Raw genomic sequence first — 288,358 nt, forward strand, 5'->3', positions numbered from 1 at the left:
GCGACCGCGATCAATCAGCAGAGCGGTGTTTAAATTTGGCAACAATAATGCTGATTAGTCGCGGCCGGCATCCGCGACCAATTAGCAGAGCGGGGTTTAAATTTGGCGCCAATCTCGCTGATTGGTCGCGGCTGGAGTCCGCGACCAATCAGCAGAGCGTTGTTTAAATTTGGCGCCAATCTCACTGATTGGTCGCGGCCGCTATTTAAATGTGGCGCCCAAATCGGTGATTGGTCGCGGGCAGTTTCCGCGACCAATCAGCAGAGCGGTGTTTAACTTTAGCGCCAAGATCACTGATTGGTCGCGTGCGGAGAGCGCGACCAATCAGCGAATCGTATTGGTGAGGACCGGGGAGCGCCGCTGCCTGGTCGGATACTTCCGCTGCGAGAAGCCAGGAGATGAGCGACTGCTCGCAGCAGATGTATCCCGACCTGCAGCGCCGCTCCCCGGTCCTCCCTTCACACCCTAGCCGCTGATCTCCCCACAGTATCCGCATGGTGTTACAAAGATCCGGACATTTGTATTAAAAATCGCTGATTGGTCGCTGGCGCTGCCCGCGACCAATCACCGATTTGGGCGCCAAATTTAAATATCGGCCGCAACCAATCACCGATCTTGGCTCCACATTTAAACACCGCTGTGCTGATTGGTCGCCGACGCTGGGCGCGACCAATCACCGATTTTGGCGCCACATTTAAATAGCGTCCGCGACCAATCAGTACAGCGGTGTTTAAATGTGGAGCCAAGATGGGTGATTGGTCGCGGCCGATATTTAAATTTGGCGCCCAAATCGGTGATTGGTCGCGGGCAGCGCCAGCGACCAATCAGCGATTTTTAACACAAATGTCCGGACCTTTGTAACACCATGCGGATACTGTGGGGACATCAGCGGCTAGGGTGTGAAGGGAGGACCGGGGAGCGGCGCTGCGGGTCGGGATACTTCTGCTCCGAGCGCCCGCTCACGTCCCGGGTTCTCGCAGCGGAAGTATCCGCACAGGCAGCGCCGCTGACATCCATGCGGCTAGGGCGTGAAGGGAGGACCGGGGAGAGGCGCTGACATCCAATTGGTCGCGGCCGCTATTTAAATGTGCCGCACAAATCGGTGATTGGTCGCCGTCTTGACCGCGACCAATCACTGATCTTGCCGCCAAAGTTAAACACTACTGTGCTGATTGGTCGCGGACGCTGCCCGCGACCAATCACCGATTTGTGCGCCAAATTTAAATATCAGCCTCATGCACGTCACTGACAGCGTGGGAAAATTCTCCTGCACTCAGCGCTTCAGCGTGAGAATTCTCCCACGCTGTCAGTGACGTGCATGAGGTGAGCTGAGTTCATTGTCGGCTCATCTGGATGCCGTCACAGAGAGACACTGAGGAGCACAAGCATGCCTGCGCTTCTCAGTGTCCGCGGGATGAAAGGCTGGATGGCAGCGTTCTGCTGCGGTCCAGCCTGTCATCTCGATGTAGCAGAGCTGAAGCTGTTCTGGGAACCATGGAAAGGTAAGGATGAGGTTGGTTTATTATTTTTCTTTTATTGCAGGAGATCGTTGGCTTCAGCTGGAATGGGCGTGATGGTAAGTATGGTTTAATTTAGAACAATAAAGAATTGTGTCTTTATTTCAATTAAAGGAGTTTATTCTGGGTGTTTGTGTTTTTTTTTAACTTTGACTATGGGGTTAGTAATGGGGGTGTCTTATAGACGCCTCTCCGTTACTAACCTGGGCTTGATGTCAGCTGGCATTATAAGCTGACATCAACCCCAGCCCTATTACCCCACTGCCACCGCTACAGGGCAGTGGGAAGAGCGAGGCTAAGTGCCAGAATTGGCGCATCCTGTGGATGCGCCATTTCTGGGGAGGCTGAGGGCTGGTGTTTCTAGCCTGGGAGGGGGCCAATATTCATGGCACCCTTCCTGGGCTATTAATATCAGCCCCCAGCTGTCTGCCTAGCCTTTGCTAGCTATTTAAATAGGGGGGACCCCACGTCATTTTTTTGGGGGTGGTCCCCCATTTTAATAGCTAGTAAAGGCTAGGTATTCCGCTGGGGGCTGATATTAGTAGCCTGGGAAGCTCCGTGGGTATTACCCCCTTCCCAGGCTTCAAACATCTGCTCCTGCCGTCTGCTTAACCTCCGCTAGAGACTAAAATTACGGGGAACCCCACGCCAATTTTTTTTTTTAATAAATCCTTTATTTTAACACTAAATGACAAGTACAGTAACCAACACTATCACTGTACTTCTTATATATGTGACTGACATGTTTCTATCTATCTAATCTATGTGTGATGCTCTATTCTTTCTGTTGTAAATTGTCGGGTACAGATGCTGAATTGCCGGCCGGCTTTTTTAAAGAGACAGTGCATGAAAACACTATCATTTTTTTAAATAAATCCTTTACACTAAATGACAAGTACAGTAAGCAACACTGTCACTGTACTTCATATATATGTTACTGACATGTTTATATCTATCTATGTGTGATGCTCTATTCTTTCTGTTATAAATTGTCGGGTACCGCTGCTGAATTGCTGGCCGGCTTTTTTAAAGAGACGGTGCACGAAAACACTATTATTTTTTTTAATAAATCCTTTACACTAAATGACAAGTACAGTAAGCAACACTGTCACTGTGCTTCTTATATGTGTGACTGACATGTTTCTATCTATCTAATCTATGTGTGATGCTCTATTCCTTCTTATCTAAATTGTCGGGTACCGGTGTATGCCGCTGCTGAATTGCCGGCCGGCTTTTTTAAAGAGAGCGTCTTCTGAGCAGTTTGTCAGCTTTTGGACACCTTTGAAGGTGTTTTCTATGTGTTTCTATGTGTTTTTGTTTGCCTGCCATTGGTTTTAACGGTGTTCGACGGTGTTCTAAGGTGTTCGACGAACAGTTCGACGAACAGTTCCTCGAACATCCCGGTGTTCGACGAACCGAACCGAACCCGAACACTACGGGAGTGGCTCAACACTAAACAAGAGCTGCTTCCTCAAGGGCCAATGAACTTTCTGAGGAGAGGGAAGCGAGGCTTGCAGACATGAAAACAAGAGCTGCTTCCTCAAGAGCCAATTAACTTTCTGAGGAGAGGGAAGCGAGGCTTGCAGACAAGAGAACAAGAGCTGCTTCCTCAAGAGCCAATGAACTTTCTGAGCAGAGGGAAGCGAGGCTTGCAGACAAGAGAACAAGAGCTGCTTCCTCAAGGGCCAATGAAATTTCTGAGGAGAGGGAAGCGAGGCTTGCAGACATGAAAACAAGAGCTGCTTCTTCAAGAGCCAATGAACTTTCTGAGCAGAGGGAAGCGAGGCTTGCAGACAAGAGAACAAGAGCTGCTTCCTCAGGGGCCAATGAACTTTCTGAGCAGAGGGAATTGAGGCTTGCAGACATGAAAACAAGAGCTGCTTCCTCAAGAGCCAATGAACTTTCTGAGGAGAGGGAAGCGAGGCTTGCAGACAAGAGAACAAGAGCTGCTTCCTCAAGAGCCAATGAACTTTCTGAGCAGAGGGAAGCGAGGCTTGCAGACAAGAGAACAAGAGCTGCTTCCTCAAGGGCCAATGAACTTTCTGAGCAGAGGGAAGCGAGGCTTGCAGACATGAAAACAAGAGCTGCTTCTTCAAGAGCCAATGAACTTTCTGAGCAGAGGGAAGCGAGGCTTGCAGACATGAAAACAAGAGCTGCTTCCTCAAGAGCCAATGAACTTTCTGAGGAGAGGGAAGCGAGGCTTGCAGACAAGAGAACAAGAACTGCTTCCTCAAGAGCCAATGAACTTTCTATCTATTTGTTTTGTGGTTTTTGTGTGGAGAATACATTTTTGTTAACACATTCTATTTTGCTAACAGCAGTTATGAACCCGGGCGAAGCCAGGTAGTACAGCTAGTTACTTCATAAACCATAAAACAAAATAGTAACACATAACGGCCCACTTTGGCATAAATGAAAATCCACTGCACTCCCAAAGTACTTTCCCCTGCGACTCAGGCCTTGTGGAAAATAACACACTTCAGCTCATACTTGAGCACCTGACTAGAGACTTCCTTGTCTCCAAACACACAGCAGAAAAAAAAACTCAGCAGCTGGACATTTAATTTCCCCAACCACACCTTTGAGGTGGAGATATGGTGAGTGGCCATGCCACCCATCTCTTACAGCCACTCACAAAAAAACCAACCTGGTCATGGCTGATTAACCTCCTCAGCACATAACATGCTGGAGAGAAACTTCTGGGTTTCACATCACGGAAGATAGCAATCTTCATGATACATATCTCCCCTCACATACATTTCCAGTTACCCTGTCACAATATACAGTACAGACCAAAAGTTTGGACACACCTTCTCATTTAAAGATTTTTCTGTATTTTCATGACTTTGAAAATTGTACATTCACACTGAAGGCATCAAAACTATGAATTACCACATGTGGAATTATATACTTAACAAAAAAGTGTGAAACAACTGAAAATATGTCTTATATTCTAGGTTCTTCAAAGTAGCCACCTTTTGCTTTGATGACTGCTTTGCACACTCTTGGCATTCTCTTGATGAGCTTCAAGAGGTAGTCACTGGAAATGGTCTTCCAACAATCTTGAAGGAGTTCCAGAGATGCTTAGCACTTGTTGGCCCTTTTGCCTTCACTCTGCAGTCCAGCTCACCCCAAACCATCTTGATTGGGTTCAGGTCTGGTGACTGTGGAGGCCAGGTCATCTGGCGTAGCCCCCCATCACTCTCCTTCTTGGTCAAATAGCCCTTACACAGCCTGGAGGTGGGTTTGGGGTCATCGTCCTGTTGAAAAATAAATGATGGTCCAACTAAACGCAAACCGGATGGAATAGCATGCCGCTGCAAGATGCTGTGGTAGCCATGCTGGTTCAGTATGCCTTCAATTTTGAATAAATCCCCAACAGTGTCACCAGCAAAGCCCCCCACACCATCACACCTCCTCCTCCATGCTTCACGGTGGGAACCAGGCATGTAGAGTCCATCCGCTCACCGTTTCTGCATCGCACAAAGACACGGTGGTTGCAACCAAAGATCTCAAATTTGGACTCATCAGACCAAAGCACAGATTTCCACTGGTCTAATGTCCATTCCTTGTGTTCTTCAGCCCAAACAAGTCTCTTCTGCTTGTTGCCTGTCCTTAGCAGTGGTTTCCTAGCAGCTATTTTACCATGAAGGCCTGCTGCACAAAGTCTCCTCTTAACAGTTGTTGAAGAGATGTGTCTGCTGCTAGAACTCTGTGTTGCATTGACCTGGTCTCTAATCTGAGCTGCTGTTAACCTGCGATTACTGAGGCTGGTGACTCGGATAAACTTATCCTCAGAAGCAGAGGTGACTCTTGGTCTTCCTTTCCTGGTGCGGTCCTCATGTGAGCCAGTTTCTTTGTAGCGCTTGATGGTTTTTGCAACTGCACTTGGGGACACTTTCAAAGTTTGCCCAATTTTTCGGACTGACTGACCTTCATTTCTTAAAGTAATGATGGCCACTCGTGTTTCTTCACTTAGATGCTTTTTTCTTGCCATAATGCAAATTCTAACAGTCTATTCAGTAGGACTATCAGCTGTGTATCTACCAGACTTCTGAACAACACAACTGATGGTCCCAACCCCATTTATAAGGCAAGAAATCCCACTTATTAAACCTGACAGGGCACACCTGTGAAGTGAAGACCATTTCCGGTGACTACCTCTTGAAGCTCATCAAGAGAATGCCAAGAGTGTGCAAAGCAGTCATCAAAGCAAAAGGTGGCTACTTTGAAGAACCTAGAATATAAGACATATTTTCAGTAGTTTCACACTTTTTTGTTAAGTATATAATTCCACATGTGTTAATTCATAGTTTTGATGTCTTCAGTGTGAATGTACAATTTTCATAGTCATGAAAATACAGAAAAATCTTTAAATGAGAAGGTGTGTCCAAACTTTTGGTCTGTACGGTACATATAAATGCATATATATATTCACACACACAGTAGGTACGGAAAGTTTTCAGACCCCTTTAAATGTTTCACTCTTTGTTTCATTGCAGCCATTTGGTAAATTCTAAAAAGTTCATTTTTTCTCATTAAAGTCCACTCTGCACCCCATCTGGACTGAAAAAAAACAGAAATGTAGAAGTTTTTGCAAATTTATTAAAAAAGAAAAACTGAAATATCACCTGGTCATAAGTATTCAGACCCTTTGCTCAGTATTGAGTAGAAGCCCCCTTTTGAGCTAGTACAGCCATGAGTCTTCTTGGGAATGATGCAACAAGTTTTTCACACCTGGATTTGGGGATCTTCGGCCATTCTTCCTTAACTGTCCATCCCAGATCTTGAAGAAATCTTGCTGTCAGTCTTCATCATTAAACATGCAAACCTCAATACCAACATACAGTTTCTAATCTAGATAAAAAAATGAAACAATTAATACATTAAAGACAAAAACACCCACCTATATAGATGGAACTTTTTGAAATGTTTAGGAATGTTGTTTAAGGCAGCAATGTCATTGATCTGTTAAGCCTTTTCTATATCTCTTACATATTTTCTTACTCCCGAGTGGTCAATCCATTGTAAATTTTTCTACAACGACATTCAACACAATATAAAGTGGCTTGCAAAAGTATTTACCCCCCGCCCCCACCACCACACCCTTGGCTTTTTACCTATTTTGTTACATTTTGTATTTAAATATTTTTGTAATCTGATTTGTGTGCGATGCTTCAGCAATAAATAGTCTAAGTTAGTGAAGTGAAGTGAGAAAAATATAGGCATAAATTAAATTTATGGGATCAAATAAGTAAAAATTGGCATGTGCATATGTAGTCACCCATTTTGCTACGAAGCTCCTAAAATAATATGCGTTATGAAAGCTTGTTCATCCTCTCAAAAATAGATTTGCAAAAAAAGGGAGTAAAAGTGGCCCCCATGGCGGTACCTTGAGGTTGGAGAAGATAGTAGCGTTCCTTAAAAACACAAGTAATTATGTTTGAGAATTAACTCTAATGATATGATAGTTTCATATTTTTTTAAGGTTGAAGGTAGACATAAGTCCATCAAGTTCAATCTATAGACTACATTATTCTTAATCCAAGCTGATTCTTCACAAAACAAGACACAGCTTCATTACCATCTTCATGTTTGATTGAGGTGCAAAATGATTCAACATCTGCTGTACCTAAAATGGCTTCATCCAAAACCAGATTGAAATTGTGTATTTAACAGGAGAGGGCAGCTCTGACACAATAGATTTAAAATAATAATCCATGAATTGGCACACCACTGCTATGACCCGGCAAAATCAGCCTGCCTGGAGGATGCTCAATATTTTTTGTGAATTTTCTGAAATAAATTAAAAGTAGACCTACACGGATTTGTCACTTGAAGGACATCAAATATTTTCTTTAGTGTGATTCCCCTACCGTTTACTTCACTCAGGATCTATTCCAGCTCTCTTTGTAAGGAAACAATGTGGTTAGATGGAAGAGTTGTTTTTTTTTTTAGCATTTCTGGCCTCTTAATAGCTTAAAAATCTGTTCCTCAAATTTCTTAATCGGACAGATTGCCGTGTAACTTATCAGCCGGTGTGAACACTACATCATTCCAAGTTAACAACATTCCGGGCTGGTAAAGTTGTAGCTATTATCATTTGCTTCCAGTTCCCCCGCTGGACACAACTTTAAAGGGGGGAATGATTTTCTTTTCTAATAAAGATGGGTGAGGAATGATCTTATTTCCCCTGCTGCATCATCCTCATTTAATAGTTATTCCAGAGCTCGGACAGTTTGTTTTTTTGATTAGTGTAATAAAAAAATAAACCATAAAAAAAATGTAAAAAATGTATAACTTTTTATTTTTTAAATTTTATGTACATTTTCAATAAAAAGCTGAAAATGTAGTGGTTCAAAGGGTAAACTAATTACATCAGCATCGTACTTGTGCTTGAAGTTCTATACTGGACTGGTGGAAGAGATTCAGGGGGGTGCGAATGGTCCACAGGTTGGGGGTGCAGAGTATTTCACTGGTCCTTATGCTGGCAACCCATACTACTCCACTGCTCAGGTGCGTCCCTATAATTGAATCCACAATAATTAGATAAGTGATCCTATGTATGGACCACGATACCCTGGCAATGGAGACTCCATAGACTTCGACAGTCTCAATGATAGACGACAATTCGCCTCCAGGATAGATGAAGAAATGATCACAGCACATTTGTAGACAGCACAAAATCCTCATCACCACCCATAATTACAAAATGGGACGAGCGTCTCAGAAGATGGAGGCGATATCTAGGGTTCAGGGATGGACAATTCTGTGGGGAGAAGCCTCTGACCCATTTTGGAAGCATTAAAGATTATTGAATCAGCAGCGCTTCCATAAATCCCAATATCAATAATTATAAAGGCGGGTGGGTGTCTGACAAAGACCACCAAAAAATGCTGCTTATAATTGTAATATTGGGACACACAAGGTGCAGTTTTGATGACGCAGAAGTTCTTGTCGTCCAGTACCCTAATTCAGTTTGGAAACTGAGAAGTAGCATAAAAACTTTTGGCAATTTCTAGACCCCGAGGCTTTGGCATTGACGGCTGCGGCAGTCGGTTCCAGATGAGGTCACATGTGGACGGAGGAACATTACATAACTTTACATTACATAAACTCAAAAGACAATGAATGGAAGGAATTTCCTATGTCCGGGAATCTGAAAAACAAAAATAAAGTAAAGACTACAACCTGCAATCCCAGCCCCCACATCTAGGCATTAATGACTGTCTGCACTGGGGTCATAAAGTATGGAATCCAATGGGTTAGGGCCCCAAAAATGTCATAATTTTGGCTCTCTGGAAGTAAAGTCCCATCATTCTTGGAAGGTGTAACATCTTTATTATATCACACTGATCCAATAGAACGTTCCAGCCCGTCCCGAGCTTTCCACAGCAGTAATAAACACATAACGTTACACCTTCTGTGAATGCTGGGACTTCTCTCATGTTGCACTATTTACCCTCCTCGTGCACCACTACTACAGCAGAGAGCCCATCTTTTTGGAATTCTATATTAGTTCAGTACCATGGCCATGGCCTTTGCTGGTCCTTTAATAAACAATGAGATGAACCCATAACCCCATTTTCTTGTAGGATGAACCAGCAAGTGTCTGTCAAGGGCAAATTGATCATTTTTTACTCTTTCCAAATGCAAAATGTCCATAAACTGATAAAGTAGACTCATCTATGTCATTGTCATGCATCTGGGTTCAAACCCTTCAGCCTGTGCTTTCTGGCCGACTTCTCTATGTGCTGAGCCACAGCAGTTACACCTTTTCTCTGGGTGTTTATTGTCTGGTATCTTTGCTTTAGTCTTTTTAGGGTAACAGGTGTTTTCATTTGCTCATTTGTCTGCCCTATCACCTTTCGGGTGCAGCTTTATATTCTTTCCCACTGCTGGTATTTTCTGCTGTTGATAGTGTTATTTGGATGTCTAGCTATTCTGCTGTAGTTTAAGCCAGTCAGTGAAAGACCAGCTAGGGTTTATCTCTCTGCTGATTATGCTTTTCACTCTGCACCTATCTTCTGTTTCTTTTTAGGAAGTAGATGGCATATTCTCGAACAGTACATACTTAATCCTTTTTTTGTATTTCGTGGTCTGTTTTACTCACTCTGGGATCTTTCTATTTCAGCACACTTTCCTCTCTATAGCTAATTTGCACTCTGCTCTGCCTTCCAGTTCTTTAGGAGGAGCATGAAGTGCACAACAGCCTTTCAGGCAGGATAGGTCCGAGTTGCCATTGTCTAGTCTGTGGTTAGGGCTATCTCAGCTCATGCAGGAACCACTAGGGACTGCGGGGTCAGGATCTCTAGTCTGTACAGGAGTCCGCAGGGTCAGTTGCAGTTTTCAGTGTTTTACCTATTTTCCCGAGTGAGTTGCTACACTATCTCAACAATTATATTGCTACAGAAAATGGTCTATGTGCCATCATGAAACCTTCCCGGGGTGTTCTCAGCGGGTTGGGGGCTTCATTTAGCTTTAAAATATATGGAAAAAAATGAAGACCCAGATGACATATGGACATGAAAAACACTATGCGGATGAAAAAGCTTCATTTTCACAGCAAACAAAGGATATTTGCTCTCGCGTCGAATGCACAAAACTATTGCGATCATCTATCTATCTATATAATTGTCTTATCCCATCTATCTATCTGTCTGTCTTTCTGTCTGTCTTTCTGTCTGTCAGTCTGTCCATGAAATCCAGCGTCGCTGATTGGTCCGGCCGCGGCCAATTAGCGACGCAGCATTTCACAAAAAGATGGCGGCCGTTAGCGGCTGATCTGCCGCACGGAGGTCAGCGGCGATGCAGCGGGGAGATGAGCGGCGCTAGCAGCAGAACTACCCTGACCGGAGCGGTGCCGCCAGTCGGGATGCTTCTGCTGCGAGCAGCCGCTCATCTCCCAGCTGCTCGCAGCGGAAGTAGCCGCACAAGCAGCGCCGCTCCCCGGTCCTCACTAATACAACGCTGATTGGTCGCGGTCGACACCCGCGACCAATCAGCGATATGGGCGGAAAATGTAAACGCCGCTCTGCTGATTGGTCGCCGGCCGCGACCAATCAGCATTATTGGCGCCAAATTTAAACCCCGCTCCGCTGATTGGTCGCAGTGGCCGTCCGCGACCAATCAGCGATATGGGCGGCAAATGTAAATGCCGCTCTGCTGATTGGCTGCGGTTGCCGGCCGCGACCAATCAGCATTATTGGCGCAAAATTTAAACACTGCTCTGCTGATTGGTCGTGGCTGCCAGCCACGACCAATTAGCGAGATTACCGCCAGATTTAAACAACGCTCTGCTAATTGGTCGCGGCCGCCGGCCGGCCGTGACCAATCAGCGAGATTGGCGCCAAATTTAAACAACGCTCTGCTGATTGGTGCCGACCGCGACCAATCAGCGATTTTGGCGCCAATTTAAACACCGCTCTGCTGATTGGTCGCGGCCGCCGGCAGCGACAAATCAGCGACATTGGCGCCAAAATTAAACACCGCTCTGCTGATTGCCGGCCGCGACCAATCAGTGATTTTGGCGCCAAATTTAAACACCGCTCTGCTGATTGGTCGCGTTTGCAGGCCGCGACCAATCAGCATTATTGGCGCCAAATTTAAACCCCGCTCTGCTGATTGGTCGCGACCGCTGTCCGCGACCAATCAGCGATTTTGGCGCCAAATTTAAACACCGCTCTGATGAGTGGTTGCGGCCGCCGGCCGACCGCGACCAATCAGCGAGATTGGCGCCAAATTTAAACACCCCTCTGCTGATTGGTCGCGTTTGCAGGCCGCGACCAATCAGCATTATTGGCGCCAAATTTAAACACCGCTTTGCTGATTGGTCGCGGTCGCGACTAATCAGCGATTTTGGCGCCAAATTTAAACACGCTCTCCAGTCCTCACTAACATGGCTCGCTGATTGGTCGCGGCCGCCGCCAAATTTAAACACTGCTCTGCTGATTGCTCCCGGTCGGCCGCATACATATTCTAGAATACCCGATGATTTAGAATCGGGCCACCATCTAGTATCAAAATAATACTTGAAAAGATTCCAGATTCTGAAGAGGGCACCCCAGGAGCAAAGAGTGTCCCCAAATGGAGCGTAGACGCACAATCACTCTTCTCTGACAGCGCCGTATCGCTCAGACCCGTTGTCACAATGTAACAATCTTTCTTATTGTTGCACTTTCAGTCCCGGAGATACAACGTCCTGCAGGGGTACAATGCGGATGTCATCACATCACCCTGCACCTGCGTGGGTGAATCTGTACACCTGAAGACCCAGCTCCTCCATGTTCAGTCCTTGGTTCTCCCAGTATAATAATCTCCATATAATACAATCTTATGTTATTTGTTTCTTCGTCTAGCACCTTGAACTTACAAGAAACAAAGAAAAGAAAAGAAAGCAGCGGTGCGGATCCTCGAAGGTTCATCCTGTCTCTGAAGGAAGCTGCTTCACGTCTTTCTTACTGTGAATACATTTATTTATTATGCTTTACCTGTATAGCGCCATCATATACCAGAGCGCTGTACAGACATAATCATCAGTGTGCCCATTGGGGCTCACAATCCACATTCCCTATCAGTCTTTGGCGTGTGGAAGAACCCAGAGGAAACCCACGACAGACGGAGAGAACATACAAACTCCTGTAGATGTTCTCCTTGGTGGGATTTCAACTTAGGACCCCAGCACTGCAAAGCCACCGTGCTAACCACTGAGCCACCGTGCTGCCCTATATATAGTACAGGGCTAACCACTAAGCCGTCGTATATAGTGCTAACCACTGGGCCACCGTGCTGCCCTATATATAGTACAGAGCTAACCACTGAGCCATTGTATATAGTGCTAACCACTGAGCCACCATGCTGCCCTATATATAGTACAGAGCTAACCACTGAGCCACCAAATACAGTGCTAACCACTGAGCCACCATGCTGCCCTATATATAGTACAGAACTAACCACTGAGCCACCGTATATATAGTGCTAACTACTGAACCACCGTGCTGCCCTATATATAGTACAGAGCTAACCACTGAGCCATCAAATATAGTGCTAACCACTGAGCCACCATGCTGCCCTATATATAGTACAGAGCTAACCACTGAGCCACCGTATATAGTGATAAAAACTAAGCCACCATGCTGCCCTATATATAGATCAGTGCAAATCACTGAGCCACCGTGCTGCCCTATACATAGCACAGTGCTGACCACTGAGCCACCGTGCTGCCTTATATATATAGTACAATGCTAATCACTGAGCCACCATGCTGCCCTATATATAGTACAGTGCTAACCACTGAGCCACCGTGCTGCCATATATAGTACAATGCTAATCACTGAGCCACCGTGCTGCCCTATATATAGTACAATGCTAATCACTGAGCCACCGTGCTGCCCTATATATAGTACAGTGCTAACCACTGAGCCACCGTGCTGCCATATATACTACAATGCTAATCACTGAGCCACCGTGCTTCCCTATATATAGTACAGTACTAATCACTGAGCCATCATGCTGCCTAATATATTGTACAGTGCTAACCACTGAGCCACCGTGCTGCCCTATATATAGTACAGTGCTAACCACTGAGCCACCATGCTGCCGTATCTATAGTACAGTGCTAACCACTGAGCCACCGCGCTGCCCTATATATAGTACAGTGCTGACCACTGACCCACCATACATAGTGTTAACCACTGAGCCACCATGCTGCACCAAATACATGAATATGACGCGCCCCCTGGGCCTGTGCTGTGCAGGGGGGATACCCGGAGCCGGATCGCTGGGGGTTGTAGTTCTCCGTGGCGGTGACCCGGTCCGTGCCCAGGGCGGTCAAACCAGTGGCAGTCTTAAGTAATAACAATGTCCGACTACGCCACCTGTGGATTGCGGTCAGTGGGGACCGCCGATGCGCTGCCGACCGCTGAGGCTGATGTTGTTTGCGCAGCCGAGTATGGGATAACTCCCCACAGGAGAAGTATTGCCTCAGGGCAGCTAGTATGGATGATGGGAGTGATGGTGTGAGCGTCCCAGGACTGATGGTGCTGGTGCGGCGCTGAAACACAGAGACGTGTGGTGCAGTTCAGGGTCTTTACTGATGGTATAACGCAGACCCTCCTGGGAGTACTGGTTAGCAGTAGGGGCCTGGTCAGTCTGTAAGCAAGCAGGATCTCCCCTGGCCAGGTGGAGTTGTAGGCCTCCCCGACAATCTGTACTCTTTCCTGGCTACCTTGCTCTATGCGGGTAGAAGTAGCCCACGTCCCTGAGTCTACCGTGCGGTGCTCACCCGTATGGCCGGTGACTTGGGGCCTTCCGTTAGCCTCCGCTTCACGATGGCGGTGCTGGTCCCTCGCTTGTGACCGTGCCTCCGGGCTTCTATGGCCAGAGGACATGGAATCCCCTGCCGGTTGGATTCTGCTGCTGGACCTGGATGTCCCCACAGCCTCGGACTCCGTGTCCGGGTTTAGTGTCTTCAGCCAAGGCGAGCTCTCTAGCTTCCAGCCTCTGGCACTCGCTCCTGCTCCTACAGAGCTCCTGTTGTAACTCTCCCTGTGTCTGCTGTCCTCCAGACCTGACTGCGTCTCTGTCTGGGACTCCACTCACTAATCCCGCCCCAGACCCAGTTTATAAGGGCAGATTCCTCCCCTCCCAGGTCTGGGTGGGCCATGTTGCATGCTTAGGGCACCTGACCAGAGAAACCTCCCACTTGCTCTCAGACATAATATTTCTATTACTGTGGCAACCAGACCCCTGGGGTGTCACATTCCCCCCTAGTAAATTTTAGTACTCCGGGACTAAACACATGTTTAAAGAAACATAAACACAGGGTAAAACAATAACACAATAACATATTTACAAGAAGCTTTAGTTCTTTAAAGGTCATGGCGTGTCCGCAACCGGGTGTCCATATCACCCAAGGTGAAGTTTTAAGCGAAGTAGGGGACCTGTCCAAAGCAAACCCCTTGCGTTGGCCCTGGGCGTGGCTGCAAGGCTTGAGCTAGCTACTTTGGGCCGCAAGTAGGCCACGCCAGACAGGTTTTCTTTTCCGCGGCCGTCTTCGCAAGAGGCACAATGTGCAACTATCTACAAAACTGTTCCGGTTATCCAGTGTCCATAACCTGTTAGTCCAAATAAATCTGCAGGGTAACTGAGAAACATAATTAATAACAGGCAACAAACATAAACCATCAACATTTCTCAATAAACAGGTAAATTTACAGTGCATTAGTTTAGATTTTCCAGCGAGCGGACATCTGACCTCTAGTGACTCTAGTGGACCTATGGAGCTCACTAACTGGTCCTGCACTACAGGGTGTAGGAGGTGTTATGGGTAAGCTGGGCAGCTGTCTGCGCACTCTTTGGCTCACTAGGGGCACGGCAGGCTCACTACTAGCAGAAGGTTGATCCTCCTGTGCTGCTGGTGTGGATTCTTCTGCCTCCTGGGCCGGCTGCTCTTCCAGCTCTACCTGGTCTTCTGTAGGCACTTGAGGGGCTGGCTGGAGAAAAGTGAGGACGGGCACCACGATAGTGTTGTTTACTTGTGTCCAGGACCAGGGAAAGTCTCTGAGTACGGTGCTGATCATTTCCTCCTTTTCCTCTACGGGTTGAGGGTCTTCCTGATCTTCATCCGTGCTTTGCAACTTCTCGGGGCACTTTTTCAGGTGGTCTCTGGAGACACCTTTGGATTATTGTGGCTTGAGGGCAGTACGGTGTACGGGTCCTTCTCCCACTGGTCGTCCAACTTATGGAGCCGCCTTTTTCTTTTCAAGACCTGCTCTCCAGGTACCAGGGGAACAGCGGGAGCATGTTGGTTATAAGTCCTCTCCTGCCTTTCTCTTGATTGACAGAGACTTCGCTCGACGCTCTCCTGTACTTTCCGGTACTGCTGCTGCCGTTCTGTATCCCAGTCTGTCTCTGGCGAGGTGTCCTCGGGAATCAGGATTCCCATATCCAGGTCAACAGGCAGCTTACCAGATCTTGCTCGCATTAGGTAAGCCGGGGTACAGTTGGTGGAACCTACCGGGATGTGGTTGTACAGGTCCACCAGATCGGGCAGTTTCTCAGGCCACAGACTGCGTTCTTCCAGGGGCAATGTTTTTAGCAGATCTATCACCACCTGGTTCATCTTCTCGCAGAGTCCATTGGTTTGGGGGTGATAGGGCGTTGTTCTTATCTTCTTGCAGCCATACAGGTTGCAGAACTCCTGGAAGACCTCCACTTCGAAGGCTGGTCCTTGGTTGCACGGGCCACAGTCTCTACACCACCTCTCAGTGGCTCCTCTCATGCCTATCCAGTAGAACCATTCACGCAGCAGGAACTCCAGCTTCTTCCATCCGAAGTGCCCTGCCCCATTGGTTTGGGGGTGATAGGGCGTTGTTCTTATCTTCTTGCAGCCATACAGGTTGCAGAACTCCTGGAAGACCTCCGCTTCGAAGGCTGGTCCTTGGTCCGTCAGTACTTGGTCCGGGTACCAGTGTGGGCGGCAGAAGTGCAGCTGGAAGGCTCTGGCTGCTGTCTGAGCCGTCAGGTCTTTGACAGGGACCACCACTAGGAACCGGGAGTAGTGATCCACGATGGTTAGGGCGTAGACATACCCGCTTCTGCTTGGAGCCAGTTTAACATGGTCCAGAGCGACCAGTTCCAGCGGCTGCCTGGTGATAATGGGCTGCAGGGGAGTCCTCTGGCTGGCACGGTCCCTTCTTAGATTGCACGGGCCACAGTCTCTACACCACCTCTCAATGGCTCCTCTCATGCCTATCCAGTAGAACCGTTCACGTAGCAGGAACTCCAGCTTCTTCCATCCGAAGTGCCCTGCCCCATTGTGGTAGGCCTCCAGCACCATAGCTGCGTCCCGTCTCAGTAGCACCACCTGCCAGATCAGTTCATGTGTCCGGGAATTGACCATTCTGCGGCATAACTTCTTGTAGAGAAACAGTCTGCTCTTCTCCGTCCACAGTTGCTTGGTCTCTTCCGGAGCATCTGGGTCCAGGCGGGCGTCAGCCTGGGTCAGCATCTCCTTCACCAGACGGACTGCGGGGTCACTATCTTGCGTCTCCGCCCAGTTGTAGCGGATCGCTGGCCCCTCACACGGTGGGAATACTGGGTAATCCCATGACGGTGAAACGCAGGGAGTTCAATCTCTTCCAATTCTTCAGGATCCTCCCCTTCGTCCGGTAGGTTTGGCATCCTGGACAGGGCGTCTGCGTTGGTATTGGAGCGTCCTGCCCGGTATTTGATCGTGAACTCAAAATTGAACAGGCGGGCCATCCATCTCTGCTCCAGGGCACCCAGTCTCGCAGTGTCCAGGTGTGTCAACGGGTTGTTGTCCGTGTACACGGTGAACCTGGAAGAGGCAAGGTAATGCTTAAAACGTTCAGTTACTGCCCACACCACTGCCAGGAACTCTAGCTTGAACGAGCTGTAATTCTCAGGGTTTCTTTCCGTGGGTCGCAGTTTTCGGCTGGCGTAAGCAATTACCCGTTCTCTCCCCTGCTGGATCTAGGACAGTACGGCTCCTAGCCCGATGTTGCTTGCGTCCGTGTAGAGGATAAAGGGCTGGCTGTAATCAGGGTACGCCAGGATTTCATCCCCCGTGAGGGCCATCTTCAGCTGGCGGAAGGACTCCTCTTCCAGCTTTTCCCATTTGAAGGGTGGCTTCTGGTTTTTGGCCTTCCTGGACTGGCCTATCTGGAGGTCCTGCATAGGAGTTGCCTTCTTGGTAAAAACGGGAATGAATCTTCGGTAGTAGCCTACCAACCCGAGGAACTGCCGCACTTCCTTTATGCTGGATAGTCTTGGCCAGTCCTTAATCACGGTGATCTTGTCAGGGTCGGGAGCCACTCCGTCAGCACTCACCACATGTCCCAGGTACTGTACCTTTGGCTTCAGTAGATGACACTTCGAGGGTTTTACCTTTAGGCCATAGTTTGCCAGGGCTTCAAACACTTCTGCCAGGTGTTCTAGATGGTCCTCATAGGTCTTGGAATAGACGATGACGTCGTCCAGGTATAGTAGGACCGTCTCAAAGTTCCGGTGTCCCAGACAGCATTCCATCAACCGTTGGAAGGTTCCTGGTGCGTTGCAGAGCCAGAACGGCATACAGTTAAATTCGCTGAGTCCCATCGGGGTGGTGAATGCAGTCTTTTCCCGGTCCGCCTCTGCTACAGGAACCTGCCAGTACCCGCTAGTGAGATCCAAAGTAGAGAAGAAGTTAGCTGATTTTAATGCAGCTAAGGACTCTTCTATCCTTGGTAACGGGTACGCATCTTTGTGTGTGATACGGTTGACCTTCCTGTAGTCTACACACATTCTCATGGTGTTGTCTTTCTTTTTCACTAAGACTAGTGGAGCTGCCCAGGGGCTACAGCTATCCCTGATCACCCCAGCCTCCTTCATGTCTTTTAGCATCCCCTTGGCGTGTTGATAGTGTGCAGGGGGTACGGGTCGGCATCTCTCCTTTATGGGAGGATGGTCTCCCGTGGGGATGTGATGTTCTACCCCCTTTACTCGCCCAAAGTCTAGCGGGTGTTTGCTAAACACTCTCTCGTACTCTTGAACCACCCGATAGACTCCCTGTTTTTGGTGTGAGGGAGTGGAGTCAGTACCCAGATGTAGTTGCTGACACCAGTCCTCCATTAGTTTCTTAGAGCCGTTACCTTCCTCTGGTTGAGATGGAGGCAAGGGTTCCACGGCCTGTACAGAGTTCTGGCTGATGGTGAACAATTTGGCTAGCGTGGCATACCGGGGCAGGTATACTTCTCTCTCCCCGATATTTATGATGCGGACGGGCACCCTCCCATGGCGTACATCGACCACCCCCCGTGCTGTCAAATTGGTGGGCCTACTGTCTGAGTAGACGGGTTCTACCATTGCTTGGCAGTCTCTACCTCTTAGACCAATAGCTGCCCGGCACCAGATCATCATCTCACTTTTCGGGGGCATGGCAACAGGGAATGGGTCACACATTCTCACGCTACCTATCTCACCACCAGATAGTTCCACTTGTTGCCGCTTCATCAGTGCCCGGATCTCTTTTTGGAGCACACGCTGCTGGCTGGAACTGGCGTTCTTGGCAACCTGCTGCAAAATAAGAATCACCTCTGCAAGACAGTTTTCGATTACATTAGTACCTAGGGTTATTTTTGGGTGACTCTCGCGACGGTCAATATCCACAATGATAAGTCCTTGTGCCGGCAGTTCAACTTTACCGACCTTGATGGTCACTTCCTTAAATCCTATCTGTGGCACGGGCTGACCATTGCTGGCGATAATGCTCAGGTCGTCATCTGGGTAGCGGGTTATGTCCGAGTCATTCCAGTACCGCTTGAAGAGCACGTACGGGATGGTGGTGACCTGTGACCCGGTGTCTAGTAGGGCACTCATAGGAATGCCATCCAGTACCACAGGCAAGACCGGACGTCCCCCTACGTATTTGTCACGCCAGTTCGATGGGCCTGATGATCTTAGGCCTGGGGGTTGGCCCTCTACTCCAGGTTGTGCCTGTTTAAATGACAGTACCTTGCCATATGTCCGGGTTGATTGCAGCGGCGGCAGATGGGTCGTCCGTCCTCGTTGTATCTGTCGCTGGGTCTTCCTCTGGCCGGTGGGGTCCTCCTCAGTCGGCGCCACGGGACGTCCTCCGGTCCGGATGCCAGCTGGATCTTTCCTGGAGAAGAGACCTGTAAAGACTGCACAGTTCTGGTTAGCGCGGCAACGCTCTTAGTCAGCTCTTGGACCTGATGGTGCAGGTCTGTTGCCCGGGTCATTGTTCAAAGCCTGCGCATCAGCTCCCACAGGCCCTGCAGACAAGGGCACCGCGACCTGATGATAAGTGATAGCAGGGCGCTTGTGGGTCACAGCGCCACCTGGTGCCGGTTCTCGGAGCACCCGGATGGCTCTGTCCTTGAACTGTGCAAAGTCCAGGTCAGGGTCCTGTAAGGCCATTGCCTGCAACTGGGTTCGGTGGGCATTGCACAGTAGACCCTCAATAAATTGTTCAGTCAACAGCTTGTCTTCATTTCCCACGCTGTCAGGGTCTGCCTGCTTAATGGCTCTCAGGGCCTCTTGTAGGTTTAGGGCATAGTCTCTTATACTTTCATGTGCCCGTTGTTTGCACCCGTAAAATCTGAGCTTTATTTCGGCTGAGGTTCGGGTATCAAATGTGTCTTTCAGCCGGGTTAGTATCTCTGCGACAGTCCTCCTCCCAGGTGGCCAGGACTTCACCTCCCTTTGGGCGGCCCCGATTAACTGGGCCACCAAAATGCTCACTTTTTGCTCTTCCGTGAGGGGGTACACCTGGAAGAGGCTATCCAGTCTTTCCCTAAAGTCAGTCAGGGTATGTGACTCCCCTGAGTACTGGGGTAGCCAGGTTGCCCCCGGGATATAGGGCATGGTGAAGGGCATGACCGCAGCAGCGGTTGCGCTGGCGGCCGGTGTGGCGGTGGAGCTCCCCTCGGTGTTCGATATCCTCCTTCCCCCCTAGTGGACCGTGGCCTACCTTGCGATGCTCTTCTTCCGTAGGCCGCGGCTCCGCAGTCGATCGTCGGGGTAGAGGACCTGGCGTCGCGCTCCGATGACGTCAGCGTCGCTCTTCCTCCCTTCCAGGACCTTGCGCAGCGCCAGTGCGTGGGGCGGAGCTTCAGATCTTGCGCGCTTTCGGCGTCCACGCCCCTCTTCTTCCCGTGCGGCGTCCCGAAGATGGCGTCCGATGGCGGGAAGCGGCTGCGGATAGCGGGAAGACGGCAGAAGATGGCGGGAAACGACCCAAGATGGCGTCCGATGGCGGGAAACGGCTCCGGACGGCGGGAAACTTCACCACAGGTAAGTGTAAAAGTCTTTTTCAGGCACGCAGTACCTGGTGGTTGCGGGCACGAAATCCTGCCGACTACGCCAAAGTTGACGCGCCCCCTGGGCCTGTGCTGTGCAGGGGGGATACCCGGAGCCGGATCGTTGGGGGTTGTAGTTCTAAGTGGCGGTGACCCGGTCCGTGCCCAGGGCGGTCAAACCAGTGGCAGTCTTAAGTAATAACAATGTCCGACTACGCCACCCGTGGATTGCGGTCAGTGGGGACCGCTGCTGCGCTGCCGACCGCTGAGGCTGATGTTGTTTGCGCAGCCGAGTATGGGATAACTCCCCACAGGAGAAGTATTGCCTCAGGGCAGCTAGTATGGATGATGGGAGTGATGGTGTGAGCGTCCCAGGACTGATGGTGCTGGTGCGGCGATGAGACACAGAGACGCGTGGTGCAGTTCAGGGTCTTTACTGATGGTATAAAGCAGACCCTCCCGGGAGTACTGGTTAGCAGTAGGGGCCTGGTCAGTCTGTAAGCAAGTAGGATCTCCCCTGGCCAGGTGGAGTTGTAGGCCTCCCCGACTATCTGTACTCTTTCCTGGCTACCTTCCTCTATGCGGGTAGAAGTAGCCCTTGTCCCTGAGTATACCTTGTGGTGCTTACCCGTATGGCCGGTGACTTGGGGCCTTCCGTTAGCCTCCGCTTCACGATGGCGGTGCTGGTCCCTCGCTTGTGACCGTGCCTCCGGGCTTCTATGGCCAGAGGACATGGAATCCCCTGCCGGTTGGATTCTGCTGCTGGACCTGGATGTCCCCACAGCCTCGGACTCCGTGTCTGGGTTAGTGTCTTCAGCCAAGGCGAGCTATCTAGCTTCCAGCCTCTGGCACTCGCTCCTGCTCCTACAGAGCTCCTGTTGTAACTCTCCCTGTGTCTGCTGTCCTCCAGACCTGACTGCGTCTCTGTCTGGAACTTCACTCACTAATCCCGCCCCAGACCCAGTTTATAACGGCAGATTCCTCCCCTCCCAGGTCTGGGTGGGCCGTGTTGCATGCGTAGGGCTCCTGACCAGAGAAACCTCCCACTTGCTCTCAGACATAATATTTCTATTACTGTGGTAACCAGACCCCTGGGGTGCCACAAATACATTAAGGACATTTCTCCAGCTCCAGTGTCACCCATTAACGGCAGCGTCGTATCTGCTCGTAGAGAGTCTATATCGGCCCAGTGAGCAGCACTAGAGCGTCCTCTAAGCTCTACGTCCCACTGCACCCAGTATTATGCACCATCCCCAGTATACTATCCCACAGGAAGCAACTTAAAGAATGCAAAAATGTCCATATGTGTAATATCGAGTCCATATATCCCAGAGAGGTAGCAGGTTTATAGACCATGAGGCCTTGGACAAGCCCTGGTAGGTGCCATTATTTTTGCTATAAGGTGGTGACACCTGCAGAGCAATATTGTATCTACAGAATTCATTGGGTTTGGGGGCATTGTCTGACCGTCTGTCCAAGGTTCAGGAATCCGCATACCCTAATGAAAATCCTATGGACATCAAATCACCAAACTACAGGAGATGGCACAGTCTGAGCCATCATAAGACTACATATTATATATAGAACTAGAATAGGTAGAAATGTAATGATTACTGGTAACTTTATACAAACTTTATTTATTATTATACAAACTTTATACAAACTTTGTGCAAATCAAAAGTAAAAGGGAATATAAGAAACTTTGCAACCTATCTTATCGGACAATTTTCCTTCTTTCTCCTCTTATGAGCCGCTTCTCCTCCCTCTGTCTCCTGTACTCTACATTCCTTCTGAAATACTGCAGAAATCCATCCTGTCTATCCTGCCCAAGACAAGACAGGCTGCCTGCTCACTGAGAGATCAGGTTACATCTCCTCCGTGCTGCTGCTGCTTCTTTCTAGGAGTTTTTTTTTATCTCGCCGCAGTTCTGGATTCTCAGATAATAATAATAGTGTCCAATAATATAAAGGAGGGAATAAAAAAAAGTGTCCTTCCTTTATACCATAATGAGTTATCAAAGAAAAACCAATATAACCCTTTAGAGTTTGGAAGGAGGACGAGGCCTGCGAGGGTCATGACTTCAACCTTTACTCGCGGCACCTGAGACCCTTCTCCGGGGATGGAGGGAGTCCTGGTTACTTATTGTAAGGGATCTGATATAAATGGTTCACTATGGGGGTCTTAATCCCAATACCTGATGTTTCCCCTATTGAATGGCTAATAAAGTATACATTCTATATAATTTGTTACATTATCAAATATTATCTGATTGAATACTTCTTATATAAACCCTTTGGGGACTTTATTGTTAGTTCCCTCTTCCAATTTGGAGCCTCCCGGCATTCGGCATGGGTGCACATTGCCCTGTACGTATCGGACGACTTCCTTCATTAAAGATCGCGCCCGCAGCCGTCCACAGCGCGCATGTACCGACCGTCTACGATGTAGCTACATGTCTCCTCCAATAATGTGCACCCCAGTGAAATCCCCAGATTAGTGTCCACTTCAAAATGCCTAAAACGAGGGTTTTTTTGGGTGAGTCATCTCTTCAATCCTGATAACACATGGCTCTAATCCTACATTATTAAGGCCCTTTGCACTTTTTACTCTGTATATGTTATATGAATCAGATATTTATATTCATATAACCATCAGCTTCTTCCTCCTCAGCTGGGATCTTGGACTCTTCTTACAAACGTCTCCAGGTCTCTCATATTGGAAGGCGCCTTCTCCCAACAGCAATTGTAAGATCTCTCCACAGGTGATCAATGGGATTTACATCCGGACTTATTGCTGCCACTTCAGAACTCTTCAGCGCTTTGTTTCCATCCATTTCTGGAGGCTTCTTGAAGTATGTTTGGGGTCATTGTCCTGCTGGAAGACTCATGACCTAACACACAAACCCAGCTTTCTGACACTGCTACCCAAAATCCATTGGTAATCTTCAGATTTCATGATGTCTTGCACACAGTCAAGGCACCCAGTGCCAGAGGCAGCAAAACAACCAAAAACATCTTTGAGCCTCCACCATATCTGACTGTAGGTACTGTGTTCTTTTCTTTGCAGGCCTCACTCAGTTTTCGGTAAACAGTAGAATGATGTGTTTTACCAAAAAGCTCTATCTAGATCTCATCTGTCCACAAGATGCTTTCCCAGAAGGATTTTGGCTTACTCACGTACATTTTGGCAAACAGCAATCCAGCTATTTTATGTCTCTGTGTCAGCAGTGGAGTCCAGCTGGGTCTCCAGCCATAGCGTTCGATTTCATTCAAATGTCGATAGATAGTTGTCGCTGACACTGATGCACCCTGAACCTTCAGGACAGCTGGAATTTCTTTGGAACTTGATTGGGACTGCTTATCCACCATCCGGACTATCCTGCGTTGTAACCTTTCATCAATTTTTCTCTGCCGTCCAGGGAGATTAGCTACAGCGCCATGGGTTGTAAACTTCTTGATTATGTTGCGCACCATGGACAAAGCAACATAAAGATCTCTGGAGATGGACTTGTGACCTTAAGATTGTTGACATTTTTCAACAATTTTGGTTCTCAAGTCCTCAGACAGTTCTCTTCTCCTCTTTCTGTTCTCCATGCTTAGTGTGGAACACACAGACACACAATGCAAAGATTGAGTCAACTTTTTATCTGGTTTCAGGTGTGATTTTCATATTGTCCACACCTGTTACTTGCCATAGGTGAGTGTGAACGAGCATCACATACTTGAAACAAAGTTATTTACCCACAATTTTGGAAAGGTGACAACAGTTTTTTCCGGCCCATTTTTAGGTTTTGTGTGAAATTCTGTCCAATTTACATTTTTTTCTCTGTTTTTTATTGTTCCAATACACACAAAGGAAATAAACATTTGAATAACAAAACATGTGTGATGGCAATAACGTTCTGGGAGAAATACTTCATTTTCTGGAACAATTTCAAGGGTGCCAACACTTTTAGCCATGACTGTATATAATATGACTGCAGATTATTAATAATGTTTGTGATTATTTCTGTAACAACAATAATGAAATAGTGATGATTATATGATGAATTGTTATATGATGGGCTTTCTCCTTTGCACACTGTATCGGAGTGCATCCTCTCTTTTATTGTTTATATTTACCCGGAAGCAAAACTGTCTGGTGCGGTTCCATTATATCCTTCTCTCTATTTCTACATGAATGTTATCAGCAGCTCACGATCACTAAGCGTATAACAATTACTGCTCCCCATGGTACATATTATATTATATATATATATATATATATATATATATATATATATATATATATACAGTACAGACCAAAAGTTTGGACACACCTTCTCATTTAAAGATTTTTCTGTATTTTCATGACTATGAAAATTGTACATTCACACTGAAGGCATCAAAACTATGAATTACCACATGTGGAATTATATACTTAACAAAAAAAGTGTGAAACAACTGAAAATATGTCTTATATTCTAGGTTCTTCACAGTACCCACCTTTTGCTTTGATGGCTGCTTTGCACACTCTTGGCATTCTCTTGATGAGCTTCAAGAGGTAGTCACCGGAAATGGTTTTCACTTCACAGGTGTGCTCTGTCAGGTTTAATAAGTGGGATTTCTTATAAATGGGGTTGGGACCATCAGTTATGTTGTGCAGAAGTCAGGTGGATACACAGCTGATAGTCCTACTGAATAGACTGTTAGAATTTGTATTATGGCAAGAAAAAAGCAGCTAAGTAAAGAAAAACGAGTGGCCATCATTACTTGAAAAAAATGAAGGCCAGTCAGTGCGAAAAATTGGGAAAACTTTGAAAGTGTCTCCAAGTGCAGTTGCAAAAACCATCAAGCGCTACAAAGAAACTGGCTCACATGAGGACCGCCCCAGGAAAGGAAGACCAAGAGTCACCTCTGCTTCTGAGGATAAGTTTATCCGAGTTACCAGCCTTAGAAATCGCAGGTTAACAGCAGCTCAGATTAGAGACCAGGTCAATGCCACACAGAGTTCTAGCAGCAGACATATCTCTTCAACAACTGTTAAGAGGAGACTTTGTGCAGCAGGCCTTCATGGTAAAATAGCTGCTAGGAAACCACTGCTAAGGACAGGCAACAAGCAGAAGAGACTTGTTTGGGCTAAAGAACACAAGGAATGGACATTAGACCAGTGGAAATCTGTGCTTTGGTCTGATGAGTCCAAATTTGAGATCTTTGGTTCCAACCACCATGTCTTTGTGCGACGCAGAAAAGGTGAACGGATGGACTCTACATGCCTGGTTCCCACCGTGAAGCATGGAGGAGGTGTGATGGTGTGGGGGGGCTTTGCTGGTGACACTGTTGGGGATTTATTCAAAACTGAAGGCATACTGAACCAGCATGGCTACCACAGCATCTTGCAGCGGCATGCTATTCCATCCGGTTTGCGTTTAGTTGGACCATCATTTATTTTTCAACAGGACAATGACCCCAAACACACCTCCAGGCTGTGTAAGGGCTATTTGACCAAGAAGGAGAGTGATGGGGGGCTACGCCAGATGACCTGGCCTCCACAGTCACCAGACCTGAACCCAATCGAGATGGTTTGGGGTGAGCTGGACCGCAGAGTGAAGGCAAAAGGGCCAACAAGTGCTAAGCATCTCTGGGAACTCCTTCAAGATTGTTGGAAGACCATTTCCGGTGACTACCTCTTGAAGCTCATCAAGAGAATGCCAAGAGTGTGCAAAGCAGTCATCAAAGCAAAAGGTGGCTACTTTGAAGAACCTAGAATAAAAGACATATTTTCAGTTCTTTCACACTTTTTTGTTAAGTATATAATTCCACATGTGTTAATTCATAGTTTTGATGCCTTCAGTGTGAATGTACAATTTTCATAGTCATGAAAATACAGAAAAATCTTTAAATGAGAAGGTGTGTCCAAACTTTTGGTCTGTACTGTATATATATATATATATATATATATATATATATATATATATATATACACTACACTGCTCAAAAAAATAAAGGGAACACTTAAACAACACAATGTAACTCCAAGTCAATAACACTTCTGTGAAATCTACCTGTCCAGTTATGAAGCGACGCTGATTGTGAATCAGTTTTTCCTGCTGTTGTGCAAATGGAACAAACAACTGGTAGAAATGATCGGCAATTAGCAAGATACCCCCTATAAAGGAGCGGTTCTGCAGGTGGTGACCACAGACCATCTCTCTGTTCTTATCCTTTTTGGCTGTTGTTTTGGTCACTTTTTCATTTTGCCATTGCTCTCACCCCTAGAGGTACAGCAGCATGAGGCGGTGTCTACAGTACAACCCACAGAAGTTGCTCAGGTAGTGCAGTTCATCCAGGATGGCACATCAGTACGAGATGTGGCAAGCAGGGTAGCTGTGTCTGTCAGCGTAGTGTCCAGAGCATGGAGCAGATACTAGGAAATGTGGAGGGAGCCATAGGAGGGCAACAACCCAGCAGCAGTACCGCTATCTCCGCCTTTGTGCAAGGAGGAAGAGGAGGAGCACTGTCAGAACCCTGCAAAATGACCTCCAGAAGACCACAAATGTGCATGCATCTGCACAAACGGTTAGAAACCGACTCCATGAGGGTGGTATGAGGGCCCGACGTCCACAGATGGGGGTTGTGCTCACAGCCCAACACCGTGCAGGATGCTTGGCATTTGCCACAGAACACCAGGATTGGCAAAGTCGCCACTGGCGCCCTGTGCTCTTCACAGATGAAAGCAGGTTCACACTGAGCACATGTGACAGACGTGACAGAGTCTGGAGACGCCGTGGAGAGCGATCTGCTGCCTGCAACATCCTTCAGCATGACCGGTTTGGCAGTGGGTCAGTAATGGTGTGAGGTGGCATTTCTTTGGAGGGCCGTACAGCCCTCCATGTGGTCGCCAGAGGTAGCCTGACTGACATTAGGTACCGAGATGAGCTCCTCAGACCCCTTGTGAGACCATATGCTGGTGCGGTTGGCCCTGGGTTCCTCCTAATGCAGGACAATGCCAGACCTCATGTGGCTGGAGTGTGTCAGCAGTTCCTGCAAGATGAAGGCATTGAAGCTATGGACTGGCCGCCCGTTCCCCAGACCTGAATCCGATTGAGCACATCTGGGACATCATGTCTCGCTCCATCCACCAATGTCACGTTGCACCACAGACTGTCCAGGAGTTGGCAGATGCTTTAGTCCAGGTCTGGGAGGAGATCCCACAGGAGACCATCCGCAACCTCATCAGGAGCATGCCCAGGCGTTGTAGGGAGGTCATACAGGCACGTGGAGGCCACACACAATGCTCAGCCTCATAAGGAGAATGCCCAGGCGTTGTAGGGAGGTCATACAGGCACGTGGAGGCCACATACAATACTGAGCCTCATCAGGAGCATGCCCAGGCGTTGTAGGGAGGTCATACAGGCACGTGGAGGCCACACACAATACTGAGCCTCATCAGGAGCATGCCCAGGCGTTGTAGGGAGGTCATACAGGCACGTGGAGGCCACACACAATACTCAGCCTCATTTTGACTTGTTTTAAGGACATTACATCAAAGTTGGATCAGCCTGTAGTGGGTTTTTCCACTTTAATTTTGGGGGTGACTCCAAATCCAGGCCTCCATTGGTTAATAAATGTGATTTCCATTGATGATTTTTGTGTGATTTTGTTGTCAGCACATTCAGCTTTCTACAGAACAAAGTATTCAATGAGAAGATTCATTCATTCAGATCCAGGATGTGTTATTTCAGTGTTCCCTTTATCTTTTTGAGCAGTGTATATACAGTACAGACCAAAAGTTTGGACACACCTTCTCATTTAGAGATTTTTCTGTATTTTCATGACTATGAAAATTGTACATTCACACTGAAGGCATCAAAACTATGAATTACCACATGTGGAATTATATACTTAACAAAAAAGTGTGAAACAACTGAAAATATGTCTTATATTCTAGGTTCTTCACAGTAGCCACCTTTTGCTTTGATGACTGCTTTGCATACTCTTGTCATTCTCTTGTATCGCCTGTATATAGGTGTAGATACATTGTATCACCAGTCTGGGAGGACTGAATCTGCAATAGGCAAGCAGCTTGGTGTGAAGAAATCAACTGTGGGAGCAATAATTAGAAAATGGACGACATACAAGACCACTGATAATCTCCCTCGATCTGGGGCTCCACACAAGATCTCACCCCTGGGGTCAAAATGATCTCAAGAACGTTGAGCAAAAATCCCAGAACCACATGGGGGGGCCTAGTGAGTGACCAGCAGAGAGCTGGGACCAACATTACACAGAATACCATCAGTAACACACTACGTCGCCAGGGATTCAGATCCTGCAGTGCCAGACGTGTCCCCCTGCTTAAGCCATTACATGTCCGGGCCCATCTGAAGTTTGCTAGAGAGCATTTGGATGATCCACAAGAGTATTGGGAGAATGTCATATGGTCAGATGAAACCAAAGTAGAACTGTTTGGTAGAAACACAACTCGTCGTGTTTGGAGGAGAAAGAATGCTGAGTTGCATCCAAAGAATACCATACCTACTGTGAAGCATGGGGGTAGCAACATCATGCTTTGGGGCTGTTTCTCTGCCAAGGGACCAGGACGACTGATCCGTGTATATGAAAGAATGAATGGGGTCATGAATCATGAGATTTTGAGTGCAAACCTCCTTCCATGAGCAAGGGCATTGAAGATGAAACGTTGCCGGGTCTTTCAGCATGACAATGATCCCAAGCACACCACCAGGGCAACGAAGGAGTGGCTTCGTAAAAAGCATTTCAAGGTCCTGGAGTGGCCTAGCCAGTCTCCAGATCTAAACCCTATAGAAAACCTTTGGAGGGAGCTGAAAGTCCGTGTTGCCCAGCGACAGCCCCAAAACATCACCGCTCTAGAGGAGATCTGCATGGAGGAATGGGCCGACATACCAGCAACAGTGTGTGCCAACCTTGTGAAGACTTACAGAAAACGTTTCACCTCTGTCATTGCCAACAAAGGATATATAACAAAGTATTGAGATGAACTTTTGTAATTGACCAAATACTTATTTTCCACCAAAGTTTGAAAAAAAAATTCTTTCCAAATCAGAGAATGTGATTTTCAGGATTTGTTTTCTCATTTTGTCTCTCATAGTCGAGGTCGACCTATGATGTCAATTACAGGCCGACCTCATCTTTATAAGTGGGAGAACTTGCACAATTGGTGACTGACGAAATACTTTTTTTCCCCACTGTACATTGTATCACCAGTATATGGGGATGGATACATTGTATCACCAGTATATGGGGGATAGATACATTGTATCACCAGTATATAGGGATAGATACATTGTATCACCAGTATATAGGGATGGATATATTGTATCACCAGTATATGGGGATAGATACATTGTATCACCAGTATATGGGGATAGATACATTGTATCACCAGTATATAGGGATAGATACATTGTATCACCAGTATATGGGGATAGATGCATTGTATCACCAGTATATAGGGATAAATACATTGTATCACCAGTATATAGGGGTAGATACATTGTATCACCAGTATATAGGGATAGATGCATTGTATCACCAGTATATAGGGATAAATACATTGTATCACCAGTATATAGGGATAGATACATTGTATCACCAGTATATATATGAATAGATACATTGTATCACCTGTATATAGGGATAAATACATTGTATCACCAGTATATAGGGGTAGATACATTGTATCACCAGTATATATGAATAGATACATTGTATCACCAGTATATAGGGATAGATACATTGTATCACCAGTATATATATATATATATATGAATAGATACATTGTATCACCTGTATATAGGGATAAATACATTGTATCACCAGTATATAGGGGTAGATACAATGTATCACCAGTATATATGAATAGATACATTGTATCACCAGTATAAAGGGATAGATACATTGTATCACCAGTATATATGAATAGATACATTGTATCACCAGTATATAGTGATAGATACATTGTATCACCAGCGTATAGGGATAGATACATTGTATCACCAGTATACAGGGATGGATACATTGCATCACCAGTATATATGAATAGATACATTGTATCACCAGTATATAGGGATGGATACATTGTATCACCAGTATATAGGGATAGATACATTGTATCACCAGTATGCAGGGATGTATAGTTGTATCACCAGTATATAGGGATGGATACATTGTATCACCAGTATACAGGGATGGATACATTGTATCACCAGTATACAGGGATGGATACATTGTATCACCAGTATATAGGGATGGATGCATTGTATCACCAGTATATAGGGATGGATACATTGTATCACCAGTATACAGGGATGGATACGTTGTATCACCAGTATATAGGGATGGATACGTTGTATCACCAGTATATAGGGATGGATACATTGTATCACAAGTATACAGGGATGGATACGTTGTATCACCAGTATATAGGGATGGATACGTTGTATCACCAGTATATAGGGATGGATACATTGTATCACAAGTATACAGGGGTGGATACATTGTATCACCAGTATATAGGGATGGATACATTGTATCACCAGTATACAGGGATGGATACATTGTATCAGCAGCATGCAGGGATGGATACATTGTATCAGCAGTATACAGGGATGGATACATTGTATCAGCAGTATACAGGGATGGATACATTGTATCACCAGTATACAGGGATGGATACATTGTATCAGCAGTATACAGGGATGGATACATTGTATCACCAGTATATAGGGATGGATACATTGTATCACCAGTATACAGGGATGGATACATTGTATCACCAGTATATGGGGATAGATACATTGTATCACCAGTATATAGGGATAGATACATTGTATCACCAGTATATAGGGATGGATACATTGTATCACCAGTATATAGGGATAGATACATTGTATCACCAGTATATAGGGATAGATACATTGTATCACCAGTATAAAGGGATGGATACATTGTATCACCAGTATAAAGGGATGGATACATTGTATCACCATTATATGGGGATAGATACATTGTATCACCAGTATATAGGGATAGATACATTGTATCACCAGTATATAGGGATAGATACATTGTATCACCAGTATATAGGGATGGATACATTGTATCGTGTTGTTCTCTCTATTTCCTCTTCTGTTTTGGCTTTGGTCCAACTTAAACCAAACAGCAACCTCTCCCGCCTGTACCACCGGCTGCTGGGGGGTTTCCTCTGTACAGGCAGCACATCAGGGACTATATTTCTTGATAACTAATCCTACTGATATAATTCCTCATTGGTCCCCACTAATCTCTCGTTTTTCTGTTTGGATTATATAATTATTGGACACAGGTCGGGGCTGAATACCTCATACTACAATGTTCCTCCCCCCCGGTAGTGGAATGGTTTCGTCCTTTTCCAGCTGATTTCAGGTCTGTGCCTCTTCGCCTGAACCGAGACTCCAGAGAGGACTGTACCATTCAGTAAAGAGGGGTGTTGTGCGTTATCGCGAATATTTTAGTAGCACTGTCACCGTGGAGGCGCCGGTATTACCGAGGTGCTTGATAGTACTGGTCGTTTATACACCGGTGACATTGACACCTGTGATGTGTGGTGGACACCACTCTCCTGTGCCGCGCTCCAGGGTGGCTGCTCCCCCATTTTGCTCTTGGTACGCCCCGCCTCCAGCTGACCGGCCTGGAATCACGGTTTGGAGCCTCGGACTGGTCGCCCCGGAGTCGCCGTGTTCTGCCGGCCCCTTCCCCGGCCATTATCCTGTGAGGGTCCCGGACAGCTCAGGGGCAGCAGGGAGTGCGAGCGGCGCGGAGGCCCTGGCCTTGGTGTAGAGAGAGCGGCCCAGGCCTGTCAGACATGGGAGACACCGGCAGCGAGCGCAGCAACCCGCCCAGCCTCCCCCCGCGCTGCCCCTGCGGATTCTGGGGGTAAGAGACCGGGCACCGAGCCCTGAGAGCGGGCACCGAGGGTAGGGGGGCGCAGCCTCAGCTCAGAGACCCCTGTGCTCCCCTGAGCCGTATAACCCCACACTGACCCTGTATACCGCCCCCTGACCCCGTACACCGCCCCCTGACCCCGTACACCGCCGCACTGTGCCCCCTGACCCCGTACACCGCCGCACTGTGCCCCCTGACCCCGCACACCGCCGCACTGTGCCCCCCTGACCCCGCACACCGCCGCACTGTGCCCCCCTGACCCCGTACACCGCCGCACTGTGCCCCCCTGACCCCGTACACCGCCGCACTGTGCCCCCCTGACCCCGTACACCGCCGCACTGTGCCCCCCTGACCCCGTACACCGCCGCACTGTGCCCCCCTGACCCCGTACACCGCCGCACTGTGCCCCCCTGACCCCGTACACCGCCTCCCTGACCCCGTACACCGCCGCACTGTGCCCCCTGACCCCGTACACCGCCACACTGTGCCCCCCTGACCCTGTATACCGCCTCCCTGACCCCGTATACCGCCACATTGTGCCCCCTGACCCCATATACCGCCACACTGTGACCCCCTTATCCTGTACATCGCCCCACTGACCCCGTACACCGTCGCACTGTGCCCCCTGACCCTGTATACCACCCCCTGACCCCGTATACCGCCGTACTGTGCCCCCCTGACCCCGCCCACCGCCGTACTGTGCCCCCCTGACCCCGTACACCGCCACACTGTGCCCACTTGACCCTGTATACCGCCTCCCTGACCCCGTATACCGCCACATTGTGCCCCCTGACCCCATATACCGCCACACTGTGACCCCCTTATCCTGTACATCGCCCCACTGACCCCGTACACCGTCGCACTGTGCCCCCTGACCCTGTATACCACCCCCTGACCCCTTATACAGCTGCTCTGTGCCCCCCCTGACCCCGCCGTACTGTGCCCCCTCTGACCCCGCCCACCGCCGTACTGTGCCCCCTGACCCCGTACACTGCCGCACTGACCCCGTACACCGCCGCACTGTTCCTCCCTGACTGTGTATACCAACCCCTGACCCCGTATACCGCTGCACTGTGCCCCCCCTGACCCTGTACACCGCCGCATTGCGCCCCCCCTGTCCATATGCTGCACCAGATGTTTGTAATCCCAATTTTTGTGGTCAAAACATTTTACAATTTTTTTTGCTTAATGTAATTCTCGCTCTTCCCCTGGAGTACCGTCATTTTTTTTTATAAGCTAGAAATTTCGGTTAGAAATGTTACGTTGTGTGCGATATCTTAACGTATTGTGTGACTTTTTGTCATAAAAAAAGACCCCCAAAAAAGTTGAAGTGTCACCGTCGTTTTAATTTTTGTTTCCTTTATCAATAGTACATGTAAAAATAAGAAACTTTGTAATCAGTCATCAGAGAAATCTGCTTTCTGCGCCCACAGAATTCTCAATACTCGGGTAACATCTGTATTCAGTGAGGACAGAACTCTACTGAGAGGAGATGACAGCTGGTGCTCATAAAGTTCTATGTTGATGGTGGTGAGGAGGAGGAGGAGGAGGAGCTCTGCCTCTAGCTCCTCCCCTTCCTCTTCATAGAATCTTATCAGCACCAGCTGTCATCTCCTCTTCACTGAGTTTTGAGAGTAAATGATCTCTCCAGAAGGAGAAAGAGAAGATTTCTCAGATAAAATGAAACTTTGTAATGTTTCTTATCTGTATTATTGATATATGAAATAAAAATTAAACCGATGGACACATTGTAAACACAAAAATACAGAGAGCTTTTGACTCTGCACTAAATTCATTGACCCGGTAAACATCAGGGACAGTTTTGTGTTAGAGACTTTCTTTCTGTCCCCGCCCCCTTGTCTTAAGTTGCCACTTTTTTGGTGTAATGGTTTCATGTCCTCCAGGGAAGGTCCCTGCCCCCTCCGGCATCTCCTGGCATATAAGTCTGGGTGCTGGGAGGGAATGTTACCAATCAGATGGCAGGAAGATCTCAGTGATCGCCAACCTGTCCGGCTCCTGATCATGTGACACCTACACTTTTGCCTTTATAGTGGAGGCAAGTAATAACCGCTCATCCATCGGGCACAGCCCGGGCAGCTGTGACATGCCCCCAGACGATGATAGCCGGTGCCCACTACAACCCCCCAGCCCATCCCCCTGATCCTTTCTCCTATGGCGTCTGTTTTCCAGTGAGTACATCCTTATCCTCTCTATTGCTTGGGTGACATTGAGTCTGGTGATCCTTTATCTGTGATGTATTATATGCGGTGCTTTTTTTAGTGAGACCCTGGGACGCGGGGTGCCACCGTGCACGGTCCATGTAACTGGGACGCGGGGTGCCACCGTGCACGGTCCATGTAACTGGGACGCGGGGTGCCACCGTGCACGGTCCATGTAACTGGGACGCGGAGTGCCGCAGCGCTCCGTCCATGTAACTGGGACGCGGAGTGCCGCAGCGCTCCGTCCATGTAACTGGGACGCGGGGTGCCACCGTGCACGGTCCATGTAACTGGGACGCGGGGTGCCACCGTGCACGGTCCATGTAACTGGGACGCAGGGTGCCACCGTGCACGGTCCATGTAACTGGGACGCAGGGTGCCACCGTGCACGGTCCATGTAACTGGGACGCGGGGTGCCACCGTGCACGGTCCATGTAACTGGGACGCGGGGTGCCACCGTGCACGGTCCATGTAACTGGGACGCGGGGTGCCGCAGCGCTCCGTCCATGTAACTGGGACGCGGGGTGCCGCAGCGCTCCGTCCATGTAACTGGGACGCGGGGTGCCGCAGCGCTCCGTCCATGTAACTGGGACGCGGGGTGCCGCAGCGCTCCGTCCATGTAACTGGGACGCGGGGTGCCGCAGCGCTCCGTCCATGTAACTGGGACGCGGGGTGCCACCGTGCACGGTCCATGTAACTGGGACGCGGGGTGCCACCGTGCACGGTCCATGTAACTGGGACCCGGGGTGTCGCAGCACTCCGTCCATGTAACTGGGACGCGCGGTGCCGCAGCGCTCCGTCCATGTAACTGCACCATAAGGTCTACACTACACGGGGATCAGCGCCATATGATTCCCACCATAATGCCGGCACCCCCATGGATTTCATTGTATTAGAAGGCATTGCAAAACCTCCTGTGCGGCCCAGACTAATGCGCTGCTTTCATGATGTTGTGAGATGTCTCCTAGATGATTAGAGTTGGAGCTTGAGTGATTGTGACATGGACACTTATGCCGTCTGCTGGCGCCCGATAGACTTGTGGGCAGTTTCCATAAGGCCATCACAGGTAGTTGCAATAGACTGAGACACTGGAACATACGCTCCTGTGCCCAACTGCACTGCAAATATTGTGGGTCAGTATCACCACCGCTAGAGAATTACATTAGCTCTCACACACTGGTTAGGGCAGATACATTTACACTCCATCCACTGCACTGGGTCCGAGAGTTGTATCCTCATCTGCATGTGTGTAATGATCTGTTCTTGTCTCTGTACGTAGGATGTCTATATTATATTATTACATTACTGATCCTGAGTTACATCCTGTATTATACTCCGGAGCTGCACTCACTATTCTGCTGGTGCAGTCACTGTGTACATACATTACATTACCGATCCTGAGTTACCTCCTGTATTATACCCCAGAGCTGCACTCACTATTCTGCTGGTGCAGTCACTGTGTACATACATTAAATTACTGATCCTGAGTTACATCCTGTATTATACTCCACAGCTGCACTCACTATTCTGCTGGTGCAGTCACTGTGTACATACATTACATTACTGATCCTGAGTTACATCCTGTATTATACTCCAGAGCTGCACTCACTATTCTGCTGGTGCAGTCACTGTGTACATACATTACATTAGTGATCCTGAGTTACATCCTGTATTATACTCCAGAGCTGCACTCACTATTCTGCTGGTGCAGTCACTGTGCACATACATTACATTACTGATCCTGAGTTACATCCTGTATTATACTCCAGAGCTGCACTCACTATTCTGCTGGTGCAGTCACTGTGTACATACATTACATTACTGATCCTGAGTTACCTCCTGTATTATACCCCAGAGCTGCACTCACTATTCTGCTGGTGCAGTCACTGTGTACATACAGTACATTACTGATCCTGTACTGGTCCTGAGTTACATCCTGCATTATACTACAGAGCTGCACTCACTATTCTGCTGGTGCAGTCACTGTGTACATACATTACATTACTGATCCTGAGTTACATCCTGTATTATACTCCAGAGCTGCACTCACTATTCTGCTGGTGCAGTCACTGTGTACATACATTACATTACTGATCCTGAGTTACATCCTGTATTATACTCCAGAGCTGCACTCACTATTCTGCTGGTGCAGTCACTGTGTACACACATTACATTACTGATCCTGAGTTACATCCTGTATTATCCTCCAGAGCTGCACTCACTATTCTGCTGGTGCAGTCACTGTGTATATATATTACATTACTGATCCTGAGTTACATCCTGTATTATACTCCAGAGCTGCTCTCACTATTCTGCTGGTGGAGTCACTGTGTACATACATTACATTACTGATCCTGAGTTACATCCTGTATTATACTCCAGAGCTGCACTCACTATTCTGCTGGTGCAGTCACTGTGCACATACATTACATTACTGATCCTGAGTTACATCCTGTATTATACTCCAGAGCTGCACTCACTATTCTGCTGGTGCAGTCACTGTGTACATACATTACATTACTGATCCTGAGTTACCTCCTGTATTATACCCCAGAGCTGCACTCACTATTCTGCTGGTGCAGTCACTGTGTACATACAGTACATTACTGATCCTGTACTGGTCCTGAGTTACATCCTGCATTATACTACAGAGCTGCACTCACTATTCTGCTGGTGCAGTCACTGTGTACATACATTACATTACTGATCCTGAGTTACATCCTGTATTATACTCCAGAGCTGCACTCACTATTCTGCTGGTGCAGTCACTGTGTACACACATTACATTACTGATCCTGAGTTACATCCTGTATTATACTCCAGAGCTGCACTCACTATTCTGCTGGTGCAGTCACTGTGTACATACTGCTCAGGAACCAGTACCAGGCTCTCACGCAGGAGAACCATGAAGAAATACAGCAAAATAAGACTTTGCCAGCAATGAATAACCTTGTAAGCCCTCAGAATCCTCCTGGATGGAGAAAGAAGAATGTTGTGAAGAAAAAACGGAGAGTGGTGGTCATGGGGGATTCCCTGTTAAGAGGAACAGAGGCCGCTATCTGCAGACCAGACATAACCTCAAGAGAAATGTGCTGTCTTCCAGGAGCAAAAATTAAAGATGTGTCTGACAGGATATCAAGACTCTTCAGACCTACAGATCACTACCCATTCCTGCTAATACATGTGGGGACAAATGACACCGCAAGAAAGGACCTGGAAACCATCTGCAGTGACTTTGAAGACTTAGGCAAGAAAGTGAAAGAATTGGGAGCGCAAGTGGTCTTCTCATCCATCCTCCCAGTGGATGGCCATGGAACAATGAGGTGGAATAAGATTCTACAGGTGAACAACTGGCTACGTCGATGGTGCCGTCAACAAGGATTTGGATTTCTGGATCACGGAATGAATTACCTATACGATGGACTACTTGCTAGAGATGGGGTGCACCTTACGAAGACTGGAAAACATGTATTTGGAAGTCGCCTTGCTACACTCATCAGAAGAGCTTTACACCAGAACAATGTGGGAAGGGAAGCAAAAGGCCAGAAAAAGCCATACAGCTGACAAATACTATTGAGATCTCTGCTACTGGAAGTGGAAAAGAAGAACAAAGACAAAAAAATTTAAATAATAAAAATATGGGAGGAAGAGAAACCAATCACAAACTAAAATGTTTTTATACAAATGCACAAAGCATGGGCAACAAACAAGGAGAATTGGAACTACTAATGCAGGAAAAGGAATATGATGTCATTGGAATCACTGAAACTTGGTGGGACGATACACATGATTGGAATAAAAGGCTAAAAGGATACAACTTATTTGCAAGAAACAGACTTGATAAACGAGGAGGAGGTGTTGCATTGTATGTTAGAAAAGCGTATATCTGCACAGAGATTGAAGCTTCAGAGACTGGGAGTTCTGTGGAAACTGTTTGGGTAAGAATACAAGGAGAGAACAACGGAAAGGACACCATTGTAGGCATTTACTACAGGCCACCTGGGCAAGCTGAAGATATGGATGAACTCTTTATGTATCAAATGACCAAGTTCTCCAAAAAATATGACGTAGTGGTCATGGGAGATTTCAACTATCCAGACATTTGTTGGGAATCTCTCTCAAGTAAAACTAACAGGTCAAGCAAATTCTTATCCACTCTTGCTGACAACTTTATCTTCCAAAAGGTAGGGGAGAAAACAAGGGGATCTGCTACTTTGGATCTAATCCTTATAAACAGGGAGGAAATGGTTGAGGAGGTAAAGGTGGCTGGGACCCTAGGAGGCAGTGATCATGCTATTATAGAATTTTGGATAACTAGAGGAGGAAGACATGTGAAGACTCAAATTTCAAGGTTAGATTTTAGAAAGGCAGATTTTAAGAGACTCAGAAAGAGAATAGGAGGGATCCAATGGCTGGATGTCCTTAAGGACAAAAATGTCCACGAAGGATGGGAAATTTTTAAAAATGAGATTCTCAAAGCACAATCGTTAACAATCCCGAAAAGTAGGAAGAATGGGAAGCATTTAAGGAAACCAGGATGGATGAACACAGAACTTAAACACATGCTAAAAAGAAAGAAAGAAATGTTTATTAAATGGAAAGAGGGAGGCATATCTAAAGAAGATTATAATGCAGTCTGCAGATCCTGCAGGGCACGTATCAGGTTAGCTAAAGCTGACAATGAATTAAGGCTTGCAAGAGATGTCAAAAGCAATAAAAAAGGATTTTGGGGGTATGTCAAAAGTAAAAGAAAAGTCAAAGATGCTATAGGATTTTTACAGGATGAAAATGGAGAAATGGTAAGAGAGGATGTTGAGAAGGCCGAACTTTTTAATTCCTATTTTGCATCTGTTTTCTCTCAGAAAGAAAATGGAACATCAACTGATCTTCACTGTCCTTTTTAAAGGAATAGAGGAATCCAAGTTATCTGTAAACAGAAAGATTGTGAGGGAATATTTAGCTAACATAAATGAGTTCAAGTCTCCAGGTCCAGATGAATTACACCCCAGAGTACTGAAGGAGAACATAGAAGAAATTTTAGAACCACTCTCCATAATCTTTGAAAATTCTTGGAGAACAGGAGAAGTCCCAGAAGACTGGAGAAGAGCAAATGTTGTTCCTATCTTCAAAAAGGGGAAGAAGGTGGACCCAGGGAACTATAGGCCGGTGAGTCTGACTTCTATACCAGGAAAGATCTTTGAACAAATTATTAAACAACATGTATGTAAGTACATGGATAAGAATGAAGTGATTAACCAGAGTCAGCATGGGTTTGTAACTAACAAGTCATGTCAGACTAACTTAATTTCCTTCTATGACAGAATCACTGACTGGGTGGATCAGGGAAATGCTGTAGATATAGTATATCTTGACTTCAGCAAAGCATTTGACAAAGTATCTCACACCATCCTTATTGAAAAAATGACCAAGTATGCAATGGACCAGGCAACTGTTAGGTGGATTCATAACTGGCTTAGTGATCGGACTCAAAGGGTGGTTGTAAATGGCTTCACATCCAGCTGGATGAATGTCTCAAGTGGGGTACCACAGGGCTCCGTCCTGGGACCTGTATTGTTCAACATCTTTATCAATGATTTAGATGAAGGAATTGAGGGTAAACTGATTAAATTTGCTGATGACACAAAGCTAGGAGGGATAGCTAATACTAGAGAAGAGAGAGAGAGGATTCAAAAAGACCTAAATAAACTGGAGCAGTGGGCAGCAACCAACAGAATGGTTTATAACAGGGAAAAATGCAAAGTACTACATCTGGGCAATAAAAATGAAAAAAGCATATACAGAATGGGAGGAATAGAGCTAAGCAACAGTACATGTGAAAAAGACTTAGGTATACTAATAGATCATAGACTGAACATGAGTCAACAGTGTGATGCAGCAGCAAAAAAGGCAAATACAATTCTGGGATGTATTAACAGAAGCATACAGTCTAGATCACGTGAAGTCATTATCGGTCTTTACTCCTCTTTGGTCAGACCTCATCTGGAATACTGTGTACAGTTTTGGGCACCACATTTTAAAAAAAGACATAGACAAACTGGAGCAAGTTCAGAGAAGAGCGACCAGAATGGTGACTGGTCTGCAAACCATGTCCTATGAGGAACGGTTGCAGGATTTGGGAATGTTTAGCTTGCAAAAAAGAAGACTGAGAGGAGACTTAATAGCTGTCTACAAATATGTCAAGGGCTGTCACATTGTAGAAGGATCATCTTTATTCTCATTTGCAGAAGGAAAGACTAGAAGCAATGGGATGAAACTAAATGGGAGGAGACACAGATTAGATATTAGAAAAAACTTTTTGACAGTTAGGGTGATTAATGAGTGGAACAGGCTGCCACGAGAGGTGGTGAGTTCCCCTTCAATGGACGTCTTCAAACAGAGGCTGGACAGACATCTGTCTGAGATGATCTAGTGAATCCTGCTTTGAGCAGGGGGTTGGACTAGATGACCCAGGAGGTCCCTTCCAACTCTACCATTCTGTTATGCACACGCCCGGGCTAAGCGGCGTGTGCGTGTGATTGGTAGTGATTCCACTGGACCGTGCCGGAGAGTGAATGCCTGGAGGGGCGTGACTAAGTATTCACCCGATCCGACCAGGGTCGCACGACGGCATACGACGCCAGTGCACCAAGGAGGAACCGAGCAGAGGGACCAGGTGCTACTCCAGGACAGACCCCGGACACGGCTGTTGACCCACACAGGGGAATACAGGAACAGGCTGGTAGGCTGGCACACAGACTGGTGGGTATAGGCAGGCACGACTGGTATGCAGGCAGGCGGGTATGCAGGCAGGGGGGTAAAGGCAAGCACAGCTAGAGTGCAGACAAGGCTGAGCAGGGAGGACAGGGCTCTGTTCACACGGAACAGACAGGAAGGGAAAGACAGAGCCAGATACTCACACAGTACTTGCAGAGACAACAAGCAGGAGTTAGGTACGAGTTCAGACTCTGCAGAAAAAGGAAGGGAACGGACATAGAGGCAAAACAGGTAAAGGACAGGAGAGAGTTCAGACTGGAACTGAGTGTACGGAGGAGACCGACACTGCAGAGGGATACAGGAGCGGGTCTGGGAATACGGCCCCCAGAGAGGCGGAACGAACAGGCAAGGAGCGTGTTCAGACAGGACAGACCAGACGCAGGAGCGGGTCTAGGAAATCGGCCACTAGAAGGCGGAACGAACAGGCAAGGAGCGTGTTCAGACAGGACAGACCAGACACAGGAGCGGGTCTAGGAAATCGGCCACTAGAAGGCGAGAGGAACAGGCTAGGAGCGTGTTCAGACAGGTCAGACAAGATACAGGAACGGGTCTAGGTAATCGGCCCCTAGAAGGCAGGAGGAACAGGCTAGGAGCGTGTTCAGACAGGACAGACAAGAGAACACAGAAAGGACTCAGTTCAGACACGGGAACTAATACCGAAAAGCAGGAGACATACAGGACTCAGTTCAGACACGGGAGCTGATACCGCAAAGCAGAAGACATACAGGACTCAGTTCAGACACGGGAGCTGATACCGCAAAGCAGGAGACATACAGGACACAGTTCAGACACGGGAGCTGATACCGCAAAACAGGAGACATACAGGACTCAGTTCAGACACGGGAACTGATAACGCAAAGCAGGAGACATACAGGACTCAGTTCAGACACGGGAACTGATACAAAAAGCAGGAGACAAGAGACGGGACCTGGCACCTTCAGAGTGCAAGCACACACTGAAGGAAACACTATGCTCAGGCAGGGATAGAAGGAAGCTGCTGAGCTATATACCAAGTGACAGACAGCAATAGGCTGAGGACGCACAAGGGGTGTGACCCACAGCAGGTACAAAAGGCAGGAAGTGATCGGGCGCCGCCCTTAAGCAGCAGAAACAGACACAAACAGACAGCATGGAGGGAAGCCAGAGAGACATTCTGGACAGGAGATCAAGTGCGCCCTCTTGCACAGTGGGAGATGGACCACCATGCAAGGACGCCGCCAGGTATGTTACACATTCTATGATTCTATGATTATACATACACTATATTACTGATCCTGAGTTACATCCTGTATTATACTCCAGAGCTGCACTCACTATTCTGCTGGTGCAGTCACTGTGTACATACATTACTGATCCTGAGTTACATCCTGTATTATACTCCAGAGCTGCACTCGCTATTCTGCTGGTGTAGTCACTGTGTACATACATTACATTACTGATCCTGAGTTACATCCTGTATTATACTCCAGAGCTGCACTCACTATTCTGCTGGTGCAGTCACTGTGTACATACATTACATTACTGATCCTAAGTTACATCCTGTATTATACTCCAGAGCTGCACTCACTATTCTGCTGGTGCAGTCACTGTGTATATACATTACTGATCCTGAGTTACATCCTGTAGTATACTCCACAGCTGCACTCACTATTCTGCTGATGCAGTCACTGTGTACATACATTACATTACTGATCCTGAGTTACATCCTGTATTATACCCCAGAGCTGCACTCACTATTCTGCTGGTGCAGTCACTGTGTACATACATTACATTACTGATCCTCAGTTACATCCTGTATTATACTCCAGAGCTGCACTCACTATTCTGCTGGTGCAGTCACTGTGTACATACATTACTGATCCTGAGTTACCTCCTGTATTATACTCCAGAGCTGCACTCACTATTCTACTGGTGCAGTCACTGTGTACATACATTACATTACTGATCCTGAGTTACATCCTGTATTATACTCCAGAGCTGCACGCACTATTCTGCTGGTGCAGTCACTGTGTACACACATTACATTACTGATCCTGAGTTACATCCTGTATTATACTCCAGAGCTGTGCTCACTATTCTGCTGGTGCAGTCACTGTGTACATACATTACATTACTGATCCTGAGTTACCTCCTGTATTATACTCCAGAGCTGCACTCACTATTCTGCTGATGCAGTCACTGTGTACATACATTACTGATCCTGAGTTACCTCCTGTATTATACTCCAGAGCTGCACTCACTATTCTGCTGATGCAGTCACTGTGTACATACATTACATTACTGATCCTGAGTTACATCCTGTATTATACTCCAGAGCTGCACTCACTATTCTGCTGGTGCAGTCACTGTGTACACACATTACATTACTGATCCTGAGTTACATCCTGTATTATACTCCAGAGCTGCACTCACTATTCTGCTGGTGCAGTCACTGTGTACATACATTACATTACTGATCCTGAGTTACCTCCTGTATTATACTCCAGAGCTGCACTCACTATTCTGCTGGTGCAGTCACTGTGTACATACATTACATTACTGATCCTGAGTTACATCCTGTATTATACTCCAGAGCTGCACTCACTATTCTGCTGGTGCACTCACTGTGTACATGCATTACATTACTGATCCTGAGTTATTCCTGTATTATACTCCAGAGCTGCACTCACTACTCTGCTGGTGGAGTCGCTGTGTACATACATTACATTACTGATCCTGAGTTACATCCTGTATTATACTCCAGAGCTGCACTCACTATTCTGCTGGTGCAGTCACTGTGTACATACATTACTGATCCTGAGTTACATCCTGTATTATCCTCCAGAGCTGCACTCACTATTCTGCTGGTGTAGTCACTGTGTACATACATTACATTACTGATCCTGAGTTACATCCTGTATTATACTCCAGAGCTGCACTCACTATTCTGCTGGTGCAGTCACTGTGTACATACATTACTGATCCTGAGTTACATCCTGTATTATACTCCAGAGCTGCACTCACTATTCTGCTGGTGTAGTCACTGTGTACATACATTACATTACTGATCCTGAGTTACATCCTGTATTATACTCCAGAGCTGCACTCACTATTCTGCTGGTGCAGTCACTGTGTACATACATTACATTACTGATCCTAAGTTACATCCTGTATTATACTCCAGAGCTGCACTCACTATTCTGCTGGTGCAGTCACTGTGTATATACATTACTGATCCTGAGTTACATCCTGTAGTATACTCCACAGCTGCACTCACTATTCTGCTGGTGCAGTCACTGTGTACATACATTACTGATCCTGAGTTACATCCTGTATTATACTCCAGAGCTGCACTCACTATTCTGCTGGTGTAGTCACTGTGTACATACATTACATTACTGATCCTGAGTTACATCCTGTATTATACTCCAGAGCTGCACTCACTATTCTGCTGGTGCAGTCACTGTGTACATACATTACATTACTGATCCTAAGTTACATCCTGTATTATACTCCAGAGCTACACTCACTATTCTGCTGGTGCAGTCACTGTGTATATACATTACTGATCCTGAGTTACATCCTGTAGTATACTCCACAGCTGCACTCACTATTCTGCTGATGCAGTCACTGTGTACATACATTACATTACTGATCCTGAGTTACATCCTGTATTATACCCCAGAGCTGCACTCACTATTCTGCTGGTGCAGTCACTGTGTACATACATTACATTACTGATCCTCAGTTACATCCTGTATTATACTCCAGAGCTGCACTCACTATTCTGCTGGTGCAGTCACTGTGTACATACATTACTGATCCTGAGTTACCTCCTGTATTATACTCCAGAGCTGCACTCACTATTCTACTGGTGCAGTCACTGTGTACATACATTACATTACTGATCCTGAGTTACATCCTGTATTATACTCCAGAGCTGCACGCACTATTCTGCTGGTGCAGTCACTGTGTACACACATTACATTACTGAACCTGAGTTACATCCTGTATTATACTCCAGAGCTGTGCTCACTATTCTGCTGGTGCAGTCACTGTGTACATACATTACATTACTGATCCTGAGTTACCTCCTGTATTATACTCCAGAGCTGCACTCACTATTCTGCTGATGCAGTCACTGTGTACATACATTACTGATCCTGAGTTACCTCCTGTATTATACTCCAGAGCTGCACTCACTATTCTGCTGATGCAGTCACTGTGTACATACATTACATTACTGATCCTGAGTTACATCCTGTATTATACTCCAGAGCTGCACTCACTATTCTGCTGGTGCAGTCACTGTGTACACACATTACATTACTGATCCTGAGTTACATCCTGTATTATACTCCAGAGCTGCACTCACTATTCTGCTGGTGCAGTCACTGTGTACATACATTACATTACTGATCCTGAGTTACCTCCTGTATTATACTCCAGAGCTGCACTCACTATTCTGCTGGTGCAGTCACTGTGTACATACATTACATTACTGATCCTGAGTTACATCCTGTATTATACTCCAGAGCTGCACTCACTATTCTGCTGGTGCACTCACTGTGTACATGCATTACATTACTGATCCTGAGTTATTCCTGTATTATACTCCAGAGCTGCACTCACTACTCTGCTGGTGGAGTCGCTGTGTACATACATTACATTACTGATCCTGAGTTACATCCTGTATTATACTCCAGAGCTGCACTCACTATTCTGCTGGTGCAGTCACTGTGTACATACATTACTGATCCTGAGTTACATCCTGTATTATCCTCCAGAGCTGCACTCACTATTCTGCTGGAGCAATCACTGTGTACATACATTACATTACTGATCCTGAGTTACCTCCTGTATTATGCTCCAGAGCTGCGCTCACTATTCTGCTGGTGCAGTCACTGTGTACATACATTACTGATCCTGAGTTACATCCTGTATTATCCTCCAGAGCTGCACTCACTATTCTGCTGGTGCAGTCACTGTGTACATACATTACATTACTGATCCTGAGTTACCTCCTGTATTATACTCCAGAGCTGCGCTCACTCTTCTGCTGGTGCAGTCACTGTGTACATACATTACATTACTGATCCTGAGTTACATCCTGTATTATCCTCCAGAGCTGCACTCACTATTCTGCTGGTGCAGTCACTGTGTACATACATTACATTACATTACTGATCCTGAGTTACCTCCTGTATTATACTCCAGAGCTGCGCTCACTATTCTGCTGGTGCAGTCACTGTGTACATACATTACATTACTGATCCTGAGTTACATCCTGTATTATCCTCCAGAGCTGCACTCACTATTCTGCTGGTGCAGTCACTGTGTACATACATTACATTACTGATCCTGAGTTACATCCTGTATTATACCCCAGAGCTGCACTCACTATTCTGCTGGTGCAGTCACTGTGTACATACATTACATTACTGATCCTGAGTTACATCCTGTATTATACTCCAGAGCTGCGCTCACTATTCTGCTGGTGCAGTCACTGTGTACATACATTACATTACTGATCCTGAGTTACATCCTGTATTATACTCCAGAGCTGCACTCACTATTCTGCTGGTGCAGTCACTGTGTGATGTTCCTGATAGTTCTGCGTCTTCTTGCACATTATTGGGAGGAGGCGCGCTCGTCCTGTCCTCCGTGTTGGTCACCGCTGTCGATGATCAGTATTACATACATTACGAGCAGTTTGTATTGGGAGGCTTTGGAGCATCGGAGTTGTCTTGTGACCCCATTTTGGGGTCTTTTTCCCAGATTTACCACTTGGAATGTGTGAAGACCCCCGCGGTCAGTGTCTGTGGCATATTTTGGTCTCTAGATGAGAGGTGCGTTGGGCAGAGGTTTTTGGCATAGAGATGGTTGTTTTCAGCTACGTCTGCTAATTTTAATATAATACCCCTGACTTTCAATAATCTGATGGAGTGAATCATTCAGAGAAACCTTAATGTTTACCGCCCCAACATGGTAGCAAAGACGCACACAGCCGAAACTATGCTCGTCATAATGCCGAACTAACCCAGAAGGTTAGCCAATGGTCTGTAATAAAGTGCAGCACCGGAAGACCTCTTATTAGGCTGTGTTCCCACCTAGCGTAAATGTGCATTTTTTTTTTTTCTGTGCAAAAAAATCAGCCGTGGTTCATCCATCAAGCAAAGTGGATGTGGTTTCATGAAAGCGCCTGCACACGGTGTCTAAAGACGCTGCTGTGTTTTTTCTTTTTTTGTTTGGTCTTGTTTTTTTCGTGTTGGGGGGGGTGTTGGTTTTTTTTTTTTTTTCCTTTATAGTCTTCTATGGGTAGTCTGAAACAATGCTCGTAAAAACACAGTTGCGTTAATAAATGCAGAATCTCAGCGTTTCGGTGCTAAAAAATGAAATTAAATTTGTGCATTAAATCTGTTACAAAATTGAATTTAAAAAAAGTGAAAACCGCATAAATAATGCAACAAAAACCACAACATTCAGAGCAGGTTGCTATTGCGTATTTTGGTACAGACACCTGCAGGTAAAATGTTCCAGTAAAAAGCAGCAGATTTACACATGGGAACATGGCCTTAAAGTCTGCTCCACCTGCGCTCCCACATCCCGCTTTCTCCAAGCTGGAGAATTCCACAAGGTGAGACAGGATGAATGGGCAGCTTGTATAAAGAAGCTAAAAATACATAATGGCTCCGGGACCTTAATCACCAGTCCTGTCAGCCTTCTGAAAATAAACTACGGAGGTCGGGCTCTTAAAGGGAATGTGACATCAGAGAACGACCCTCGCCTTTACAAGTTTAATATCATTCAAATTTTCTAAGTCAGTTTTTAGTGAGTTTTTTTTCTTCAACTCCTCAACAATCTTTATAGTCTGACCAAGAAGCCGCATATTAGTCTGACACATCCTGTTCTGTAGCGATCATTTCTCTGAAGTCATCACAAGAAAGATTGCAATGAAGGGTAAAACCTATGGATACGTAAGAAGGGTCCACCATTCACAGCTCATCTCCTTAACCCCCACTCAGCACAATGACCTCTGCACCGATTACAGAGCATGCCCACAGCACTCCCCATAGAGGATATGTGATGTAGCAGCTCAGCACTTCCTGCACAATGACCTCTGCACCGATTACAGAGCATGCCCACAGCACTCCCCATAGAGGATATGTGATGTAGCAGCTCAGCACTTCCTGCACAATGACCTCTGCACAGATTACAGAGCATGCCCACAGCACTCCCCATAGAGGATATGTGATGTAGCAGCTCAGCACTTCCTGCACAATGACCTCTGCACAGGTTACAGAGCATGCCCACAGCACTCCCCATAGAGGATATGTGATGTAGCAGCTCAGCACTTCCTGCACAATGACCCCTGCACAGATTACAGAGCATGCCCACAGCACTCCCTCATAGAGGATATGTGATGTAGCAGCTCAGCACTTCCTGCACAATGACCTCTGCACAGATTACAGAGCATGCCCACAGCACTCCCTCATAGAGGATATGTGATGTAGCAGCTCAGCACTTCCTGCACAATGACCTCTGCACAGGTTACAGAGCATGCCCACAGCACTCCCTCATAGAGGATATGTGATGTAGCAGCTCAGCACTTCCTGCACAATGACCTCTGCACAGATTACAGAGCATGCCCACAGCACTCCCTCATAGAGGATATGTGATGTAGCAGCTCAGCACTTTCTGCACAGATCACAGAGCATGCCCACAGCACTCCCCATAGAGGATATGTGATGTAGCAGCTCAGCATTTCCTGCACAAAGACCTCTGCTAATATCACAGAGCATGCCCACAGCACTCCCCATAGAGGATATGTGATGTAGCAGCTCAGCATTTCCTGCACAAAGACCTCTGCTAATATCACAGAGCATGCCCACAGCACTCCCCATCGAGGATATGTGATGTAGCTGCTCAGCACTTCCTGCACAAAGACCTCTTCACAGAGCATGCCCACAGCACTCCCCATAGAGGATATGTGATGTAGCTGCTCAGCACTTCCTGCACAAAGACCTCTTCACAGAGCATGCCCACAGCACTCCCCATAGAGGATATGTGATGTAGCAGCCCAGCACTTCCTGCACAATGACCTCTTCTCAGATCACAGATCATGCCCACAGCACTCCCCATAGAGGATATGTGAGGTAGGAGCTCAGCACTTCCTGCACAAAGACCTCTGCACAGATCACAGAGCATGCCCACAGCACTCCCCAAAGAGGATATGTGATGTAGCTGCTCAGCTCTTCCTGCACAAAGACCTCTGCACAGATTACAGAGCATGCCCACAGCACTCCCCCATACAGTGTATTCAGACCTCTTAAAATTTTTCACTCTTTGTTTCATTGCAGCCATTTGGTAAATGCTAAAAAGTCCATTTTTTTCTCATTAAAGTACACTCTGCACCCCATCTTGACTGAAAAAAACCAGAAATGTAGAAATTTTTGCAAATTTATTACAAAAGTAAAACTGAAATATCACATGGTCATAAGTATTCAGACCCTTTGCTCAGTATTGAGTAGAAGCACCCTTTTGAGCTAGTACAGCCATGCGTCTTCTTGGGAATGAAGCAACAAGTTTTTCACACCTGGATTTGGGGATCCTCTGCCATTCTTCCTGGCAGATCCTCTACAGCACCGTCAGGTTGGATGGTGAACGTTGGTGGACAGCCATTTTCAGGTCTCTCCAGAGATGCTCAATTGGGTTGAGGTCAGGGCTCTGGCTGGGCCAGTCAAGAATAGTCACAGAGTTGTTCTGAAGCCACTCCTTTGTTATTTTAGCTGTGTGCTTAGGTTCATTGTCTTGTTGGAAGGTGAACCTTCGGCCAAGTCTGAGGTCCAGAGCACTCTGGAAGAGGTTTTCATCCAGGATATCTCTGTACTTGGCCACATTCATGTTTCCTTCAATTGCAACCAGTCGTCCTCTCCCTGCAGCTGAAAAACACCCCCATGGCATGATGCAGCCACCACCATGTTTCACTGTTGGGATTGTATTGGGCAGGTGATGAGCAGTGCCTGGTTTTCTCCACACATACCGCTTAGAATTATCACCAAAAAGTTCTATCGTCGTCTCATCAGACCAGAGAATCTTATTTCTCATAGTCTGGGAGTCCTTCATGTGTTTTTGAGCAAACTCTATGCGGGCTTTCATATGTCTTGCACTGAGGAGAGGCTTCCGTCGGGCCCCTCTGCCATAAAGGCCTGACTGGTGGAGGGCTGCAAGATAGTTGACTTTGTGGAACTTTCTCCCATCTCCCTACTGCATCTCTGGAGCTCAGCCACAGTGATCTTGGCGTTCTTCTTTACCTCTCTCAAGGCTCTTCTCCCACGATTACTCAATTTGGCTGGGCGGCCAGGTCTAGGAAGACTTCTGGTTGTCAGAAACTTCTTCCATTTAAGGATTATGGAGGCCACTGTGCTCTTAGGATCCTTGAGTAATGCAGAAATTCTTTTGTAACCTTGGTCAGATCTGTGCCTTGCCACAATTCTGTCTCTGAGCTCCTTGGGCAGTTCCTTTGAGCTCATGATTCTCATTTGGTCTGACATGCACTGTGAGCTGTGAGGTCTTATATAGACAGGTGTGTGCCTTTCCAAATCAAGTCCTATCAGGCTATGTGCCCACGATGCAGATTGCAAGCAGAAATTTTCATAGCGTTTTTTCCTCTCCTTGGCAGAAAAAAGCATGCAGATTTTACGTGCGTTTTTTTTCTGCCAGAGAGAAGTGTTTTCTAAGCGTTTTTACATGCGTTTTTTCAAGCGCTTTTCCAAGCGATTTTGAGCATCACTTGGAAAGTGCTTGACAAGTTGGTCACACAATATAAATCCATGCAAGCGGCGGGAGGGAGGAGAGGTTAGAGCTGTACTGCTGATCTGCTATGGAGAATGAGCAGCAAACAGCACACAAGTGACTACTGACAGTCCGGCAGGTGTGCTGCTGCGTGCTGTGCAGGAGCTCCTGTGTCTGAGAAGCCCCCACAGCTAGCTGGTAAGGACCTGCTCCTTTTCCTCTAATCTGTCTTGCTTCTCTGTAAGGCTATGTTCACACATTGCGCTTTATCAGCGTTTTTTTAATGCAAATTTTTACCTGCGTTTTACAGTACCAGCAAAGTCTGTGAGATTTCAGAAATCTCATGCACACATATTGGTTTTTGATTGATCAGTATTTTGTGCTTTGCATGTTTTTTTTGCAGAATAGAGCATGTCGCTTCTTTCGGGGGTTTTTCTGCGTTTTTCACCAATTGGAAGTAATGGGCGGTGAAAAAATGCCTAGTGTGAACATAGCTATCAGGTTTTGCTGTGTTTTTAGTGAAAAAAAGGCAAGCACAGCAATATGTGAAACTCATTTATTTTTGTGATTTTTTTTTTTTTTTTTTACCATCTCTTGTTTGTCACCTGAAACTGCAGTTTGGATTAGGACAGTTTATTTAAATATTGTGTAAACATTGACTGAGCTAGGTGTGAGATTAAACAATCCCTGAGCAATTCAATGGCAGACCAAAGTGTGAAAGTAAATAGTATCTTACAAACTTAATGCACTGCCAGTGTCTTATGTAAACTATTCCTGAACAATTTACCTCCCCTCACTGTTACATTTGCAATTCTGGTTACTATGGTTTCACATATGTCTTGAATTGGTGACCTGTGTTCATGCTTCTGTGGTAGAAACAAAGCTGAACTTTGGGATCCTGAAAAACACAGCAAAAAACAAGGAGAAAACCAAGCACAATCCTGAACAAACTTCCTGGCAAGAGATCAGATTTTGCTGCAGAAAAAAACGCTAAAAAAATGTAATGTGTGAACATAGCCTTACTATCCTCCCTGAATCATTAACATGTAGCAGTTGCACTGTCCTCCCTGAGTCACTGACGTGTAGCAGTTGCACTGTCCTCCCTGAGTCACTGACGTGTAGCGGTTGCACGGTCCTCCCTGAGTCACTGGCTGTCACGGGTGTGTCAGAAGTGACAAACAGTCGCCCTGCAGTTGGTTGCGGGAGATCTCTGTTTGGCATTACAAACATCTTCTTAGAGGCTGTCTCTAGGACCCAGTGGCTACCTCCCTCTGGCTAATTAACACCCTGGCCTGGGAGTATAAATACCTGCTGTATTTCAGAGGGAAGTGCCAATATTAATTACTACTGGTGAAGGCTTTAGCAAGAGCAGTACTTCGTCCCCTCTGGAGCTTGAGGACGTGTTCCCATTTGTCTGGAGTCGTTTAAAGCTTAGCTAAGCAATTTCTACCTGTTTGTTCACCCTTGTTGTCTATAGTGTTTAGTGGAGATTGACTAGTGCTCATCTCCTCCCTTCCCTAGCCTTAGCCATACGCCAGGGAAAGACAGCGCGAGGCACGCGTGCGGCGATTGGTGAAGAGCCAATACATGGATGTTAGGGGAGACAGGGTGATGCTAGATCAACCTAGGAGGTCTCCACTTCCCCCTTTTCCCTAAAGTCTGGGCTCCCTTTCCCTCTTCCCTTTGTGTTGCAATAAGTCTTTCCCACACCTTGCATGACATTATCGCTGGCCGAGCACATTTTGAAAAGGAAAAAGAAAACTGACACTTTGGGATTTTTTTTCTGTGTGTTTTTGAGCGTGGACCTTTTTTTTTCCTTTCTCCCTTGGTATGGGTTCAGTTGCAGAGCTCGCAGAGCAACGTGGGGGTCTCTGTAGGTAGGCCTGTCCAGCCTGGACCCAAGGAGGCCTGCAAACTGTATTTTAAACTTTGTCCTTACTCCTCCGGAAATGAGGAGCAACAGGTTGGTATTGTGATCTCTCTATTGCAGGGAGATCCTCAGTCCTGGGCGTTTTCCTAGCCGCAGGACTCGGTTTGTCTCCAGTCCGTGGAGGGGTTTTTCGGGGCTCTGGCCCTCATCTATGATGACCCTGACCGAGTCGCCTTGGCTGAGTCTAGGCTACGTCGCCTTCAGCAGGGGATTTGGTCAGTGGAGACGTACAGTTCGGAATTCCGTAGACGGGCAATGGATTCCAAATGGAATGATTCAGGCCTTAGAAGTCAATTGTGTGAGGGGCTTACTGAAAGGTTGAAAGATGCCTTGGCAGTATATGAAACCCCTCAGTTGTGTACCTCTGCCGGGTGAGCGGTCTGGGGTTGAGCCAGTACTTGGGGAAGTGGAGGAACCCATGCAGTTAGGGGGTGTCTCTACATTTTGTTGGGACTTGTCCTGCAATTCCTCAACAAAAGTAGTCTCTATTAACTCTTGGTAGTCTGGAGTTGGATAAAAAAGGGGTGCATTTGTTACCAACCTGCAGCTCCCACTTTGTCCTGTCTGCAGAGGTGGTGCTAGAAAGCAAAACCAAGAAAATTTCTGTGTTTGATAGTGGAGTTGGAGTCAGCATGGTTGATGCTGAGTTTGTGAAAACTCATGGTCTTGCTTGCTGTGCTTTAGCTGAACCTATTTCCATCTTTGCCATTGACTCGGCGCCAGTTGCCCAGAAAGCATTTACTCAGATTGTACATAATGTAAAACTGAGGGTGGGGTCAGTTCATTGTGAAATAATCCCTTGCTATGTCCTGGACAATCTTCCCACACCGATTGTTTTGGGTATTCCTTGGCTTGTTAAACATAATCCGTTGGTGGATTGGCAAACCGGGGAGACTATTGAATGGGGAGATTACTGCCATGAGAACTGTTTAGATAGTTCCCTTGCTACTGTCTCTACGGAAATATTACATGCTTTTCTGTCTGGTTATGAGGACTTTTTTTCTGAGAGGGGGTGTCAGGATTTGCCTCCTCATCGTGCTTATGACTGTCCTATTAACTTGACCCCCGGAGCTAAACTACCCAAGTCCAGACTGTATAATCTTTCTGGCCCTGAGAGACAAGCCGTGAAGGATTTCATTGCGGAAAGTCTGGAGACGGGACATATCAGACCCTCATCTTCACCTGTGGCGGCAGGGATCTTCTTTGTGAAGAAAAAAGATGGCGGCCTACGTCCCTGTTTAGATTTCCGGGAATTAAATCAAATTACCATCAGTGATCCATACCCTCTTCCTCTGATTCCTGATTTGTTCAGCCAGGTTGTGGGAGCTAAGGTGTTCTCCAAGGTGGATTTAAGGGGAGCCCACAATCTGGTTGGAATCAGAGAAGGGGATGAATGGAAAACAGCATTCAATACCCCGGAAGGACATTTCGAGAGTCTGGTTATGCCTTTTGGTTTGACCAATGCACCTGTGGTGTTCCAGCATTACATAAATTATATTTTCCATCATTTGGTGGGGAGGTTTGTGGTGGTCTGTCTGGACCATATTTTGGTTTACTCACATGATTTTGAGACTCATCAGGGGCATGTTAAGCAGGTGCTTCAGATATTAAGGGATAACAAACTTCAAACTGGAAAAAAATGTGTTTTTGCTGTTCAGGAGGTGCAGTTTTTGGGGTACTTGTTGTCATCTTTGGGTTTTCGGATGGATCCAGAGAAGATCCGTGCTGTACTTGATTGGGAACATCCTGAGAACCCGAAGGCTCTACAACGTTTTCTGGGCTTTACTAATTCTTTACTGGAAATTCATCCAAAATTACTCAATAATTGTCAAACCCCTTACTGACATGACTAAAAAGGGGTCTGATTTTTCCAAATGGTCGGATGCTTCCCTCCAGGCTTTTTCTTCCTTAAAGAATCATTTTACCACTGCACCTATACTCAGTCAACCCAATGTTTCCCAATCCTTTATTGTGGAGGTTGATGCGTCCGGGTTGGGGCTGTGTTGTCTCAGGGTTCGTCCCCTGGTAAATGGTGTCCATGCGCCTTCTTTTCTAAAAAAAAAATTGTCTTCGGATGAGAGAAATTATGACGTGGGCAATAGGGAACTTTTGGCGTTCGAGGAATAGCGACATTGGTTGGAGGGGGCTGTCCATCCTATTATTACTGACCATAAGAACCTGTCATATGTCCAGTCAGCTAAACGTCTCAACCCTAGACAAGCCAGATGGTCCCTGTTTTTTTACTAGGTTCCATTTTGTTGTTACTTTTCGTCCAGGAGTCAAAAATGTCAAGGCTGATGCTTTGTCCCGGAGCTTCCCCGGTGGTGGTGACCATGAGAACCCTGCCCCGATATTACAGAAAGGGGTAGTCATTTCGGCATTGTACCCTGAACTGGAGGGTGAGGTGTTGGAGGCTCAGGGGGACGCCCCTGTCTCCTGCCCTCCAGGAAGGTTATTTGTACCATCCAATCTGTGTCGTAAGGTTGTTAAAGAACATCATAACTTTGTGCTTGCTGGTCATCCAGATGGTAAGGCAACCGCGGACCCTCTCTCTCGTCGTTTTTGGTGGCCGGGTTGCATCGGGATATAATTGAACAGGTAACTGCTTGTAGTGTTTGCGCTCAGTCTAAGGTTTCGCACACCCATCCGTCTGGTACTCTTCTTCCGCTATGTATCCCTAGTAGGCCATGGACACACTTGTCCATGGATTTTATTACTGACCTACCGGTTTCTGCAGGCAAACTGTGGTTTTGGTGGTAGCAGATAGGTTCAGTAGAATGGTTCACTTTGTCGCATTGCCTTCATTTCCAAATGCCAAGACACTTGCTCAGCTATTCATAAATGAGATTGTGAAGCTTCACGGGGTTCCCGCCGATGTGGTGTCAGTTTGTTTCCAAGTTCTGGAAGGTATTCTGCTCTCGACTGGGGGTGCAGTTGTCCTTTTCCTCTGCCTTCCACCCTCAGTCGAGTAGACAGACCGAGCGTGTGAATCAGAATTTGGAGACCTACCTCAGGTGTTTAGTCTCCGAAAATCAGGAGGATTGGGCATCCTACTTACCGCTGGCAGAATTTGCCATTATTAATCATCGACAAGAATCCACTGGCAGGTCACCGTTCTTCGGTGCATATGGTTACCCCCCACAATTTGGTACCTTTAGTGGGGGAGAAGCTTCGGGAGTTCCTGAGGAGGAACAGTTTGCTTCGTCGCTCTCCTTGGTATGGCGGGGTGTTCTGTGTAATTTAAAGATCATGGGAGACAGGTATAAACGTATGGCTGACAGAAAACGCTTGCCAGGTCCGGACCTGAATGTGAATGACTTTGTGTGGGTGTCTACCAGGAATATAAGATTGAAAGTTCCTTCTTGGAAGCTGGGACCTAGGTTTATTGGTCCCTATAAAATAACCGCCATCAGTAACCCAGAAGCATTTCATCTTTAACTTCCTCAGGCCCTTCCTCAGCGTTAGGACCTTACTCAAAAAGTATGTGGAACCTCTTGAGCCCTCACCTCTACCACCGCCCCCAGTAATGGTTGATGGTAATCTGGAGTTCCAGATTTCGAGGATTGTAGATTCTCGTCTCCAACGTCGTTCTCTACAATACTTGGTGTACTGGAAGGGTTATGGTCCAGAGGAGAGGATGTGGGTTTCAGCGTCCGAGGTGAACGCTCCTAGGTTGGTTCGCTCATTCCACACCTCCTATCCTGAGAAACCCAGTCCTGAGTGTCCGGAGGACACTTGTAGAGGGAGGGGGGTACTGTCACAGGTGTGTCAGAAGTGACAGACAGTCGCCCTGCAGTTGGTTGCAGGAGATTTCTACATTTGGCATTACAGACCTCTTCTTAGAGGCTGTCTCTAGGACCTTTCCCTCTTCCCTTTGTGTTGCTTTCCCACCCCCTTCGTGACACTGACATGTAGCGGTTGCGCTGTCCTCCCTGAGTCCCTGACATGTAGCGGTTGCGCTGTCCTCCCTGAGTCCCTGACATGTAGCGGTTGCGCTGTCCTCCCTGAGTCCCTGACATGTAGCGGTTGCGCTGTCCTCCCTGAGTCCCTGACATGTAGCGGTTGCGCTGTCCTCCCTGAGTCCCTGACATGTAGCGGTTGCGCTGTCCTCCCTGAGTCCCTGACATGTAGCGGTTGCGCTGTCCTCCCTGAGTGCCTGACATGTAGCGGTTGCGCTGTCCTCCCTGAGTCAGGTGGCAGCAGTCTTCTCTCCAGCTGCACCATTAGTATAAGCCCCATACAATCCGTCTTGGGAACAATGTAGCCATCTGATACAAGCCGTGGTGTTGGATTAATACTGTCCGATCCTCGGAGCGCCGGTTGCTGCCTCCTCCGTGTTTCCAGCCTCTCGAGCGCGGCGTAATGCAGAAAGTTTTAAATCCACTGCAAACAAGCGCAGACAATTAGAATAAAACCCGGCGGCACGAGAAGCGATTTTACAAACTTGAGGGATTGAAGCCTCCTGAAATTACCGACCTCCAGACTCTTTCAAGTGCTCAGCGGCAGCGAGTTTAAGCTCCAATTATTTTTCCGAGGAGATGTGAAATGCAGAAGGCTTGATATCCTGCGAGATACCTGCTCTAATCATCGCGGCCGGTAAATTACATCCACTCTAAATGGCGGCTTTATTATTCACATAACTGCGGGGGCGACCGCCGGGGACCTCTCCCCTCCGCATTATCAAGCCGGACTGTCTGAGACGTGACTCCGTGGTCACCGGCCGCCATCTTTCACATTGTCCGATTGGAAGTGAAAGAGTGGGAGACGAATAGATGAAGCTTCGTCCCCGATTGTTCCACCTTGTGTCCGGCATTGAGCAGAACCGTGTTAATTAGGGCGGTCGTCCCCTTTTTAGGGCTCAGTCTGTCTGACAGCGCGGATTCTTTATTGAAGGCCCATTGATTTCAGCAGCGGCCATATAATGCTCCATTACCTCCACAGCAGCGCTCTGCGTGGCGTAACCGCTGATCACAATACGCCGCTTCTCTTACATGTGCAAAAGTGGCTTTGCGAGGCCAAACCGTGCCGTGTCCGAGCGCCCGCTGCTCCTTGCTCCTAGCCCATTCCAATAGGACTGAATGGTGAATCGTAAGACTCCGCGGCCATCCTCCATTACGCATCGCCATTTCTCCAGCTCCACCCAGCAATAAACATTAATTCTCTCAGCGAGCGCTGCGCCTGTCGTGCAGGACCTTTAATGGCGACAGTCCGGATAGAATCGCTCCCATTCCTCCAGTGTGGGGTGGGGGGGATTTATGCTGGAGCCGGAGCGTTACAGACTAATCTTATTTTACAGGGAGTATAGTGCCCGGAGGCGACGTTCTACACCACAACGCGTTTTATCACCGCACCATTTCCTAGTGATGAGTAATTATGTAAAATGACTCCTGATGGCAAATATTACCGTCTCCTTTACGAGGGCCGCAAAGTGCGTCGGGTCCTGGAATTAAGCGCATGTCATGTAGATTGGATGGCGGTTTAATGCCGCGGTGGAGATGGTGATTATGTGAGATGATTCCGGGGTCTATCAGCATTTGGAGGCTGTCACATGTTACCAAAATCCGGCACAGAACAACTTCCCAGACCACCCGGGCACACCGCATCACCTGGCCGGTCCGCGCTCCACCGCAATAATGTGTCCTACTACCTGCGCGTCCCATAGTGTGGTCTATAGGTGACTTGTGGCTTTATGGTGCAGGTCGGAGGCGTCCAGCAGAGCTTATTCTCACGTGTCACATAGACGTCCTAAACTCAATGTGTGAATATATATTTGTCAAAAATCATGGAATCCTGATAGGAGCCTATAGAGATGGAGGTAGATGAGGGGTATGTGCACACAACGCCTGAAAAAGTGCTTAAAAAATGGCCAAAAGAAGGGACCCCATGTCTGACCAGTCTCCAGCGCGGCTCAGTCCCCGGCAGCTTGTAAAGTACGTTCTCCACTGAAATGCAGCGGCGTCTAGAAGTTAAACTGAAATGATTCAGCCAGTGACTGACACTGTCCGTATACTGGGCAGCATGTATCCGCTGTCATGTTCGCTTTAACCACTTTAAGAACGCCATAAAGCGTCTAAAAGAAATGATCGGTCCATCCTTCTGGCAGCTTCTGCTGTAAAGCCGCCGCTACCTTACATATGAAATCTGTGTTCTGCGCCGTCGCTCTGCAGTCTTGCGCGCTGCGCCGTCGCGCTGCAGTCTTGCGCGCTGCGCCGTCGCGCTGCAGTCTTGCGCGCTGCGCCGTCGCGCTGCAGTCTTGCGCTCTGGCCCGTCGCGCTGCAGTCTTGCGCGCTGGCCCGTCGCGCTGCAATCTTGTGCGCTGCAGCAGAGCCGCGTCTAGTATTTTGGACCATTTATTCTGCCAAAGATCAAGACTGATTTACAAAAACGAAACCGATTTGCACCGATTATTGCCAAAAATAAATAAAAATTCAAAAATTCAGAACAAAAACCCCTCAGTGTCGGTCACCTTTAGGGCGCGTTGATATTCTCGGGGGCGTCTGATGCTTGTGCCGTACATGTGCAGATGATTGCCTCCGGTAAGCCGTTTTTCGCCACATGGACGGTGACTTTAGGCCATTAGGAAACATAGGTGTGTTTTTCCATTGCTGGATGGTTTAGGTTTGTGACCCCTGAGCTGATGCGCCATTCCTGTTACATGCGCCACGTTGCAGTCAGCAGACCCTCGTACCGGCCTGCTGTGACCTACAAGATACACATTTATTCATTTCCCCTTCCACTTTGGGACGTCATTTTGTGCAATATCACAGACCAGCGGGGGACAGATTCGGAGGTCATCTCCCATAATATTTGGGGTTTCTTGATTTCTGTCTGCAAACATTTCTGGCATGGCTGCAATGATGCGAGTGTGAACGGAGCCTAAGGGACATTGCAGCGGTGCATCCGCTATTTTTCTCGTGCATTAGGCTTTGTGGTTGGCAGGGGTCACCCTGACGTTTAGGACTTGTTTTGCCCCATGGAGAGTTTCTGAACTCCTGTATTCTTGAGATCCCCATCTTGGAAGCGATCGGCGGTGTGTAATACGTTAATGCCGCCGCCGATGAAGCTTTTAAATCCATTCTTGGTTGTGCAGGAGAGAAATCCATTAGTATAAACAGTCCGGCATGTCCCGTCTCGTACTCGTGTTGGAGATGCATAAATATGTCTCTACGGTATTTAGTTATTCATACAATTGACCACCATAAAACTTTCCTGCAAATTAGCTGCTGCCTTTAACTCGTCTGTGCCTGCGAGAAAATTGCTGCGTAAATCAAAGCAAGCTGGAATTAATTGTAGTGGAAATAGGACTGTACGAGAGACGGATGGTAATGTGGAGCCGGCATATGCTAATTATAACCGCGCTCATAAAACGGATTAATGAGGAGAAGGAAGCGCAGAGTGCAGATGGGACGGGTGTCCAACCGGCACCCCAGTGGTGGAGCTTTGTCCATCAGGACCCTCCATCGGGGCAGGAGACCTGGAAGTTTGTGCACCGTACTGTTCACACCTAGGATGGCGGCGCTGGACACAATGTGTTAGTGGCTTGTGTTAGTATTCATCCTGGTGCACTTTATTGCATTTTGTTTTTGCACTTGGGTAAGTCTCCGGCCCCCTGTCTCCGACCTTCCAAAATTGAATGGGAGAGAGCGTCATTGTGCCATTCCTGGTCCGTAGAAATCTGTCACCTCTGTAGGAAACGCGTTGCAGCCCACAACCCCAGGACGTCACTCACTGTTCGGATGGAGGGGATCGCACCCTTGTCCCCCCGTAGATCTCCAGGCCTCGGTGGAGCAGTGATTGGAGCAGCATATTTCAGTGTTCTCTTGTATGGAGGTCTGGTGACCAGCAGCGAGGAGGTTAAAGCAATAAGCGCGCCGTGTGCCGCGACGACCGTTAGCATCTTGTAGCTAACGAGCTGTTTTATTGGGGATTAGAGCAATTGGTGTGTAAAGCCGCTGCCGTCCTGTAATGATGGGGATTTAATAGCGCTTAGCCGAGCGCTCCGGATGCAGATGGAGACGTTATCGTTTATGGATTCAGCCGCGGCCGTTGTGTACGGAGACGGAGCGGCCGCCATGTTGGGTCATAACGGCTCCCCGAAAGATGACATCAGAGAGATCGACTGTGCGGATGAGTCACGTGATCGGCAGCAGCGGTCGGCTCTGCACATCCGCCATGCATTGGGCGATCACATTATTTCGGGGTCACTATTTAGACTCCTCCAGGAACTTTGTGTTTCGATCTCTCATCTCTGATGGGAAACGTTCACTCTTTACACCATAGGCCTGAGTCTGTCCTGCTCACACAGCTGAATGGTTGTTACAATTGTATCTGGAGTCTGAGCCCACAGTTTGTTACAATGTATCAGTGTCGGGGTTTATGTAATGGAGGATGATCTAGACCAGCTCTCTCCAACCTTTCTTATCTTGAGAGCCAAATTAAGATCTGAGAGATGGTCGCGAGCCACATCCAGCGCCCCCCTGTACCCCAACAGCCCATCATTACCAGTGTGATGATGGCCAAAGCCCCCCCCCCAGAGAAAGCCCAGAGACCTGCCCCCTCCCATACTGAGCCCTATTCGATATTTCCGTACTGGGCTGACTCGCCACATTATTGCTTCCTAAACGTTGCATCATATTTCCACTCTACAATATTCCTTCTCCCCTCCGTCCCTTCCCCCGCCAGTATATGCTTATCCAGATCTGCTCTTCTGTGCCCAGCTACTTAGTGGCCATGTGGAGACCTCTCTTCATAGCCGGTGCTACTAGACCTGGTGCTACCCCACGCTGCGAGCCACAGGCTGGAGACTGCTGGGCTGGACAGTGTAACACTATAACAAACCCCCTCTTTGTACAGTTTCCGTTTATTGCATGCAATGGTGCAGATGCTGAGTATGGAGAGGAATAGAAAATGCAGAATCTCCTCCTGCGTTTTAGGCTATGTGCACACGGCGCATTTTTGATGCGGCAATTCCGCGCGGAATTGGCCTCAAAAACGCATTGCAAACTTTATCCCATGATTTCCTATGACATTTTGCAAGATGATCAGGATTTTTCCCGACTGAATTTCATGTGCGGAAAAAGAAGCAGCATGTCCATTCTTTGTGCATTTTGGCCTGTGTTTTTCCTGTACAATGCATTGGAAAAAACGCATCAGAAGCGCTGCGGATTTTCCATAGGTGCAGAAACGCTGCAAGCAAATCCTGATCGTGCGCACATAGCCTTACTGAGCACACAGGCAGCCGGAGGCTAAAACAACTAATACTCCATCCCCGCCGGTATACAATTTATATCAGACATCACGGATGTCTGCAGCCAATCTCTGCTTTATACCGCTGCAGTTAGTGATTGGCTGCAGACGGCATGTGGGGTAAACAGATGGCAATGGTGCAGATGCATGAAAAGAAGACACTCGGCCAAACTGCGGGAATGTGAATCTGTATCATAGGAGCAGGGTTGGAGATATGGAGGGGTCTGACCCCATAGCTGCTGCCATAGAGGACGCAGCATAATAAATGGCTCGTAGTGGCTGAGGCTGTTGTGGATTTTGCCCTGGGGGCTCAGGAGCCTCGTGTTATACCCCAGCCACATAGACCACCTCTGTGAGCAGCAGCAGCTCTTTTTCTGTGTGTTCGGCGGCCACTACAGACCCCGTGGACGTACCGGATGTCGGACTCCCACCGGTTGCATATTGATGACCGATCTGCCTGGACAGCCCCCGTTGGTGATCTCTCTGCACTATGGTACTATTGCCAGCCCCAGTATTTAGAGCTGTATATCATCGTCAGGATCGTGCACCATGGGTGGCATCTGGGCACTGTGCAGCCGGCACCTCGCTGCCCCGGCTCCTGGACTCCTGAATGGTTAATGGCTGTGTCCTCGGCTCCTGAGCCCCAGTGCAGACTGCCCACTCCCTATTTATAATACTACTGTCCTCTCCTGGCCCCTATAGCAGCAGATTTGGGGCTCCGCGTCTCGGTTATGGCTCCAGTTCTGCTCTTATGATGCAGCTTGTCTATCAGTCGCCTCTGCGCCGTCAGTATAAATTGGATGCCCCTCTCACTCAGTCTCTCAGCAGCTTTGGCTCGTTTAGAGCTCGTCCTGACATCCCTCGTTTCCGCGCTTCCCCATCGCATATTTATAAAGCTTTTGACTTTTACATATTGCCTAATTAAGGCTCCCGAAATGCGTGGCCCATTTTCCAGGCCGGGGACTCCGCAGAACGTAACATCCCTCCTCCGGCAGAGTGGCGGCCGCCGTCTGTTGTGTACGTCTTCGTAAAATGTTCCCGATTTGTTTCTTTCCAGATTCGGCTGCGGAAACATTTCATTAATTTGAGGAGTGTGTCAGCGGACAGAATCAGGCCAGGTAAATGCTGTAGGTGGCGCCTCTGCGCTCATTTACATGGCCCGCGGGCGTCTGGAGACCCGACGCGGAGCACTAATGACCGCCGTGTCTGCACGCTCCTGTATGTTCATCCTCTCTGTAAGAGGCGGCGGAGATACAAAGAATACATTACAGTATGTATTTCCTGAAGTGCTCTGTGCTGCTGGGAGCCGGCTCCTTCCACTCTGTAACTTATTCTGTAATCCCTTCACACGCAGGGGCACTTCTTGTCTGAAATACTTTGCTCTGCTTGCTCTATGTAACTGTACTTAACTCTTACAAGTCCAGGACAGCCCTCTCCTGAAATACTCTGTGCAGCTGAGAAACACTACTCATTGCACTACATAACCCCTTACTAGTTGATCAGTCCCCTTGTCTGAAATACTTTGTGCTGCTGGAAGAGGATCTCGCTGCTTCTTCTCAGTTCAGAACCCTTCATGAGATCGACAAACTCTTCCAAAAAAATAACTCTGTGCTGCTAGATGATCATTTCCTTCTATTATGTGACTCCATGACTTGCCACACGATTGCCCTGAAATCCTCTGTGCTGCTGGGTGACCAGTTCCTACCATTATGCATCTCTCTGACTTCCCACATGAGGAGCACAGTCCTCTCCTGAAATCCTCTGTGCTGCTGGGTGACCAGTTCTTTCAATCATTCATCTCTATGACATCTCACATGATGAGCAGAGTCCTCTCCTGAAATCCTCTGTGCTGCTGGATGACCAGTTCCTGCCATTATGCATCTCTCTGACTTCCCACATGAGGAGCACAGTCCTCTCCTGAAATCCTCTGTGCTGCTAGACGACCAGTTCTTTCAATCATGCATCTCTATGACATCTCACATGATGAGCAGAGTCCTCTCCTGAAATCCTCTGTGCTGCTCTATGACCAGTTCCTGCCATTATGCATCTCTATGACATCTCACATGATGAGCACAGTCCTCTCCTGAAATCCTCTGTGCTGCCGGATGGCCAGTTCCTGCCATTGTGCATCTCTCTGACTTCCCAGGAGAGGAGCACAGTCCTCTCCTGAAATCCTCTGTGCTGCGACTCTGCTACTGTCTGTAGTTTGTTGGCATGTAGGCCCTGCTCCTCGCCCGTCGGTCGTGTCATTCCCCCCTGTGGTCAGTGCCTCAGGGCAGCGCTTGTCACCCGGCGTGCAGGCCTCTCCCTTACTTACCGGGGTGGCGGAGGGGCGGCGGGGTGTTGCTGACTTTTAGCAGCTGGTTACCTTCGTTCTTGTGTGATGATTTTCAGCTTCACACTCCATTTATTGTCAAAAGCAACCAGGAGTCACAAATACACTCCCAAAATATCCCTCCATCTGTCACCCTGCAATGCATTATTAATGGCGCCTGCTACAAGTGTCAGCCATGTGCGCTCGCTTAGCGCACGGTTTATCTGGATGTTTCCGCTGCTGTTGTAGGGGTCTGTGCCCGGTTGCCCACCCTGCCGGCCCGGTAAATCTTGCCCCATCCAGTGCCTGTGATTATGGCATCTGACGCTGCAGTGACTCCTCTCGCCAGATGCTTCCAGTCCTTGCTTTTCCAGCATTTGGGGACGTCTTAGTCGGCTGCGATAATCTGCGGCCATCACATCATAATGCAGAATAGTAGCCAGTAATTCGCCACATATGTAACACTGGGCTGTCAGTGATGCGCAAGATTGTTACATTGTATCACGCGATAGCAGTGGTGTAACTTGACACTTGTGGGCCCCAGTGCAAAAGCTCCAACGGGGCCCCCAGTTATTTCACGTCTCTAATAGTAATGGCCTTTTAGGACCCTTATTCTCCAGACCCCGGGTGCTGTTGCGGCCCCTGCTTCCCAGCTTCCCCTCTTTTTCTTTCACTTCGCCGTGTGATTGTCGTCCCGCTTTCTTAGACTCCTGAATTTCATAGCAATCCATGATAAATGGGGCGAGCTCCTCGCTGACCCGGCGCCCGGGCCGATTGGCACTCCGCTTTCCCAGGATCTGGCACAGTAGATGGAGAGGACGGTAATGGTCTAGGCAGCTGTTCAGCGCGGCTGTATTGCCGGATAGAAGTGTCGTCGTCAGCAGCGCGGCAGTAACGGCGTGTTTATCCACTGCCGCAGTGTAGGCTCAGCTTTATGTCACTCTTATTATTAGCCGGCACATTTTATCATCTCTCATTTAACTGAGTTGTAAAATGCCGGCTGCTCCACTCGAGATGTGACCGCGCGCTCAGCGCTGCTTATTCCTTTTACTGCCCCAATACAAAATAATTAAGTCTCACTGAGCGGAGGATCGTCGGTGCTACGCCGGAGGCAGCGGCACGTGAGGAATAGTGCTACCATTTACTGGTGATCATAATAATAATAATAATAATGTTATTTCTATAGCGCCAACATAATCTGCAGCACTTTACAATTAGTGGGAAATGTACAGACAATGAAGACATTAAAGAGTAACAAATAGCTCACCAGATACAGGAGGAGCGAGGGTCCGGCTGCAATCTACGAGGAAATAAGGGGGACACAATAGGTAGAACGTACTGTCCGGCCATCAGTATAATGGGGGTTATGATGTAAAGCTGCGTGATCCGGTCACCAGCCAGTATATGTATGTGTACATGTATGATATGTCATCAGCCGGTATCTGTATATGTACAGGTGCATCTCACTAAATTAGAATATCATCAAAAAGTTAATTTATTTCAGTTCTTCAATACAAAAAAGTGAAACTCCTATATTATATAGAATCATTACACACAGAGGGATCTATTATATAGAGTCATTACACGCAGAGGGATCTATTATATAGTCATTACACGCAGAGAGATCTATTATATAGAGTCATTACACGCAGAGGGATCTATTATATAGAGTCATTACACACAGAGGGATCTATTATATAGAATCATTACACACAGAGGGATCTATTATATAGAATCATTACACACAGAGGGATCTATTATATAGAATCATTACACACAGAGGGATCTATTATATAGAGACATTACACACAGAGGGATCTATTATATAGAATCATTACACACAGAGGGATCTATTATATAGAGTCATTACACGCAGAGGGATCTATTATATAGAATCATTACACACAGAGGGATCTATTATATAGTCATTACACACAGAGGGATCTATTATATAGAGTCATTACACGCAGAGAGATCTATTATATAGAGTCATTACACGCAGAGGGATCTATTATATAGAATCATTACACACAGAGGGATCTATTATATAGAATCATTACACACAGAGGGATCTATTATATAGAATCATTACACACAGAGGGATCTATTATATAGAGACATTACACACAGAGGGATCTATTATATAGAGACATTACACACAGAGGGATCTATTATATAGAGTCATTACACACAGAGGGATCTATTATATAGAGTCATTACACACAGAGGGATCTATTATATAGAGTCATTACACACAGAGAGATCTATTATATAGAGTCATTACACACAGAGGGATCTATTATATAGAGTCATTACACACAGAGGGATCTATTATACAGAGTCATTACACACAGAGGGATCTATTATATAGAATCATTACACACAGAGGGATCTATTATATAGAATCATTACACACAGAGGGATCTATTATATAGAATCATTACACACAGAGGGATCTATTATATAGAGACATTACACACAGAGGGATCTATTATATAGAATCATTACACACAGAGGGATCTATTATATAGAGACATTACACACAGAGGGATCTATTATATAGAGACATTACACACAGAGGGATCTATTATATAGAGTCATTACATGCAGAGGGATCTATTATATAGAGTCATTACACGCAGAGGGATCTATTATATAGTCGTTACACGCAGAGGGATCTATTATATAGAGTCGTTACACGCAGAGGGATCTATTATATAGAGTCGTTACACGCAGAGGGATCTATTATATAGAGTCGTTACACGCAGAGGGATCTATTATATAGAGTCGTTACACGCAGAGGGATCTATTATATAGAGTCGTTACACGCAGAGGGATCTATTATATAGAGTCGTTACACGCAGAGGGATCTATTCTATAGAGTCATTACACGCAGAGGGATCTATTTCACGTGTTTATTTCTGTTAATGTTGATGATTATGGCTTACAGCCAATGGAAACACAAAAGTCATTATCTCAGTAAATTAGAATACTTTATAACAACAGCTTGAAAAATGTTTTTATAATCCAATATGTTGTCCTCCTGAAATGTATGGTCAGTAAATGCTTCAATACTTGGTCGGGCTCCTTGTGCATCAATTACTGCATCAATGCGGCAATGTGGCATGGAGGCGATCAGCCTGTGGCACGGAGGCGATCAGCCTGTGGCACGGAGGCGATCAGCCTGTGGCACGGAGGCGATCAGCCTGTGGCACGGAGGCGATCAGCCTGTGGCACGGAGGCGATCAGCCTGTGGCACGGAGGCGATCAGCCTGTGGCACGGAGGCGATCAGCCTGTGGCACGGAGGCGATCAGCCTGTGGCACGGAGGCGATCAGCCTGTGGCACGGAGGCGATCAGCCTGTGGCACGGAGGCGATCAGCCTGTGGCACGGAGGCGATCAGCCTGTGGCACGGAGGCGATCAGCCTGTGGCACGGAGGCGATCAGCCTGTGGCACGGAGGCGATCAGCCTGTGGCACGGAGCGATCAGCCTGTGGCATGGAGCGATCAGCCTGTGGCATGGAGGGATCAGCCTGTGGCATGGAGGCGATCAGCCTGTGGCCCTGCTGAGGGGTTATGGAAGCCCAGGTGGCTTTGATAGCAGCCTTCAGCTCGTCTGCATTGTTGGGTCTGGTGTCTCTCATCTTCCTCTTGACAATACCCCATAGATTCTCTATAATAGATTCTCTATGGGGTTAAGGTCAGGCGAGTTTGCTGCCAATCAAGCATAGTGATACTGTTGTGTGTAAACCAGGTATTGGTACTTATGACCATGTGGACAGGGGCCAAGTCCTGCTGGAGAATGACATTTCCATCTCCATAAAGCTTGTCGGCAGAGGGAAGCATGAAGTGCTGTAAAATGTCCTGGTAGACGGCTGCGCTGACTTTGGTCTTGATAAAGCACAGTGGACCTCCACCAGCAGATGACATGGCCCCCAAACCATCACTGATTGTGGAAACTTCACACTAGACCTCCAGCAGCTTGGATTGTGGCCTCTCCACTCTAGTGTTTTGTGTAGTGGTAGTACTTGTATTATTAGTAGTAGTGTTTTGTGTAGTGGTAGTACTTGTATTATTAGTAGTAGTGTTTTGTGCAGTGGTAGTACTTGTATTATTATTATTAGTTGTAGTCTTTTGTGTAGTGGTAGTACTTTTATTAGTAGTAGTGTTTTGTGTAGTGGTAGTACTTGTATTATTATTAGTAGTAGGGTTTTGTGTAGTTGTAGTACTTGTATTTAGTATTATTATTACTAGTAATAGTAGTCTTTTGTGTAGTGGTAGTACTTTTATTAGTAGTAGTGTTTTGTGTAGTGGTAGTACTTGTATTATTAGTAGTAGTAGTGTTTTGTGTAGTGGTAGTACTTGTATTATTATTAATAGTAGTGTTTTGTGTAGTGGTAGTACTTGTATTATTATTATTATTAGTACTAGTAGTGTTTTTTGTAGTGGTAGTACTTTTATTATTATTAGTAGTAGTGTTTTGTGTAGTGGTAGTACTTGTATTATTATTATTATTAGTAGTAGTAGTAGTGTTTTGTGTAGTGGTAGTACTTGTATTATTATTAGTAGTAGTGTTTTGTGTAGTGGTAGTACTTGTATTATTATTATTATTAGTAGTAGTAGTGTTTTGTGTAGTGGTAGTACTTGTATTAGTATTATTATTAGTAGTAGTGTTTTGTGTAGTGGTAGTACTTGTATTAGTAGTAGCAGTGTTTTGTGTAGTGGTAGTACTTGTAGTATTAGTAGTAGTGTTTTGTGTAGTGGTAGTACTTGTATTATTAGTATTAGTAGTAGTGTTTTGTGTAGTGGTAGTACTTGTATTATTAGTATTAGTAGTAGTGTTTTGTGTAGTGATAGTACTTGTATTAGTAGTATTAGTAGTAGTGTTTTGTGTAGTGGTAGTACTTGTATTAGTAGCAGTGTTTTGTGTAGTGGTAGTACTTGTATTAGTAGTAGCAGTGTTTTGTGTAGTGGTAGTACTTGTAGTATTAGTAGTAGTGTTTTGTGTAGTGATAGTACTTGTATTAGTAGTATTAGTAGTAGTGTTTTGTGTAGTGGTAGTACTTGTATTAGTAGTAGCAGTGTTTTGTGTAGTGGTAGTACTTGTAGTATTAGTAGTAGTGTTTTGTGTAGTGATAGTACTTGTATTAGTAGTATTAGTAGTAGTGTTTTGTGTAGTGGTAGTACTTGTATTATTATTATTAGTAGTAGTAGTGTTTTGTGTAGTGGTAGTACTTGTATTATTAGTAGTAGTGTTCTGTGTAGTGGTAGTACTTGTATTAGTAGCAGTGTTTTGTGTAGTGGTAGTACTTGTAGTATTAGTAGTGTTTTGTGTAGTGGTAGTACTTGTATTATTAGTATTAGTAGTGTTTTGTGTAGTGATAGTACTTGTATTAGTAGTAGTGTTTTGTGTAGTGGTAGTACTTGTATTAGTAGCAGTGTTTTGTGTAGTGGTAGTACTTGTAGTATTAGTAGTGTTTTGTGTAGTGGTAGTACTTGTATTAGTAGTAGTGTTTTGTGTAGTGATAGTACTTGTATTAGTGGTAGTACTTTTATTATTAGTAGTAGTAGTGTTTTGTGTTGTGGTAGTTCTTGTATTATTATTAATAGTAGTGTTTTGTGTAGTGGTAGTACTTGTATTATTATTATTATTAGTAGTAGTGTTTTGTGTAGTGGTAGTACTTGTATTATTAGTAGTAGTGTTTTGTGTAGTGGTAGTACTTGTATTAGTAGTAGTGTTCTGTGTAGTGGTAGTACTTGTATTAGTAGCAGTGTTTTGTGTAGTGGTAGTACTTGTAGTATTAGTATTAGTAGTAGTGTTTTGTGTAGTGGTAGTACTTGTATTATTAGTATTAGTAGTGTTTTGTGTAGTGATAGTACTTGTATTAGTAGTAGTGTTTTGTGTAGTGGTAGTACTTGTATTAGTAGCAGTGTTTTGTGTAGTGGTAGTACTTGTTGTATTAGTAGTGTTTTGTGTAGTGGTAGTAATTGTATTGTTATTAGTAGTAGTGTTTTGTGTAATTCTAGTACTTGTGTTATTAATAGTAGTGTTTTGTGTTGTGGTAGTTACTTGTATTATTAGTATTAGTAGTGTTTTGTGTAGTGGTAGTACTTGTATTAGTAGCAGTGTTTTGTGTAGTGGTAGTACTTGTAGTATTAGTAGTGTTTTGTGTAGTGGTAGTACTTGTATTATTAGTAGTGTTTTGTGTAGTGGTAGTACTTGTATTAGTAGCAGTGTTTTGTGTAGTGGTAGTACTTGTAGTATTAGTATTAGTAGTAGTGTTTTGTGTAGTGGTAGTACTTGTATTATTAGTAGTGTTTTGTGTAGTGATAGTACTTGTATTAGTAGTAGTGTTTTGTGTAGTGGTAGTACTTGTATTAGTAGCAGTGTAGTGGTAGTACTTGTAGTATTAGTAGTGTTTTGTGTAGTGGTAGTAATTGTATTGTTATTAGTAGTAGTGTTTTGTGTAATTCTAGTACTTGTGTTATTAATAGTAGTGTTTTGTGTTGTGGTAGTTACTTGTATTATTAGTATTAGTAGTGTTTTGTGTAGTGGTAGTACTTGTATTAGTAGCAGTGTTTTGTGTAGTGGTAGTACTTGTAGTATTAGTAGTGTTTTGTGTAGTGGTAGTACTTGTATTATTATTAGTAGTAGTGTTTTGTGTAGTGGTAGTACTTGTATTAGTAGTAGTGTTTTGTGTAGTGGTAGTACTTGTAGTATTAGTAGTGTTTTGTGTAGTGGTAGTACTTGTATTAGTAGTAGTGTTTTGTGTAGTGGTAGTACTTGTATTATTATTATTATTATTAGTGTTTTGTGTTGTGGTAGTACTTGTAGTATTATTATTATTATTAGTGTTTTGTGTTGTGGTAGTACTTGTATTATTATTATTATTAGTGTTTTGTGTTGTGGTAGTACTTGTATTATTATTACTGGTAGTGTTTTGTGTACAGGTAGTACTTGTATTAGTAGTAGAGGTAGTACTTGTATTAGTAGTAGAGGTAGTACTTGTATTAGTAGCAGTGTTTTGTGTAGTGGTAGTACTTGTAGTATTAGTATTAGTAGTAGTGTTTTGTGTAGTGGTAGTACTTGTATTATTAGTAGTGTTTTGTGTAGTGATAGTACTTGTATTAGTAGTAGTGTTTTGTGTAGTGGTAGTACTTGTAGTATTAGTAGTGTTTTGTGTAGTGGTAGTAATTGTATTGTTATTAGTAGTAGTGTTTTGTGTAATTCTAGTACTTGTGTTATTAATAGTAGTGTTTTGTGTTGTGGTAGTTACTTGTATTATTAGTATTAGTAGTGTTTTGTGTAGTGGTAGTACTTGTAGTATTAGTAGTGTTTTGTGTAGTGGTAGTACTTGTAGTATTAGTAGTGTTTTGTGTAGTGGTAGTACTTGTAGTATTAGTAGTGTTTTGTGTAGTGGTAGTACTTGTAGTATTAGTAGTGTTTTGTGTAGTGGTAGTACTTGTATTAGTAGTAGTGTTTTGTGTAGTGGTAGTACTTGTAGTATTAGTAGTGTTTTGTGTAGTGGTAGTACTTGTATTAGTAGTAGTGTTTTGTGTAGTGGTAGTACTTGTATTATTATTATTATTATTAGTGTTTTGTGTTGTGGTAGTACTTGTAGTATTATTATTATTATTAGTGTTTTGTGTTGTGGTAGTACTTGTAGTATTATTATTATTATTAGTGTTTTGTGTTGTGGTAGTACTTGTATTATTATTACTGGTAGTGTTTTGTGTACAGGTAGTACTTGTATTAGTAGTAGAGGTAGTACTTGTATTAGTAGTAGAGGTAGTACTTGTATTAGTAGTAGTGTTTTGTGTAGTGGTAGTACTTGTATTAGTAGTAGCAGTGTTTTGTGTAGTGGTAGTACTTGTAGTATTAGTAGTAGTGTTTTGTGTAGTGGTAGTACTTGTATTATTAGTAGTGTTTTGTGTAGTGATAGTACTTGTATTAGTAGTAGTGTTTTGTGTAGTGGTAGTACTTGTAGTATTAGTAGTGTTTTGTGTAGTGGTAGTAATTGTATTGTTATTAGTAGTAGTGTTTTGTGTAATTCTAGTACTTGTGTTATTAATAGTAGTGTTTTGTGTTGTGGTAGTTACTTGTATTATTAGTATTAGTAGTGTTTTGTGTAGTGGTAGTACTTGTAGTATTAGTAGTGTTTTGTGTAGTGGTAGTACTTGTATTATTATTAGTAGTAGTGTTTTGTGTAGTGGTAGTACTTGTAGTATTAGTAGTGTTTTGTGTAGTGGTAGTACTTGTAGTATTAGTAGTGTTTTGTGTAGTGGTAGTACTTGTAGTATTAGTAGTGTTTTGTGTAGTGGTAGTACTTGTATTAGTAGTAGTGTTTTGTGTAGTGGTAGTACTTGTAGTATTAGTAGTGTTTTGTGTAGTGGTAGTACTTGTATTAGTAGTAGTGTTTTGTGTAGTGGTAGTACTTGTATTATTATTATTATTATTAGTGTTTTGTGTTGTGGTAGTACTTGTAGTATTATTATTATTATTAGTGTTTTGTGTTGTGGTAGTACTTGTATTATTATTACTGGTAGTGTTTTGTGTACAGGTAGTACTTGTATTAGTAGTAGAGGTAGTACTTGTATTAGTAGTAGAGGTAGTACTTGTATTAGTAGCAGTGTTTTGTGTAGTGGTAGTACTTGTAGTATTAGTATTAGTAGTAGTGTTTTGTGTAGTGGTAGTACTTGTATTATTAGTAGTGTTTTGTGTAGTGATAGTACTTGTATTAGTAGTAGTGTTTTGTGTAGTGGTAGTACTTGTAGTATTAGTAGTGTTTTGTGTAGTGGTAGTAATTGTATTGTTATTAGTAGTAGTGTTTTGTGTAATTCTAGTACTTGTGTTATTAATAGTAGTGTTTTGTGTTGTGGTAGTTACTTGTATTATTAGTATTAGTAGTGTTTTGTGTAGTGGTAGTACTTGTAGTATTAGTAGTGTTTTGTGTAGTGGTAGTACTTGTATTAGTAGTAGTGTTTTGTGTAGTGGTAGTACTTGTATTATTAGTAGTAGTAGTAGTGTTTTGTGTAGTGATAGTACTTGTATTAGTAGTAGTGTTTTGTGTAGTGGTAGTACTTGTATTATTAGTAGTAGTAGTAGTGTTTTGTGTAGTGGTAGTACTTGTATTATTAGTAGTAGTAGTAGTGTTTTGTGTAGTGGTAGTACTTGTATTATTATTAGTAGTAGTGTTTTGTGTAGTGGTAGTACTTGTAGTATTAGTAGTGTTTTGTGTAGTGGTAGTACTTGTAGTATTAGTAGTGTTTTGTGTAGTGGTAGTACTTGTAGTATTAGTAGTGTTTTGTGTAGTGGTAGTACTTGTATTAGTAGTAGTGTTTTGTGTAGTGGTAGTACTTGTATTATTAGTAGTAGTAGTAGTGTTTTGTGTAGTGGTAGTACTTGTATTAGTAGTAGTGTTTTGTGTAGTGGTAGTACTTGTAGTATTAGTAGTGTTTTGTGTAGTGGTAGTAATTGTATTGTTATTAGTAGTAGTGTTTTGTGTAATTCTAGTACTTGTGTTATTAATAGTAGTGTTTTGTGTTGTGGTAGTTACTTGTATTATTAGTATTAGTAGTGTTTTGTGTAGTGGTAGTACTTGTATTATTAGTAGTAGTAGTAGTGTTTTGTGTAGTGGTAGTACTTGTATTATTAGTAGTAGTAGTAGTAGTGTTTTGTGTAGTGGTAGTACTTGTAGTATTAGTAGTGTTTTGTGTAGTGGTAGTACTTGTATTAGTAGTAGTGTTTTGTGTTGTGGTAGTACTTGTATTATTATTATTATTATTAGTGTTTTGTGTTGTGGTAGTACTTGTATTATTATTATTATTAGTGTTTTGTGTTGTGGTAGTACTTGTATTATTATTACTGGTAGTGTTTTGTGTACAGGTAGTACTTGTATTAGTAGTAGAGGTAGTACTTGTATTAGTGGTAGTACTTGTATTAGTAGTAGTGTTTTGTGTAGTGATAGTACTTGTATTAGTGGTAGTACTTTTATTATTATTAGTAGTAGTGTTTTGTGTTGTGGTAGTTCTTGTATTATTATTAATAGTAGTGTTTTGTGTTGTGGTAGTACTTGTATAATTAGTAGTATTGTTTTGTGTAATGGGGGTACTTGTAGTTTTACCATCTGTAGTAATAGTATCTTTAGCAGTACTAATACTTGTAGTATTAGAAATACTTGTAAGAACCAATTCATCAAGTTGTTTTCTCCAGAATTCAAAATTGCAGAAAAATGTAGATACTTCTGGCATTTCTATGGCCGTCCAGTCAGCTCCACCAACCTCATAATTGACGCCACGTCGTGTATTTCCGGGAGTGGAAAGATGTAAAGATGCGCTAAATCCATTAGAGGCGCACACCCGTTAGTGTAATCGGAGCGTTTTACTCCAGTGCTGCCGTCATTAAGGCTGGCCTTCAAAACGCCAGCAATAGCAGTGGTATTTATTGTACATGTAGTAGTATTTTTAGCAGCGGTATTACAAATTGTATTTACAATGTTTTGTAGTGGTTGTGTTTTCAGCAATATTTTTTTTGTAGTAGTGTTTTTAGCATTTAATATTACTTGCAGTATTAAAAATAGTACTTGCAGTGTTTGTGGTGTTTTTTTGTTTTTTAGCAGTGGTATTTTGTGTATTTTTGTAGTGCTGTTACTTGTATTTGTTGTAGCATTTCTAGTATTAGTATTTTCAGTCATTATAGTGGTAATAATATTAGTAATGTAGTATTTTTCAATGACACCAGGGACAATGTCAATAACCATTGTATTACTCATGGATCCTACAGACACCAGGGATTGACACCTGCTAGGTACAAGACTTATCCAGAGTTACACATTATTCCTCTGCCGACTAGCTGTTCTCCATTCATAGATTATTACTACACTGTGTTCCAAATTATTATGCAAATAATATTTTCTCAGATTTTCCCAAATTACCTATATGAATTGCAGTCATTGTAATTTTCCAGTCAAATAACTATTCGAGTACAATTGAAAGGTTTTTGTACAAACTGCCTATGATAACAGGATATTTTTAAAAAAATCAAAAACTCAAACTGCACTCAAAATGCATGTTCCAAATTATTATGCACAGCAGAGTTTTCAACCTTTTCATTTTAATAAAGAACAAAAAAATGGTCATTTGTGAAATTATAAGCATTAGCCGGTTATTACACACTGACATCAAACAGTTTTCAACTCAAAACTTTATTCGAGGTGATGTTACATTTGCACATAGGACCCCTTGTTGGAAAGGAGCTTCTGAACTCTCTCGTCCAATGAATTTGTCAGGTTTTGGATGGTTTCTGCTTCAATTGTTTTGCATGAGGACAGAATACCCTCCCAGAGCTGTTGCTTAGATGTGAACTGCCTCCCGCCATCATAGACACTGCTTTTGATGATGCTCCAGAGGTTCTCAATGGGGTTGAGGTCAGGGGAGCATGGGGGTCACACCATAAGTTTGTCCCCTTTTATGCCCATAGCAGCCAGAGATGCAGATGTGTTATGTGCAGCATGAGACGGGGCATTATCATGCATGAAATGATCTCGATGGTCCAGACGGATGGAGTGGAGGATGGCTGGTTGATGGACACCCCATGCAAACACGGCTACGGCGCTAACAAGGAGGAGGTGGAGTAATGTTTTGGGCTGGAATCATGGGGAGAGAGATTGTCGGCCCTTTTAGGATCCCTGAAGGGGTAAAGATGAACTCCATAATGTATGTTGAGTTTCTCAAACAGCACTTCCTTTCATGGTTCAAGAAGAAGAACCGTGTATTCCGCAGCAAGATCATTTTCATGCATGATAATGCCCCGTCTCATGCTGCACATAAAACATCTGCATCTCTGGCTGCTATGGGCATAAAAGGGGACAAACTCATGGTGTGGCACCCATGCTCCCCTGACCTCAACCCCATTGAGAACCTCTGGAGCATCATCAAAAGGAGTGTCTATGATGGCTGGAGGCAGTTCACATCTAAGCAACAGCTCTGGGAGGGTATTCTGTCCTCATGCAAAACAATTGAAGCAGAAACCATCCAAAACCTGACAAATTCAATGGACGAGAGAGTTCAGAAGCTCCTTTCCAACAAGGGGTCCTATGTGCAAATGTAACATCACCTCGAATAAAGTTTTGAGTTGAAAACTGTTTGATTTCAGTGTGTAATAACCTGCTAATGCTTATAATTTCACAAATGACCATTTTTTTGTCCTTTATTAAAATGAAAAGGTTGAAAACTCTGCTGTGCATAATAATTTGGAACATGCATTTTGAGTGCAGTTTGAGTTTTTGATTTTTTTAAAAATATCCTGTTATCGGCAGTTTGTACAAAAACCTTTCAATTGTACTCGAATAGTTATCTGACTGGAAAATTACAATGACTGCAATTCATATAGGTAATTTGGGAAAATCTGAGAAAATATTATTTGCATAATAATTTGGAACACAGTGTATATGCATCCAGCTATTACACGTTCAGCTGGACAAAACCCAAGACAGAAACAAAATGAACATATCCCCTGCTGTAAGTAAATAAGTAAAAGCAATAGTGCATATAAATAACATTGGAGACTTAGTAAATACCGTTTTTGATCACAAAAAGTGTGAAAGACATCCCAGCAACATCAAGGTGTACCCAAATTCGGGATGGTCCTAACCTCTAATATTAACCCCTTTCCGACGTGGTATGTAATGGTACGCACCACGTCGGCACCCCCTGCTCAACGCGGACTCCGGCGCTGAACCCGCTGTCAGGAAAAACACACTTGGTCAGACCTTGCAGCCCTCTGGCGCCCCCTTATCCTGCTGGTCAAACACTGTATTGACCGAGGATAAGCAACAGGGCGCAGCTGCTCTAATTTATGTCGACTATTGTGGCACGTGATGTGACAGGACGTATATATACCACCAGTTCCTTCCAGGAACGTATATATACCTCCGTCCAGCCACCCTCAAACCACAATATCACATAAATACTGGTATACTGCCACCACCGATCGCTTAACAGGTGGATCGGGTACCCGTTAGCTAACGTGAATTAGCGGGTGAGGAACGTATTTGCTCGACATAGGACAAGAAGAACGAAGCTGGTAAATAATAATGATTTACTCCCAAAAGTGGGCAGTGTTTACAAAAGATATACAAGATATTATAAAAGAGACAATTTACATATATGCATAAAACAGTTATTAAAATAAAAGGGATAAGTGATAGCAAAACCTGCGCCACGAGGTGATGGTCTCAGATTCTGTGGGGGGACGGCTCACCGGAAATTAGGTGTGATTCTTCCACGCAGCGAGGAGTGCATGCGTCTGACGTCCCGGGTAAGAATGAAGTAAAATGGCCGTTCTGGTTTTTAGTGAGGGGCCAAAACTCTAGGAGACTGTTTACCTCACATGGGGGCTCTGTTTTGTGAACCCACCCAGCTGCATAAGACATAAAAATCCTTCAGATTTCATATCTTGGTATGGGGGTGTCTCACATCCAAGATGGAGACATCATGTTTGCCGTCACCAATATTCATGAGGATGGATATCAAATATAATATCTCTATGACGCTCAGAAGCTCAGAACCCATTTCCCAGGTTCCTGGTGGTCTCCCAGCCACGAAAACCACACCATCACAATTGGAAAAAGGTGAACATCTCAAAAATGTGGTCCCTGTGTTTGTGACAGTCATGTGCATTATTAAAATCGACATTAAAAGTTTGTACAGTTAAACAATAGGATTGGAGGGAAAATCCAGGGTATACCAGTATGCTTGCTGACGTTTTATGGCGGTAATAAAAATTGCGGTATGGTGGAGCGAGGGCCCTGCCCGCGAGGGCTCACAATCTACAAGGGATGGGTGAGGATACAGTAGGTGAGGGCAGAGCTGGTCGTGCAGTGGTATGGTGGAGCGAGGACCCTGCCCGCGAGGGCTCACAGTCTACAAGGGATGGGTGAGGATACAGTAGGTGAGGGTAGAGCTGGTCGTGCATCGGTATGGTGGAGCGAGGACCCTGCCCGCGAGGGCTCACAATCTACAAGGGATGGGTGAGGATACAGTAGGTGAGGGTAGAGCTGGTCGTGCAGCGGTATGGTGGGGCGAGGACCCTGCCCGCGAAGGCTCACAGTCTACAAGGGATAGGTGAGGGTAGAGCTGGTCGTGCAGCGGTATGGTGGAGCGGTGGTTACTGCTGGTTGTAGGCTTGTCGGAAGAGGTGGGTCTTCAGGTTCCTTTTGAAGGTTTCCACGGTCGGCGAGAGTCTGATGTGTTGGGGTAGAGAGTTCCAGAGTAGGGGGGGAAGCACGGGAGAAATCTTGTATGTGATTGTGGGAGGAGGAGATAAGAGGGGAGTAGAGAAGGAGATCTTGTGAGGATCGGAGGCTGCGTGCAGGTATGTACTGGGAGAGCTGATGTTTGGCGCATGCACCACTTTATTGTGCACCTGGACTCTACATCAAACAGAAGCAACTTTACGCTCCCACTCCCCCCACCATCCTCGTGGTGTGGATTTTGGGGGGGGGGCTAGCCGTGTTCTGATCTGTTGTCGGTCCCCCTCTGAATCTCTTCCATTACCCAAAGTGTGCGGCGCTTTCCATTTGGGTTTCTGTCTTTTTAATTGTTTCCCCTCGGTGGGAAGGGGGAGGCTGTTGATTTCCTGATTTTCCAGGCAGTAAAAGCTTTGATTTCTGCTTGTTTTTCATTATGCTTCTTTTTTTTTTTCGAGGAGTGTTTTTATGGATTTTTTTTTTCCTGACGACCTCGGGCCGGTTCAATGGTCTCCGTGGAGCTGCTGAATTAATGCTTTTTACTTTTTAAGATATTACCTGTAGCACCGCAGCCCCTATTGTTCTATTCTGCTCCATCAGCGGAGGTTAGAAAAAGTGCAGAACCGGCCCGGTCAGAACCGCTCTATCTGCCGCTGTTATTGCAGATTAATGAAGCGAAACGCGTGCGCAGCATTGAACCGCTCGCTCATGGGGCTAAACGAACGGCTGTTTTTAGACTCTCTCGCCGCGTGGCCTCAGTTACTTTCCAGACCTGTGTAATATCGAGCTGAATAATATCTTAGCTGTGTTCACCCTTCACCGTATCGATGTGTGATCCGACCCTCCGTCACGTGCCAGGCGCAGGGACGGCTCCGGCTTACAAGCGGTAAATTATCAGCAGAGGACGGAGCCGGAGAAGCTGGCGGATCGCGGGGGCCGTGTCCTGATAGCGTTATAATTACACAACGCCCGAAATACCTCCATCTTACCGACGGACCGACATCACCGGATAGGGCGAATGTCTAACCTTCCACATCGCTTTCTACTTTATTTTAATTAGCTCCTAAATTTCTTCTAGAATTATTTTTTTAATATCTATGAATAGTGACTGCAGATATGTTTTCCATCATGTGATTGCGAGCTCTAGCTGAAAAATCGACCATTGATTGCTGCAAATAAACAGACTATTAATTTCAATTGCTAAAAATTTTTTACAAACGAAACGCAATGAAAATTAGAGGATGGAGATGAACTTCAATTATGTTCTGAATATAACCACTAATTACTATAATACTGCCCCCTATGTACAAGAATATAACTACTATAATACTGCTCCTATATACAAGAATATAACTACTATAATACTGCCCCCTATGTACAAGAATATAACTACTATAATACTGCCCCCTATGTACAAGAATATAACTACTATAATACTGCCCCTATGTATAAGACTATAACTACTATAATACTGCTCCTATGTACAAGACTATAACTACTATAATACTGCTCCTATGTACAAGAATATAACTACTATAATACTGCCCCTATGTACAAGAATATAACTACTATAATACTGCCCCTATGTACAAGAATATAACTACTGTAATACTGCCCCCTATGTACAAGAATATAACTACTATAATACTGCTCCCTATGTACAAGAATATAACTACTATAATACTGCTCCTATGTACAAGAATGTAACTACTATAATACTACTCCTATGTACAAGAATATAACTACTATAATACTGCTCCTATGTACAAGAATATAACTACTATAATACTGCTCCTATGTACAAGAATATAACTACTATAATACTGCTCCTATGTACAAGAATATAACTACTATAATACTGCTCCTATGTACAAGAATATAACTACTATAATACTGCCCCTATGTACAAGAATATAACTACTATAATACTGCCCCCTATGTAAAAGAATATAACTACTATAATACTGCTCCTATGTACAAGAATATAACTACTATAATACTGCCCCTATGTACAAGAATATAACTACTATAATACTGCCCCCTATGTACAAGAATATAACTACTATAATACTGCCCCCTATGTACAAGAATATAACTACTATAATACTGCTCCTATGTACAAGAATATAACTACTATAATACTGCCCCTATGTACAAGAATATAACTACTATAATACTGCCCCTATGTACAAGAATATAACTACTATAATACTGCCCCCTATGTACAAGAATATAACTACTATAATACTGCTCCTATGTACAAGAATATAACTACTATAATACTGCCCCCTATGTACAAGAATATAACTACTATAATACTGCCCCTATGTACAAGAATATAACTACTATAATACTGCCCCTATGTACAAGAATATAACTACTATAATACTGCCCCCTATGTACAAGAATATAACTACTATAATACTGCTCCTATGTACAAGAATATAACTACTATAATACTGCTCCTATGTACAAGAATATAACTACTATAATACTGCCCCTATGTACAAGAATATAACTACTATAATACTGCCCCCTATGTACAAGAATATAACTACTATAATACTGCTCCTATGTACAAGAATATAACTACTATAATACTGCCCCTATGTACAAGAATATAACTACTATAATACTGCTCCTATGTACAAGAATATAACTACTATAATACTGCTCCTATGTACAAGAATATAACTACTATAATACTGCCCCCTATGTAAAAGAATATAACTACTATAATACTGCTCCTATGTACAAGAATATAACTACTATAATACTGCCCCCTATGTAAAAGAATATAACTACTATAATACTGCTCCTATGTACAAGAATATAACTACTATAATACTGCTCTCTATGTACAAGAATAAAACTACTATAATATAGTATCAAACAGCTGATCTGTTCTGTGTGGTTCTGACATGCTGGATACTGGTGTATTTTGTGCTTATGCTAATGCCCGGACTTGTTTTCAGGGCACCTTAGTAATCAGAGGTTGCTGCTCTTAGTCTAGCGATGCTGTGAAGGTTGGCAGATCAGGTCCAGATGGGGTCATAAAACACAGAAACAGAACTACTTAGCACAGAACAAAGTGTAAGGATCAGGAGAGGAACCTTTATCATCCCAACGTATAAAAATTATTTGATGAGAGCAGAGAAACAGAAAGGTCACTTGATAAATCGTCAGCGGTAATGTCTCTAAAAATAAAAGAGTCTGAATTATTCTCGGGGACTTTATCACTCCGCGTATTGAAAATCAGCTGCAGAAAATGGAAAGTACATAAATTAGATTCTCTGCATGGCTGAACGGTGCAATAAAGTGCGGGACCGTCCAGGAGACCCACAAAGTCAAATGTAAAACACGTCAGCGTTAAAAGGACACAAACTGTTTTCAATGCATAGAAAGAAGAACGGAGATATATGCAAACTTCTCCCGAGAGGGCAGTGTCATAGTACTTACAGTTGATAAAAAGTCTACACACCGGGTTAAAATGCCAGGGGTTTTTCCAAGTAAAACAATCTTACCCAAAAGAATAATTATAGAAATTTTTCCACCTTTTAAGGTCTCCCATAATCTGTAAAATTTAGTTGAAAAAAAAAAAAAAAACAACCCCAAAAAACAAAACTTTTTGAGTAGAAAAAGAAAAATAAAGAACAAAAATAATTTTGTTTGTACCTTCTCCTGACTGACAACTTTCCACAATGCGATCCTTTGCTGTGTTGTCAGCTGTTTACAGATAAGAAAATGTGAGGAAAATCCTCCTGCAACAGCAACACTTTCTCTGGGATTAATCAGAATCGCTGTAAATGACGGCGGCCGAGCACTGACTACTATGTAACATGGGGGAAATGTGATAGCATTTTAACAGGGGGTGTGTAAGCTTTTATAGCCACTGTATATTTTTGTATATAGGAGACAGTATTATAGTAGTTATATTCTTGTACATAGGGGCAGTATTATAGTAGTTATATTCTTATACACAGGAGCAGTATTATAGTGGTTATATTCTTGTATATAGGGGGCAGTATTATAGTAGTTATATTCTTGCACATAGGGGACAGTATTATAGTAGTTATATTCTTGCACATAGGAGCAGTATTATAGTAGTTATATTCTTGTACATAGGAGCAGTATTATAGTAGTTATATTCTTGTACATAGGGGCAGTATTATAGTAGTTATATTCTTGTACATAGGGAGCAGTATTATAGTAGTTATATTCTTGTACAGGGGCAGTATTATAGTAGTTATATTCTTGTACATAGGGGCAGTATTGTAGTTATATTCTTGTACATAGGGAGCAGTATTATAGTAGTTATATTCTTCTACATAGGAGCAGTATTATAGTAGTTATATTCTTGTACATAGGGAGCAGTATTATAGTAGTTATATTCTTGTACATAGGGGGTAGTATTATAGTAGTTATATTCTTGTACATAGGGGGCAGTATTATAGTAGTTATATTCTTGTACATAGGGGGGAGTATTATAGTAGTTATATTCTTGTACATAGGAGCAGTATTATAGTAGTTATATTCTTGTACATAGAGGGGAGTATTATAGTAGTTATATTCTTGTACATAGGAGCAGTATTATAGTAGTTATATTCTTGTACATAGGGGGCTGTATTATAGTAGTTATATTCTTGTACATAGGGGGCTGTATTATAGTAGTTATATTCTTGTACATAGGGGAAGTATTATAGTAGTTATATTCTTGTACATAGGGAGCAGTATTATAGTAGTTATATTCTTGTACACGGGCAGTATTATAGTAGTTATATTCTTGTACATAGGGAGCAGTGTTATAGTAGTTATATTCTTGTACATAGGGAGCAGTATTATAGTAGTTATATTCTTGTACATAGGGGCAGTATTATAGTAGTTATATACTTGTATATGGGGGCAGTATTATAGTAGTTATATTCTTGTACATAGGAGCAGTATTATAGTAGTTATATTCTTGTACATAGCAGCAGTATTATAGTAGTTATATTCTTGTCCATAGGGGGCAGTATTATAGTAGTTATATTCTTGTACATAGGGGGCAGTATTATAGTAGTTATATTCTTGTACATAGGGGGCAGTATTATAGTAGTTATATTCTTGTACATAGGGGCAGTATTATAGTAGTTATATTCTTGTACATAGGAGCAGTATTATAGTAGTTATATTCTTGTACATAGGGGGCAGTATTATAGTAGTTATATTCTTGTACATAGGAGCAGTATTATAGTAGATATATTCTTGTACATAGAGGGCAGTATTATAGTAGATATATTCTTGTACATAGGGGGCAGTATTATAGTAGTTATATTCTTGTACATAGGGGCAGTATTATAGTAGTTATATTCTTGTATATAGGGGGCGGTATTACTATTCTCCATTGCGGCAGTTCTTTATGTTAATGTAATCACAGTTTATAAGCTTTCCTTATTGGTCGGTGTAGTATTTGGGAATGCTTTGTGCTGTGTATACAGGTACATGTATATTTTGGTCATTTTCCCCTGTCCATTGAGAACCTATTAGGAATGGCTTTTGCCGTCTGGGTATTTCCTTCTATTGAGTGCAGCAGTCTTTGGCCTCATTCAGCGAGCGCGGTCCGCAGCCATTCCGCACAAACATATCGACAGGATCTTTTGTGCGTGTGTGAATGGGCGCAGACCCCGGCCCGCGGTCCAGCAGAGCCGCTCGTCCTGCTGGTGCTGCCCGCCTTTGTTCAGTAAAGGTTAGATCTTCTCTGTATTCTGCCCGATCTCGGAGTAAATGGGGAGAAGCCTCTCGGGCTCGTCTGGGAACAATATGGTGGCATTTACACACTGGCCTTCTATACATAGAATATCTGACATTGATCTGCTCATGAGACAGACGCATTTCTGTGTAAAGTGAGAGATAAAAGCCCAAGAGTCTAAATATGTCCTGGACACATCACCGGCTCTTAAAGGGACAAACACTCCACTTTTATACTTTTTTTTTCTTCACATATAAAGTGGTGAATTCACTCTACTTCTATCCCAGTATAGCAGGTTCGGGCTCCTGTGCTGCTCTTTGTGTTTTTACAGTGGTTAATGGCTGTTATTGGGATGATTTTACCGTGTACATTTGTGCCAGTGGACGACGTCCACATAAAATGCTGCTATTTCCAGAGGCTTTGTGAGGCTAATGAAGGGGGCATTAATAAATTGTCATCCCCTTTTTTTGCACTAAATGCTGTAATAGGATTTATGTTTTTGATTTTTTTATAAGGAGTGATGTGGTGTCGCTCACTTTTGTATGAGAAGGTGATCAGGTCGGTGGCCGCCCGTCTGCAGCTATCCGCCCGTCTGCAGCTATCCGCCCGTCTGCAGCTATCCGCCCGTCTGCAGCTATCCGCCCGTCTGCAGCTATCCGCCCGTCTGCAGCTATCCGCCCGTCTGCAGCTATCCGCCCGTCTGCAGCTATCCGCCCGTCTGCAGCTATCCGCCCGCACGTGCGCAATACCTGACTATTGCTTGTTGGGCTTTCCTGTGTATTACTCCTACTCTAGTGTCAGCAGAGCGGATTGTTCTGTCTACAGACACTGAGCCAGCAGGGGGCGCCAGGTATTTCTTCATCATTATGGAATGCAAATCGTCACAAGGTTTCAGGACAAGTATTTGGGGAGGTCATGGAAGAGGATGGAATAGGGGAGTAATGACTTGGACCACTGAACATTTGACCCCCCGTCGGGGCTGCGATGCTCTCTGGCTATTGTTTAAGCCTTTATACTGAAGCATTAAATGTTCCCCGGTCTGGGACTCGCGTCTCGCCGTGCTTTGTTTACCTGTCGGCTGGTTTGTGGCCGGTAACGCATCGCCCTACAGGGGCCTATCCAGCATCCGGAGACTTCATCTGCTTTGTAATTAGGTTCTTTTATAGAGTCGTATAAATCAGGAGCTTGTAATCAGCGAGAAGCAATGACAGGACGTGAAGTAAATATGATCCAGAACCGCTGCGCTGTTAAAGGGGAAATTCTCCTTCCCTGCCGCATCTGCGCTGACAAGGTCATTCCCCTAATCCTGTGTATGGCGTTACAGCCCGGAGTCAGATATGGAACGATGCCGGATGGTGGGGAGACCCTTCAGGCTACATTGCTACCTCCGTCTGACACGTCCTAGTGCCGCACATTTTTTTTCTCGGCAGCACATCGATACATGCACACATCTGCAATAAAAGCAGGTCCATGCTGTTTACATGGAGCCTGAAGAATTGTGAATGCAGGATTCAGTGTGACTGAAGGATTTGCATTTTCAGCTTTTGATGGTGAAGGTCCAACTGTGAGATTGTACAGTGGAGAAAGGATCTAAGTCCTCAGGGAGGGTTGACAGAATGGATGTTTCAGAGAGTGTATGGAAGGGGAAGCACAGATGGCTTTCTATCATGGGCGTGAATTGTACAGGAGCTTTATATTAATGGAGTGGAGTCATTGCATACTCTGCAGGAGGGAGTCACAATGGCTGTGTATCCATGTACATAGTGGAGAGCAGCCATGGCAGACTCTGTGGGGGGAAGAAGGAGGTCAGACTGCCCTCAGCATCTGCATCAGAGGAGGGCCACTATGGATAGTACAGGAGGACATCCGTCCAGGAATGAAGCATAGCTGGTACATGAGATCTAGTGAAGACTGCAGAAGCCGGGACACCCAGACCTCGCCCCCTGCAGGTGTGATTGAGATCACATCCAACATGTATTACTCAGAGGACACATGAGAAAAATCTGACACTATGAGCTGGCTGTCGTGTGTAGATCAGGGGTCTGAGAATTAACTGTAACATGTGAAAATCATAAATTCACTCTCAGGCTTCCGTAGGTTACCAGAAAATGTCATAAAACATCAGTCATACACTGATAACCTGGACAAGACGGGATGAAAGAAATGAGCCAACAAATCCCCGTCCCATCACCACCTCCACCAAAAAAATCTCTCTCCTCGTTGTCCTTCCTATTAAGCCCGGACGTCTCTTTCCCATCGAGGAAATATAAAATTCTCCAGCAAATTATTATAACGCAGCTGGATGTTTTGTAATCAACGCGCAGGATATGCAAATGTGGCGGAGCGCGGCCGCCGAGTGCCGGCTGGAATATTAAGCTGCTGATGGTGATGTGAAGGTCCCTCTTGGCTCCATCGCTCCGTCCTGGTATTACAGGCCGCCGGTGAGGGCGTCCTTGTCAGACGGGAGAACGTCTGGGGTCAATTTCTCAGACGTCGTCAAGGGTATTTATCATTTTATACAACTTTAGAGACGTGTAATCATGAGAGATGCAAGGTTTCGTAAAGGGGGTTCACTTCTTACACCATTGACCCTGGAGAATATCAGCAGCCTACAGGGTCAGTTTATGGTGGTCTGTATACCATTTAGCCTGAAGACTGTCAGCAGCCTTATATGACCAGTTTATGGTGGTCTGTATAGCACTGACCCTGCCGACTGTCAGCAGCCTATAGGTGCTGTTTATTGTGGTCTGTACTGACCCTACAGACTGTCAGCAGGCTATAGGTGCTGTTTATGGTGGTCTGTACTGACCCTGCAGACTGTCAGCAGCCTATAGGTGCTGTTTATGGTGGTCTGTATAGCACTGACCCTGCAGACTGTCAGCAGCTTATAGGTGCTGTTTATGGTGGTCTGTATAGCACTGACCCTACAGACTGACAGCAGCCTATAGGTGCTGTTTATGGTGGTCTGTATAGCACTGACCCTGCAGACTGTCAGCAGCGAATAGGTGCTGTTTATGGTGGTCTGTATAGCACTGACCCTGCAGACTGTCAGCATCCTATAGGTGCTGTTTATGGTGGTCTTATTGTCTTTGCTTCAACTACAACTCCCAGCATTCTTGGTTTTGCAGACTTAGTGTCGACCTGAGATCAGATCCTTTTATAATCCTGGATACAATTACTCTCCGTGGAGTTGCGCCATTAATTACCTCGCATGCCGCTATCATTTGCCTTCGCGGTTTCCGTCTTGTATCTTTACTCTGGTGGATTCTCACAATTTTCTGGCTGTAGGCGCCGGCTGTTAATGTAGAAGATAGAAACCTCGTTAATAACAAATACTTTCCTCCAAACAATTCCATCCTAACTTTTCGGCTTCACGGCGTGTTTGTCGTGGCCCATGGAGGGGCCGAGGGACCCGGATAATCTTTCCGCTTTTATTGTTTTCTGTTTGTTTTCCTCCTCATCTTATTGTTCTGCGCATCTTTGATTGCCCACAAGAAAGGCTTTTTGTTCTGTTTTATTACTTGTATCCAGGAGGAGGTTTAATCCCTTCCACCGGCGCCGCACTGCATCGCAGAACATCTGACGCCAAAAGATGGGAGTAACGGTCTGCGGGGCCGGTCGCGTTCTGTATATGACGCCTCGTTCTTCTAGGAGAAGCACTTCAACTAACAAAGATTTGTTCTATTTCTCATCCTTTGCGAAATCTCTACTTACCGACGGTGAATAGGAAAATGCTTCTTCACGTGCGTAAACTGGAAAACCTGAGTGTGCTGCGATTTGTATCCGGTCTAAGCAACTTTCTGTGACTCCAAACTGATACATTTTACCTGCCCTGATACATTGTAACAAACTATCAATGGGAGGAGAGCAATGTGTCATTTATTGGTTGTGTATATACACCTGGTACCAGTTTTAGATCTACAGCCTCCTGGCAGGAGCATTCGGATTGGGCTCAGCCGCTCCTCCTCCTCCTCCTCCTCCTCCTCCTCCTCCTCCTCCTCCTCCTCCTCCTCCTCCTCCTCCTCCTCCTCCTCCTCCTCCTCCTCCTCCTCCTCCTCCTCCTCATCATGTTTGGGCAGGACATGTTCACCTTGAAATGGAGGAGGCTGGGTTTGGCCGATGCCGGGAGACATGAGAGCGTGTATTGTGCTGGCTGTACTCCGACCCTGCTGCCAATTAGCATTGGCCAACAGGTTTTACTCCATTGATATCTGTAACCTGTCCACCCATCCCATCAGTGGGAGCGACATAACTCACTAGGACGGAGGTCCCACACCGCTGTTTCCATCAGTCTTGGTTGCAGCAGTGCAAAACTCGACCACCCCTACATCTAACTCTTATTCACCAGTAGATCGGGAGACTCGGGGACCCCCTGTTCCAGTGATTGTTTCCCCCAAAAAGAAAACTCTTTTAAACTTTGGTTCCGTTTTAAATTTTTGATTTTTCATGAATTTTTTTGTTTGCGTATGTGTTATTAGAGCCCGTAGCGGTCACTCGGCAGCCGCGGCGCAGGCAGAAGCTGTGCCGGTGTGGTTACAGCGGAAATGAAGGAATTTTTTGACTAGGATTATACAGGTCATCATATTGTAGGAGATGGTGATCAATTTTTCTTTTCTTTTTAAGCATTTATGACATATAACCATGTAGCTATCAATTCTACATCACGTAAAGGTGCTTCATTTGTATTTTACTTTTTTCCATGTCACATAGTAGATACAGTCATATGAAAAAGTTTGGGCACCCCTATTAATCTTAAGCTTAATGTTTTATAAAAATTGGTGTTTTTGTAACAGCTATTCCAGTTTGATATATGTAATAACTGTTGGACACAGTAATGTTTCTGCCTTCAAATGAGGTTTATTGTACTAAAAGAAAATGTGCAATCTGCATTCAAACAAAATTTGACAGGTGCATAAGTATGGGCACCCTTATCATTTTCTTGTTTTAAATACTCCTGCCTACTTTTTACTGACTTACTAGAGCACTTTTTTTGGTTTTGTAACCTCATTGAGCTTTGAACTTCATAGCCAGGTGTATGCAATCATGAGAAAAGCTACTTAAAGTGGCCACTTGCAAGTTGTTCTCCTGTTTGAATCTCCTCTGAAGAGTGGCATCAAGGGCTCCTCAAAACAACGGTCAAATGATCTGAAAACAAAGATTATTCAACATAGTTGTTCAGGGGAAGGATACAAAAAGCTGTCTCAGAGATTTAACCTGTCAGTTTCCACTGTGAGGAACACAGTAAGGAAATGGAAGAACACAGGGACAGTTCTTGTTAAGGCCAGAAGTGGCAGGCCAAGAAAAACATCAGAAAGGCAGAGAAGAAGAATGGTGAAATCAGTCAAGGACAATCCTCAGACCACCTCCAGAGAGCTGCAGCATCAACTTGCTGCAGATGGTGTCACTGTGCATCGGTCAACTATACAATGCACTTTGCACAAGGAGAAGCTGTATGGGAGAGTGATGCGAAAGAAGCCGTTTCTGCAAGCACGCCACAAACAGAGTCGGCTGAGGTATGCAAAAGCACATTTGGAGAAGCCAATTTCTTTTTGGAAGAAGGTCCTGTGGACTGATGAAACCAAGATTGAGTGGTTTGGTCATACAAAAAGGCGTTATGCATGGCGGCAAAAAAACACAGCAATCCAAGAAAAACACTTGCTACCCACAGTAAAATTTGGTGGAGGTTCCATCATGCTTTGGGGCTGTGTGGCCAATGCCGGCACTGGGAATCTTGTTAAAGTTGAGGGACGCATGGATTCCACTCAGTATCAGCAGTTTCTTGACAATAATATTAAAGAATCAGTGATAAAGTTGAAGTTACGCAGGGGATGGATCTTTCAGCAAGACAATGATCCAAAACACCGCTCCAAATCTACTCAGGCATTCATGCAGAGGAACAACTACAATGTTCTGGAATGGCCATCCCAGTCCCCAGACCTGAATATCATTGAACATCTGTGGGATCATTTGAAGAGGGCTGTCCATGCTCGGCGACCATCAAACTTAACTGAACTGGAATTGTTTTGTAAAGAGGAATGGTCAAAAATACCTTCATCCAGGATCCAGGAACTCATTAAAAGCTACAGGAAGCGACTAGAGGCAAAAGGAGGATCTACGAAATATTAATGTCACTTTTCTGGTGAGGTGCCCATACTTATGCACCTGTCAAATTTTGTTTGAATGCAGATTGCACATTTTCTGTTAGTACAATAAACCTCATTTCAAGGCAGAAACATTACTGTGTCCAACAGTTATTACATAGATCAAACTGAAAGAGCTGCTGCAAAAACACCAATTTTTATAAAACATTAAGCTTAAGATTAATAGGGGTGCCCAAACTTTTTCATATAACTGTATTGTTTCTACATCACATAGTCGCTGCTGCTTTGTGTCTTTTTCCCGTTTGTGTCATGTCACATAGTAGATATTGTTTCTACATCACATAGTCGCTGCTGCTTTGTGTCTTTTTCCCGTTTGTGTCCTGTCACATAGTAGATATTGTATCTACATCACATAGTCGCTGCTGCTTTGTGTCTTTTCCCCGTTTGTGTCCTGTCACATAGTAGATATTGTTTCTACATCACATAGTCGCTGCTGCTTTGTGTCTTTTTCTCGTTTGTGTCATGTCACATAGTAGATATTGTTTCTACATCACATAGTCGCTGCTGCTTTGTGTCTTTTTCCCGTTTGTGTCATGTCACATAGTAGATATTGTTTCTACATCACATAGTCGCTGCTGCTTTGTGTCTTTTTCCCGTTTGTGTCCTGTCACATAGTAGATATTGTATCTACATCACATAGTCGCTGCTGCTTTGTGTCTTTTTCTCGTTTGTGTCATGTCACATAGTAGATATTGTTTCTACATCACATAGTCGCTTCTGCTTTGTGTCTTTTTCCCGTTTGTGTCCTGTCACATAGTAGATATTGTATCTACATCACATAGTCGCTGCTGCTTTGTGTCTTTTCCCCGTTTGTGTCATGTCACATAGTAGATATTGTATCTACATCACATAGTCGCTGCTGCTTTGTGTCTTTTCCCCGTTTGTGTCCTGTCACATAGTAGATATTGTTTCTACATCACATAGTCGCTGCTGCTTTGTGTCTTTTTCCCGTTTGTGTCATGTCACATAGTAGATGTTGTATCTACATCACATAGTCGCTGCTGCTTTGTGTCTTTTTCCCGTTTGTGTCCTGTCACATAGTAGATATTGTATCTACATCACATAGTCGCTGCTGCTTTGTGTCTTTTCCCCGTTTGTGTCCTGTCACATAGTAGATATTGTTTCTACATCACATAGTCGCTGCTGCTTTGTGTCTTTTTCTCGTTTGTGTCATGTCACATAGTAGATATTGTTTCTACATCACATAGTCGCTGCTGCTTTGTGTCTTTTTCCCGTTTGTGTCCTGTCACATAGTAGATATTGTTTCTACATCACATAGTCGCTGCTGCTTTGTGTCTTTTTCTCGTTTGTGTCATGTCACATAGTAGATGTTGTATCTACATCACATAGTCGCTGCTGCTTTGTGTCTTTTTCCCGTTTGTGTCCTGTCACATAGTAGATATTGTATCTACATCACATAGTCGCTGCTGCTTTGTGTCTTTTCCCCGTTTGTGTCCTGTCACATAGTAGATATTGTTTCTACATCACATAGTCGCTGCTGCTTTGTGTCTTTTTCCCGTTTGTGTCATGTCACATAGTAGATATTGTTTCTACATCACATAGTCGCTGCTGCTTTGTGTCTTTTTCCCGTTTGTGTCATGTCACATAGTAGATGTTGTATCTACATCACATAGTCGCTGCTGCTTTGTGTCTTTTTCCCGTTTGTGTCCTGTCACATAGTAGATATTGTATCTACATCACATAGTCGCTGCTGCTTTGTGTCTTTTCCCCGTTTGTGTCCTGTCACATAGTAGATATTGTTTCTACATCACATAGTCGCTGCTGCTTTGTGTCTTTTCCCCGTTTGTGTCCTGTCACATAGTAGATATTGTTTCTACATCACATAGTCGCTGCTGCTTTGTGTCTTTTTCCCGTTTGTGTCATGTCACATAGTAGATGTTGTATCTACATCACATAGTCGCTGCTGCTTTGTGTCTTTTTCCCGTTTGTGTCATGTCACATAGTAGATGTTGTATCTACATCACATAGTCGCTGCTGCTTTGTGTCTTTTCCCCGTTTGTGTCCTGTCACATAGTAGATATTGTTTCTACATCACATAGTCGCTGCTGCTTTGTGTCTTTTTCCCGTTTGTGTCATGTCACATAGTAGATATTGTTTCTACATCACATAGTCGCTGCTGCTTTGTGTCTTTTTCCCGTTTGTGTCCTGTCACATAGTAGATATTGTATCTACATCACATAGTCGCTGCTGCTTTGTGTCTTTTCCCCGTTTGTGTCATGTCACATAGTAGATATTGTTTCTACATCACATAGTCGCTGCTGCTTTGTGTCTTTTTCCCGTTTGTGTCCTGTCACATAGTAGATATTGTATCTACATCACATAGTCGCTGCTGCTTTGTGTCTTTTCCCCGTTTGTGTCATGTCACATAGTAGATATTGTATCTACATCACATAGTCGCTGCTGCTTTGTGTCTTTTCCCCGTTTGTGTCCTGTCACATAGTAGATGTTGTTTCTACATCACATAGTCGCTGCTGCTTTGTGTCTTTTCCCCGTTTGTGTCCTGTCACATAGTAGATATTGTATCTACATCACATAGTCGCTGCTGCTTTGTGTCTTTTCCCCGTTTGTGTCATGTCACATAGTAGATATTGTATCTACATCACATAGTCGCTGCTGCTTTGTGTCTTTTTCCCGTTTGTGTCCTGTCACATAGTAGATATTGTTTCTACATCACATAGTCGCTGCTGCTTTGTGTCTTTTTCCCGTTTGTGTCCTGTCACATAGTAGATATTGTTTCTACATCACATAGTCGCTGCTGCTTTGTGTCTTTTCCCCGTTTGTGTCATGTCACATAGTAGATGTTGTATCTACATCACATAGTCGCTGCTGCTTTGTGTCTTTTTCCCGTTTGTGTCCTGTCACATAGTAGATATTGTTTCTACATCACATAGTCGCTGCTGCTTTGTGTCTTTTCCCCGTTTGTGTCATGTCACATAGTAGATGTTGTATCTACATCACATAGTCGCTGCTGCTTTGTGTCTCTTCCCCGTTTGTGTCATGTCACATAGTAGATATTGTTTCTATATCACATAGTCGCTGCTGCTTTGTGTCTTTTTCCCGTTTGTGTCATGTCACATAGTAGATATTGTATCTACATCACATAGTCGCTGCTGCTTTGTGTCTTTTCCCCGTTTGTGTCCTGTCACATAGTAGATATTGTTTCTATATCACATAGTCGCTGCTGCTTTGTGTCTTTTTCCCGTTTGTGTCATGTCACATAGTAGATATTGTATCTACATCACATAGTCGCTGCTGCTTTGTGTCTTTTTCTCGTTTGTGTCATGTCACATAGTAGATATTGTATCTACATCACATAGTCGCTGCTGCTTTGTGTCTTTTCCCCGTTTGTGTCCTGTCACATAGTAGATATTGTTTCTATATCACATAGTCGCTGCTGCTTTGTGTCTTTTTCCCGTTTGTGTCATGTCACATAGTAGATGTTGTTTCTACATCACATAGTCGCTGCTGCTTTGTGTCTTTTTCCCGTTTGTGTCATGTCACATAGTAGATATTGTATCTACATCACATAGTCGCTGCTGCTTTGTGTCTTTTTCCCGTTTGTGTCATGTCACATAGTAGATGTTGTTTCTACATCACATAGTCGCTGCTGCTTTGTGTCTTTTTCTCGTTTGTGTCATGTCACATAGTAGATATTGTATCTACATCACATAGTCGCTGCTGCTTTGTGTCTTTTTCTCGTTTGTGTCATGTCACATAGTAGATATTGTATCTACATCACATAGTCGCTGCTGCTTTGTGTCTTTTCCCCGTTTGTGTCATGTCACATAGTAGATATTGTATCTACATCACATAGTCGCTGCTGCTTTGTGTCTTTTCCCCGTTTGTGTCATGTCACATAGTAGATGTTGTATCTACATCACTTAGTCGCTGCTGCTTTGTGTCTTTTCCCCGTTTGTGTCCTGTCACATAGTAGATATTGTATCTACATCACATAGTCGCTGCTGCTTTGTGTCTTTTTCCCGTTTGTGTCATGTCACATAGTAGATATTGTTTCTACATCACATAGTCGCTGCTGCTTTGTGTCTTTTCCCCGTTTGTGTCATGTCACATAGTAGATGTTGTATCTACATCACATAGTCGCTGCTGCTTTGTGTCTTTTCCCCGTTTGTGTCATGTCACATAGTAGATATTGTTTCTACATCACAGTCGCTGCTGCTTTGTGTCTTTTCCCCGTTTGTGTCATGTCACATAGTAGATGTTGTTTCTACATCACATAGTCGCTGCTGCTTTGTGTCTTTTCCCCGTTTGTGTCATGTCACATAGTAGATATTGTTTCTACATCACATAGTCGCTGCTGCTTTGTGTCTTTTCCCCGTTTGTGTCATGTCACATAGTAGATGTTGTTTCTACATCACATAGTCGCTGCTGCTTTGTGTCTTTTCCCCGTTTGTGTCATGTCACATAGTAGATGTTGTTTCTACATCACATAGTCGCTGCTGCTTTGTGTCTTTTCCCCGTTTGTGTCATGTCACATAGTAGATATTGTATCTACATCACATAGTCGCTGCTGCTTTGTGTCTTTTTCTCGTTTGTGTCATGTCACATAGTAGATGTTGTATCTACATCACATAGTCGCTGCTGCTTTGTGTCTTTTTCTCGTTTGTGTCATGTCACATAGTAGATGTTGTTTCTACATCACATAGTCGCTGCTGCTTTGTGTCTTTTCCCGTTTGTGTCATGTCACATAGTAGATGTTGTATCTACATCACATAGTCGCTGCTGCTTTGTGTCTTTTCCCCGTTTGTGTCATGTCACATAGTAGATGTTGTATCTACATCACATAGTCGCTGCTGCTTTGTGTCTTTTCCCGTTTGTGTCATGTCACATAGTAGATGTTGTATCTACATCACATAGTCGCTGCTGCTTTGTGTCTTTTCCCCGTTTGTGTCATGTCACATAGTAGATGTTGTATCTACATCACATAGTCGCTGCTGCTTTGTGTCTTTTCCCGTTTGTGTCATGTCACATAGTAGATGTTGTATCTACATCACATAGTCGCTGCTGCTTTGTGTCTTTTCCCCGTTTGTGTCATGTCACATAGTAGATGTTGTATCTACATCACATAGTCGCTGCTGCTTTGTGTCTTTTCCCGTTTGTGTCATGTCACATAGTAGATGTTGTATCTACATCACATAGTCGCTGCTGCTTTGTGTCTTTTCCCGTTTGTGTCATGTCACATAGTAGATGTTGTATCTACATCACATAGTCGCTGCTGCTTTGTGTCTTTTCCCGTTTGTGTCATGTCACATAGTAGATCTTGTTTCTACATCACATAGTCGCTGCTGCTTTGTGTTTTTTTCCCGTTTGTGTCATGTCACATAGTAGATATTGTATCTACATCACATAGTCGCTGCTGCTTTGTGTCTTTTTCTCGTTTGTGTCATGTCACATAGTAGATATTGTATCTACATCACATAGTCGCTGCTGCTTTGTGTCTTTTCCCCGTTTGTGTCATGTCACACAGTAGATGTTGTATCTACATCACATAGTCGCTGCTGCTTTGTGTCTTTTTCCCGTTTGTGTCATGTCACATAGTAGATGTTGTATCTACATCACATAGTCGCTGCTGCTTTGTGTCTTTTCCCCGTTTGTGTCATGTCACATAGTAGATATTGTATCTACATCACATAGTCGCTGCTGCTTTGTGTCTTTTTCCCGTTTGTGTCATGTCACATAGTAGATGTTGTTTCTACATCACATAGTCGCTGCTGCTTTGTGTCTTTTCCCCGTTTGTGTCATGTCACATAGTAGATGTTGTTTCTACATCACATAGTCGCTGCTGCTTTGTGTTTTTTTCCCGTTTGTGTCATGTCACACAGTAGATGTTGTATCTACATCACATAGTCGCTGCTGCTTTGTGTCTTTTCCCCGTTTGTGTCATGTCACATAGTAGATATTGTTTCTACATCACATAGTCGCTGCTGCTTTGTGTCTTTTTCCCGTTTGTGTCATGTCACATAGTAGATGTTGTTTCTACATCACATAGTCGCTGCTGCTTTGTGTCTTTTCCCCGTTTGTGTCATGTCACATAGTAGATGTTGTATCTACATCACATAGTCGCTGCTGCTTTGTGTCTTTTCCCCGTTTGTGTCATGTCACATAGTAGATATTGTTTCTACATCACATAGTCGCTGCTGCTTTGTGTCTTTTCCCCGTTTGTGTCATGTCACATAGTAGATGTTGTTTCTACATCACATAATCGCTGCTGCTTTGTGTTTTTTTCCCGTTTGTGTCATGTCACATAGTAGATGTTGTTTCTACATCACATAGTCGCTGCTGCTTTGTGTCTTTTTCTCGTTTGTGTCATGTCACATAGTAGATATTGTATCTACATCACATAGTCGCTGCTGCTTTGTGTCTTTTCCCCGTTTGTGTCATGTCACATAGTAGATATTGTATCTACATCACATAGTCGCTGCTGCTTTGTGTCTTTTTCCCGTTTGTGTCATGTCACATAGTAGATCTTGTTTCTACATCACATAGTCGCTGCTGCTTTGTGTCTTTTCCCCGTTTGTGTCATGTCACATAGTAGATATTGTATCTACATCACATAGTCGCTGCTGCTTTGTGTCTTTTTCCCGTTTGTGTCATGTCACATAGTAGATGTTGTTTCTACATCACATAATCGCTGCTGCTTTGTGTTTTTTTCCCGTTTGTGTCATGTCACATAGTAGATATTGTTTCTACATCACATAGTCGCTGCTGCTTTGTGTCTTTTCCCCGTTTGTGTCATGTCACATAGTAGATGTTGTATCTACATCACATAGTCGCTGCTGCTTTGTGTCTTTTCCCCGTTTGTGTCATGTCACATAGTAGATGTTGTATCTACATCACATAGTCGCTGCTGCTTTGTGTCTTTTCCCCGTTTGTGTCATGTCACATAGTAGATGTTGTATCTACATCACATAGTCGCTGCTGCTTTGTGTTTTTTCCCGTTTGTGTCATGTCACATAGTAGATGTTGTATCTACATCACATAATCGCTGCTGCTTTGTGTTTTTTTCCCGTTTGTGTCATGTCACATAGTAGATGTTGTTTCTACATCACATAGTCGCTGCTGCTTTGTGTCTTTTTCTCGTTTGTGTCATGTCACATAGTAGATATTGTATCTACATCACATAGTCGCTGCTGCTTTGTGTCTTTTCCCCGTTTGTGTCATGTCACATAGTAGATATTGTATCTACATCACATAGTCGCTGCTGCTTTGTGTCTTTTTCCCGTTTGTGTCATGTCACATAGTAGATCTTGTTTCTACATCACATAGTCGCTGCTGCTTTGTGTCTTTTCCCCGTTTGTGTCATGTCACATAGTAGATGTTGTATCTACATCACATAGTCGCTGCTGCTTTGTGTCTTTTTCCCGTTTGTGTCATGTCACATAGTAGATGTTGTTTCTACATCACATAATCGCTGCTGCTTTGTGTTTTTTTCCCGTTTGTGTCATGTCACATAGTAGATATTGTTTCTACATCACATAGTCGCTGCTGCTTTGTGTCTTTTCCCCGTTTGTGTCATGTCACATAGTAGATGTTGTATCTACATCACATAGTCGCTGCTGCTTTGTGTCTTTTCCCCGTTTGTGTCATGTCACATAGTAGATGTTGTATCTACATCACATAGTCGCTGCTGCTTTGTGTCTTTTCCCCGTTTGTGTCATGTCACATAGTAGATGTTGTATCTACATCACATAGTCGCTGCTGCTTTGTGTCTTTTCCCCTTTTGTGTCATGTCACATAGTAGATATTGTTTCTACATCACATAGTCGCTGCTGCTTTGTGTTTTTTTCCCGTTTGTGTCATGTCACATAGTAGATATTGTTTCTACATCACATAGTCGCTGCTGCTTTGTGTTTTTTTCCCGTTTGTGTCATGTCACATAGTAGATGTTGTTTCTACATCACATAGTCGCTGCTGCTTTGTGTTTTTTTCCCGTTTGTGTCATGTCACACAGTAGATGTTGTATCTACATCACATAGTCGCTGCTGCTTTGTGTCTTTTTCCCGTTTGTGTCCTGTCACATAGTAGATGTTGTATCTACATCACATAGTCGCTGCTGCTTTGTGTTTTTTTCCCGTTTGTGTCATGTCACATAGTAGATGTTGTATCTACATCACATAGTCGCTGCTGCTTTGTGTTTTTTTCCCGTTTGTGTCATGTCACATAGTAGATATTGTATCTACATCACATAGTCGCTGCTGCTTTGTGTTTTTTTCCCGTTTGTGTCATGTCACATAGTAGATGTTGTATCTACATCACATAGTCGCTGCTGCTTTGTGTCTTTTTCCCGTTTGTGTCATGTCACATAGTAGATGTTGTATCTACATCACATAGTCGCTGCTGCTTTGTGTCTTTTTCCCGTTTGTGTCATGTCACATAGTAGATATTGTATCTACATCACATAGTCGCTGCTGCTTTGTGTCTTTTTCCCGTTTGTGTCATGTCACATAGTAGATGTTGTATCTACATCACATAGTCGCTGCTGCTTTGTGTCTTTTCCCCGTTTGTGTCATGTCACATAGTAGATGTTGTATCTACATCACATAGTCGCTGCTGCTTTGTGTCTTTTTCCCGTTTGTGTCATGTCACATAGTAGATGTTGTATCTACATCACATAGTCGCTGCTGCTTTGTGTTTTTTTCCCGTTTGTGTCATGTCACATAGTAGATGTTGTTTCTACATCACATAGTCGCTGCTGCTTTGTGTTTTTTTCCCGTTTGTGTCATGTCACACAGTAGATGTTGTATCTACATCACATAGTCGCTGCTGCTTTGTGTTTTTTTCCCGTTTGTGTCATGTCACACAGTAGATGTTGTATCTACATCACATAGTCGCTGCTGCTTTGTGTCTTTTTCCCGTTTGTGTCATGTCACATAGTAGATGTTGTTTCTACATCACATAGTCGCTGCTGCTTTGTGTCTTTTCCCCGTTTGTGTCATGTCACATAGTAGATGTTGTATCTACATCACATAGTCGCTGCTGCTTTGTGTCTTTTCCCCGTTTGTGTCATGTCACATAGTAGATATTGTTTCTACATCACATAGTCGCTGCTGCTTTGTGTCTTTTCCCCGTTTGTGTCATGTCACATAGTAGATGTTGTTTCTACATCACATAATCGCTGCTGCTTTGTGTTTTTTTCCCGTTTGTGTCATGTCACATAGTAGATGTTGTATCTACATCACATAGTCGCTGCTGCTTTGTGTCTTTTTCTCGTTTGTGTCATGTCACATAGTAGATATTGTATCTACATCACATAGTCGCTGCTGCTTTGTGTCTTTTCCCCGTTTGTGTCATGTCACATAGTAGATATTGTATCTACATCACATAGTCGCTGCTGCTTTGTGTCTTTTTCCCGTTTGTGTCATGTCACATAGTAGATATTGTATCTACATCACATAGTCGCTGCTGCTTTGTGTCTTTTTCTCGTTTGTGTCATGTCACATAGTAGATGTTGTTTCTACATCACATAATCGCTGCTGCTTTGTGTTTTTTTCCCGTTTGTGTCATGTCACATAGTAGATATTGTTTCTACATCACATAGTCGCTGCTGCTTTGTGTCTTTTCCCCGTTTGTGTCATGTCACATAGTAGATGTTGTTTCTACATCACATAATCGCTGCTGCTTTGTGTTTTTTTCCCGTTTGTGTCATGTCACACAGTAGATGTTGTTTCTACATCACATAGTCGCTGCTGCTTTGTGTCTTTTTCCCGTTTGTGTCATGTCACATAGTAGATGTTGTTTCTACATCACATAGTCGCTGCTGCTTTGTGTCTTTTTCCCGTTTGTGTCATGTCACATAGTAGATGTTGTATCTACATCACATAGTCGCTGCTGCTTTGTGTCTTTTTCCCGTTTGTGTCATGTCACATAGTAGATGTTGTTTCTACATCACATAGTCGCTGCTGCTTTGTGTCTTTTTCCCGTTTGTGTCATGTCACATAGTAGATGTTGTATCTACATCACATAGTCGCTGCTGCTTTGTGTCTTTTTCCCGTTTGTGTCATGTCACATAGTAGATGTTGTATCTACATCACATAGTCGCTGCTGCTTTGTGTCTTTTCCCCGTTTGTGTCATGTCACATAGTAGATATTGTATCTACATCACATAGTCGCTGCTGCTTTGTGTTTTTTTCCCGTTTGTGTCATGTCACATAGTAGATGTTGTATCTACATCACATAGTCGCTGCTGCTTTGTGTCTTTTCCCTGTTTGTGTCATGTCACATAGTAGATGTTGTATCTACATCACATAGTCGCTGCTGCTTTGTGTCTTTTTCCCCGTTTGTGTCATGTCACATAGTAGATGTTGTATCTACATCACATAGTCGCTGCTGCTTTGTGTCTTTTTCCCCGTTTGTGTCATGTCACATAGTAGATATTGTATCTACATCACATAGTCGCTGCTGCTTTGTGTCTTTTTCCCCGTTTGTGTCATGTCACATAGTAGATATTGTATCTACATCACATAGTCGCTGCTGCTTTGTGTCTTTTTCTCGTTTGTGTCATGTCACATAGTAGATATTGTATCTACATCACATAGTCGCTGCTGCTTTGTGTCTTTTTCTCGTTTGTGTCATGTCACATAGTAGATATTGTATCTACATCACATAGTCGCTGCTGCTTTGTGTCTTTTTCCCCGTTTGTGTCATGTCACATAGTAGATATTGTATCTACATCACATAGTCGCTGCTGCTTTGTGTCTTTTTCCCGTTTGTGTCATGTCACATAGTAGATATTGTATCTACATCACATAGTCGCTGCTGCTTTGTGTCTTTTTCCCCGTTTGTGTCATGTCACATAGTAGATGTTGTATCTACATCACATAGTCGCTGCTGCTTTGTGTCTTTTCCCGTTTGTGTCATGTCACATAGTAGATGTTGTTTCTACATCACATAGTCGCTGCTGCTTTGTGTCTCTTCCCCGTTTGTGTCATGTCACATAGTAGATATTGTATCTACATCACATAGTCGCTGCTGCTTTGTTTCTTTTTCTCGTTTGTGTCATGTCACATAGTAGATGTTGTATCTACATCACATAGTCGCTGCTGCTTTGTGTCTTTTTCCCGTTTGTGTCATGTCACATAGTAGATGTTGTATCTACATCACATAGTCGCTGCTGCTTTGTGTCTCTTCCCCGTTTGTGTCATGTCACATAGTAGATATTGTATCTACATCACATAGTCGCTGCTGCTTTGTGTCTTTTCCCCGTTTGTGTCATGTCACATAGTAGATGTTGTTTCTACATCACATAGTCGCTGCTGCTTTGTGTCTTTTCCCCGTTTGTCATGTCACATAGTAGATATTGTATCTACATCACATAGTCGCTGCTGCTTTGTGTCTTTTCCCCGTTTGTCATGTCACATAGTAGATATTGTATCTACATCACATAGTCGCTGCTGCTTTGTGTCTTTTCCCCGTTTGTCATGTCACATAGTAGATATTGTATCTACATCACATAGTCGCTGCTGCTTTGTGTCTTTTTCCCGTTTGTGTCATGTCACATAGTAGATATTGTATCTACATCACATAGTCGCTGCTGCTTTGTGTCTTTTTTCGTTTGTGTCCTGTCACATAGTAGATGTTGTATCTACATCACATAGTCGCTGCTGCTTTGTGTCTTTTCCCCGTTTGTGTCATGTCACATAGTAGATGTTGTATCTACATCACATAGTCGCTGCTGCTTTGTGTCTTTTTCCCGTTTGTGTCATGTCACATAGTAGATATTGTATCTACATCACATAGTCGCTGCTGCTTTGTGTCTTTTCCCCGTTTGTGTCATGTCACATAGTAGATGTTGTTTCTACATCACATAGTCGCTGCTGCTTTGTGTCTTTTCCCCGTTTGTGTCATGTCACATAGTAGATGTTGTATCTACATCACATAGTCGCTGCTGCTTTGTGTCTTTTCCCCGTTTGTGTCATGTCACATAGTAGATATTGTATCTACATCACATAGTCGCTGCTGCTTTGTGTCTTTTTCCCCGTTTGTGTCATGTCACATAGTAGATGTTGTATCTACATCACATAGTCGCTGCTGCTTTGTGTCTTTTCCCCGTTTGTGTCATGTCACATAGTAGATGTTGTATCTACATCACATAGTCGCTGCTGCTTTGTGTCTTTTTCCCCGTTTGTGTCATGTCACATAGTAGATGTTGTTTCTACATCACATAGTCGCTGCTGCTTTGTGTCTTTTCCCCGTTTGTGTCATGTCACATAGTAGATGTTGTTTCTACATCACATAGTCGCTGCTGCTTTGTGTCTTTTTCTCGTTTGTGTCATGTCACATAGTAGATATTGTATCTACATCACATAGTCGCTGCTGCTTTGTGTCTTTTCCCCGTTTGTGTCATGTCACATAGTAGATGTTGTATCTACATCACATAGTCGCTGCTGCTTTGTGTCTTTTCCCCGTTTGTGTCATGTCACATAGTAGATATTGTATCTACATCACATAGTCGCTGCTGCTTTGTGTCTTTTTCCCCGTTTGTGTCATGTCACATAGTAGATGTTGTATCTACATCACATAGTCGCTGCTGCTTTGTGTCTTTTCCCCGTTTGTGTCATGTCACATAGTAGATGTTGTATCTACATCACATAGTCGCTGCTGCTTTGTGTCTTTTTCCCCGTTTGTGTCATGTCACATAGTAGATGTTGTTTCTACATCACATAGTCGCTGCTGCTTTGTGTCTTTTTCTCGTTTGTGTCATGTCACATAGTAGATATTGTTTCTACATCACATAGTCGCTGCTGCTTTGTGTCTTTTCCCCGTTTGTGTCATGTCACATAGTAGATGTTGTATCTACATCACATAGTCGCTGCTGCTTTGTGTCTTTTCCCCGTTTGTGTCATGTCACATAGTAGATATTGTATCTACATCACATAGTCGCTGCTGCTTTGTGTCTTTTTCCCCGTTTGTGTCATGTCACATAGTAGATGTTGTATCTACATCACATAGTCGCTGCTGCTTTGTGTCTTTTCCCCGTTTGTGTCATGTCACATAGTAGATGTTGTATCTACATCACATAGTCGCTGCTGCTTTGTGTCTTTTTCTCGTTTGTGTCATGTCACATAGTAGATGTTGTTTCTACATCACATAGTCGCTGCTGCTTTGTGTCTTTTCCCCGTTTGTGTCATGTCACATAGTAGATGTTGTATCTACATCACATAGTCGCTGCTGCTTTGTGTCTTTTTCCCCGTTTGTGTCATGTCACATAGTAGATGTTGTTTCTACATCACATAGTCGCTGCTGCTTTGTGTCTTTTCCCCGTTTGTGTCATGTCACATAGTAGATGTTGTTTCTACATCACATAGTCGCTGCTGCTTTGTGTCTTTTTCTCGTTTGTGTCATGTCACATAGTAGATGTTGTATCTACATCACATAGTCGCTGCTGCTTTGTGTCTTTTTCCCCGTTTGTGTCATGTCACATAGTAGATGTTGTATCTACATCACATAGTCGCTGCTGCTTTGTGTCTTTTTCTCGTTTGTGTCATGTCACATAGTAGATATTGTATCTACATCACATAGTCGCTGCTGCTTTGTGTCTTTTTCCCCGTTTGTGTCATGTCACATAGTAGATGTTGTATCTACATCACATAGTCGCTGCTGCTTTGTGTCTTTTCCCCGTTTGTGTCATGTCACATAGTAGATGTTGTTTCTACATCACATAGTCGCTGCTGCTTTGTGTCTTTTTCTCGTTTGTGTCATGTCACACAGTAGATGTTGTATCTACATCACATAGTCGCTGCTGCTTTGTGTCTTTTTCCCGTTTGTGTCATGTCACATAGTAGATGTTGTATCTACATCACATAGTCGCTGCTGCTTTGTGTCTTTTTCTCGTTTGTGTCATGTCACATAGTAGATATTGTATCTACATCACATAGTCGCTGCTGCTTTGTGTCTTTTTCCCCGTTTGTGTCATGTCACATAGTAGATGTTGTATCTACATCACAGTCGCTGCTGCTTTGTGTCTTTTCCCCGTTTGTGTCATGTCACATAGTAGATGTTGTATCTACATCACATAGTCGCTGCTGCTTTGTGTCTTTTTCTCGTTTGTGTCATGTCACACAGTAGATGTTGTTTCTACATCACATAGTCGCTGCTGCTTTGTGTCTTTTTCTCGTTTGTGTCATGTCACATAGTAGATGTTGTATCTACATCACATAGTCGCTGCTGCTTTGTGTCTTTTCCCGTTTGTGTCATGTCACATAGTAGATGTTGTATCTACATCACATAGTCGCTGCTGCTTTGTGTCTTTTTCTCGTTTGTGTCATGTCACATAGTAGATATTGTTTCTACATCACATAGTCGCTGCTGCTTTGTGTCTTTTTCTCGTTTGTGTCATGTCACATAGTAGATGTTGTATCTACATCACATAGTCGCTGCTGCTTTGTGTCTTTTTCTCGTTTGTGTCATGTCACATAGTAGATGTTGTATCTACATCACATAGTCGCTGCTGCTTTGTGTCTTTTTCTCGTTTGTGTCATGTCACATAGTAGATGTTGTATCTACATCACATAGTCGCTGCTGCTTTGTGTCTTTTCCCCGTTTGTGTCATGTCACATAGTAGATATTGTATCTACATCACATAGTCGCTGCTGCTTTGTGTCTTTTTCCCGTTTGTGTCATGTCACATAGTAGATGTTGTATCTACATCACATAGTCGCTGCTGCTTTGTGTCTTTTCCCCGTTTGTGTCATGTCACATAGTAGATATTGTATCTACATCACATAGTCGCTGCTGCTTTGTGTCTTTTCCCCGTTTGTGTCATGTCACATAGTAGATGTTGTATCTACATCACATAGTCGCTGCTGCTTTGTGTCTTTTTCTCATTTGTGTCATGTCACATAGTAGATATTGTATCTACATCACATAGTCGCTGCTGCTTTGTGTCTTTTCCCCGTTTGTGTCATGTCACATAGTAGATGTTGTATCTACATCACATAGTCGCTGCTGCTTTGTGTCTTTTCCCCGTTTGTGTCATGTCACATAGTAGATGTTGTATCTACATCACATAGTCGCTGCTGCTTTGTGTCTTTTTCTCATTTGTGTCATGTCACATAGTAGATATTGTATCTACATCACATAGTCGCTGCTGCTTTGTGTCTTTTCCCCGTTTGTGTCATGTCACATAGTAGATGTTGTATCTACATCACATAGTCGCTGCTGCTTTGTGTCTTTTCCCCGTTTGTGTCATGTCACATAGTAGATGTTGTATCTACATCACTTAGTCGCTGCTGCTTTGTGTCTTTTCCCCGTTTGTGTCATGTCACATAGTAGATGTTGTATCTACATCACTTAGTCGCTGCTGCTTTGTGTCTTTTCCCGTTTGTGTCATGTCACATAGTAGATATTGTATCTACATCACATAGTCGCTGCTGCTTTGTGTCTTTTTCCCGTTTGTGTCATGTCACATAGTAGATGTTGTATCTACATCACATAGTCGCTGCTGCTTTGTGTCTTTTCCCCGTTTGTGTCATGTCACATAGTAGATGTTGTATCTACATCACTTAGTCGCTGCTGCTTTGTGTCTTTTCCCCGTTTGTGTCATGTCACATAGTAGATGTTGTATCTACATCACATAGTCGCTGCTGCTTTGTGTCTCTTCCCCGTTTGTGTCATGTCACATAGTAGATGTTGTATCTACATCACATAGTCGCTGCTGCTTTGTGTCTTTTTCTCGTTTGTGTCATGTCACATAGTAGATGTTGTATCTACATCACTTAGTCGCTGCTGCTTTGTGTCTTTTCCCCGTTTGTGTCATGTCACATAGTAGATATTGTATCTACATCACATAGTCGCTGCTGCTTTGTGTCTTTTCCCCGTTTGTGTCATGTCACATAGTAGATATTGTATCTACATCACATAGTCGCTGCTGCTTTGTGTCTTTTTCCCGTTTGTGTCATGTCACATAGTAGATGTTGTATCTACATCACATAGTCGCTGCTGCTTTGTGTCTTTTTCCCGTTTGTGTCATGTCACATAGTAGATGTTGTATCTACATCACATAGTCGCTGCTGCTTTGTGTCTTTTTCTCGTTTGTGTCATGTCACATAGTAGATGTTGTTTCTACATCACATAGTCGCTGCTGCTTTGTGTCTTTTTCTCGTTTGTGTCATGTCACATAGTAGATGTTGTTTCTACATCACATAGTCGCTGCTGCTTTGTGTCTTTTTCCCCGTTTGTGTCATGTCACATAGTAGATATGGTTTCTACATCACATAGTCGCTGCTGCTTTGTGTCTTTTTCTCGTTTGTGTCATGTCACATAGTAGATATTGTATCTACATCACATAGTCGCTGCTGCTTTGTGTCTTTTTCCCGTTTGTGTCATGTCACATAGTAGATATTGTATCTACATCACATAGTCGCTGCTGCTTTGTGTCTTTTTCTCGTTTGTGTCATGTCACATAGTAGATATTGTATCTACATCACATAGTCGCTGCTGCTTTGTGTCTTTTTCCCGTTTGTGTCATGTCACATAGTAGATATTGTATCTACATCACATAGTCGCTGCTGCTTTGTGTCTTTTCCCCGTTTGTGTCATGTCACATAGTAGATGTTGTATCTACATCACATAGTCGCTGCTGCTTTGTGTCTTTTCCCCGTTTGTGTCATGTCACATAGTAGATGTTGTATCTACATCACATAGTCGCTGCTGCTTTGTGTCTTTTCCCCGTTTGTGTCATGTCACATAGTAGATGTTGTTTCTACATCACATAGTCGCTGCTGCTTTGTGTCTTTTTCCCGTTTGTGTCATGTCACATAGTAGATATTGTATCTACATCACATAGTCGCTGCTGCTTTGTGTCTTTTTCTCGTTTGTGTCATGTCACATAGTAGATGTTGTATCTACATCACATAGTCGCTGCTGCTTTGTGTCTTTTTCCCGTTTGTGTCATGTCACATAGTAGATGTTGTTTCTACATCACATAGTCGCTGCTGCTTTGTGTCTTTTTCCCGTTTGTGTCATGTCACATAGTAGATATTGTATCTACATCACATAGTCGCTGCTGCTTTGTGTCTTTTTCTCGTTTGTGTCATGTCACATAGTAGATGTTGTTTCTACATCACATAGTCGCTGCTGCTTTGTGTCTTTTTCCCGTTTGTGTCATGTCACATAGTAGATGTTGTATCTACATCACATAGTCGCTGCTGCTTTGTGTCTTTTTCCCGTTTGTGTCATGTCACATAGTAGATATTTTTTCTACATCACATAGTTGCTGCTGCTTTGTGTCTTTTTCTCGTTTGTGTCATGTCACATAGTAGATATTGTTTCTACATCACATAGTCGCTGCTGCTTTGTGTCTTTTTCCCGTTTGTGTCATGTCACATAGTAGATGTTGTTTCTACATCACATAGTTGCTGCTGCTTTGTGTCTTTTTCTCGTTTGTGTCATGTCACATAGTAGATATTGTTTCTACATCACATAGTCGCTGCTGCTTTGTGTCTTTTTCCCGTTTGTGTCATGTCACATAGTAGATGTTGTTTCTACATCACATAGTTGCTGCTGCTTTGTGTCTTTTTCCCGTTTGTGTCATGTCACATAGTAGATATTGTATCTACATCACATAGTCGCCGCTGCTTTGTGTCTTTTTCTCGTTTGTGTCATGTCACATAGTAGATATTGTATCTACATCACATAGTCGCCGCTGCTTTGTGTCTTTTTCTCGTTTGTGTCATGTCACATAGTCGCTGCTGATTTGTGTCTTTTTCTCGTTTGTGTCATGTCACATAGTAGATGTTGTTTCTACATCACATAGTCGCTGCTGCTTTGTGTCTTTTTCTCGTTTGTGTCATGTCACATAGTAGATGTTGTATCTACATCACATAGTCGCTGCTGCTTTGTGTCTTTTTCTCGTTTGTGTCATGTCACATAGTAGATATTGTATCTACATCACATAGTCGCTGCTGCTTTGTGTCTTTTTCCCGTTTGTGTCATGTCACATAGTAGATATTGTATCTACATCACATAGTCGCTGCTGCTTTGTGTCTTTTCCCCGTTTGTGTCATGTCACATAGTAGATATTGTATCTACATCACATAGTCGCTGCTGCTTTGTGTCTTTTTCCCGTTTGTGTCATGTCACATAGTAGATGTTGTATCTACATCACATAGTCGCCGCTGCTTTGTGTCTTTTTCTCGTTTGTGTCATGTCACATAGTAGATGTTGTTTCTACATCACATAGTCGCTGCTGCTTTGTGTCTTTTCCCCGTTTGTGTCATGTCACATAGTAGATGTTGTATCTACATCACATAGTCGCTGCTGCTTTGTGTCTTTTTCTCGTTTGTGTCATGTCACATAGTAGATGTTGTTTCTACATCACATAGTCGCTGCTGCTTTGTGTCTTTTCCCCGTTTGTGTCATGTCACATAGTAGATGTTGTATCTACATCACATAGTCGCTGCTGCTTTGTGTCTTTTCCCCGTTTGTGTCATGTCACATAGTAGATATTGTATCTACATCACATAGTCGCTGCTGCTTTGTGTCTTTTTCTCGTTTGTGTCATGTCACATAGTAGATGTTGTTTCTACATCACATAGTCGCTGCTGCTTTGTGTCTTTTCCCCGTTTGTGTCATGTCACATAGTAGATGTTGTATCTACATCACATAGTCGCTGCTGCTTTGTGTCTTTTCCCCGTTTGTGTCATGTCACATAGTAGATGTTGTATCTACATCACATAGTCGCTGCTGCTTTGTGTCTTTTCCCCGTTTGTGTCATGTCACATAGTAGATGTTGTATCTACATCACATAGTCGCTGCTGCTTTGTGTCTTTTTCTCGTTTGTGTCATGTCACACAGTAGATGTTGTTTCTACATCACATAGTCGCTGCTGCTTTGTGTCTTTTCCCCGTTTGTGTCATGTCACATAGTAGATGTTGTATCTACATCACATAGTCGCTGCTGCTTTGTGTCTTTTTCCCGTTTGTGTCATGTCACATAGTAGATATTGTATCTACATCACATAGTCGCTGCTGCTTTGTGTCTTTTTCTCGTTTGTCATGTCACATAGTAGATGTTGTTTCTACATCACATAGTCGCTGCTGCTTTGTGTCTTTTCCCCGTTTGTGTCATGTCACATAGTAGATGTTGTTTCTACATCACATAGTCGCTGCTGCTTTGTGTCTTTTTCCCGTTTGTGTCATGTCACATAGTAGATGTTGTATCTACATCACATAGTCGCTGCTGCTTTGTGTCTTTTTCTCGTTTGTGTCATGTCACATAGTAGATGTTGTATCTACATCACATAGTCGCTGCTGCTTTGTGTCTTTTCCCCGTTTGTGTCATGTCACATAGTAGATATTGTTTCTACATCACATAGTCGCTGCTGCTTTGTGTCTTTTTCTCGTTTGTGTCATGTCACATAGTAGATGTTGTATCTACATCACATAGTCGCTGCTGCTTTGCACCATTTTTGGGACCATCCTCAGAGGTTCACGTTCGTATTTTTAATAATTTTATGTAATATTTCTCCTGGCGATGCCGCTTTGTGCCGGGTGATGTATTGGCGCTGGCACGATGATGAATCCGGCTGCTCATCCCTCTGCCCGGGTGAACACTCTAAATATTTATAGCAATGTTTTCTACGCTCCGGCACGATGCCAGGACTGGAGCGTCGGCAGAAAGCGGCGATTTGGCTCAGTGTGAGACTTGTTCTGAGAGATTTGACAAATGAAGCTTTTTTTTTTTTTTTATCATTATTTTTTTTATTTTGCTGTTTATTTAAAGTGCCGTCACTATAGCCTCCTATAGCGGCGTCTGCAGCGGCTTCGGCCCCGGAGTAATAATCAGGAGCGATGGGGAGTGGATCTGGCTCATCGGTTATTAGCCATCTCTCCGCGCCCGCTGTGTAATTGAAGCGCGGGGAGGCTTATAGAAAAGCAGCGGTTCTCCCCGAAATGTATTTTCCTTAATTTCATGTTTTGAAGGTGTTGAGATTTGGACGCTGAGTGCAATCATTTCTTACAAATCGGGAGCGTCGTCTTGGGTTTCCACAAGTCGGGCTTCAGTCTCTTATAAAGCAGGTGCCGTCTTCATAGGACCAGGCAGTGTGTGTGTGTGTGTGTGTGTGTGTGTGTGTGAGTTGTTTGGGGGGGCTGTCCCACAAGTCCCAGGTGAGCCCCCGCTGAGGAAAAGGAAAGGGAGGTGAACTGGTCCGCTCAGCCACCTATTCGAGTCCCACAAACACGTCCCATACATAACTGGTCTTCAGTAAAGTTGCATCATCAGATGTCCTGCCCCCCCCCCACGCGCGTTGCTCCTTGTGCAGTCCTAACGTCAACCCTGCATTCGTCTAATCCACTAGTCACATCCAGAGCTGCGTTATCAATTCTCTCTGCTTTCCGGCCTCTTCCTCGCCTGCCCTGCTGGTTCCATAACTCTACAAAGCATTTCTTCCTAGGACATATTCAGTGTGACACAATGCATATGACTACATCTGCTACAATGCAGCAGACCTATAACAATGCATGGAAGGGACCTGACTTTGTTGTTTTCTTCTCTTCCAGGTCCAGTAAGACGATGAATCTGTGTTCAAAATGTTTTGCAGGTGAGTACCTGCGTACCGCCGCTGCACCCGATACTACACCGCACTACACCCTACACATCCTGAATTATATTGATGAGCGAGGGGTATACAGCACTAATGTACGACGGTGTATTTATAGGGGGCAGTATCTGAGCTCCTGTAGATAAGTGATTACCTGTGACCGGGATAACAGCAGGGGGAATCGCACAGATCCCACCAACTTGTCAGGGGAATAATCAACAAGCAGGTCACCACACAATAAAAAAGGGATCACCGCTGAACATACCAAAAGAAGTACAAGATGTAGAGAGAGAGGGATGTGCAGCCCCTGAAGAAGCCACAGTGTAAGTGGCGATACGCGTGGGGTCATCTGTTCACTTCATCTCTTTATAGGGTGCCACAATATTCTCCCCTTGGACTGTGCTGGTCTTCTATCTTCTGTCCGGTGTTTGCAAATTCATATATATTTGGACTATGTTCCATTATTATGTCGTCTGGTTATGTTATGTATTTCCAGCATTTATCATACTGCCAAATATATTCATATTACTGGCTGCTCATTCTTCATCATTGCTTGTAGTTGTTTCCTATTCAAAACAGTGACAGATGGGGGAGACTAAAGTCTTATTTTAGGCTTTTTTGTCTAGTTATTTCAATTACGTTTCCAAATGTATGTTTCTGGCTTATGTGTCAATAAATATGAATACGAGTAAGAGGTCTTTTGGTTGTACATACCTGTTTTTCTCTACATATTATGATTTGTCAGGGGACGCAACTCCAGTGTCTCCAATCGTCAGGAAAATTACACAATTGACTGACGAGTGATGGACGAGGCCACGGCTGCTTCCACTACTAGGCCGGTTATTGGGTAACTCACAGTGAGTGTATGGTGTATATACACCTCCGATTCCAATGCGTGGAATATGTATATACCCCCGCAAGGTCACTGCTGACTCCATAATACCATAAGGAGCTACTATCTGTTACCACCAATCGTTTATACAGGCGGATTGGACGCCAGTTACAGGTAGCGTATGGCTTCAGGGGTGCACTTTACAGAGCAAGAGGAACAGAACTATGAAATTTGATCTATTTAAACTGGAAGGTAGACAGCGTTTATAAAAATATACAAAGATGATACAAAATGGGAACAAAACAATACAGTATGTACAATCACATTGGATAAAAGGAATAACAAAAGAAAAAGTACTAAACCTGTGTCACTGAAAGCTCAGAGCTTAGCAGAGGGAAGCACTCCTTACAGCAATGGACAGGACCGCAGAGTTCTGTGTCTTTCAGAACTGAGAAATGACAAAAACCCAAACTGCTTTTTATTAGATCAAGGTTACGCCCACACACCTGCCCCTTCAATGGAGGATGAAGTGTCAGCTTTTATTCACTTCCACGGTTATAATTAATCCCATATATATCTTCAATGTGGGGGTGATATGTCCCCTCTCCGAAGATGTCTTTATGGATTTTACAATTTTTCTATTAGTCTGGAGTACTATTTTACTATGCACTGTTGTGTTTAGGCCCCCTCTCGCCGCGCCCATTCCCGACCCCCTCTCGCCGCGCCCATTCCCGACCCTCTCGCCGCGCCCATTCCCGGCCCCCTCTCGCAGCCCTCGATGTACAATACGTCTGCGAACGTAAGATGATGCACAGATGCCGCCATCATATCCGCTTTCTGAAATCTGCATTTATTCAGGCGCACGTTCGCCGCTTGTGTCTGGTAGAGGATTTCTCCAGGGTAATGGTGATGTCTCCATCTCTGGGATGCTCCGCTGTACGTGATACTTATAAAGCGCAGAATCCCCCTCCCCAAACACAACAGAACAAGGCAGCGGCCGGTGTACGTGTCCCTGTGCCGGATTGTTCTTCTCACTCACAAGATGACTGTTAAGCTGTGATTGTTATTGTTGTCACAATGTGTCAGCGCAGATAGACATGAGGGATGTCAGCCCCTCGCTGAGAGGACCCCACTGTACAGACAGCTCAGTAGAGAGAAAGCCCCCATTCAGGATCAGTAATGTATGTACACAGTGACTGCACCAGCAGAATAGTGAGTGCAGCTCTGGAGTATAATACAGGATGTAACTCAGGAGCAGTAATGTAATGTATGTACACAGTGACTGCACCAGCAGAATAGTGAGTGCAGCTCTGGAGTATAATACAGGAGGTAACTCAGGATCAGTAATGTAATGTATGTACACAGTGACTGCACCAGCAGAATAGTGAGTGCAGCTCTGGGGTATAATACAGGAGGTAACTCAGGATCAGTAATGTATGTACACAGTGACTGCACCAGCAGAATAGTGAGTGCAGCTCTGGAGTATAATACAGGATGTAACTCAGGATCAGTAATGTATGAACACAGTGACTGCACCAGCAGAATAGAGAGTGCAGCTCTGGAGTATAATACAGGATGTAACTCAGGATCAGTAATGTAATGTATGTACACAGTGACTGCACCAGCAGAATAGTGAGTGCAGCTCTGGAGTATAATACAGGATGTAACTCAGGATGAGTAATGTAATGTATGTACACAGTGACTGCACCAGCAGAATAGTGAGTGCAGCTCTGGAGTATAATACAGGATGTAACTCAGGATGAGTAATGTAATGTATGTACACAGTGACTGCACCAGCAGAATAGTGAGTGCAGCTCTGGAGTATAATATAGGATGTAACTCAGGATCAGTAATGTAATGTATGTACACAGTGACTGCACCAGCAGAATAGTGAGTGCAGCTCTGGAGTATAATACAGGATGTAACTCAGGATCAGTAATGTATGTACACAGTGACTGCACCAGCAGAATAGTGAGTGCAGCTCTGGAGTATAATACAGGATGTAACTCAGGATCAGTAATGTAATGTATGTACACAGTGACTGCACCAGCAGAATAGTGAGTGCAGCTCTGGGGTATAATACAGGAGGTAACTCAGGATCAGTAATGTAATGTATGTACACAGTGACTGCACCAGCAGAATAGTGAGTGCAGCTCTGGAGTATAATACAGGAGGTAACTCAGGATCAGTTATGTAATGTATGTACACAGTGACTGCACCAGCAGAATAGTGAGTGCAGCTCTGGAGTATAATACAGGAGGTAACTCAGGATCAGTTATGTAATGTATGTACACAGTAACTGCACCAGCAGAATAGTGAGTGCAGCTCTGGAGTATAATACAGGATGTAACTCAGGATGAGTAATGTAATGTATGTACACAGTGACTGCACCAGCAGAATAGTGAGTGCAGCTCTGGAGTATAATATAGGATGTAACTCAGGATCAGTAATGTAATGTATGTACACAGTGACTGCACCAGCAGAATAGTGAGTGCAGCTCTGGAGTATAATACAGGATGTAACTCCGGATCAGTAATGTATGTACACAGTGACTGCACCAGCAGAATAGTGAGTGCAGCTCTGGATCCGTGCTGGGTAAATAATGTGATGTAGTTACAATCCTCCTCCGTTATCGCCGCTCGTAGGTGCACTCAGTGTTACTCTGCTGGTTTATTTCCTCAGCCGTCGCTGACTGATAATTACTGACACTTGTGAAGCTTGCTTGTAGGTTTCTGTCTAGGAGCCCCACTTCTCCGGCACCTTGGGTGTAGGTAGCCCCCTGTGTTTGTCTCTTTCAGCGTATAACACTGTATTTTGTACATGCTTTTCTTACCCAGGATTACATGTTGACTCTAGTCACATCCAGAGCTGCGGTGGTAATTCTGCAGTGACGTCCTCTACTCTGTTGGTTTGTGCTGCAGATCTGCATCTATCAGATCTAATATAGCAACTCTAATCTGAATTGCAGACATGTAAGTTCAGCTTTTGTTGTGAGTGGAGCTCTAAATATAATCAGAGTATAGGAATTGCAGCTTTACATGTGATTAGAGTATTAGATCTGTACCTATATCTCTGCATGAATTGTGAGATGAAACGCAGCTCTAGTGGTGACTGGGGTATAAAACATTTGCTCGCACATGATGGACAGCTGCAGATTCTGTTGTGTAAATTGTCAGGTGGCAGAAAATGCCCTTATATACAACCTGTGGTAAAGTAACTTAAGAACTGTGAAGGCAGCTCTAGAGGTGATTGGAGGAACTGAATTGTGAATGCAGCTCTAGAGGTGATTGGAGTAACTGAATTGTGAATGCAGCTCTAGAGGCTATTGGAGTAACTCAATTGTGAGTGCAGTTCAAGAGGTGATTGAAGTAAATTAATTGTGAATGCAGCTCTATCGGTGATTGGAGTAATGGAATTGTGAATGCAGCTCTACAGGTGCTTGGAGTAACTGAATTGTGAATGCAGCTCTACAGGTGCTTGGAGTAATGGAATTGTGAATGCAGCTCTACAGGTGCTTGGAGTAACTGAATTGTGAATGCAGCTCTACAGGTGCTTGGAGTAATTGAATTGTGAATGCAGCTCTACAGGTGCTTGAAGTAACTGAATTGTGAATGCAGCTCTACAGGTGCTTGGAGTAATTGAATTGTGAATGCAGCTCTACAGGTGCTTGAAGTAACTGAATTGTGAATGCAGCTCTACAGGTGCTTGGAGTAACTGAATTGTGATTGCAGCTCTACAGGTGCTTGAAGTAACTGAATTGTGAATGCAGCTCTACAGGTGCTTGGAGTAATTGAATTGTGAATGCAGCTCTACAGGTGCTTGGAGTAACTGAATTGTGAATGCAGCTCTACAGGTGTTTGGAGTAATTGAATTGTGAATGCAGCTCTACAGGTGCTTGGAGTAACTGAATTGTGAATACAGCTCTACAGGTGCTTGGAGTAACTGAGTTGTGAATGCAGCTCTAGCAATGATTGGAGTAAATTGTGAATGTAGCTCTAGAGGTGATTTAGTAATTTAATTGTGAATGCAGCTCTAGAGGTGATTGCAGTAATTGAATTGGGAATGCAGCTCTGCAAGTGAATGGAGTAACTGAATTGTGAATGCAGCTCTAGAGGTCATTGAAGTAACTGAATTGTTAACGCAGCTCTAGAGGTGCTTGGAGTAACTGAATTGTGAATGCAGCTCTAAAGGTGCTTGGAGTAACTGAATTGTGAATGCAGTTCTAGAGGTGCTTGGAGTAACTGAATTGTGAATGCAGCTCTACAAGTGATTGGAGTAACTGAATTGGGAATGCAGCTCTAGAGGTGATTGGAGTAACTGAATTGGGAATGCAGCTCTAGAGGTGATTGGAGTAACTGAATTGGGAATGCAGCTCTAGAGGTGATTGGAGTAACTGAATTGTGAATACGGCTCTAGAGGTGATTGGAGTATCTGAATTGTGAATGCGGCTCTAGAGGTGATTGGAGTAACTGAATTGTGAATGCAGCTCTAGAGGTGATTGGAGTAACTGAATTGTGAATGCAGCTCTAGAGGTGATTTGGAGTAACTGAATTGGGAATGCAGCTCTAGAGGTGATTGGAGTAACTGAATTGGGAATGCAGCTCTGGAGGTGATTGGAGTAACTGAATTGTGAATGCAGCTCTAGAGGTGATTGGAGTAACTGAATTGGGAATGCAGCTCTAGAGGTGATTGGAGTAACTGAATTGGGAATGCAGCTCTAGAGGTGATTGGAGTAACTGAATTGGGAATGCAGCTCTAGAGGTCATTGGAGTAACTGAATTGGGAATGCAGCTCTAGAGGTCATTGGAGTAACTGAATTGTGAATGCAGCTCTAGAGGTGATTGGAGTAACTGAATTGTGAATGCAGCTCTAGAGGTCATTGGAGTAATTGAATTGGGAATGCAGCTCTACAAGTGAATGGAGTAACTGAATTGTGAATGCCGCTCTGGAGGTGCTTGGAGTAACTGAATTGTGAATGCAGCTCTAGAGGTGCTTGGAGTAACTGAATTGTGAATGCAGCTCTAGAGGTGATTGGAGTAACTGAATTGGGAATGCAGCTCTAGAGGTGATTGGAGAAACTGAATTGGGAATGCAGCTCTAGAGGTCATTGGAGTAATTGAATTGGGAATGCAGCTCTACAAGTGAATGGAGTAACTGAATTGTGAATGCAGCTCTGGAGGTGCTTTGTCGTATTACTGACCACTTCGGCATAATTCCAGCACTGTCTTTACCCTGCCGACCTCTTACTTGGCGCTGTGGGGACTCTGGCGCTGTGGGGACTCTGGCGCTGTGGGGACTCTGGCGCTGTGGGGACTCTGGCGCTGTGGGGACTCTGGCGCTGTGGGGACTCTGCCGCTGTGGGGACTCTGGCGCTGTGGGGACTCTGCCGCTGTGGGGACTCTGCCGCTGTGGGGACTCTGCCGCTGTGGGGACTCTGCCGCTGTGGGGACTCCGCTCCGCTGCTCTTCTTCCTGTGACACTTGTGTATATGAATCTGTGCAGTTGCTTTCCTGGCGGAGGAGCCTTCTCTCCCCGCTTTGCCGCTCCGCTCGTCCTGACCTCTATTTTTGGATTGCGCTTGTTTCCTGGAGCCGCACGTCGCTCAGGTAGCTCCAGGTTTTCATTCCCTGCGGACCGTACTCCATATTACAATCTAATTCCATGTCCGTGTCGCGCACGCCTGAGCTCTTAATTTGTAGATTTCAATGCAGTTTGTTTCGCGGTGTTTTTTCCGCCGTAATCCACGTTGAATGTAATGAGCTGTGCGCTTCGGGGACATGGCTTTGCTTCGCCAATTAGAACAAGTGGTTACTGAGAGAGTGTGTTTTAAATAAAACATGGCATCTGTGAGTGCCACCGCCGGCCCCCCGGAGAACCCGGGCAACCGCTGCTATAACCCTTCATGTCCCGTGACATTCAGCTAAACAAGGTGACACACTTCACTAACTATGGAAAGCATGCGAAGCAGATATATGGCGGTGTACCGCAACCACCACCAAATCTGAGCCTCCTAGTATAAAAAAAGGATTGGCTCTATAAACCCCATAAAAATTGTAGCTAGAAGGCAGTATTATAGTAGTTATATTCTTGTACATAGGGGCCGTATTATAGTCGTTATATTCTTGTACATAGGAGCAGTATTATAGTAGTTATATTCTTGTACATAGGAGGCAGTATTATAGTAGTTATATTCTTGTACATAGAGGGCAGTATTATAGTAGTGATATTCTTGTACATAGGGGCAGTATTATAGTAGTGATATTCTTGTACATAGGGGGCAGTATTATAGTAGTTGTATTCTTGTACATAGAAGCAGTATTATAGTAGTTATATTCTTGTACATAGGGGGCAGTATTATAGTAGTTATATTCTTGTACATAGGGGCAGTATTATAGTAGTTATATTCTTGTACATAGGGGGCAGTATTATAGTAGTTATATTCTTGTACATAGGGGGCAGTATTAAAGTAGTTATATTCTTGTACATAGGAGCAGTATTATAGTAGTTATATTCTTGTACATAGGAGCAGTATTATAGTAGTTATACTCTTGTACATAGGAGCAGTATTATAGTAGTTATACTCTTGTACATAGGGGCAGTATTATAGTAGTTATATTCTTGTACATAGGAGCAGTATTATAGTAGTTATACTCTTGTACATAGGGGCAGTATTATAGTAGTTATACTCTTGTACATAGGAGCAGTATTATAGTAGTTATATTCTTGTACATAGGAGCAGTATTATAGTAGTTATATTCTTGTACATAGGAGCAGTATTATAGTAGTTATACTCTTGTACATAGGAGCAGTATTATAGTAGTTATATTCTTGTATTTAGGAGCAGTGTTATAGTAGTTATACTCTTGTACATAGGGGCAGTATTATAGTAGTTATATTCTTGTACATAGGGGCAGTATTATAGTAGTTATATTCTTGTACATAGGGCCAGTATTATAGGAGTTATATTCTTGTACATAGGGCCAGTATTATAGGAGTTATATTCTTGTACATAGGGGCAGTATTATAGTAGTTATATTCTTGTACATAGGAGCAGTATTATAGTAGATATATTCTTGTACATAGGAGCAGTATTATAGTAGTTATATTCTTGTACATAGGAGCAGTATTATAGTAGTTGTATTCTTGTACATAAGAGCAGTATTATAGTAGTTATATTCTTGTACATAGGGGCAGTATTATAGTAGTTATATTCTTGTACATAGGGGCAGTATTATAGTAGTTATATTCTTGTACATAGGAGCAGTATTATAGTAGTTATATTCTTGTACATAGGAGCAGTATTATAGTAGTTATACTCTTGTACATAGGAGCAGTATTATAGTAGTTATACTCTTGTACATAGGAGCAGTATTATAGTAGTTATACTCTTGTACATAGGAGCAGTATTATAGTAGTTATACTCTTGTACATAGGGGCAGTATTATAGTAGTTATATTCTTGTACATAGGGGCAGTATTATAGTAGTTATATTCTTGTACGCAGGGCCAGTATTATAGGAGTTATATTCTTGTACGTAGGGCCGGTATTATAGTAGTTATATTCTTGTACATAGGAGCAGTATTATAGTAGTTATACTCTTGTACATAGGAGCAGTATTATAGTAGTTATACTCTTGTACATAGGGGCAGTATTATAGTAGTTATATTCTTGTACATAGGAGCAGTATTATAGTAGTTATACTCTTGTACATAGGGGCAGTATTATAGTAGTTATACTCTTGTACATAGGAGCAGTATTATAGTAGTTATATTCTTGTACATAGGAGCAGTATTATAGTAGTTATATTCTTGTACATAGGAGCAGTATTATAGTAGTTATACTCTTGTACATAGGAGCAGTATTATAGTAGTTATACTCTTGTACATAGGAGCAGTATTATAGTAGTTATATTCTTGTATTTAGGAGCAGTATTATAGTAGTTATACTCTTGTACATAGGGGCAGTATTATAGTAGTTATATTCTTGTACATAGGGGCAGTATTATAGTAGTTATATTCTTGTACGTAGGGCCAGTATTATAGGAGTTATATTCTTGTACATAGGGGGCAGTATTATAGGAGTTATATTCTTGTACATAGGGGGCAGCATTGTAGTAGTTATATTCTTGTACATAGGGGGCAGTATTATAGTAGTTATATTCTTGTACATAGGGGGCAGTATTATAGTAGTTATATTCTTGTACATAGGGGGCAGTATTATAGTAGTTATATCCCTGTACATAGGAGCAGTATTATAGTAGTTATATTCTTGTACATAGGGGCAGTATTATAGTAGTTATATTCTTGTACGTAGGAGCAGTTCTATAGTAGTTATATTCTTATATATAGGGGCAGTATTATAGTAGTTATATTCTTGTACATAGGAGCAGTATTATAGTAGTTATATCCCTGTACATAGGAGCAGTATTATAGTCGTTATATTCTTGTACATAGGAGCAGTATTATAGTAGTTATATTCTTGTACATAGGGGGCAGTATTATAGTAGTTATATTCTTGTACATAGGGGGCAGTATTATAGTAGTTATATCCCTGTACATAGGAGCAGTATTATAGTAGTTATATTCTTGTACATAGGGGCAGTATTATAGTAGTTATATTCTTGTACATAGAGGGCAGTATTATAGTAGTTATATTGTTGTACATAGGGGGCAGTATTATAGTAGTTATATTCTTGTACATAGGGGTCAGTATTATAGTAGTTATATCCCTGTACATAGGAGCAGTATTATAGTAGTTATATTCTTGTACATAGGGGGCAGTATTATAGTAGTTATATTCTTGTACATAGGGGCAGTATTATAGTAGTTATATTCTTGTACATAGGGGGCAGTATTATAGTAGTTATATTCTTGTACATAGGGACATTATTATAGTAGTTGTATTCTTGTACATAGGAGCAGTATTATAGTAGTTATATTCTTGTACATAGGGTCAGTATTATAGTAGTTATATTCTTGTACATAGGGGCAGTATTATAGTAGTTATATTCTTGTACATAGGGGGCAGTATTATAGTAGTTATATTCTTGTACATAGGGGGCAGTATTATAGTAGTTATATTCTTGTACATAGGGGCAGTATTATAGTAGTTATATTCTTGTACATAGGGGGCAGTATTATAGTAGTTATATCCCTGTACATAGGAGCAGTATTATAGTAGTTATATCCCTGTACATAGGAGAAGTATTATAGTAGTTATATTCTTGTACATAGGGGGCAGTATTATAGTAGTTATATTCTTGTACATAGGGGGCAGTATTATAGTAGTTATCTTCTTGTACATAGGGGGCAGTATTATAGTAGTTATATCCCTGTACATAGGAGCAGTATTATAGTAGTTATATTCTTGTACATAGGGGCAGTATTATAGTAGTTATATTCTTGTACATAGGGGGCAGTATTATAGTAGTTATATTCTTGTACATAGGGGGCAGTATTATAGTAGTTATATTCTTGTACATAGGGGGCAGTATTATAGTAGTTATATCCCTGTACATAGGAGCAGTATTATAGTAGTTATATTCTTGTACATAGGGGGCAGTATTATAGTAGTTATATTCTTGTACATAGGGGCAGTATTATAGTAGTTATATTCTTGTACATAGGGGGCAGTATTATAGTAGTTATATTCTTGTACATAGGGACATTATTATAGTAGTTGTATTCTTGTACATAGGAGCAGTATTATAGTAGTTGTATTCTTGTACATAGGAGCAGTATTATAGTAGTTATATTCTTGCACATAGGAGCAGTATTATAGTAGTTATATTCTTGTACATAGGGGCAGTATTATAGTAGTTATATTCTTGTACATAGGGGCAGTATTATAGTAGTTATATTCTTGTACATAGGGGCAGTATTATAGTAGTTATATTCTTGTACATAGGGGCAGTATTATAGTAGTTATATTCTTGTACATAGGGGCAGTATTATAGTAGTTATATTCTTGTACATAGGGGCAGTATTATAGTAGTTATATTCTTGTACATAGGGGCAGTATTATAGTAGTTAGGGGGCAGTATTATAGTAGTTATATTCTTGTACATAGGGGGCAGTATTATAGTAGTTATATCCCTGTACATAGGAGCAGTATTATAGTAGTTATATTCTTGTACATAAGGGGCAGTATTATAGTCGTTATATTCTTGTACATAGGGGCAGTATTATAGTAGTTATATTCTTGTACATAGGGGGCAGTATTATAGTAGTTATATTCTTGTACATAGGGACAGTATTATAGTAGTTGTATTCTTGTACATAGGAGCAGTATTATAGTAGTTATATTCTTGCACATAGGAGCAGTATTATAGTAGTTATATTCTTGTACATAGGGGCAGTATTATAGTAGTTATATTCTTGTACATAGGAGACAGTATTATAGTAGTTATATTCTTGTACATAGGAGCAGTATTATAGTAGTTAGGGGGCAGTATTATAGTAGTTATATTCTTGTACATAGGGGGCAGTATTATAGTAGTTATATCCCTGTACATAGGAGCAGTATTATAGTAGTTATATTCTTGTACATAAGGGGCAGTATTATAGTCGTTATATTCTTGTACATAGGGGCAGTATTATAGTAGTTATATTCTTGTACATAGGGGGCAGTATTATAGTAGTTATATTCTTGTACATAGGGACAGTATTATAGTAGTTGTATTCTTGTACATAGGAGCAGTATTATAGTAGTTATATTCTTGCACATAGGAGCAGTATTATAGTAGTTATATTCTTGTACATAGGGGCAGTATTATAGTAGTTATATTCTTGTACATAGGAGACAGTATTATAGTAGTTATATTCTTGTACATAGGAGCAGTATTATAGTAGTTATATTCTTGTACATAGGGGCAGTATTATGGTAGTTATATTCTTGTACATAGGAGCAGTATTATAGTAGTTATATTCTTGTACATAGGGGGCAGTATTATAGTAGTTATATTCTTGTACATAGGGACAGTATGATAGTAGTTGTATTCTTGTACATAGGAGCAGTATTATAGTAGTTATATTCTTGCACATAGGAGCAGTATTATAGTAGTTATATTCTTGTACATAGGGGCAGTATTATAGTAGTTATATTCTTGTACATAGGAGACAGTATTATAGTAGTTATATTCTTGTACATAGGAGACAGTATTATAGTAGTTATATTCTTGTACATAGGAGACAGTATTATAGTAGTTATATTCTTGTACATAGGAGCAGTATTATAGTAGTTATATTCTTGTACATAGGAGCAGTATTATAGTAGTTATATTCTTGTACATAGGAGCAGTATTATAGTAGTTATATTCTTGTACATAGGGGGCAGTATTATAGTAGTTATATTCTTGTACATAGGGGCAGTATTATGGTAGTTATATTCTTGTACATAGGAGCAGTATTATAGTAGTTATATTCTTGTACATAGTGGGCAGTATTATAGTAGTTATATTCTTGTACATAGGGGCTGTATTATAGTAGTTATAGTCTTGTACATAAGAGCAGTATTATAGTAGTTATATTCTTGTACATAGGGTGCAGTATTGTAGTAGTTATATTCTTGTACATAGGAGCAGTATTATAGTAGTTATATTCTTGTATATAGGGGGCAGTATTGTAGTAGTCATATTCTTGTACATAGGGGCAGTATTATAGTAGTTATATTCTTGTACATAGGAGTAGTATTATAGTAGTTATATTCTTGTACATAGAAGCAGTATTATAGTAGTTATATTCTTGTACATAGGAGCAGTATTATAGTAGTTATATTCTTGTACGTAGGGCCAGTATTATAGGAGTTATATTCTTGTACATAGGGGGCAGTATTATAGGAGTTATATTCTTGTACATAGGGGGCAGCATTGTAGTAGTTATATTCTTGTACATAGGGGGCAGTATTATAGTAGTTATATTCTTGTACATAGGAGCAGTATTATAGTAGTTATATTCTTATATATAGGGGCAGTGTTATAATAGTTATATTCTTATATATAGGAGCAGTATTATAGTAGTTATATTCTTGTACGTAGGAGCAGTATTATCGTAGTTATATTCTTGTACATAGGAGCAGTTCTATAGTAGTTATATTCTTATATATAGGAGCAGTATTATAGTAGTTATATTCTTGTACATAGGAGCAGTATTATAGTAGTTATATTCTTGTACATAGGGGCAGTATTATAGTAGTTATATCCCTGTACATAGGGGGCAGTATTATAGTAGTTATATCCCTGTACATAGGGGGCAGTATTATAGTAGTTATATTCTTGTACATAGGAGTAGTATTATAGTAGTTATATTCTTATATATAGGAGCAGTATTATAGTAGTTATATTCTTGTACATAGGAGCAGTATTATAGTAGTTATATTCTTGTACATAGGGGCAGTATTATAGTAGTTATATTCTTGTACATAGGGGCTGTATTATAGTAGTTATATTCTTGTACATAGGGGGCAGTATTATAGTAGTTATATTCTTGTACATAGGGGCAGTATTATAATAGTTATATCCCTGTACATAGGGGGCAGTATTATAGTAGTTATATTCTTGTACATAGGAGTAGTATTATAGTAGTTATATTCTTATATATAGGGGCAGTATTATAATAGTTATATTCTTATATATAGGAGCAGTATTATAGTCGTTATATCCCTGTACATAGGAGCAGTATTATAGTCGTTATATTCTTGTACATAGGAGCAGTATTATAGTAGTTATATTCTTGTACATAGGGGGCAGTATTATAGTAGTTATATTCTTGTACATAGGGGGCAGTATTATAGTAGTTATATTCTTGCACATAGGAGCAGTATTATAGTAGTTATATTCTTGTACATAGGAGACAGTATTATAGTAGTTATATTCTTGTACATAGGAGCAGTATTATAGTAGTTAGGGGGCAGTATTATAGTAGTTATATTCTTGTACATAAGGGGCAGTATTATAGTAGTTATATCCCTGTACATAGGAGCAGTATTATAGTAGTTATATTCTTGTACATAAGGGGCAGTATTATAGTCGTTATATTCTTGTACATAGGGGCAGTATTATAGTAGTTATATTCTTGTACATAGGGGGCAGTATTATAGTAGTTATATTCTTGTACATAGGGACAGTATTATAGTAGTTGTATTCTTGTACATAGGAGCAGTATTATAGTAGTTATATTCTTGCACATAGGAGCAGTATTATAGTAGTTATATTCTTGTACATAGGGGCAGTATTATAGTAGTTATATTCTTGTACATAGGAGACAGTATTATAGTAGTTATATTCTTGTACATAGGGGCAGTATTATGGTAGTTATATTCTTGTACATAGGAGCAGTATTATAGTAGTTATATTCTTGTACATAGGGGGCAGTATTATAGTAGTTATATTCTTGTACATAGGGACAGTATTATAGTAGTTGTATTCTTGTACATAGGAGCAGTATTATAGTAGTTATATTCTTGCACATAGGAGCAGTATTATAGTAGTTATATTCTTGTACATAGGGGCAGTATTATAGTAATATTCTTGTACATAGGAGACAGTATTATAGTAGTTATATTCTTGTACATAGGAGACAGTATTATAGTAGTTATATTCTTGTACATAGGAGCAGCATTATAGTAGTTATATTCTTGTACATAGGAGCAGTATTATAGTAGTTATATTCTTGTACATAGGAGCAGTATTATAGTAGTTATATTCTTGTACATAGGGGGCAGTATTATAGTAGTTATATTCTTGTACATAGGGGCAGTATTATGGTAGTTATATTCTTGTACATAGGAGCAGTATTATAGTAGTTATATTCTTGTACATAGTGGGCAGTATTATAGTAGTTATATTCTTGTACATAGGGGCTGTATTATAGTAGTTATAGTCTTGTACATAAGAGCAGTATTATAGTAGTTATATTCTTGTACATAGGGTGCAGTATTGTAGTAGTTATATTCTTGTACATAGGAGCAGTATTATAGTAGTTATATTCTTGTATATAGGGGGCAGTATTGTAGTCATATTCTTGTACATAGGGGCAGTATTATAGTAGTTATATTCTTGTACATAGGAGTAGTATTATAGTAGTTATATTCTTGTACATAGAAGCAGTATTATAGTAGTTATATTCTTGTACATAGGAGCAGTATTATAGTAGTTATATTCTTGTACATAGGGGGCAGTATTGTAGTAGTCATATTCTTGTACATAGGGGCAGTATTATAGTAGTTATATTCTTGTACATAGGAGTAGTATTATAGTAGTTATATTCTTGTACATAGAAGCAGTATTATAGTAGTTATATTCTTGTACATAGGAGCAGTATTATAGTAGTTATATTCTTGTACATAGGGGGCAGTATTATAGTAGTTATATTCTTGTACATAGGGGCTGTATTATAGTAGTTATATTCTTGTACATAGGGGCAGTATTATAGTAGTTATATTCTTGTACATAGGGGCAGTATTATAGTAGTTATATTCTGTACATAGGGGGCAGTATTATAGTAGTTATATTCTTGTACATAGGGGCAGTATTATAGTAGTTATATTCTGTACATAGGGGGCAGTATTATAGTAGTTATATTCTTGTACATAGGAGCAGTATTATAGTAGTTATATTCTTGTACATAGAGGGCAGTATTATAGTAGTTATATTCTTGTACATAGGAGCAGTATTATAGTAGTTATATTCTGTACATAGGGGGCAGTATTATAGTAGTTATATTCTTGTACATAGGGGCTGTATTATAGTAGTTATATTCTTGTACATAGGAGCAGTATTATAGTAGTTATATTCTTGCACATTGGAGCAGTATTATAGTAGTAGTTCTACATATATTGGATATCAAAATTCCACACACCCCTGTTAAAATGCCAGGTTTTGTCATATAAAAAAATCCCACGAAGAAGAATCATCTCAGAAATGTTTCCACCTTTAATTTCCTCCATAATCTGTACAATTCAATTGGAAAATAAATGGAAATATTTTTGAGTGTAAAAAGAAAAAATAAGTATTTTTGGGTCGGGGTGTATCAGTGCGTCACATCTAGAATTGGTGATCTTTACCGCCTCCTCCTTGCAGCAGCTCCACATCTGTCAGATTGTGGGGGTATCTCCTCTATACAGCGCCCTCTTCTGGCCACCACAGGTTTTCACTTGTATTCAGGTCTGGGTTCGTGCTGGGCCTTTCCACAAATTTACTCTTGTTTTTGTAAAGCCATTTTTCATGATTTGGGGGTTGCTTAGGGGCTATAAAAGTCTACACACCCCTCCCTAAAATGCCAGGTTTTTGTCATGTAAAAAATCCTACCAAGAAGAATAATTTTATAACATTTTCCACTTTTAATATCGCCCATAATCTGTACAAATCCACTGAGAAACATGGAAATCTTTTTGATGAGATAATATAACAAAATAAATGTGTTTGCGTAAGTATGAGCACCCTCTTATAATTGGGGATGTGGTTGTGTTCAGAATCAGGCAATCACATCTACCCTCATGTTACATAGTAGTCAGTGCTTGACCACAGTCTTTTATAGTGATTGATTAACCCCATAAAAAGTGTCGCTGTTCTGACATGTTATCATCCATAAACAGCTGACAACACCGCAAAGGAATCACTTTGTTGAATGTTATCAGTCAGGAGAAGGTATAAAACATTTCCCAGGCATTAGCTCTACCATGGACGCTGTGAGGAAGTCATCAAAAAGTGGCTTAAATTTGGCTCAACACTGACATTACCTAGAACTGGATGTTTCTGAAAAAGTGATGAAAAGACAAGAAGTTAATTGGTCTAGGAGGCTTCTAAGAGGCCGACAACAACATTAAAGGAGCTGCAGAGTTTCTGGCCAGTTATAGTTATCTCCTACATGTGACAACAATAATATGTGCGGCCTGTGGGGTCAGAGGCACGACTGAAGCTTCTTCTTACAAAGAAAAATATTCAGGCCCGGTTGTGTTTTGCCAAAATATACTTTGTCTGCCTGAAACCTTTGGAGAAACGTTCTCTGATCTGATGAGACCAAGAGGAACTTTGTGGCCCTAATTCCAAAAGGTGCAAATCCAACACTGCGCTTCACCAGAGTATCACCATCCCCACAGCGAAGCATGGTGGAGTCAGCATTGCGCTTTGGGGCTGTTTTTCAGCAGCTGGAACTGGGGCTTCAGTCAAGGCGGAGGGATTTATGAACAGTCCAAATAATAGACAATTTTTCATCAAAACCTTCCGGCCTCTGCTAAAATTCTGAACATGAGGAGGAATTTTACCTTTCGGCAGACAACGACCCTAAGTGACCTCCAAATCACCAAGAGAAGGGCTTCACCAAAAGAAGATGAAAGTTGCAGATTTATGCAACCACATTATTTAGTTCTTTATTTTCCATTTCAGTTTGGTTTTCAGTGGATTTTACAGATTATTGGCAACAAATAAAGGGGGAAAAAAGTCCTGAAATTAATTTCCTTGATAGAATATTTTTATATGACAAAACCTGCCACCATAACTTTTTATCCCGCCGTGTATACACCTATCTATACATGTATATTATGGATCAATACTTGTTTTTTTTTTGTCTTTTGTATAATTCTCGGGTGTTTGTTTCGCCTATACATTCTTGGCTAATTACACCGGAGGCAGTTTGGGCTTCTCCTGGATTTAGGCGCTCGGACGTCTCCTCCCCAGTGACCACATAAAGCTTCTCTCTCCTCGGGATCAGTCTGTGACTGTTTGCTCCTTCTCCCCCGCGTCTTCCTCCCCAGCTCCAGACGCAGACTCCATCATTAGCCGACCCTCCATTGTTTCTGTGAATATCACAAGTGGAGGATTTGAATATTCCATGAATAGTAAGTGAGGTTTTGTGTCCTAATAATGAAGCTTTTCCTCGTCCCCCGGGGCCGCGTTCTCCTACACGGTGAGCTGCAGCCACCTGTTTTCCTCGTTCCTCTGATAAACCCCTGATCGTATCGTGAAGTGCATGTTTCATCAGCCGAACACGGGGACACGTACAGGTTTTCACAATCCTCTTATAATATGGAAGGAATCTGTGTAAGTATTGGTCCCCTATACAATATTCTCATCCTAATAATCAGGACTCGTAGGTTAGGACGGATATAACACATCATACACAGGCGTGTCTGCCATTCAGGGTGTGTGAAAAGCTGGGTGACATGTAATTAAAGGCGATTGTAGCCTGACCATCCTGAATTTCTCCCACGTTTTCTCCCCTCTGCGCGCCGTCCCCCCCTCTGCGCCCCGTCCCCCCCTCTGCGCCCCGTCCCCCCCTCTGCCCCCCGTCCCCCCCTCTGCCCCCCGTCCCTCCCTCTGCCCCCCGTCCCCCCCTCTGCCCCCCGTCCCCCCCTCTGCCCCCCGTCCCCCCCCTCTGCGCGCCGCCCCCCCCTCTGCGCGCCGTCCTCCCCTCTGCGCGCCGTCCTCCCCTCTGCGCGTCGTCCTCCCCTCTGCGCGCCGTCCTCCCCCTCTGCGCGCCGTCCTCCCCCTCTGCGCGCCGTCCTCCCCCTCTGCGCGCCGTCCTCCCCCTCTGCGCGCCGTCCTCCCCCTCTGCGCGCCGTCCTCCCCCTCTGCGCGCCGTACCCCCCCTCTGCGCGCCGTACCCCCCCTCTGCGCGCCGTACCCCCCCTCTGCGCGCCGTACCCCCCCTCTGCGCGCCGTCCTCCCCTCGCCCCGCCGTCCTCCCCTCGCCCCGCCGTCCTCCCCTCGCCCCGCCGCCGTCCCCCCTGACGCCGCCGTCCCCCCCTCTGCGCGCCGTCCCCCCCCTCTGCGCGCCGTCCCCCCCCTCTGCGCGCCGTCCCCCCCTCTGCGCGCCGTCCCCCCCTCTGCGCGCCGTCCTCCCCTCTGCGCGCCGTCCTCCCCTCTGCGCCCCGTCCTCCCCTCTGCGCCCCGTCCCCCCCTCTGCGCCCCGTCCCCCCCTCTGCGCCCCGTCCCCCCTCTGCGCCCCGTCCCCCCTCTGCGCCCCGTCCCCCCCCTCTGCGCCCCGTCCCCACCCTCTGCGCGCCGTCCCCCCCTCTGCGCGCCGTCCCCCCCTCTGCGCCCCGTCCCCCCCTCTGCGCCCCGTCCCCCCCTCTGCGCCCCGTCCCCCCCTCTGCGCCCCGTCCCCCCCTCTGCGCCCCGTCCCCCCCTCTGCGCCCCGTCCCCCCCTCTGCGCCCCGTCCCCCCCTCTGCGCCCCGTCCCCCCCTCTGCGCCCCGTCCCCCCCTCTGCGCCCCGTCCCTCCCTCTGCGCCCCGCCGTCCCCCCTCTGCGCCCCGCCGTCCCCCCTCTGCGCCCCGCCGTCCCCCCTCGCCCCGCCGTCCCCCCCCTCGCCCCGCCGTCCTCGCCCCGCCGCCCCCCACCTCGCCCCGCCGTCCCCCCCTCTGCGCGCCGTCCCCCCCCTCTGCGCGCCGTCCCCCCCCTCTGCGCCCCGTCCCTCCCTCTGCGCCCCGCCGTCCCCCCTCTGCGCCCCGCCGTCCCCCCTCTGCGCCCCGCCGTCCCCCCTCGCCCCGCCGTCCCCCCCCTCGCCCCGCCGTCCTCGCCCCGCCGCCCCCCACCTCGCCCCGCCGTCCCCCCCTCTGCGCGCCGTCCCCCCCCTCTGCGCGCCGTCCCCCCCCTCTGCGCGCCGTCCCCCCCTCTGCGCGCCGTCCTCCCCTCTGCGCGCCGTCCTCCCCTCTGCGCGCCGTCCTCCCCTTTGCGCCGTCCTCCCCTCTGCGCGCCGTCCTCCCCTCTGCGCGCCGTCCTCCCCTCGCCCCGCCCTCTCCTCTGCGCGCCGCCCTCTCCTCTGCGCGCCGCCCTCTCCTCTGCGCGCCGCCCTCTCCTCTGCGCGCCGCCCTCTCCTCTGCGCGCCGCCCTCTCCTCTGCGCGCCGCCCTCTCCTCTGCGCGCCGTCCTCTCCTCTGCGCGCCGTCCCCTCTCGCCCCGTCGTCCTCCCCTCGCCACCGCCGTCCTCCCCTCTGCGCGCCTTCCCCCCCCTCTGCGCGCCTCCCCCCCCCTCTGCGCGCCTCCCCCCCCCTCTGCGCGCCTTCCCCCCCTCTGCGCGCCTTCCCCCCTCTGCGCGCCGTCCCCCCCTCTGCGCGCCGTCCCCCCCTCTGCGCGCCGTCCCCCCCTCTGCGCGCCGTCCCCCCCTCTGCGCGCCGTCCCCCCCTCTGCGCGCCGTCCCCCCCTCTGCGCGCCGTCCCCCCCTCTGCGCGCCGTCCCCCCCTCTGCGCGCCGTCCCCCCCTCTGCGCGCCGTCCCCCCCTCTGCGCGCCGTCCTCCCCTCTGCGCGCCGTCCTCCCCTCTGCGCGCCGTCCCCCCCTCTGCGCGCCGTCCCCCCCTCTGCGCGCCGTCCCCCCCTCTGCGCGCCGTCCCCCCCTCTGCGCGCCGTCCTCCCCTCTGCGCGCCGTCCTCCCCTCTGCGCGCCGTCCTCCCCTCTGCGCGCCGTCCTCCCCTCTGCGCGCCGTCCTCCCCTCTGCGCGCCGTCCCCCCCACGCCCCGCCGTCCCCCCCAAGCCCCGCCGTCCCCCCCTCGCCCCGCCGTCCCCCCCTCTGCGCGCCGTCCTCCCCTCTGCGCGCCGTCCTCCCCTCTGCGCGCCGTCCTCCCCTCGCCCCGCCGTCCCCCCCTCGCCCCGCCGTCCCCCCCTCGCCCTGCTGTTCTCCCGCAGCTCGTCATGGCTCTCCTTGCCTGCAGACAGGATTGATAAGATGACTTTGGGCTCCTCTTTTCTTCATCTCGCTGCTCGTCGCGATGACTGATGACTGCAGGTGAAGACATTAAGCCGCGCTCTTAGGCCTCGCTCCCAGTCGCAGTTTTAATACAATCGATTTTTCATGAGAATCGGATTTTGTTAGTTTATATCTCTGCTGATTCTTAAAGTAAACCTGGAAATAATCCAGTAATGACTCCTCCGGAGCATGCGAGTGCCGTGATCTCGCCGGCCGGGTCGCTCATCTGAAGATAAACCTGAGACATCAGATCTGATAAATCATCAATCGCTGTGTCCTTCCATCGTGATTCATGAGCGACCATCAAAAAGGCAGGTTAATTATAAAAGCATAAAATAATAAAACTTTAGAATTAACTCTTAAAGGGAATCTGTCATTAGGAGCAACCCTCCTAAGCAGTCTGTGTCAGCTCTGATCTTACTGCAGAGCTGTGTGTGATGAGAGCCGGCTGTCAGTCATTACATGTCTCACACTGCTAATGCCCTCTCATATTTACAACAATCTCTGGAGGCAGATTCTCAGGGAGATCTATGCCCAGCCCGTAGATCTTAAAAACTATGTTGATATCTCTGGAATAAGACATTGGATCACAGATATCAAGGTATCATTTTATTCACCTTTCTGTGTCCTAGATGTCCATATAGACGGCTTGATCCTACTGACAGATTCCCTTTTAAACACTGAAAATCGTGCAAATCACATTATCGAATCTGCCTTATTACCCCATCTTCAAATGTTCACATCCAGCCTATATTGCTGGAAGTGGGGGGGGGGGGGGCAGACCTCACCTCTAGGCTTTATTACTGGGGACACAAAGAGCTGATATTCAGCGTGAATTACTGGGGGAGACACAGACCTCACGTCCAGCCTATGTTACTGGAAGAGACACTCAGACCTCACATCCAGCCTATATTACTGGAAGAGACACACAGACCTCACATCCAGCCTATATTACTGGAAGAGACACACAGACCTCACATCCAGCCTATATTACTGGAAGAGAGACACAGACCTCACATCCAGCCTATATTATTGGAAGAGATACACAGACCTCACATCCAGCCTATATTACTGGGAGAGACACACAGATCTCACCTCCAGCCTATATTGGAAGAGACACTCAGACCTCATCTCCAGCATATATTACTGGAAGAGACACTCGGACCTCACATCCAGCCTATATTACTGGGGGAAACAGAAAGAGCTCACATCCAGCCTATATTACTGGGGGAAACAGAAAGAGCTCACATCCAGCCTATATTACTGGAAGAGACACACAGACCTCACATCCAGCCTATATTACTGGGGGAAACAGAAAGAGCTCACATCCAGCCTATATTACTGGGGGAAACACACAGACCTCACATCCAGCCTATATTACTGGAAGAGACACACAGACCTCACATCCAGCCTATATTACTGGAAGAGACACACAGACCTCACATCCAGCCTATATTACTGGGAGAGAGACGCAGACCTCACATCCAGCCTATATTACTGGGAGAGAGACGCAGACCTCACATCCAGCCTGTATTACTGGGAGAGACACACAGAACTCACATCCAGCTTATATTACTGGAAGAGACACACAGACCTCACATCCAGCCTATATTACTGGGGGAGACACACAGACCTCACATCCAGCCTGTATTACTGGGAGAGACACACGCATAAAAAAAAAAAAAATTTTGCTACTGGATTCACACCAGTCCTCTGTACTCTGAGCTGTGTTCCCACCAGTTTCATAGCTTTTTCTTCCGGCTGCAGCCAATCAGAGGCTGGTGATCAACTGCAGCGTTCACTCCGTCCAAGTAGCAGAAACATTTTTTTTCCACCCTCAGAATGTGAATAATACAACAAAAACACCTGGCCCCATTTGTAATGTGTTTTTAAAGTAGTGTATGTTCTGAAATCTCCTCTGTCTCCAAAAATCCTGCCTAGTGTAATACAGTGAAGCACAGGCAACGAGGAGGGAGATCTACTAAATCATTTTGGCTTCTTAATTTGAGATTATGTATGTAAAAAACAAAAAAAACTCCCGTGCTCCCAGCATATTCTGAAGCCACATGTCCCATCCATCCATGGTCTGCTCCTCACCTCGGGTACATGGCAAGAACCTTGAAAGTGGCAGACATTGTGTTTCGGAGTGGAGTTCTGCAGGACACAAATTTTCCACAAAGTATCAGTGTCGCCAGTCAGGCCGCCTGTTAAACTCTTCGTGCTCCATGCAGGTACAGTGGTGTGAAAAAGTGTTTGCCCCCTTCCTGATTTCTTATTCTTTTGCATGTTTTTGTTTTTCTTAAGCCATTCAGAGGTTGACTTGCTGGTGTGTTTTGGATCATTGTTCTGCTGCATAACCCAAGTGCTCTTCGGCTTGAGGTCACGAACAGATGGCCGGACATTCTCCTTCAGGAATTTTTGTTAGACCGCAGAATTCATATTTCTATTTACTACAGCAATTCTTCCAGGTCCTGAAGCAGCAAAACAGCCCCAGACCATCACACTACCACCACCATATTTTACTGTTGGTAGGATGTTCCTTTTCTGAAATGCTGTGTTACTTCTATGCCAGATGTAATGGGACATACACGTTCAACGTTTGTCTCGTCAGTCCACAAGTCTTGGCGATCATCAAGATGTTTTCTGGCAAAACTGAGATGAGCCTTTATGTTCTTTTTGCTCAGTAGTGGTTTTCGTTTTGGCACTCTGCCACACAGGCCATTTTTGCCCAGTCTTTCTTATGGTGGAGTCATGAACACTGACCTTAACTGAGGCAAGTGAGGCCTGCAGTTCTTTGGATGTTGTTGTGGGGTCCTTTGTGACCTCTTGGATGAGTCGTCACTGCACTCTTGGGGAAATTTTGGTCGGCCTGCCACTCCTGGGAAGGTTCACCACTGTTCCGTGTTTTCGCCATTTGTGGATAATGGCTCTCACTGTGGTTCGCTGGAGTCCCAAAGCTTCAGAAATGGCTTTATAACCTTTTCTAGACTGATAGATCTCAATTACTTTGTTTCTCGTTTGTTTCTAAATTTCTCTGGATCACAGCATGATGTCTAACTTTTGAGGATGTTTTGGTCTACTTCACTTAGTCAGGCCGGTCCTATTTAAGTGATTTCTTGATTTGAGAACAGGTAAGGCAGTAATCAGGCCTGTGTACTCCGCTTCCCAAACGTGATAAACCACAGTTAATTTTTGTTTTAAGGGGGTGGGGGCAATCACTTTCTCACACAGGGCTCTATAGGTTTGGATTTCTTTTTCCCATAATAATAATCACCTTCATTTAAAAACTTCATGTAAATATTACTTTTGTTATCTTTGTCTAATAATTCAATTTGTTTTGTGATCTGATACATTTAAGTCACAAACATGCAAAAGAATAAGAAATCCAGAAGGCGGCTCCGCTCAGGACAGATGGCTTTCAGCATTGTGAACTGGCCGGTGTGATTGTTCGGGCGCTTATCAGTTTCCCCGACCCATGGATGGCCTCCTGTAGCCCCCCGTCACGGCCATGTTCTTTCTCCTGTGAAGTTGAGCCACAGGTTTATCTTCACAGAGATCGTGATTATTACTATATACTGCAATACATTAGTATTTCCGTATGTATTCTATACAATCAGATGATCACAGGTTCAAGTCCCCAAATAGGACTGAAAAAGAAAAGGTGTGTAAAGTCCAGATTAACCCTTTTCCCCCCCAAGTTTAAAAATAAAGAAATTTTCAAAAAAATCACAGTTTTATTGCGACTGTAAAAAAAAAAAAAAAAAAATCCAAACTATCAAAATATAAAACTGTTTAACTCGTATTGTAAAGAAAAAGAATTGAAATGCCAAAATTACCATTTTTTTTTGTTACTGCACTTCCCATAAAAAATAAAAAAAAATAAGTAATAAAAAGCGATCAAAAACCATTATGTACCCAAAAAATGGAATCAATAAAGACGCCAGCTCGCGACACAAAGCATGCACCCCTCCCCGCTGCACCGACGGAGAGATAAAGGTTACTGGTCCCAGAAAAAAAAACAGACACAGAATAATTTTGGTTTTTCTTTTGCAAAGTTCACACATTTTTTTTTTTTAAGCCACTAAAGTAGTAAAAGGAAACTATGAAGGAAAGTTTGGTGTCAGCGCAGTGATCTGGAGAATGTGGTGGCGACATATCTTCCCCGGCGCGTCACTTCTGGTGACGCGCTTAGTAGTCAATCACGTGACCTCCTGGCGCCTGATCAGCGCCTCGTTCCGGAAATACAGGAATAGTACAAAAGCATGCCCAACACCCCGGTCACATAGCGCATTTCTGATAGCAGGGTTGTGCTTCTTTCCACATAGCCCCCTTTACCTCTGCTCGTCTCTCCTGGGACCCCGGTGAGTGGCGCTTGGCTGCTGAGGTTGTACATATATGTTCTAATGCGGTTGTGTTCACATGTATAGTGACTTGTGCTGGTTCATTCTCTCTTTCACAGTCATTGGTTGGTTTCCCATATATCCACTGGGCAGAACCCTGGGAACAATGATATATGTTGGTAATTTTTGCTGCTATGTCTCCTGTTCAGTCTTATGTTTGTGAATCACACCTAATGGATTGAGCCATTATCCTCTATACTATGAATTGCGATCAGTGATTATTTATTTTCTTTCTGCACTCATTATAAAAAATTGGATTCTTATATGAATTAACTGTTATGTTGTATATATTCTGAATGTTGATTAATTCACAGTTCTGATGAAAGCCGTACGAGGCCGAAACGTAAAATTTAATTTTGAAGAATCATGTAAATAAATTTCTTGAGATCTTTCCACCATATTTTGGAGTGCCAGGTTCTTGTCGTTCCCCGTATTACTGTGCCCGTGTCCGGACCACCGTATCCCCCCCCCCACACACACACCAGTAATGCTGTGACAGGCGTCCAGAATCCCCCCCGCCCCCTCCCTGTATTGCTGTGACTGGCGCCCGGACCCCCCCAGTATGGCTGTGACTGGCGCCCGGACCCCCCCAGTATGGCTGTGACTGGCGCCCGGACCCCCCCAGTATGATGGCTGTGACTGGCGCCCGGACCCCCCCAGTATGGCTGTGACTGGCGCCCGGACCCCCCCAGTATGGCTGTGACTGGCGCCCGGACCCCCCCAGTATGGCTGTGACTGGCACCCGGACCCCCCCAGTATGGCTGTGACTGGCGCCCGGACCCCCCCAGTATGGCTGTGACTGGCGCCTGGACCCCCCCAGTATGGCTGTGACTGGCGCCCGGACCCCCCCAGTATGGCTGTGACTGGCGCCCGGACCCCCCCAGTATGGCTGTGACTGGCGCCTGGACCCCCCCAGTATGGCTGTGACTGGCGCCCGGACCCCCCCAGTATGGCTGTGACTGGCGCCCGGACCCCCCCCCCGTATGGCTGTGACTGGCGTCCTGACGCCCCCCCCGTATGCCTGTGACTGGCGTCCTGACGCCCCCCCCCCGTATGGCTGTGACTGGCGTCCTGACGCCCCCCCCGTATGCCTGTGACTGGCGTCCTGACGCCCCCCCCGTATGCCTGTGACTGGCGTCCTGACGCCCCCCCCCCCCCGTATGCCTGTGACTGGCGTCCTGACGCCCCCCCCCCCCCCGTATGCCTGTGACTGGCGTCCTGACGCCCCCCCCCCCCCGTATGCCTGTGACTGGCGTCCTGACGCCCCCCCCCCCCCGTATGCCTGTGACTGGCGTCCTGACGCCCCCCCCCGTATGCCTGTGACTGGCGTCCTGACGCCCCCCCGTATGCCTGTGACTGGCGTCCTGAGGCCCCCCCGTATGCCTGTGTCCTTCTCCAGCGTGCTTAGCATCGTTATCCTCGCCGTCCGCCATGACGTGTCCCCTCAGTTGTAATATACGCTGGTTTTCCGAATGAATTTGTCAAGAGCTTGATGGTTTCTTGATCTATGGGACGACATTCATCCTGCAGCGCTGATATTAAGCCATTTGTCATCTCCCTTCAAATCAAGTGTGACATGTCATCAGATCCAAGCGCAAAGGAAAGGAGATCCCCCTCCTCCGATGGTGGGATGAATAAGGGGGTAATGATGGGATCCGTGAGCGGGTGCTTCCCGACAGAAGGGACCGTTATGGTTTGAGGGTGACATTTAAAGGGATTAAAGGGACCGCGCTTATGACGTGTCATTGCTGGAGTCCATGGACGATCGCGCCTGGTAATATTAGAGCGACATTGTAGGAATATCTTTTTTCCCTTCCCGTCAGACATTATTGTCGTCTTGCACATCAGTATTTTTTTTTCTCTCCTGCTCAGAAGGCCGGACACCTCTGATGCTGTAGTAGAGGGAGAAACGTCACGAAGGCTGAATGTGATACATAATTGCTGTTTTAGGAAATGGTTGTCACGGCGATCAATGCCTGAGAGTGTTAGAATGTAGCAACTGTACAGTAACCATAAATACAATGAGATCCGTCTGGTTATTTGGAGGGAGGGGTGCAGGGGTTGAAGTCATTGTGATTAAGTTTTTCTGGTTTATGGCGCAAGTTCTGCACCGTCTGAAGTCGCGGGGGGGGGGGGGGCGTTTGGAGGGCATGAGGTGTACAGGAGGGTCCTCCTTGCAGGATCTGTGTACGTCAGGACACTTGTGTGGATGATCGTGCAGGTAGATCCCGGTGTATTGGGATCTAGTCCTCATCACTTTACCTCTCTCGTTTCACTCTCTGCCCCCTCTAGTGGACAGAATTAGCAGCGCAGCATCCAGGAATTGGAAACTTTTTAACAATGGCCAATAACAACAACAATGGTCTTTCTCCTTAAATTTACGCAGCAGGGTTAATATTTTGTCACAGCTTTTAAGTAGTAAATTTAATGGACACAATCTTATTTCTGATTTATCACAATTTTTTTTAATGATTTTCTTACTGTCAATAAGGAATCATTTTATATCCAAACCCTGAGAGATTTCAAGCTCTGCTGCAACTTTATCCAGTGATGATAATCCTCTGTGATACATTGTACAGCGCATTATCTGTGAGGTCTACGGGGGATTTTCAGCCCCTGGATGATGAAGACTCACTGACGTTAGGCCGAGATCTTGGACCCGGTGACCCCAGATCTGACCGGTCATGGTGGCCGCAGCCCCTCGCTCGCTCGCTCCCCCACTTCTTGGCTGTTTTCTCTGGTTTCCGCCTCGGCAGCGTCTGACTGTGAAGTGGAGTGACGCCGGCCATCTGCTATATGTTCTACCAAACCCACTAATAGCTCCAAAAAAAAAGGCGAGAAATCGCACATTTGCTTCCTAGCTGCAGTGTTTGTGTGAAGCCGCCACCCGGACGCCGTAATTAATTATGGGGAAATTAGAGAAAGTGTAATAATTACATTACACATCAGCATCTCCGGGTATATAAACTACACCGGAGTAATAGGAAATATGACCTGTGCATTTACTCACCTGTCCACCCGACTGTGCCAAGAATATTTACCCACCTGTCCACCCGACTGTCAATTCCCATCTGTCCAACTAACGGGTCCAGTGCATTTACCCATCTGTCTAACCAGCCATGTCCAGTGCATTTACCCATCTGTCTAACCAGCCATGTCCAGTGCATTTACCCATCTGTCCATCCCACTGTGTCAAGAACATTTACTCATCTGTTCAACCAGCCATGTCCAGTGCATTTACCCATCTGTCCATTCGGCAATGTACAGTGCATTTATCCAACGCATTGACCCATCTGTCCAACTGATCTTGTCCGATGCATTTACCCATCTGTCCAACCAGCCATGTCCAGCGTATTTACCCATCTGTCCAACCAGCCATGCCTAGTGTATTTACCCATCTGTCCAACCAGCCATGTCCAGCGTATTTACCCATCTGTCCAACCAGCCATGCCCAGTGTATTTACCCATCTGTCCAACCAGCCATGCCCAGTGTATTTACCCATCTGTCCAACCAGCCATGCCCAGTGTATTTACCCATCTGTCCAACCAGCCATGCCCAGTGTATTTACCCATCTGTCCAACCAGCCATGCCCAACTTATTTACCCATCTGTCCAACCAGCCATGCCCAGTGTATTTACCCATCTGTCCAACCAGCCATGCCCAGTGTATTTACCCATCTGTCCAACCAGCCATGCCCAGTGTATGTACCCATGCCGCCTTCACATTTACCTGTCTCTTCAGCCAACTGTCCAATAAACTGGGTCCAGCGCATTAACCCATCTAGCCAGTTACTTTGTCCAGTGCACTTACTTATCTGTCCTATTAACTGCATGCTGCACATGGTGTATACTTATCTGTCTAACCGGCTGTTTCCAGCACATTTATTCATCTGTCCAGTTGGTTTAGTCTTGAAAATGAATCCACCTATCCTGCCATTAGTATTAAGGAAAGACGAATAATGGAGAGAAATGAATGAGATCTCCTGGTTCCTAGAGACGGATGAAGCAGATCTGATCCTGAGGAAGAGGATGAGGTGTCTTATTCTCAGCATGATGCTCAGACTGCGTCTGCTGCGGAATCTCATAATGCACACCTCAGCCGCTGCAGAACCTCATAATACACCTCAGCTGCTGCAGAACCTCATAATACACCTCAGCTGCTGCGGAACCTCATAATACACCTCAGCCGCTGCAGAACCTCATAATACACCTCAGCCGCTGCAGAACCTCATAATACACCTCAGCTGCTGCAGAACCTCATAATACACCTCAGCTGCTGCGGAACCTCATAATACACGTCAGCCGCTGCAGAATCTCATAATGCACACCTCAGCTGCTGCAGAACCTCATAATACACCTCAGCTGCTGCAGAACCTCATAATACACCTCAGCTGCTGCAGAACCTCATAATACACCTCAGCTGCTGCAGAACCTCATAATGCACACCTCAGCTGCTACAGAACCTCATAATACACCTCAGCTGCTGCGGAACCTCATAATACACCTCAGCCGCTGCAGAACCTCATAATGCACACCTCAGCTGCTGCAGAACCTCATAATACACCTCAGCTGCTGCAGAACCTCATAATGCACACCTCAGCTGCTGCAGAACCTCATAATACACCTCAGCTGCTGCGGAACCTCATAATACACCTCAGCCGCTGCAGAATCTCATAATGCACACCTCAGCTGCTGCAGAACCTCATAATACACCTCAGCTGCTGCAGAACCTCATAATGCACACCTCAGCTGCTGCAGAACCTCATAATACACCTCGGCTGCTGCGGAACCTCATAATACACCTCAGCTGCTGCAGAACCTCATAATACACCTCAGCTGCTGCAGAACCTCATAATGCACACCTCAGCTGCTGCAGAACCTCATAATACACCTCGGCTGCTGCGGAACCTCATAATACACCTCCGCTGCTGCAGAACCTCATAATACACCTCCGTTCCAGCGGAAGATCTTATTGAAGCATCTGCATCCATTTACCTTGCTGTAGTATGACTTGCATGTGAGCAGACGCTTCCATATGTGCGGGCTGCTCCTCTCGCGCTCGGCTCCGTTTTTATACCGTGGTATTGGATTTCTTCCCTTTTAGCGCGGAGCATTTACTCAGAGTTTAAACGTCGGCCTCGCTGTAACCTTGTAACGGCCGCAAAATCAATTCCTGAATATTCCCAGCCTAAAAGCTGTAAAACGATTCACCCCACAGCTGCCCAGACACATAAATAAGCCCCGAATATACAAACTAGAAAAGTAGCTGAATATTCTCAAGAGCCGCAAGATACAGCATTTCTAGAAGGGTATATATGTATCCTGTATGACGAAGAATACACAGTGTATGAAGCAGGAGATGCACAGTCCTGGCCATACGGGGCAGTATTATAGTAGTTATATTATTGTACATAGGGGGCAGTATTACAGTAGTTATATTCTTGTACATAGGGGCAGTATTATAGTAGTTATATTCTTGTACATAGGAGCAGTATTATAGTAGTTATATTATTGTACATAGGGGGCAGTATTATAGTAGTTATATTCTTGTACATAGGAGCAGTATTATAGTAGTTATATTCTTGTACATAGGGGGCAGTATTATAGTAGTTATATTCTTGTACATAGGAGCAGTATTATAGTAGTTATATTCTTGTACATAGGAGCAGTATTATAGTAGTTATATTCTTGTACATAGGTGGCAGTATTATAGTAGTTATATTCTTGTACATAGGAGCAGTATTATAGTAGTTATATTATTGTACATAGGGGGCAGTATTACAGTAGTTATATTCTTGTACATAGGGGCAGTATTATAGTAGTTATATTCTTGTACATAAGAGCAGTATTATAGTAGTTATATTCCTCTATATAGGGGGCAGTATTATAGTAGTTATATTCTTGTACATAGGAGTAGTATTATAGTAGTTATATTCTTGTACATAGGGGCAGTATTATAGTAGTTATATTCTTGTACATCGGGGCAGTATTATAGTAGTTATATTCTTGTACATAGGAGTAGTATTATAGTAGTTATATTCTTGTACATAGGGGCAGTATTATAGTAGTTATATTATTGTACATAGGGGCAGTATTATAGTAGTTATATTCTTGTACATAGGAGCAGTATTATAGTAGTTATATTCGTGTACATAGGGGACAGTATTATAGTAGTTATATTCTTGTACATAGGAGCAGTATTATAGTAGTTATATTCTTGTATATAGAGGGCAGTATTATAGTAGTTATATTCTTGTACATAGGGGACAGTATTATAGTAGTTATATTCTTCTACATAGGAGCAGTATTATAGTGGTTATATTCTTGTACATAGGGGGCAGTATTATAGTAGTTATATTCTTGTACATAGGAGCAGTATTATAGTAGTTATATTCTTGTACATAGGAGCAGTATTATAGTAGTTATATTCTTGTACATAGGGAGCAGTATTATAGTAGTTATATTCTTGTACATAGGGGGCAGTATTATAGTAGTTATATTCTTGTACATAGAGGCAGTATTATAGTAGTTATATTCTTGTACATAGGGGGCAGTATTATAGTAGTTATATTCTTGTACATAGGAGCAGTATTATAGTAGTTATATTCTTGTACATAGGGGGCAGTATTATAGTAGTTATATTCTTGTACATAGGGCACAGTATTATAGTAGTTATATTCTTGTACATAGGAGCAGTATTATAGTAGTTATATTCTTGTACATAGGAGCAGTATTATAGTAGTTATATTCTTGTACATAGGGGGCAGTATTATAGTAGTTATATTCTTGTACATAGGGCACAGTATTATAGTAGTTATATTCTTGTACATAGGAGCAGTATTATAGTATATTCTTGTACATAGGGGCAGTATTATAGTAGTTATATTCTTGTACATAGGAGCAGTATTATAGTAGTTATATTCTTGTACATAGGGGGCAGTATTATAGTAGTTATATTCTTGTACATAGGAGCAGTATTATAGTAGTTATATTCTTGTACATAGGGGCAGTATTATAGTAGTTATATTCTTGTACATAGGAGCAGTATTATAGTAGTTATATTCTTGTACATAGGGCGCAGTATTATAGTAGTTATATTCTTGTACATAGGGAGCAGTATTATAGTAGTTATATTCTTGTACATAGGAGCAGTATTATAGTAGTTATATTCTTGTACATAGGGGACAGTATTATAGTAGTTATATTCTTGTACATAGGAGCAGTATTATAGTAGTTATATTCTTGTACATAGGGCGCAGTATTATAGTAGTTATATTCTTGTACATAGGGAGCAGTATTATAGTAGTTATATTCTTGTACATAGGAGCAGTATTATAGTAGTTATATTCTTGTACATAGGGGGCAGTATTATAGTAGTTATATTCTTGTACATAGGAGCAGTATTATAGTAGTTATATTATTGTACATAGGGTCAGTATTATAGTAGTTATATTCTTGTACATAGGAGCAGTATTATAGTAGTTACAGTATATTCTTGTACATAGGAGCAGTATTATAGTAGTTATATTCTTGTACATAAGGGGCAGTATTATAGTAGTTATATTCTTGTACATAAGGGGCAGTATTATAGTAGTTATATTCTTGTACATAGGGGGCAGTATTATAGTAGTTATATTCTTGTACATAGGAGCAGTATTATAGTAGTTATATTCTTGTACATAGGCGCAGTATTATAGTAGTCATATTCTTGTACATAGGGGGCAGTATTATAGTAGTTATATTCTTGTACATAGGAGCAGTATTATAGTAGTTATTTTCTTGTATATAGGGGGCAGTATTATAGTAGTTATGTTCTTGTACATAGCAGTATTATAGTAGTTATATTCTTGTACATAGGGGGCAGTATTATAGTAGTTATATTCTTGTATATAGGGGGCAGTATTATAGTAGTTATATTCTTGTACATAGGGGGCAGTATTATAGTAGTTATATTGTACATAGGGGCAGTATTATAGTAGTTATATTCTTGTACATAGGGGGCAGTATTATAGTAGTTATATTCTTGTACATAGGAGCAGTATTATAGTAGTTATATTCTTGTACATAGGGGCAGTATTATAGTAGTTATATTCTTGTACATAGGAGCAGTATTATAGTAGTTACATTCTTGTACATAGGAGCAGTATTATAGTAGTTATATTCTTGTACATAGGGGCAGTATTGTAGTAGTTATATTCTTATACATAAGGGCAGTATTATAGTAGTTATATTCTTGTACATAGGGCGCAGTATTATAGTAGTTATATTCTTGTACATAGGGAGCAGTATTATAGTAGTTATATTCTTGTACATAGGAGCAGTATTATAGTAGTTATATTCTTGTACATAGGGGACAGTATTATAGTAGTTATATTCTTGTACATAGGAGCAGTATTATAGTAGTTATATTCTTGTACATAGGGGGCAGTATTATAGTAGTTATATTCTTGTACATAGGAGCAGTATTATAGTAGTTATATTCTTGTACATAGGGGCAGTATTATAGTAGTTATATTCTTGTACATAGGGGCAGTATTATAGTAGTTATATTCTTGTACATAGGGGGCAGTATTATAGTAGTTATATTCTTGTACATAGGGGGCAGTATTATAGTAGTTATATTCTTGTACATAGGGGACAGTATTATAGTAGTTATATTCTTGTACATAGTAGCAGTATTATAGTAGTTATATTCTTGTACATAGTAGCAGTATTATAGTAGTTATATTCTTGTACATAGGGGGCAGTATTATAGTAGTTATATTCTTGTACATAGTAGCAGTATTATAGTAGTTATATTCTTGTACATAGTAGCAGTATTATAGTAGTTATATTCTTGTACATAGGGGGCAGTATTATAGTAGTTATATTCTTGTACATAGTAGCAGTATTATAGTAGTTATATTCTTGGACCTAGGAGCAGTATTATAGTAGTTATATTCTTGTATACAGGGGGCAGTATTATAGTAGTTATATTCTTGTACATAGTAGCAGTATTATAGTAGTTATATTCTTGTACATAGGGGGCAGTATTATAGTAGTTATATTCTTGTACATAGTAGCAGTATTATAGTAGTTATATTCTTGTACATAGGAGCAGTATTATAGTAGTTATTTTCTTGTATGTAGGGGGCAGTATTATAGTAGTTATGTTCTTGTACATAGCAGTATTATAGTAGTTATATTCTTGTACATAGGGGGCAGTATTATAGTAGTTATATTCTTGTATATAGGGGGCAGTATTATAGTAGTTATATTCTTGTACATAGGGGGCAGTATTATAGTAGTTATATTCTTGTACATAGGGGCAGTATTATAGTAGTTATATTCTTGTACATAGGGGGCAGTATTATAGTAGTTATATTCTTGTACATAGCAGTATTATAGTAGTTATATTCTTGTACATAGGGGGCAGTATTATAGTAGTTATATTCTTGTATATAGGGGGCAGTATTATAGTAGTTATATTCTTGTACATAGGGGGCAGTATTATAGTAGTTATATTGTACATAGGGGCAGTATTATAGTAGTTATATTCTTGTACATAGGAGCAGTATTATAGTAGTTATATTCTTGTACATAGGGGCAGTATTATAGTAGTTATATTCTTGTACATAGGAGCAGTATTATAGTAGTTACATTCTTGTACATAGGAGCAGTAATATAGTAGTTATATTCTTGTACATAGGGGCAGTATTGTAGTAGTTATATTCTTATACATAAGGGCAGTATTATAGTAGTTATATTCTTGTACATAGGGCGCAGTATTATAGTAGTTATATTCTTGTACATAGGGAGCAGTATTATAGTAGTTATATTCTTGTACATAGGAGCAGTATTATAGTAGTTATATTCTTGTACATAGGGGACAGTATTATAGTAGTTATATTCTTGTACATAGGAGCAGTATTATAGTAGTTATATTCTTGTACATAGGGGGCAGTATTATAGTAGTTATATTCTTGTACATAGAAGCAGTATTATAGTAGTTATATTCTTGTACATAGGGGCAGTATTATAGTAGTTATATTCTTGTACATAGGGGCAGTATTATAGTAGTTATATTCTTGTACATAGGGGGCAGTATTATAGTAGTTATATTCTTGTACATAGGGGGCAGTATTATAGTAGTTATATTCTTGTACATAGGGGACAGTATTATAGTAGTTATATTCTTGTACATAGTAGCAGTATTATAGTAGTTATATTCTTGTACATAGTAGCAGTATTATAGTAGTTATATTCTTGTACATAGGGGGCAGTATTATAGTAGTTATATTCTTGTACATAGTAGCAGTATTATAGTAGTTATATTCTTGTACATAGTAGCAGTATTATAGTAGTTATATTCTTGTACATAGTAGCAGTATTATAGTAGTTATATTCTTGTACATAGGGGGCAGTATTATAGTAGTTATATTCTTGTACATAGTAGCAGTATTATAGTAGTTATATTCTTGTACATAGTAGCAGTATTATAGTAGTTATATTCTTGGACCTAGGAGCAGTATTATAGTAGTTATATTCTTGTATACAGGGGGCAGTATTATAGTAGTTATATTCTTGTACATAGTAGCAGTATTATAGCAGTTATATTCTTGTACATAGGGGGCAGTATTATAGTAGTTATATTCTTGTACATAGTAGCAGTATTATAGTAGTTATATTCTTGTACATAGGAGCAGTATTATAGTAGTTATTTTCTTGTATGTAGGGGGCAGTATTATAGTAGTTATGTTCTTGTACATAGCAGTATTATAGTAGTTATATTCTTGTACATAGGGGGCAATATTATAGTAGTTATATTCTTGTATATAGGGGGCAGTATTATAGTAGTTATATTCTTGTACATAGGGGGCAGTATTATAGTAGTTATATTCTTGTACATAGGGGGCAGTATTATAGTAGTTATATTCTTGTACATAGGGGGCAGTATTATAGTAGTTATATTCTTGTACATAGGGGCAGTATTATAGTAGTTATATTCTTGTACATAGGGGGCAGTATTATAGTAGTTATATTCTTGTACATAGGAGCAGTATTATAGTAGTTATATTCTTGTACATAGGAGCAGTATTATCGTAGTTATATTCTTGTACATAGGGAGCAGTATTATAGTAGTTATATTCTTGTACATAGGGGGCAGTATTATAATAGTTATATTCTTGTACATAGAGGCAGTATTATAGTAGTTATATTCTTGTACATAGGGGGCAGTATTATAGTAGTTATATTCTTGTACATAGGAGCAGTATTATAGTAGTTATATTCTTGTACATAGGGCACAGTATTATAGTAGTTATATTCTTGTACATAGGAGCAGTATTATAGTATATTCTTGTACATAGGGGCAGTATTATAGTAGTTATATTCTTGTACATAGGAGCAGTATTATAGTAGTTATATTCTTGTACATAGGGGGCAGTATTATAGTAGTTATATTCTTGTACATAGGAGCAGTATTATAGTAGTTATATTCTTGTACATAGGGGCAGTATTATAGTAGTTATATTCTTGTACATAGGAGCAGTATTATAGTAGTTATATTCTTGTACATAGGGCGCAGTATTATAGTAGTTATATTCTTGTACATAGGGGGCAGTATTATAATAGTTATATTCTTGTACATAGAGGCAGTATTATAGTAGTTATATTCTTGTACATAGGGGGCAGTATTATAGTAGTTATATTCTTGTACATAGGAGCAGTATTATAGTAGTTATATTCTTGTACATAGGGCACAGTATTATAGTAGTTATATTCTTGTACATAGGAGCAGTATTATAGTATATTCTTGTACATAGGGGCAGTATTATAGTAGTTATATTCTTGTACATAGGAGCAGTATTATAGTAGTTATATTCTTGTACATAGGGCACAGTATTATAGTAGTTATATTCTTGTACATAGGAGCAGTATTATAGTATATTCTTGTACATAGGGGCAGTATTATAGTAGTTATATTCTTGTACATAGGAGCAGTATTATAGTAGTTATATTCTTGTACATAGGGGGCAGTATTATAGTAGTTATATTCTTGTACATAGGAGCAGTATTATAGTAGTTATATTCTTGTACATAGGGGCAGTATTATAGTAGTTATATTCTTGTACATAGGAGCAGTATTATAGTAGTTATATTCTTGTACATAGGGCGCAGTATTATAGTAGTTATATTCTTGTACATAGGAGCAGTATTATAGTAGTTATATTCTTGTACATAGGGGGCAGTATTATAGTAGTTATATTCTTGTACATAGGAGCAGTATTATAGTAGTTATATTATTGTACATAGGGTCAGTATTATAGTAGTTATATTCTTGTACATAGGAGCAGTATTATAGTAGTTACAGTATATTCTTGTACATAGGAGCAGTATTATAGTAGTTATATTCTTGTACATAGGGGGCAGTATTATAGTAGTTATATTCTTGTACATAGGGGGCAGTATTATAGTAGTTATATTCTTGTACATAGGGGGCAGTATTATAGTAGTTATATTCTTGTACATAGGAGCAGTATTATAGTAGTTATATTCTTGTACATAGGCGCAGTATTATAGTAGTCATATTCTTGTACATAGGGGGCAGTATTATAGTAGTTATATTCTTGTACATAGGAGCAGTATTATAGTAGTTATTTTCTTGTATATAGGGGGCAGTATTATAGTAGTTATGTTCTTGTACATAGCAGTATTATAGTAGTTATATTCTTGTACATAGGGGGCAGTATTATAGTAGTTATATTCTTGTATATAGGGGGCAGTATTATAGTAGTTATATTCTTGTACATAGGGGGCAGTATTATAGTAGTTATATTCTTGTACATAGGGGCAGTATTATAGTAGTTATATTCTTGTACATAGGGGGCAGTATTATAGTAGTTATATTCTTGTACATAGGAGCAGTATTATAGTAGTTATATTCTTGTACATAGGGGCAGTATTATAGTAGTTATATTCTTGTACATAGGAGCAGTATTATAGTAGTTACATTCTTGTACATAGGAGCAGTATTATAGTAGTTATATTCTTGTACATAGGGGCAGTATTGTAGTAGTTATATTCTTATACATAAGGGCAGTATTATAGTAGTTATATTCTTGTACATAGGGCGCAGTATTATAGTTATATTCTTGTACATAGGGAGCAGTATTATAGTAGTTATATTCTTGTACATAGGAGCAGTATTATAGTAGTTATATTCTTGTACATAGGGGACAGTATTATAGTAGTTATATTCTTGTACATAGGAGCAGTATTATAGTAGTTATATTCTTGTACATAGGGGGCAGTATTATAGTAGTTATATTCTTGTACATAGGGGCAGTATTATAGTAGTTATATTCTTGTACATAGGGGGCAGTATTATAGTAGTTATATTCTTGTACATAGGGGGCAGTATTATAGTAGTTATATTCTTGTACATAGGGGACAGTATTATAGTAGTTATATTCTTGTACATAGTAGCAGTATTATAGTAGTTATATTCTTGTACATAGTAGCAGTATTATAGTAGTTATATTCTTGTACATAGGGGGCAGTATTATGGTAGTTATATTCTTGTACATAGTAGCAGTATTATAGTAGTTATATTCTTGTACATAGTAGCAGTATTATAGTAGTTATATTATTGTATACAGGGGGCAGTATTATAGTAGTTATATTCTTGTACTATTATAGTAGTTATATTCTTGTACATAGGGGGCAGTATTATAGTACTTATATTCTTGTACATAGTAGCAGTATTATAGTAGTTATATTCTTGTACATAGGAGCAGTATTATAGTAGTTATTTTCTTGTATGTAGGGGGCAGTATTATAGTAGTTATGTTCTTGTACATAGCAGTATTATAGTAGTTATATTCTTGTACATAGGGGGCAGTATTATAGTAGTTATATTCTTGTATATAGGGGGCAGTATTATAGTAGTTATATTCTTGTACATAGGGGGCAGTATTATAGTAGTTATATTCTTGTACATAGGGGGCAGTATTATAGTAGTTATATTCTTGTACATAGGACGCAGTATTATAGTAGTTATATTCTTGTACATAGGGGCAGTATTATAGTAGTTATATTCTTGTACATAGGGGGCAGTATTATAGTAGTTATATTCTTGTACATAGGAGCAGTATTATAGTAGTTATATTCTTGTACATAGGAGCAGTATTATAGTAGTTATATTCTTGTACATAGGGGCAGTATTATAGTAGTTATATTCTTGTACATAGGAGCAGTATTATAGTAGTTATATTCTTGTACATAGGAGCAGTATTATAGTAGTTATTCTTGTACATAGGGGGCAGTATTATAGTAGTTATTCTTGTACATAGGGGCAGTATTATAGTAGTTATATTCTTGTACATAGTAGCAGTATTATAGTAGTTATATTCTTGTACATAGGGGGCAGTATTATAGTAGTTATATTCTTGTACATAGGGGGCAGTATTATAGTAGTTATATTCTTGTACATAGGAGCAGTATTATAGTAGTTATATTCTTGTACATAGGGGCAGTATTATAGTAGTTATATTCTTGTACATAGGGGCAGTATTATAGTAGTTATATTCTTGTACATAGGGGGCAGTATTATAGTAGTTATATTCTTGTACATAGGGGGCAGTATTATAGTAGTTATATTCTTGTACATAGGGGACAGTATTATAGTAGTTATATTCTTGTACATAGTAGCAGTATTATAGTAGTTATATTCTTGTACATAGGGGGCAGTATTATAGTAGTTATATTCTTGTACATAGGGGGCAGTATTATAGTAGTTATATTCTTGTACATAGTAGCAGTATTATAGTAGTTATATTCTTGTACATAGTAGCAGTATTATAGTAGTTATATTCTTGTACATAGGGGGCAGTATTATAGTAGTTATATTCTTGTACATAGGGGGCAGTATTATAGTAGTTATATTCTTGTACATAGGGGGCAGTATTATAGTAGTTATATTCTTGTACATAGGAGCAGTATTATAGTAGTTATATTCTTGTACATAGGCGCAGTATTATAGTAGTCATATTCTTGTACATAGGGGGCAGTATTATAGTAGTTATATTCTTGTACATAGGAGCAGTATTATAGTAGTTATTTTCTTGTATATAGGGGGCAGTATTATAGTAGTTATGTTCTTGTACATAGCAGTATTATAGTAGTTATATTCTTGTACATAGGGGGCAGTATTATAGTAGTTATATTCTTGTATATAGGGGGCAGTATTATAGTAGTTATATTCTTGTACATAGGGGGCAGTATTATAGTAGTTATATTCTTGTACATAGGGGCAGTATTATAGTAGTTATATTCTTGTACATAGGGGGCAGTATTATAGTAGTTATATTCTTGTACATAGGAGCAGTATTATAGTAGTTATATTCTTGTACATAGGGGCAGTATTATAGTAGTTATATTCTTGTACATAGGAGCAGTATTATAGTAGTTACATTCTTGTACATAGGAGCAGTATTATAGTAGTTATATTCTTGTACATAGGGGCAGTATTGTAGTAGTTATATTCTTATACATAAGGGCAGTATTATAGTAGTTATATTCTTGTACATAGGGCGCAGTATTATAGTAGTTATATTCTTGTACATAGGGAGCAGTATTATAGTAGTTATATTCTTGTACATAGGAGCAGTATTATAGTAGTTATATTCTTGTACATAGGGGACAGTATTATAGTAGTTATATTCTTGTACATAGGAGCAGTATTATAGTAGTTATATTCTTGTACATAGGGGGCAGTATTATAGTAGTTATATTCTTGTACATAGGGGCAGTATTATAGTAGTTATATTCTTATACATAGGGGGCAGTATTATAGTAGTTATATTCTTGTACATAGGGGGCAGTATTATAGTAGTTATATTCTTGTACATAGGGGACAGTATTATAGTAGTTATATTCTTGTACATAGTAGCAGTATTATAGTAGTTATATTCTTGTACATAGTAGCAGTATTATAGTAGTTATATTCTTGTACATAGGGGGCAGTATTATGGTAGTTATATTCTTGTACATAGTAGCAGTATTATAGTAGTTATATTCTTGTACATAGTAGCAGTATTATAGTAGTTATATTCTTGTACATAGGGGGCAGTATTATAGTAGTTATATTCTTGTACATAGTAGCAGTATTATAGTAGTTATATTCTTGGACCTAGGAGCAGTATTATAGTAGTTATATTCTTGTATACAGGGGGCAGTATTATAGTAGTTATATTCTTGTACTATTATAGTAGTTATATTCTTGTACATAGGGGGCAGTATTATAGTAGTTATATTCTTGTACATAGTAGCAGTATTATAGTAGTTATATTCTTGTACATAGGAGCAGTATTATAGTAGTTATTTTCTTGTATGTAGGGGGCAGTATTATAGTAGTTATGTTCTTGTACATAGCAGTATTATAGTAGTTATATTCTTGTACATAGGGGGCAGTATTATAGTAGTTATATTCTTGTATATAGGGGGCAGTATTATAGTAGTTATATTCTTGTACATAGGGGGCAGTATTATAGTAGTTATATTCTTGTACATAGGGGGCAGTATTATAGTAGTTATATTCTTGTACATAGGGGCAGTATTATAGTAGTTATATTCTTGTACATAGGGGGCAGTATTATAGTAGTTATATTCTTGTACATAGGAGCAGTATTATAGTAGTTATATTCTTGTACATAGGAGCAGTATTATAGTAGTTATATTCTTGTACATAGGGGCAGTATTATAGTAGTTATATTCTTGTACATAGGAGCAGTATTATAGTAGTTATATTCTTGTACATAGGAGCAGTATTATAGTAGTTATTCTTGTACATAGGGGGCAGTATTATAGTAGTTATTCTTGTACATAGGGGCAGTATTATAGTAGTTATATTCTTGTACATAGTAGCAGTATTATAGTAGTTATATTCTTGTACATAGGGGGCAGTATTATAGTAGTTATATTCTTGTACATAGGGGGCAGTATTATAGTAGTTATATTCTTGTACATAGGGGGCAGTATTATAGTAGTTATATTCTTGTACATAGGGGGCAGTATTATAGTAGTTATATTCTTGTACATAGGAGCAGTATTATAGTAGTTATATTCTTGTACATAGGGGGCAGTATTATAGTAGTTATATTCTTGTACATAGGAGCAGTATTATAGGAGTTAAATTCTTGTACATAGGAGCAGTATTATAGTAGTTATATTCTTGTACATAGGGGGCAGTATTATAGTAGTTATATTCTTGTACATAGGGGGCAGTATTATAGTAGTTATATTCTTGTACATAGGAGCAGTATTATAGTAGTTATATTCTTGTACATAGGGGCAGTATTATAGTAGTTATATTCTTGTACATAGGGGCAGTATTATAGTAGTTATATTCTTGTACATAGGGGGCAGTATTATAGTAGTTATATTCTTGTACATAGGGGGCAGTATTATAGTAGTTATATTCTTGTACATAGGGGACAGTATTATAGTAGTTATATTCTTGTACATAGTAGCAGTATTATAGTAGTTATATTCTTGTACATAGTAGCAGTATTATAGAAGTTATATTCTTGTACATAGGGGGCAGTATTATAGTAGTTATATTCTTGTACATAGTAGCAGTATTATAGTAGTTATATTCTTGGACCTAGGAGCAGTATTATAGTAGTTATATTCTTGTATACAGGGGGCAGTATTATAGTAGTTATATTCTTGTACATAGTAGCAGTATTATAGTAGTTATATTCTTGGACCTAGGAGCAGTATTATAGTAGTTATATTCTTGTATACAGGGGGCAGTATTATAGTAGTTATATTCTTGTACATAGTAGCAGTATTATAGTAGTTATATTCTTGTACATAGGGGGCAGTATTATAGTAGTTATATTCTTGTACATAGTAGCAGTATTATAGTAGTTATATTCTTGTACATAGGAGCAGTATTATAGTAGTTATTTTCTTGTATGTAGGGGGCAGTATTATAGTAGTTATGTTCTTGTACATAGCAGTATTATAGTAGTTATATTCTTGTACATAGGGGGCAGTATTATAGTAGTTATATTCTTGTATATAGGGGGCAGTATTATAGTAGTTATATTCTTGTACATAGGGGGCAGTTTTATAGTAGTTATATTCTTGTACATAGGGGGCAGTATTATAGTAGTTATATTCTTGTACATAGGGGGCAGTATTATAGTAGTTATATTCTTGTACATAGGGGCAGTATTATAGTAGTTATATTCTTGTACATAGGAGCAGTATTATAGTAGTTATATTCTTGTACATAGGAGCAGTATTATAGTAGTTATATTCTTGTACATAGGGGCAGTATTATAGTAGTTATATTCTTGTACATAGGAGCAGTATTATAGTAGTTATATTCTTGTACATAGGAGCAGTATTATAGTAGTTATTCTTGTACATAGGGGGCAGTATTATAGTAGTTATTCTTGTACATAGGGGCAGTATTATAGTAGTTATATTCTTGTACATAGTAGCAGTATTATAGTAGTTATATTCTTGTACATAGGGGGCAGTATTATAGTAGTTATATTCTTGTACATAGGGGGCAGTATTATAGTAGTTATATTCTTGTACATAGGAGCAGTATTATAGTAGTTATATTCTTGTACATAGGAGCAGTATTATAGTAGTTATATTCTTGTACATAGGGGGCAGTATTATAGTAGTTATATTCTTGTACATAGGAGCAGTATTATAGGAGTTAAATTCTTGTACATAGGAGCAGTATTATAGTAGTTATATTCTTGTACATAGGGGGCAGTATTATAGTAGTTATATTCTTGTACATAGGGGGCAGTATTATAGTAGTTATATTCTTGTACATAGAGGGCAGTATTATAGTAGTTATATTCTTGTACATAGGAGCAGTATTATAGTAGTTATATTCTTGTACATAGGGGCAGTATTATAGTAGTTATATTCTTGTACATAGGAGCAGTATTATAGTAGTTATATTCTTGTACATAGGAGCAGTATTATAGTAGTTATATTCTTGTACATAGGGGCAGTATTATAGTAGTTATATTCTTGTACATAGGGGGTAGTATTATAGTAGTTATATTCTTGTACATAGGGAGCAGTATTATACTAGTTATATTCTTGTACATAGGGGCAGTATTATAGTAGTTATATTCTTGTACATAGGGGGTAGTATTATAGTAGTTATATTCTTGTACATAGGGAGCAGTATTATAGTAGTTATATTCTTGTACATAGGGAGCAGTATTATAGTAGTTATATTCTTGTACATAGGGAGCAGTATTATAGTAGTTATATTCTTGTACATAGGGAGCAGTATTATAGTAGTTATATTCTTGTACATAGGGGCAGTATTATAGTATATTCTTGTACATAGGAGCAGTATTATAGTAGTTATATTCTTGTACATAGGGAGCAGTATTATAGTAGTTATATTCTTGTACATAGGGAGCAGTATTATAGTAGTTATATTCTTGTACATAGGGGCAGTATTATAGTAGTTATATTCTTGTACATAGGGGCAGTATTATAGTAGTTATATTCTTGTACATAGGGAGCAGTATTATAGTAGTTATATTCTTGTACATATGGAGCAGTATTATAGTAGTTATATTCTTGTACATAGGGGCAGTATTATAGTAGTTATATTCTTTTACATAGGGGGCAGTATTATAGTAGTTATATTCTTTTACATAGGGGGCAGTGTTATAGTAGTTATATTCTTGTACATAGGAGCAGTAGATTTTTGCATTTACCTTTTGTATTTTATTGTCTCTTTGCCCAGTATTAGAAAGCTAGGACAACCCTTTGAAATTAATTTGACTTGAATTCCCATCACATTTTAGACGCTTATCTGTACAGTGCAGGGTGAAAATATAATAGTTGCTTAAAGACATTTTTAGGATCAGTTTTTCAGAATTATAGCTGCATAAAAGTAACAAAGCCTGGTCGAAATGTTATGTCTTTCCAAAACTGCCTAAAATAATGTACACTACTAGTATTAAATGGCTTGTAAAGCAAAAGTCTGAAATTGCAACAGGTGCAACCCTGAAGCACAAAGCATTAGTGTGGTGTGCCAGCTGTCTGTCTCCCTCTAGTGGCCAAAGTGCAGTGTGCATCATATTAACTAAAGCAGGGGGGATATGCTGCCTAATTCCCCTCCTGCACCCAACTGGACTCACTAATTATGTAACAGAGTACAGATATTGTAGATGTCACCTGTAGTCCTATGTAAAACCACAGGTATTACACAAGCTAAGGATAATGATGACTCTTATGTTCATGTATGTATTTGTGTGTGTAAAGGGTTTCCTCTGATAATGCCGCTGTTCGGTGTGTACCATCTGGGCACCCGATGCTGCTGACATGGCGGTGGAGTTCTGGGCGGTGGTTGCAGCCTTATAACATTTCCAGCTGTTTTTATTATATCCCTTCTCAGAACTTCCTCGTCTGTTTCTGATGGTATAATAAGATATGTCACTTAGCATTATACTTTGTTCCAGAGGTGGTGGTTTTGTTGCAGTGTATCAGTGTAGGTCTTCCTGCTGCTGATACAATTGTTTCTTCTGTGAAGTGAATAATGTAACAAACTTCCAGTGTTGGATGATTAGATCACAGCAAGGTCTTATCCCCTAGATGTAAACACATTCACTGACAGCAAGCAGATGATCCCTGCTGCTGTCTGCCTTTTGTGGGGTCCGCTCACTGCTGTGGGGTCTGCTCACTGCTGTTGGGTCCCGCTAGGACCCCCATGTGGATGCCGGTGCCCTGTCCAGCTCTGTCTGCGGATTATCTGCTGCTCATGTACAGTGTCCTGCGGGGAGTATTCGGTGCTTGCGGGGTCCCTGCAGACCCCCAGGTTGAGTGGAGCCCGGCTGGTTCACCTGTATAAGTAGCACATGAGTGTCAGCGAAGCCCCCGCCCTCGCTCCTTCCTCCTCTTGAAGGGATTTGTACTAATAGAGCCGCTCTCGTCTCCCGGGAAGGGATTTGGGGCTAAATGAAAGGACGACGTTTTGTTCTTTCCGGAGAAGCCCCCGGGGGACGGGATTTACATAGTAACAATGGAGATTTGCAGTCAGTTAAGCCTCGAGTGCCCCCAGCAGATTAAAGCTCTTCCCTGGCACATCTGTGGGCACCAAGCATCAGCATCTCTGTGTACACCCGGCTGGTACATAATCTGTGTATCCCCCCAGGACCAGGATTATCCGTCTCCAGTAGTAGAGAGCCCTCAGAAAAGGCAGTAGACTACTGCTGCCATGTAAACCCCTCCTAGGATGGACGTCTAAAAGTGGTCATATCATCAAGTGGCTTTAGCTTCATAATTAACAAAAGCTCCCAAAGAAGTTGTACAGCATCTGATGCCATGTACTGCACCCCCTGGGTGGAGAGGGGGCGGCTAGTCTGGCAGCAGTGAGGGTACTGTGGCTACCTTCAGCGAGCTATGGAAGACTCGTTCACTGGGGGGGGGGTCATGCTGACTAGCGCTGTATAGGGGGGATGCCACGGCCCATATTGAGGATGCCGCTGTACATTATTCAGTGGTGATGCTCCTTCATCCTATATGAGAAGAGATTTTGCACCAGCTGAGGTTTGTATTTTATGGAGAAATCGCAAAGGTCCAGTCAATCTCCGCGAATCTCCGGCCAAACGACTCCCCGCGTACGTAAGGCCTGACCTATCTCCTCCTAGATCCAAATGAATCTCCGCTTAGGTCAGGCTTAATCAATACCCGCATACACCATACCAGACAGATCTAGGGAGCTTCCTCCAGTGCAGGATGCGATAGGTTCATGTAGGGCGATATTATTATTTGGCCCCTGTGGACGACACACTTTACCCGAGTAGATCCACGGTTATGAATACTTCTATAAAACTGGATGCACAGCGCCTGCCTGGCTCTGCCGTTTCCCTTCCCGCCTCTGCCGTTTCCCTTCCCGCCTCTGCCGTTTCCCTTCCCGCCTCTGCCGTTTCCCTTCCCGCCTCTGCCGTTTCCCTTCCCGCCTCTGCCGTTTCCCTTCCCGCCTCTGCCGTTTCCCTTCCCGCCTCTGCCGTTTCCCTTCCCGCCTCTGCCGTTTCCCTTCCCGCCTCTGCCGTTTCCCTTCCCTCCTCTGCCGTTTCCCTTCCCTCCTCTGCCGTTTCCCTTCCCTCCTCTGCCGTTTCCCTTCCCTCCTCTGCCGTTTCCCTTCCCTCCTCTGCCGTTTCCCTTCCCTCCTCTGCCGTTTCCCTTCCCTCCTCTGCCGTTTCCCTTCCCGCCTCTGCCGTTTCCCTTCCCGCCTCTGCCGTTTCCCTTCCCGCCTCTGCCGTTTCCCTTCCCGCCTCTGCCGTTTCCCTTCCCGCCTCTGCCGTTTCCCTTCCCGCCTCTGCCGTTTCCCTTCCCGCCTCTGCCGTTTCCCTTCCCGCCTCTGCCGTTTCCCTTCCCGCCTCTGCCGTTTCCCCTTCCCGCCTCTGCCTTTCCCCTTCCCGCCTCTGCCTTTCCCCTTCCCGCCTCTGCCTTTCCCCTTCCCGCCTCTGCCTTTCCCCTTCCCGCCTCTGCCTTTCCCCTTCCCGCCTCTGCCGTTCCCCCATTTACTCATAAATTGTAAGCTTGTGAGCAGGGTCCTCACTCCTCCTGGTATCTGTTGATTTATGTGATTATTGTTGTTCTGTAATGTCTTTTGTTGTCTGTAGAAGTTCCCTCTAAAATGTAAAGTGCTGCGAAATATGTTGGCACTATAGAAATAAAAATTGTTACCCGCCCGGCTCTGCTGTTCCCCTGCCCGGCTCTGCTGTACCCTCCAGTCCGCCTAAAGAGAATTTATCAGCTCTGACCTTTTGGGTTCACAAATATAGGTCAGTTTCTCTTTCCGAGCCGCTTGTCTGACATTTTGATTCATGAGCACATGGAAATTTTCTTCTTGTGAATTGTTCTTCTTGTACTCGCTCTGCACCCGGTGAGAAATGAAGGGGGTGTCGTGTCCTGATGGTTTGGGACCGGTTCGGCCTCTGCTCCCAGTGGCAGCGAATGTATGAGATGGCACCGGCCTCTGCCATGCCGAGGCGGGCTCTGCTGTGCCGGGGCGGCCCCTGGCTTGCTTTAGGCCACTGCGCTGCTGTAGATTATGCACTTCCACTAGACCGTGCTCTTAAAGGGCCCTAGGGTCTATACTAGCTGGAAGTTGGTTGAGCAGAGCCCACCTGGGTGCACCGCCGGCTGCTCCATGATCTGTGCTGATAGAGGAGGAGTAGACGTCTCCATCGCAGCTGGACCGCTGCGGTCTGTGATCGGCTGCAGCGGTCAGGTGATATAAGCAGCCTGTCATCGGATGTTTTTCTGATGACGCGCTGCTCGTCACCTGTCCTGGCCGGCAGCATGTGCAGCAATGACGTTCTCAGAGGTCGGTGCAGATGACGGCGCGGCCCGCGCTCTACCCTGGCGGCTGCCGGTGGCCGTGTGTCCATTACTATGATGTTTGTTACAGATCCAAGAATCCGGTGGTTTTGCACGAACAGTCGATTAATTAAATGGAAAGTCCCACTTAATAAAGGGGAAGGGCGGCGAGGAAGGGCAGCGAGGAAGGGCGGCTGTAATTAAAGGATAGGTTTCCTTAATAAACCATTTTATTATTTTCTTTCTCCTGCACAGGGCTTCCATGTAAGCAGACAACTAACAAGCCCTGTATACGGACACCCGTCTGCCCCCTCTAATCTGCTGATCCAAGGATCCAACTACACAGGGCTGGTAGTCTGTTACCATAGAGACGCATACTTCTAGATAGGAGCTGTAGACACAACCATTTACACAGTTCTCATGCATTAGTCCATACACGTTCTCTTCTGCCCGTGTTATAGACCTAGTCCCAGATTAGAGCAAAGGTCTGCTTTTTCTCCCAGAAGCAGCGCCACCCTTACACATGGCTGTTTCTAGTAGTGCAGCTCATCACCCCTTAAAAAGCGAGTATTAGATGCGGCCATTGGGGAAAAGCGTAACCTTCTCCTGATTTTGGACCACCAGTTTAATAAAGGAGACATTAAGCAGAAAAGGGAAATATGAGCAGTGGATGGATGAAGCTGGAGATGAGGTAGGTGGCCACTAAAGGTGATGGAGGAGAAAACCGGGCCACAGTCAGGGAGTTGGTAAGAAAGTACAGGGGGTGGGGGGGCTCTAAAGAGGTCTTTCCTAAAGGCCCCGTCACACATAACGAGATCGCTAGCGAGATCGCTGATGAGTCACGTTTTGGTGACGCAATAGCGATCTCGCTAGCGATCTCGTTATGTCTGACAGGTAGCAACGATCAGGCCCCTGCTGTGAGATCGCTGATCGTTACAAAGCTTCCTGGACCATAGCAGATAGCAGATAATTGGTAGATGTCCTATAAATGAATTAAAAATGGAAACTCATTTGAGACCCCAAACAATACCTACTTCGCTAAAGATGTCTGATTTGTTCAAAGTGGAGTCACAGCCGGAGAACGCTGGTGGGATCTGAAAAAACAAGGACGCAGTAGCGACCACCAATCAGGGACGATGAACGCAGAAAAGTCCAATTTATGCACCTCAATGTGTCTCAGTTCTGAATCGCTAGCGAGGTCGTTGACAAGGTGTCAAATACAGCGATGCACACTGCCCAGCGGGAGCGCAACGACCCAGGAATGGTCCAGGAAGCTTTGTAACGATCAGCGATCTCACAGCAGGGGCCTGATCGTTGCTACCTGTCAGACATAACGAGATCGCTAGCGAGATCGCTATTGCGTCATCAAAACGTGACTCATCAGCGATCTCGCTAGCGATCTCGTTATGTGTGACGGGGCCTTAACTTCAGAACTGGGGACAACTTACTGATCTCTAGTTGTCAGATCACTGGGGACCACCACCAGTCCTGAGAGTGGGGTCTGCAGAGCGCCGTCTGAATGGAGCAGAGGTGCACATGAGCACCTCTGCCCTATTCATTCTCTATGGGTCTGCTATCTCCAGCACAGACAGTGCATAGAGCAGAGCATGAGCACCTCCACTCCATTCATTCTCTATGGGGCTGCCATCTCTGGCACAGACAGTGCATAGAGCAGAGCATCAGCACCTCCGCTCCATTCATTCTCTATGGGTCTGCTTTCTCCGGCACAGACAGTGCATAGAGCAGAGCATCAGCACCTCCGCTCCATTCATTCTCTATGGGTCTGCTTTCTCCGGCACAGACAGTGCATAGAGTAGAGCATCAGCACCTCTGCTCCATTCATTCTCTATGGGTCTGCTTTCTCCGGCACAGACAGTGCATAGAGTACAGCATGAGCACCTTTGCCCTATTCATTCTCTATGGGGCTACCATCTCCGGCACAGACAGTGCATAGAGCAGAGCATGAGTACTTCCGCTCCATTCATTCTCTATGAGACTACCATCTCCGGCACAGACAGTGCATAGAGCAGAGCATGAGTACCTCCGCTCCATTCATTCTCTATGGGTCTGCCATCTCCGGCACAGACAGTGCATAGAGCAGAGCGTCAGCACCTCTGCTCCATTTATTCTCTATGGGTCTGCTTTCTCCGGCACAGACAGTGCATAGAGTAGAGCATGAGCACCTCTGCCCTATTCATTCTCTATGGAGCTACCATCTCCGGCACAGACAGTGCATAGAGCAGAGCATGAGTACTTCCGCTCCATTCATTCTCTGAGACTACCATCTCTGGCACAGACAGTGCATAGAGCAGAGCATGAGTAGCTGCGCTCCATTCATTCTTTATTGGGCTGCTGGAAATGGTTCTTCTGTCTCCGGCACAGACAGTGCATAGAGCAGAGCATGAGCACCGATCGGACCCCTGGCAATCAGTAGGTCATACTGATGGGCAGATAGCGTAGTGGGAAGACCCCGGCATCCATGAGCTCTGCTTACGTTGCACACCCACCACAACGTCTCTGATCACCCTCGCTCGTCGCAGTCTTGTCTCTGGCTGCAGAATCTGTGGGGCCCCATGGCTGCGCCCGCTGCTGCCTCCTCGCATCCTGCTCCCTGCAGATAGTGTCTCTCGTCGCTGGGTGTTCGTTCCTTTGTCTCCATGACTCCTTTTACAAGCAGTGAATTATTCTTTGGTGCTAACGTCTCGCTTCTCACCTCCGCTGCTAATTGCACATATGTGTAGCTGGAGCGTTTCTCAGCTCCGCAGTGACGCCCCCCCACAACCCGGCGTCTCGTCCCCCATCCCGATAATTAATGCACCGCTCAGTGGGAACAGACTATGAGCCCCAGCATTGCCGCTCTGCTGGGGAGGATGAGACTTGTAGTTCCCTGTTCCTTATCATTTATCAGAGTTGCACCGGACCTTCAGACCCCAGAAGGAATGTGACTGTAAATACAATAAATACTTTGCAAAAATATGTGCACCCCCCTGCTGCCTAGAGGGTTTGAGGACATGAGCTGTGGCCGGGGGTGCTGACAAGAGCAGAAGGTCGTGCTTTATATACTGATTCCCAGGGCCTAGGAAGAGAGCGAGCAGGGTGGAAACAGTAGGCAAGTAGGATATATGGAGACACATTTGCATGGGAGGTAAAGGCAATAAGCATGGCAGGTTGGGGAGACAATAGGCCGGGTGGATGGAGTATGTCAGGTGCGCATGCCGTGCACTGTGACCTATGACCTGTCACTGGACACTTTGTTGCTTTTCCTGATTTCTTCTTTTCCCGTCTCTTTCTGTAGATTTCCAGAAGAAGCAGCCGGACGAGGACTCCGCCCCCAGCACAAGCAGCAGCCAATCAGATCTATTCCCCAGCGAGATAAACAGCGACAACGGAAATACCTCTCTCCCCACGCAGAGCAGCAGCCCCAGCGCGCAGAGCAGCAGCCCCAGCGCGCCACGCAAGACAGACCTGAATGTAGCTTCTCCCAGCGAAGAGGAATGTAAGGAGGCCGATGTCAGACGTTTATATCACGGCTCATACTCCAGTCACATCCAGAGCTGCACTCTCAGACACCTGGCTACCCTAGGAGGGAAGTCGGCCCGACATCAAAGAAGAAGGCCGCACAATTGTCAGTTCAGCTTTGGATACGTTTGGAGTATAAGCATCGGAAATGAGTGTGATCGGTGGATTAAGGCCGTGCGTTGTCATCACAGTAATGTCCAGGGGTAATGATGTGTCCACGTAACAGTTTAAGCATAAACAGTTGTGCTCAAAAGTTTACATACCCTGGCAGAATTTTTCCTTTCTTGGCCTTTTTTCAGAGAATATGAACAATAACAAAAAAACTTTTTCTCCCCTCATGGTTATTGGTTGGGTGAAGCCATTTATTGTCAAACTACTGTGTTTTCTCTTTTTAAATCTTAATGACAACCAAAAACATCCAAATGACCCTGATCAAAAGTTCACATACCCTGATAATTTTGCCCTGATAACATGCACAGAATTTGACACACATGGGTTTGAATGGCTACTAAAGGTAACATCCTCACCTGTGACCTGTTTGCTTGTAATCAGTGTGTGTGCGTAAAAGCTGAGTGATTTTCTGGGATCCAGACAGACTCCTGCATCTTTCATCCTGCCACTGACGTTTCTGGATTGTGAGTCAGGGGGAAAGCAAAAGAATTGTCAACGGATCTACGGGAAAAGGTAGTTGAACTATATAACACAGGAAAGGGATCCAAAAAAATATCCAAGGAATTGATAATGCCAGTCAGCAGCGTTCAAACTGCGATTAACAAATGGAAAATCAGGCGCTCTGTAAAAAACAAACCACGGTCAGGTAAACCAACAAACATTTCGGCCACAACTGCCAGGAAAATTGTTCGGGATGCAAAGAAAAACCCACTAATAACATCAGCTGAAAACTAGCGGTGTGGATGTTTCAAGATGCACAATAAGGAGGCACATGAAGAAAACTGGGCTGCATGGTCGAGTCGCCAGAAGAAAGCCATTACTGCGCAAATGCCACAAAGTATCTCGCCAACAATACGCCAAACAGCACAGAGACGAGCCTCAAAACTTCTGGAACAAGGTAATTTGGAGTGATGAGACCAAAATTGAACTTATTGGCCACAATCATAAATGTTACATTTGGAGAGAGGTCAACAAGGCCTATGATGAAAGGAACACCATTCCTATAGTAAAGCACGGAGGTGGATCGCTGATGGTTTGGGGATGAGAGAGCTACAAAGGCACAGGAAACTTGGTAAAAGTTGAAGGAAAGGTGAATGCAGCACGTTATCAGCAAATACTGGAGGCAAATTTGCACTCCTCAGCCCGGAATCTGCGCATGGGACGTACTTGGACGTTCCAACATGACAAGGCCAAGTCGACCAGTCATTGGCTACAGCAGAACAAAGTGAAGGTTCTGGAGTGGCCATCTCAGTCTCCTGACCTCAATATCATTGAGCCGCTCTGGGGAGATCTCAAGCGCGCAGCTCATGCTGGACTGCCCAGGAATTTACAGGAACTGGAGGCTTTTTGCCAAGAAGAATGGGCAGCTTTACCATCTGAGAAAATAAAGAAGCTCATCCACAACTACCACAAAAGACTTCAAGCTGTCATTGATGATAGAGGGGGCAATACACGGTATTAAGAACTGGGGTATGTGAACTTTTGATCAGGGTCATTTGGATGTTTTTGGTTGTAATTAAGATTTAAAAAGAGAAAACACAGTAGTTTGACAATAAATGGCTTCACCCAACCAATAACCATGAGCGGAGAAAAAGTTTTTTTGTTATCATTCATATTCTCTGAAACAAGGCCAAGAAAGGAAAAATTCTGCCGGTGTATGTAAACTTTTGAGCACAACTGTATGCGTCCATGTAACAATGCCGGCATATGTGTCCTCGTAACAGTGCCGGCATATACAGTGGGTGCGGAAAGTATTCAGACCCCTTTAAATTTTTCACTCTTTGTTTCATTGCAGCCATTTGGTAAATTCTCAAAAGTTCATTTTTTTTCTCATTAAAGTCCACTCTGCCCCCATCTGGACTGAAAAAAAACAGAAATGTAGAAATTTTTGCAAATTTATTAAAAGAGAAAAACTGAAATATCACATGCTCATAAGTATTCAGACCCTTTGCTCAGTATTGAGGAGAAGCACCCTTTTGAGCTAGTACAGCCATGAGTCGTCTTGGGAATGATGCAACAAGTTTTTCACCCCTGGATTTGGGGATCCTCGGCCATTCTTCCTGGCAGATCCTCTCCAGCTCCGTCAGGTTGGATGGTGAACGTTGGTGGACAGCCATTTTCAGGTCTCTCCAGAGATGCTCAATTGGGTTTAGGTCAGGGCTCTGGCTGGGCCAGTCAAGAATGGTCACAGAGTTGTTCTGAAGCCACTCCTGTGTTATTTTAGCTGTGTGCTTAGGGTCATTGTCTTGTTGGAAGGTGAACCTTCAGCCAAGTCTGAGGTCCAGAGCACTCTGGAAGAGGTTTTCATCCAGGATATCTCTGTACTTGGCCGCATTCATGTTTCCTTTAATTGCAACCAGTTGTCCTCTTCCTGCAGCTGAAAAACACCCCCATAGCATGATGCTACCACCACCATGTTTCACTGTTGGGATTGTATTGGGCAGGTGATGAGCAGTGCCTGGTTTTCTCCATACATACCGCTTAGAATTATCACCAAAAAGTTCTATCTTTGTCTCATCAGACCAGAGAATCTTATTTCTCATAGTCTGGGAGTCCTTCATGTGTTTTTGAGCAAACTCTATGCGGGCTTTCATATGTCTTGCACTGAGGGAGAGTCTTCCGTCGGGCCACTCAGCCAAAAAGGCTCGACTGGTGGAGGGCTGCAGTGATAGTTGACTTTGTGGAACTTTCTCCCATCTCCCTACTTCATCTCTGGAGCTCAGCCACAGTGATCTTGGGGTTCTTCTTTATCTCTCTCACCAAGGCTCTTCTCCCACGATTGCTCAGTTTGGCTGGACGGCCAGGTCTAGGAAGACTTCTGGTGGTCACAAACGTCTTCCCTTTAAGGATTATGGAGGCCACTGTGCTCTTAGGATCCTTGAGTAATGCAGAAATTCTTTTGTAACCTTGGCCAGATCTGTGCCTTGCCACAATTCTGTCTCTGAGCTCCTTGGGCCGTTCCTTTGAGCTCATGATTCTCATTTGGTCTGACATGCATTGTGAGCTGTGAGGTCTTATATAGACAGGTGTGTGCCTTTCCAAATCAAGTCCTATCAGTTTAATTAAACACAGCTGGACTCCAATGAAAGGGTAGAACCATCTCAAGGAGGATCACAAGGAAATGGACAGCATGTGACTTAAATATGAGTGTCTGAGCAAAGGGTCTGAATACTTATGACCATGTGATATTTCAGTTTTTCTTTTTTAATAAATTTGCAAACATTTCTACATTTCTGTTTTTTTCAGTCCAGATGGGGTGCAGAGTGCACTTTAATGAGAAAAAAATGAACTTTTTAGAATTTACCAAATGGCTGCAATGAAACAAAGAGTGAAAAATGTAAAGGGGTCTGAATACTTTCCGTACCCACTGTATGTGTCCACGTAACAGTGCATCATATACAGTTGAAACCAGAAGTTTCTATCCACTATATAGAAAGTCACATCTGCAGGTTCTTCTCAATATCTGACATGAAATCAGAATAAACCTTTTCCCGTTTTAGGACAATTAGGATTATCATAATGTTTAATATTTGCCAAATGCCAGAATAATGAGAGAGAGAAGGTTTTAAGGCATTTTTATTACTTACTGCAAAGTCAGAAGTTCCCATACATTTCATTAGTATTTGGTCCCATTCCCCTTACACTGAATGACTTGGGTCACACGTTTGGGATCTCCTTCCACAAGATTCTCACAATAGTTGGTGGGAATTGGGGCCGATTCCTCCTGACAGAACTGGTGTAACTGATCCAGGTTTGTAGGTTGTCTTGCTCGGCGCTCGCAGCCTTTTCAGCTTTGCTTATAAATTTTCAATAGGATTGAGATCAGGGCTTTGTGATGGCCGCTCCAAAACATTGACTTTGCTTTCCTTAAGCCACTTTGTTACCATTTTGACAGTATGCTTCGGGTCATTGTCCATTTGGAAGATCCATTTCCGCCCAAGCTTTAACTTCCTGGCTGATGTCTTGAGATGTTGCTTCAGTATTGCCACATAATCTTCTTTTCTCATGATACCATCTATTTTGTGAAGTGCACCAGTCCCTCCTGCAGCAAAACAACCTGACAACATGATGCTGCCACCCCCGTGTTTCACAGTTGGGATGGTGTTCTTAGGTTTCCAAGCTTGTCCCTTTTTCCTCCAAGCGTAACGATGGTCATTATGCCCAAAAAGTTCAATTTTAGTTTCATCAGACCACAGGACATGTCTCCAAAAATGAAGGTCTTTGTTCCTGTGTGCATTTGCAACCATTAATCAGTCTTATTTATGTTTCTTTTGGAGTAATGGCTTCTTCCTGGCAGAGTGGCCTTTCAGCCCATGTTGATACAGTACTTGTTTCGCTTCCGCCATTATCCACACAAAGTCTTTTGCTTTTGTCCTTGGGTTGATATGCACATGTCGGACCAAAGCGCGTTCATCTCTGGGACACAGAACCCGTCTACTTCCTGAGCGGTATGATGGCTGGACATTCCCATCTTGTTTGTACTTGCGTATAATTGTTTGTACAGATGAACGAGGCACCTTCAGGTATCTTGAAATTGTGCCCAAGGATGAGCAAGACTTGTGCAAGTCCACAATTCTCTTCCTGATATCTTGGCTTATTTCTTTAGACTTTCCCATGATGTTACACAAAGAATCAGTGTGTTTCAGGTGTGCATTAAAATACATCCACATGTGTGTATCTAATTACCTCAGATGTTGCCAAAAAAACTATCAGAAGCTTCCAAACACATGACATCATCAAAGCCCTGAACTCAATCCTATTGAAAATTTATGGGCAAAGCTGAAAAGGCTGCGAGCGCCGAGCAAGACGACCTACAACCCTGGATCAGTTACACCAGTTTTGTCAGGAGGAATCGGCCCCAATTCCCACCAACTATAGTGAGAAGCTTGTTGCAAACTTTTCACCCAAGTCATTCAGTTTAAGGGCAATGGTACCAAATACTAATGAAATGTATGGAAACTTTTGACTTTGCATTAAGTAATAAAAATGCCTTAATACATACTCTCTCATTATTCTGGCATTTGGCAAATATTAAAAATGATGGTATAATCCTAATTGACCTAAAACGGGAAAAGGTTTATTCTGATTTCATGTCAGATATTGAGAAAAACCTGCAGATGTGTCTTTATGTATAGTGGATAGAAACTCCTGTTTTCAACTGTATGTGTCCAAGTATCAGTGCCGGCATATATGGGTCCAAGTCTCAGTGCCGGCATATATGGGTCCAAGTCTCAGTGCCGGCATATATGGGTCCAAGTCTCAGTGCCGGCATATATGGGTCCGCGTATCAGTGCCGGCATATATGGGTCCGCGTATCAGTGCCGGCATATATGGGTCCGCGTATCAGTGCCGGCATATATGGGTCCGCGTCTCAGTGCCGGCATATATGGGTCCACGTATCAGCGCCGGCATATATGGGTCCGCGTATCAGCGCCGGCATATATGGGTCCGCGTATCAGCGCCGGCATATATGGGTCCGCGTATCAGCGCCGGCATATATGGGTCCGCGTATCAGTGCTGGCATATATGGGTCCGCGTATCAGTGCCGGCATATATGGGTCCGCGTATCAGCGCCGGCATATATGCGTCCGCGTATCAGTGCCGGCATATATGGGTCCGCGTATCAGCGCCGGCATATATGGGTCCGCGTATCAGCGCCGGCATATATGGGTCCGCGTATCAGCGCCGGCATATATGGGTCCGCGTATCAGTGCCGGCATATATGGGTCCGCGTATCAGTGCCGGCATATATGGGTCCGCGTATCAGTGCCCGCATACATGGGTCCACGTATCAGTGCCGGCATACATGGGTCCGCGTATCAGCGCCGGCATATATGGGTCCGCGTATCAGTGCCCGCATATATGGGTCCACGTATCAGTGCCGGCATACATGGGTCCGCGTATCAGCGCCGGCATATATGGGTCCACGTCTCAGTGCCGGCATATATGGGTCCACGTATCAGTGCCGGCATATATGGGTCCGCGTATCAGTGCCGGCATATATGGGTCCGCGTATCAGTGCCGGCATATATGGGTCCGCGTATCAGTGCCGGCATATATGGGTCCGCGTATCAGTGCCGGCATATATGGGTCCGCGTATCAGTGCCGGCATATATGGGTCCGCGTATCAGTGCCGGCATATATGGGTCCGCGTATCAGTGCCGGCATATATGGGTCCGCGTATCAGTGCCAATCACTTTGTTACCCAGCGTTCTACAATCCGTTAATATGATTGGTAATTGGGATTCCTTGTCGTTTGTCCCCTCACATCTCGTTACCATGTAGATAACATCCACAACTTACTTCTGTAAGGGACAGCCTGAATTTGAGGGTTTGAAAGCTTTTCCCTTGTCTAATCAGCGGTGCTGCGTACCACCCAGAGAATCGTCCCATTTCCACACACTATTCCTCTGCGGACCCTCGCAGCGCTGTAAATGTGCGGGGGGGATATGGAGAATCACAGAGGGATCTGCGTTCCCCGGGGGGGGGATGGGAACAGATCTGTGTTTTCTCAGAAAGACACAAATCCTGGAAGGATTCACAACCAGAAATCCCTTAAGCAGAAAGGACGAAGGATCCGTGAGATTCGAGGTGTCGGCTCCTTTTTTGCGGCTTGTAGGGAGAGAGACACATTCAATGTGAAAAAGGTAAATCATTAACACGCCGACGATGAGGATGTTGATAATAGCAGAAATCTGACAACCTGTTTGGGAAGAGGTAATGCATCACTAATTAGCCCCCGGCGCCCGTAGCCTGAAATTAATGAGCTACTGTTATGTAAATGTCATGTTAATTAAGAGAAGTTTGAGAGACCAATAAATCTGCAGGAAAGCTGCCGCTATCTGATGAGCGACTTCACCTAATAGAGCGCACAGAACGTACCGCAGGATGGCCGAGACTTCCCACACCCACGATTGACAAATCCATTTTTCTTAAGTGATCTCATTAGTGGAGGAAACAGGCGCCTGAAGACGCCAAGTGCCCGATATGAGCCGCCTCCAGTCACAGGTCCTGCGAGGACAGCGAGCGGCCGACACCGGTCCTTCCATCACTGATACAAAGTAACCAGAAGAATAAGGCAGTCATATAAAGACAAACTACTGTGGGACGTCCAACATGATACTGCGGAAATCCTCCACTCTGGGTACTAATATTCACTTTTATAGCATAGAATGGTTTATATTCAATCTATAATCTGTATTAAATATAAACTCCCATTATGACCCCCATGTCCAAGAATATAACTACTATAATACTGCCCCCCATGTCCAAGAATATAACTACTATAATACTGCCCCCCATATACAAGAATATAACTACTATAATACTGCCCCCTATATACAAGAATATAACTACTATAATACTGCCCCCATATACAAGAATATAACTACTATAATACTGCCCCTATGTACAAGAATATAACTACTATAATACTGCCCCCTATGTACAAGAATATAACTACTATTATACTGCCGCTATGTACAAGAATATAACTACTATAATACTGCCCCCTATGTACAAGAATATAACTACTATAATACTGCCCCCTATGTACAAGAATATAACTACTATAATACTGCCCCTATGTACTAGAATATAACTACTATAATACTGCCTCTATGTGCAAGAATATAACTACTATAATACTGCTCCTATATATAAGAATATAACTACTATAATACTGCCTCTATGTGCAAGAATATAACTACTATAATACTGCTCCTATATATAAGAATATAACTACTATAATACTGCCTCTATGTGCAAGAATATAACTACTATAATACTGCCCCTATGTACTAGAATATAACTACTATAATACTGCCTCTATGTGCAAGAATATAACTACTATAATACTGCCCCTATGTACTAGAATATAACTACTATAATACTGCCCCTATGTACTAGAATATAACTACTATAATACTGCCTCTATGTGCAAGAATATAACTACTATAATACTGCCCCTATGTACTAGAATATAACTACTATAATACTGCCCCTATGTACTAGAATATAACTACTATAATACTGCCTCTATGTGCAAGAATATAACTACTATAATACTGCTCCTATATATAAGAATATAACTACTATAATACTGCCTCTATGTGCAAGAATATAACTACTATAATACTGCCCCCTATGTACAAGAATATAACTACTATAATACTGCCCCTATGTACTAGAATATAACTACTATAATACTGCCTCTATGTGCAAGAATATAACTACTATAATACTGCTCCTATGTACAAGAATATAACTACTATAATACTGCTCCTATATATAAGAATATAACTACTATAATACTGCCTCTATGTGCAAGAATATAACTACTATAATACTGCCCCTATGTACTAGAATATAACTACTATAATACTGCTCCTATGTACAAGAATATGACTACTATAATACTGCTCCTATGTACAAGAATATAACTACTATAATACTGCTCCTATGTACAAGAATATAACTACTATAATACTGCCCCTATATACAAGAATATAACTACTATAATACTGCTCCTATGTACAAGAATATAACTACTATAATACTGCTCCTATGTACAAGAATATAACTACTATAATACTGCTCCTATGTACAGGAATATGACTACTATAATACTGCTCCTATGTACAAGAATATAACTACTATAATACTGCCTTCTAGCTACAATTTTTATGGGGTTTATAGAGCTAATCTGTTTTCATACTAGGAGGCTCAGATTTGGTGGTGGTTCCTGCCGTTTGGGCCTTTCGTTTCCTACCGTTTGGGCCTTTCGTTTCCTGCCGTTTGGGCCTTTCGTTTCCTGCCGTTTGGGCCTTTCGTTTCCTGCCGTTTGGGCCTTTCGTTTCCTGCCGTTTGGGCCTTTCGTTTCCTGCCGTTTGGGCCTTTCGTTTCCTGCCGTTTGGGCCTTTCGTTTCCTGCCGTTTGGGCCTTTCGTTTCCTGCCGTTTGGGCCTTTCGTTTCCTGTCGTTTGTCCCTTTCGTTTCCTGCCGTTTGTCCCTTTCGTTTCCTGCCGTTTGTCCCTTTCGTTTCCTGCCGTTTGTCCCTTTCGTTTCCTGCCGTTTGTCCCTTTCGTTTCCTGCCGTTTGTCCCTTTCGTTTCCTGCCGTTTGTCCCTTTCGTTTCCTGCCGTTTGTCCCTTTCGTTTCCTGCCGTTTGTCCCTTTCGTTTCCTGCCGTTTGTCCCTTTCGTTTCCTGCCGTTTGTCCCTTTCGTTTCCTGCCGTTTGTCCCTTTCGTTTCCTGCCGTTTGTCCCTTTCGTTTCCTGCCGTTTGTCCCTTTCGTTTCCTGCCGTTTGTCCCTTTCGTTTCCTGCCGTTTGTCCCTTTCGTTTCCTGCCGTTTGTCCCTTTCGTTTCCTGCCGTTTGTCCCTTTCGTTTCCTGCCGTTTGTCCCTTTCGTTTCCTGCCGTTTGTCCCTTTCGTTTCCTGCCGTTTGTCCCTTTCGTTTCCTGCCGTTTGTCCCTTTCGTTTCCTGCCGTTTGTCCCTTTCGTTTCCTGCCGTTTGTCCCTTTCGTTTCCTGCCGTTTGTCCCTTTCGTTTCCTGCCGTTTGTCCCTTTCGTTTCCTGCCGTTTGTCCCTTTCGTTTCCTGCCGTTTGTCCCTTTCGTTTCCTGCCGTTTGTCCCTTTCGTTTCCTGCCGTTTGTCCCTTTCGTTTCCTGCCGTTTGTCCCTTTCGTTTCCTGCCGTTTGTCCCTTTCGTTTCCTGCCGTTTGTCCCTTTCGTTTCCTGCCGTTTGTCCCTTTCGTTTCCTGCCGTTTGTCCCTTTCGTTTCCTGCCGTTTGTCCCTTTCGTTTCCTGCCGTTTGTCCCTTTCGTTTCCTGCCGTTTGTCCCTTTCGTTTCCTGCCGTTTGTCCCTTTCGTTTCCTGCCGTTTGTCCCTTTCGTTTCCTGCCGTTTGTCCCTTTCGTTTCCTGCCGTTTGTCCCTTTCGTTTCCTGCCGTTTGTCCCTTTCGTTTCCTGCCGTTTGTCCCTTTCGTTTCCTGCCGTTTGTCCCTTTCGTTTCCTGCCGTTTGTCCCTTTCGTTTCCTGCCGTTTGTCCCTTTCGTTTCCTGCCGTTTGTCCCTTTCGTTTCCTGCCGTTTGTCCCTTTCGTTTCCTGCCGTTTGTCCCTTTCGTTTCCTGCCGTTTGTCCCTTTCGTTTCCTGCCGTTTGTCCCTTTCGTTTCCTGCCGTTTGTCCCTTTCGTTTCCTGCCGTTTGTCCCTTTCGTTTCCTGCCGTTTGTCCCTTTCGTTTCCTGCCGTTTGTCCCTTTCGTTTCCTGCCGTTTGTCCCTTTCGTTTCCTGCCGTTTGTCCCTTTCGTTTCCTGCCGTTTGTCCCTTTCGTTTCCTGCCGTTTGTCCCTTTCGTTTCCTGCCGTTTGTCCCTTTCGTTTCCTGCCGTTTGTCCCTTTCGTTTCCTGCCGTTTGTCCCTTTCGTTTCCTGCCGTTTGTCCCTTTCGTTTCCTGCCGTTTGTCCCTTTCGTTTCCTGCCGTTTGTCCCTTTCGTTTCCTGCCGTTTGTCCCTTTCGTTTCCTGCCGTTTGTCCCTTTCGTTTCCTGCCGTTTGTCCCTTTCGTTTCCTGCCGTTTGTCCCTTTCGTTTCCTGCCGTTTGTCCCTTTCGTTTCCTGCCGTTTGTCCCTTTCGTTTCCTGCCGTTTGTCCCTTTCGTTTCCTGCCGTTTGTCCCTTTCGTTTCCTGCCGTTTGTCCCTTTCGTTTCCTGCCGTTTGTCCCTTTCGTTTCCTGCCGTTTGTCCCTTTCGTTTCCTGCCGTTTGTCCCTTTCGTTTCCTGCCGTTTGTCCCTTTCGTTTCCTGCCGTTTGTCCCTTTCGTTTCCTGCCGTTTGTCCCTTTCGTTTCCTGCCGTTTGTCCCTTTCGTTTCCTGCCGTTTGTCCCTTTCGTTTCCTGCCGTTTGTCCCTTTCGTTTCCTGCCGTTTGTCCCTTTCGTTTCCTGCCGTTTGTCCCTTTCGTTTCCTGCCGTTTGTCCCTTTCGTTTCCTGCCGTTTGTCCCTTTCGTTTCCTGCCGTTTGTCCCTTTCGTTTCCTGCCGTTTGTCCCTTTCGTTTCCTGCCGTTTGTCCCTTTCGTTTCCTGCCGTTTGTCCCTTTCGTTTCCTGCCGTTTGTCCCTTTCGTTTCCTGCCGTTTGTCCCTTTCGTTTCCTGCCGTTTGTCCCTTTCGTTTCCTGCCGTTTGTCCCTTTCGTTTCCTGCCGTTTGTCCCTTTCGTTTCCTGCCGTTTGTCCCTTTCGTTTCCTGCCGTTTGTCCCTTTCGTTTCCTGCCGTTTGTCCCTTTCGTTTCCTGCCGTTTGTCCCTTTCGTTTCCTGCCGTTTGTCCCTTTCGTTTCCTGCCGTTTGTCCCTTTCGTTTCCTGCCGTTTGTCCCTTTCGTTTCCTGCCGTTTGTCCCTTTCGTTTCCTGCCGTTTGTCCCTTTCGTTTCCTGCCGTTTGTCCCTTTCGTTTCCTGCCGTTTGTCCCTTTCGTTTCCTGCCGTTTGTCCCTTTCGTTTCCTGCCGTTTGTCCCTTTCGTTTCCTGCCGTTTGTCCCTTTCGTTTCCTGCCGTTTGTCCCTTTCGTTTCCTGCCGTTTGTCCCTTTCGTTTCCTGCCGTTTGTCCCTTTCGTTTCCTGCCGTTTGTCCCTTTCGTTTCCTGCCGTTTGTCCCTTTCGTTTCCTGCCGTTTGTCCCTTTCGTTTCCTGCCGTTTGTCCCTTTCGTTTCCTGCCGTTTGTCCCTTTCGTTTCCTGCCGTTTGTCCCTTTCGTTTCCTGCCGTTTGTCCCTTTCGTTTCCTGCCGTTTGTCCCTTTCGTTTCCTGCCGTTTGTCCCTTTCGTTTCCTGCCGTTTGTCCCTTTCGTTTCCTGCCGTTTGTCCCTTTCGTTTCCTGCCGTTTGTCCCTTTCGTTTCCTGCCGTTTGTCCCTTTCGTTTCCTGCCGTTTGTCCCTTTCGTTTCCTGCCGTTTGTCCCTTTCGTTTCCTGCCGTTTGTCCCTTTCGTTTCCTGCCGTTTGTCCCTTTCGTTTCCTGCCGTTTGTCCCTTTCGTTTCCTGCCGTTTGTCCCTTTCGTTTCCTGCCGTTTGTCCCTTTCGTTTCCTGCCGTTTGTCCCTTTCGTTTCCTGCCGTTTGTCCCTTTCGTTTCCTGCCGTTTGTCCCTTTCGTTTCCTGCCGTTTGTCCCTTTCGTTTCCTGCCGTTCGTGTCCTGCAGCCCCGTGAAGTGTTTGTATATCTGCTGTCTGTTTCTGGACTCTGTTTCTCTACTGTTGTTGTTGTTTGTATGTTTCGCTTTGTTTTTGGCCACTTTCTCTTATCGTTAATTTGCAGCAGATCTTTAGTTGCTCATTACGCCATTAACACTTTGCTTGCTGACATAGTGTGGTAGTGTTGTTTTGGGCCTGGTCCGGTGTTGCTCATTCTCCTCCAGATTGGTCTTTTGCTTCTCTGTCCAAACAAACTATTTTCTGTTCTTTTTAGTCTTGTAACTATTTTCAGCTTTGCTGTCGGTGCTTTTCTTCCACCGGGGAACCTCAGGAAGGGAAGCAGAGGTTATTAAAACTCTCTATCTTTGTCCACAAGCTTTCTATCTGAAGAGGTCGATGTAGAAATGTTGTTTTATATTGTTCGTTACTCCTATTCATCGGAATTAAACTTGCTGAAGGTCATCACTCTTGTGCTATTTTCATCGGCAGCGAAAGGGTCGGTCTTGTGCCGGCGTTGTTAAACAGCAGCTTTAATTTGTCTCCCTGTTTGAAACGCCGTCCAATTATCAAAGCGGCAACACAGAAGCAGTTACCGGGGCTATCCATTTATCTTAACCCATCTGCAGTAAAGAAAAAAAAAAAACACATCCGTGCTTCACGGTTACGCAGTGAATACATTGAATTGGCCCGTTGGCTTAACAAGCTCTCCTGAGAGCGTCTACGTGACGAGGGAGCGATGGACGAGCTGGATCTAGGCCAGCATTGATTTGCAAACCAGCTTAAAAATACTGTTACCTTGAGGGGTATAAAAAAAACAAAAACCTGCATGAATCCCAGGAGATTTTAGTTTGCATGTAGAGTTTTTTTTCATAAGCTTTTAGCACTGTACCTAGTCTATTAAATTCGCAGTCCCACCACATTTCATCCGTGAAGAGTTGACTAACCTTTCATCACTTCGTCATTGGACGGCAATAAACAACTTAGTCTGACTATATCATTTGTAGCGCGTCGCACATTAAGAGCGACAGGATGTTATTTGCGGCGTGGGCTTCTTACTTAGGAGAGATGTTCCAATGATCTATGGACCTTCTGAGTGTCAGGATAAAAGGAGATATTGGTGCCCTGATGTAAAATAGGTGACGAAAACAGGTGTTAAATCACACTAGAAAGTCTGGGCCAAAGTCTCCATGTGACGTGCTGGCCGTGGAGATCCGATGTCTGTAGGACGTTCCTGCACATCACTGGTATCGCTCTATTGCTCGAAAACAAGATTCCAGGTCTTCAAAATGGAGAATACTGATATTTCTTTCAGGCCGCACCTTGTCTCATTATGTCTTTGAATTGAAGCCCCGGCCCCACAAATGAGTATTCAGAAGCCAGTGATGGTCCTGTGTAGTTTTCTGTTGCCCCAGGTAGTATTCTTGTAAGGCCTCGTTCAGACATACGATTTCTGTGTATGAGTTCTATCCGTGGTTTTGTGTAGCTGTCCATAGTTGTAATGTATAGTATTTTACATGGTTGATGAAGGTGGCGGAGCATCCATGATTCTTATCTAGGGATAAGTCTCCATTGAACTCAGAATATCTGTCCATGGTCCTCATATGTGTATAGTACTCTACACTGGATGTTTGAGGTGGTAGAGCTGTCCATGTTCCTCATCCATGTATAGTACTCTACACTGGCTTATTGAGGTGGTGGAGCTGTCCATGGTCCTCATACATGTATAGTACTCTATACTGGATGATTGAGGTGGTGGAGCTGTCCATGGTTCTCATACGTGTATAGTACTCTATACTGGATGATTGAGGTGGTGGAGCTGTCCATGGTTCTCATACGTGTATAGTACTCTACACTGGATGATTGAGGTGGTGGAGCTGTCCATGGTCCTCATACGTGTATAGTACTCTACACTGGATGATTGAGGTGGTGGAGCTGTCCATGGTTCTCATACGTGTATAGGACTCTACACTGGATGATTGAGGTGATGGAACTGTCCATGGTTCTCATACGTGTATAGTACTCTACACTGGATGATTGAGGTGGTGGAGCTGTCCATGGTTCTCATACATGTATAGTACTCTACACTGAATGATTGAGGTGATGGAGCTGTTCATGGTCCCGATCCGTGTATAGTACTCTACACTGGATGATTGAGGTGGTAGAGCTGTCCATGGTCCTCATATGTGTATAGTACTCTACACTGGCTGATTGAGGTGATGGAGCTGTCCATGGTCCTCATCCGTATATAGTACTCTACACTGGCTTATTGAGGTGGTGGAGCTGTCCATGGTCCTCATACGTGTATAGTACTGTACACTGGCTGATTGAGGTGGTGTAGCTGTCCATGGTCCTCATCCATGTATGGTACTCTACACTGGCTTACTGAGGTGGTGGATCTGTCCATGGTCCTCATCCGTGTATAGTACTCTACACTGGCTGATTGAGGTGATGGAGCTGTCCATGGTCCTCATCCATGTATAGTAGTCTACACTGGCTTATTGAGGTGATGGAGCTGTCCATGGTCCTCATACATGTATAGTACTCTACACTGGATGATTGAGGTGATGGAGCTGTCCATGGTTCTCATACGTGTATAGTACTCTACACTGGATGATTGAGGTGGTGGAGCTGTCAATGATCCTCATACGTGTATAGTACTCTACACTGGATGATTGAGGTGGTGGAGCTGTCCATGGTTCTCATACGTGTATAGTACTCTACACTGGATGATTGAGGTGGTTGAGCTGTCCGTGGTTCTCATACGTGTATAGTATTCTACACTGGATGATTGAGGTGGTAGATCTGTCCATGGTCCTTATACGTGTATAGTACTCTACGCTGTCCATGGACCTCATACGCGTATAGTACTCTACACTGGCTGATTGAGGTGGTGGAGCTGTCCATGGTTCTCATACGTGTATAGTACTCTACACTGGATGATTGAGGTGGTGGAGCTGTCCATGGTTCTCATACGTGTATAGTACTCTACACTGGCTGATTGAGGTGGTGGAGCTGTCCATGGTCCTCATACGTGTATAGTACTCTACACTGGATGATTGAGGTGATGGAGCTGTCCATGGTCCTCATCCGTATATAATACTCTACACTGGCTTATTGAGGTGGTGGAGCTGTCCATGGTCCTCATACGTGTATAGTACTCTACACTGGCTTATTGAGGTAATGGAGCTGTCCATGGTCCTCATCCATGTATAGTACTCTACACTGGCTTATTGAGGTGGTGGAGCTGTCCATGGTCCTCATACGTGTATAGTACTGTACACTGGCTGATTGAGGTGTTGGAGCTGTCCATGGTCCTCATACATGTATAGTACTCTACACTGGATGTTTGAGGTGGTGGAGCTGTCCATGGTCCTCATACATGTATAGTACCCTACACTGGATGATTGAGGTGGTGGAGCTGTCCATGGTTCTCATACTTGTACAGTACTCTACACTGGATGATTGAGGTGGTGGAGCTGTCCATGGTTCTCATACGTTTATAGTACTCTACACTGGATGATTGAGGTGGTGGAGCTGTCCATGGTCCTCATACGTGTATAGTACTCTACACAGGATGATTGAAGTGGTGGAGCTGTCCATGGTTCTCTTACTTGTATAGTACTGTACACTGGCTGATTGAGGTGTTGGAGCTGTCCATGGTCCTCATACATGTATAGTACTCTACACTGGCTTATTGAGGTGGTGGAGCTGTCCATGGTCCTCATACGTGTATAGTACTGTACACTGGCTGATTAAGGTGGTGGAGCTGTCCGTGGTTCTCATACGTGTATCGTACTCTACACTGGATGATTGAGGTGGTGGAGCTGTCCGTGGTCCTCATACGTGTATAGTACTCTACACTGGCTTATTGAGGTAATGGAGCTGTCCATGGTCCTCATCCATGTATAGTACTCTACACTGGCTTATTGAGGTGGTGGAGCTGTCCATGGTCCTCATACGTGTATAGTACTGTACACTGGCTGATTGAGGTGTTGGAGCTGTCCATGGTCCTCATACATGTATAGTACTCTACACTGGATGTTTGAGGTGGTGGAGCTGTCCATGGTCCTCATACATGTATAGTACCCTACACTGGATGTTTGAGGTGGTGGAGCTGTCCATGGTTCTCATACATGTATAGTACTCTACACTGGATGATTGAGGTGGTAGAGCTGTCCATGGTACTCGTACGTGTATAGTACTCTATCTACTGTCTGACCATTGATGGACCTGAGAATACTATTGGAAAGACCTCGGCACATTTGAGGTTCCGACGTGTCGTGTTCATCGTACCACATACCGCTGCTCCTATATAGTGTGTTTGTGCCCTGTACGTCCGACCTTCCTTGGACAGAAGTGGGGCATGGTTATGAGTGGGGCCTTGTTCCTGTAACATAATAAGCTCCAGTGACTGATTAAACAGCAGGAGCTGTACCCGATCCTGGGCCGGAATCAGTAGACTCTGATCAGAGTTATTCTGTCTTGTAACCTGAGCAAGAGACCATATTAGCGATTTACTAATGGAGTTTTAGGACTACAACTCCTATTATGTTAATCAGCCAGAAATTGATTTGTTTGAGCGGAAACCTTAGACCGATGAGGGACTGTATGGCGAGACCACGACAAGAGAGAGAGTTTGGACCCTGACACTTTCTTCTTGTGCTATATGTAACATTTAGTGCACAGTTTCAGCTCGGTTCTGCTATTCCCAGCACTCCTACTCCTCTTAGCTGCTGCACTCAACCACGTCCTCTGGAGACAGGGGCCATCAAATGCCTCCATTAATTGGGCTCCCTAAGCCCATTGCGGCCCCATTAATTAGAACAGAAATTGCCTGCGTCCCAGAGGCCGGGCTGAAGTGATGCAGGAATCCAGGTAAGTTCATCTTGAGGGAAGCGTGAGCATTAATGATGAAGAGCGTCAATCCTCCCACCAGAAATAGCCCGCTCGCTCTCGCTCTCTCCCGCTGCTTCATTAGGCAATTTGCATTACAAATCTGGCATTTCTCTCATTCCAGGAACATCGGAGACCTGATAATCCTCTAGATTATTTAACGGCAGTCTCCGCTCCGACAAGTCGCACGGGCGCTGGCTTCACTTTCTTCTACTTTTTTTTATCTCTCGGCTGCTTTCAGATACATTTACTGCTCATGAAATGAGGGAAGCGCTGAACTTCACGGATGATTCTCCCTTCTTTTTTTTATAGATCTCCGGTTATAGAAAGGTTATTACGTGTAAAGCGACTCGCGCCCGCGTCTTCTGAAATTTGTGTTAATGAAAAGTTCGGGAATTGCCATGTGAACGATTGCCTAGTTTATGCTAGCCGAAATGTAGCTCATGCCAAAAGTTCCTAATATCTTAGCAGAAGTATGTGCAGGCGTGATCAAAGCTGCAGCGTAAAGTATGGTGGATGATTGTCCATTGATCTTCAGATCTGTGCAAATGACCTCATATAAAAATGGCTCCTAGCAAAAATTCCTTAATATCTTAGCAGGAGTACATGCCGGTGTTTTCAGAGCTGCAGTATAAAGTATGACGGTCCATTGACCAGCTTATTTACTCTTCTGATGGGCACAAACCCTGCAACGTTTTTACAGGGGGACGGTGATGCATGATCAGAGCTGTAGTATAAAGTACAGGGGAGGACTGATGCATGATCAGAGCGGCAGTATAAACTACTGGGGAGAGTTGTGATCCATGATCAGAGCTGCAGTGTAAAGTACTGAGGAGGGCTGTGATGCATGATCAGAGCTGCAGTGTAAAGTACTGGGAATGGCTGTGAAGGCATGATCAGAGGTGCAGTATAAAGTACAGGGGAAGACTGATGCATGATCAGAGCTGCGGTATAAAGTACAGGGGAGGACTGATGCATGATCAGAGCAGCAGTATAAACTACTGGGGAGAGTTGTGATCCATGATCAGAGCTGCAGTGTAAAGTACTGAGGAGGGCTGTGATGCATGATCAGAGCTGCAGTGTAAAGTACTGGGAATGGCTGTGAAGGCATGATCAGAGGTGCAGTATAAAGTACAGGGGAAGACTGATGCATGATCAGAGCTGCGGTATAAAGTACAGGGGAAGACTGATGTTTGATCAGAGCTGCGGTATAAAGTACAGGGGAAGACTGATGCATGATCAGAGCTGCAGTGTAAAGTACTGGGAAGGGCTGTGAATGCATGATCAGAGCTGCAGTGTAAAGTACTGGGAAGGGCTGTGATGCATGATCAGAGCTGCAGTATAAAGTACAGGGGAGGACTGATGCATGATCAGAGTGGCAGTATAAACTACTGGGGAGAGTTGTGATGCATGATCAGAGCTGCAGTGTAAAGTACTGGGGAGGGCTGTGAATGCATGATCAGAGCTGCAGTGTAAAGTACTGGGAAGGGCTGTGAAGGCATGATCAGAGCTGCAGTATAAAGTACAGGGGAAGACTGATGCATGATCAGAGCGGCAGTATAAAGTACAGGGGAAGACTGATGTTTGATCAGAGCTGCGGTATAAAGTACAGGGGAATACTGATGCATGATCAGAGCTGCAGTGTAAAGTACTGGGGAGGGCTGTGATGCATGATCAGAGCTGCAGTGTAAAGTACTGGGGAGGGCTGTGATGCATGATCAGAGCTGCAGTGTAAAGTACTGGGAAGGGCTGTGATGCATGATCAGAGCTGCGGTATAAAGTACAGGGGAAGCCTAATGCATGATCAGAGCTGCAGTGTAAAGTACTGAGGAAGCCTAATGCATAATCAGAGCTGCAGTGTAAAGTACAGGGGAGGACTGATGCATGATCAGAGCTGCAGTATAAAGTACTGGGGAGGACTGATGCATGATCAGAGCGGCAGTATAAAGTACAGGGGAGAGTTGTGATGCATGATCAGAGCTGCAGTGTAAAGTACTGGGGAGGGCTGTGATGCATGATCAGAGCTGCAGTGTAAAGTACTGGGAATGGCTGTGAAGGCATGATCAGAGCTGCGGTATAAAGTACTGGGGAGGGCTGTGATGCATGATCAGAGCTGCAGTGTAAAGTACTGGGGAGGGCTGTGATGCATGATCAGAGCTGCAGTGTAAAGTACTGGGGAGGGCTGTGATGCATGATCAGAGCTGCAGTGTAAAGTACTGGGGAGGGCTGTGATGCATGATCAGAGCTGCAGTGTAAAGTACTGGGAAGGGCTGTGAAGGCATGATCAGAGCTGCGGTATAAAGTACTGGGGAGGGCTGTGATGCATGATCAGAGCTGCAGTGTAAAGTACTGGGGAGGGCTGTGATGCATGATCAGAGCTGCAGTGTAAAGTACTGGGGAGGGCTGTGATGCATGATCAGAGCTGCAGTGTAAAGTACTGGGGAGGGCTGTGAATGCATGATCAGAGCTGCAGTATAAAGTACTGGGGAGGGCTGTGAAGGCATGATCAGAGCTGCAGTATAAAGTACTGGGGAGGGCTGTGAAGGCATGATCAGAGCTGCAGTGTAAAGTACTGGGGAGGGCTGTGATGCATGATCAGAGCTGCGGTATAAAGTACAGGGGAAGACTGATGCATGATCAGAGCTGCAGTGTAAAGTACAGGGGAAGCCTAATGCATGATCAGAGCTGCAGTGTAAAGTACTGGGGAGGGCTGTGATGCATGATCAGAGCTGCAGTATAAAGTACTGGGGAGGACTGATGCATGATCAGAACTGCAGTATAAAGTACTGGGGAGGACTGATGCATGATCAGAGCGTCAGTATAAAGTACAGGGGAGAGTTGTGATGCATGATCAGAGCGTCAGTATAAAGTACAGGGGAAGACTGATGCATGATCAGAGCTGCAGTGTAAAGTACAGGGGAAGCCTAATGCATGATCAGAGCTGCAGTGTAAAGTACTGGGGAGGGCTGTGATGCATGATCAGAGCTGCAGTATAAAGTACTGGGGAGGACTGATGCATGATCAGAGCGTCAGTATAAAGTACAGGGGAGAGTTGTGATGCATGATCAGAGCTGCAGTGTAAAGTACTGGGGAGGGCTGTGATGCATGATCAGAGCTGCAGTGTAAAGTACAGGGGAGGACTGATGCATGATCAGAGCTGCAGTATAAAGTACTGGGGAGGACTGATGCATGATCAGAGCTGCAGTGTAAAGTACAGGGGAAGCCTAATGCATGATCAGAGCTGCAGTATAAAGTACAGGGGAGAGTTGTGATGCATGATCAGAGCTGCAGTGTAAAGTACTGGGGAGGACTGTGATGCATGATCAGAGATGCAGTGTAAAGTACAGGGGAGGACTGATGCATGATCAGAGCTGCAGTATAAAGTACTGGGGAGGACTGATGCATGATCAGAGCGGCAGTATAAAGTACAGGGGAGAGTTGTGATGCATGATCAGAGCTGCAGTGTAAAGTACTGGGGAGGGCTGTGATGCATGATCAGAGCTGCAGTGTAAAGTACTGGGGAGGGCTGTGATGCATGATCAGAGCTGCAGTGTAAAGTACTGGGAAGGGCTGTGAAGGCATGATCAGAGCTGCGGTATAAAGTACTGGGGAGGGCTGTGATGCATGATCAGAGCTGCAGTGTAAAGTACTGGGGAGGGCTGTGATGCATGATCAGAGCTGCAGTGTAAAGTACTGGGGAGGGCTGTGATGCATGATCAGAGCTGCAGTGTAAAGTACTGGGAAGGGCTGTGAATGCATGATCAGAGCTGCAGTGTAAAGTACTGGGGAGGGCTGTGAATGCATGATCAGAGCTGCAGTATAAAGTACTGGGGAGGGCTGTGAAGGCATGATCAGAGCTGCAGTATAAAGTACTGGGGAGGGCTGTGAAGGCATGATCAGAGCTGCAGTGTAAAGTACTGGGGAGGGCTGTGATGCATGATCAGAGCTGCAGTGTAAAGTACTGGGAAGGGCTGTGATGCATGATCAGAGCTGCGGTATAAAGTACAGGGGAAGACTGATGCATGATCAGAGCTGCAGTGTAAAGTACAGGGGAAGCCTAATGCATGATCAGAGCTGCAGTGTAAAGTACTGGGGAGGGCTGTGATGCATGATCAGAGCTGCAGTATAAAGTACTGGGGAGGACTGATGCATGATCAGAACTGCAGTATAAAGTACTGGGGAGGACTGATGCATGATCAGAGCGTCAGTATAAAGTACAGGGGAGAGTTGTGATGCATGATCAGAGCGTCAGTATAAAGTACAGGGGAAGACTGATGCATGATCAGAGCTGCAGTGTAAAGTACAGGGGAAGCCTAATGCATGATCAGAGCTGCAGTGTAAAGTACTGGGGAGGGCTGTGATGCATGATCAGAGCTGCAGTATAAAGTACTGGGGAGGACTGATGCATGATCAGAACTGCAGTATAAAGTACTGGGGAGGACTGATGCATGATCAGAGCGTCAGTATAAAGTACAGGGGAGAGTTGTGATGCATGATCAGAGCTGCAGTGTAAAGTACTGGGGAGGGCTGTGATGCATGATCAGAGCTGCAGTGTAAAGTACAGGGGAGGACTGATGCATGATCAGAGCTGCAGTATAAAGTACTGGGGAGGACTGATGCATGATCAGAGCTGCAGTGTAAAGTACAGGGGAAGCCTAATGCATGATCAGAGCTGCAGTATAAAGTACAGGGGAGAGTTGTGATGCATGATCAGAGCTGCAGTGTAAAGTACTGGGGAGGACTGTGATGCATGATCAGAGATGCAGTGTAAAGTACAGGGGAGGACTGATGCATGATCAGAGCTGCAGTATAAAGTACTGGGGAGGACTGATGCATGATCAGAGCGGCAGTATAAAGTACAGGGGAGAGTTGTGATGCATGATCAGAGCTGCAGTGTAAAGTACTGGGGAGGGCTGTGATGCATGATCAGAGCTGCAGTGTAAAGTACTGGGGAGGGCTGTGATGCATGATCAGAGCTGCAGTGTAAAGTACAGGGGAGGACTGATGCATGATCAGAGCGGCAGTATAAAGTACAGGGGAGAGTTGTGATGCATGATCAGAGCTGCAGTGTAAAGTACTGGGGAGGGCTGTGATGCATGATCAGAGCTGCAGTGTAAAGTACAGGGGAGGACTGATGCATGATCAGAGCTGCAGTATAAAGTACTGGGGAGGACTGATGCATGATCAGAGCGGCAGTATAAAGTACAGGGGAGAGTTGTGATGCATGATCAGAGCTGCAGTGTAAAGTACTGGGGAGGGCTGTGATGCATGATCAGAGCTGCAGTGTAAAGTACAGGGGAGGACTGATGCATGATCAGAGCGGCAGTATAAAGTACAGGGGAGAGTTGTGATGCATGATCAGAGCTGCAGTGTAAAGTACTGGGGAGGACTGTGATGCATGATCAGAGCTGCAGTGTAAAGTACTGGGGAGGGCTGTGAATGCATGATCAGAGCTGCAGTGTAAAGTATGGTGGAGGACTGATCTGCATTGATAATCATCAGCTATTTCCCATAAATATTATTACTTATCCTATTATAGTAGAAGTGTTTAGAGGCTTGATCAGAGTTGCAGTGTAAAGCATGAGGGAGGGACAGAAAGGCATCTGGAGTCTATAATGACGTCAGCGGATGGATTTTGAGATTTATTAGCTGACGTCACTGATCATTCTCTGCATACTGGAGCTAAGCTACAGTGTAAAGCATGGAGGAGAGGCAGAGTAGCGAACGTCTGAAACAGGAGTGGATTTCCGACTACCTGCACACAACAATGGGAAATGCAGCTTAGCTGGAGCCAGTGAGATGAGCCCCCCTAATCCTGACAGCGGTGCCCCCTGGTGCAGGGTTCATGTCTGAGGACGGGTATTTTCGGCTGTTGCTATTTAAGCCTTTTCCTCCTGTGATTGTGGTGTTCTGTTTTCCAGGTGGGCCCTGCACAGATACAGCTCACGTCTCTCTAACCACACCAACCAAAAGATCCTGTGACACAGGTAAGAGCGCTGCTCTGGGGGTGAATGCGTTTCCAGCGTGCACCGGCTTTGGCTCTGAATTGAACGCTGTGTTTACAAGAATCTTCAGTATTGTCACCGGGGACCGAATCCTGCGCACCGCCGCTTCCCCTGCATTAAATATAACTGGTGCTGTCACGTTCACCGGCCTCTTCCCAAACACCGTGCTGCTTCTAAAGTGAATTCTGCCTCCCCGAGGCCGAGCGGGAGCTGGAGCAAGCACAGACAGAAGCGCGGCGTAAAATGTGACAGCTCCCCGAGAAACCTCCGCGCCTCACCGCCCCGCTGTGTGTAATGGAAAAAGGCCGAGGAAGTGCAGAGCTACTCACCTGCAGTCCTATGTAACACCGCATATAATACAGCTATAACCTGTGCATGTCACCGGCAGTCCTATGTAACACCGCATATAATACAGCTATAACCTGTGCATGTCATCTGCAGTCCTATGTAACACCTCATATAATACTGCTATAACCTGTGCATGTCACCGGCAGTCCTATGTAACACACAGACAATATAGTAATGTAATCTGCAGTCCTATGTAACACAGACAATGCGGTAGTGTCGCCTGCAGTCCTATGTAACACCGCATATAATACAGTGATAACCTGTGCATGTCACCTGCAGTCCTATGTAACACAGCATACAGTATAATAGTGATAACCTGTGCATGTCACCTGCAGTCCTATGTAACACACAGATAATGTAGTAATGTCACCTGCAGTCCTATGTAACACAGCATATAATACAGTGATACCCTGTGCATGTCACCTGCAGTCCTATGTAACACACAGATAATGTAGTCACCTGCAGTCCTATGTAAGCCCTGTATGTTTCTGTCAGGTTAGATACCAGTCCCTGTTGGACATGTGTGTGTCACCAGTTCTGCACTGTGATGGTCTCGCGGTGTCGGTGACCTCTGCTGGTTCTTTCTTCATGGTTAGACCCTTCTCGCCTGTCTGCGGTGCTGATGTGACTGTAGATATCAGTTCTCACCTCGCAGGCATCCAGCGGAGCAACAGCTCTGAAGCACGGAGGCCTTAATGCTGCTCATCAGTGCGGTACAGCTGAGGGAGGGGGGCTGCTGCTGATTTTGCCGGCCGCACAGATGACAGCGCTCTCAGATACGGAGATCTGTCTCGTCTGCAATGCACCTATACATATGGGATGCCAATGGCCGAGTATACAGAAGACCCATCACTGTCTGGAGAGAAGCGGGGGGGTCTGTGGGCACAAGGCCTGGAGATACTGAGCACCAGATCGTGTGAAGGGGTCTCATCTGGATGTGGTTGAGGAGTGGATCCTGATGTGGGGCAGATCTGGAATGGATGTGGTTGAGGAGTAGATCCTGATGTGGGGCAGATCTGGAATGGATGTGGTTGAGGAGTAGATCCTGATGTGGGGCAGATCTGGAATGGATGTGGTTGAGGTGTGGACCCTGATGTGGGGCAGATCTGAAATGGATGTGGTTGAGGAGGGGATCCTGATGTGGGGCAGATCTGGAATGGATGTGGTTGAGGAGTGGACCCTGATGTGGGGCAGATCTGGAATGGATGTGGTTGAGGAGGGGATCCTGATGTGGGGCAGATCTGGAATGGATGTGGTTGAGGAGTGGATCCTGATGTGGGGCAGATCTGGAATGGATGTGGTTGAGGAGTGGATCCTGATGTGGGGCAGATCTGGAATGGATGTGGTTGAGGAGGGGATCCTGATGTGGGGCAGATCTGGAATGGATGTGGTTGAGGAGTGGATACTGATGTGGGGCAGATCTGGAATGGATGTGGTTGAGGAGTGGATCCTGATGTGGGGCAGATCTGGAATGGATGTGGTTGAGGAGTGGATCCTGATGTGGGGCAGATCTGGAATGGATGTGGTTGAGGAGGAGATCCTGATGTGGGGCAGATCTGGAATGAATGTGGTTGAGGAGTGGATCCTGATGTCGGACACGCGTGCAGGGCTCGGCACTTACATGTTGTTTCTTGGGGTGGTTTCTCGGTGAGTGAGAGGCAATGGAATAAATCGGTGATGGATTTTCGGCACGGCTCTCACCAGTGGACTGACTTGTTTTATGTCTCCGCCATGCCGCCTATTAGACAAAGCAAAGTGCGTGCGTTATTCCATCGTCTGCGGCTCCGGGGAATGTTCCTGTGATGCCTCGTGTCAGAGCGACCTGTCGCGTCGTGTCCCGATAAAATCAATGGAAGAAGAGTAAAAACCTTATAAACTCCAGATAGACTTGGCTATCGCTCTCTCCCACCTGATACTTGGATTATGCTGAGGGTCCCTGACGCTCTGAACTTTCATTAACTGCTGCTACTCGGAGTCTTAGCAGTAAGCGATCTGCAGCGACATCCGTCCCATCACGCTGAGCTGCACCGGAATCCCATCCGTCTGACCTCCGAGAAGCTCGTTTAATCCCCTGGGAGAAAATTACTAATTACTTGCAAATCATCTTCCCACTCGTGAGATTCGCAAATCTACAAGTACTGAAACCAGCTGGGACTTACAAGACTCAGACATCCGAGGTCTGAACACTGGAGCACAGGAGGGCTCCGCAACACGTCCGAGGGGCCCGAGACCCAGGATTAATGCCCCGCAGGGAACGGCCGAGGGGGCAGCGGATTACAGGGATTCATGTAATTACTAACCTGTAACACAGCGGAGATTACCAGCGAGGAACAGCAGACAACACTGTGCAGAATTAAAGGGCAAGAACTCTCGCAGTAAATGGAAAACCGAAGACCTGGAAACAGTAATGACGTAAGGATGCCGTGCGCTGTTCTCCTCCGGCCTGAACTATAATACATGAGGATCGGCCGGATCAGGGTGGCTCTATTCCGCTGCTCAGTATCTCCTCTGCCGTAAGATCTTTACTCTTCATCTCGTAACACGCTGGATTTTGATCCTACAATGTCTAGGAAATAAAAACATCATCAAAATCCATTTCCCGTCCACAATATCAAACAGACGAGCGAACAAAAAACCCGGCACATGCTGCCGCCGAGCATAAACCACCCACAGCCCCGACACCGGGTGACTACATCAGAGTGGTTGTGATGATACAAAGTATCTAATGTAGAGATCAGCGGTGACATCACGGAGGACGCCGCCTATCCATTGCTAGAGATCAGCGGTGACATCACTGAGAATGCCGTCTATCCATCACTAGAGATCAGAGGTGACATCACTGAGAATGCCGCCTATCCATCACCAGAGATCAGCGGTGACATCACTGAGAATGCCGCCTATCCATCACCAGAGATCAGCGGTGACATCACTGAGAATGCCACCTATCCATCACCAGAGATCAGCAGTGACATCACTGAGAATGCCGCCTATCCATCACCAGAGATCAGCGGTGACATCACTGAGAATGCCGCCTATCCATCACTAGAGATCAGCGGTGACATCACTGAGAATGCCTCCTATCCATCACCAGAGATCAGCGGTGACATCACTGAGAATGCCTCCTATCCATCACCAGAGATCAGCAGTGACATCACTGAGAATGCCGCCTATCCATCACCAGAGATCAGCGGTGACATCACTGAGAATGCCTCCTATCCATCACCAGAGATCAGCGGTGACATCACTGAGAATGCCTCCTATCCATCACCAGAGATCAGCAGTGACATCACTGAGAATGCCACCTATCCATCACCAGAGATCAGCAGTGACATCACTGAGAATGCCTCCTATCCATCACTAGAGATCAGCGGTGACATCACTGAGAATGCCTCCTATCCATCACCAGAGATCAGCAGTGACATCACTGAGAATGCCACCTATCCATCACTAGAGATCAGAGGTGACATCACTGAGAATGCCTCCTATCCATCACTAGAGATCAGCGGTGACATCACTGAGAATGCCGCCTATCCATCACTAGAGATCAGCAGTGACATCACTGAGAATGCCGCCTATCCATCACCAGAGATCAGCGGTGACATCACTGAGAATGCCGCCTATCCATCACCAGAGATCAGCGGTGACATCACTGAGAATGCCGCCTATCCATCACTAGAGATCAGAGGTGACATCATTGAGAATGCCTCCTATCCATCACCAGAGATCAGCGGTGACATCACTGAGAATGCCGCCTGTCCATCACCAGAGATCAGCGGTGACATCACTGAGAATGCCGCCTATCCATCACTAGAGATCAGCGGTGACATCACTGAGAATGCCTCCTATCCATCACCAGAGATCAGCGGTGACATCACTGAGAATGCCGCCTATCCATCACCAGAGATCAGCGGTGACATCACTGAGAATGCCTCCTATCCATCACTAGAGATCAGAGGTGACATCACTGAGAATGCCGCCTATCCATCATTAGAGATCAGCGGTGACATCACTGAGAATGCCGCCTATCCATCACCAGAGATCAGCGGTGACATTACTGAGAATGCCGCCTATCCATCACCAGAGATCAGTGGTGACATCACTGAGAATGCCTCCTATCCATCACCAGAGATCAGCGGTGACATCACTGAGAATGCCGCCTATCCATCACCAGAGATCAGCGGTGACATTACTGAGAATGCCGCCTATCCATCACCAGAGATCAGTGGTGACATCACTGAGAATGCCGCCTATCCATCACCAGAGATCAGTGGTGACATCACTGAGAATGCCGCCTATCACTAGAGATCAGCGGTGACATCACTGAGAATGCCGCCTATCACCAGAGATCAGCGGTGACATCACTGAGAATGCCGCCTATCACTAGAGATCAGAGGTGACATCACTGAGAATGCCTCCTATCCATCACCAGACATCAGCGGTGACATCACTGAGAATGCCGCCTATCCATCACTAGAGATCAGCGGTGACATCACTGAGAATGCCGCCTATCCATCACCAGAGATCAGCGGTGACATCACGGAGAATGCCGCCTATCACCAGAGATCAGCGGTGACATCACTGAGAATGCCGCCTATCCATCACTAGAGATCAGCGGTGACATCACTGAGAATGCCTCCTATCCATCACCAGAGATCAGCGGTGACATCACTGAGAGTGCCTCCTATCCATCACTAGAGATCAGCGGTGACATCACTGAGAATGCCTCCTATCCATCACCAGAGATCAGCGGTGACATCACTGAGAGTGCCTCCTATCCATCACCAGAGATCAGCAGTGACATCACTGAGAATGCCTCCTATCCATCACTAGAGATCAGCGGTGACATCACTGAGAATGCCTCCTATCCATCACCAGAGATCAGCGGTGACATCACTGAGAGTGCCTCCTATCCATCACTAGAGATCAGCGGTGACATCACTGAGAATGCCTCCTATCCATCACCAGAGATCAGCGGTGACATCACTGAGAGTGCCTCCTATCCATCACTAGAGATCAGCGGTGACATCACTGAGAATGCCTCCTATCCATCACCAGAGATCAGCGGTGACATAACTGAGAATGCCTCCTATCCATCACCAGAGATCAGCGGTGACATCACTGAGAATGCCGCCTATCCATCACCAGAGATCAGAGGTGACATCACTGAGAATGCCGCCTATCCATCACCAGAGATCAGCGGTGACATCACTGAGAATGCCGCCTATCCATCACCAGAGATCAGCAGTGACATCACTGAGAATGCCTCCTATCCATCACTAGAGATCAGCGGTGACATCACTGAGAATGCCGCCTATCCATCACCAGAGATCAGCGGTGACATCACTGAGAATGCCACCTATCCATCACTAGAGATGAGCGGTGACATCACTGAGAATGCCGCCTATCCATCACCAGAGATCAGCAGTGACATCACTGAGAATGCCGCCTATCCATCACCAGAGATCAGCAGTGACACCCCTCGGTGCACCTGTGCTGTCGCTTCTCTTTGGCGCTGCACAGTTCCCCTTTATTAGATGCGGCTGTTGATGGAAAGGTCACCATGACATAAATTAGTGGAGATGAGAGCAGATCCATGATCTCTTGTTATTTAAGTGTCCCTAAGCCGTTGTTTAATCAGCCGGTGACTGCGACCAGACGAGATGATTTTAATTAAGTTGTTTTTGTTGGGCTCTGCATTGGTCTCTTCCCCTTTATGGAGCACAGCCATCATTGGCACATAGCAATACGGCACACAGTATACAGCGTATACCCATCCTGCATCTCTTCGGCCCATGATACTTTCTTCAGCTCAGTTGATTGTCACTTCAATCACTTCAGCCAGTTATTAGCACATAAATAATCCGCCCTCAAACGCGGCGCTGATGTAAAAAGTCGCCATTGATCGCCCGTCAGAGGTGTTTAATGAATCTCAAACTTGTGAGCATTAAAGTTCCCAATAAATGGAGCCGGCGCGGAGGCGTAATTGTGGAGGAGAAGTGTCATCGATTGCTGCAGCCGGTAGCTTTGTGTGGCCTTTTATTATTACATTATGTGAGTCTCTTCTTCTCATTATGCCAAAGGTCACTGACCCCAGCGATGGCGCCTGTAATTGTGACCCCCTCAGCGCCGCAGATGTCCTGAGTGTGGACACACAGGAGGAGTTTAGGCGATATATAATAAAATCCGTCTTAACAATAGGTGGTACCAAACGATGTGTATTCAAACCATGGTCACATCACAATACAAATTCAAGGTATTGTACGTTCCCAATAACCTGTTCAAAGGGGAAGAGCACAGCGATCCTAGCGCCATCTATTGGGCGTTGCAATCCTAAAGTTCATTATTGAACCTTATGAGAGCTTGTCCATAATGACATAGGATAAGAAGCAAAACCAGAAGTTCCATTTGCTTGACATTTGTTTCTGGGTTCGTGACTCCCATCAGTGCAATGCAGGTGATATGCTGGCACTCAAGTCCCTGTTCTCATTCCATATGAAGTGGCTATTTGCATATTTAAAGTGCCAGGGAAGCATTGAATAGCTTGTAAGTCTATCTACACCAACTTGATGCTCTCCAGAAGGAGAAACTTAACCCTTTTTACACCTTTCAAAGGCCTCTAACCGATCCAACCAGTGCTTCTGACTTGCACTAGTGAAGGGCAAACACCTGAAAGACGTGTCTGCAAATGGAGTTTCTGGTTTGGCTTCTTGTCGTAACTCATGTGGCAAAGCCGTTTTAAAGGGTCAATAATGATTTTCACGGTTGCGCCTTCCAACAGGAGGCGCTAGATTCTCTGTTCTCTTCACCTCAGAAGTGGCTGTAGGAAACGTACAATACGTTGAATCTGTATTGTGTGGTCGCTCTGCTCGCCGTAAGGTTTTGTGTGGTCGCTCTGCTCGCCGTAAGGCTTTGTGTGGTCGCTCTGCTCGCCGTAAGGCTTTGTGTGGTCGCTCTGCTCGCCGTAAGGCTTTGTGTGGTCGCTCTGCTCGCCGTAAGGCTTTGTGTGGTCGCTCTGCTCGCCGTAAGGCTTTGTATGGTCGCTCTGCTCGCCGTAAGGCTTTGTGTGGTCGCTCTGCTCGCCGTAAGGCTTTGTGTGGTCGCTCTGCTCGCCGTAAGGCTTTGTGTGGTCGCTCTGCTCGCCGTAAGGCTTTGTGTGGTCGCTCTGCTCGCCGTAAGGCTTTGTGTGGTCGCTCTGCTCGCCGTAAGGCTTTGTCTTGTTTCTCTGCTCACCGTAAGGCTTTGTGTGGTCGCTCTGTTCGCCGTCAGGCTCTGTGTGGTCGCTCTGCTCGCCGTAAGGCTTTGTGTGGTCGCTGCGCTCCTCTGCTCTTTGTAAGGCTTTGTGTGATCCCTCTGCTTGCCGTTAGGTTTTGTGTGATCGCTCTGCTCGCCATTAGGCTTTGTCTGGTCGCTCTGCTCACCGTAAGGCTTTGTGTGGTCGCTCTGCTCACCTTAAGGCTTTGTGTGGTCGCTCTGCTCGCCGTCAGGCTTTGTGTGGTCGCTCTGCTCGCCGTAAGGCTTTGTGTGGTCGCTGCACTCCTCTGCTCTTTGTAAGGCTTTGTGTGATCCCTCTGCTTGCCGTTAGGCTTTGTGTGATCCCTCTGCTCTTTGTAAGGCTTTGTGTGATCCCTCTGCTTGCCGTTAGGCTTTGTGTGATCCCTCTGCTTGCCGTTAGGCTTTGTGTGATCCCTCTGCTTGCCGTTAGGCTTTGTGTGATCCCTCTGCTTGCCGTTAGGCTTTGTGTGATCCCTCTGCTCGCCGTTAGGCTTTGTGTGATCCCTCTGCTCGCCGTTAGGCTTTGTGTGATCCCTCTGCTCGCCGTTAGGCTTTGTGTGATCCCTCTGCTCGCCGTTAGGCTTTGTGTGATCCCTCTGCTCGCCGTTAGGCTTTGTGTGATCCCTCTGCTCGCCGTTAGGCTTTGTGTGATCCCTCTGCTCGCCGTTAGGCTTTGTGTGATCGCTCTGCTCGCCGTTAGGCTTTGTGTGATCGCTCTGCTCGCCGTTAGGCTTTGTGTGATCGCTCTGCTCGCCGTTAGGCTTTGTGTGATCGCTCTGCTCGCTGTTAGGCTTTGTGTGATCCCTCTGCTTGCTTTTTGGCTTTGTGTGGTCGCTCTGCTCGCCGTTAGGCTTTGTGTGATCGCTCTGCTCGCCGTTAGGCTTTGTGTGATCCCTCTGCTTGCTTTTTGGCTTTGTGTGGTCGCTCTGCTCGCCGTTAGGCTTTGTGTGATCGCTCTGCTCGCCGTTAGGCTTTGTATGATCGCTCTGCTTGCTGTTAGGCTTTGTGTGGTCTCTCTGCTCGCCGTAAGGCTTTGTGTGATCCCTCTGCTTGCAGTTAGGCTTTGTGTGATCCCTCTGCTTGCCGTTAGGCTTTGTGTGATCCCTCTGCTTGCCGTTAGGCTTTGTGTGATCCCTCTGCTTGCCGTTAGGCTTTGTGTGATCCCTCTGCTCGCCGTTAGGCTTTGTGTGATCCCTCTGCTCGCCGTTAGGCTTTGTGTGATCGCTCTGCTCGCCGTTAGGCTTTGTGTGATCGCTCTGCTCGCCGTTAGGCTTTGTGTGATCGCTCTGCTCGCCGTTAGGCTTTGTGTGATCGCTCTGCTCGCCGTTAGGCTTTGTGTGATCGCTCTGCTCGCCGTTAGGCTTTGTGTGATCGCTCTGCTCGCCGTTAGGCTTTGTGTGATCGCTCTGCTCGCCGTTAGGCTTTGTGTGATCCCTCTGCTCGCCGTTAGGCTTTGTGTGATCCCTCTGCTTGCTGTTAGGCTTTGTGTGATCCCTCTGCTTGCCGTTACGCTTTGTGTGGTTGCTCTGCTCGCCTTTAGGCTTTGTGTGGCTGCTCTGCTCGCCGTTAGGCTTTCTCAGACTTTGTTTAGGAACAAATCTTTACATTTTCCCCTTTCTGCAACCCATTGATGAGAAATGTCTACTGTGAACGAAAACACATTGGTCAAATTGTTGGGAGCAGAGAGGTCACTGAAGGGGGGGGATTGGGACCAACTGAAATCGAGGTGTCAGGAGAGGATTATTGTAGGCGTTTATATGGCGGAGAAGTATTGAAAGATGAAGAATTCCTAAAATCACAATCTACTCGCTCTTCTTATTGACCTCCATGTGTACAGTGTAGATAGGCCGGGTCTATGAAGTCTGACACTGATACAAGTTAAGCTTGATGGGAATGAAGAGTTTGATCTAGATGCCTCCTCTGATGTCTGCTAGTGTCGAAGGTTTGGCAGTTTGGCTCCATGGTCCTCCTGGATTGCAGGAATACATATTTCTATCTTGAGTCTCGCTTTGGGAGGACACAAAGTGCCTCAGACACGTTATTCGTCATTCCTGCGCTGGAGCCGCCGATCCCGCCGGGAAGAAAGGAACACGCAAGTCTAAAGACAGAGAAACCAAACTCAACGGCAGAAGAACTGGAGGAGAGCGAGATAAACACATGAATTAGTGATGAGACAAGTCACCGGCCGGGCACAGAACAATAAGAGGAGAGTGTAAATATCCCACCATCCGTCCCATCCGTGAAGCAGGAGATAAATGTCACGATTTGCTTCCCTTTCTTGGCTGAATTGTAATGTGATGTTTGCTATTGATCGGGGGGCAGTGTCGGCGCTGTCTTTGCGCTCACAGGTTGTTGTTTCATCTCGAGCCCTCGTTCTACATCGCCCTCGGTGCTCGGCGGCGCGAGCTTCTGTCAGGATGTGCCGGATGTACGGAGATTCTGTCGGCATCTGAATTTCATTTGCACGTTGTCAGTAAACTCATGTTTAATTCACTCCTAGTTGATGAGATTTAAGCCGCCTGTATTCTGCAAGTCTATGTCCGCATAATGTGTATGCCCGGTGTGGGCGTCTGTACGGGCACAGACACGGAGGCCACTGAAAAAGTGCCAAAACATAAAAGATTAAAGCCAGGTCTAAGGTGTCCTGGAAGCCTACATGGGAGTAGTGGACCTCTTGGGTTGCAGCGGATCTGGTTTGTGCTAATCTGCGGAGTGGGGACTCTGGGACCCCCCGGTGTTCACCCTTTAAACCCAAGACAAGGGCCTGGTCTTTAAGGTTGTGTCCTGGGAAGCAGAACAGCAGTGTGTTCTCCATTATCATTGCTGAGTCCAAGGTCAGCTCCGTGAAGAGTAGTTTGACTGGTCGAGGTCAGGGCAAATGGAACTTAATTAATCCGGAGGATAAGCTGATAGGGTAGGCAGAAGACTGTCAGAAGATCAGGGTAGGCGGCAGACAGAAATCTAGATCAGAGTGGAAACTGGACGACAACCCTGGAGACCAGAGAATTGGAAGAGGGGGAATCTCCAAGATCATAAATCATCTGGTCATTGGTTGAGGAAAGATGGACTAGGGTCCGTGCTGTCCCCTCTAAGGTACAGAAAGTCAGCTTGCATGCCCTAGAGGTAGCACTAAAGGTCCGGGCCATTGCAGGTGGTCCGCTGCCACCTGAGTATCGTAGGAGAGTGGGTGAGAGGGAATGGGATGTGACGGTGGTAAAGCGACATGACGGATACGAGAAGCTGTTGGCAGACTTGTAATCTGTTCTCAGTCCCTTTTGGTGGTCTTTGTGCGGCCGATGACATGGAGGGTACATGTTGGTCTCCTGGAATATTACTTTTTGTAAAAGGCAGCATGGCGGCAGCTCTGCAACAATTCTAGACTTGGGGGAGTGGGGATGAAAAATGGGTTTGATTTACGCTTTTGGGACTTCAGTGGTTAGGTTTTACTACGGCGAAACATGATTCAATCACCATATGTCATAGATGGATGGAACATGACCCACAGATGCCCACACGATGGCTCAGTGGTTACCTCTGTCGTTTGGCAAAATTAGGGGCCTGAATGAGAGAGATTGGTAGATTTAGATTGTCAGCTCTTTAGACGGCCATGTCTGCTATCTCTCCCATACTTTCTCTCCCTCTCGATGAGAAAGTCATTGCCAGACTTCTTTTAGGGCAGCGTATCAAAGTCCAAAATCAGACATGCCGCCCGATCGACATCTGTGATCCGGACACATTAGACTGTCGGCTACGGTTAGGGATGGTAAGATGCTCTACTGGGATGATGGGAGTACTAGTTTGTGCGAAAAGAAGGGACTTGTTGATTTCATGACAACATGTATTATGTGAGGAGGGCAGATCAGATTGTGCGACTTTGTTGTCATTTACATAACCGGAGCTAAATATTTCCACCGTTGGCTCGTTTCCTTCTCCGAATCCTGTTCCTGAGCCGTGTCCTGCTCATCAGACGACGCGAGGTTCTGCTCAGACGACGCGAGGTTCTGCTCAGACGACGCGAGGTTCTGCTCAGACGACGCGAGGTTCTGCTCAGACGACGGCTCCCGGTTCACAGAGCAGCTTGTTAGGGTCCGGAGCACATGTTCACCATGAGAACAGTCTCTTTTCATGTGACGCATTGTATTTTTCTGGGAAAATAAAAACCACATAATTAGTTTGATGTTGAGGTCAGTGGGTTCTTGACTCCTCATAGCAACATCTCGAGCGCTTCCTCTTCAGACTTCTCATCCCGCTAATGAGTCTGCTTTGAATACAGATGCTGTGATTTACCGGGTAGCTGCGACTCGAGACATGGAGATGTTGATCACCAAGAACTGGTTACCGAGGAACCGGAACCGCGGACGAGAGAGACCCCCCAGAGGCATCCCCAGGGTCCGTCACGTTCTCCAGCAAGCAGATGCTCCACTCTTAGATGTCCACTTTCTGGATATCGAAGGGCTAAACATTGGTTAGAAGTAGAACAACCATTGTTTTTTTTTTGGTGGTAGCGATAATATATTTCAGCAATTTTTCACTTCTGCGCTTTTATCGTTTCCTCCTAAGAGCCATAACTTTTTCTTATTCTTCCATCAGCACAGCCATATGACGGGTTGAGGTTTTGCACAACACCATTCACTTTACCATATAATGCAAAAAAAATAGGGAAATATTCCAAGAAGAAAAAAAAAAAGGCAATTCCACCATTGTTTTTTTTTCTTTTATACAGCGTTCACTATGTGGTAACAGGATGCCCCCGGCCAGCACGATTACTGCCATCCCAAACTCGTAAAGCGCTTCTTTATGTTTTAGGGGTTATAAAAAAATTCAGAACTTTGGCCTCCGTGTGGTGATGGCGGCCCCCGTGTGGTGATGGCGGCCCCCGTGTGGTGATGGCGGCCTCCGTGTGGTGATGGCGGCCTCCGCGTGGTGATGGCGGCCTCCGCGTGGTGATGGCGGCCTCCGCGTGGTGATGGCGGCCCCCGCGTGGTGATGGCGGCCCCCGTGTGGTGATGGCAGGTCCCTACGTGGCGCCTTTGCAGACTTAATACTTGAATACATGTATTTTTGGCTATAGGGTTTCATTATAAATTTTGGAGCGTCCCAATGACCAATACTGGATATTTATGGAGGATGTTATCTGGAGCGATCCTAATCCTGGTAAATCTTCTGCTCAGCGACCTCCTCGCTATCTTCATTAGTCAGTGGGGGAGGGGCGCTCTCTGAGGTTTTAACATCCGTTAATTTGCAATTACAGAAATGTTGCGACAGCCGACAACTTATTCTCAGTAAATTCTGAATACTGCAGAGAACTTTCCTCATGGGTTAATTAATTGCTGCTTGGATACAGGCAATTTACTATATTGGACACAATTACGACAATCACTGATCACTGCGGAGCAGACGCAGAACTCCAAGCCTCAGTCGTCCACCTCAGACTTTTCACTCCCCCCGTCAGACTTTTCTCGGCCACTGTCAATCTTTTCGCGCCCCCCCCCCCGTCACACTTTTCGTGCCCCCCCCGTCACACTTTTCCTCCATCCCCCCATCAGACTTTTCGCGCCCCCCGTCACACTTTTCCTCCACCCCCCCATCAGACTTTTCGCGCCTCCCCCATCACACTTTTCCTCCACCCCCAGCAGACTTTTCGCGCCCCCCGTCACACTTTTCCTCCACCCCCCCATCAGACTTTTCGCGCCCCCCCATCACACTTTTCCTCCACCCCCAGCAGACTTTTCGCGCCCCCGTCACACTTTTCCTCCACCCCCCCATCAGACTTTTCGCGCCCCCCGTCACACTTTTCCTCCACCCCCCCCATCAGACTTTTCGCGCCCCCCCGTCACACTTTTCCTCCACCCCCCCATCAGACTTTTCGCGCCTCCCCGTCACACTTTTCCTCCACCCCCCCATCAGACTTTTCGCACCCCCCCGTCACACTTTTCCTCGACCCCCCATCAGACTTTTCGCGCCTCCCCGTCACACTTTTCCTCCACCCCCCCATCAGACTTTTCGCGCCCCCCCATCACACTTTTCCTCCACCCCCATCAGACTTTTCGCGCCCCCCGTCACACTTTTCCTCCACCTCCCCATCAGACTTTTCGCGCCCCCCCGTCACACTTTTCCTCCACCCCCAGCAGACTTTTCGCGCCCCCCGTCACACTTTTCCTCCACCTCCCCATCAGACTTTTCGCGCCCCCCGTCACACTTTTCCTCCACCCCCCCATCAGACTTTTCGCGCCCCCCCGTCACACTTTTCCTCCACCCCCCCATCAAACTTTTCGCGCCCCCCGTCACACTTTTCCTCCACCCCCCCCATCAGACTTTTCGCGCCCCCCGTCACACTTTTCCTCCACCTCCCCATCAGACTTTTCACGCCCCCCGTCACACTTTTCCTCCACCTCCCCATCAGACTTTTCACGCCCCCGTCACACTTTTCCTCCACCTCCCCATCAGACTTTTCGCGCCCCCCCGTCACACTTTTCCTCCACCCCCCCATCAGACTTTTCGCGCCTCCCCGTCACACTTTTCCTCCACCCCCCATCAGACTTTTCGCACCCCCCCGTCACACTTTTCCTCGACCCCCCCATCAGACTTTTCGCGCCTCCCCGTCACACTTTTCCTCCACCCCCCCATCAGACTTTTCGCGCCCCCCCATCACACTTTTCCTCCACCCCCAGCAGACTTTTCGCACCCCCCCGTCACACTTTTCCTCCACCCCCCCATCAGACTTTTCGCGCCTCCCCGTCACACTTTTCCTCCACCCCCCCATCAGACTTTTCGCGCCCCCCGTCACACTTTTCCTCCACCCCCCCATCAGACTTTTCGCGTCCCCCCGTCACACTTTTCCTCCACCCCCCCATCAGACTTTTCGCGCCCCCGTCACACTTTTCCTCCACCCCCCCATCAGACTTTTCGCACCCCCCCGTCACACTTTTCCTCCACCCCCCATCAGACTTTTCGCGCCCCCCCGTCACACTTTTCCTCCACCCCCCCATCAGACTTTTCGCGCCCCCGTCACACTTTTCCTCCACCCCCCCCATCAGACTTTTCGCGCCTCCCCGTCACACTTTTCCTCCACCCCCCCATCAGACTTTTCGCGCCCCCCGTCACACTTTTCCTCCACCCCCCCATCAGACTTTTCGCGCCCCCCCGTCACACTTTTCCTCCACCCCCCCCATCAGACTTTTCGCCAGACACACCATCAATATTTTTCCAGACTCCTGTCCCTGTGCAGAAGTTACTGCCCCTTTGTTGGTTGCGGGCACCAGCCCTGCTGATTGTACCAGGGCTGTGGAGTCGGAGCCCATTTTGGTGGCGTCAGAATCGGTATAAAATGGACCGACTCCAACTCCTAAAATATATAATAAATTGGGTGCAGTAGTTCAATGCAGTCTGTGGGGAATATTTTTTCATAAGAATTTGGGAAAGTTATGAAATGTCCTATAAATGTCGGTCCTGTTCCTGATCTCAGGGTCTGGACTTTTAGCTGAGATGAATCTGTGCTGCAGTAAATTTATCACTTAAACATGAGCCGTGTATGAGGGAGTCGGAGTCGTGGAAATTGAGGAAATTACCAACTCCACAGCCCTGGATTGTAAGGCCCCGTGCACACTAGACTTTGTCTCCATTCGAGGAAGCATTGCTACCGTAGCAGCACAAGGAGGCTCCGCCATGTGCATTCGGCCTATATATCCAATCATGACCATTTTTACAAAATAATTCTGCCACCATGCAAGGAAATTCCAGAAGAGGTGAATGTTTAAAAAAAAAAAAAAAAAAAAAAAAAAAAGAGGATCACTCAGGAATAGTCTCAATTTCTGAAGCTCAAGGGCTTTATGAAAACACAGAGAGCCATTATCTTCCAACATAGAAGGCTGGAAGCAGCAGTGAATCTTCCCAGGAGTGGCCGACTGCCAAGAAAACCTCAAGGACACAGAGACAACTCATCCAGGGGCTGAAATTACAGCTCTGATACACAGGAGCAAACGCGGCACCTGTGTGAGTTAGATATGATCAGGACTGTTTTCAGACTGAGTAGAAACGGAAAATATCTGCTCTTACAGCAAGCAGAGTTCTTGAATATGTGAGCAATTAAAACAAAGTTTAGAAAGCTGCAAAAAGCCTGCAGAGGTGTATGTAAGGTGTATAGAAAGTTTCAGAAAGCCTTCAGAGGTGGATAGAAAGTTTCAGAAAGCCTGCACAGGAGTAAGGTGCATAGAAAGTTTCAGAAGTGTAAGGTGTACAGAAAGTTTCAGAAAGCCTGCAGAGGTGTAAGGTGTATAGAAAGTTGTAGAAAGCCTGTAGAGAGGTCAGGTTTATAGAAGGTTGTAGAAAGCCTGCAGAGGTGTAAGGTCTATAGAAAGTTGTAGAAAGCCTGCAGAGATGTATAGAAAGTTGCAGAAAGCCTGCATAGGTGTAAGGTCTATAGAAAGTTGTAGAAAGCCTGCAGAGATGTATAGAAAGTTGCAGAAAGCCTGCATAGGTGTAAGGTCTATAGAAAGTTGTAGAAAGCCTGCAGAGATGTATAGAAAGTTGCAGAAAGCCTGTAGAGGGGTCAGGTTTATAGAAAGTTGTAGAAAGCCTGCAGAGATGTATAGAAAGTTGTAGAAAGCCTGCAGAGGTGTATGGAAAGTTGTAGAAAGCCTGCAAGAGGTGTATGGAAAGTTGTAGAAAGCCTGCAGAGGTGTATAGAAAGTTGTAGAAAGCCTGTAGAGGTGTATAGAAAGTTGGAGAATGCCTCCAAGAGGTGTATAGAAAGTTGTAGAAAGCTTGCAGAGGTGTAAGGTGAAGTTTTTTGGCTTCTTGCCTACAAGGCATTGAGGAGACAGCCAAGCTATGGGCCCTCCAGTAATGGTGCCATTCGGTCACAATTTGCTGCCGTACTTCTAGAATGTCTTTGTGCTCCTGATAGGCATAATAAATTTCTCTGCAGCCCACAAGTCGTCATTGGCGCAGATAGCTACCGACAGGCGCACGTCGTCTTTCAAAGCAGCCAGAACGATGTTATGTTTTACAAATCAGAAATAGAAATAGTATTAACACCTCCGGCGTCCACATCTTCATACGGAGCCTTGCTCTACTTGATCGCGAGAGGAATAGCCTCGGAGGCGTGGGCGTAGCGGCACGGGGGCACGCCTGGGCTCGGGGCTACGCGTATTTACATTTATATTGTTCCTTAGACACACAGGAGTGTGCGGCGTATCAGACAATCTCCCGGCACTTTCATCCTCGCCGCAGACTGCGCACCACGCTGTGCTTTATTCTCCGCATACGCTCGGAGATGGCAGAACCTTCGCTGGAAGTAGCGTCATCTGATTACTGACACGAAGCTCGCGTATAAGCCGGATAATGGAAAAATGGTAAATAAGAAGCCGAGTCCTGAGCAGGGATTTGATATAACACAGAACCAGATCGGTAATGTGGAAATGATCCAGCGCTCTGTGAACGGTCGCCATCCAGTCCCTCGTATGTATGGAAGGCATAATCTATAGGTCTAATGTTATCTTTTCAATATCTGTTTCTGGGAAAGCCATGGCCACCGTCACTGCATACAGCCGGCGCCCAGTCTCGGATGTGTAAGCTGGATGGATACTTCTGTGATTCCTCTCCGCAACATTGTATCTGCTATGTCTCCTGGAGACACATGTAGATTACATTCACTTGCATTATGTAAACGAGCATTTAACCATCACAGGGGCCCTGGAGGTCATCTGGCCCGGTGCTCTTGTCCATTAAGTGCCCAGGATGTGACATCTCTTCCACAAGCACTTAGATCAGTGCAAAAAAGTAAGTTCACAGTCTTCCCAAAGCACCGGACACAAGGGATGGGTGCTAAACCAACCCCAGAGACTGAGGCCACCAAACCAACAGATGCCAGGGACTGAGGCCACCAAACCAACAGACGCCAGGGACTGAGGCCACCAAACCAACAGACGCCAGGGACTGAGGCCACCAAACCAACAGACGCCAGGGACTGAGGCCACCAGACCGACCGACGCCAGGGACTGAGGCCACCAGACCGACCGACGCCAGGGACTGAGGCCACCAGACCGACCGACGCCAGGGACTGAGGCCACCAGACCGACCGACGCCAGGGACTGAGGCCACCAGACCGACCGACGCCAGGGACTGAGGCCACCAGACCGACCGACGCCAGGGACTGAGGCCACCAGACCGACCGACGCCAGGGACTGAGGCCACCAGACCGACCGACGCCAGGGACTGAGGCCACCAGACCGACCGACGCCAGGGACTGAGGCCACCAGACCGACCGACGCCAGGGACTGAGGCCACCAGACCGACCGACGCCAGGGACTGAGGCCACCAGACCGACCGACGCCAGGGACTGAGGCCACCAGACCGACCGACGCCAGGGACTGAGGCCACCAGACCGACCGACGCCAGGGACTGAGGCCACCAGACCGACCGACGCCAGGGACTGAGGCCACCAGACCGACCGACGCCAGGGACTGAGGCCACCAGACCGACCGACGCCAGGGACTGAGGCCACCAGACCGACCGACGCCAGGGACTGAGGCCACCAGACCGACCGACGCCAGGGACTGAGGCCACCAGACCGACCGACGCCAGGGACTGAGGCCACCAGACCGACCGACGCCAGGGACTGAGGCCACCAGACCGACCGACGCCAGGGACTGAGGCCACCAGACCGACCGACGCCAGGGACTGAGGCCACCAGACCGACCGACGCCAGGGACTGAGGCCACCAGACCGACCGACGCCAGGGACTGAGGCCACCAGACCGACCGACGCCAGGGACTGAGGCCACCAGACCGACCGACGCCAGGGACTGAGGCCACCAGACCGACCGACGCCAGGGACTGAGGCCACCAGACCGACCGACGCCAGGGACTGAGGCCACCAGACCGACCGACGCCAGGGACTGAGGCCACCAGACCGACCGACGCCAGGGACTGAGGCCACCAGACCGACCGACGCCAGGGACTGAGGCCACCAGACCGACCGACGCCAGGGACTGAGGCCACCAGACCGACCGACGCCAGGGACTGAGGCCACCAGACCGACCGACGCCAGGGACTGAGGCCACCAGACCGACCGACGCCAGGGACTGAGGCCACCAGACCGACCGACGCCAGGGACTGAGGCCACCAGACCGACCGACGCCAGGGACTGAGGCCACCAGACCGACCGACGCCAGGGACTGAGGCCACCAGACCGACCGACGCCAGGGACTGAGGCCACCAGACCGACCGACGCCAGGGACTGAGGCCACCAGACCGACCGACGCCAGGGACTGAGGCCACCAGACCGACCGACGCCAGGGACTGAGGCCACCAGACCGACCGACGCCAGGGACTGAGGCCACCAGACCGACCGACGCCAGGGACTGAGGCCACCAGACCGACCGACGCCAGGGACTGAGGCCACCAGACCGACCGACGCCAGGGACTGAGGCCACCAGACCGACCGACGCCAGGGACTGAGGCCACCAGACCGACCGACGCCAGGGACTGAGGCCACCAGACCGACCGACGCCAGGGACTGAGGCCACCAGACCGACCGACGCCAGGGACTGAGGCCACCAGACCGACCGACGCCAGGGACTGAGGCCACCAGACCGACCGACGCCAGGGACTGAGGCCACCAGACCGACCGACGCCAGGGACTGAGGCCACCAGACCGACCGACGCCAGGGACTGAGGCCACCAGACCGACCGACGCCAGGGACTGAGGCCACCAGACCGACCGACGCCAGGGACTGAGGCCACCAGACCGACCGACGCCAGGGACTGAGGCCACCAGACCGACCGACGCCAGGGACTGAGGCCACCAGACCGGCCGACGCCAGGGACTGAGGCCACCAGACCGGCCGACGCCAGGGACTGAGGCCACCAGACCGGCCGACGCCAGGGACTGAGGCCACCAGACCGGCCGACGCCAGGGACTGAGGCCACCGGACCGGCCGACGCCAGGGACTGAGGCCACCGGACCGGCCGACGCCAGGGACTGAGGCCACCGGACCGGCCGACGCCAGGGACTGAGGCCACCGGACCGGCCGACGCCAGGGACTGAGGCCACCGGACCGGCCGACGCCAGGGACTGAGGCCACCGGACCGGCCGACGCCAGGGACTGAGGCCACCGGACCGGCCGACGCCAGGGACTGAGGCCACCGGACCGGCCGACGCCAGGGACTGAGGCCACCGGACCGGCCGACGCCAGGGACTGAGGCCACCGGACCGGCCGACGCCAGGGACTGAGGCCACCGGACCGGCCGACGCCAGGGACTGAGGCCACCGGACCGGCCGACGCCAGGGACTGAGGCCACCGGACCGGCCGACGCCAGGGACTGAGGCCACCGGACCGGCCGACGCCAGGGACTGAGGCCACCGGACCGGCCGACGCCAGGGACTGAGGCCACCGGACCGGCCGACGCCAGGGACTGAGGCCACCGGACCGGCCGACGCCAGGGACTGAGGCCACCGGACCGGCCGACGCCAGGGACTGAGGCCACCGGACCGGCCGACGCCAGGGACTGAGGCCACCGGACCGGCCGACGCCAGGGACTGAGGCCACCGGACCGGCCGACGCCAGGGACTGAGGCCACCGGACCGGCCGACGCCAGGGACTGAGGCCACCGGACCGGCCGACGCCAGGGACTGAGGCCACCGGACCGGCCGACGCCAGGGACTGAGGCCACCGGACCGGCCGACGCCAGGGACTGAGGCCACCAGACCGGCCGACGCCAGGGACTGATCCCTGTTCTTGGTTAAGAAGTTGCAGAGGTGAATAGATGACTCTGATTTAAGAATTCCAGTGCATATTATACATCGCAATTATCCAGAAAGTTGTTCTGAGAGCCCCAAACCTTGGAAGTCCCAGTGCTTGGTCCTCCGTGAACAGGACTGGTGTCAAGATGGCTCTCTGTAGGCTTCATGTGTATGAGTAAGTGTAGAATCATCCTCGTCCTCCTCGGCGACCTGATATCTGTGTAACTGTCCCCATTATTCACTGATACGTTGTTCTCTTCCAGATTCCCAATCAGAGGATGACGCTTCCCCCATGAAACGGCCTCGACTACTAGACAGCGGGGAAGGACCCGACCGTAACCGCCCCAAACAGAAGAGCCGACGCCGCTGCTTCCGCTGCCAAATAAAACTGGAGTTGGTACAACAGGAGTTGGGGTCTTGTCGCTGCGGTGAGTGGATCACAAATACCTAATGTTCTACCCCACCCACCAATACTCTGGACTGCGGGACGTCATTGGTCAGAGCGTCTGCTTGTAGTATGCAGATCTTGTATTAATACAATCCCCTCCAGAGCAGCACTCACAATTCTGCTGTATTTTCGGTTAGCTTTAAGACTGCAGGTTCTGTGTAGCATAGGTCAGACACCGCTCTGGATGTGACAGGACGGTGTGAATGCAGCTCTAGATGTGACTGGAGTGTAACGTGGTTCCAGATCTGGTTCTTTATGGTGATTATTGTGGAACATTTTGAATGCAGCTTTGGTTATGACTAAAATACAAGTCTCAATTAACTCAAACTGGTACAAAATAAGTAGTTTAGTGTTCAATGTGGCTACAATGTAAGATGGGAAATATCGGATGATGTAGGTCCCTGCACAGGCCTCCCCACTCCCCGCACTGACCTTTCCTCTCCCCGCGCGGACCTTTCCTCTCCCCGCGCGGACCTTTCCTCTCCCCGCGCGGACCTTTCCTCTCCCCGCGCGGACCTTTCCTCTCCCCGCGCGGACCTTTCCGCTCCCCGCTCCCCGCCTTCCTTCGGACTCATTTCTCAGGTCACTGCTCTGCACTGTTATCACCCTCCTGATTACAGCTCATAAATTACCATTAAACATTCATCAAAATGATTTTCCCCAAAGCCAAAAATTATTTTAATGAGATAAATGTGTATCATTAATTTGCTGTATTCAGCGGCCGTGAAGAGTAAAGGAATCCCTGGGTGGCGGATATCCAGATAACCTCCGACATTACCGGAGTATTCACCAGCCCCCAGTAATATTAACCAGCCCAGGGTCCGGTCTCCAGCCCCCCAGGTAATCAAGACGAGTGCAGGGTTTGGTTCCAGCCCCCTGTAATCATGAGAACACTGGGTCCGGTCTCCATCCCCCCAGTAATAATGACAAGCCCAGGGTCCGGTCTCCATCCCCCCAGGAATAATGACAAGCCCAGGGTCCGGTCTCCATCCCCCCAGTAATAATGACAAGCCCAGGATCCCGTCTCCATCCCCCCAGTAATAATGTCAAGCCCAGGGTCCGGTCTCCATCCCCCCAGTAATAATGACAAGCCCAGGGTCCAGTCTCCATCCCCCCAGTAATAATGACAAGCCCAGGGTCCGGTCTCCATCCCCCCAGTAATCAATGCAAGCCCAGGGTCCGGACTCCAGCCCCCCAGTAATCATTAGAACACTGGGTCCGGTCTCCATCCCCCCTGTAATAATGACAAGCCCAGAGTCCGGTCTCCATCCCCCCAGTAATAATGACAAGCCCAGGGTCCGGTCTCCATCCCCCCAGTAATAATGACAAGCCCAGGGTCCGGTCTCCATCCCCCCAGTAATAATGACAAGCCCAGGGTCCGGTCTCCATCCCCCCAGTAATCAATGCAAGCCCAGGGTCCGGACTCCAGCCCCCCAGTAATCATTAGAACACAGGGTCCGGTTTCCATCCCCCCTGTAATAATGACAAGCCCAGAGTCCGGTCTCCAGTACCCTGTAATAATGACAAGCCCAGGGTCCGGTCTCCATCTCCCCAGTAATAATGACAAGCCCATGGTCTGGTCTTCATCCCCCCAGTAATCATGAGAACACTGGGTCCGGCCTCCAGCCCCCCAGTAATAATGACAAGCCCAGGGTCCGGTCTCCAGTCCCCAGTAATCATGACAAGCCCAGGGTCCGTCCCCAGCTCCCAGTAATCATGACTAGCCCAGGGTCCGGTCTCCATCCCCCCAGTAATAATGACAAGCCCAGGGTCCGGTCTCCAGCTCTCAGTAATCATGACTAGCCCAGGGTCCGGTCTCCATCCCCCCAGTAATCATGAGAAGCCTGGGGTCTGGACTCCAGACCCCCAGTAATCATGAGAAGCCTGGGGTCTGGTCTCCAGCCCCCCAGTAATCATGAGAAGCCTGGGGTCTGGTCTCCAGCCCCCCAGTAATCATGACTAGCCCGGGGTCCGGTCTCCAGCCCCCCAGTAATCAATGCAAGCCCAGGGTCCGGACTCCAGCCCCCCAGTAATCATGACTAGCCCGGTGTCCGGTCTCCAGCCCCCCAGTAATCATGACTAGCCCGGTGTCCGGTCTCCAGCCCCCCAGTAATCATGACTAGCCCGGTGTCCGGACTCCAGCCCCCCCAGTAATCATGACTAGCCCGGGGTCCGGTCTCCAGCCCCCCAGTAATAATGACTAGCCCAGGGTCCGGTCTCCATCCCCCCAGTAATCATGAGAAGCCTGGGGTCTGGTCTCCAGCCCCCCAGTAATCTTGAGAACACTGGTCCGGTCTCCAGCCCCCCAGTAATCATGACTAGCCCGGGGGTCCGGTCTCCAGCCCCCCAGTAATCATGACTAGCCCAGGGTCCGGGTCTTTTTTTTTCACAAAGTGCTTTTTACCTGGGTCGTATCCTCTCGTCTGATGTACGGGGGGCAGAGCGGCACTTAAAGGAATTGTCCATTCTTATGTAATCACCTTATAATGAAACTTAAGCAGCTTTTTCTCAGTCGTCTTCTATTTCTTCACTATTTCCATGATCTCTAATTGCCGTCAGTGAATGGTAACATTATTGAACCAGAGACTGAAAACCCAATTTGACCTAATACTCCGAGCTGAAGGATTGTTACAATTGTATCCAGTCTAGACGATCCTCTGTGAACCAAACAGTTCCAAACCCAGACTGATACATTGTAAGAAACGATCAGGAGACGTGTCTAGTGGGTGATACATTGTAACAAACCCCGAGCTGTGCGAGCAGGACGCCATCAGGGTGGGTAGTATAAGACTGGACAAGTGAGTGTTTGGCCTGGTCCTAGGGACCGTGCATCGGGGCCCTGAATACTAGTCCAGGACAAGGCCTGCGGGGTCACAGAGGCGGAGGAGCAGCTTTGCCCCTATTACAGGTTATTAGGCTCTGGCAGGAAATCGCGGCTCATAAATAATGCGTAAGAGGCTTTGCTTTATAAATTGAACGTGTTGTGAATTGCGCTCGGCCCCTTTGTAGCCCTCGGAGCCCGAAGCAGCGAGAACAGAAGATGTCATTTTCATTACTTTTTAATGAGGTGCCAATTAAAGCCAAAGAGAGAGCTCAGGAGAGCCGAAGCCACCAGGCCCCCGCTACCCCGCCCCCCCAGTCTTTACACCTCCCCGGCTTTTCTTGTGCTTCCTCGTCCATGAGTCTTCGCCCCGGAGCCCACTACGGGAACGCTGCCAAGTGAAGGAGGGAGAAATTCATTAAATTACATTCTCATCTGCTGCGCATACAGACAAATTCCGCTCGGCTTTGATCTTCAAAAGAGCAATTTGTAGGATGAGTTGTGCGCCCTCACCCAGCCGAGCGGGAGCGGCCAGGGGAATAGCTAATTGTTTAGGATCCTTGCTTCGTGCTAGCACCGCGCCAAGACACGTCCCACTCCACCACTAAGAGGTCGCTGTCCCGGACCCCTGGATGGTGAAAGGAAAGGGGTCTGCAGACCATAGACACTGTGTATGGCGGCCCGTGCACTACTTGGGGAGAGCTTGTCCAGGTTTAGAAAAACATGGCAACTTTGGTTTTCAGAAACAGCGCCATTCCTGTCCACAGGCTGTGCGTGGTACTACACCTCGGCATCCTTCAAGTGACTGGGGATGAGCTGCAATACTATCCACAACCAAAAGATAGGAGCAGGCACAGGGGTCCATATCCCCATGCATTGCAATAGAGCTGAGCTGCAAAACAAGACGCAATGTGAAATCTCCCAGAAACAGCTCCTCTCCTGACTTCTGGGAGGTGGTGACAGATGACTCTGGGAGAGTTAGTGACCTCCTCATCCCTCCTGTAGTGTACTTTTGGCGCTCAGACGTATGATCCCCTTGCAATGTACTGTTGACGCTCGGACCTGTGATCCCACCTTGCGGTGCTGTACTGTGCTGATGGCGCTTGCACCTGTGATCCCACCTCGCGGTGCTGATGGCGCTCGGACCTGTGATCCCACCTTGCAATGTTGTACTGTGCTGATGGCGCTTGGACCTGTGATCCCACCTTGGAGTGCTATAGTGTTCTGTGATTTCCCCCTGCTGTGCACTGATGGTGCTCGGACCTGTGATTTCCCCCTGCTGTGCACTGATGGCGCTCGGACCTGTGATTTCCCCCTGCTGTGCACTGATGGTGCTCGGACCTGTGATTTCCCCTTGCTGTGCAATGATGGTGCTCGGACCTGTGATTTCCCCTTGCTGTGCACTGATGGTGCTCGGACCTGTGATTTCCCCTTGCTGTGCACTGATGGTGCTCGGACCTGTGATTTCCCCTTGCTGTGCACTGATGGTGCTTGGACCTGTGATTTCCCCCTGCTGTGCACTGATGGTGCTCGGACCTGTGATTTCCCCCTGCTGTGCACTGATGGTGTTCGGACCTGCGATTTCCCCCTGCTGTGCACTGATGGCGCTCGGACCTGCGATTTCCCCCTGCTGTGCACTGATGGTGCTCGGACCTGCGATTTCCCCCTGCTGTGCACTGATGGTGCTCGGACCTGCGATTTCCCCCTGCTGTGCACTGATGGTGCTCGGACCTGCGATTTCCCCCTGCTGTGCACTGATGGTGCTCGGACCTGTGATTTCCCCCTGCTGTGCACTGATGGTGCTCGGACCTGTGATTTCCCCCTGCTGTGCACTGATGGTGCTCGGACCTGTGATTTCCCCTTGCTGTGCACTGATGGTGCTCGGACCTGTGATTTCCCCCTGCTGTGCACTGATGGTGCTCGGACCTGTGATTTCCCCCTGCTGTGCACTGATGGCGCTCGGACCTGCGATTTCCCCCTGCTGTGCACTGATGGTGCTCGGACCTGCGATTTCCCCCTGCTGTGCACTGATGGTGCTCGGACCTGCGATTTCCCCCTGCTGTGCACTGATGGTGCTCGGACCTGCGATTTCCCCCTGCTGTGCACTGATGGTGCTCGGACCTGCGATTTCCCCCTGCTGTGCACTGATGGTGCTCGGACCTGCGATTTCCCCCTGCTGTGCACTGATGGTGCTCGGACCTGCGATTTCCCCCTGCTGTGCACTGATGGTGCTCGGACCTGCGATTTCCCCCTGCTGTGCACTGATGGTGCTTAGCACATTCTCCTTTCAGTCCGGATTTTCCCGATTTCCAGGTCTCTCTTAGAATATTACTTTTCTTATTCTCGAGCTGGAAGGTGACTTTAGATGGTTAGAGCTGCCCACGAGCCGTGCACTTAAGAAATCGCTTAAATTGAAACTTCTACAGAAAATGAGACCAGCAGAGTTAAAAGGCGGTGTGTTTGTAAAAGCAGCGCGGAGCAGATCAGTGTGAGTCCGGTAATATCGCTGCCGCCTGCCCGGCTCCTGGAGGAAAGCACAAGACCGACGTGACTGAACTGAGAACTGCGCCGCCGCCGCTACTGCTGCCTGTGCGAGCGACACTATACGCAATGTATACAATGTACACCCTATACACACTGAACATGATATATACCAGTACATACTGTATACCTAGTGCACGCTGTACACAGTATACATATTATACACTATAAGCACAGTACACACTGTATACACACCTCGCACTGTACGCTGTGCATCCTGCAGATAAACTGCATACTGTACACAATATATATGACACTGTGCACACTATATACATCATACACTATGCACACTGTATGCGCGGCACACGTTCATGGGCAGGCCCGGCACATTCATGCTTCCTCCCTGCTGCTGCTGACCACATGTATCCGGCATTATGTCTTGTTGGAGCCTCTCCCATTAGTCGTCCCCTTCTGTATGCAGCGCACTAACCCACAACTGCCGTTACCCTCCTGACATCTTGTGCACGAGCTCCGCGAGTCTTATAATGTGTCCCTGCATTTCATTACCAGGTGTGGGGAAACTCATTTTGATTCTCGCAGAAAAGCAAATCAGAAAATTGGAAACCGGCAAAACCTTGTAAATTCGGGAAGCTGAGAAAACTTCATTTACCCAGAGCTGCGATCACTGCCGGCTGGTGCCAAATAGATGGACCAGGAGTCGGGACTCTCTTCAAACCCCTTAATAAAACTTAGGGGTGTTTGTGGGTCGGTGCAGGTTTTGTATTGAGTAACTTATACACACGTGGTCACAATTGTTGGTACCCCTCGTGTAATGAAAGAAAAACCCACAGTGGTCACAGAAATAACTTAAATCTGACAAAATTAATAATAAATTAAAATCTATGAAAATGAACAGATGAAAGTCAGACATTGCTTTTCTGCTTCCACGGAATTTTTTAAAAAAAATTAAACTCATGAAATCGGCCTGGACAGAAATGATGGGACCCCTGAAAATAATGTGACAAAAGGGACATGTTAAATCAAGTTGTGTCCACTAATTATCATCACAGGTGTCTACAATCTTGTAATCAGTCGGTGGTCCTGTATATAGGGCTACAGATACTCACTGTGCTGTTTGGTGACATGGTGGGCACCACACTCAACATGGACCAGAGGAAGAGAAGGAAAGAGTTGTCTCAGGAGATTAAAAAGAAAATTATAGACAAACATGTTAAAGGTAAAGGTTATAAGACCATCTCCAAGCAGCTTGATGTTCCTGTGACTACAGTTGCACATATTAATCAGAAATTTAAGATCCATGGGACTATAGCCAAACTCCCTGGACGTGGCCGCAGGAGGAAAATTGATGACAAATCAAAGAGACGGATAATACGAATGGAAACAAAAGAGCCCAGGATAACTTCTAAAGAGATTAAAGGTGAACTTCAAGCTCAAGGAACATCAGTGTCAGATCGCACCATCCGTCGTTGTTTGATTCAAAGTGGACTTCATGGGAGACGACCAAGGTGAGCACCATTGTTGAAAAAAAAATAATTAAAAAAGCCAGACTGGAATTTGCCAAACTACATGTTGACAAGCCACAAAGCTTCTGGGAGAATTTCCTTTGGACAGATGAGACAAAAATTGAAGTTTTTGGCAAGGCACATCAGCTTTATGTTCACAGACGGAAAAATGAAGCATATCAAGATAAGAACATTGTCCCTACTGTGAAACATGGAGGAGGCTCTGTTATGTTCTGGGGCTGCTTTGCTGCATCTGGCACAGGGTGTCTTGAATCTGTGCAGGGTACAATGAGATCCCAAGGCTATCAAGGGATTCTAGAGAGAAATGTGCTGCCCAGTGTCAGAAAGCTTGGTCTCAGTCGCAGGTCACATGGGTCTTCCAACAGGATAATGACCCAAAACACACAGCTAAAAACACCCAAGAATGGCTGAGAGGAAAACATTGGACTATTCTGAAGTGGCTTCTATGAGCCCTGACCTAAATCCTATTGAGCATCTTTAGAAAGAGCTGAAAAATGCCGTCTGGAAAAGGCAACCTTCAACCACGAGACAACTGGAGCAGTTTGCTCATGAGGAGTCTCCAGAATACCTGTGGAGAGGTGCAGAAGTCTCATTGACCGTTACAGGAATCGTCTGATTGCAGTGATCGCCTCAAAAGGTCGTTCAACAAAATATTAAGTTAAGAAGAAGAAGAAGAACCATCATTTCTGTCCAGGCCGATTTCATGAGCTTAATTTTTTTTAAAACTTCTGTGGAAGCAGAAAAGCAATGTCTGACCTTCATTTGTTTATTCTCATAGATTTTTAATTCATTATTACTTTTGTCAGATTCAAGTTATTTCTGTGACCATTGTGGGTTTCTCTTTCATTAAACGAGGGGTAACAACAATTTTGACCACTTGTGTAAGTATGAAGAAAGCTGCAAACTTCTTGTGGACTTGATTGAATCCCCTGCAAAAAAAACTTGTCCTGTTCTTTGTGGGTCATTGTCCTCATTCCAGCACCAGTTCCCGTCATGTTTGTCCCTGCTGCCATGATAAAGCATCCACCGGGTGCGATGTCTCTCGAGCCTTCTAGCACTTGGTCTTCACCCAACCAGATTGCCCAGGCTCCATCGCGTTTCGGTGTCCCTGCCCGTTCCTGACGGAGTGATGTGGGGTCTTCTCCGTGCAGGCGCTTTTCTCCGTGCAGGCGCTCTTTGTTTGCCAGACATAGCATGGCTTTCTCTCTCGTCTGCTGACTCCAGTCTTGTCCAGCCATGTTTCTTAATCCTGACAGTCACCATTGCTGCCAGTTTCCCTCGCCCAAACTCATCGCCTGAACTGCGGCACCAAATCTCGTAAAGCCATCGCACCTCATGGCATCCAAACCACTGCCAGTCTCTCCAACAGCGAAGACTCTCCCAGACTCCAGTACACCACCCTTCTCCACGTGTCCAATCCTGCATGAAATGGTGTCCAGCCGACCCCGGCCTCCGAGGCCGATATGCCAACCTCTCAGGCCAAACAGACATCCACTAGCCTCTACACGAGGCCCAGCAGCAGCCTCCATGTCGGTGCCTGACCTCTCCCTATTATGTAGTGGTGGCTCATCCTCCAGCGTCACACGCAGACCTCTACTAGCCCCTACACGAGGCCCAGCAGCATCCTCCATGTCCGTGCCTGACCTCCTCTCCCTACTATGTAGTGGTGGCTCATCCTCCAGCGTCACACACAGACCTCCACTAGCCTCTACACGAGGCCCAGCAGCAGCCTCCATGTCCGTGTCTGACCTCCTCTCCCTATTATGTAGTAGTGGTTCATCCTCCAGCGTCATATGCAGACCTCCACTAGCCTCTACACGAGGCCCAGCAGCCTCCATGTCTGTGCCTGACCTCTCCCTATTATGTAGTGGTGGCTCATCCTCCAGCGTCATATGCAGACCTCCACTAGCCTCTACACGAGGCCCAGCAGCAGCCTCCATGTCTGTGCCTGACCTCTCCCTATTATGTAGTGGTGGCTCATCCTCCAGCGTCACACACAGACCTCCACTAGCCTCTACATGAGGCCCAGCAGCAGCCTCCATGTCCGTGTCTGACCTCCTCTCCCTATTATGTAGTAGTGGTTCATCCTCCAGTGTCATATGCAGACCTCCACTAGCCTCTACACGAGGCCCAGCAGCAGCCTCCATGTCCGTGCCTGACCTCTCCCTATTATGTAGTGGTGGCTCATCCTCCAGCGTCACACGCAGACCTCCACTAGCCTCTACACGAGGCCCAGCAGCAGCCTCCATGTCCGTGCCTGACCTCTCCCTATTATGTAGTGGTGGCTCATCCTCCAGTGTCACACGCAGACCTCCACTAGCCTCTACACGAGGCCCAGTAGCAGCCTCCATGTCCGTGCCTGACCTCTCCCTATAATGTAGTGGTGGCTCATCCTCCAGCGTCACACGAAGACCTCCACTAGCCTCTACACGAGGCCCAGCAGCAGCCTCCATGTCCGTGCCTGACTTCTCCCTATTATGTAGTGGTGGCTCATCCTCCAGCGTCACATGCAGACCTCCACTAGCCTCTACACGGGGCCCAGTAGCAGCCTCCATGTCCGTGCCTGACCTCTCCCTATTATGTAGTGGTGGCTCATCCTCCAGCGTCACATGCAGACCTCCACTAGCCTCTACACGAGGCCCAGCAGCAGCCTCCATGCCCGTGCCCGACCTCTCCCTATTATGTAGTGGTGGCTCATCCTCCAGCATCATATGCAGACCTCCACTAGCCTCTACACGAGGCCCAGCAGCAGCCTCCATGTCCGTGCCCGACCTCTCCCTATTATGTAGTGGTGGCTCATCCTCCAGCGTCACACGCAGATCCCAGTCGGACTTTTCCTGCGGCCATGCTGACACTCGCATCCCACCTTCCAGCCCCGGCAATGCGGGGTGGGAAGGCAATGTACACCCGTATTACGTAACTCTCCATGGAAAATAATGCCTGCTTGCATTTCCCGCCACACCTTATTCTACCGCCATATCTCTCGAGAGCAGACATGGCAGATAACAGAAATGTTGATACAGTGACGGCCTCTTGTTTTTCTCTTCGGTTTTGGTTATTTTGCCGCGTTTGCTCTCTAGTCGAGCGGATTTTGCAGCCAGTTTTCTGTGTGATTCAATCAGTGAAGCCCAGGGCCCGTTGTCCTGGTCGGGCTCCAGCTGGCCTCAATATCTGACGGCAGCGGATGCTTGAAACGCGACGAGACGAGCCAAACACGGTCGGTTACACACAGACTAACAGCGCACATTACAGGATGTGTGATCCCCGGATCTGGAGGGCAATGGCCGGAACCTGTACTGTGCGACGTTCTGCAGACGCTCCTGGATCACAGAACTCGTACAGCACTGAAACCACACAATGTGAAATGCTGGCGGACGGAGATAAAGGGCCCTCTGCTGTAATAACCGTTCATCCTGGAAATCTGGCCGACGAGCAACATGGCCTGTAGCTCACACAGGTGTTGTCGCCCTGCTGTACCTAGTTATGTGGCTCTGTGGGCTGCAATGGTAGCCATTTCTGCAGCCACAAATGACCGGCGATGGTCCAAAGTCTGTTGAGCAAAATATTGTAAGGAATTTTTTGGCCATGATGTAGTTTCCGATTGCAGCTGTATCATGTCTGGAAGCTGCAGCGAGCCGGCAGAGTCCCACTGCTACATCGTCTGTTCCCTGGGAAAGATGCAAAGCATTATACAATTTCCACGCGTTTTAAGCCACTATGTCCTCTAAACGGAGCACAAAGTGTCATTCGTCAGACCCCAATAGAAGGGAATGGTAACTGTCTGATACATTTTCCATTGTGGGAGTTGAGAGACTTAGTGTTTGGTGCAACTTTCACGCATTTTGAGTCACTATTTCTGACATGGACTGATCAAGACTGGCGTTTTGCAGACCTGCCTTTATCACCAGTGCACTGAAGTTATAGACGTGGGTCTCTGAGTTTGGTGCATCTTTCAGCTGCCGGGTTTCTCCAGTCACAGCGTAGAATAAGCAGGTGCTCCACCACGTCTCCTCCGTAACTGGCAGAGAAATGCCACAAGTAGCGACGTTTTTGCACAAACTCAGTTACTCAAAAAATCTGCAACATTTCAAAAATTTTTACGTCAGAATTCTGTGAAAAACTGGTGAATCGTGGCCCCCAGCATCATCTGCCATTACTCCATCAGGAGGAAATGGTAACTATGTTGTCTTCAGAATTAGTGACTCGAAACGTGTGAGTGTTGTAACGCCCCTTCATGTCACGCAACACCCTCCAACTCCATGGAAACTGCATCAGGCAAGTTACCACATCCGTCTGATGGAGTGTGACACTTGTCTGACACCGTCTCCATGGGTGTTGGGGGAGGGTGGCAGTCGCGTGACTTAATTTGCATGATGCAACATTCACGCGTTTTGAGTCTTTAATTCTGAACACCCTCCTGAATGGAGAATGTGGAGTCAGCTGTCATAAACCAACAGAAGGGAATGGTGACTGCCTGATACATTTTCTAAGAGGGAATTTGGTGGGGAGGTGGGTCGTTGTGGTGCTTGATCCGCAAGATGCAACTTTTTTATAAATCCGATAACTTTGTATTGAACATTTTCAGCAAGAAAGTACCATTACACCTGTGAAGATCCGGGGTCTTCCGTGGGCGTAATACTACTCAGACAACACAGGGTGAGGGTAAAACAGCGTGGCAATGCTTTATTGGACCACAAAACAGCGAACAGAACAGTCCCAGCAAATACCCAAGATGATAGAACATTACACAGTCTCACCCTTCCGCTGACCCACCTGGGATAGAACCGCAGCGACTTTGGGACTTCCAGGGCCAACTACCTCACCTAGTAGCCCCCCGCTTCTGGATGGGCCCCCCAGAGAGAAGGTAGCGGCAAGCTTAGTAAGCTAGCAGTCCATCGATATACAAGGCCAGGAGACCCAAGGGTCCCACTCTGGCCTCTCCGAGAGTTTCCATGGGGCCACATAACCGGCTGGTCCCAATCTGGCTTCTCCCAATGTCTCCATGGGTTCCAGGTGACCGGAGGGTCCCACCTGGCAACCCCAAACAACATATTCATGGGGCCAGGTGATTTCATCTTCCCAACCTGGTCTCCCCAAATGTATCCGTGGGTTCTCTGATGGTCAGTGGAGCAGATCTGTATCTTTCCAGTCAGGGCCATATATCCTTAGGCCGGAATCATGTAGAATCCAAATCTGTGTCTCTTTTGGTTAAAGCCATGCTTCCAAGCTGATGGTCTGAGAGACTCTGATCTTTGATTTTCCTTGTAAAGTCTCTTTCCAATCTCTGTTTCAAAAATCTCTCTCCTACAGAGGCACATGTCCCTTAAAATAGTTATAATTGTCCGTTCAAGTACACATTCACAGAAAAGGGGTTAGGGAGGGCATTACTCACAGGGCTCATTGTTTGAGCTAATCTATTTACATAGTTGGTATAGTGGAGGGCTCTTGTAAATAAACATATAGCTGGCTTAATATAATATGTCATTAGCGTATTAACAAACATCATTGTTTCCAAACGAAGAGAAGTCAACATTCAGTTTTATACACCTAATAGTGTGTCCTCCTTGACCAGCCACAGAAATACACTACTATGTTCATGTTGACTTGTAAATGTATGTGTATTTCTCTTGGCTGAACAAATCTAATTGTCTGGCTGATTAAGATTATAAGCTGTATCGTCACAACACCCCAGGCAAAGCCCACCCTAATAACCAATCCCACCTCAATGTCCATACACTGCTGTAAACAAAAAGTGAACGACCGTTTGTAACCTGTCACCAATTGTCTCATGGCACCACGCACGATGCAACTTTAACGCGTTTCGAGTCACTGATTTTTCTACATTCTGATACTTTTTCATGGTCAGGCGAGGTTGTGGGACCTGAAGTGACTGGTTATCTTTTAGGGTATGTGCACACGATCAGGAGCCGCTGCGGGTTTGAAGCTGCGTGTTATGCTGCGTCAAACCCGGATGTTACAGCATAGAGGATGCGTCTCCGTGCACCTGCGGATCACCGGCGGACACGGACATGCGGCGCGTCTTTCCAGACCGCAGCATGTCAATTGCTCTTGCGGAGACGCTAGTCCGCAAGAGAAATTAGATCACTATAATGTATTGAATGCGGAGAATCAATGAACACATGCGGATTCACCTGCGTTCATATAAAGCATCACTTTGGACGCAGCATAAAGTATGCCGGATCGTGTGCACATACTCTTACGCGTTTTGAGTTCTTAAGCTTTGACATAAATGGGGAACGTTGTGTTAGGAGCAAATCTCCCTCAGAATGAAATGGTAACTGATACAATCTCTGTGGGGCTTTAGGGAAAGTGGGGAGACACCATGGATTAATCGACGTGATGCTAAATTCACGCATTTTGAGTCTTAAATTGGGAAACAATTGCCTGAGAACATGGTGTCTCTGAAGGAAATGGTAGCTGTCTGATACATTTTCTATCCAAGCGTTGTGGGAAGTGGAGGTTACTTTACCGTGAGAGTGAAGTAATGTTCCCAAACTCCTTAAAGGATGATATGGTGGCAGCTGCGCTACTCCCAATAGAAGGAAAGGTCGGGGGCATCCTGAATATACTGTTGTTGAGCAGCGTCCACGCATTTTGAGCCCCATACACTCACAAAGAACTACTCACTAAATGGAGATTGTGGCGTCAGACATTGACTCCTGTTTGACTCGCACAGACTTCCGGCTACATATCCGGTTCATAGCTGCACTCGGGGGGCGATGAAGGATTCGTGGCGTGTTTCCATCATCAGTGTATAACAATCTGACATCTAACATTACAGGATTATGACAAGTGTCCACCTGTGTGTTATATGGCCGATCAGCCGCATACATCACGCTTTGGATCGCACGCCGCTCCCCGTTTACTTGGCCGCCGCCGTACGGGGTATTTTTTTTTTTATTTTTCTTGGCAGTCGAGCCTCATAAAAATGAAATATGTAAATGCCGGTTTCTCGCCTCGGATGTGATTTTATTAACCATTTCCTTGTGTTTTTTTGTGAATTTTCTGTAATTTTTTTTTGGGGGGACGTGATGTTTCGGGAGGAAGGGGCATATTTCTGACATTTATTTTTTGGTGGTTCACAGATGTGTTTTTTTTTTTTCCTCTTCCAGGTTACGTGTTCTGTATGTTACATCGCCTCCCAGAGCAGCACGATTGCACGTTCGACCACATGGGCCGCGGACGCGAAGAGGCCATTCTGAAGATGGTGAAGCTTGACCGCAAAGTGGGCAGGTCCTGCCAGCGCATCGGCGAGGGCTGCTCCTGAGTGCCACCAACCTCCAAAACCAAATGCTGTTTCTATTAGTTCACTAATGTTAGCCTTATTTAGGACAATGTCAAGCAGGCTCTCACTACTGAGCAAGTCACAGACTACAGCCAATCAGGTTCCTTCTTCTTTCTTTTTTTTTTTTTCGTTTTACGAGAACCCCGCAGGTACTTTATCTAGACGAAAGTTGGTAGTGGCCGGACGGTGGCTGTTGTCCATGATGAAAGCTCCAGGAATTTATTTAATCTTTATAATTATGTTCATTTATAATATATATATATATATATATATATATATATATATATATATATATATATATATATATATATATATATATATATATATATATATATATATATATATATCCCCCCCCCCCCCCCCCGCCATTTCACTGATTTAAGTAATAATAATTGTTTTTGTCTCTCTTCCAATCCCGTTGTCCGGTCGGACCATCTCGCCATCGTCTTCACCCATTGTTTTCAATTATAAATAAAAGTTGGGTTCATGCCGATCTTCCAATGTCACGTGGAGATCCCAGTGGTCACTCCGTGTCCTCTGTCTGAGTATTATATTAGCGGCATCAGGGATTTCACTGGGCGGGGGGGTCTCCCCTCCTAGTAAGGTTATCAGGTTAGTTATTCCGATATACCCCAGACCCGGCAGACATTATTATCTGAATGCACTTATGTTTTGGGGGGGAGCCACTGACCCTGACCCCACCCTGTACCCTTCCAGAGTGACTGGGATTTACCTGATTGGCTTTTGTTTGCTATTTGCCAAGTGACGGTCTTTCTGGTCAAATAAAGGCTAATTCACAGCACACTAGCCACGGCTGGAGCCTACCGAGCCACATTCTGTAACTATATATATATATATATATATAAATATACTTGGGTGAGGGATAAAGGAAATATTTTGTAGCAAACAGATCTCCGTAACAGTGTTGAGGAACAGCCGCAAATACTCCAGATTTTTGTACACTTCGCCTCCAAAGTGTTAGCTTGTGAAAAAATAAAAATAAAAAGGGCTCAGTAGCCTCGATTCTATGCAGCCAAAGGAGAGGGAGTTCTGCATGGGCGGGTACCGAAAAAGCTTGCTCTTAAGAAACAAAAAGAACAAAAAAAAAAAGGAAATGAGAGTTAGGGAAGAAAGGTGAGATAGATATATTGAGTTTTTCAGGCCTCAGTTGAGGTCCAAAAGCGACATGGGGTGCCCACGTTGAGGTCAATTGTCTCTGTCTTAAACACTCAGACAAACACACTCAACTTCCTCCAGGGCCCTTTAATATAGACTTGCCCTTAAGTAGAAAATGAAAGATTGAAGGCCAACCCAAGAATGCCAAATTCTCAGGCCATAGATGAGCCTTTGAAGCACTATATAGCGGTGTCACATGTACAGATCTTCAAGGGAAGTTCTACAAACAAAGCCTTGCCCATGAGTAGGATGTGTGGAACATGGGGAAGAACTCAAGCAAATCCAAAAAGGATGAAATGCCGGGTGGACATTGTAAGGTTTGTCAAGCTTAGTTGAGGTCCCTCTTGTCCTAAAGAGTAAGATAAACAGTTTTCAGATCTTCAAGGGCTGGTTAAAAAAAAAAAAACTTGCTCTTCGGGGTACAAATGGGTACATTTCGCTAATCTAAGCAATCCCAAGGCATGGAATGGCAAGTTGCATATGCATTGGGTTTCTCAGGCCTTAGAAGAGTTCTTCAAAGACTCGCCTGTCTCTTCTGGTCTGTCTTAAATACTCAGACCAAACTGCTCCGGTTTTCAAAGGCAAGCACAAGAATTCCTGCTCTTCAGAAAGTATGAGAGGTTAGAAGTAAATGTCAAGGGATTGATTAGCAAGTGGAATATGTATGTAGTTTTTGCAGGCCTAAGTTGAGTTTTAAGACCTTCAGGAGCTATGTATGTGAGCTCAGATGATTCTTGTAGGTCAACTCTTCCCCGATTATTCAAGGGCCGTTCCAAACAAAAAAAAGAACTTAACCTTGAGTAGAAAGGTGCGAGAGACTGGAAGGGGAACCCAAGCAATCGAGTGGAATGGAGCTCCATGTAGAGTGTAAATCGGGTGTTTTTTTTTACCTTCGTTGAGGTCTAAGGCCTTCGAAAACTAGTGCCCACATGTTTTCTTCACTCATCGGATCTCTTATGGGCTTATGGCTCTGCAGATCTTCGAAGGCAGTTTTTTTTTTTTTTTTTTAGAAAACATTGCACATGAATATGAAGTATGAGAAATTTGGGGAATCCCAATGGATGGAATTGCCGGTTGGATAGAAGTAGGGTTTCTTATTTGAGGTCTAAGACCTTCAAGAATGATGTAGTATGCGAACTTGTCTACTTGACGACACTTGCTTCCGTCTTCATAGGGTCAGACGGACTTTCTCCAGATCTTTTGATTTTGACTGTTTCTTCCAGAATTCCTCAAACTATATAACAGCACTTACATCCTATAGAAGTTGAGTTTTACCTCGACTTTTTTTTCCCGAATCGCCTTGATAGTAATAGCTGACGACTGTTTGGTAGCGTGCTCACCCACAATGTCTGCCCCAATCTATCAGATCCATTGGCACTTATGCACTTAAAGGAGGCTTAGTTGTCCAGGGAGCCGGGGGGAACTATCTATAGATCTTACCATGCGAGAGAACGATTTGGAGCAGTAAGTCTCTCTTGTGATATGGGCGACAGGTGATCGGATCTTTCCTGCGGACCCTTCATTGAAAATCCCTAGATGAAGCCCACTTATTTCCCCCCCGGTTACGTTGTCACAGATTTCTAGCCTCTTCTTTTTTTCAGGAACCGAACTTCTCTCAACAGTGACGCAAGGTCCAAGAATCTTCTCTGATGCATAATCTTGCAAAGGACCACTATGTCCCACCACACTCAACCACCCGATTATGCAATAGACGACTCTATACTGTACTGTTTGTCTGGATTTCTGCTTGGTTTTTGTATTTTTTTTTTTTTGGGGGGGGGGGGAGGGAGTCGGGCTTCTCAAATACCAACCAGCCCCCCGAGAAGATAAAGGTCCCCTTTGTCATTCCGCCTTCCCCATGACCCTAGGCACAAGGTTGAAGGGTGACTGGAGCGGACGCTGCCATGAACATTGGGGACGGTTTGGCCCCGCAGCGCTAGTTCACTGGGTTGTTCCTTTGCAGTATCTGTTCTGTGAAGTTTATTAAATGTAAGGAAAAAAAAAAGTTTTAATTTCTTGTATCTTTAAAAAAAAAAAAAAGAAAACAAATCTTATTTAACCATTTTTTTGTGTTCTAGATTTACTTAACACATGTAGCCTAGAACTGTTTTAGTTTAACATTGTAAAAAAAAAAAAAATATCTAAAAAAAAAATTTCTGGTAACTATTCTTTATTTTTATTTTTTTTCTTCCCTTCCTGCTGAAAGAAAAAATTAAACAATTGAAATTAAAAAAAAAAAAGGTTTGAGTCGATTTTATGTCTTTTTTTTGTTTTTTTTTATTGTGTTACAGTGTAAAGCATGGAGGATACGGGATCATAGGGATAACTTGCTGATTGCTGGGGGTGGGGTGGGGGGGCTAATAAATAAGACCCCAGTGATAGAGAGATGAAAACTTACGAACACTGAGTGAATAATTTGTGATTTTGGGAATAACCCTTGAAGTTGGGGAGTTACAGCGTCTCTAATCAATTATGTATACGATAGACTTCACATCAGAGTGGATAATCATACACTTATAGTTCAGATCCAGACACCGCACCGAGAAAGAGAACAAACAAACAATCTGCATCCACAGGTCCTGCAAAATGATGGAAAAAAGGAAACAAAGTAACTTGTATTCTCTGACTGTAATGCGTATAAGATAGACTTCACATCAGAGCGAATAATCATACACTTATAGTTCAGATCCAGACACTGCACCAAGAAAGGAAACAAACAATCTGCATCCAGAGGTCCTGCAAAATGATGGAAAAAAGGAACCAAAGTACCTTGTATTCTCTGACTGTAATACGTATAAGATAGACTTCACATCAGAGCGGATACACTTATAGTTCAGATCTAGACACCGCACCGAGAAAGAAAACAAACTAACAATCTGCATCCACAGGTCCTGCAAAATGATGGAAAAAAGGAAACAAAGTAACTTGTATTCTTTGACTGTATCCACCTCTGAGCGCAGCCGTGATCTGCGGCCAGTAAATAACCGCTGCTGTGATACGCCGGCTGCAACTCATTCTGCTAATTTGCAACCCTCTGATTTCCACTCAGGATTTCCCTTCAATAATACACAACGTTCACCGACCCGAAGGGACGAAAGAAGAATGAACCAGAACATATTAATTCATTGCTGCAAGACTCCAACTGAGGCTGAAAATGCTGATATAGAAATCACCCCGGTACTAATTATCTCCTCAGCCAAAGTACCTGCAGCGATCACACTGTGTACAGCGAGAATATCCAGCGCAGGTAACGTTCTACCCCAGTCCTGTATACCACAACACCAGCATCTGTACTGGAAAACTGCAGGCGAAGACTACCACCCGACACCAATGACTTACATGTGTACTCTTCATATCACTGCAATTAGCCACAGGCCAGTATTATAGTAGTTACATTCTTGTACATAGGGGCAGTATTATAGTAGTTATATTCTTGTACATAGGGGGCAGTATTATAGTAGTTATATTCTTGTACCTAGGGGCAGTATTATAGTAGTTACATTCTTGTACATAGGGGCAGTATTATAGTAGTTATATTCTTGTACATAGGGGGCAGTATTATAGTAGTTATATTCTTGTACCTAGGGGCAGTATTATAGTAGTTACATTCTTGTACATAGGGGCAGTATTATAGTAGTTATATTCTTGTACATATGGGGCAGTATTATAGTAGTTATATTCTTGTACATAGGGGCAGTATTATAGTAGTTATATTCTTGTACCTAGGGGCAGTATTATAGTAGTTACATTCTTGTACATAGGGGCAGAATTATAGTAGTTATATTCTTGTACATAGGGGGCAGTATTATAGTAGTTATATTCTTGTACATAGGGGCAGTATTATAGTAGTTATATTCTTGTACCTAGGGGCAGTATTATAGTAGTTACATTCTTGTACATAGGGGCAGTATTATAGTAGTTATATTCTTGTACATAGGGGGCAGTATTATAGTAGTTATATTCTTGTACATAGGGGCAGTATTATAGTAGTTATATTCTTGTACATAGGGGGCAGTATTATAGTAGTTATATTCTTGTACATAGGGGCAGTATTATAGTAGTTATATTCTTGTACCTAGGGGCAGTATTATAGTAGTTACATTCTTGTACATAGGGGCAGTATTATAGTAGTTATATTCTTGTACATAGGGGGCAGTATTATAGTAGTTATATTCTTGTACATAGGGGCAGTATTATAGTAGTTATATTCTTGTACATAGGGGCAGTATTATAGTAGTTATATTCTTGTACATAGGGGCAGTATTATAGTAGTTATATTCATGTACATAGGAGCAGTATTATAGTAGTTATATTCTTGTACATAGGAGCAGTATTATAGTAGTTATATTCTTGTACATAGGGGGCAGTATTATAGTAGTTATATTCTTGTACATAGGGGCAGTATTATAGTAGTTATATTCTTGTACATAGGGGCAGTATTATAGTAGTTATATTCTTGTACCTAGGGGCAGTATTATAGTTATATTCTTGTACCTAGGGGCTGTATTATAGTAGTTATATTCTTGTACATAGGGGGCAGTATTATAGTAGTTATATTCTTGTACATAGGGGGCAGTATTATAGTAGTTATATTCTTGTACATAGGGGCAGTATTATAGTAGTTATATTCTTGTACATAGGAACAGTATTATAGTAGTTATATTCATGTACATAGGAGCAGTATTATAGTAGTTATATTCTTGTACATAGCAGTATTATAGTAGTTATATTCTTGTACATAGGGGGCAGTATTATAGTAGTTATATTCTTGTACCTAGGGGCAGTATTATAGTAGTTATATTCTTGTACCTAGGGGCAGTATTATAGTAGTTATATTCTTGTACATAGGGGGCAGTATTATAGTAGTTATATTCTTGTACATAGGGGGCAGTATTATAGTAGTTATATTCTTGTACATAGCAGCAGTATTATAGTAGTTATATTCTTGTACATAGGAGCAGTATTATAGTAGTTATATTCTTGTACATAGGGGGCAGTGTTATAGTAGTTATATTCTTGTACATAGGGGCAGTATTATAGTAGTTATATTCTTGTACCTAGGGGCTGTATTATAGTACTTATATTCTTGTACATAGGGGGCAGTATTATAGTAGTTATATTCTTGTACATAGGAACAGTATTATAGTAGTTATATTCTTGTACATAGGAGCAGTATTATAGTAGTTATATTCTTGTACATAGGAGCATTATTATAGTAGTTATATTCTTGTACATAGGGAGCATTATTATAGTAGTTATATTCTTGTACATAGGAGCAGTATTATAGTAGTTATATTCTTGTACATAGGGGGCAGTATTATAGTAGTTATATTCTTGTACATAGGGGCAGTATTATAGTAGTTATATTCTTGTACATAGGGGCAGTATTATAGTAGTTATATTCTTGTACCTAGGGGCAGTATTATAGTTATATTCTTGTACCTAGGGGCTGTATTATAGTAGTTATATTCTTGTACATAGGGGGCAGTATTATAGTAGTTATATTCTTGTACATAGGGGGCAGTATTATAGTAGTTATATTCTTGTACATAGGGGCAGTATTATAGTAGTTATATTCTTGTACATAGGAACAGTATTATAGTAGTTATATTCATGTACATAGGAGCAGTATTATAGTAGTTATATTCTTGTACATAGCAGTATTATAGTAGTTATATTCTTGTACATAGGGGGCAGTATTATAGTAGTTATATTCTTGTACCTAGGGGCAGTATTATAGTAGTTATATTCTTGTACCTAGGGGCAGTATTATAGTAGTTATATTCTTGTACATAGGGGGCAGTATTATAGTAGTTATATTCTTGTACATAGGGGGCAGTATTATAGTAGTTATATTCTTGTACATAGCAGCAGTATTATAGTAGTTATATTCTTGTACATAGGAGCAGTATTATAGTAGTTATATTCTTGTACATAGGGGGCAGTGTTATAGTAGTTATATTCTTGTACATAGGGGCAGTATTATAGTAGTTATATTGTACCTAGGGGCTGTATTATAGTACTTATATTCTTGTACATAGGGGGCAGTATTATAGTAGTTATATTCTTGTACATAGGGGGCAGTATTATAGTAGTTATATTCTTGTACATAGGGGGCAGTATTATAGTAGTTATATTCTTGTACATAGGAACAGTATTATAGTAGTTATATTCATGTACATAGGAGCAGTATTATAGTAGTTATATTCTTGTACATAGGAGCAGTATTATAGTAGTTATATTCTTGTACATAGGGGCAGTATTATAGTAGTTATATTCTTGTACCTAGGGGCAGTATTATTGTAGTTATATTCTTGTACATAGGGGGCAGTATTAGAGTAGTTATATTCTTGTACATAGGGGGCAGTATTATAGTAGTTATATTCTTGTACATAGGAGCAGTATTATAGTAGTTGAATTCTTGTACATAGGAGCAGTATTATAGTAGTTATATTCTTGTATATAGGGGCAGTATTATAGTAGTTATATTCTTGTACATACAAGCAGTATTATAGTAGTTATATTCTTGTACATACAAGCAGTATTATAGTAGTTATATTCTTGTACATAGGAGCAGTATTATAGTAGTTATATTCTTGTACATAGGAGCAGTATTATAGTAGTTATATTCTTGTACATAGGGGCAGTATTATAGTAGTTATATTCTTGTACATAGGGGGCAGTATTATAGTAGTTATATTCTTGTACATAGGAGCAGTATTATAGTAGTTATATTCTTGTACATAGGAGCAGTATTATAGTAGTTATATTCTTGTATATAGGAGCAGTATTACAGTAGTTATATTCTTGTACATAGGGGGCAGTATTATAGTAGTTATATTCTTGTACATAGGAGCAGTATTATAGTAGTTATATTATTGTACATAGGGAGCACAATTATAGTATATTCTTGTACATAGGAGCAGTATTATAGTAGATATATTCTTGTGCATAGGGGCAGTATTATAGTAGTTATGTTCTTGTACATAGGAGCAGTATTATAGTTATATTCTTGTACATAGGAGCAGTATTATAGTAGTTATATTCTTGTATATAGGGGCAGTATTATAGTAGTTATATTCTTGTACATACGAGCAGTATTATAGTAGTTATATTCTTGTACATAGGGGGCAGTGTTATAGTAGTTATATTCTTGTACATAGGGGGACAGTATTGTAGTTATATTCTTGTACATAGGAGCAGTATTATAGTAGTTATATTCTTGTACATAGGAGCAGTATTATAGTAGTTATATTCTTGTACATAGGAGCAGTATTATAGTAGTTATATTCTTGTACATAGGAGCAGTATTATAGTAGTTATATTCTTGTACATAGGGGGCAGTATTATAGTAGTTATATTCTTGTATATAGGGGCAGTATTATAGTAGTTATATTCTTGTACATACGAGCAGTATTATAGTAGTTATATTCTTGTACATAGGGGGCAGTATTGTAGTTATATTCTTGTACATAGGGGGACAGTATTGTAGTTATATTCTTGTACATAGGAGCAGTATTATAGTAGTTATATTCTTGTACATAGGGGGCAGTATTATAGTAGTTATATTCTTGTACATAGGAGCAGTATTATAGTAGTTATCTTTTAGTACATAGGGGGCAGTATTATAGTAGTTATATTCTTGTACATAGTAGTATTATAGTAGTTATATTCCTGTACATATGGGGGCAGTATTATAGTAGTTATATTCTTGTACATAGGGGGCAGTATTATAGTAGTTATATTCTTGTACATAGGAGCAGTATTTTAGTAGTTATATTCTTGTACATAGGAGCAGTATTATAGTAGTTATATTCTTGTACATAGGAACAGTATTATAGTAGTTATATTCATGTACATAGGAGCAGTATTATAGTAGTTATATTCTTGTATATAGGGGCAGTATTATAGTAGTTATATTCTTGTACATAGGTGGCAGTTTTATAGTAGTTATATTCTTGTACATAGGAGCAGTATTATAGTAGTTATATTCTTGTATATAGGGGGCCGTATTATAGTAGTTATATTCTTGTACATAGGGAGCAGTATTATAGTAGTTATATTCTTGTACATAGGGTGCAGTATTATAGTAGTTATATTCTTGTACATAGGGGGCAGTATTATAGTAGTTAGATTCTTGTACATAGGAGCAGTATTTTAGTAGTTATATTCTTGCACATAGGAGCAGTATTATAGTAGTTATATTCTTGTACATATGAACAGTATTATAGTAGTTATATTCATGTACATAGGAGCAGTATTATAGTAGTTATATTCTTGTATATAGGGGCAGTATTATAGTAGTTATATTCTTGTACATAGGTGGCAGTTTTATAGTAGTTATATTCTTGTACATAGGAGCAGTATTATAGTAGTTATATTCTTGTATATAGGGGGCCGTATTATAGTAGTTATATTCTTGTACATAGGGAGCAGTATTATAGTAGTTATATTCTTGTACATAGGGTGCAGTATTATAGTAGTTATATTCTTGTACATAGGAGCAGTATTATAGTAGTTATATTCTTGTACATAGGGGCAGTATTATAGTAGTTATATTCTTGTACATAGGTGGCAGTTTTATAGTAGTTATATTCTTGTACATAGGAGCAGTATTATAGTAGTTATATTCTTGTACATAGGGTGCAGTATTGTAGTAGTTATATTCTTGTACATAGGAGCAGTATTATAGTAGTTATATTCTTGTATATAGGGGGCAGTATTATAGTAGTTATATTCTTGTACATAGGGGGCAGTATTGTAGTAGTTATATTCTTGTACATAGAAGCAGTATTATAGTAGTTATATTCTTGTACATAGGAGTAGTATTATAGTAGTTATATTCTTGTACATAGGGGGCAGTATTATAGTAGTTATATTCTTGTACATAGGGGGCAGTATTATAGTAGTTATATTCTTGTACATAGGAGCATTATTATAGTAGTTATATTCTTGTACATAGGGGCAGTATTATCGTAGTTATATTCTTGTATATAGGAGCAGTATTATAGTAGTTATATTCTTGTACATAGGGGCAGTATTATAGCAGTTATATTCTTGTACATAGGGAGCAGTATTATAGTAGTTATATTCTTGTACATAGTAGTATTATAGTAGTTATAGTCCTGTACATATGGGGGCAGTATTATAGTAGTTATATTCTTGTACATAGGAGCAGTATTATAGTAGTTATCTTTTAGTACATAGGGGGCAGTATTATAGTAGTTATATTCTTGTACATAGTAGTATTATAGTAGTTATATTCCTGTACATATGGGGGCAGTATTATAGTAGTTATATTCTTGTACATAGGGGGCAGTATTATAGTAGTTATATTCTTGTACATAGGAGCAGTATTTTAGTAGTTATATTCTTGCACATAGGAGCAGTATTATAGTAGTTATATTCTTGTAGATAGGAGCAGTATTATAGCAGTTATATTCTTGTACATAGGGAGCAGTATTATAGTAGTTATATTCTTGTACATAGGAGCAGTATTATAGTAGTTATCTTCTAGTACATAGGGGGCAGTATTATAGTAGTTATATTCTTGTACATAAGAGCAGTATTATAGTAGTTATATTCTTGTACATAAAAGCAGTATTATAGTAGTTATATTCTTGTACATGGGGAGCAGTATTATAGTCGTTATATTGTTGTACATGGGGGCAGTATTATAGTAGTTATATTCTTGTACATAGGGGGCAGTATTATAGTAGTTATATTCTTGTACATAGGAGCAGTATTATAGTAGTTATCTTCTAGTACATAGGGGGCAGTATTATAGTAGTTATATTCTTGTACATAGTAGTATTATAGTAGTTATAGTCCTGTACATATGGGGGCAGTATTATAGTAGTTATATTCTTGTATATAGGAGCAGTATTATAGTAGTTATATTCTTGTACATAGGGGGCAGTATTATAGCAGTTATATTCTTGTACAAAGGAGCAGTATTATAGTAGTTATATTCTTGTACATAGGAGCAGTATTATAGTAGTTATATTCTTGTACATAGGAGCAGTATTATAGTAGTTATATTCTTGCACATAGGAGCAGTATTATAGTAGTTATATTCTTGTACATAGGGGCATTATTATAGTAGTTATATTCTTGTACATAGGAGCAGTATTATAGTAGTTATATTCTTGTACATAGGGAGCAGTATTATAGTAGTTATATTCTTGTACATAGGGGGACAGTATTGTAGTAGTTATATTCTTGTACATAGGAGCAGTATTATAGTAGTTATATTCTTGTACATAGGGGCATTATTATAGTAGTTATATTCTTGTACATAGGAGCAGTATTATAGTAGTTATATTCTTGTACATAGGGGGACAGTATTGTAGTAGTTATATTCTTGTACATAGGATCAGTATTATAGTAGTTATATTCTTGTACATAGGAGCAGTATTATAGTAGTTATATTCTTGTACATAGGAGCAGTATTATAGTAGTTATATTCTTGTACATAGGGGGCAGTATTATAGTAGTTATATTCTTGTACATAGGAGCAGTATTATAGTAGTTATATTCTTGTACATAGGAGCAGTATTATAGTAGTTATATTCTTGTACATAGGGGCAGTATTATCGTAGTTATATTCTTGTATATAGGAGCAGTATTATCGTAGTTATATTCTTGTACATAGGGGCAGTATTATAGCAGTTATATTCTTGTACATAGGGAGCAGTAATATAGTAGTTATATTCTTGTACATAGTAGTATTATAGTAGTTATAGTCCTGTACATATGGGGGCAGTATTATAGTAGTTATATTCTTGTACATAGGAGCAGTATTATAGCAGTAATCTTTTAGTACATAGGGAGCAGTATTATAGTAGTTATATTCTTGTACATAGTAGTATTATAGTAGTTATATTCCTGTACATATGGGGGCAGTATTATAGTAGTTATATTCTTGTACATAGGAGCAGTATTTTAGTAGTTATATTCTTGTACATAGGGGGCAGTATTATAGTAGTTAGATTCTTGTACATAGGAGCAGTATTTTAGTAGTTATATTCTTGCACATAGGAGCAGTATTATAGTAGTTATATTCTTGTACATAGGAGAAGTATTATAGCAGTTATATTATTGTACATAGGGAGCAGTATTATAGTAGTTATATTCTTGTACATAGGAGCAGTATTATAGTAGTTATCTTCTAGTACGTAGGGGGCAGTATTATAGTAGTTATATTCTTGTACATAAGAGCAGTATTATAGTAGTTATATTCTTGTACATAAAAGCAGTATTATAGTAGTTATATTCTTGTACATGGGGAGCAGTATTATAGTCGTTATATTGTACATGGAGGCAGTATTATAGTAGTTATATTCTTGTACATGGGGGCAGTATTATAGTAGTTATATTCTTGTACATAGGGGGCAGTATTATAGTAGTTATATTCTTGTACATAGGAGCAGTATTATAGTAGTTATATTCTTGTCCATAGGAGCAGTATTATAGTAGTTATCTTCTAGTACATAGGAGCAGTATTATAGTAGTTATATTCTTGTACATAGGAGCAGTAGTATAGTAGTTACATTCTTGCACATAAGAGCAGTATTATAGTAGTTATATTCTTGTACATAGGAGCAGTATTATAGTAGTTATATTCTTGTACATAGGATCAGTATTATAGTAGGTATATTATTGTACATAGGGAGCAGTATTATAGTATATTCTTGTACATAGGAGCAGTATTATAGTAGATATATTCTTGTACATAGGGGCAGTATTATAGTAGTTATATTCTTGTACATAGGAGCATTATTATAGTAGTTATGTTCTTGTACATAGGGAGCATTATTATAGTAGTTATATTCTTGTACATAGGAGCAGTATTATAGTAGTTATATTCTTGTACATAGGATCAGTATTATAGTAGGTATATTATTGTACATTGGGAGCAGTATTATAGTATATTCTTGTACATAGGAGCAGTATTATAGTAGATATATTCTTGTACATAGGGGCAGTATTATAGTAGTTATATTCTTGTACATTTTGGGCAGTATTATAGTAGTTATATTCTTGTACATGGGATAGTATTATAGTAGTTATATTCTTGTACATAGGAGCAGTATTATAGTAGTTATATTCTTGTACATAGGAGCAGTATTATAGTAGTTATATTCTTGTACATAGGAGCATTATTATAGTAGTTATATTCTTGTACATAGGGAGCATTATTATAGTAGTTATATTCTTGTACATAGGAGCAGTATTATAGTAGTTATATTCTTGTACATAGGATCAGTATTATAGTAGGTATATTATTGTACATAGGGAGCAGTATTATAGTATATTCTTGTACATAGGAGCAGTATTATAGTAGATATATTCTTGTACATAGGGGCAGTATTATAGTAGTTATATTCTTGTACATTTTGGGCAGTATTATAGTAGTTATATTCTTGTACATTTTGGGCAGTATTATAGTAGTTATATTCTTGTACATGGGATAGTATTATAGTAGTTATATTCTTGTACATAGGAGCAGTATTATAGTAGTTATATTCTTGTACATAGGAGCAGTATTATAGTAGTTATATTCTTGTACATAGGAGCATTATTATAGTAGTTATATTCTTGTACATAGGGGGCAGTATTATAGTAGTTATATTCTTGTACATAGGAGCAGTATTATAGTAGTTATATTCTTGTACATAGGAGCATTATTATAGTAGTTATATTCTTGTACATAGGGGGCAGTATTATAGTAGTTATATTCTTGTACATAGTGGGCAGTATTATAGTAGTTATATTCTTGTACATTTTGGGCAGTATTATAGTAGTTATATTCTTGTACATGGGATAGTATTATAGTAGTTATATTCTTGTACATAGGAGCAGTATTATAGTAGTTATATTCTTGTACATAGGAGCAGTATTATAGTAGTTATATTCTTGTACATAGGAGCATTATTATAGTAGTTATATTCTTGTACATAGGAGCAGTATTATAGTAGTTATATTCTTGTACATAGGAGCATTATTATAGTAGTTATATTCTTGTACATAGGGGGCAGTATTATAGTCGTTATATTATTGTACATAGGGAGCAGTATTATAGTATATTCTTGTACATAGCAGCAGTATTATAGTAGTTATATTCTTGTACATAGGGGCAGTATTATAGTAGTTATATTCTTGTACATAGGTGGCAGTTTTATAGTAGTTATATTCTTGTACATAGGAGCAGTATTATAGTAGTCATATTCTTATACATAGGGGCAGTATTATAGTAGTTATATTCTTGTACATATGGGGCAGTATTATAGTAGTTATATTCCTGTACATAGGGGGGCATTATTATAGTAGCTATATTCCTGTACATATGGGGGCAGTATTATAGTAGTTATATTCCTGTACATAGGGGGCAGTATTATAGTAGTTATATTCTTGTATATAGGGAGCAGTATTATAGTAGTTATATTGTTGTACATAGGGGGACAGTATTATAGTAGTTATATTCTTGTACATAGGGAGCAGTATTATAGTAGTTATATTCTTGTATATAGGGGCAGTATTATAGTAGTTATATTCTTGTACATAGGGAGCAGTATTATAGTAGTTATCTTCTTGTACATAGGGTGCAGTATTGTAGTAGCTATATTCTTGTACATAAGAGCAGTATTATAGTAGTTATATTCTTGCACATAAGAGCAGTATTATAGTAGCTATATTCTTGTACATAGGAGCAGTATTATAGTAGTTATATTCTTGTACATAAGAGCAGTATTATAGTAGTTATATTCTTGTACATAAGAGCAGTATTATAGTAGTTATATTCGTGTAAATAGGAGCAGTACTATAGTGGTTATATTCTTGTACATAGGAGCAGTATTATAGTAGTTATATTATTGTACATAGGGAGCAGTATTATAGTAGTTATATTCTTGTACATAAGAGCAGTATTATAGTGGTTATATTCTTGTACATAAGAGCAGTATTATAGTAGTTATATTCTTGTACATAGGGGGCAGTATTATAGTAGTTATATTCTTGTATATAGGGGGCAGTATTATAGTAGTTATATTCTTGTACATAGGAGCAGTATTATAGTAGTTATATTCTTGTACATAGGGTGCAGTATTGTAGTAGTTATATTCTTGTACATAGGAGCAGTATTATAGTAGTTATATTCTTGTACATAGGGGGACAGCATTATAGTAGTTATATTCTTCTACATAGGGAGCAGTATTATAGTAGTTATATTCTTGTATATAGGGGCAGTATTATAGTAGCTATATTCTTGTACATAGGAGCAGTATTATAGTAGTTATATTCTTGTACATAGGGGCAGTATTATAGCAGTTATATTCTTGTACATAGGGGCAGTATTATAGTAGTTATATTCTTGTATATAGGGGGGCAGTATTATAGTAGTTATATTCTTGTATATAGGGGGGCAGTATTATAGTAGTTATATTCTTGTACATAGGGGGCAGTATTATAGTAGTTATATTCCTGTACATAGGGGGGCAGTATTATAGTAGTTATATTCTTCTACATAGGGGGCAGTATTATAGTAGTTATATTCTTGTACCCAGGGGGCAGTATTATAGTAGTTATATTCCTGTACATAGGGGGGCATTATTATAGTAGCTATACTCTTGAACATAGGGGGGCATTATTATAGTAGTTATATTCCTGTACATATGGGGGCAGTATTATAGTAGTTATATTCCTGTACATTGGGGGCAGTATTATAGTAGTTATATTCTTGTACATAGGAGCAGTATTATAGTAGTTATATTCTTGTACATAGGGGCAGTATTATAGTACTTATATTCTTGTACATAGGGGGCAGTATTATAGTAGTTATATTCTTGTACATAGGAGCAGTATTATAGTAGTTATATTCTTGTACATAGGGGCATTATTATAGTAGTTATATTCTTGTACATAGGGTGCAGTATTGTAGTAGTTATATTCTGGTACATAGGGAGCAGTATTATAGTAGTTATATTCTTGTACATAGGAGCAGTATTATAGTAGTTATATTCTTGTATATAGGGGGCCGTATTATAGTAGTTATAGTGTTGTACATAGGGGCAGTATTATAGTAGTTATATTCTTGTACAAAAGGGGACAGTATTGTAGTAGTTATATTCTTGTACATAGGAGCAGTATTATAGTAGTTATATTCTTGTACATAAGGGCAGTATTATAGTAGTTATATTCTTGTTCATAGGAGCAGTATTATAGTAGTTATATTATTGTACATAGGGAGCAGTATTATAGTAGTTATATTCTTGTACATAGGGTGCAGTATTGTAGTAGTTATATTCTTGTACATAGGGAGCAGTATTATAGTAGTTATATTATTGTACATAGGGAGCAGTATTATAGTAGTTATATTCTTGCACATAGGGTGCAGTATTGTAGTAGTTATATTCTTGTACATAGGGAGCAGTATTATAGTAGTTATATTCTTGTACATAGGAGCAGTATTATAGTAGTTATATTCTTGTACATAGGAGCAGTATTATAGTAGTTATATTATTGTACATAGGAGCAGTATTATAGTAGTTATATTCTTGTATATAGGGGCAGTATTATAGTAGTTATATTATTGTACATAGGGAGCAGTATTATAGTAGTTATATTCTTGTATATAGGGGGGCAGTATTATAGTAGCTATATTCTTGTATATAGGGGGCAGTATTATAGTAGTTATATTCTTGTACATAGGAGCAGTATTATAGTAGTTCTATTCTTGTACATAGGTGGCATTTTTATAGTAGTTATATTCTTGTACATAGGAGCAGTATTATAGTAGTTATATTCTTGTACATAGGGGCAGTATTATAGTAGCTATATTCTTGTATATAGGGGGCAGTATTATAGTAGTTATATTCTTGTACATAGGGGGCAGTATTATAGTAGTTATATTCTTGTACATAGGGAGCAGTATTATAGTAGTTATATTCTTGTACATAGGGTGCAGTATTGTAGTAGTTATATTATTGTACATAGGGAGCAGTATTATAGTAGTCATATTCTTGTACATAGGCGCAGTATTATAGTAGATATATTCTTGTACATAGGGGGCAGTATTATAGTAGTTATATTCTTGTACATAGGAGCAGTATTATAGTAGTTATATTCGTGTACATAGGGAACAGTATTATAGTAGTTATATTCCTGTACATAGTGGGCAGTATTATAGTAGTTATGTTCTTGTACATTTTGGGCAGTATTATAGTAGTTATATTCTTGTACATGGGATAGTATTATAGTAGTTATATTCTTGTACATAGGAGCAGTATTATAGTAGTTATATTCTTGTACATAGGAGCAGTATTATAGTAGTTATATTCTTGTACATAGAAGCATTATTATAGTAGTTATATTCTTGTACATAGGAGCAGTATTATAGTAGTTATATTCTTGTACATAAGAGCAGTATTATAATAGTTATATTCGTGTAAATAGGAGCAGTACTATAGTGGTTATATTCTTGTACATAGGAGCAGTATTATTGTAGTTATATTATTGTACATAGGGAGCAGTATTATAGTAGTTATATTCTTGTACATAGGAGCAGTATTATAGTAGTTATATTCGTGTAAATAGGAGCAGTATTATAGTAGTTATATTCTTGTACATAGGAGCAGTATTATAGTAGTTATATTATTGTGCATAGGGAGCAGTATTATAGTATATTTTTGTACATAGGAGCAGTATTATAGTAGTTATATTCTTGTATATAGGGAGCAGTATTATAGTAGTTATATTCTTGTACATAGGAGCAGTATTATAGTAGTTATATTCTTGTACATAGGGGCAGTATTATAGTAGTTATATTCTTGTACATAGGTGGCAGTTTTATAGTAGTTATATTCTTGTACATAGGAGCAGTATTATAGTAGTTATATTGTTGTACATAGGAGCAGTATTATAGTAGTTATATTGTTGTACATAGGAGCAGTATTATAGTAGTTATATTCTTGTACATAGGAGCAGTATTATAGTAGTTATATTCCTGTACATAGGGGCAGTATTATAGTAGCTATATTCTTGTACATAGGGAGCAGTATTATAATAGTTATATTCTTGTACATAGGGTGCAGGATTGTAGTTATATTCTTGTACATAGGGGGACAGTATTGTAGTTATATTCTTGTACATAGGAGCAGTATTATAGTAGTTATATTCTTGTACATAGGGGGCAGTATTATAGTAGTTATATTCTTGTACATAGTGGCAGTATTATAGTAGTTATATTCTTGTACCTAGGGGCAGTATTATAGTAGTTATATTCTTGTACCTAGGGGGCAGTATTATAGTAGTTATATTCTTGTACATAGAAGCAGTATTATAGTAGTTATATTCTTGTACATAGGAGCAGTATTATAGTAGTTATATTCTTGTACATAGGAGCAGTATTATAGTAGTTATATTCTTGTACATAGGGGGCAGTATTATAGTAGTTATATTCTTGTACATAGGAGCAGTATTATAGTAGTTATATTCTTGTACATATGAACAGTATTATAGTAGTTATATTCATGTACATAGGAGCAGTATTATAGTAGTTATATTCTTGTATATAGGGGCAGTATTATAGTAGTTATATTCTTGTACATAGGTGGCAGTTTTATAGTAGTTATATTCTTGTACATAGGAGCAGTATTATAGTAGTTATATTCTTGTATATAGGGGGCCGTATTATAGTAGTTATATTCTTGTACATAGGGAGCAGTATTATAGTAGTTATATTCTTGTACATAGGGTGCAGTATTATAGTAGTTATATTCTTGTACATAGGAGCAGTATTATAGTAGTTATATTCTTGTACATAGGGGCAGTATTATAGTAGTTATATTCTTGTACATAGGTGGCAGTTTTATAGTAGTTATATTCTTGTACATAGGAGCAGTATTATAGTAGTTATATTCTTGTACATAGGGTGCAGTATTGTAGTAGTTATATTCTTGTACATAGGAGCAGTATTATAGTAGTTATATTCTTGTATATAGGGGGCAGTATTATAGTAGTTATATTCTTGTACATAGGGGGCAGTATTGTAGTAGTTATATTCTTGTACATAGAAGCAGTATTATAGTAGTTATATTCTTGTCCATAGGAGTAGTATTATAGTAGTTATATTCTTGTACATAGGGGGCAGTATTATAGTAGTTATATTCTTGTACATAGGGGGCAGTATTATAGTAGTTATATTCTTGTACATAGGAGCAGTATTATAGTAGTTACATTCTTGTACATAGGGGCAGTATTATAGTAGTTATATTCTTGTATATAGGAGCAGTTTTATAGTAGTTATATTCTTGTACATAGGGGCAGTATTATAGCAGTTATATTCTTGTACATAGGGAGCAGTATTATAGTAGTTATATTCTTGTACATAGGAGCAGTATTATAGTAGTTATCTTCTAGTACATAGGGGGCAGTATTATAGTAGTTATATTCTTGTACATAGAAGTATTATAGTAGTTATATTCCTGTACATATGGGGGCAGTATTATAGTAGTTATATTCTTGTACATAGGGGGCAGAATTATAGTAGTTATATTCTTGTATATAGGGGCAGTATTATAGTAGTTATATTCTTGTACATAGGGAGCAGTATTATAGCAGTTATATTCTTGTACATAGGGAGCAGTATTATAGTAGTTATATTCTTGTACATAGGAGCAGTATTATAGTAGTTATCTTCTAGTACATAGGGGGCAGTATTATAGTAGTTATATTCTTGTACATAGAAGTATTATAGTAGTTATATTCCTGTACATATGGGGGCAGTATTATAGTAGTTATATTCATGTACATAGGAGCAGTATTATAGTAGTTATATTCTTGTATATAGGGGCAGTATTATAGTAGTTATATTCTTGTACATAGGGGCAGTATTATAGTAGTTATATTCTTGTACCTAGGGGCAGTATTATAGTTATATTCTTGTACCTAGGGGCTGTATTATAGTAGTTATATTCTTGTACATAGGGGGCAGTATTATAGTAGTTATATTCTTGTACATAGGGGGCAGTATTATAGTAGTTATATTCTTGTACATAGGGGCAGTATTATAGTAGTTATATTCTTGTACATAGGAACAGTATTATAGTAGTTATATTCATGTACATAGGAGCAGTATTATAGTAGTTATATTCTTGTACATAGCAGTATTATAGTAGTTATATTCTTGTACATAGGGGGCAGTATTATAGTAGTTATATTCTTGTACCTAGGGGCAGTATTATAGTAGTTATATTCTTGTACCTAGGGGCAGTATTATAGTAGTTATATTCTTGTACATAGGGGGCAGTATTATAGTAGTTATATTCTTGTACATAGGGGGCAGTATTATAGTAGTTATATTCTTGTACATAGCAGCAGTATTATAGTAGTTATATTCTTGTACATAGGAGCAGTATTATAGTAGTTATATTCTTGTACATAGGGGGCAGTGTTATAGTAGTTATATTCTTGTACATAGGGGCAGTATTATAGTAGTTATATTGTACCTAGGGGCTGTATTATAGTACTTATATTCTTGTACATAGGGGGCAGTATTATAGTAGTTATATTCTTGTACATAGGGGGCAGTATTATAGTAGTTATATTCTTGTACATAGGGGGCAGTATTATAGTAGTTATATTCTTGTACATAGGAACAGTATTATAGTAGTTATATTCATGTACATAGGAGCAGTATTATAGTAGTTATATTCTTGTACATAGGAGCAGTATTATAGTAGTTATATTCTTGTACATAGGGGCAGTATTATAGTAGTTATATTCTTGTACCTAGGGGCAGTATTATTGTAGTTATATTCTTGTACATAGGGGGCAGTATTAGAGTAGTTATATTCTTGTACATAGGGGGCAGTATTATAGTAGTTATATTCTTGTACATAGGAGCAGTATTATAGTAGTTGAATTCTTGTACATAGGAGCAGTATTATAGTAGTTATATTCTTGTATATAGGGGCAGTATTATAGTAGTTATATTCTTGTACATACAAGCAGTATTATAGTAGTTATATTCTTGTACATACAAGCAGTATTATATTAGTTATATTCTTGTACATAGGAGCAGTATTATAGTAGTTATATTCTTGTACATAGGAGCAGTATTATAGTAGTTATATTCTTGTACATAGGGGCAGTATTATAGTAGTTATATTCTTGTACATAGGGGGCAGTATTATAGTAGTTATATTCTTGTACATAGGAGCAGTATTATAGTAGTTATATTCTTGTACATAGGAGCAGTATTATAGTAGTTATATTCTTGTATATAGGAGCAGTATTACAGTAGTTATATTCTTGTACATAGGGGGCAGTATTATAGTAGTTATATTCTTGTACATAGGAGCAGTATTATAGTAGTTATATTATTGTACATAGGGAGCACAATTATAGTATATTCTTGTACATAGGAGCAGTATTATAGTAGATATATTCTTGTGCATAGGGGCAGTATTATAGTAGTTATGTTCTTGTACATAGGAGCAGTATTATAGTTATATTCTTGTACATAGGAGCAGTATTATAGTAGTTATATTCTTGTATATAGGGGCAGTATTATAGTAGTTATATTCTTGTACATACGAGCAGTATTATAGTAGTTATATTCTTGTACATAGGGGGCAGTGTTATAGTAGTTATATTCTTGTACATAGGGGGACAGTATTGTAGTTATATTCTTGTACATAGGAGCAGTATTATAGTAGTTATATTCTTGTACATAGGAGCAGTATTATAGTAGTTATATTCTTGTACATAGGAGCAGTATTATAGTAGTTATATTCTTGTACATAGGAGCAGTATTATAGTAGTTATATTCTTGTACATAGGGGGCAGTATTATAGTAGTTATATTCTTGTATATAGGGGCAGTATTATAGTAGTTATATTCTTGTACATACAAGCAGTATTATAGTAGTTATATTCTTGTACATAGGGGGCAGTATTGTAGTTATATTCTTGTACATAGGGGGACAGTATTGTAGTTATATTCTTGTACATAGGAGCAGTATTATAGTAGTTATATTCTTGTACATAGGGGGCAGTATTATAGTAGTTATATTCTTGTACATAGGAGCAGTATTATAGTAGTTATCTTTTAGTACATAGGGGGCAGTATTATAGTAGTTATATTCTTGTACATAGTAGTATTATAGTAGTTATATTCCTGTACATATGGGGGCAGTATTATAGTAGTTATATTCTTGTACATAGGGGGCAGTATTATAGTAGTTATATTCTTGTACATAGGAGCAGTATTTTAGTAGTTATATTCTTGTACATAGGAGCAGTATTATAGTAGTTATATTCTTGTACATAGGAACAGTATTATAGTAGTTATATTCATGTACATAGGAGCAGTATTATAGTAGTTATATTCTTGTATATAGGGGCAGTATTATAGTAGTTATATTCTTGTACATAGGTGGCAGTTTTATAGTAGTTATATTCTTGTACATAGGAGCAGTATTATAGTAGTTATATTCTTGTATATAGGGGGCCGTATTATAGTAGTTATATTCTTGTACATAGGGAGCAGTATTATAGTAGTTATATTCTTGTACATAGGGTGCAGTATTATAGTAGTTATATTCTTGTACATAGGGGGCAGTATTATAGTAGTTAGATTCTTGTACATAGGAGCAGTATTTTAGTAGTTATATTCTTGCACATAGGAGCAGTATTATAGTAGTTATATTCTTGTACATATGAACAGTATTATAGTAGTTATATTCATGTACATAGGAGCAGTATTATAGTAGTTATATTCTTGTATATAGGGGCAGTATTATAGTAGTTATATTCTTGTACATAGGTGGCAGTTTTATAGTAGTTATATTCTTGTACATAGGAGCAGTATTATAGTAGTTATATTCTTGTATATAGGGGGCCGTATTATAGTAGTTATATTCTTGTACATAGGGAGCAGTATTATAGTAGTTATATTCTTGTACATAGGGTGCAGTATTATAGTAGTTATATTCTTGTACATAGGAGCAGTATTATAGTAGTTATATTCTTGTACATAGGGGCAGTATTATAGTAGTTATATTCTTGTACATAGGTGGCAGTTTTATAGTAGTTATATTCTTGTACATAGGAGCAGTATTATAGTAGTTATATTCTTGTACATAGGGTGCAGTATTGTAGTAGTTATATTCTTGTACATAGGAGCAGTATTATAGTAGTTATATTCTTGTATATAGGGGGCAGTATTATAGTAGTTATATTCTTGTACATAGGGGGCAGTATTGTAGTAGTTATATTCTTGTACATAGAAGCAGTATTATAGTAGTTATATTCTTGTACATAGGAGTAGTATTATAGTAGTTATATTCTTGTACATAGGGGGCAGTATTATAGTAGTTATATTCTTGTACATAGGGGGCAGTATTATAGTAGTTATATTCTTGTACATAGGAGCATTATTATAGTAGTTATATTCTTGTACATAGGGGCAGTATTATCGTAGTTATATTCTTGTATATAGGAGCAGTATTATAGTAGTTATATTCTTGTACATAGGGGCAGTATTATAGCAGTTATATTCTTGTACATAGGGAGCAGTATTATAGTAGTTATATTCTTGTACATAGTAGTATTATAGTAGTTATAGTCCTGTACATATGGGGGCAGTATTATAGTAGTTATATTCTTGTACATAGGAGCAGTATTATAGTAGTTATCTTTTAGTACATAGGGGGCAGTATTATAGTAGTTATATTCTTGTACATAGTAGTATTATAGTAGTTATATTCCTGTACATATGGGGGCAGTATTATAGTAGTTATATTCTTGTACATAGGGGGCAGTATTATAGTAGTTATATTCTTGTACATAGGAGCAGTATTTTAGTAGTTATATTCTTGCACATAGGAGCAGTATTATAGTAGTTATATTCTTGTAGATAGGAGCAGTATTATAGCAGTTATATTCTTGTACATAGGGAGCAGTATTATAGTAGTTATATTCTTGTACATAGGAGCAGTATTATAGTAGTTATCTTCTAGTACATAGGGGGCAGTATTATAGTAGTTATATTCTTGTACATAAGAGCAGTATTATAGTAGTTATATTCTTGTACATAAAAGCAGTATTATAGTAGTTATATTCTTGTACATGGGGAGCAGTATTATAGTCGTTATATTGTTGTACATGGGGGCAGTATTATAGTAGTTATATTCTTGTACATAGGGGGCAGTATTATAGTAGTTATATTCTTGTACATAGGAGCAGTATTATAGTAGTTATCTTCTAGTACATAGGGGGCAGTATTATAGTAGTTATATTCTTGTACATAGTAGTATTATAGTAGTTATAGTCCTGTACATATGGGGGCAGTATTATAGTAGTTATATTCTTGTATATAGGAGCAGTATTATAGTAGTTATATTCTTGTACATAGGGGGCAGTATTATAGCAGTTATATTCTTGTACAAAGGAGCAGTATTATAGTAGTTATATTCTTGTACATAGGAGCAGTATTATAGTAGTTATATTCTTGTACATAGGAGCAGTATTATAGTAGTTATATTCTTGCACATAGGAGCAGTATTATAGTAGTTATATTCTTGTACATAGGGGCATTATTATAGTAGTTATATTCTTGTACATAGGAGCAGTATTATAGTAGTTATATTCTTGTACATAGGGAGCAGTATTATAGTAGTTATATTCTTGTACATAGGGGGACAGTATTGTAGTAGTTATATTCTTGTACATAGGAGCAGTATTATAGTAGTTATATTCTTGTACATAGGGGCATTATTATAGTAGTTATATTCTTGTACATAGGAGCAGTATTATAGTAGTTATATTCTTGTACATAGGAGCAGTATTATAGTAGTTATATTCTTGTACATAGGAGCAGTATTATAGTAGTTATATTCTTGTACATAGGGGGACAGTATTGTAGTAGTTATATTCTTGTACATAGGATCAGTATTATAGTAGTTATATTCTTGTACATAGGAGCAGTATTATAGTAGTTATATTCTTGTACATAGGAGCAGTATTATAGTAGTTATATTCTTGTACATAGGAGCAGTATTATAGTAGTTATATTCTTGTACATAGGGGGCAGTATTATAGTAGTTATATTCTTGTACATAGGAGCAGTATTATAGTAGTTATATTCTTGTACATAGGAGCAGTATTATAGTAGTTATATTCTTGTACATAGGGGCAGTATTATCGTAGTTATATTCTTGTATATAGGAGCAGTATTATCGTAGTTATATTCTTGTACATAGGGGCAGTATTATAGCAGTTATATTCTTGTACATAGGGAGCAGTAATATAGTAGTTATATTCTTGTACATAGTAGTATTATAGTAGTTATAGTCCTGTACATATGGGGGCAGTATTATAGTAGTTATATTCTTGTACATAGGAGCAGTATTATAGCAGTAATCTTTTAGTACATAGGGAGCAGTATTATAGTAGTTATATTCTTGTACATAGTAGTATTATAGTAGTTATATTCCTGTACATATGGGGGCAGTATTATAGTAGTTATATTCTTGTACATAGGAGCAGTATTTTAGTAGTTATATTCTTGTACATAGGGGGCAGTATTATAGTAGTTAGATTCTTGTACATAGGAGCAGTATTTTAGTAGTTATATTCTTGCACATAGGAGCAGTATTATAGTAGTTATATTCTTGTACATAGGAGAAGTATTATAGCAGTTATATTATTGTACATAGGGAGCAGTATTATAGTAGTTATATTCTTGTACATAGGAGCAGTATTATAGTAGTTATCTTCTAGTACGTAGGGGGCAGTATTATAGTAGTTATATTCTTGTACATAAGAGCAGTATTATAGTAGTTATATTCTTGTACATAAAAGCAGTATTATAGTAGTTATATTCTTGTACATGGGGAGCAGTATTATAGTCGTTATATTGTACATGGAGGCAGTATTATAGTAGTTATATTCTTGTACATGGGGGCAGTATTATAGTAGTTATATTCTTGTACATAGGGGGCAGTATTATAGTAGTTATATTCTTGTACATAGGAGCAGTATTATAGTAGTTATATTCTTGTCCATAGGAGCAGTATTATAGTAGTTATCTTCTAGTACATAGGAGCAGTATTATAGTAGTTATATTCTTGTACATAGGATCAGTATTATAGTAGGTATATTATTGTACATAGGGAGCAGTATTATAGTATATTCTTGTACATAGGAGCAGTATTATAGTAGATATATTCTTGTACATAGGGGCAGTATTATAGTAGTTATATTCTTGTACATAGGAGCATTATTATAGTAGTTATATTCTTGTACATAGGGAGCATTATTATAGTAGTTATATTCTTGTACATAGGAGCAGTATTATAGTAGTTATATTCTTGTACATAGGATCAGTATTATAGTAGGTATATTATTGTACATTGGGAGCAGTATTATAGTATATTCTTGTACATAGGAGCAGTATTATAGTAGATATATTCTTGTACATAGGGGCAGTATTATAGTAGTTATATTCTTGTACATTTTGGGCAGTATTATAGTAGTTATATTCTTGTACATGGGATAGTATTATAGTAGTTATATTCTTGTACATAGGAGCAGTATTATAGTAGTTATATTCTTGTACATAGGAGCAGTATTATAGTAGTTATATTCTTGTACATAGGAGCATTATTATAGTAGTTATATTCTTGTACATAGGGAGCATTATTATAGTAGTTATATTCTTGTACATAGGAGCAGTATTATAGTAGTTATATTCTTGTACATAGGATCAGTATTATAGTAGGTATATTATTGTACATAGGGAGCAGTATTATAGTATATTCTTGTACATAGGAGCAGTATTATAGTAGATATATTCTTGTACATAGGGGCAGTATTATAGTAGTTATATTCTTGTACATTTTGGGCAGTATTATAGTAGTTATATTCTTGTACATTTTGGGCAGTATTATAGTAGTTATATTCTTGTACATGGGATAGTATTATAGTAGTTATATTCTTGTACATAGGAGCAGTATTATAGTAGTTATATTCTTGTACATAGGAGCAGTATTATAGTAGTTATATTCTTGTACATAGGAGCATTATTATAGTAGTTATATTCTTGTACATAGGGGGCAGTATTATAGTAGTTATATTCTTGTACATAGGAGCAGTATTATAGTAGTTATATTCTTGTACATAGGAGCATTATTATAGTAGTTATATTCTTGTACATAGGGGGCAGTATTATAGTAGTTATATTCTTGTACATAGGGGGCAGTATTATAGTAGTTATATTCTTGTACATAGTGGGCAGTATTATAGTAGTTATATTCTTGTACATTTTGGGCAGTATTATAGTAGTTATATTCTTGTACATGGGATAGTATTATAGTAGTTATATTCTTGTACATAGGAGCAGTATTATAGTAGTTATATTCTTGTACATAGGAGCAGTATTATAGTAGTTATATTCTTGTACATAGGAGCATTATTATAGTAGTTATATTCTTGTACATAGGAGCAGTATTATAGTAGTTATATTCTTGTACATAGGAGCATTATTATAGTAGTTATATTCTTGTACATAGGGGGCAGTATTATAGTCGTTATATTATTGTACATAGGGAGCAGTATTATAGTATATTCTTGTACATAGCAGCAGTATTATAGTAGTTATATTCTTGTACATAGGGGCAGTATTATAGTAGTTATATTCTTGTACATAGGTGGCAGTTTTATAGTAGTTATATTCTTGTACATAGGAGCAGTATTATAGTAGTCATATTCTTATACATAGGGGCAGTATTATAGTAGTTATATTCTTGTACATATGGGGCAGTATTATAGTAGTTATATTCCTGTACATAGGGGGGCATTATTATAGTAGCTATATTCCTGTACATATGGGGGCAGTATTATAGTAGTTATATTCCTGTACATAGGGGGCAGTATTATAGTAGTTATATTCTTGTATATAGGGAGCAGTATTATAGTAGTTATATTGTTGTACATAGGGGGACAGTATTATAGTAGTTATATTCTTGTACATAGGGAGCAGTATTATAGTAGTTATATTCTTGTATATAGGGGCAGTATTATAGTAGTTATATTCTTGTACATAGGGAGCAGTATTATAGTAGTTATCTTCTTGTACATAGGGTGCAGTATTGTAGTAGCTATATTCTTGTACATAAGAGCAGTATTATAGTAGTTATATTCTTGCACATAAGAGCAGTATTATAGTAGCTATATTCTTGTACATAGGAGCAGTATTATAGTAGTTATATTCTTGTACATAAGAGCAGTATTATAGTAGTTATATTCTTGTACATAAGAGCAGTATTATAGTAGTTATATTCGTGTAAATAGGAGCAGTACTATAGTGGTTATATTCTTGTACATAGGAGCAGTATTATAGTAGTTATATTATTGTACATAGGGAGCAGTATTATAGTAGTTATATTCTTGTACATAAGAGCAGTATTATAGTGGTTATATTCTTGTACATAAGAGCAGTATTATAGTAGTTATATTCTTGTACATAGGGGGCAGTATTATAGTAGTTATATTCTTGTATATAGGGGGCAGTATTATAGTAGTTATATTCTTGTACATAGGAGCAGTATTATAGTAGTTATATTCTTGTACATAGGGTGCAGTATTGTAGTAGTTATATTCTTGTACATAGGAGCAGTATTATAGTAGTTATATTCTTGTACATAGGGGGACAGCATTATAGTAGTTATATTCTTCTACATAGGGAGCAGTATTATAGTAGTTATATTCTTGTATATAGGGGCAGTATTATAGTAGCTATATTCTTGTACATAGGAGCAGTATTATAGTAGTTATATTCTTGTACATAGGGGCAGTATTATAGCAGTTATATTCTTGTACATAGGGGCAGTATTATAGTAGTTATATTCTTGTATATAGGGGGGCAGTATTATAGTAGTTATATTCTTGTATATAGGGGGGCAGTATTATAGTAGTTATATTCTTGTACATAGGGGGCAGTATTATAGTAGTTATATTCCTGTACATAGGGGGGCAGTATTATAGTAGTTATATTCTTCTACATAGGGGGCAGTATTATAGTAGTTATATTCTTGTACCCAGGGGGCAGTATTATAGTAGTTATATTCCTGTACATAGGGGGGCATTATTATAGTAGCTATACTCTTGAACATAGGGGGGCATTATTATAGTAGTTATATTCCTGTACATATGGGGGCAGTATTATAGTAGTTATATTCCTGTACATTGGGGGCAGTATTATAGTAGTTATATTCTTGTACATAGGAGCAGTATTATAGTAGTTATATTCTTGTACATAGGGGCAGTATTATAGTACTTATATTCTTGTACATAGGGGGCAGTATTATAGTAGTTATATTCTTGTACATAGGAGCAGTATTATAGTACTTATATTCTTGTACATAGGGGGCAGTATTATAGTAGTTATATTCTGGTACATAGGGAGCAGTATTATAGTAGTTATATTCTTGTACATAGGAGCAGTATTATAGTAGTTATATTCTTGTATATAGGGGGCCGTATTATAGTAGTTATAGTGTTGTACATAGGGGCAGTATTATAGTAGTTATATTCTTGTACAAAAGGGGACAGTATTGTAGTAGTTATATTCTTGTACATAGGAGCAGTATTATAGTAGTTATATTCTTGTACATAAGGGCAGTATTATAGTAGTTATATTCTTGTTCATAGGAGCAGTATTATAGTAGTTATATTATTGTACATAGGGAGCAGTATTATAGTAGTTATATTCTTGTACATAGGGTGCAGTATTGTAGTAGTTATATTCTTGTACATAGGGAGCAGTATTATAGTAGTTATATTATTGTACATAGGGAGCAGTATTATAGTAGTTATATTCTTGCACATAGGGTGCAGTATTGTAGTAGTTATATTCTTGTACATAGGGAGCAGTATTATAGTAGTTATATTCTTGTACATAGGAGCAGTATTATAGTAGTTATATTCTTGTACATAGGAGCAGTATTATAGTAGTTATATTATTGTACATAGGAGCAGTATTATAGTAGTTATATTCTTGTATATAGGGGCAGTATTATAGTAGTTATATTATTGTACATAGGGAGCAGTATTATAGTAGTTATATTCTTGTATATAGGGGGGCAGTATTATAGTAGCTATATTCTTGTATATAGGGGGCAGTATTATAGTAGTTATATTCTTGTACATAGGAGCAGTATTATAGTAGTTCTATTCTTGTACATAGGTGGCAGTTTTATAGTAGTTATATTCTTGTACATAGGAGCAGTATTATAGTAGTTATATTCTTGTACATAGGGGCAGTATTATAGTAGCTATATTCTTGTATATAGGGGGCAGTATTATAGTAGTTATATTCTTGTACATAGGGGGCAGTATTATAGTAGTTATATTCTTGTACATAGGGAGCAGTATTATAGTAGTTATATTCTTGTACATAGGGTGCAGTATTGTAGTAGTTATATTATTGTACATAGGGAGCAGTATTATAGTAGTCATATTCTTGTACATAGGCACAGTATTATAGTAGATATATTCTTGTACATAGGGGGCAGTATTATAGTAGTTATATTCTTGTACATAGGAGCAGTATTATAGTAGTTATATTCGTGTACATAGGGAACAGTATTATAGTAGTTATATTCCTGTACATAGTGGGCAGTATTATAGTAGTTATGTTCTTGTACATTTTGGGCAGTATTATAGTAGTTATATTCTTGTACATGGGATAGTATTATAGTAGTTATATTCTTGTACATAGGAGCAGTATTATAGTAGTTATATTCTTGTACATAGGAGCAGTATTATAGTAGTTATATTCTTGTACATAGAAGCATTATTATAGTAGTTATATTCTTGTACATAGGAGCAGTATTATAGTAGTTATATTCTTGTACATAAGAGCAGTATTATAATAGTTATATTCGTGTAAATAGGAGCAGTACTATAGTGGTTATATTCTTGTACATAGGAGCAGTATTATTGTAGTTATATTATTGTACATAGGGAGCAGTATTATAGTAGTTATATTCTTGTACATAGGAGCAGTATTATAGTAGTTATATTCGTGTAAATAGGAGCAGTATTATAGTAGTTATATTCTTGTACATAGGAGCAGTATTATAGTAGTTATATTATTGTGCATAGGGAGCAGTATTATAGTATATTTTTGTACATAGGAGCAGTATTATAGTAGTTATATTCTTGTATATAGGGAGCAGTATTATAGTAGTTATATTCTTGTACATAGGAGCAGTATTATAGTAGTTATATTCTTGTACATAGGGGCAGTATTATAGTAGTTATATTCTTGTACATAGGTGGCAGTTTTATAGTAGTTATATTCTTGTACATAGGAGCAGTATTATAGTAGTTATATTGTTGTACATAGGAGCAGTATTATAGTAGTTATATTGTTGTACATAGGAGCAGTATTATAGTAGTTATATTCTTGTATATAGGAGCAGTATTATAGTAGTTATATTCCTGTACATAGGGGCAGTATTATAGTAGCTATATTCTTGTATATAGGGGGCAGTATTATAGTAGTTATATTCTTGTACATAGGGAGCAGTATTATAATAGTTATATTCTTGTACATAGGGTGCAGGATTGTAGTTATATTCTTGTACATAGGGGGACAGTATTGTAGTTATATTCTTGTACATAGGAGCAGTATTATAGTAGTTATATTCTTGTACATAGGGGGCAGTATTATAGTAGTTATATTCTTGTACATAGTGGCAGTATTATAGTAGTTATATTCTTGTACCTAGGGGCAGTATTATAGTAGTTATATTCTTGTACCTAGGGGGCAGTATTATAGTAGTTATATTCTTGTACATAGAAGCAGTATTATAGTAGTTATATTCTTGTACATAGGAGCAGTATTATAGTAGTTATATTCTTGTACATAGGAGCAGTATTATAGTAGTTATATTCTTGTACATAGGGGGCAGTATTATAGTAGTTATATTCTTGTACATAGGAGCAGTATTATAGTAGTTATATTCTTGTACATATGAACAGTATTATAGTAGTTATATTCATGTACATAGGAGCAGTATTATAGTAGTTATATTCTTGTATATAGGGGCAGTATTATAGTAGTTATATTCTTGTACATAGGTGGCAGTTTTATAGTAGTTATATTCTTGTACATAGGAGCAGTATTATAGTAGTTATATTCTTGTATATAGGGGGCCGTATTATAGTAGTTATATTCTTGTACATAGGGAGCAGTATTATAGTAGTTATATTCTTGTACATAGGGTGCAGTATTATAGTAGTTATATTCTTGTACATAGGAGCAGTATTATAGTAGTTATATTCTTGTACATAGGGGCAGTATTATAGTAGTTATATTCTTGTACATAGGTGGCAGTTTTATAGTAGTTATATTCTTGTACATAGGAGCAGTATTATAGTAGTTATATTCTTGTACATAGGGTGCAGTATTGTAGTAGTTATATTCTTGTACATAGGAGCAGTATTATAGTAGTTATATTCTTGTATATAGGGGGCAGTATTATAGTAGTTATATTCTTGTACATAGGGGGCAGTATTGTAGTAGTTATATTCTTGTACATAGAAGCAGTATTATAGTAGTTATATTCTTGTCCATAGGAGTAGTATTATAGTAGTTATATTCTTGTACATAGGGGGCAGTATTATAGTAGTTATATTCTTGTACATAGGGGGCAGTATTATAGTAGTTATATTCTTGTACATAGGAGCAGTATTATAGTAGTTACATTCTTGTACATAGGGGCAGTATTATAGTAGTTATATTCTTGTATATAGGAGCAGTTTTATAGTAGTTATATTCTTGTACATAGGGGCAGTATTATAGCAGTTATATTCTTGTACATAGGGAGCAGTATTATAGTAGTTATATTCTTGTACATAGGAGCAGTATTATAGTAGTTATCTTCTAGTACATAGGGGGCAGTATTATAGTAGTTATATTCTTGTACATAGAAGTATTATAGTAGTTATATTCCTGTACATATGGGGGCAGTATTATAGTAGTTATATTCTTGTACATAGGGGGCAGAATTATAGTAGTTATATTCTTGTATATAGGGGCAGTATTATAGTAGTTATATTCTTGTACATAGGGAGCAGTATTATAGTATATTCTTGTACATAGGAGCAGTATTTTAGTAGTTATATTCTTGTACATAGGGAGCAGTATTATAGTATATTCTTGTACATAGGAGCAGTATTTTAGTAGTTATATTCTTGTACATAGGGGGCAGTATTATATTAGTTAGATTCTTGTACATAGGAGCAGTATTTTAGTAGTTATATTCTTGTACATAGGAGCAGTATTATAGCAGTTATATTCTTGTATATAGGGGGCAGTATTATAGTAGTTATATTCTTGTATATAGGGGGCAGTATTATAGTAGTTATATTCTTGTATATAGGGGGCAGTATTATAGTAGTTATATTCTTGTACATAGGGTGCAGTATTGTAGTAGTTATATTCTTGTACATAGGAGCAGTATTATAGTAGTTATATTCTTGTACATAGGAGCATTATTATAGTAGTTATATTCGTGTACATAGGGGGCAGTATTATAGTAGTTATATTCTTGTACATAGGAGCAGTATTATAGTAGTTATATTCTTGTACATAGGAGCATTATTATAGTAGTTATATTCTTGTACATAGGGGGCAGTATTATAGTAGTTATATTCTTGTACATAGGGGGCAGTATTATAGTAGTTATATTCTTGTACATAGTGGGCTGTATTATAGTAGTTATATTCTTGTACATTTTGGGCAGTATTATAGTAGTTATATTCTTGTACATGGGATAGTATTATAGTAGTTATATTCTTGTACATAGGAGCAGTATTATAGTAGTTATATTCTTGTACATAGGAGCAGTATTATAGTAGTTATATTCTTGTACATAGGAGCATTATTATAGTAGTTATATTCTTGTACATAGGGAGCAGTATTATAGCAGTTATATTCTTGTACATAGGAGCAGTATTATAGTAGTTATATTATTGTACATAGGGAGCAGTATTATAGTATATTCTTGTACATAGCAGCAGTATTATAGTAGTTATATTCTTGTACATAGGTGGCAGTTTTATAGTAGTTATATTCTTGTACATAGGAGCAGTATTATAGTAGTCATATTCTTGTACATAGGGGCAGTATTATAGTATTTATATTCTTGTACATATCGGGCAGTATTATAGTAGTTATATTCCTGTACATAGGGGGGCATTATTATAGTAGCTATATTCCTGTACATATGGGGGCAGTATTATAGTAGTTATATTCCTGTACATAGAGGGCAGTATTATAGTAGTTATATTCTTGTATATAGGGAGCAGTATTATAGTAGTTATATTCTTGTACATAGGGGGACAGTATTATAGTAGTTTTATTCTTGTACATAGGGGGACAGTATTATAGTAGTTATATTCTTGTACATAGGGAGCAGTATTATAGTAGTTATATTCTTGTATATAGGGGCAGTATTATAGTAGTTATATTCTTGTACATAGGGAGCAGTATTATAGTAGTTATATTCTTGTACATAGGGAGCAGTATTATAGTAGTTATATTCTTGTACATAGGGTGCAGTATTGTAGTAGTTATATTCTTGTACATAGGAGCAGTATTATAGTAGTTATATTCTTGTACATAGGGAGCAGTATTATAGTAGTTATATTCTTGTACATAGGGAGCAGTATTATAGTAGTTATATTCTTGTACATAGGGAGCAGTATTATAGTAGTTATATTCTTGTACATAGGGAGCAGTATTATAGTAGTTATATTCTTGCACATAAGATCAGTATTATAGTAGTTATATTCTTGTACATAAGAGCAGTATTATAGTAGTTATATTCGTGTAAATAGGAGCAGTACTATAGTGGTTATATTCTTGTACATAGGAGCAGTATTATAGTAGTTATATTATTGTACATAGGGAGCAGTATTATAGTAGTTATATTCTTGTACATAAGAGCAGTATTATAGTGGTTATATTCTTGTACATAAGAGCAGTATTATAGTAGTTATATTCTTGTACATAGGGGGCAGTATTATAGTAGTTATATTCTTGTATATAGGGGGGCAGTATTATAGTAGTTATATTCTTGTACATAGGGGGCAGTATTATAGTAGTTATATTCTTGTATATAGGGGGGCAGTATTATAGTAGTTATATTCTTGTATATAGGAGCAGTATTATAGTAGTTATATTCTTGTACATAGGGTGCAGTATTGTAGTTGTTATATTCTTGTACATAGGAGCAGTATTATAGTAGTTATATTCTTGTACATAGGGGGACAGTATTATAGTAGTTATATTCTTGTATATCGGGGCAGTATTATAGTAGTTATATTCTTGTACATAGGAGCAGTATTATAGTAGTTATATTCTTGTACATAGGGGCAGTATTATAGTAGTTATATTCTTGTACATAGGGGCAGTATTATAGTAGTTATATTCTTGTATATAGGGGGGCAGTATTATAGTAGTTATATTCTTGTACATAGGGGGCAGTATTATAGTAGTTATATTCCTGTACATGGGGGGGCAGTATTATAGTAGTTATATTCTTCTACATAGGGGGCAGTATTATAGTAGTTATATTCTTGTACCCAGGGGGCAGTATTATAGTAGTTATATTCCTGTACATAGGGGGGCATTATTATAGTAGCTATACTCTTGAACATAGGGGGGCATTATTATAGTAGTTATATTCCTGTACATATGGGGGCAGTATTATAGTAGTTATATTCCTGTACATAGGGGGCAGTATTATAGTAGTTATATTCTTGTACATAGGAGCAGTATTATAGTAGTTATATTCTTGTACATAGGGGCAGTATTATAGTAGTTATATTCTTGTACATAGGGGGCAGTATTATAGTAGTTATATTCTTGTACATAGGAGCAGTATTATAGTAGTTATATTCTTGTACATAGGAGCAGTATTATAGTAGTTATATTCTTGTACATAGGAGCAGTATTATAGTAGTTATATTCTTGCACATAAGAGCAGTATTATAGTAGCTATATTCTTGTACATAGGAGCAGTATTATAGTAGTTATATTCTTGTACATAAGAGCAGTATTATAGTAGTTATATTCTTGTACATAAGAGCAGTATTATAGTAGTTATATTCGTGTAAATAGGAGCAGTACTATAGTGGTTATATTCTTGTACATAGGAGCAGTATTATAGTAGTTATATTATTGTACATAGGGAGCAGTATTATAGTAGTTATATTCTTGTACATAAGAGCAGTATTATAGTGGTTATATTGTTGTACATAAGAGCAGTATTATAGTAGTTATATTCTTGTACATAGGGGGCAGTATTATAGTAGTTATATTCTTGTATATAGGGGGGCAGTATTATAGTAGTTATATTCTTGTACATAGGAGCAGTATTATAGTAGTTATATTCTTGTACATAGGGGGACAGTATTATAGTAGTTATATTCTTATATATCGAGAGCAGTATTATAGTAGTTATATTCTTGTATATAGGGGCAGTATTATAGTAGTTATATTCTTGTACATAGGAGCAGTATTATAGTAGTTATATTCTTGTACATAGGGGCAGTATTATAGTAGTTATATTCTTGTACATAGGGGCAGTATTATAGTAGCTATATTCTTGTATATAGGGGGGCAGTATTATAGTAGTTATATTCTTGTACATAGGGGGCAGTATTATAGTAGTTATATTCCTGTACATAGGGGGGCAGTATTATAGTAGTTATATTCTTCTACATAGGGGGCAGTATTATAGTAGTTATATTCTTGTACCCAGGGGGCAGTATTATAGTAGTTATATTCCTGTACATAATGGGCAGTATTATAGTAGTTATATTCTTGTACATTTTGGGCAGTATTATAGTAGTTATATTCTTGTACATGGGATAGTATTATAGTAGTTATATTCTTGTACATAGGAGCAGTATTATAGTAGTTATAGTCTTGTACATAGGAGCAGTATTATAGTAGTTATAGTCTTGTACATAGAAGCATTATTATAGTAGTTATATTCTTGTACATAGGAGCAGTATTATAGTAGTTATATTCTTGTACATAAGAGCAGTATTATAGTAGTTATATTCGTGTAAATAGGAGCAGTACTATAGTGGTTATATTCTTGTACATAGGAGCAGTATTATAGTAGTTATATTATTGTACATAGGGAGCAGTATTATAGTAGTTATATTCTTGTACATAGGAGCAGTATTATAGTAGTTATATTCGTGTAAATAGGAGCAGTATTATAGTAGTTATATTCTTGTACATAGGAGAAGTATTATAGTAGTTATATTATTGTACATAGGGAGCAGTATTATAGTATATTCTTGTACATATGAGCAGTATTATAGTAGTTATATTCTTGTACATATGGGCAGTATTATAGTAGTTATATTCTTGTACATAGGTGGCAGTTTTATAGTAGTTATATTCTTGTACATAGGAGCAGTATTATAGTAGTTATATTGTTGTACATAGGAGCAGTATTATAGTAGTTATATTCTTGTACATAGGAGCAGTATTATTGTAGTTATATTCTTGTACATAGGGGCAGTATTATAGTAGCTATATTCTTGTATATAGGGGGGCAGTATTATAGTAGTTATATTCTTGTACATAGGTGGCAGTTTTATAGTAGTTATATTCTTGTACATAGGAGCAGTATTATAGTAGTTATATTCTTGTACATAGGGGCAGTATTATAGTAGCTATATTCTTGTATATAGGGGGCAGTATTATAGTAGTTATATTCTTGTACATAGGGGGCAGTATTATAGTAGTTATATTCTTGTACATAGGGGGCAGTATTATAGTAGTTATATTCTTGTACATAGGGAGCAGTATTATAGTAGTTATATTCTTGTACATAGGGTGCAGTATTGTAGTAGTTATATTCTTGTACATAGGAGCAGTATTATAGTAGTCATATTCTTGTACATAGGGGCAGTATTATTGTAGTTATATTCTTGTACATATGGGGGCAGTATTATAGTAGTTATATTCCTGTACATAGGGGGGCATTATTATAGTAGCTATACTCTTGAACATAGGGGGGCATTATTATAGTAGTTATATTCCTGTACATATGGGGGCAGTATTATAGTAGTTATATTCCTGTACATAGGGGGCAGTATTATAGTAGTTATATTCTTGTATATAGGGGCAGTATTATAGTAGTTATATTCTTGTACATAGGAGCAGTATTATAGTAGTTATATTCTTGTACATAGGGGCAGTATTATAGTAGTTATATTCTTGTACATAGGGGCAGTATTATAGTAGTTATATTCTTGTATATAGGGGGGCAGTATTATAGTAGTTATATTCTTGTACATAGGGGGCAGTATTATAGTAGTTATATTCCTGTACATAGGGGGGCAGTATTATAGTAGTTATATTCTTCTACATAGGGGGCAGTATTATAGTAGTTATATTCTTGTACCCAGGGGGCAGTATTATAGTAGTTATATTCCTGTACATAGTGGGCAGTATTATAGTAGTTATATTCTTGTACCCAGGGGGCAGTATTATAGTAGTTATATTCTTGTACATGGGATAGTATTATAGTAGTTATATTCTTGTACATAGGAGCAGTATTATAGTAGTTATATTCTTGTACATAGGAGCAGTATTATAGTAGTTATAGTCTTGTACATAGAAGCATTATTATAGTAGTTATATTCTTGTACATAGGAGCAGTATTATAGTAGTTATATTCTTGTACATAGGGGCAGTATTATAGTAGTTATATTCTTGTACATAGGGGCAGTATTATAGTAGTTATATTCTTGTATATAGGAGCAGTTTTATAGTAGTTATATTCTTGTACATAGGGGCAGTATTATAGCAGTTATATTCTTGTACATAGGGAGCAGTATTATAGTAGTTATATTCTTGTACATAGGAGCAGTATTATAGTAGTTATCTTCCAGTACATAGGGGGCAGTATTATAGTAGTTATATTCTTGTACATAGAAGTATTAAAGTAGTTATATTCCTGTACATATGGGGGCAGTATTATAGTAGTTATATTCTTGTACATAGGGAGCAGTATTATAGTAGTTATATTCTTATACATAGGGTGCAGTATTGTAGTAGTTATATTCTTGTACATAGGAGCAGTATTATAGTAGTCATATTCTTGTACATAGGGGCAGTATTATAGTAGCTATATTCTTGTACATATGGGGGCAGTATTATAGTAGTTATATTCCTGTACATATGGGGGCAGTATTATAGTAGTTATATTCCTGTACATAGGGGGGCATTATTATAGTAGCTATACTCTTGTACATAGGGAGGCATTATTATAGTAGTTATATTCCTGTACATATGGGGGCAGTATTATAGTAGTTATATTCCTGTACATAGGGGGCAGTATTATAGTAGTCATATTCTTGTACATAGGGGCAGTATTATAGTAGCTGTATTCTTGTACATATGGGGGCAGTATTATAGTAGTTATATTCCTGTACATATGGGGGCAGTATTATAGTAGTTATATTCCTGTACATAGGGGGGCATTATTATAGTAGCTATACTCTTGTACATAGGGAGGCATTATTATAGTAGTTATATTCCTGTACATATGGGGGCAGTATTATAGTAGTTATATTCCTGTACATAGGGGGCAGTATTATAGTAGTTATATTCTTGTATATAGGGAGCAGTATTATAGTAGTTATATTCTTGTACATAGGAGCAGTATTATAGTAGTTATATTCTTGTACATAGGGGGACAGTATTGTAGTAGTTATATTCTTGTATATAGGGAGCAGCATTATAGTAGTTATATTCTTGTATATAGGAGCAGTATTATAGTAGTTATATTCTTGTACATAGGAGCAGTATTATAATAGTTATATTCTTGTACATAGGGGACAGTATTATAGTAATTATATTCTTGTACATAGGGGGCAGTATTATAGTAGTTATATTCTTGTACATAGGAGCAGTATTATAATAGTTATATTCTTGTACATAGGAGCAGTATTATAGTAGTTATATTCTTGTACATAGGAGCAGTATTATAGTAGTTATATTCTAGTACATAAGAGCAGTATTATAGTAGTTATATTCTTGTACATAGGAGCAGTATTATAGTAGTTATATTCTTGCACATAAGAGCAGTATTATAGTAGTTATATTCTTGTACATAGGAGCAGTATTATAGTAGTTATATTCTTGTACATAGGAGCAGTATTATAGTAGTTATATTCTTGTACATAGGAGCAGTATTATAGTGGTTATATTCTTGTACGTACGAGCAGTATTATAGTCGTTATATTCTTTTACGTAAGAGCAGTATTATAGTCGTTATATTCTTGTACATGGGGAGCAGTATTATAGTAGTTATATTCTTGTACATAGGGGGCAGTATTATAGTAGTTATATTCTTGTACATAGGGGGCAGTATTATAGTAGTTATATTCTTGTACATAGGAGCAGTATTATAGTAGTTATATTCTTGTACATAGGGGGTCAGTATTATAGTAGTTATATTCTTGTACATAGGAGCAGTATTATAGTAGTTATATTCTTGTACATAGGGGTCAGTATTATAGTAGTTATATTCTTGTACATAGGAGCAGTATTATAGTAGTTATATTCTTGTACATAGGGGGTCAGTATTATAGTAGTTATATTCTTGTACATAAGAGCAGTATTATAGTAGTTATATTCTTGTACATAAGAGCAGTATTATAGTAGTTATATTCTTGTACATAGGAGCAGTATTATAGTAGTTATATTCTTGTACATAGGGGGCAGTATTATAGTAGTTATATTCTTGTACATAGGGGGCAGTATTATAGTAGCTATATTCTTGTACATAGGGGGCAGTATTATAGTAGTTATATTCTTGTACATAGGGGGCAGTATTATAGTAGTTATATTCTTGTACATAGGGGGCAGTATTATAGTAGTTATATTCTTGTACATAAGAGCAGTATTATAGTAGTTATATTCTTGTACATCGGGGCAGTATTATAGTGGGTATATTCTTGTACATAGGAGCAGTATTATAGTAGTTTTATTCTTGTACATAGGGGCAGTATTATAGTAGTTATATTCTTGTACATAGGGGGCAGTATTATAGTAGTTATATTCTTGTACATAGGGGGCAGTATTATAGTAGTTATATTCTTGTACATAGGGGCAGTATTATAGTAGTTATATTCTTGTACATAGGGGGCAGTATTATAGTAGTTATATTCTTGTACATAGGAGCAGTATTATAGTAGTTATATTCTTGTACATAGGAGCAGTATTATAGTAGTTATATTCTTGTACATAGGAGCAGTATTATAGTAGTTATATTCTTGCACATAAGAGCAGTATTATAGTAGCTATATTCTTGTACATAGGAGCAGTATTATAGTAGTTATATTCTTGTACATAAGAGCAGTATTATAGTAGTTATATTCTTGTACATAAGAGCAGTATTATAGTAGTTATAGTCGTGTAAATAGGAGCGGTACTATAGTGGTTATATTCTTGTACATAGGAGCAGTATTATAGTAGTTATATTATTGTACATAGGGAGCAGTATTATAGTAGTTATATTCTTGTACATAAGAGCAGTATTATAGTGGTTATATTGTTGTACATAAGAGCAGTATTATAGTAGTTATATTCTTGTACATAGGGGGCAGTATTATAGTAGTTATATTCTTGTATATAGGGGGGCAGTATTATAGTAGTTATATTCTTGTACATAGGAGCAGTATTATAGTAGTTATATTCTTGTACATAGGGGGACAGTATTATAGTAGTTATATTCTTGTATATCGGGAGCAGTATTATAGTAGTTATATTCTTGTATATAGGGGCAGTATTATAGTAGTTATATTCTTGTACATAGGAGCAGTATTATAGTAGTTATATTCTTGTACATAGGGGCAGTATTATAGTAGTTATATTCTTGTACATAGGGGCAGTATTATAGTAGTTATATTCTTGTATATAGGGGGGCAGTATTATAGTAGTTATATTCTTGTACATAGGGGGCAGTATTATAGTAGTTATATTCCTGTACATAGGGGGGCAGTATTATAGTAGTTATATTCTTCTACATAGGGGGCAGTATTATAGTAGTTATATTCTTGTACCCAGGGGGCAGTATTATAGTAGTTATATTCCTGTACATAGTGGGCAGTATTATAGTAGTTATATTCTTGTACATTTTGGGCAGTATTATAGTAGTTATATTCTTGTACATGGGATAGTATTATAGTAGTTATATTCTTGTACATGGGATAGTATTATAGTAGTTATATTCTTGTACATAGGAGCAGTATTATAGTAGTTATATTCTTGTACATAGGAGCAGTATTATAGTAGTTATAGTCTTGTACATAGAAGCATTATTATAGTAGTTATATTCTTGTACATAGGAGCAGTATTATAGTAGTTATATTCTTGTACATAAGAGCAGTATTATAGTAGTTATATTCGTGTAAATAGGAGCAGTACTATAGTGGTTATATTCTTGTACATAGGAGCAGTATTATAGTAGTTATATTATTGTACATAGGGAGCAGTATTATAGTAGTTATATTCTTGTACATAGGAGCAGTATTATAGTAGTTATATTCGTGTAAATAGGAGCAGTATTATAGTAGTTATATTCTTGTACATAGGAGAAGTATTATAGTAGTTATATTATTGTACATAGGGAGCAGTATTATAGTATATTCTTGTACATATGAGCAGTATTATAGTAGTTATATTCTTGTACATATGGGCAGTATTATAGTAGTTATATTCTTGTACATAGGTGGCAGTTTTATAGTAGTTATATTCTTGTACATAGGAGCAGTATTATAGTAGTTATATTGTTGTACATAGGAGCAGTATTATAGTAGTTATATTCTTGTACATAGGAGCAGTATTATAGTAGTTATATTCTTGTACATAGGGGCAGTATTATAGTAGCTATATTCTTGTATATAGGGGGGCAGTATTATAGTAGTTATATTCTTGTACATAGGTGGCAGTTTTATAGTAGTTATATTCTTGTACATAGGAGCAGTATTATAGTAGTTATATTCTTGTACATAGGGGCAGTATTATAGTAGCTATATTCTTGTATATAGGGGGCAGTATTATAGTAGTTATATTCTTGTACATAGGGGGCAGTATTATAGTAGTTATATTCTTGTATATAGGGGGCAGTATTATAGTAGTTATATTCTTGTACATAGGGAGCAGTATTATAGTAGTTATATTCTTGTACATAGGGTGCAGTATTGTAGTAGTTATATTCTTGTACATAGGAGCAGTATTATAGTAGTCATATTCTTGTACATAGGGGCAGTATTATTGTAGTTATATTCTTGTACATATGGGGGCAGTATTATAGTAGTTATATTCCTGTACATAGGGGGGCATTATTATAGTAGCTATACTCTTGAACATAGGGGGGCATTATTATAGTAGTTATATTCCTGTACATATGGAGGCAGTATTATAGTAGTTATATTCCTGTACATAGGGGGCAGTATTATAGTAGTTATATTCTTGTATATAGGGGCAGTATTATAGTAGTTATATTCTTGTACATAGGAGCAGTATTATAGTAGTTATATTCTTGTACATAGGGGCAGTATTATAGTAGTTATATTCTTGTACATAGGGGCAGTATTATAGTAGTTATATTCTTGTATATAGGGGGGCAGTATTATAGTAGTTATATTCTTGTACATAGGGGGCAGTATTATAGTAGTTATATTCCTGTACATAGGGGGGCAGTATTATAGTAGTTATATTCTTCTACATAGGGGGCAGTATTATAGTAGTTATATTCTTGTACCCAGGGGGCAGTATTATAGTAGTTATATTCCTGTACATAGTGGGCAGTATTATAGTAGTTATATTCTTGTACATGGGATAGTATTATAGTAGTTATATTCTTGTACATAGGAGCAGTATTATAGTAGTTATATTCTTGTACATAGGAGCAGTACTATAGTAGTTATAGTCTTGTACATAGAAGCATTATTATAGTAGTTATATTCTTGTACATAGGAGCAGTATTATAGTAGTTATATTCTTGTACATAAGAGCAGTATTATAGTAGTTATATTCGTGTAAATAGGAGCAGTATTATAGTAGTTATATTCTTCTACATAGGGGGCAGTATTATAGTAGTTATATTCTTGTACCCAGGGGGCAGTATTATAGTAGTTATATTCCTGTACATAGTGGGCAGTATTATAGTAGTTATATTCTTGTACATTTTGGGCAGTATTATAGTAGTTATATTCTTGTACATGGGATAGTATTATAGTAGTTATATTCCTGTACATAGGGGGCAGTATTATAGTAGTTATATTCTTATATATAGGGAGCAGTATTATAGTAGTTATATTCTTGTACATAGGAGCAGTATTATAGTAGTTATATTCTTGTACATAGGGGGACAGTATTATAGTAGTTATATTCTTGTACATAGGGAACAGTATTATAGTAGTTATATTCTTGTATATAGGGGCAGTATTATAGTAGTTATATTCTTGTACATAGGGGCAGTATTATAGTAGTTATATTCTTGTACATAGGGGCAGTATTATAGTAGTTATATTCTTGTATATAGGAGCAGTTTTATAGTAGTTATATTCTTGTACATAGGGGCAGTATTATAGCAGTTATATTCTTGTACATAGGGAGCAGTATTATAGTAGTTATATTCTTGTACATAGGAGCAGTATTATAGTAGTTATCTTCCAGTACATAGGGGGCAGTATTATAGTAGTTATATTCTTGTACATAGAAGTATTAAAGTAGTTATATTCCTGTACATATGGGGGCAGTATTATAGTAGTTATATTCTTGTACATAGGGAGCAGTATTATAGTAGTTATATTCTTATACATAGGGTGCAGTATTGTAGTAGTTATATTCTTGTACATAGGAGCAGTATTATAGTAGTCATATTCTTGTACATAGGGGCAGTATTATAGTAGCTATATTCTTGTACATATGGGGGCAGTATTATAGTAGTTATATTCCTGTACATATGGGGGCAGTATTATAGTAGTTATATTCCTGTACATAGGGGGGCATTATTATAGTAGCTATACTCTCGTACATAGGGAGGCATTATTATAGTAGTTATATTCCTGTACATATGGGGGCAGTATTATAGTAGTTATATTCCTGTACATAGGGGGCAGTATTATAGTAGTCATATTCTTGTACATAGGGGCAGTATTATAGTAGCTGTATTCTTGTACATATGGGGGCAGTATTATAGTAGTTATATTCCTGTACATATGGGGGCAGTATTATAGTAGTTATATTCCTGTACATAGGGGGGCATTATTATAGTAGCTATACTCTTGTACATAGGGAGGCATTATTATAGTAGTTATATTCCTGTACATATGGGGGCAGTATTATAGTAGTTATATTCTTGTACATAGGGAGCAGTATTATAGTAGTTATATTCTTGTACATAGGAGCAGTATTATAGTAGTTATATTCTTGTACATAGGGGGACAGTATTATAGTAGTTATATTCTTGTACATAGGGAGCAGTATTATAGTAGTTATATTCTTGTATATAGGAGCAGTATTATAGTACTTATATTCTTGTACATAGGAGCAGTATTATAGTAGTTATATTCTTGTACATAGGGGACAGTATTATAGTAATTATATTCTTGTACATAGGGGGCAGTATTATAGTAGTTATATTCTTGTACATAGGAGCAGTATTATAGTAGTTATATTCTTGTACATAGGAGCAGTATTATAGTAGTTATATTCTTGTACATAGGAGCAGTATTATAGTAGTTATATTCTAGTACATAAGAGCAGTATTATAGTAGTTATATTCTTGTACATAGGAGCAGTATTATAGTAGTTATATTCTTGCACATAAGAGCAGTATTATAGTAGTTATATTCTTGTACATAGGAGCAGTATTATAGTAGTTATATTCTTGTACATAGGAGCAGTATTATAGTAGTTATATTCTTGTACATAGGAGCAGTATTATAGTGGTTATATTCTTGTACGTACGAGCAGTATTATAGTCGTTATATTCTTTTACGTAAGAGCAGTATTATAGTCGTTATATTCTTGTACATGGGGAGCAGTATTATAGTAGTTATATTCTTGTACATAGGGGGCAGTATTATAGTAGTTATATTCTTGTACATAGGGGGCAGTATTATAGTAGTTATATTCTTGTACATAGGAGCAGTATTATAGTAGTTATATTCTTGTACATAGGGGGTCAGTATTATAGTAGTTATATTCTTGTACATAGGAGCAGTATTATAGTAGTTATATTCTTGTACATAGGGGTCAGTATTATAGTAGTTATATTCTTGTACATAGGAGCAGTATTATAGTAGTTATATTCTTGTACATAGGGGGTCAGTATTATAGTAGTTATATTCTTGTACATAAGAGCAGTATTATAGTAGTTATATTCTTGTACATAAGAGCAGTATTATAGTAGTTATATTCTTGTACATAGGAGCAGTATTATAGTAGTTATATTCTTGTACATAGGGGCAGTATTATAGTAGTTATATTCTTGTACATAGGGGGCAGTATTATAGTAGCTATATTCTTGTACATAGGGGGCAGTATTATAGTAGTTATATTCTTGTACATAGGGGGCAGTATTATAGTAGTTATATTCTTGTACATAGGGGGCAGTATTATAGTAGTTATATTCTTGTACATAAGAGCAGTATTATAGTAGTTATATTCTTGTACATCGGGGCAGTATTATAGTGGGTATATTCTTGTACATAGGAGCAGTATTATAGTAGTTTTATTCTTGTACATAGGGGCAGTATTATAGTAGTTATATTCTTGTACATAGGGGGCAGTATTATAGTAGTTATATTCTTGTACATAGGGGGCAGTATTATAGTAGTTATATTCTTGTACATAGGGGGCAGTATTATAGTAGTTATATTCTTGTACATAGGAGCAGTATTATAGTAGTTATATTCTTGTACATAGGAGCAGTATTATAGTAGTTATATTCTTGTACATAGGAGCAGTATTATAGTAGTTATATTCTTGTACATAGGAGCAGTATTATAGTAGTTATATTCTTGTACATAGGAGCAGTATTATAGTAGTTATATTCTTGTACATCGGAGCAGTATTATAGTGGGTATATTCTTGTACATAGGAGCAGTATTATAGTAGTTATATTCTTGTACATAGGGGCAGTATTATAGTAGTTATATTCTTGTACATAGGGGGCAGTATTATAGTAGTTATATTCTTGTACATAGGGGGCAGTATTATAGTAGTTATATTCTTGTACATAGGAGCAGTATTATAGTAGTTATATTCTTGTACATAGGGGGGCAGTATTATAGTTATATTCTTGTACATAGGGGGGCAGTATTATAGTTATATTCTTGTACATAGGGGGCAGTATTATAGTAGTTATATTCCTGTACATAGGGAGCAGTATTATAGTAGTTATATTCTTGTACATAGGGGGCAGTATTATAGTAGTTATATTCTTGTACATAGGGGGGCAGTATTATAGTTATATTCTTGTACATAGGAGGCAGTATTATAGTAGTTATATTCTTGTACATAGGAGCAGTATTATAGTAGTTATATTCTTGCACATAAGAGCAGTATTATAGTAGCTATATTCTTGTACATAGGAGCAGTATTATAGTAGTTATATTCTTGTACATAAGAGCAGTATTATAGTAGTTATATTCTTGTACATAAGAGCAGTATTATAGTAGTTATAGTCGTGTAAATAGGAGCGGTACTATAGTGGTTATATTCTTGTACATAGGAGCAGTATTATAGTAGTTATATTATTGTACATAGGGAGCAGTATTATAGTAGTTATATTCTTGTACATAAGAGCAGTATTATAGTGGTTATATTGTTGTACATAAGAGCAGTATTATAGTAGTTATATTCTTGTACATAGGGGGCAGTATTATAGTAGTTATATTCTTGTATATAGGGGGGCAGTATTATAGTAGTTATATTCTTGTACATAGGAGCAGTATTATAGTAGTTATATTCTTGTACATAGGGGGACAGTATTATAGTAGTTATATTCTTGTATATCGGGAGCAGTATTATAGTAGTTATATTCTTGTATATAGGGGCAGTATTATAGTAGTTATATTCTTGTACATAGGAGCAGTATTATAGTAGTTATATTCTTGTACATAGGGGCAGTATTATAGTAGTTATATTCTTGTACATAGGGGCAGTATTATAGTAGTTATATTCTTGTATATAGGGGGGCAGTATTATAGTAGTTATATTCTTGTACATAGGGGGCAGTATTATAGTAGTTATATTCCTGTACATAGGGGGGCAGTATTATAGTAGTTATATTCTTCTACATAGGGGGCAGTATTATAGTAGTTATATTCTTGTACCCAGGGGGCAGTATTATAGTAGTTATATTCCTGTACATAGTGGGCAGTATTATAGTAGTTATATTCTTGTACATTTTGGGCAGTATTATAGTAGTTATATTCTTGTACATGGGATAGTATTATAGTAGTTATATTCTTGTACATGGGATAGTATTATAGTAGTTATATTCTTGTACATAGGAGCAGTATTATAGTAGTTATATTCTTGTACATAGGAGCAGTATTATAGTAGTTATAGTCTTGTACATAGAAGCATTATTATAGTAGTTATATTCTTGTACATAGGAGCAGTATTATAGTAGTTATATTCTTGTACATAAGAGCAGTATTATAGTAGTTATATTCGTGTAAATAGGAGCAGTACTATAGTGGTTATATTCTTGTACATAGGAGCAGTATTATAGTAGTTATATTATTGTACATAGGGAGCAGTATTATAGTAGTTATATTCTTGTACATAGGAGCAGTATTATAGTAGTTATATTCGTGTAAATAGGAGCAGTATTATAGTAGTTATATTCTTGTACATAGGAGAAGTATTATAGTAGTTATATTATTGTACATAGGGAGCAGTATTATAGTATATTCTTGTACATATGAGCAGTATTATAGTAGTTATATTCTTGTACATATGGGCAGTATTATAGTAGTTATATTCTTGTACATAGGTGGCAGTTTTATAGTAGTTATATTCTTGTACATAGGAGCAGTATTATAGTAGTTATATTGTTGTACATAGGAGCAGTATTATAGTAGTTATATTCTTGTACATAGGAGCAGTATTATAGTAGTTATATTCTTGTACATAGGGGCAGTATTATAGTAGCTATATTCTTGTATATAGGGGGGCAGTATTATAGTAGTTATATTCTTGTACATAGGTGGCAGTTTTATAGTAGTTATATTCTTGTACATAGGAGCAGTATTATAGTAGTTATATTCTTGTACATAGGGGCAGTATTATAGTAGCTATATTCTTGTATATAGGGGGCAGTATTATAGTAGTTATATTCTTGTACATAGGGGGCAGTATTATAGTAGTTATATTCTTGTATATAGGGGGCAGTATTATAGTAGTTATATTCTTGTACATAGGGAGCAGTATTATAGTAGTTATATTCTTGTACATAGGGTGCAGTATTGTAGTAGTTATATTCTTGTACATAGGAGCAGTATTATAGTAGTCATATTCTTGTACATAGGGGCAGTATTATTGTAGTTATATTCTTGTACATATGGGGGCAGTATTATAGTAGTTATATTCCTGTACATAGGGGGGCATTATTATAGTAGCTATACTCTTGAACATAGGGGGGCATTATTATAGTAGTTATATTCCTGTACATATGGAGGCAGTATTATAGTAGTTATATTCCTGTACATAGGGGGCAGTATTATAGTAGTTATATTCTTGTATATAGGGGCAGTATTATAGTAGTTATATTCTTGTACATAGGAGCAGTATTATAGTAGTTATATTCTTGTACATAGGGGCAGTATTATAGTAGTTATATTCTTGTACATAGGGGCAGTATTATAGTAGTTATATTCTTGTATATAGGGGGGCAGTATTATAGTAGTTATATTCTTGTACATAGGGGGCAGTATTATAGTAGTTATATTCCTGTACATAGGGGGGCAGTATTATAGTAGTTATATTCTTCTACATAGGGGGCAGTATTATAGTAGTTATATTCTTGTACCCAGGGGGCAGTATTATAGTAGTTATATTCCTGTACATAGTGGGCAGTATTATAGTAGTTATATTCTTGTACATGGGATAGTATTATAGTAGTTATATTCTTGTACATAGGAGCAGTATTATAGTAGTTATATTCTTGTACATAGGAGCAGTACTATAGTAGTTATAGTCTTGTACATAGAAGCATTATTATAGTAGTTATATTCTTGTACATAGGAGCAGTATTATAGTAGTTATATTCTTGTACATAAGAGCAGTATTATAGTAGTTATATTCGTGTAAATAGGAGCAGTATTATAGTAGTTATATTCTTCTACATAGGGGGCAGTATTATAGTAGTTATATTCTTGTACCCAGGGGGCAGTATTATAGTAGTTATATTCCTGTACATAGTGGGCAGTATTATAGTAGTTATATTCTTGTACATTTTGGGCAGTATTATAGTAGTTATATTCTTGTACATGGGATAGTATTATAGTAGTTATATTCCTGTACATAGGGGGCAGTATTATAGTAGTTATATTCTTATATATAGGGAGCAGTATTATAGTAGTTATATTCTTGTACATAGGAGCAGTATTATAGTAGTTATATTCTTGTACATAGGGGGACAGTATTATAGTAGTTATATTCTTGTACATAGGGAACAGTATTATAGTAGTTATATTCTTGTATATAGGGGCAGTATTATAGTAGTTATATTCTTGTACATAGGGGCAGTATTATAGTAGTTATATTCTTGTACATAGGGGCAGTATTATAGTAGTTATATTCTTGTATATAGGAGCAGTTTTATAGTAGTTATATTCTTGTACATAGGGGCAGTATTATAGCAGTTATATTCTTGTACATAGGGAGCAGTATTATAGTAGTTATATTCTTGTACATAGGAGCAGTATTATAGTAGTTATCTTCCAGTACATAGGGGGCAGTATTATAGTAGTTATATTCTTGTACATAGAAGTATTAAAGTAGTTATATTCCTGTACATATGGGGGCAGTATTATAGTAGTTATATTCTTGTACATAGGGAGCAGTATTATAGTAGTTATATTCTTATACATAGGGTGCAGTATTGTAGTAGTTATATTCTTGTACATAGGAGCAGTATTATAGTAGTCATATTCTTGTACATAGGGGCAGTATTATAGTAGCTATATTCTTGTACATATGGGGGCAGTATTATAGTAGTTATATTCCTGTACATATGGGGGCAGTATTATAGTAGTTATATTCCTGTACATAGGGGGGCATTATTATAGTAGCTATACTCTCGTACATAGGGAGGCATTATTATAGTAGTTATATTCCTGTACATATGGGGGCAGTATTATAGTAGTTATATTCCTGTACATAGGGGGCAGTATTATAGTAGTCATATTCTTGTACATAGGGGCAGTATTATAGTAGCTGTATTCTTGTACATATGGGGGCAGTATTATAGTAGTTATATTCCTGTACATATGGGGGCAGTATTATAGTAGTTATATTCCTGTACATAGGGGGGCATTATTATAGTAGCTATACTCTTGTACATAGGGAGGCATTATTATAGTAGTTATATTCCTGTACATATGGGGGCAGTATTATAGTAGTTATATTCTTGTACATAGGGAGCAGTATTATAGTAGTTATATTCTTGTACATAGGAGCAGTATTATAGTAGTTATATTCTTGTACATAGGGGGACAGTATTATAGTAGTTATATTCTTGTACATAGGGAGCAGTATTATAGTAGTTATATTCTTGTATATAGGAGCAGTATTATAGTACTTATATTCTTGTACATAGGAGCAGTATTATAGTAGTTATATTCTTGTACATAGGGGACAGTATTATAGTAATTATATTCTTGTACATAGGGGGCAGTATTATAGTAGTTATATTCTTGTACATAGGAGCAGTATTATAGTAGTTATATTCTTGTACATAGGAGCAGTATTATAGTAGTTATATTCTTGTACATAGGAGCAGTATTATAGTAGTTATATTCTAGTACATAAGAGCAGTATTATAGTAGTTATATTCTTGTACATAGGAGCAGTATTATAGTAGTTATATTCTTGCACATAAGAGCAGTAGTATAGTAGTTATATTCTTGTACATAGGAGCAGTATTATAGTAGTTATATTCTTGTACATAGGAGCAGTATTATAGTAGTTATATTCTTGTACATAGGAGCAGTATTATAGTGGTTATATTCTTGTACGTACGAGCAGTATTATAGTCGTTATATTCTTTTACGTAAGAGCAGTATTATAGTCGTTATATTCTTGTACATGGGGAGCAGTATTATAGTAGTTATATTCTTGTACATAGGGGGCAGTATTATAGTAGTTATATTCTTGTACATAGGGGGCAGTATTATAGTAGTTATATTCTTGTACATAGGAGCAGTATTATAGTAGTTATATTCTTGTACATAGGGGGTCAGTATTATAGTAGTTATATTCTTGTACATAGGAGCAGTATTATAGTAGTTATATTCTTGTACATAGGGGTCAGTATTATAGTAGTTATATTCTTGTACATAGGAGCAGTATTATAGTAGTTATATTCTTGTACATAGGGGGTCAGTATTATAGTAGTTATATTCTTGTACATAAGAGCAGTATTATAGTAGTTATATTCTTGTACATAAGAGCAGTATTATAGTAGTTATATTCTTGTACATAGGAGCAGTATTATAGTAGTTATATTCTTGTACATAGGGGCAGTATTATAGTAGTTATATTCTTGTACATAGGGGGCAGTATTATAGTAGCTATATTCTTGTACATAGGGGGCAGTATTATAGTAGTTATATTCTTGTACATAGGGGGCAGTATTATAGTAGTTATATTCTTGTACATAGGGGGCAGTATTATAGTAGTTATATTCTTGTACATAAGAGCAGTATTATAGTAGTTATATTCTTGTACATCGGGGCAGTATTATAGTGGGTATATTCTTGTACATAGGAGCAGTATTATAGTAGTTTTATTCTTGTACATAGGGGCAGTATTATAGTAGTTATATTCTTGTACATAGGGGGCAGTATTATAGTAGTTATATTCTTGTACATAGGGGGCAGTATTATAGTAGTTATATTCTTGTACATAGGGGGCAGTATTATAGTAGTTATATTCTTGTACATAGGAGCAGTATTATAGTAGTTATATTCTTGTACATAGGAGCAGTATTATAGTAGTTATATTCTTGTACATAGGAGCAGTATTATAGTAGTTATATTCTTGTACATAGGAGCAGTATTATAGTAGTTATATTCTTGTACATAGGAGCAGTATTATAGTAGTTATATTCTTGTACATCGGAGCAGTATTATAGTGGGTATATTCTTGTACATAGGAGCAGTATTATAGTAGTTATATTCTTGTACATAGGGGCAGTATTATAGTAATATTCTTGTACATAGGGGGCAGTATTATAGTAGTTATATTCTTGTACATAGGGGGCAGTATTATAGTAGTTATATTCTTGTACATAGGAGCAGTATTATAGTAGTTATATTCTTGTACATAGGGGGGCAGTATTATAGTTATATTCTTGTACATAGGGGGGCAGTATTATAGTTATATTCTTGTACATAGGGGGCAGTATTATAGTAGTTATATTCCTGTACATAGGGAGCAGTATTATAGTAGTTATATTCTTGTACATAGGGGGCAGTATTATAGTAGTTATATTCTTGTACATAGGGGGGCAGTATTATAGTTATATTCTTGTACATAGGAGGCAGTATTATAGTAGTTATATTCTTGTACATAGGAGCAGTATTATAGTAGTTATATTCTTGTACATAGGGGGGCAGTATTATAGTTATATTCTTGTACATAGGGGGGCAGTATTATAGTTATATTCTTGTACATAGGGGGCAGTATTATAGTAGTTATATTCCTGTACATAGGGAGCAGTATTATAGTAGTTATATTCTTGTACATAGGGGGCAGTATTATAGTAGTTATATTCTTGTACATAGGGGGGCAGTATTATAGTTATATTCTTGTACATAGGAGGCAGTATTATAGTAGTTATATTCTTGTACATAGGGGGCAGTATTATAGTAGTTATATTCTTGTACATAGGGAGCAGTATTATAGTAGTTATATTCTTGTACATAGGGAGCAGTATTATAGTAGTTATATTCTTGTACATAGGAGCAGTATTATAGTAGTTATATTCTTGTACATAGGAGCAGTATTATAGTAGTTATATTCTTGTACATAGGGGGGCAGTATTATAGTTATATTCTTGTACATAGGGGGGCAGTATTATAGTTATATTCTTGTACATAGGGGGCAGTATTATAGTAGTTATATTCCTGTACATAGGGAGCAGTATTATAGTAGTTATATTCTTGTACATAGGGGGCAGTATTATAGTAGTTATATTCTTGTACATAGGGGGGCAGTATTATAGTTATATTCTTGTACATAGGAGGCAGTATTATAGTAGTTATATTCTTGTACATAGGAGCAGTATTATAGTAGTTATATTCTTGTACATAGGGGGGCAGTATTATAGTTATATTCTTGTACATAGGGGGGCAGTATTATAGTTATATTCTTGTACATAGGGGGCAGTATTATAGTAGTTATATTCCTGTACATAGGGAGCAGTATTATAGTAGTTATATTCTTGTACATAGGGGGCAGTATTATAGTAGTTATATTCTTGTACATAGGGGGGCAGTATTATAGTTATATTCTTGTACATAGGAGGCAGTATTATAGTAGTTATATTCTTGTACATAGGGGGCAGTATTATAGTAGTTATATTCTTGTACATAGGGAGCAGTATTATAGTAGTTATATTCTTGTACATAGGAGCAGTATTATAGTAGTTATATTCTTGTACATAGGGGGCAGTATTATAGTAGTTATATTCTTGTACATAGGGGGCAGTATTATAGTAGTTATATTCTTGTACATAGGGGGCAGTATTATAGTAGTTATATTCTTGTACATAGGGGGGCAGTATTATAGTTATATTCTTGTACATAGGGGGCAGTATTATAGTAGTTATATTCCTGTACATAGGGGGGCTTATTACCGATGCTATGGGTCTGTACAGGGCGGACTGTTACCGTCTCTCTCTGGAGTGGCTGGCTTGTGTTGATGTGCGGTATATCCGGGGATAAGGGCGCGGTATCTTATTATAAATCTCTTTTTCAGCAGAGGATCAGCACTATCTCTGTAGATAGTATTTCCAGCAGCAGACCTAGCAGATGAATGCTTCTTTCTCCAGTAATTACTCCTCCTGTCGCGCTGCTCATTTAACACTTGCCGTATTCATTTTCTTCATTTCATCTCATAGTGAGGAAACAAATCAACTCCGAGCCATTGTCACCGATTATCTGAAATATTGGGTTTAGGGATTTTCTCGTAATTTAGTTTTTAAGGTGAAAAAACCGAGAGGTGATTGATGGATTTATTTATGCAACATGAAATCTTCTCTCAGTGTCTGGAATATCAATGTTTATCTGAACCTGTCATTTTTATACCTCTCCCCTCCCCCGCCCGATCATGGATTTATCTAAATTGAGCCAAATCTATGTGTGTTTTCACTTTGCAGAGCTGCAGGCTCATCGATCCAGGCAGCGATCACTTTGAACTAAGCCAGATTATTAAAAATGCATCAGTTCCCAAAGAGATACAGTGTAACTACAGACAATCGATGTGCATTTAATCATGCGGGGGGTCAGGAGACAGAACAAGCCTTTTATTCACAAACTGTTGGGGATGAGGCTAGCCGAATATCATCTGCCGGTCTGTCATAGGTAGACATAGCTGCTTCTTCTACAAACAGCGCCACTTCTGTCACAGGTTGTGTGCGGTACTGCAGCTTATCCTCGTTCACTTCATTGGACCTGATCTGCAAAACCTGTTAGCCGGTGTGGCGCCATTTCTAATATAATGGCAAGTGATCAACCATGATACCGACCGGCTCCTCATCTATTACTGCTGCCAACCAGCCTGTATACCCTAGTGTCAGGTTGTCAGCCGTGCCCCCCCGGGTGATGACATCACAGACTATGACCATTGACATAGCGCCCCCCCCCCCCCCATTACCTTCTCTTTCTCTGCAGATTTTGGCCGTGCCTCGGTTTCTCCTCTTCTCTTCTTTGCAGACAATTCCTCCTTGTAATGTGACATCTTCTTGTTTTATTTCCCCATTAAACCAGCGCGGGAGATTTCCTGTGGACGCAGGATCCCGTCCCTTCCACCTTTTGGGGTTCCTGTTTTTTATTATTTTCCAATGTGTGTCATAATCATAAAAGTGCAGAATATCGATATCTGGCTACGAGTCCCCCGGACCACGCTGAGTTTAACCAAATGGGGGGGCCCAGGTGCGTCTCCAAGCTTTCATTTCGTCAGCCAATAAACTCATTTATTCCTGCTGCTCCTCTGTCTTTGAGCTTCCTCAGGTTATTAAAAACCAATCTGTGCTCCCAAATGGAGGGATTGTAACTCGGCTAATCAATATATTTTTAATCAAAGCGGGGACCGGAGCTGAAGGCGCCGCGCTCTCTTTTTATGTAGACACCAATATCTCTGCTCCAATGACAATTATGTTACTCTCTGCACCGTGTGGTGACACATTGCCACGTTCTAACATATATCAACCTTTACATTGCAATCTGGAGTCAAGGTCGCCCTCAACAACATCATTCTAGGGTGAGTAATGGGTGGCGACGTAAGGATACGAGTTCTATCGGCATTAACCATCTTCGAGAGGGGGGACCATTGGATCAGTAGAAGATATTGGCCAAGTTTCCCATAAAGAAGTCAGTACCCATTCTAAAACTGTCCATATGTAAAAGTTTTAGACTGGGTACAAAGTCGCCTAACCTCTTTGACAAGTGAGGCAGCCTACGACGGAAAGGATCACCTTGAAAGAAGCTGTTGTCCAAGGATCTTCTTAAAAAGTTCTTAAGTGGTCGAGCAATGTCCACAGTGTGGAAGCGTAGGACTATAGATTCGGACTTGTCACAGTATCGCTAACCATCTTTATTTTGGGAAGAGAAAACAATAGAAGAAATATAGAATAAAATTACCAAGAACTTTAATGATCACATGATCGCAGCACAAGTATTGGGATGCATTCAGACTTCACTCTTGTGGCCAATAACCAGTTACAGTGGGGAAAAAAAAGTATTTCGTCAGCCACCAATTGTGCAAGTTCTCCCACTTAAAAAGATGAGGTCGGCCTGTAATTGACATCATAGGTCGACCGCGACTTTGAGAGACAAAATGGGAAAACAAATCCTGAAAATCACATTGTCTGATTTGGAAAGAAAATTTTTTTTCAAATTTTGATGGAAAATAAGTATTTGGTCAATTACAAAAGTTCATCTCAATACTTTGTTATATTTCCTTTGTTGGCAAAGACAGAGGTCAAACGTTTTCTGTAAGTCTACACAAGGTTGGCACACACTGTTGCTGATATGTCGGCCCATTCCTCCATGCAGGTCTCCTCTAGAGCAGTGATGTTTTGGGGCTGTCGCTGAGCCATACGGACTTTCAACTCCCTCCAAAGGTTTTCTATAGGGTTTAGATCTGGAGACTGGCTTGGTCACTCCAGGACCTTGAAATGCTTCTTGCGAAGCCACTCCTTCGTTGCCCTGGTGGTGTGCTTGGGATCATTGTCATGCTGAAAGGCCCAGCCATGTTTCATCGTCAATGCCCTTGCTGATGGAAGGAGGTTTGCACTCAAAATCTCATGATACATGGCCCCATTCATTCTTTCATGTACACGGATCAGTCGTCTTGGTCCCTTGGCAGAGAAACAGCCACAAAACACGATGTTGCTACCCCCATGCTTCACAGTAGGTATGGTATTCTTTGGATGCAACTCAGCATTCTTTCTCCTCCAAACACGCCGAGTTGTATTTCTACCAAACCGTTCTACTTTGGTTTCATCTGACCATATAACATTCTCCCAATACTCTTCTGGATCATCCAAATGCTCTCTAGCAAACTTCAGATGGGCCTGGACATGTAATGGCTTAAGCAGGGGGACACGTCTGGTACTGCAGGATCTGAGTCCCTGGCGGCATAGTGTGTTACTGATGGTATTCTGTGTAATGTTGGTCCCAGCTCTCTGCAGGTCACTCACTAGGTCCCCCCGTGTGGTTCTGGGATTTTTGCTCACCGTTCGTGAGATCATTTTGACCCCACAGGGTGAGATCTTATGTGGAGCCCCAGATCGAGGGAGATCATCAGTGGTCTTGTATGTCTTCCATTTTCTAATTATTGCTCCCACAGTTGATTTCTTCACACCAAGCTGCTCGCCAATTGCAGATTCAGTCTTCCCAGCCTGGTGCAGGGCTACAATTCTGTTTCTGGTGTCCTTCGACAGCTCTTTGGTCTTCACCATAGTGGAGTTTGGAGTGTGACTGTTTGAGGTGGTGGACAGGTGTATTTTATACTGATAACAAGTTCAAACAGGTGCCAGTACTACAGGTAATGAGTGGAGGACAGAGGAGCCAGTACTACAGGTAATGAGTGGAGGACAGAGGAGCCAGTACTACAGGTAATGAGTGGAGGACAGAGGAGCCAGTACTACAGGAAATGAGTGGAGGACAGAGGAGCCAGTACTACAGGAAATGAGTGGAGGACAGAGGAGCCAGCACTACAGGTAATGAGTGGAGGACAGAGGAGCCAGCACTACAGGTAATGAGTGGAGGACAGAGGAGCCAGTACTACAGGTAATGAGTGGAGGACAGAGGAGCCAGTACTACAGGTAATGAGTGGAGGACAGAGGAGCCAGTACTACAGGTAATGAGTGGAGGACAGAGGAGCCAGTACTACAGGTAATGAGTGGAGGACAGAGGAGCCAGTACTACAGGTAATGAGTGGAGGACAGAGGAGCCAGTACTACAGGTAATGAGTGGAGGACAGAGGAGCCAGTACTACAGGTAATGAGCGGAGGACAGAGGAGCCAGTACTACAGGTAATGAGTGGAGGACAGAGGAGCCAGTACTACAGGTAATGAGTGGAGGACAGAGGAGCCTCTTAAAGAAGAAGTTACAGGTCTGGGAGAGCCAGAAATCTTGCTTGTTTGTAATTGACCAAATACTTATTTTCCACCAAAATTTGAAAAAAAATTCTTTCCAAATCAGAGAATGTGATTTTCAGGATTTGTTTTCTCATTTTGTCTCTCATAGTTGAGGTCGACATATGATGTCAATTACAGGCCGACCTCATCTTTTTAAGTGGGAGAACTTGCACAATGGGTGGCTGACGAAATACTTTTTTTTTCTCCACTGTACAAGGTCTGGTACCTCCTGAGTTTGGGAATGGATTGACCACCATTTAACAGAAAGAAGGTATTCGCCAAGGATCTCATAAAAAGTTCCAAGTGTAGAAGTTCTAGACCATTTGTAGCTTTGCGAGCTATGCAAAGTTACATATTCCATGCAATTTGGGGGAACTAGGAGACAATTAATTGGCAGCAAACTCCACATCTCCACCTTGGGCCAAGGATCCTTTGAGAAAGAAACATCCACCCACCTAAGATCAATCCTGACTGTGGAAATGAAGCCTTTGTAGCCACAGCTATAGAGGTTATGTGGCACCCCAGGGGTCTGGTTTCCACAGTAACAGCAATGTTATGTCTGAGAGCAGGTGGGAGGTCTCTTGGTCAGGAATCCTATGCATGCCACACCTCCTGCCCAGTCCTGGGAGGGGAAGGACTTCCCCTATATAAACCCGGGGCTGAGGCAGGGTTAGGAAGTAGAGAAGAAGTAGAGACAGAGAAGAGAAGCAGATATAGGAAAAGAACATCAGGAGCTCTGTGGGAGCAGTGCTATAAGGAGTCAGGGGCTGGCAGCTGCAGAGCTCGCCCTGACTGAGAAGCTATCACCGGACCCGGAGTCCGAGGCTGTGGGGACTAATCTTTACCCAGCAGCAGAAACCGCCCGGCAGGGGATTTCAGGTCCTCTGGCCAAGAAACCCGAAGGCACGGTCACACGCGTGGGACCAGCACCGCCGTCGTGGAGCGGACGCCACTAGAAGGCCCCGAGTCACCGGCCATACGGGTGAGCACCACACGGTACACTCAGGGATGTGGGCTACTTATACCCGCCTCTAGCAAGGTAGCCAGAAGAGTACAGTCAGTTTGGGAGGCCTACAACTCCGCCTGGCCAGGGGAGATCCCATCTGCTCAAGGACTGACCAGGCCCCGATCGCTAGCCAGTACTCCGGGAGGGTCTATCTTTATCACCAGTAAAGACCCTGAATTACACCGCATCGTCTCTGAGTGATTCCTGCTACCCCCATCATCCACGTCGGCTGCCCTGAGGCCATACCCCTCCCGTTGGGGGTGATACTATCACGCTGCACAATCCTACCACCGGCCTCAGCGGTCTGCCCTGCAGCGGCAGCTCCTTCGCTGCATTCAACGGGTGGCGTAGTCGTCCAACATCTACCGCTAATACAGCGCCACTTAGTCTGACTCCCTGGGCACGGACCGGGTCACCGCCACGAGACTACAACCCTCAACAGATCCGGCTCCGGGTAAGCTCCCGCGTGCGCAACGCTGCGCGACACAGGTCCAGGGGTGCGTCAACTTTTGGCGTAGTCGGCAGGATCTCGTGCCCGCAACCACCGGGTACTGCGTGCCTGAAAAAGACTGTTCAAACTTACCAGTGGTGAAGATTCCCGCCATCTGGCGCCATCTTCTGTCTTCTTCCCGCCATCCGTGGAGTTTTCCCGCCGTTGGACGCCATCTTGAAGACGCCGCGCGGGAAGAAGAGGGGCGTGGACTCCGAAAGCGCGCGAGAACTGAAGCCCCGCCTCATGTCCGGACGTTGCGTAAGGTCCTGGAAGGAGCCCAGCAGACGCCGACGTCACAGGAGCGCGACGGAAGGTCCTCAACCCTGACGATCCACTGCGGAGCCGCGGCCTACGGAAGAGGATCATCGCAAGGTAGGCCACGGTCCACTAGGGGGGAGAAGGATGTCGGATACGGAGGAGAGCTTCACCGCTTCAACCCCCGCCAGCGCCACCGCTGTTGCGGTCATGCCTTTCACCATGCCCTATATCCCGGGGGCAGCCTGGCTACCCCAGTACTCAGGGGAGTCACATACCCTGCATGACTTTAGAGAAAAGCTGGATAGCCTCTTCCAGGTGTATCCCCTCACAGAGGAGCAAAAAGTGAGCATCCTGGTGGCCCAATTAACCGGGGCAGCCCAAAGGGAGGTAAAGTCCTGGCCACCTGGGAGGAGGACTGTCGCAGAGATACTAACCCGGCTGAGGGACACCTTTGATACCCGCACCTCAGCCGAGATCAAGCTTAGATTCTACGGGTGCAAACAGCGGGCACATGAGAGTATAAGGGACTATGCCCTGAACCTACAAGAGGCCCTGAGAGCCATTAAGCAGACCGACCCTGACGGCGTGGGAGATGAGGACAGGCTGTTGACTGAACAATTTATAGAGGGTTTATATTGCAATGCCCACCGAACCCAGTTGCGGGCAATGGCCTTACAGGACCCTCATCTGGGATTTGCACAGTTCAAGGACAGAGCCATCCGGGTGCTCCGAGAACCAGCACCAGGTGGCGTTGTGACCCACAGACGCCCCACTACCACTTACCACCAGGAGGCGGCGCCCTTGTCGGCAGGGCCTGTGGGAGCTGATGCGCAAGCTTTGAACAATGACCCGGCTCCAGACCTGCACCATCAGGTCCAAGAGCTAGCTAAAAGCGTTGCTGCGCTAACCCGAACTGTGCAGTCTTTACAGGTTTCCACTCCAGGGAAGATCCAGCTGGCATCCGGACCGGAGGACATCCCGTGGCGTCGACCAAGGAGATGCTGACTCGGCCAGAGGCTCGCCTTGACCCAGACGCTCCGGAGGAAGCCAAGCAACTGTGGGCTGAGAAGAGTCGACTGTTCCTTTACAAGGGGAAGTTGTGCCGCAGAATGGTTAACTCCCGGACGCATGAACTAATCTGGCAAGTAGTGGTGCCACGGAGAGACGCAGCCATGGTGATGGAGGCATACCACGACGGGGCTGGACACTTCGGATGGAAGAAGCTGGAGTTCCTGCTGCGTGGGCGGTTCCACTGGGTAGGCATGAGGGGAACCATCGAGAGGTGGTGCAGAGACTGTGGCCCGTGCAACCTAAGAAGGAAGGACCGTGCCAGCCAGAAGACTCCCCTGCAGTCCATCGTCACCCGGCAGCCGTTGGAACTGGTAGCCTTGGATCATGTAAAACTGAACCCAAGCAGAAGTGGCTACGTCTACGCGTTAACCATTGTGGATCATTACTCCCGGTTCTTGGTTGTCGTCCCCGTTAAGGACTTAACGGCTCAAACAGCAGCTAGAGCCTTCCAGCAGCACTTCTGCCATCCACACGGGTACCCGGACCAAGTGCTGACGGACCAGGGACCTGCCTTTGAAGCGGAGGTCTTCCAGGAATTCTGCAATCTGTATGGCTGCCGGAAGATAAGGACGACACCCTATCATCCGCAAACTAATGGACTTTGCGAGAAAATGAACCAGGTGGTAATGGATCTCCTGAAAACGTTGCCCCTGGAAGAACGCAGTCTGTGGCCTGAGAAGCTGCCCGATCTGGTGGACCTATACAACCACATCCCGGTAGGTTCCACCAACTGTACCCCGGCTTACCTAATGAGGGCGAGACCTGGTAAGTTACCTGTTGACCTGGAAATGGGAGTCCTGACACCCGAGGACACTTCACCAGAGGCAGACTGGGACACAGAGAGGCAGCAGCAGTACCGGAAAGTACAGGAGAGCGTGGAGCGAAGTCTCTGTCAGGCTAGGGAAAGACAAGAGAAAACTTACAACCAGTATGCTCCCGCTGTTCCCCTGGTACCCGGAGAGCAGGTCTTGAAGAGGAAAAGACGGCTCCACAAGTTGGACGACCAGTGGGAGAAGGACCCGTACACCGTACTGCCCTCAAGCCACGAGAACCCGAAAGTCTGTACCATCAGTAAAGACGAAGGGGAGACCATAGCCATTGTATCCCGGGATCACCTGAAGAAGTGTCCTGAACAGCTACGGAACCCTGAAGAGGAACAAGAAGACCATCGACCCGTAGAGGAAAGGGAAGATATGGTTAGTACTGTGCTCGGAGACTTCCCTCGGTCCTGGACTCAAGTCAATGGTGCAGTTGTGGTACCCGTCCTCACGTTCCTCCAACCAGCATCCCAAGTGCCTACGGAGCAACAGGTAGAGCTGGAAGAGCAGCCGGTCCAGGAGGCAGAAGACTCCACACAAGCAGAACAGGAGGATCAACCCTCTGCTTATAGTGAGCCTGCCGTACCCCTAGTGAGCCAAAGAGCCGGTAGACAGCTGCCCAGTTTACCCTTGACAGCTCCTACACCCTGTAGTTCAGGGCTAGACAGTCAGCTCCGTAGGTCCACTAGGGCCACTAGAGGCCAGTTACCCGCACGTTGGAGGATTTGAAGTGTATAAATTGTTTTATTTGTGGTTACCTGTTTTTCTTGTTGCTTGTGTATAATTATGTGTTTCTAGTTATTTATAGGAGTCCTTGGTGGATTTACCGGGAATCCTTGTACATGGTTGGAGCGTAACCTAGGAATGGACTAAAGACTGTTAAGGACTCGGGGCAGGACAGACCCCTACCTGGTTACGTCTCCCTGTTTTGGTGAAATGGACACCTTGCTTTTCTTCAAAAACTGCACCCGGTTGCGGACACGCCGTGACCATCTTTATATGTTTTTCTTATTGTACTATTATTGTTTATACCTTGTTATGTTTAAAAATATGTTTAGTCCCGGAGTACTAAATTTCACTAGGGGGGAATGTGGCACCCCAGGGGTCTGGTTTCCACAGTAACAGCAATGTTATGTCTGAGAGCAGGTGGGAGGTCTCTTGGTCAGGAATTCTATGCATGCCACACCTCCTGCCCAGTCCTGGGAGGGGAAGGACTTCCCCTATATAAACCTAGGGCTGAGGCAGGGTTAGGAAGTAGAGAAGAAGTAGAGACAGAGAAGAGAAGCAGATATAGGAAAAGAACATCAGGAGCTCTGTGGGAGCAGTGCTATAAGGAGTCAGGGGCTGGCAGCTGCAGAGCTCGCCCTGACTGAGAAGCTATCACCGGACCCGGAGTCCGAGGCTGTGGGGACTAATCTTTACCCAGCAGCAGAAACCGCCCGGCAGGGGATTTCAGGTCCTCTGGCCAAGAAACCCGAAGGCACGGTCACACGCGTGGGACCAGCACCGCCGTCGTGGAGCGGACGCCACTAGAAGGCCCCGAGTCACCGGCCATACGGGTGAGCACCACACGGTACACTCAGGGACGTGGGCTACTTATACCCGCCTCTAGCAAGGTAGCCAGAAGAGTACAGTCAGTTTGGGAGGCCTACAACTCCGCCTGGCCAGGGGAGATCCCATCTGCTCAAGGACTGACCAGGCCCCGATCGCTAGCCAGTACTCCGGGAGGGTCTATCTTTATCACCAGTAAAGACCCTGAATTACACCGCATCGTCTCTGAGTGATTCCTGCTACCCCCATCATCCACGTCGGCTGCCCTGAGGCCATACCCCTCCCGTTGGGGGTGATACTATCACGCTGCACAATCCTACCACCGGCCTCAGCGGTCTGCCCTGCAGCGGCAGCTCCTTCGCTGCATTCAACGGGTGGCGTAGTCGTCCAACATCTACCGCTAATACAGCGCCACTTAGTCTGACTCCCTGGGCACGGACCGGGTCACCGCCACGAGACTACAACCCTCAACAGATCCGGCTCCGGGTAAGCTCCCGCGTGCGCAACGCTGCGCGACACAGGCCCAGGGGTGCGTCAGTTACATGCCACCACTTTTAGACTGTGGGCAGACCTGTTTTCAGTGGGCCGTATTAGTTGCCACCATAGTCCTATTTTTTGAGATGCTTTTATCCAGGAGCTCATTAACCTCCATGTTCAACAGATGCGAAGTTGAATGTCAAGTTTGGATGCATCGAGCATAACATGCTAAGGGAAAACATTGATGAATTCAATCAAGAACCCAACATCTGGTCCAATGTCAAAGTCTTCTCCTAAGAACAGTGAAGAACCGGAAACACACAGTTCATGGTGGAAAACCTCCCAATGTGTCTACATTGAAGCAGATGGACCCTAAAGACCAACCCGAAATTAGTACATACTGTATATTTGCTAGTCAAAAAGAGGTCACTTGTTGAATTTAGGTCTTGAATTACACTGTAGCCATGTTGTATATACCTCGTGTATCTGCATCGAGAGGGTCAAGTTGAATTGAGTTTTGGCTTTCACCAGCTAAAACTCCCAAGCAGCTCATGGAACGGTCAGGATGATGGAGACTTTTAAAGGGTTATTATTCCCTTTTTAGCCTTTGATGGTTGAGACTGAAATAACTGATTCTAGTTCCCGGCCACCAAAGGAGACGCTACATAACCCCCATGAAAAGACGTTACATTGGAAGCAGCGTAGTAGAGAGCTAGGCTATTTCCACAACTTGGGACTTACGCCATCAACGTAGCTTTGCTCTCTGTTCCTGTAGTTCCTCTTAGTTTCTATGGGAGTTATGTAAGACGTGTGGCCCAGCTGCACTTGGCTGTTTTTCATAAGTTTTGCCCGACGCCTAGAAGCAGTTATTCCTGTATCAGCCATGAAAGGCCGAAATGGGAAAGACTCTTAAATGTATAGACGCCGACAGAGGAAGATTTTATTTTTTGATAAATGAATTTTTTTGGGGGGGGCTAAAACTAATTTTTATATTAGGTTTCATTAAAAATGTCTTTTCATTCCCTATGTATCACAGTGTATAGCAGGTTGCAGAATGAGTTACCGGTGAGATGCTCAGTGACGCTTATCTCTCTTCTCCTGATCCATCTTCTAAGAAGAATTATGACCACATCAAAGTTCAGCAGAATTGGTTATAAATCAGCTCACAAGTTGGATCTAGAAGAAGAGAGATAAGCTTCACCAAAGCAGAGAACGATCCACTGGTGGATCACCAGTAACTCATTCCGCAGCCGGCTATGTACTCTGATGCATAGAAGATGGAGAAGAACCATCCAAAATTTATCATCAGACCCTATTACAAAAGTACATGGATTTACATAAAAAAAAAAAATATTTCTTTGGAAGGAGTCCATTTCTGCAAGAATTTAAGTGACGTTCCCAGAGATCGATGCAGAAAGAGGGACGACTGAGACTATCAGTTTCATAACTATCAGTAATTGTCATAAAGTGTCTATATCTGGGCTACAACCAACAGTTAATTAATCCATGAGGAAAGTTCTCTGCAGTATCCATATCCCGCGTCTATCATTAATTGAATTAAACCGGGAATGAGTTGTCAGCTGTCGTAACATTTCTGTAATTGCAAATTAATAGATATAATTAAGATCCTAGAGAGCGCCCCCCCTCCCCCACTGACTGTAAGAAGGATAGCGAGGAGGCCGCTGACCTGTAGATTTACCAGAGTGGGGTCTCTCCTCTCAGACCACTTTCACCATAAAAATCCAGTATAAGCAATTGGACCAAAACTAGTTCTTTCAGGTCTTAAATACATCCGGTTGTGAGAAAGCGGCCACCATTACAGATCCCGCAGGTTATCACCCAGCTTTTCCACAATGCTGAATTACACATCTGTCCAGTTTTGTATTGATATCAATGAACGGGATAAACATAAGTGCTCAGCAGATTTGACTTTTAGAACCATTATCTCACTTATTCATATCTGATTTCATTGTTTTAATCATTTTGCAGATGAATCGATATTTATGCAGGATGCAGCCAGGCATTGGCTGGGTAAGTAAAGTTCTGT

The 288,358-nt window shown here is 42.8% G+C and overlaps 1 protein-coding gene across 2 annotated transcripts; it reads left to right on the forward strand.

The window, feature by feature from the left end:
- The first annotated feature begins 31,954 nt into the window (after window positions 1–31,954).
- ZFAND3 (zinc finger AN1-type containing 3) lies at window positions 31,955–221,485 on the forward strand. 2 transcript variants are annotated; one of them, XM_073671696.1, is made up of 6 exons: window positions 31,955–32,271; window positions 111,213–111,253; window positions 162,824–163,024; window positions 186,192–186,257; window positions 206,903–207,067; window positions 221,067–221,476. In XM_073671696.1, the coding sequence occupies exons 1-6, from the start codon at window positions 32,201–32,203 to the stop codon at window positions 221,219–221,221; spliced, it is 699 nt and encodes a 232-aa protein (XP_073527797.1). In that variant the 5' UTR covers window positions 31,955–32,200; the 3' UTR covers window positions 221,222–221,476. The 2 variants fall into 2 exon arrangements, with proteins under 2 accessions (XP_073527797.1, XP_073527798.1); XM_073671697.1 differs by lacking the exon at window positions 31,955–32,271 and adding an exon at window positions 34,352–34,469 and having other exon boundaries at window positions 221,067–221,485.
- Window positions 221,486–288,358: the final 66,873 nt, after the last annotated feature.

This window comes from Phyllobates terribilis, unplaced genomic scaffold (genome assembly GCF_046119375.1).
Source record: "Phyllobates terribilis strain yellow unplaced genomic scaffold, ASM4611937v1 Scaffold_3__8_contigs__length_932513732, whole genome shotgun sequence".
Classification (NCBI taxonomy): Eukaryota; Metazoa; Chordata; class Amphibia; order Anura; family Dendrobatidae; genus Phyllobates; species Phyllobates terribilis.

Bases quoted from the DNA above. Each gene is read 5' to 3' on its own strand.
- ZFAND3 (XM_073671696.1), top strand. From the start codon at position 32,201: ATGGGAGACACCGGCAGCGAGCGCAGCAACCCGCCCAGCCTCCCCCCG. The intron at 111,254-162,823 runs GTGAGTACCTGC...CTCTTTCTGTAG, and splicing joins GTGTTCAAAATGTTTTGCAG to ATTTCCAGAAGAAGCAGCCG. The intron at 207,068-221,066 runs GTGAGTGGATCA...TTCCTCTTCCAG, and splicing joins GTTGGGGTCTTGTCGCTGCG to GTTACGTGTTCTGTATGTTA.